At 46.8% G+C, this 205249-nt stretch overlaps 3 protein-coding genes across 4 annotated transcripts; 1 reads left to right on the top strand and 2 right to left on the bottom strand.

Annotated features, from left to right (window-relative positions):
* Positions 1-5647: 5647 nt before the first annotated feature.
* LOC115129391 (sodium/hydrogen exchanger 6-like) lies at positions 5648-24510 on the bottom strand. The gene is made up of 16 exons (XM_029659670.2): positions 24079-24510; positions 21489-21688; positions 20706-20783; positions 20169-20245; positions 19932-20044; positions 19446-19551; positions 16252-16393; positions 15286-15391; positions 15070-15158; positions 14834-14947; positions 14529-14640; positions 10073-10226; positions 9831-9861; positions 9647-9732; positions 9238-9343; positions 5648-8955 (listed from the first exon to the last, which is right to left on the bottom strand). The coding sequence occupies exons 1-16, from the start codon at positions 24368-24370 to the stop codon at positions 8677-8679; spliced, it is 2085 nt and encodes a 694-aa protein (XP_029515530.2). The 5' UTR covers positions 24371-24510; the 3' UTR covers positions 5648-8676.
* Positions 24511-26653: 2143 nt separating this feature from the next.
* Positions 26654-41491, top strand: LOC115129390 (TAF7 RNA polymerase II, TATA box binding protein (TBP)-associated factor). The gene is made up of 12 exons (XM_029659669.2): positions 26654-26787; positions 26988-27064; positions 27405-27483; positions 27937-28070; positions 28423-28543; positions 28690-28748; positions 29193-29265; positions 29785-29898; positions 31994-32194; positions 39839-39951; positions 40615-40674; positions 41169-41491. Exons 1-12 carry the CDS (start codon positions 26748-26750, stop codon positions 41211-41213), a joined length of 1116 nt encoding a protein of 371 aa, XP_029515529.1. The 5' UTR covers positions 26654-26747; the 3' UTR covers positions 41214-41491.
* Positions 41492-66587: 25096 nt separating this feature from the next.
* LOC115129389 (dystrophin-related protein 2-like) lies at positions 66588-186914 on the bottom strand. 2 transcript variants are annotated; one of them, XM_065018590.1, is made up of 24 exons: positions 186745-186914; positions 178460-178637; positions 147089-147245; positions 142571-142691; positions 137686-137797; positions 137224-137380; positions 131368-131514; positions 128153-128231; positions 126954-127014; positions 125057-125118; positions 124535-124609; positions 123319-123523; positions 100066-100151; positions 92428-92585; positions 88882-89048; positions 88601-88715; positions 86502-86638; positions 84664-84729; positions 79264-79329; positions 77727-77843; positions 72976-73225; positions 71937-72054; positions 71565-71648; positions 66588-71320 (listed from the first exon to the last, which is right to left on the bottom strand). In XM_065018590.1, the coding sequence occupies exons 2-24, from the start codon at positions 178504-178506 to the stop codon at positions 71301-71303; spliced, it is 2607 nt and encodes an 868-aa protein (XP_064874662.1). In that variant the 5' UTR covers positions 178507-178637; positions 186745-186914; the 3' UTR covers positions 66588-71300. The 2 variants fall into 2 exon arrangements, with proteins under 2 accessions (XP_064874662.1, XP_064874661.1); XM_065018589.1 differs by having other exon boundaries at positions 77727-77876; positions 186745-186912.
* Positions 186915-205249: the final 18335 nt, after the last annotated feature.

Below are 205249 nucleotides of genomic sequence, written 5' to 3'. Positions count from 1 at the left end.
CCGGTATTACCCAGTGCATAAGCACCTCCATCTTTAGTAAGAAATGTATTTTGCTGAGAGATTGCAACAAAGATGAGTCACACTCAGCCTAAGTAGATACAGTAGGTGTATCCTTGCTTACCCCTCCTCCAGCCTGAACAGCTGTGTTACTACAAAGGTATAACACAAGTGACTATTATTTAGGATCCCTTGGAACCACACAAGTTCTATCATGTCCGGTACTGTATCAACGACATAAGAATAACCATATTTTCGATTTTTTCAGTCATATCGAAAGCATCATTCTGTCAACATAGATAGAAATGGCTTGGCTTTAATATTGGCATTTAAGGATGGGAAATCACAGGGGGGTTCACACCCCTCTCCCAGTGGTTCTGTTACCCTGCTGGAAGTGCTCCTGGTTGGGCTGCCAGCCGCACTGCCAGGTCCTGTAGGATTAGCTGTCTCAAGGGCATGGCAGGAGGCTTGGCTGGGAGCTCAGCTTTTGTAAGGATCTACAACAACAAAAAATAAGCTAAAAAGCTAAAGTATCCAGAGAGACCTGGACTCAATTTACACTGAACAAAAATATAAACGCAACATGTAAAGCATTGGCCCCATATTTAATGAGCTGAAATAAAAGATCCCAGAAATGTTCCATGCGCACTTAAAGCTTATTTCTCTAACATTTTGAATTTAACATTAATTTCTCTACCATAAACAGCCTCCAATGTCGTTTTAGAGAATTTGGCAGTGCGTGTAACCAGTACGTGCAACCAATTTGGCAGTACGCCAGCCCAGGACCTTCACATCTGGCTTCTTCACCTGAGGGATCGTCTGAGACCAGCCACCCGGACAGCTGATGAAACTGTCAGAAAACGTCTTAGGGAAGCTCATTTGTGTGCTCGTCGTCCTCACCAGGGTCTTGACTTGACTGCAGTTCCGATTTCAGTGGGCAAATGTTCACCTTCGATGGCCACTGGCACGCTGGAGAAGTGTGCTCTTCATGGATGAATCCCGGTTTCAACTGTATCAGGCAGATGGCAGACAGCGTGTATGGCGTCGTGTGGGAGAGCGGTTTGTTGATATCAACGTTGTGAACAGAGTGCCAGATGGTGGCGGTGGGGTTATGGTATGGGCAGGCGTAATCTACGGACGACAAACACAATTGCATTTTATCGATGGCAATTTGAATGCTGTGAGATACCGTGATGAGGCCCACTGTCGTGCAATTCATCTGCCGCCATCACCATCATCGCCATCACGTTGCAGCATGATAATGCACGGCCCCATGTCGCAATGATCTGTACACAATTCCTGGGAGCTGAAAATGTTGTGTTCCAGTTCCCGGCAATATCCAGCAACTTTGCACAGCCATTGAAGAGGAACGGGATAACATTCCACAGGCAACAATCAACAACCTGATCAACTCTATGTGAAGGAGATTTTTTAATTTTTTATTTCACCTTTATTTAACCAGGTAAGCAAGTTGAGAACAAGTTCTCATTTACAATTGCGACCTGGCCAAGATAAAGCAAAGCAGTTCGACACATACAACGACACAGAGTTACACATGGAGTAAAACAAACATACAGTCAATAATACAGTAAAAAAAAAACAAGTCTATATACAATGTGAGCAAATTAGGTGAGAAGGGAGGTAAAGGCAAAAAAGGCCATGGTGGCAAAGTAAATACAATATAGCAAGTAAAACACTGGAATGGTAGTTTTGCAATGGAAGAATGTGCAAAGTAGAAATAAAAATAATGGGGTGCAAAGGAGCAAAATAAATAAATAAATTAAATACAGTTGGGAAAGAGGTAGTTGTTTGGGCTAAATTATAGGTGGGCTATGTACAGGTGCAGTAATCTGTAAGATTAGATGTGTCGAGCTGCATATGGCAAATGGTGGTCACACCAACTGGTTTTCGGATCCATGCCCCTACTTTAAAAAAGAGTATCTGTGACCAACAGATATCTGTATTCCCAGTCATGTGAAATCAATACATTAGGGCTTAATGAATTTATTTCAATTGACTGATATCCTTATGTTAAAATTGTTGCTTGTTGCGTTTATATTTTTGTTCAGTGTAAATACCCCCCATTTTATTTTTATGGTGTCTTTTACAATTTGATAGGCAATAGATGCCTAATATGTTGGCTAAGGCTCCAGTCCACTCCAGTCAGCTAAACTTACCAAAAATAATCAAATGTTCTCTCAAACAGTTGTTACGTAACTTGGTTTCAGTTTGTGTATATCTCTCCTCCAAAGTCACTAATCAAACCATCTTTACTCTTTAGAGATTTGAGAGTCATAAATGGTCATTTAAGAGCCACAGATGGGGAATTGAGAGCCACAGATGGTGATTTGAGAGCCACAGATGGGGGTTTGAGAGCCACAGATGGGGATTTGAGAGCCACCGATGGGGATTTGAGAGCCACAGATGGTGATTTGAGAGCCACAGATGGTACTTTTCGCTGAGAGAGAGAGTTGGTCAACTGGAGTCTGTAATGTCTTCTAGGTGTCTGAGCCTGCATAGAGCTGGTGTTCCTTTCTACTGAAGGGGAGGGTAAAGGCTGACACACTGCCATGTCTCTCTCACTCTCTCACGCACGCACACACACACACACTCTCTCTCTCGCTCTCTCTCACTCACTCACGCACGCATGCACGCACACACACACACACTCTCTCCCTCCCTCTCTCTCTCACTCACTCACTCACACACGCACGCACACACACACTCTCTCTCGCTCTCTCTCTCTCACTCACTCTCTCTCACTCTCCCTCCCTCCCTCCCTCCCTCTCTCTCTCGCAGAAACAAGTGCGCAGTATCATACAGAGACAGCTCCCATCTTCTCTAGGAGAGATTAACATCTCACTTACTTGTAAACAAGCTCTGGTGACACAGTTAATGAGAGTAAACACATACCTCTCTCTTGGCATGGCTAGCAAGAAATCATGACACTTTCCTTCTGTAAACTGACGATGGTGAGACCCTGCCATTGGGCCTCCTCTGTATGCTAATGAGGAGGACGATGAAGGTGATGCTATTGTCTTCCTGTAGATACCAAGGGCATCTGTATTGCGATTCAACAACCTCTCTGTAAATGAAAGCATGACATATTTCCTAGATGACAGCTTTTCCTGACATACTGCCACAAATTTAGAGGAAGATGAATCTTAAACAGGTGTGCTATGACTTCCATTGTAATTTGAGGGTCTGGCTGGCTAGCAGAGTTAGCTACCTCATGCCATGTGTTTGCCATGACATTTAGCTTTCCTGTCCCCGTTACAAATGAGTAGGTGAGGAGTGGTTGCTAAGCCACCATACACTGTGAAGTCCCACAGACACTCCATACAGGGTCAAACTTACAAGAGGCTCAGCCAAGGAGATGCATTTCTGAGAGGTGTGTGTGTGTGTGAGAGAGAAAGATAGTCACAGAGGGTACTGGCTTTCAAGAGCAGACCTGGCTCTCAAGAGAAGACAGGCTATGTGCACACTGCCCACAAAATGAGGTGGAAACTGAGCTGCACTTCCTAACCTCCTGCCCAATGCATGACCATATTAGAGACATATTTCCCTCAGATTACACAGATCCACAAAGAATTTGAAAATAAATCCAACTTTGATTTTTATTTTATTTCACCTTTATTTAACCAGGTAGGCTAGTTGAGAACAAGTTCTCATTTGCAACTGCGACCTGGCCAAGATAAAGCATAGCAGTGTGAACAGACAACACAGAGTTACACATGGAGTAAACAATTAACAAGTCAATAACACAGTAGAAAAAAAAGGGAGTCTATATACAATGTGTGCAAAAGGCATGAGGAGGTAGGCAAATAATTACAATATTGCAGATTAACACTGGAGTGATAAATGATCAGATGATCATGTACAGGTAGAGATATTGGTGTGCAAAAGAGCAGAAAAGTAAATAAATAAAAACTGTGGGGATGAGGTAGGTGAAAATGGGTGGGCTGTTTACCAATAGATTATGTACAGCTGCAGCGATCGGTTAGCTGCTCAGATAGCAGATGTTTGAAGTTGGTGAGGGAGATAAAAGTCTCCAACTTCAGCGATTTTTGCAATTCGTTCCAGTCACAGGCAGCAGAGTACTGGAACGATAAATGATAATGATAAACTCCCATATCTATTGGGTGAAATACCACAGTGTGCCATTACAGCAGCAATATTTGTGACCTGTTGCCACAAGAAAAGGGCAACCAGTGAAGAACAAACTCCATTGTAAATACAACCCATATTTATGTTTATTTATTTTCCCTTTTGTACTTGAGCTATTTGCACATCGTTACAACACTGTACAGTATATAGACATTTGAAATGTATTAATTATTTTGGAACGTCTAAGTGTAATGTTTACTGTTCATGTTTGTTGTTTACTTCACTTTTGTTTATCATCTACTTCACTTGCTTTGGCAATGTTAACACGTTTTCCATGCCAATAAAGCCCTTCAATTGAAATTGAATTGAAAGAGAGAAGAAAAGGGGGTGAGAGAGACAATGGAGGGAAGGAGAGAGAGAGAGAGAGAGAGAGGAGGAAGAGAGAGAGAGAGAGAGAGAGAGAGAGAGAGAAAGAAAGTGGCAAAGACCCTCAAGAGAACATGAGGCAGTCCCAGTCTCCCTTTAATAAAGTAGATATTTCCTCCCTGTGCTGTAATGGAACCAAACAGGCATTCTGGAGTTCTGCCCTTATTAGGGATGTATCCTGATACTGAGGAAATGTGCTGGAGGGAGAACGCCTAACGATCTGGCAGTAGAGAGTCGCCTCTCATCTGAAACACATCTCCACCCTGGAATGGTGAATGGGAAATGTCTATCCCTAGACTATGGTTAGGGTCAGGACAGTAGTGTCTCATGACTAGGGAGAACTCTGGGTCCTATATATTCTTGGGTCGTCACTCTTCAGAAATGGATAAACCCGTCCTGTTTCTAAAATGTATCTTCTTAAAATAGGATTTTTAAACCTAATCTTAAAAAGGGGTACATGGGAACATGTGGAACCTATGTTTATGTCTCTGTGTTCAGTATGAAGGAAGTTAGAATCGGACTCTGGGGAAGTAGATAAAGGGCCTCATTGCCAAAATCCCAGAGTAACCCCTTAACCCAGACCATAACCACACAGCTAACCTTATGCCTAACCCTAACCTTAAATGAAGACCTAAAAGCTCATTTCTGTTTTTATAATTGATTTATATTATAGCCAATTTTGACATTGTGGCTGTGGTAACTAGTGACAATCTTATTTTTGGTCAGGAAAATCTCCAAGTGCACCTCTCATATCTACATCCGCCCTGGGAGGAAAACTTACTCCACCTCAGCCTGTCAGTCCATGAGAAGGATGGGCTATTCTCTATGGAAAGGTGAAAAAAAATAAAAGAGATGGTTGAGACTGTCCATAGGGGGAATGTGATACACTGTTGAAGGCCAAGGCTGGTGGAGAAATTACTGGGATGAATTCAGTTTTTCCTGTTCTCATTCCCGGCCAAACCTTAGGGGAAGGTCAGGACTGGACTTTCTGGATCTGGTAAGCTATTCGCTAACATTACATTCATCCACCAGGACATGTTCAGAGGCAAACCAGACCGTGTCAACATCATCATGTTGATGTGAAATCAGCAGGTCAATAAGGAGACATTACAGAGGGTCAATCAAAAGCACAGGCTTTGTTTATTGACCATTGCACGCAACTTGAACAGGTGAGAATATTTACAGAGATGTAAACAGTCAGTACCTGCGACACTGAGGAAGCACAGTGTGACACACAGCGAAGTAGCAGTATAAACACATCGGACAGTCTGAAAACACAGAGTACAACAAGCCCCTTTGGTCAGCTACTTCAGACTAGTGTCAACATGTTAATTACAAGTTACCATTCATCGTTCAAAACAATAGAACACATACTGTAAGAACAGTACAGGCAAGGTATAAGGTGACCTATAATGGGTCTTTTTTTGACATTACTTCATATGTTAGTTATAGACTGGTACACAGTCATGATCTTGCTTGATTTCTTTTTTCCTTAAAGTGAAGATGGAGTCAGAGTCAATGGCATGGAAAAGCAAGGAGGCCAATCTTGTTACTCTTGGTTACATAGATCATAACAACCTGTACATCAATGGATACCACCCTTCAGTTCGTGACCGACAGTTTTGACATGACTCCATGAGTTTCTACTAAATATCATAGTTCACAGGATTCATGTCAATTCCTTCATAACCCCAACAAAAGCCGGTTAAAAACAGCAACACAAACATGACAAATGGAACTTACAAGACAAATCTAACTCAAAGGTTTCTTAAAAGACAAGTGCAAATGCTGCGCCATCCCCGACACTCGCCTTATTTCCCCTCTTCTTCATCAAGAATAAACTAAATAGAGGAGAAAAAAAAACTATATATAAAATGGTGGGAAGAAAAATCATTTCCTGCACATTGTGGTGTCAAGAGGCCCACACGCCGTCAGAGGTTCCTGCACAACAGGAGATAACACTGAGTGGTACACTGCCCTCCTCTACCCCTCCCTCCCCAGGTGCGAAAGTGAATAACATTGAATATAGGTAGAATGTCCACTATTTCTCTCTCTACCTCCCCTTTCCTCTGCTCCTACCCTGTCCCTCTCTTTGTACTTCCCTCCTACTCTGCCCCCCCTCTGTAATGCTGTCTGGCACAGGGCCTGATTCCATCCGCATCAACAGTGCGTCGTCAGGGTGGTGTCCTGTCAACACTTCCTGCTACACCACATTAACAGCCACCACTGATCCCAGACCAGTCACAGAGCAAACCCCCATGTAGCCAAGGAGCTCAAAGGAGCTACTCTGGTACCAGACCTCAGCTATAAATCAACCCAGCCCCCATACATTGTAGCGCGAGGCATTAGACATTATACATTAGGCATTATACGTTAGACTCTAATATAAACTATTGTATGATTATTTTACACAAATAAAGTATTGCACACACACACATTTTTCTACAACCATTTCGTTTTCTTCAACTGATCCCTACCAGCTTTTCTCTACATATCTACTCTGAATCATAGAAACACAGAAATGATTGCTTGAAACATATCTTCATAGCATTTCAAGAAGAAATATATGTCTGTGGTTTTGGATCATTTAAGGTCGAAATGTTATGATTCCAACTGGCCTATTCAAGTTGTTTCTGATAGTATGTACCAATCCTTTGTCACGTCATACAGTACCAGGGACAGTATAGTCAATAACTCAAGGCAGTTAACAGTTGAACTAAGGTCCACTACATAGTGTAGCTGCAGCACCTCAACAATGTTTGACATGGACATACTCAGGCCATTTCTATAAATAATACAAACAAGGAAATTCGATTTGAAATAGAATGGAATAAGAAATGAATCCAGATAAATTTGCCAAAAACAAAGCAGATTAGATCCTTAATTATGAGCTACTGTAACATGTTCCCGCTACTACTCCTGTAACTAAAGCAGATAGATCTTAGCCAATAGGAAGCAAGGACTTAGCCCAGATAGAAGTACACACTCGGTTTGATTTGAGTAACATTTCGATCCCTAATGTCAAATATACACCATTTTACACGTGGATAGTATTATAATTACAGTGAAAACGAGGAAGTAGCTAAAGTACTTGTAGTATGTTGCAAAATACATCAAGTTTCTTCAGGCTGCCTGCACTCAATTTTCATCAAATGTCAATGGAGGAATGGCACCAACTTTCACCATACGGGAGATCTAGAACTCGTACTCGAAACGACAGCCCTTCTTTCTGCTTCTGTGGTGAGTGACATCAGCTTCTAAAAGAAGGTGTCAAACCCTCCCAAAGTCACAGTCTGAGGTCATTGTGGGAGATCCAAGACTTGTGCTAGGTTACACAGAGCGAGCTGAATTACATTGTTAGCTTGGTTGAACCAGGCTAGAACATCTTTAACTATCTACAGAGCAATGTCTCAAAACGCAGGCAGCCTGTCACCCGTAGAGAGGTCGCCACCCAGTGGACGGAGGAGTGTATCACTTCTAAAAAGGGAACATAAACTAGTGGTCACTCAGGCACTTGATTCTAACCGTATGCATAGCAACACAATGCAACGCCGAGCCACTAAGTAGGCCAGCATCCCTTGGATCACACAGAGAAGGCAGCAACATTCAGAATCAGACCCCAAAACAGGGCTACAAAACTCAGTCAGCCCCTCGACCTCCCCACTCATTAAAAAAAAACAACGGTATTATGCACCCTGTGATACAGAGACAAATGGTATTAGCTAAGCTAGCTGTTGCACTGTGACCTCCACATACAGACTAATGCATGCGTATAGACGACGCTGCAGCGCTACGGTGAGCAGATTGACACGTGATTTCAGTGTGGTCCTGTTAGAAGACACACTGTAGAAAAGATATCGGTTGAACCGAATCAAAAGAAAAGGAAACATGAAAAAGTAATTTATATTATAATGATGGCGACAGGAGTAGAAATGAACAAAGAATAATGAGGTAGACATGGATTAACCACTTGAGAAACTCAAAGAGGAGAGGCAGTGGGTGAGAGAGAAAGAGATGAGGAGCGGTATGAGAGAAGAGGAGAGAGAGAGAGAGACCAGTCTCTTGCTGATCTTAGTTGATCTAATTCCTGCAGCCTGCGGGGGAGCAGGACGTAGAGTGAATTGGTCATCTGGCCTCTCTTTCGCCTCACATCCGCATACGGTGTCGTTGGTCGCCGAGCGGGGGCTCGGAGTCATCCATGGGCAGGACCAGACGAGTACCCCTCATCACCAGCTCGTGGTCCCCGTACGTCAGCTCGCGGTCCAGGTCGTCAGCGGAGATGACGGCGGAGGTGGTGCCCGCGGGCCCGGCACTGGTGTGGGCGCCGCTGGCGTCTGTGCTCACAGTGATGTCACCGTAGGTCAGGCTGATGTCCCCGTCCGTCAGGATGAGGTCTGAGTCGTCGTCCTTCAGCTGGCACTCGTTCTGGTGGCAGGAAAGAAACATTTCAACATAGCTTACCACTAGATGACATTCTGATTATGACGGTTCTCACTAATCAAATACTCCTGCTATAATTGAACTAATTCTTTAGCTTTGATGAAATCATCAACTCTTCATTTGCGTTCATTCAAATATACACTATCCGCTGTGATACTCATTAAAACAAACAAGAAAACACTTCCTCACTAGATGTCATCACTATTACCATAATCCCCCTAACAGGGTCACAGGGTTAATAGGAACACATGGTTTGTGGGGCCTGACCTCATAGGCCTGTGGGCTGGTGAGACATCTGGCCAGCGGTCCACAGCAGGCAGGCATGGTGACGGTGAGTGGGGGGCCACTGTGGGTCAGGATGGGCTTCAGGTAGCTGGAGAGGGCGTAGAGTCAAGGCCTCAACTGTGTCACATAGTAACAAAACAAACTGCTCAAATATGTAATGGGAGACTTACTATAGGAGAACCATCCGCCTCTGCTTCAGTGCACCACTGCTGTAGGCTAGTATGTTATTGCAGTAGTTACACACACACACACACACACACATTTTGGTTATGAAGGACAAATCATGATTTAATACACTGGATAGAGAACATAAAAGCTTTGTCTGCGAAATGAATATCGGTCACTGGAGCACCGTCTGCTGTGAGCGGACGGGAGTGACATCAAAGGATACTTGTGGTCAAAGTTGTACCAGATCCTGAAGAGCCAGGCACTCTCGTGTTTGGTGCTCCGCCGCTCTGATCCCTCTGTCATGCTCATCTGACCAGACACACAAGACTGATACAGCGATCCACTCAAAACAAGACGATTACAGCATTCAAGTCAAATAACTCAACTTTCAGAGTCTTAATACTCACTGTGTTGTCTGCGTCCGAATCGACTCCAACACTGTTAGAAACGCAGGTACACATAAATGAGTGGACCAGATCCCGGTGGTCACAGAAGATCATATTGAGGACAGACAACCTTATGTGCTTTGTGTATCCTCGATTAGAATAAACATCAATTCAACAAAGGTACCGTTTGAAGGCAACAACAATAAATAGGCAGACACCAACACCGAAATCCCCTAACCTTTGACCCCCTGTGGTGGACCTACCGTATGTGCTGGCAGGAGAGCATCTGAGTGGTTCCCCCTCCACAGACCCACACGGTGAAGAAGACGATGAGGAGGGTGGTGGTGAACATCATCTGACGGGCGTACGTAGCCGTGTCCCGGATGGAAAGGGCAAAGGTCATTGCTCCGCGCAGACCTTTGGAGGACAAATCATTGGTCATACACATATTATTGCGGGTGTAGTGAAATGCTTGTGGATAATGTAAGAAATAACACACACAAAAAACAAAATACTGCAAAGTTGCTTGGAAGCCTGGATTCTTCTGGAAACAAGGAGGGGTAATACTGTGTGTGTGTGTGTGTGTGTGTGTGTGTCCACAAGTAATATCACTTAAAACAGCTTTTTGTTAGATAACGTCACTGGTGTGGGAACTCTGAACATTTCCAATTACAGTGATCACATGACAATCAGTTAAAACAGGTCCATAGGGGTCATTGAAACAACAGGTGCTGGTATGACTCAAGTTACTACATTAATATTCTATAAAGGATGTACTGTATTAGCAAAACAGCATCTCCTAAATCACCGGACACACAAAAGCAGACTCATAAATGAACATTTATATTTTTTAAAGCTTTAGGACAAAAATTGGTAGGATATTTATTTTTTATTTATTCCCCAAACATTTTATATACAGTCGTGGCCAAAAGTTTTGAGAATGACACAAGTATACATTTTCAAAGTCTGCTGCCTCAGTGTCTTTAGATATTTTTGTCAGATGTTACACTGGAATACTGAAGTATAATTACAAGCATTTCATAAGTGTCAAAGGCTTTTTTTGACAATTACATGAAGTTGATGCAAAAAGTCAATATTTGCAGTGTTGACCCTTCTTTTCCAAGACCTCTGCAATCCGCCCTGGCATGCTCTCAATTAACTTCTGGGCCACATCCTGACTGATGGCAGCCCATTCTTGCATTATCAATGCTTGCAGTTTGTGGGTTTTTGCTTGTCCACCCACCTCTTGATGATTGACCACAAGTTCTCAATGGGATTAAGGTCTGGAGAGTTTCCTGGCCATGGACCCAAAATATAGAAGTTTTGTTCCCCGAGCCACATAGTTATCACTTTTGCCTTATGGCAATGTGCTCCATCATGCTGGAAAAGGCATTGTTCGTCACCAAACTATTCCTGGATGGTTGGGAGAAGTTGCTCTCGGAGGATGTGTTGGTACCATTCTTTATTCATGGCTGTGTTCTTAGGAAAAATTGTGAGTGAGCCCATTCCCTTGGCTGAGAAGCAACCCCACACATGAATGGTCTCAGGATGCTTTACTGTTGGCATGACACAGGACTGATGGTAGCGCTCACCTTGTCTTCTCAGGACAAGCTTTTTACCGGATGCCCCAACCAAACAGAAAGGGGATTCATCAGAGAAAATGACTTTACCCCAGTCCTCAGCGGTCCAATCCCTGTACCTTTTGCAGAATATCAGTCTGTCCATGATGTTTTTCCTGGAGAGAAGTGGCTTCTTTGCTACCCTTCTTGACACCAGGCCATCCTCCAAAAGTCATCGCCTCACTGTGCGTGCAGATGCACTCACAACTGCCTGCAGCCATTCCTGAGCAAGCTCTGTACTGGTGGTGCCCCGATCCCGCAGCTAAATCAACTTTAGGAGACGGTCCTGGCGCTTGCTGGACTTCCTTGGGCGCCCGGAAGCCTTCTTCACAACAATTGAATCTCTCTCCTTGAAGTTCTTGATGATCCATTAAATGGTTGATTTAGGTGCATTCTTTTTTACCCCTTTTTTCTCCCCAATTTAATGGTATCCAATTAGTTACGGTCTTGTCTCATCGCTGCAACTCCAGTACAGACTCGGGAGAGGCGAAGGTCGAGAGCCATGCGTCCTCCGAAACACAACCCAAACTAGCCGCACTGCTTCTTGACACAACGCACATCCAACCCGGAAGCCAGCCGCACCAATGTGTTGGAGGAAGGAAGGAGGAGGAAACACCTGGTCAGCGTGCACTGCGCCCGGCCCGCCACAGTGTCGCTAGTGCGCGATGAGACAAGGATATCCCTGCCGGCCAAACCCTCCCTAACCCGGACGATGCTGGGCCAATTGTGCGTCGCCCCATGGACCTCCCGGTCGCGGCCGGCTGCGACAGAACCTGGGCGCGAACCCAGAATCTCTGGTGGCATAGCCTTAGACCACTGCGCCACCAGGGAGGACCCTTAGGTATAATCTTACTGGCAGCAATATCCTTGCCTGTGAAGCCCTTTTTGTGCAAAGAAATGATGGCGGCAGGTGTTTCCTTGCAGATGACCATGGTTGACAGAGGAAGAACAATGATTCCAAGCACCACTCTCCTTTAGAAGCTTCCAGTCTGTTATTCAAACTCAATCAGCATGACAGGGTGATCTCCAGCTTTAGACCGTCAACACCTGTGTTAATGAGAGAATCACTGGCATGATGTCAGCTGGTCCTTTTGTGGTAGGGCTGAAATGCAGTGGAAATGTTTTTTGGGGATTCAGTTAATTTGCATGGCAAAGAGGGACTTTGCAATTAATTGCTATTCATCGGATCACTCTTCATAACATTCTGGAGTATATGCAAATTGCCATCATACAAACTGAGGCAGAAGACTTAGTGAAAATTAATATGTGTCATTCTCAAAACTTTTGGCCACGACTGCACAGTACCAGTCAAAGGTTTGGACACACCTACTCATTCCAGGGTTTTCCTTTATTTGTACTATTTTCTACATTGTAGAATAATAGTGAAGACATCAAAACTATGAAATAACACACACGGAGTAACCCAAAAAAAGTGTTCAACAAATCAAAATGTATTTTATATTTGAGATTCTTCAAAGTAGCCATCCTTTGCGTTGATGACAGCTTTGCAGACTCTTGGCATTTTCTCAACCAGCTTCATGAGGAAGTCACCTGGAACGCATTTCAATTAACAGGTGTATCTTGTTAAAAATGTATTTGTGGAATGTCTTTCCTTCTTAATGTGTCTGAGCCAGTTGTGTTGTGACTAGGTAGGGGTGGTATACAGAATATAGCCTTATTTGGTAAAAGACCAAGTCCATATTATGGCAAGAAATGACAGTCCATCATTACTTTAAGATATGAAGGTCAGTCAATACAGAACATTTAAGAGCAGTCACAAAAACCATCAAGTGGTATGATGAAACTGGTTCTCATGAGGACCTCCACAGGAAATAGAAACCCAAAGTTACCTATGCTGCAGAGGATACGTTCATTAGAGTAACTATTTAAACTAAATCAGAAATGGCAGCCCAAATAAATGCTTCACAGAGTTCAAGTACCAGACAGACATCTCAACATCAACTGTTCAGAGGAGACTGCGTGAATCAGGCCTTCATGGTCGAATTGATGGAAAGAAACCACTACTAAAGGACACCAATAAGAAGAATAGACTTGCTTGGGCCAAGAAACATGAGCAATGGACATTAGACCTGTGGAAATCTGTCTTTTGGTCTGATGAGTCCAAATGTAAGATTTTTGGTTCCAACTGCCACGTCTTTGTGAGACGCAGAAGGAGAGTGATGGACAGCCACACCTCAACATCAACTATTCAGAGGAGACTGCATGAATCAGGCCTTCATGTTCAAATTGCTGTAAAGAAACCACTACTAAAGGACACTACTCTGTCTTTTTGAGACGCAGAGTAGGTGAACGGATGATCTCTGCATGTGTGGTTCCCACCATGAAGCATGGAGGTGGTGTGATGGTATGGGGGTGCTTTGCTCATGACACTGTCAGTGATTAATTTAGAATTCAAGGCACTTAACCAGCATGGCAACCACAGCATTTTGCAGCGATACGCCATCCCATCTGGTTTGCGCTTAGTGGGACTATCATTTGTTTTTCAACAGGACAATGACCCAACACACCTCCAGGCTGTGTAAGGGCTATTTGATCAATGAGCGTGATGGGAGTGCTGCATCAGATGACCTGGCTTGGGATGAGTTGGACCGCAAAGTGAAGGAAAAGTAGACAAGTGCTCAGCATATGTGGGAACTCCTTCAAGACTGTTGGAAAAGCATTCATTATGAAGCTGGTTGAGAGAAAGCCAAGAGTGTGCAAAGCTGTCATCAAGGCAAAGGGTGGCTACTTTGAAGAGTCTAAAATATATTTTGATTTGTTACTACATGCTTCCACACGTGCTATTTCATAGCATTTAATGTCTTCACTATTATTCTACAATGTAGAAAATAGTAAAAAATAAGTAGGTGTGTCCAAACTTTTGACTGGTACTGTATATATAACTGTGGCTGATATTTCATCCCCAGAAACCCTGAAATTGGATAGAACGGGATAGCTTATTTTACTTCACACGCTTTTTCTCTTCAAGTAAATACAAAGTTATTTATTCTGGTGACTGAACGTAAGCTGCAATTTATGAGTAAAGGAAAATGACAAACTGTGGCACCAGATCTCTGTCTGACCACGTCACACACTGTACCAGCAAACATCATCATGTGTTGGAAGTTGGAGCTGATCTTGTTCCTGCGTCCCAGGTTGAGCAGGAAGGACAGGGGGTAGATGTTGGCTGCTCTTCCCAAGAACACTGCCAGCTGGGAGGGGAACACTGTCAAGGAGGCCTCCAAACAGTCCAGAGAAACAAAGATATTTGCAATCTTACCATGACCTTTCTGGTTTCACCAACTTTACATGCAATATAGTCCATACTCCACATGAACTCCCTACAGTGCTACTAAATCAAAAGTTGAACATTAATTGAAGTATTATAGTTTTGAGTAAAGATACGAAAGCCCCGACAATGAAGGTTGGGTTGAAGATGTGGTTCTTGAAGGTGAACAGCGCCAGACCCATGTAGGAGAAGATGAAATTCTCCGCCAGGAAGTTCAGCAGCTCAAACAACTACAGGACAACACAAAAACAACCTTTCAGTGACACTGAAGGAACATCAATATTTAGCCGATGACATCGCTGTCCAGAGTAGCTTGCCCTTAAATAACTGCCATGGTAAACGTTGTCCTCACCTGTTTGGTCCTTTCCTGAGACTCAGGGGACAGGTTGTTGAAGGTGTAGTGAGCCTGAGTGATCCCACAGAACAGCACCGCCACCACACCTGCACACACAACATCAACCAGACACATCCACATCGTGATTAACCGTAATAAGCTGGGTGATGAAAAATAACCCGTGGGGGTGGGACCATGACCTGAGTGTAGCTTTGCGGTAAGATGAGGGTTCACCTGTGAAGCCACAGGCCTCAGCCATTAAGAAGGTGCTCCAGGACATGAGGAAGAAGAGAGCCGTCTCCAGGAGATGGAAGTCTCTCAGCTTAGTGAACTTAGTGACGTGAGGAGAACAGTCAAGGAGAAAATACCACATGAAACACTACACTGGCATTAGGAACACCTGCTATTTCCGTGACATTGACTGACCAGGTGAATCCAGGTGAAAGCTATGATCCCTTATTGATGTCACTTGTTAAATCCACTTCAAATCAGTGTAGATGAAGGGGAGGAGACAGGTTAAAGAAGGATTTCTAAGCCTCCAGACATGGAATGTGTATGTGTGCCATTATGAACAGGGGTATGGTAGTAGGTGCCAGGCACACCATTTTGAGTGTGTCAAGAACTGCAACGCTGCTGGGTTTTTCACCCTCAACAGTTTCCTGTGTGTATCAAGAATGGTCCACCACGCAAAGGACATCCAGCCGACTTGACACAACCGTGGGAAGCATTGGAGTCAAAATGGAACAGCATCCCTGTAGAACACTTGAAACCTGTTGAGGGCAACTCAATACTGGGAAGGTGTTCCTAATGTTTATACATTTAGTGTATACACTACACAACTCACTATACACCAGCTATTGCCACCATGGCAGAGATGGAGAAGAATGGCTCAGAGAGCGTGGCCAACTCACAGTTCCCACATTTCATGGAGGAAGGGAAAATCGCAGAGAACTAGTTTTGAAATGGAAGAAGGCAGTTATCTGTTTTGCTTCGTTTTTTTTTACAGAGAAGCTTAGAGATTTAAGTTTAACATATAGCAACAAGCAAGTTGATAATACCAAAAAAACACAACTTCATACATTCTAATACAAGAACAAAGGCATTTGCATCGGTTTCTAACCTGGATGTGATTGCTATATCAATCTATATATTTCTAGACACTCAAATCACACAGGAAGTATATCACTGCGTAAAGGATATGAGTGCTGTCATGACCCCGGTGGCCACCCCCAGGGCGAAGGATCCACTGAAAACACCCAGGAACACCCCGAAGGACTTCAACATGGCCATCACCTCAAAGGTGTGACTGTTGTCCCCCTCCGGCTGGTATGCCACGATGGACCTGGAACAAACACAGTCAATATTAGAAAAGGTACAACAGAACAGTTCAGGTGCCTTATGTGGGTGGATGAAGTGTTATAAGGCTGGAAATGAAATACCGGTATGTACTGTTGCATTTCTGGAGCCTAGAAATAAATGTGCTTTGCTTGCAGAATACTTAAAGAAAACATGGATAATTTGGAAAACTAGAGAGCTGCTTTATAATGTGCTTCCATCCTGAGAAGGTTGAAAGTCTTGAATAATCTGCAACCCATTGATATCAGAACCAAGGTATGGTATATTCCTACAAACCAGGGGAGGGCTTAATCCTAGTGGTCCCCATAACTGATGATCAGAACGATCCTAGTGGTCCCCATAACAGATGATCAGAACGATCCTAGTGGTCCCCATAACAGATGATCAGAACGATCCTAGTGGTCCCCATAACAGATGATCAGAACGATCCTAGTGGTCCCCATAACTGATGATCAGAACGATCCTAGTGGTCCCCATAACTGATGATCAGAACGATCCTAGTGGTCCCCATAACTGATGATCAGAACGATCCTAGTGGTCCCCATAACTGATGATCAGAACGATCCTAGTGGTCCCCATAACAGATGATCAGAACGATCCTAGTGGTCCCCATAACAGATGATCAGAACGATCCTAGTGGTCCCCATAACTGATGATCAGAACGATCCTAGTGGTCCCCATAACTGATGATCAGAACGATCCTAGTGGACCCCATAACTGATGATCAGAACGATCCTAGTGGTCCCCATAACTGATGATCAGAACGATCCTAGTGGTCCCCATAACTGATGATCAGAACGATCCTAGTGGTCCCCATAACAGATGATCAGAACGATCCTAGTGGTCCCCATAACTGATGATCAGAACGATCCTAGTGGTCCCCATAACAGATGATCAGAACGATCCTAGTGGTCCCCATAACTGATGTTCAGAACGATCCTAGTGGACCCCATAACTGATGATCAGAACGATCCTAGTGGACCCCATAACTGATGATCAGAACGATCCTAGTGGACCCCATAACTGATGATCAGAACGATCCTAGTGGACCCCATAACTGATGATCAGAACGATCCTAGTGACCAGAGACTACACTGTATAGTACTAGTACTACCGTTTGCATGCCCAGTCTGTTTGAAGTGCAGATGGATCTCTTAGGCAAATACGTTGTGGCTTGCTTTCATAGTTTCATATGGAAATCAATAAGGAATGATGAGATTGTACTACAGTATGTAAATATTTGTGTATGGACATCTGCTAGTAAGTACTGTATGTGAGGCAACTATTTTAGTAGCAATGTGCTACGCTAGAGGGTTCTATGGGAATTCCAGCTACCAAGTTCGATCCATCTTCAGGTATTCCAGCTACCACGTTCGATCCATCTTCAGGTATTCCAGCTACCACGTTCGATCCATCTTCAGGTATTCCAGCTACCACGTTAGATCCATCTTCAGGTATTCCATCTACCACGTTAGATAAATCTTCAGGTATTCCATCTACCACGTTAGATAAATCTTCAGGTATTCCATCTACCACGTTAGATACATCTTCAGGTATTCCATCTACCACGTTAGATACATCTTCAGGTATTCCATCTACCACGTTAGATACATCTTCAGGTATTCCATCTACCACGTTAGATACATCTTCAGGTATTCCATCTACCACGTTAGATACATCTTCAGGTATTCCATCTACCACGTTAGATACATCTTCAGGTATTCCATCTACCACGTTAGATACATCTTCAGGTATTCCATCTACCACGTTAGATACATCTTCAGGTATTCCATCTACCACGTTAGATACATCTTCAGGTATTCCATCTACCACGTTAGATACATCTTCAGGTATTCCATCTACCACGTTAGATACATCTTCAGGTATTCCATCTACCACGTTAGATACATCTTCAGGTATTCCATCTACCACGTTAGATACATCAATCCTTAAGAACTTTGGCAGAAACACTTCAACAGCTTTTTATTAAATTCAAACTGGAGGAACTATTAGGCCTAGATTTTGAAACTGGTAAAATATGGGGAACCACTCGTGAAAGATTAGCTGAAGCTTGGAATTAGTGATGTTAGATAACATGTCAAAATACAAATGGAGTCAATGTAATGGAAACCAGTTGGTTTTATGTGCTTGATACCATTTCATTGACTCCATTACAGCCATTATTATGAGCCGTCCTAACCTCAACAGCCTCCACTGGACGTAACAACAAACTGGTATCACCCAAACAGCAAATCACCAGAATTTCATACCACCAGAACTGGGATGCAGTTTGAATTGGTGCATCAAGATGATTTTCCCTAATGCATACCTCTGGATCTAATATGGGCTCAATGCTCAAAACTTTTAGGTTCTGCAAACACCTGACGAACTTTGATTTGAGTGAACTATCCCTTTCTGGGTTGTACTTGTGCTGTGGTTCATATCTGCTATCTGGAGTGTAATGGTTGGTCATTTGCCGTGTGTGTTCTAACGACGCAAAACGAAACCACTGCAAAAGCACTGGGCTAGCACACCAGCTCAGGGGAGTGTCTCGCGTCGCCGCCACACCCTCTAACCACTGACTGGCTCCAGGGGCGTGCCGCACCCCCGCACTGAGCCAACCATAACAGAACCCAATTGTGAAATATTAAGAGTTCCCGGCAGAGGGAATGTAGTGGTTAGGGTTACCAAAAGGTCAGCCTCACACATTCCACAGTATTAATACTGGCTTGTTATTGGTATAGTGCCAGGTCACACACAGGAAAATCCATACCAACAAGTTGTTCGAGGGTGTCTGTGTGCGCATGTCCATGAACCTGTGTGGGTGTGTAGGCTAAACGCCCCCTTACCCTGCACAAATTATATATTAAAAAAATTAAAAAATGTTTCAAAGCACATTTGTTGAAAGATGAGATTTGTCAGCCAAAGCGTCACAACAATGGATCGCAAGGACAAACCTCACAACGCGAGTGTGTACATACAGGCGCACAGACAGACAGACGGTAGACAGGTGGGTCAGGTTAAGACGGAGGACTCACGAGGACAGCACCACGGCCACGGCGTCATTGAGAACGCTCTCTCCAAACAGCAGAACGTACAGATCCACGTCCACCTGCAGCTCGTTGAAGATGGCCAGCACCGTCACTGCAGGACGAGAGACACAGTAACCACCTTTAGACTGTCTACAGAATGGCACAATGACATGCAGATGGACCTCCAAGACCACATTCTACAATGTAAGACGCGCAACATATAGTTGGCAACATTCTACTAAAAATAACCCACAAATAGAGCCCTATAGGTTAGAAATCATTGGTGGTGTCTACATCAGCCTATACTATATTCCACAACTCACATTTTCCCAGTCACTGAAATAATTAGCGGCAGTGCATGTTTTTGCAGCTTGTGAATCAGGAAATCACCCTTTAAATAACTATGTCTGACTAGGCATATTACTAGTGAAGCAAGCGGTTGACCATTATGTAGTGTACTAAAGAGGTGACTGAGGTGAACGGGGTCTGTACCGGGGTCAGTAGCAGAGACAATGGCTCCAAACAACAGGCAGTCAGTGAAGAAGAAGTCCCCGTCAAGCTGTCCCACTTGCTTCATCAGCGTGACACAGCCGTACATCAGTAACCTGTACAGAGATAGAGATCATACTACTTCAGCTGAGCATTTCTCTGACATGTCACACAAAACCCTAAAGGTGCATAAACACACAGATGTAATGGATACATGTATAATACAGGGTGTGAACTCACCCAATGATGAAACATGATATGACTGTTCCCAGAAAGGCATAGGCTAGGATGGATCCCATGTTCCTGAAGAAGTGTCTCTGGGAGATAGAATTAGATGAAGGATTAGGCCTAAATATTACCCAAGAACAAATCAACACTGTGATTTAACTATCGTTTAAAGCTGCAATATGTAACTTTTGGGGCGACCTGACCAAATTCACATGGAAATGCGTGTTATAGATCTGTCATTATCATTGAAAGCAAGTCTAAGAAGTGGTAAATCTGTTCAGTGGCCACTATTTCTATGCTCCCCATATTTAAGTTTAGTTTTTGCATCTTTTACTTTTGTACACCAGCTTTAAACATCTGAAAATACAATATTTGTGGTTATGGAAAATATTTTTAACTACGGTTTAGATGGTACAATGATTATCTACACTATACTTGCTTGTTTTATCGCAAACTGAAATTAGGCAAACTGTTAGCATTTTAGCAAACAGGAAATGGCAGAGCGATTTCTGCATAGAGCATCTTTAAACAACTAACTACATGTCTTACCCTCTTCAGACTGTAGCCGGCATGGAAGATGATGGGGGGCAGGAGGATGTTAAAGAACACTTCAGGGTCAAAGGTCACCTATAGAAAAGGGGAAAACACAAGAGGGATTGTATTACATGACTGAACAGTAGTCTCCCACTGACTATGGAGGACTACAACTAATAAAACCTGTTATTATTAGTTTGAATCTAATTATAACTACCTGTAATAATAACTAACAAGGGTTCTAAATCCCTTTTCAATTGTGTTGATGGATGAAAATAGCGCTAGTTGTTATGTTTGTTAATCTAATGTCCTACGGTTAGGCCTAGTTCTGATCAAGCCTCTTTAGGCTGACATCAACTCTAATGTACTATGGTTAGGCCTAGTTCTGATCAAGCCTCTTTAGGCTGACATCAACTCTAAGTCCTAAATGGCATCAAGGAAAGGTTTATTTTCTCTGATCAGGTGACACAGTGTTTGCATAGAACAGAGTAGTGCTCTGTAGGCTACCTCAGGACATGACTGATTACATATGCTATGCTCCGAGTTAGACACAGTCTCATGTGTGTGTGTCAGACAGTGAGTAAGTGTGGAAAATGTCTAGGGAAAGATTGAGAATGAAATATGTCAACAAAGGCAACCTACTTGCCTGATTCGTACTAAGCCTCCCAAACAGCACTTCGGATATGAAGAAACACTTTCAGACAACAACCATGCCATCTGTAAGCCCCCACTGTTTTGGTCAGTCAAGCCATTCATGTGCATCACATTAACAAGGACCACATCTGTTTGGGACTCTACCTTGCGAAGCATCTCGTTGTCTTGTACATCATTGATCTCAGAGGGGCTGATCTCACCCTTCAGACTGTACTCGTAGAACTTGCCACTGACGTTGACGAGCAGTGTGGGTGGGCTGGCGTTGACATGGCAACTGAGGGTGACGTTACTAATGTCACGGGGTACGTGGATACCATAGCGCAGGACCACCCCAACCAGCACACCTGGAGGGAGAGAGAGGGAACAAAGGGTGAACAAACACAGAATTGCACCTATGAAAGCCCCTACACTACATGCCACAAGGCAACCCCTGCTAACTGGGTTCACAGTTGTCCTCTCCACCCTTAAAGCTGGTACAGCAGCACCTTGTGAATTGTAAATAAATAACCAGGTAACAGGCTTCAGGGAAGTGCATGGTGTGTAGTAGAGAGTACTACACTAAACTACAGTAAAACACTGAAGCAAGTTGGACCTTCCTGGGTGAATAACACAGAACGGTATGGGGTTTAGTGCATGCACACAGTCGCATAACTGATCAGGCATGAATATTGTTTCCCAACAACAGAGATGTACACTGAACAAAAATATAAACGCAACAGGTAAAGTGCTGGTCCCATGTTTCATGAGCTGAAATAAAAGCTCCCAGAAATGTTCCTGTACACTGAACAAAAAATATAAACGGAACAGGTAAAGTGCTGGTCCCATGTTTCATTAGCTGAAATAAAAGCTCCCAGAAATGTTCCATACGCATATAAAGCATATTTCTCTCAAATCGTGTGCACAAATTAGTTTACATTCCTGTTAGTGAGCATTTCTCCTTTGCCAAGATAATCCATCCACCTAACAGATGTAGCATATCAAGATGCTAATGAAAAAGAATGATCATTACACAGGTGCACCTTGTGCTGGGGACAATAAAATCGTGCCGTTTTGTCACACAACGCCAGATGTCTCAAGTTGAAGGAGTGTCCAATTGGCATGATGACTGCAGGAATGTCCACCAGTGCTGTTGCCAGAGAATGTCATGTTAATTTCTCTACCATAAGCTGCCTCCAATGTCGCTTTAAAGAATTTGGCAGTACGTCCAACCGGCCTCACAACCACAGACCACGTGTAACCACGCCATCCCAGGACCTCTACATCCGGCTTCTTCACTTGCGGGATCGTCGGAGACCAGCCAGCCGGAAAACTGATGAAACTGTGGGTTTGCACAACCAAATAAATTCTGCGTAAACTTTCGGAAACCATCTTAGGGAAGCTCATCTGCATGCTCGTCGTCCTCATCAGGGTCTCGACCTGACTGCAGCTCGGAGTCATAACCGAATTCAGTGAGCAAAAGCTAACATTTGATGGCCACTGGCATGCTGGATAAGTGTGCTCTTCACGGATTAATCCCGGTTTCAACTGTACCGGGCAGATGGCAGACACATACGTGTATGGTGTCGTGTGGGCAAGAGGTTTGCTGATGTCAACGTTGTGAAGAGTGCCCCATGGTGGCAGTGGGGTTATGGTATGGGCAGGCAAAAGCTACGGACGACAAACACAATTGCATTTTATCGATGGCAATTTGAATGCTGTGAGATACCGTGATGAGATCCTGAGGCCCACTGTCGTGCCACTCCTCACCTCGTGTTTCAGCATGATAATGCACGGTCCCATGTCGCAAGGATCTGTACACAATTCCTGGGAGATGAAAATGGCCCAGTTCTTCCATGGCCAGCATAATCACCAGTCTGGATCAACATGTATGACAGCGTGTCCCAGTTCTTCCATGGCCTGCATAATCACCAGTCTGGATCAACATGTATGACAGCGTGTCCCAGTTCTTCCATGGCCTGCATAATCACCAGTCTGGATCAACATGTATGACAGCGTGTTCCAGTTCCCGACAATATCCAGCAACTTCGCACCGCCATTGAAGAGGAACGGGGCAACATTCTACAGGCAACAATCAACAACCTGGTCAAACTCTATGCGAACAAGATGTGTCGCGCTGCATGAGGCAAAAAATGGTCACACCAACTGGTTTTCTGATCCATGCCCCTACTTTAAAAAAAGGTTTCTGTGACCAACAGATATCTGTATTCCCAGTCATGTGAAATCAATAGATTAGCTCCTAATGGCTTTATTTCAATTGACTGATTTCCTTCTATGAACTGTAACTCAGTCACATCTTTGACATTGTTGCATGTTGAGTTTATATTTTTGTTCAGTATAACATAGTGATACATCCATTCTAGGACTCACATAGGCATTATGTTGTCTCTACCGCATCCCTATAGGAATGACAACACTGTCAGCATATTTCCAGGTAATGTTAAAGGAATACTGTGAGAGTTAGTCCTTGTTCTACTTACTCAAGAGTCAGATGAACTCGTGGATACCATTTTTTTTATGTCTCTGCGTGCAGTATGGATGAAGTTAGCGGTAGTTTCGCGAGACAATGCTAACTAGCGTTAGCGCAATGACTGTAAGTCTACAGGTATATTAGAAATGCTACATAAACATGCAATGACGTGTATAGCTAACTACATAAACAATATGACGGTGAGTAATAACAATATCAATGACATCATGCAGTCTCCTGACAAGTGGGCCTCTCACCCATACTCACCATAGATCATAGCTAGTCCCGTTTCATGCAAAAACCTGAAACGACGGTGCTTGAATAACCAAATAGTTAAAATCGTGAGGGTTAGGAGCATGATGAAAATCAGCAGGTCGGCACTGTCTTGTCTGTGGTTATCTTCAACCTTCCTCTCTGTTACGATGTTCTCCATGGCACTATCCTCTGCCCTGCAAACACTGATGCAGAACGACAAACAGGTTAGAACGGTCAAGGCTAACGTCTTCGACATCTTCCGAGTTGCGTTGACTCTGAATTTATTGTAACCCATGTTGAACATTCAATCTTCAAGATAGTAGCTACGTTGTGGTTATTCAAGGTTTCTAGATATATATTTCATGCGAGATAACTAAGCCGAGACAGCAACAGTAGATTGATGTTTCCCTTCTCTTCGGGGGGGGTTTATCGGCGGTTGGCATCAAACGTTATGGTGCATTATCGCCACCTTCTGTACTGGAGTATGGGAGAGAGGCAGGGAGAAACTAAATCCTACCTGCCACCCCGTTGCTTTTAAAACATATAACAACATATTTGAGACTATATATAATCAAGTTCAACTCAATATAATCTTTAAAATAATTTCCTGTATCCCCTTCTCCCTCATACTAGATTTCAGCCTCTCTCTTTCCTCTGATACTGCCCACACTGTAGCAATACGGTCTCTGTTTCCTGGCAATAATCACACTTTCCTTTTGGATGCTTTCCTATCACATTTAAAATCTTATTCAATCGGCTGTGTCCCACTCTTAATCTTCTAAAAAATAGCCTCCTCTCTTCTGTCCCTTCCTGGCGATGGATGGTTCCAGAAGGGAAAATGTTTTTTGTCTCGGTATTGCATTTTTTGTTGTTCAAATTAAAAGTATTTTCGGATGATAAAAATAAAATATGATAATGCTGCTAATTGTGTGCCCATATTGGTGATTAATGTGTCAAACTATATATTGATTTGTATATATTATTATTAACTCTTGAGATATAATTTTTCTGTTCAGAAATCTTATTATGAGGTTTGCTTTGGATTTTGACCGGGAAGTTAAAGACGTCACTCTAGTAGTACGATGGTTACTAGTTACCACAGACACAAGGTCATGAACCCCGCCCATACAATTTCTCTTCTTAAAAATAAAAAATAAAACCTTAACCCTAACCTTAACCACACTGCTAACCTTATGCCTAACCCTAAACATAAATTAAGATTTAAAAAAAAGCTTATTTTTGTTATGAATTTTTGTCTTACCCTCTTCACAACTGTTTTGGTGTTTTTGGACCATAATAGGACCTCAGTGATAGGTCCAGAGGAACTTGAAGATTATGACCGTCTCCACTACTGCCCCATCGATGTGAATGCGGGCGTGTTTGGCCCTCTGTTTCTTGTAGTTTCAGCTCCTTTATCTTGCTGACGTTGAAGGAGAGGTTGTTGTCCTGGCACCACACTGCCAGGTCTCATCATCGTCGGTGATCAGGCCTACTACCATCATGTCAACAGCAAACTTAATGATGGTGTTGGAGTCATGTGCTGCCACACAGTCGTGGGTCAACAGGGAGTAGAAGAGGGGGCTAAGCACGCACCCCTGAGGGGCTCCTGTGTTGCGGGTCAGCGTGGCAGATGTGTTGTTGCCTAGCCTTACCACCCGAGAGCGGCCTGTCAAAAAGTCCAGTATCCATTTGCAGAGGGAGGTGTTTAATCCTAGGGTGTGTTGAAAGCTGAGGTGTAGTCAATGAACAGCATTCTCACGTAGGTGTTCCTTTTGTCCAAGGTGGGAAAGGGCAGTGTCGAGTGCAATAGAGATTGTAATCTTTTTATTTTTTATTTCACCTTTATTTAATCAGGTAGGCTAGTTGAGAACAAGTTCTCTGGATCTGTTGGGGCTGTATGTGAATTTTTTTATTTGACTAGGCAAGTCAGTTAAGAACAAATTCTTATTTTCAATGACGGCCTAGGAACAGTGGGTTTAACTGTGGGGGGGGCAGAACGACAGCTCGGGGATTCGTAGGTGAATTATATATTTTTTTAATTGTACCTTTATTTTACTAGGCAAGTCAGTTAAGAACAAATTCTTATTTTCAATGACGGCCTAAGAACAGATTTGTACCTTGTCAGCTCGGGGATTCGAACTTGCAACCTTTCAGTTACTAGTCCAACGCTCTAACCACTAGGCTACCCTGCCGCCCCGGCAATTAGAACGGGTCTAGGCAAAATGGTACACAGCATCATCTGGATATGTGTGCAACAAAAGTTCAACATTCACCTTCTGCTACCATTTCTGTCAAACCATTCACACATACAGTTTGACTCATATGTTCCATAAATCCAACGTATACAGCACACAGAACGCACTACAACTGCCTCTGCAACCCAATGCTGAATGGAAAACGCAGCGTTCCATCGGAAATGAATGTACTTCGGTGTCCCTACCTTTGTCGGTGGGATCGAGGCGTAATACTGCACTGTGTGTGCTGCAGTTATACTGCACTGTCTGCAATATTTTTCTGAAAGGGATATACTACCGTCCTGCTCCCATTCTGACCAGTAGGTGGCAGAATAGTCCATTGAATTAGGTCAAACGTAATCAAAGAAGAGTCTTCCGGTTTGCTGTGTTGTTTCTAGCTGTGTGTGCATCGACAAGGCTCTTTATTTTTATTTTCAAGTAGTCACCATGCAGAACAAAAAGACCAAATCGACCTCCAAAATAAAAGGTACGTTTTGTTAACATGTGGAATAAGAGATCGCCCGTCTTCGGTGACGGAGCGTAACGTTAGCGTAACGTTAACAGAAACTCAACCAGACAGCTAACTAGCCAGCTAGCTAACTAACCAGCTAACTAACCAGCTAGCTAGCTAGATAATTAAACCAGCCAAATATGAATATTAATATGTTATTATGCACTGATTTGCAGTGGGGAAGGTCGGTTCGAAAAACAAAGATGATGCACCCCATGAGCTGGAGAGTCAATTTGTCCTGCGGCTGCCTACGGTAAGGACACACATGGAATACAATGGGATGAGAGCATTTTTGGTTTTGTGTATTTTCTTTTTTTTAAATAGCCATGTATCTCAAATTCAAAATGATGCTATTTTTTAACCAACTTAGCTACAGTCTACCTGCTGAAACTTGTGAATATTGTACCAGAATGAATTTTACCATGATTGATTAATAATTGCCAACCATAATTGAACCTGAGACTCAAACACTCGTTTGCCTGTAATTGTACCTTTCTGTGCACCCATGTCTTGAAATAAAGGAAATCATACTTGACGTGGCATAAACTGTTTCGAGATTGATTTATATCTTGACTGCATGATCTCTGTCAAAGGAATATGCCTCAACAGTGAGATGTATTGCCCAGTCTAGCAGCATGAACCTCAAAGACAGACTCACCATTGAACTGCATGGTAGGTATTGAGCTTCATGTCTTGTTAGTTCAAGTGTACCTTGTTGTTTTCATGGAATGGTCCGAACTGTTCACTCACAATATTACCATCTGCTCTAAAGGAAGTTGGTCACACTCTGTAAATGTAGAAAGTTAGGCTTTGTCATTTGCATAATTCAAATCAAGGATAAGGTAAATTGGCCTCATTAATCATGCTAATGAAGCAACTTGAAATTAAAGTAGAGAGAACCTTGTTTAACCCTGGTGCTCATTTAACCTTTTTTGGTTCAGAAGCAGTTATACCAGCATCACATTACAGAATGGCCATTCCTTCCCAAGAAAGCACCTATTGCCAACATAAGGATGAAATCATAGAAGTAGAATCATTAAAACGGACATTCAAGTAAACCTGTGATAGGTGACCAGTAGTCAAATTATTTTTCTATGTGAAATGACATCATATGATGTTCTGCAGCTGATGGTCGTCATGGCATCGTGAGAGTGGATCGTGTACCTTTGGCGTGTAAACTGGTGGATCTGCCCTGCATCCTGGAGTCTCTGAAAACAGTGGACAAGAAGACCTTCTATAAGACTGCTGACGTCTGTCAGGTAGGACAGGAAGGATGCTCTCATACAAGCACCATGTAGGAGTAGAATGGTGTATGAAGTCTCCAGACCAGTTGTCAACGGCTGCAGTGTCTGCTCTAAGGTTTAGAATGCCCTGTTTCTGTATGACATTTCAGTCATTTAACAGACGCTCTTATCCAGAGCAACTTACAGGAGCAATACGGGTTCAGTGCCTTGCTCAAGGGCACGCCGAGAGATTTTTCACCTAGTCGGCTCGGGGATTAGAACCAGGGATGATTGATAATGACCTCACATAGTGTTGGTTTATATATTTTCAGGCATTCTATAAGGTCGATTTATTCATTGCTTTTTGACCCTGTTCTGTGTGGGGTAGATGCTGGTGTGCACGTTGGATGGAGACCTCTACCCTCCCTTGGAGGAACCCACCGGTACTGTAGACCCCAAGAAGAAGAAGGACAAAGACAAGGACAAGAAGTTTGTGTGGAACCATGGCAGTAAGTAGAACTATATCCCCTCTGTATTGTGATATGCTGAGTAGCACTTTGCAGCCCGCAGAGACTTATCTTCAAGCCTCAGCCAATCTGCAAGTTTCCTTTCTGACGGTTCTGTTAACTTTAAATCATGATGTTTTGGTCTCCAGTCACCTGTCCTCTGAAGAACACAAGGAAGAGAAGATTCAGGAAGACGGCAAAAAAGAAGGTACTGACATCTTGTGTTTCCCCTAGAGCTCTCTCTCCCCCTCATCTTGTGAATATTTTCTTCAGATGATGTTGGGTTCTCGTCCCAGGCCCTTAATTCAAACAACACATTTACATTTCATAAAAGAGGAACTGCAGCGGATGTAAAAACTAAGATTTACATAAAAAATAAAGGCCTTCCATCTTCATTTGCCCCAAAGGTTTGCAAGAGAGCAATCTAACTCTCTGCTTTGATCCAAGTGACAGAGAGCGAGTGAGAGGAAAGATTCCTACTTTGTCTTTTGAATAAATCTTCTTTAAGGTGCCACACCATATCGGTTTGGCTCGCTGTTCTTAATCGCTAATGTGTTTGCTGGCACATGGCCAGCCATTCGCTAGGGGTGTGTGTGGGGGTGGGTGGGTAGTCTGGAGGCATGAAGTAAGTCTAACCTGATTTCCTCTGCAGTACATCGAGTCTCCCGACGTGGAGAAGGAGGTGAAGAGATTACTGAGCACGGACGCAGAGGCCGTTAGTGTCCGTATCCTTTTAGCTCACTCACTGGGGCAAACGCGCACACACACACTCTGTCTCTAATGCTGCACCAAACTGTCACCAGGTATTGCGGTACCCTTTTATACATGCACTGTAAATGACACACAACACATCCAATAGCTGTTGACCAGCAGGGGCCCTACTCTGCTGGGCCTCACCTGAACTGACTCCCGCTAACGTGTTAATGTGAGACCTGCACACCAACACCTTCGTCAATAAGCACCATGATGAAATGATAAAGCAGGAGGAACCATTCCCCAGGGCGTTGATGTAAATGAGAATGTGTTCTCGGTCAACTTACCTGGTGGGGGGGACGAGCACAGAACATGGGACAGCATCAACATCGGAGTGCATCTCCCTTAGTGTAGATTTCAATGGGCGGTGGTACATGTTGTCCTTGTAGGCCCATAGGGAAGCCAGTTGTGAGTAGCTGGAACGTGACATAACTTAATGAAAGCAGTGAGGTAGTGTTTGGTGTACAACGTTTCCCTAACTTGGCCTTCAGGCTGGGAGGTGATAGCTGAGGATGAGACCAAGGAGGCAGACAACCATGGCTCTCTGGCCAACCTGGACTCATCACCTGGGACATCGGGACACAAGATGGGGCATGGCTCCTCAGGTAAGCACCATGGAAGTGGGCAAAATGTAGTAATACTATAATATGATCATTTAGCAGATGTGAAGGTTCCGTGCAGAGTGACTCTCAGTTAACTTAGTCCACATATTGAATACATGTATCATGTTTGGAATGAGAGCCATAACTGATATTACAGGCTCCTACCACCTTAGGGCCGTCACGCCCACACAGAAGTTAGAACATACAGTATGCCACATAGCCTTTCACTGCTCCAACGCAGTACAGTAGTACAGTAGGCCCTAGTGCAGGGTTCCCCTAACTTTCTTTTGGGCCACAACCCTATTTTGGTATCAATTTTTAAAAATGTTTTCAGCACTTATTTCCCTGACTGATTCAAACTTGTTTTACTCGCGCTCTCGTCTCTGCAACAGACATACAGTTCCCTCAGAAAGTATTCACACCCTTGACATTTTCAATTTTTTGTTGTTGTCACAGCCTGAATTTAAAATGGATTCAATGTACATTTTTGTGTCACTGGTCTACACACAATACCCCATAATGTCAAAGTGGAATCATTTTTTGACATTTTTGAAACAAATTAATAAAAAAGGGAAAGCTGAAATGTCTTGAGTCAATATTTTGTAGCTTAAAGCCGTGTCGTGTCTTTACTATCATTAAATTGACAGTAAATTCTCTGTAATTAGTAATACGCAATTAGACTTAATCATGTAATCGTAATTAACTAGGAAGTCGGGGTACCAAGGAAAATATTCAGATTACAAAGTTATCATTTCCTAAAATAACTTTTCAGATATTTTATATCTGATCAAATAGTCTTCTGATTAATTAATTATTTACTTTACCTCACGTTAGTCTCATTCCAAACGTCGTAAATTGTTGGTTATCTGCACGAACAGTCTTCACTATGAGTCATCCATACATCAATTGTCTTAAATCATTTAATTATTACTAAGTAATTAATAGAAATGCATAAACAAACAAACAAGGTAAATATGGTTACAAGAAATGTGCCCTAGTGGGCTAAACTGTCATCGCGGCTTGGTGGACAAAAGGGGGAGTCAGCTGAGAAGTCACTACAGAGTGATAATTATAAAAATGTGTAGAATTGTCCGTCTCTCTCTCTCTGTCGTGGTTAAAGTGGATAGTTCAGAGTGACATTCATGTTGTTGTAGAATTAATGTTTCGGCGGTTGTCGTTCTTCGCGTTCAATGATACCGAATTCCTAGCTGCAGACTAGTAATTAATATCAAAGACTTGTTCTTATTCTGTCAGTATCGATAGTCTAAGAGTTCTCTATGAAAATTCACTCTATCTCTTATACTGTGTGTCCATGAGGCAGGGTCTTCTCAGGAATTTACGACCTCTCTCTGACCACAGCAGCCTAGTTGAAGGAGGCAGGGAGAGGGGGATGGGCTTGCTGAACCCAAAGAGGGCAACGTCATGACAGCGGCAATCAGCAGTTGAAACGATAGTGTGCTCTGGAGTAATGGAACCACTCTCAAATTCATAGACATAGGTATGGTTGCAAAGACTGGCCATCTGTGATATCAAAATGATAGCTTTATCATGTTGTGAGTGTTTGTTTACATTTACTTTGTTTACAGGCATTGGTGTTAAACAAGCTTGTATTTTGGTTTCTCATGGAGTATGACAGTTGCGCTAATAAGTTATATGTACACAGTGATTCTTGAAGAATATCATTCATTCATTTATAGGTCTAAAATGTATGTACAGTAGCTACTGCGTATTGCTCCTTTAAACCATTCAAAAGATAGAGACATATTTGTAGGTAGAAAACAGAATCCTCTCTGTTTATTACAGCCACATCTAGCAGCTACCGGAGGTTACTGACGTTTTCCCGGTTTTATGAACCAAGTGCCAATTTAGAATTTTTTGAATATTTTTTTGCCGTGGTCCCATTTTCAAATTAGGTGACCGCACATGGGGTCCGGACCCCTAGTTTGGGAAAAGCTGCCTTGGTGTTTCTAAAACTGTCCTAAAGGGAGGACTGTGTTTTGTTGGTGAGGAGTGGTCACAGTTAGAAGACTGAATTATTCTTCTTATAAATTGTTTAGATATTTTATTTGACAATGTGAAAATCAATGTTTTCTTCCAGCCCAACGTGACGAGCTGAGGGAGATCTTCAACGACATCAGCAGCAGCAGCGATGATGAGGAGGACGAGGGGGACCTTCGTCATGAGGACGAGGACCTGAACATCATGGACATGGAGGAAGACCTGGTTAGACAGCTCCAAGACAAACTCAACGAGTCATCAGACGGTGCCCGGGACGAGGCAGACAGGAACAACCAGATAGGTGAGGCTGGAGGGAGAAGAGGGGTGGTGGAAAGAGAAAGAAGGGCAACGGAGAGTGGGCGAGTTTGTTTTTCATCACCGGTGCGATTGGGGGGGTTGAAGATTGCAGTCATAGATATTAAGAGATTGGCACACCGTCCCCATGTTGGCACAACATGTTCCTTTGCAATAACATTGTTATTTCTATTTATTATAAGTGAAGTGTGATTGTTTTGTAATTGGTATAAACATGGCGCCTGTCTACAGTATTGGAATAGCAGCCAATGTGGGGAGATATGGCTGTAATAGCAGAACAGAAGCACAGAGTACGGAAAGACAATAAGAGGGCCTCAAATCACATGAAACACTCTCATTGTCCCGATGTCAAAACGGACGACGGCAATACCCTACACAAGTGAGCTTGAGTTGGAATGAAGCTGAGTTTTCTAGGTCAGAGAGACATCTCCCTCCCCCCTATCCCTTCATCTCCAGTTATATCCCCATTCAGAAGACGGACAGGTACTCGCTCTCTCCTCCTGGGGCTGGTTCAGCCACTGTGCTTTCTGTGACAGCTCACTGGCTTACATGGTACCGTCTGTCACACAGCCAACACTGCACCCCTGTCCTGCAGCTCTCCCGACAGACTCTTGTAGGGCTGCATCTTTCAAAGTCTGGCTGTGGCCGTCGACACGTAGTGCTTGTAATGAGGACCATGGCATCTGAAAAAGGGTTTTCAATCCCTACTGACTGTGTGGGAAGATGTTAGCTAAGACGGTGGCTCATTGTGCATTAGGTTTTGATTGAATTGAATGAAAGCCACATGACCGCTGTTCCTTAGTAATACGAGCCCCAGTGGACCAGAGAATGAGAGCAGTCTGTTCTATTCCTTCTATTTCTATCAAGCAGACAGCCAACATTCACCTCAGTCACTTAGCCTGGTCTTATATTCACTTTAAATTGTCCTGTTGCACACTTTAAAACCCAAAGATGGAATCCGGGTCTGTAGTGACGCCTCTAACACTGAGATGCAGTGGCTTATACCACCTTAGACCACTGTGCCATCTCAATAGTCTCACAACGTTTCATCTTTTTTTTTTATACCCTGAACAAAAATCTAAACGCAACATGTAAAGTGTTGGTCCCATATTTTATGAACTGAAATAAAAAATCCCAGAAATGTTCCACACGCACAAAAATCTTATTTCTAAAAAAATCTTCCCGTTAGTGAGAATTTCTCCTTTGCCAAGACAATCCATCCAACTGACAAGTGTGGTATATCAAGAAGCTGATTAAACAGCATGATCATTACACAAGTAACTTTGTGCTAGGAACAAAACAAAATGCCATTCTAAAATGTGCCGTTTTGTCACACAACACAATGCCATCTGTATGTAGGCGAGCAGATTGCTAATGTCAACGTTGTGAACAGAGTGCCCCGTGGTGGTGTGGTTTTGGTATGGGCAGGCAGGCATAAGCCACGCACAACAAACACAATTGCATTTTATTTTACTACAATTTGAATGCACCGAGATACCGTGACGAGATCATGAGGCCCAAGGTATCCGTGACCAACAGATGCATATATGTATTCCCAGTCATGTGAAATCCATAGATTAGGGCCTAATGAATTTATTTCAATTGACTGATTTCCTCATGAACTATAACTCAGGAAAACCTTTGACATTTGCAATGCATGTTGCATTCATATTTTTGTTCAGTATACAGTGGGGCAAAAAAGTATTTTGCCAGTTGTGCAAGTTCTCCCACTTAAAAAGATGAGAGGCCTGTAATTTTCATCATAGGTACACTTCAACTATGACAGACAAAATGAGGGGAAAAATCCAGAAAATCACATTGTAGGATTTTTTAATGAATTTATTTGCAAATTATGGTGGAAAATAAGTATTTGTTCACCTACAAACAAGCAAGATTTCTGGCTCTAAAATACCTGTAACTTCTTCTTTTAGAGGCTCCTCTGTCCTCCACTCGTTACCTGTATTAATGGCACCTGTTTGAACTTGTTATCAGTATAAAAGACACCTGTCCACAACCTCAAACAGTCACACTCCAAACTCCACTATGGCCAAGACCAAAGAGCTGTCAAAGGACACCAGAAACAAAATTGTAGACCTGCACCAGGCTGGGAAGACTGAATCTGCAATAGGTAAGCAGCTTGGTTTGAAGAAATCAACTGTGGGAGCAATTATTAGGAAATGGAAGACATACAAGACCACTGATAATCTCCCTCGATCTGGGGCTCCAAACACGATCTCACCCCGAGGGGGAAAAATTATCACAAGAGCGGTGAGCAAAAATCCCAGAACCACACGGGGGGACCTAGTGAATGACCTGCAGAGAGCTGGGACCAAAGTAACAAAGCCTACCATCAGTAACACACTACGCCGCCAGGGACTCAAATCCTGCAGTGCCAGACGTGTCCCCCTGCTTAAGCCAGTACATGTCCAGGCCCGTCTGAAGTTTGCTAGAGAGCATTTGGATGATCCAGAAGAAGATTGGGAGAATGTCATATGGTCAGATGAAACCAAAATATAGCTTTTTGGTAAAAACTCAACTCGTCGTGTTTGGAGGACAAAGAATGCTGAGTTGCATCCAAAGAACACCATACCTACTGTGAAGCATGGGGGTGGAAACATCATGCTTTGGGGCTGTTTTTCTGCAAAGGGACCAGGACGACTGATCCGTGTAAAGGCAAGAATAAATGGGGCCATGTATCGTGAGATTTTGAGTGAAAACCTCCTTACATCAGCAAGGGCATTGAAGATGAAACGTGGCTGGGTCTTTCAGCATGACAATGATCCCAAACACATCGCCCGGGCAACGAAGGAGTGGTTTCGTAAGAAGCATTTCATGGTCCAGGAGTGGCCTAGCCAGTCTCCAGATCTCAACCCTATAGAAAATCTTTGGAGGGAGTTGAAAGTCCATGTTGCCCAGCAACAGCCCCAAAACATCACTGCTCTAGAGGAGATCTGCATGGAGGAATGGGCCAAAATACCAGCAACAGTGTGTGAAAACCTTGTGAAGACTTACAGAAAACGTTTGACCTCTGTCATTGCCAACAAAGGGTATATAACAAAGTATTGAGAAACTTTTGTTATTGACCAAATACTTATTTTCCACCATATTTTGCAAATAAATTCATTAAAAATCCTACAATGTGATTTTCTGGATTTACTTTTCTCATTTTGTCCGTCATAGTTGAAGTGTACCTATGATGAAAATTACAGGCCTCATCTTTTTAATTGGGAGAACTTGCACAATTGGTGGCTGACTAAATACTTTTTTGCCCCACTGTATACAGTGCCTTGCGAAAGTATTCGGCCCCCTTGAACTTTGCGACCTTTTGCCACATTTCAGGCTTCAAACATAAAGATATAAAACTGTATTTTTTTGTGAAGAATCAACAACAAGTGGGACACCATCATGAAGTGGAACGACATTTATTGGATATTTCAAACTTTTTTAACAAATCAAAAACTGAAAAATTGGGCGTGCAAAATTATTCAGCCCCTTTACTTTCAGTGCAGCAAACTCTCTCCAGAAGTTCAGTGAGGATCTCTGAATGATCCAATGTTGACCTAAATGACTAATGATGATAAATACAATCCACCTGTGTGTAATCAAGTCTCCGTATAAATGCACCTGCACTGTGATAGTCTCAGAGGTCCGTTAAAAGCGCAGAGAGCATCATGAAGAACAAGGAACACACCAGGCAGGTCCGAGATACTGTTGTGAAGAAGTTTAAAGCCGGATTTGGATACAAAAAGATTTCCCAAGCTTTAAACATCCCAAGGAGCACTGTGCAAGCGATAATATTGAAATGGAAGGAGTATCAGACCACTGCAAATCTAACAAGACCTGGCCATCCCTCTAAACTTTCAGCTCATACAAGGAGAAGACTGATCAGAGATGCAGCTAAGAGGCCCATGATCACTCTGGATGAACTGCAGAGATCTACAGCTGAGGTGGGAGACTCTGTCCATAGGACAACAATCAGTCGTGTATTGCACAAATCTGGCCTTTATGGAAGAGTGGCAAGAAGAACGCCATTTCTTAAAGATATCCATAAAAAGTGTTGTTTAAAGTTTGCCACAAGCCACCTGGGAGACACACCAAACATGTGGAAGAAGGTGCTCTGGTCAGATGAAACCAAAATGGAACTTTTTGGCAACAATGCAAAACGTTATGTTTGGTGTAAAAGCAACACAGCTCATCACCCTGAACACACCCTATCCCCACTGTCAAACATGGTGGTGGCAGCATCATGGTTTGGGCCTGCTTTTCTTCAGCAGGGACAGGGAAGATGGTTAAAATTGATGGGAAGCTGGATGGAGCCAAATACAGGACCATTCTGGAAGAAAACCTGATGGAGTCTGCAAAAGACCTGAGACTGGGACGGAGATTTGTCTTCCAACAAGACAATGATCCAAAACATAAAGCAAAATCTACAATGGAATGGTTCAAAAATAAACATATCCAGGTGTTAGAATGGCCAAGTCAAAGTCCAGACCTGAATCCAATCGAGAATCTGTGGAAAGAACTGAAAACTGCTGTTCACAAATGCTCTCCATCCAACCTCACTGAGCTCGAGCTGTTTTGCAAGGAGGAATGGGAAAAAATTTCAGTCTCTCGATGTGCAAAACTGATAGAGACATACCCCAAGCGACTTACAGCTGTAATCGCAGCAAAAGGTGGCGCTACAAAGTATTAACTTAAGGGGGCTGAATAATTTTGCACGGCCAATTTTTCAGTTTTTGATTTGTTAAAAAAGTTTGAAATATCCAATAAATGTCGTTCCACTTCATGATTGTGTCCCACTTGTTGTTGATTCTTCACAAAAAAATACAGTTTTATATCTTTATGTTTGAAGCCTGAAATGTGGCAAAAGGTCGCAAAGTTCAAGGGGGCCGAATACTTTCACAAGGCACTGTATATTGTATACAAACATCCACATACCGAGGCACACCAACATCCACTCTATCATCCCTGCCCAGGCCCACAGCCCAGTCTCCAGCGCCCGTATCACCCTCCACCACATGGCCTCAAACTGCACCATCTTGTTCCTCTCTGTTGCCCACGCACTTAACATTTAAATAATAAAGCATTTGGACGATGGAGGATTGGTTGATTTCCAATTAAGCATACGCTTTTTTTCAAGATGATATATGAGAAAAGTATTGTCTAAGTCAGCAGGTTTCTCACTACACCCCCATATGCCATGTCTTGAAATATGCAGACAGACGGATTAAAAGTTAATGTACATTGTAATACTACTGACAGCCAACGTTCTAACTCCGCCCATAACTTTTTTGGATTTTATAGTATTCCCAGAAGGCATGCATTATTTAGTCATGGTTCGTTTTACACTTAAGTCATGACTCTGCCTTTGTGCTGTAGAATTGGTGAATTCTGTCTCTTGTCTAATCAATTCTATACATTAGTTTGTGCTGGATTGAGCGTAGATTTTCATTACCTGGAATTTCGTTAGTTCCAACATTCCCTCCATCCTGTGCCAATATCAGTTATTTTTAAGTCTTGGTTCCAATAGTTTATATATTTTTTATACCTTAACTATCATATGAATATAATTTTCTTACTCAGATAGGGTTTCTTCAAAATTTCCCTGATGTCCAACAGATTTCAAATGTACATTTCTTGATATGAAACATTTAAGTTCCATGTTTGAAAATATTTACACTACCGTTCAAAAGTTTGGGGTCACTTAGAAATGTCCTTGTTTAAAAATAATAATAATAATTGTCCTTTTTAAAATAACAAAATTGATCAGAAATACAGTGTAGACACTGTTAATGTTGTAAATGACTATTGTAGCTGGAAACGGCTGACAAGTCGTCAACTGGCAGCTTCATTAAATAGTACCCACCAGTCTCAACATCAACAGTGAAGAGGCAACTCTCCGGATGCTGTCCTTCTAGGCAGAGTTCCTCTGTCCAGTATCTGTGTTTTATTTGCCCATCTTAATCTTTTATTTTTATTGGTCAGTCCGAGATATGGCTTTTTCTTTGCAACTCTGCATAGAAGGCCAGCATCCCGGAGTCGGCTCTTCACTGTTGACATTGAGACTGGTGTTTTTACTATTTCATGAAGCTGCTAGTTGAGAACTTGTGAGGCGTCCATTTCTCAAACTAGACACTCTAATGTACTTGTCCTCTCGCTCAGTTGTGCACCGGGGCCTCCCACTCCTCTTTCTATTCTGGTTAGAGCCAGTTTGCTCTGTTCTGTGAAGGGAGTATTACACAGCGTTGTACGAAATCTTCAGTTTCTTGGCAATTTCTCACATGGAATAGTCTTCGTTTCTCAGAGCAAGAATAGACTGACGAGTTTCAGAAGAAAGTTCTTAGTTACTGGCCATTTTGAGCCTGTAATCGAACCCACAAATGCTGATGCTCCAGATACTCAACTAGTCTAAAGAAGGTCAGTTTTATTGCTTCTTTAATCAGAACAACAGTTTTCAGCTGTGCAAACATAATTGCAAAAGGGTTTTCTAATGATCAATTAGCCTTTTAAAATGATATACTTGTATTAGCTAACACAATGTGCCATTGGAACACAGGAGTGATGGTTGCTGATAATGGGCCTTTGTACACCTATGTAGATATTCCGTTCAAAAACAGCCGTTTCAACCTTACAATAGTCATTTAAAACATTAACAATGACTACACTCTATTTCTGAACAATTTGATGTTATTTGAATGGGCAATTTTTTTCCCAAAAACAAGGACATTTCGAAGTGACCCCAAACTTCTGAAAGGTAGTGTACATTGGTCACTCCAAAATTGCTTTTATAATTCTGTAATGGAAATAAATCAATTTCCTATGACCAAGTGTTTTAGGAAGTGTTATTGGTTCTTGTGGAATAAGCAACATTTTCTTCCATATCGTTGTAGTGTTCATAACTAAGTTTTTAATGTGCTTAGCTTTATCCTTAGAAAATAGACACGTCAAAATATTCTGGGGATGAGCATGCTAATCTTCAATATGTTGTTTTAGTGCGTTTAACGATGTCGCAAGTGAAAGCCCTGGGTGGCCGCTTCTCAATGTCTCCATTTCCATCATTCACACTCAAATTTAAGGAGTTGGAAGAAGGAAGCTTGTCCTCTGTGTATTCGGATCAGTGCAGGTCAAAGAGAGGAAGCCCTGTTTGTTTGTTTTTCATTTGGGCCTGTAGCAAATGGCTGGTCTTGGCTGTGTGTGGAAGAGTCAGTTGGTTGAATCTCCATACGAGTTGCCTCCTTTCAGGTTTTCCATTCCCTGCTTCCTATGTATCTTACATTGATGCATGTCTAGTGGTGTCCAGCGTATTGTTTTCACTCTAATGTAGGTTAAAGGAAGAGCTATCTTTCTGTGTTTTTTCTACTTCTTCATTAGTCCACTATTGATACGGTCCAGACATGTTTTGCATGTCAGCAATCAAGTTCAAGATATAGGACTTTCAAAATGCAAATTGTAACTTTAATATGTTGGGATGAATGAAGAACATTCAAAAAAGCTCTCATTTTTAGTGTGGGTTATTCCTTTTTAAAGAGTGGAGACGAGCAGAGGAATACACTTGATACTATGGAGATATTAAGTAGACTGTGTGTTTTGTGACGGAAGATGGGAATGGTTCCTCTGTCTGTTCCTGTAGTGATGGAATACCAGATGCAGATAGACGGTGTGAAGGCCAAGCTGAAGGAGACGCGCGCCCGCAAGAAACAACAGGAGGACCTCATCATGAAGGTGGAGAACCAGGCCCTGAAGGTGAATTATAGACGCACACAACTTTTGACATTACGTTTGATTCATTCATCAGACTGAGACGACCACAAAGGCTGATTCATAAATAAGGCCTTCAAAAACAAGTCTTAGTAGCAGGCTCATATTCACACTCAAACACACACACACCGACACACTCTCTCTCACTCTCACTCACACAGACACACATCGAGGCAACCTTGGAGGGAGAAGTCTATGTGGAATATAACCCCTCTAAGCGACTGAGTGTAAAACTTCCCAAACTCAGACCGCATAAAGAAGGCATAAATATTACATTTCCACCATCAGCCCTTTGGGGAGGGGGGAGGGGAGCATTAAAAAATCATTGTTCCGCCAACTGCTCTTCGGGGACAGATTTACAACGTGTGGGACACGGGCGGGGACAGATTAATTTTTTTCCCATGTCGTTTCAGCTCTGTGCTCGGCTGGCCGGGCCTGGCTGTGATCTATCTTTCGCCGTTATTATCACAGCCACAGGAAAAGGTCACGGTTGTCTGACTGGCATTCCAAATGGCCTTTCTGTCAGATGGAAGATACGCTCGCTAGGAAACAGCAGCACGCTGAAATTTCAAACATCAGAACAAGCGAAGGGAACTGTCTAATGACTGAACCCTTTTTTTGTTTTTCCTCCCCCTCTTCTTTCTGCAGAACCGCTTTCAGGCTCTGCTTAATGAAATTATCCACCAGGAGGAGAGAGAGATGGAGCAGGTAACGTTGGCTGAGGAAGACGGGAAAGGATATTTTAAAACTGCATCAGTTTATGACCTCTTGTTTGGTTATGAGTTATAAATGTAATGAATTATTGTCTTTGGTATTAAGCAGCATTTGCTGTAAAGGTGCAACTACGCTGCTTGAATAAGAGCGACAAACTAACCGAAACATGTTTGTTTGTAAGAACTGCTATTGTTTTCCTCTAGTGACTGAACATCCCTACACATCCCACTTTTAGAAGGAATACGGGTGGTCTTTATAGCCAACATCCAAGCCAATTGGTTTACTCAATCTTAATTTGGATTGTCAAGAACTCCTAACACCAATCTGAGTATCTGTTTAAATTTGTCTGTCTTCACATCTGCTTGGTTTGCTGTTTGTATTGACAAATGAATAATGTTGGAAGATGTGTTAATCATCCACTTAGCCTACCAATTACAGCCGGGCATTCGGCATCAACCGATCTCTGCTCCGTTTCTCTGTTCCAACAGCTGGCCTCGCTTCAGGAGCAGCTGGACTCACTGATCGAAAAGTGACCCAAGTGACCAGCAGGGGGCAGCCAAGTGTCAAATAGGCGCAGTGAGAACCATGGGGGAAGAGCGAAGAAGCATCTGCCACCTCTGACAGCCCTCCTCAGTGACATGCTGTGTCATTCCATTATACATTTTCCCTTTAGCCTCCAGACATCATGATTAATTTTTATTCTGTATTGTTCCTATTTTAATTCTGGGATGTTGTCATGTTAGTAGGATTATAGAATGAGGGTTGTCTGTCTGCTACTCTGTATGAATAAACACTTTGTTTTACCATTCAATCGTGTGTCTGTGTTTGACATTTTCTAGTGTCTTACTTCATCTGAGTGACCATACCTATTGCATACTAAGTCACCAACCCTGTCGACTGGACAGTAGTCTCCTATATCCTCTCTGATTCACCCTTCTAACTTCTAGAAAGATTTTCTTCCACATCTCTCTCTACCTCACCCTCACATGTTCCTCTGGTCACCCGCCTCTGACTTCTTACAGGGGATTATTTTGAGGATTGGGGGGGGGGGGGATTAGCACACTCAGATTAAAATGGCCATCTCCAAAACTCTGGTAATCCAGCCATCTGTCAGAGAGCAGGAGGGATGCCCCGGGCTGCAGCAGGACGCCAACACAAACAATCCCGCCTCACTAGGCTAATTAGGGAGAGCAGGAGAGTGAGAGGAGAAAGACACACACTGGGAAGTGGCACACGCTCCACTGCCTTTCTCCCAGAGCCTGCAGTGTAGCCCCATGGTATGAAATACACCTTTATACCTTCTGACAGTTTACAGAAAAGGAGGTTTGGTCCCGAAATGGAGGAGATGTACCTACTGAACAGCCAAGAAGAACTTTCTGGCCGGAGGGACTGGCCCAATGCCATGCTTAACGCCGGGGACCAAGGTAACACCCTGCATTCGTGAATGCATCGATTCCTTATAGGGCAATACTTTTGATTCGGGCCAGCATATAGTGCTCTGGTCAAGAGTAGCATCCTATATACCGTACGGAATCGGTTGCCATTTCAGAAAACGCTGAACCCTAGATATGCCTAGGGTTTAATGTATGGGGGAAACGATGCAATGTATAATTAGCATTGTGTAGTAATTAATACTTCACAGACTGATTCATATTTTTAGAGAGCATTGTATCTCTCTGCCTACCTCAATTAGACTGTTGAATAATTCATGCAAGCAATTAAAATATTCTGTATCTGAGCGTAACACACCACAAACATTTGGTCAACGCAATTGCTACACAGCGTATTGGCATCTGTGGGGTTTGAACAGTCGCGGATCAGTATGTTCGTGCACGGGCTTTGTGGTACTGATCTATGGCTGATGACGTCCCTAACCACACACAGACACCTCACCACATCCAGCCATATGGCCCCGGGCCTGAAGTCCAAGGATGACAAAGATTTTCCGGGACAATGCCAACATGAATATCTGGCCCGTTCCCCAATTGTGTTCTGTGCTGCTCCCATTCTGTCGAGGAGCCTCCCACTCGGTTCCACACAGTTCAAACTCAACAGAATTGAGTTGAGGGTCAGCCAGAGTCCATAAACACACCCCAAATGACACTGTGTGTGTGTATGTGCATATGTGTGTGTGTTGACAGTGGAACGTTCTGGAACATATGACAGCAGCCTCTTCTCCTCTGCTCTGCTCTGCTCTACCACCTAATCCCCACTCTCTACCCCCCTCCCTCTAGGCGCTGTGGGACAACTTTGAGCGCAAGGTGATTGACGGAAGTCATAAAACCAAAGTGCCGGCACTAGATTTTTGTGGGGAAGATGTTCAAGATGGAGGTGTGGGAGAAGCTGCTGACCTCCATGAGGATCGGAGAGGTGGCCGAGTTCTGGTGTGATGCGTTGCCAGCGACCGTTCAATCAAATACACACACACACAACGTACCTTGACTGGCACAAATGCACAGACACACACACTTTCCCCTACCCGAGGTGAAACAGGTCAGAGTCAGAAGACTCAGGGACTTTCAATTTTCTGGTAATTAGTGTTCACTGGGATGGGGGAGGAATCTGCTCCTCTCCTCATTCTCATGCAGATGAAGCAGCCTCCGGTGGCCACCTACATGCTCTTATTAGAAACTGAAACAAAGAAATATTTTTGTGCTCCTCAATTTCTCTATTTCTCTCTCCATCTAGTGAAACAAAGAGTAGGAAGCGTTTGCAAGTGAAATGGAGCTATTGATTGTGTTTTGTTAGTTTAGGGCTGCTGGTTCAGCAACCAGCAGCGGTGAGGTGTTCCTGTCTCAAGTCAACTCACATTTTATTTGCCACGCGCTTCGTAAACAACAGGTGTAGACTAACAGTGAAATGCTTAATTACGGGTCCCTTTCCAACAATGCAGAGTTAAAGACTAAGAGGAATAAATACATAGAGAATAACAAATAAATAGTCCAAATAACATGGCTACAGTATAAACAGGGAGTAGCAGTACTGAGTCTGTGGAGGGGTACGAGGTAATAACATGGCTACAGTATAAACAGGGAGTAGCAGTACTGAGTCTGTGGAGGGGTACCAGGTAATAACATGGCTACAGTATAAACAGGGAGTAGCAGTACTGAGTCTGTGGAGGGGTACCAGGTAATAACATGGCTACAGTATAAACAGGGAGTAGCAGTACTGAGTCTGTGGAGGGGTACCAGGTAATAACATGGCTACAGTATAAACAGGGAGTAGCAGTACTGAGTCTGTGGAGGGGTACCAGGTAATAACATGGCTACAGTATAAACAGGGAGTAGCAGTACTGAGTCTGTGGATGGGTACGAGGTAATAACATGGCTACAGTATAAACAGGGAGTAGCAGTACTGAGTCTGTGGAGGGGTATGAGGTAATAACATGGCTACAGTATAAACAGGGAGTAGCAGTACTGAGTCGATGTGGATGGGTACGAGGTAATAACACGGCTAGAGTATAAACAGGGAGTAGCAGTACTGAGTCGATGTGGAGGGGTACGAGGTAATAACATGGCTAGAGTATAAACAGGGAGTAGCAGTACTGAGTCGATGTGGAGGGGTACCAGGTAATAACATGGCTAGAGAATAAACAGGGAGTAGCAGTACTGAGTCGATGTGGATGGGTACGAGGTAATAACATGGCTAGAGTATAAACAGGGAGTAGCAGTACTGAGTCGATGTGGAGCAGTACTGAGTCGACGAGGTAATAACATGGCTAGAGTATAAACAGGGAGTAGCAGTACTGAGTCGATGTGGAGGGGTACGAGGTAATAACATGGCTAGAGTATAAACAGGGAGTAGCAGTACTGAGTCGATGTGGAGGGGTACGAGGTAATAACATGGCTACAGTATAAACAGGGAGTAGCAGTACTGAGTCGATGTGGAGGGGTACGAGGTAATAACATGGCTACAGTATAAACAGGGAGTAGCAGTACTGAGTCGATGTGGAGGCGTACCAGGTAATAACATGGCTAGAGTATAAACAGGGAGTAGCAGTACTGAGTCGATGTGGAGGGGTACGAGGTAATAACATGGCTAGAGTATAAACAGGGAGTAGCAGTACTGAGTCGATGTGGAGGGTACGAGGTAATAACATGGCTAGAGTATAAACAGGGAGTAGCAGTACTGAGTCGATGTGGAGGGGTACGAGGTAATAACATGGCTAGAGTATAAACAGGGAGTAGCAGTACTGAGTCGATGTGGAGGGGTACGAGGTAATAACATGGCTAGAGTATAAACAGGGAGTAGCAGTACTGAGTCGATGTGGAGGGGTACGAGGTAATATCATGGCTAGAGTATAAACAGGGAGTAGCAGTACTGAGTCGATGTGGAGGGGTACGAGGTAATAACATGGCTAGAGTATAAACAGGGAGTAGCAGTACTGAGTCGATGTGGAGGGGTACGAGGTAATAACATGGCTAGAGTATAAACAAGGAGTAGCAGTACTGAGTCGATGTGGATGGGTACGAGGTAATAACATGGCTAGAGTATAAACAGGGAGTAGCAGTACTGAGTCGATGTGGAGGGGTACGAGGTAATAACATGGCTAGAGTATAAACAGGGAGTAGCAGTACTGAGTCGATGTGGAGGGGTACGAGGTAATAACATGGCTACAGTATAAACAGGGAGTAGCAGTACTGAGTCGATGTGGATGGGTACCAGGTAATAACATGGCTAGAGTATAAACAGGGAGTAGCAGTACTGAGTCGATGTGGAGGGGTACCAGGTAATAACATGGCTAGAGTATAAACAGGGAGTAGCAGTACTGAGTCTATGTGGAGGGGTACGAGGTTATAACATGGCTAGAGTATAAACAGGGAGTAGCAGTACTGAGTCGATGTGGAGGGGTACCAGGTAATAACATGGCTAGAGTATAAACAGGGAGTAGCAGTACTGAGTCGATGTGGAGGGGTACGAGGTAAATGAGGTAGCTATGTACATGTAGGTAGGGGGTAAAGTGACTAGGCAACTAGATAGATAATAGACAGCAGCAGCAGCTTATGTGGTGAAAGTGTGTGGTGTCATTATGCATCTGTGCGCGTGTTATGTGTGTGTGGGCGTATGTAGTGTGTGTGTGTATGTGTGTGTTTTAGTCACAGTGTAAGCATGTATGAGTGTGTAGGTTGAATCCAGTGTGTCAATTCAGAAACTATCAAGCGCTATGATGAAACTGGCTCTCAAGAGGACCGCTACAGGAAAGGAAGACCCAGAGTTACCTCTGCTGCAGAGGATAAGCTCATTAGAGTTACCAGCCTTAGAAATTGCAACCCAAATAAATGCTTCACAGAGTTCAAGTAACAGACATATCTCAACATCAACAGTTCAGAGGAGACTGTGTGAATCAGGCCTTCATGGTCAGATTTGCTGCAAAGAAACAACTACTAATGGACACCAATAAGAAGAAGAGACTTGCTTGCGCCAAGAAACATGAGCAATGGACATTAGACCAGTGGAAATCTGTCCTTTGGTCTGATGAGTCCAAATTTGAGATTTTTGTGAGACTCAGACTAGGTGAATGGATGATCTCTGCATGTGTGGTTCCCACCGTGAAGCATGAAGGAGGAGGTGTGATGGGGTGGGGGTGATTTGTTGGTCACACTGTCAGTGACTTATTTAGAATTCAAGGCATACTTAACCAGCATGGCTACTTCAGCACTCTGTAGTGATACGCCATCCTATCTCTTTTGCGCTTAGTGGGAATATCAATTGTTTTTCAACAGGACAATGACCCAACACACCTCCAGGCTGTGTAAGGGCTATGTGACCAAGAAGGAGAGTGATGGAGTGCTACATCAGATGACCTGGCCTCCACAATCACCCGACCTCAACCCAATTGAGATGGTTTGAGATGAGTTGGACCGCAGAGTGAAGGAAAAGCAGCCATCAATTGCTCAGAATATGTGGGACCTCCTTCAAGACTGTTGGAAAAGCATTCCAGGTGAAGCTGGTTGAGAGAATGCCAAGAGTGTGCAAAGCTGTCATCAAGGCAAAGGGTGGCTCCTTTGAAGAATCTCAAATCTGAATATATATTTTGATTTGTTTAACACTTTTTTTGGTTACTACATAATTCCATATGTGTTCTTTCATAGTTTTGATGTCTTCACTATTAGTCTACAATGTAGAAAATAGTAAATATGAAGAAAAACACTTGAATGAGTAGGTGTGTCCAAACTTTTGACTGGCACTGTATATATAGGGGTAAGGTGACTAGGCATCAGGATATATGATAAACAGAGAAGCTGTAGCGTAAATGATGATTGTATGTGAGTGTGTGTGTAGAGTCAGTATAAATATCTGTGGGTGTTATGTATGTGTTGGAATGTCAGTGTGTGTAGAGTCCTGTGAGTGTGCGTAAAGACACAAATTAAAATAAAATACAAGGGTCAACTCAGACTGGTACCGCTTGCCATGCAGAAGCATAGATAACTGTTTATGGCTTAGGTGGCTGGAGTCTTTAATCATTTTCTGGGCTTTCCTTCCACACCACCTGGTGTAGAGGTCCTGGATGGCAGGGAGCTCGGCCCCAGTGATGTACTGCGCTGTCCGCACCTCCCTCTGTAGCACCATGCAATTGAGGGCGGTGCTGTTGCCATACCAAGCAGTGACGCAGCCAGTCAAGATGCTCTCAATGGTGCAGCTGTAGAACTTCTTGAGGATTTGAGGGCCCATACCAAACCTTTTCACCTTTCTAAGGGGGAAGAGGCGCTGTCATGCCTTCTTCACGACTATGCAAGTGTGAGTGGACCATTGTAAGTCCTGATTTGGACACAGAGGAACTCAAAGCTCTACTGCTGCCCCGTCGATGTGGATGGGAACATTCTCCCCCCTTATCAATCAAGTAACATGCTGAATATACACTGAGGGTACAAAACATTAGGAACACCTTCCCAATATTGAGTTGAACCCATGGACTCTACAAGGTGTCGAAAGCGTTCCACAGGGATGCTGGCCCATGTTGACTCCAGTGCTTCCCACAGTTGTGTCAAGTTGGCTGGATGTCCTGTGGGTGTTGGACCATTCTTAATACATACGGGAAACTGTTGCGTGTGAAACACCCAGCAGCGTTGCAGTTCTTGACACACTCAAACCGGTGCCCCTGGCACCTACTACCATACCCCAGTTCAAAGGCACTTAAATCTCTTGCCCATTCACCCTCTGAATGGCACACATACACAATCCATATCTCAGTTGGCTCAAGGCTTAAACATCCTTCTTTAACCGGTCTCCTCCCCTTCATCTACACTGATTAAAGTGGATTTAACAAGTGACGTCAATAAAATATCATATCTTTCAGCTCGATTCACTTGGTCAGTCAATGTCATGGAAAGAGCAGGTGTTCTTCATGTTTGTCTACCAAGTGTTCAGCTATGGTTTGGCGAAGGGTTAAAGGGAGAGGAGAAAAGAGGGGTTGAATGCATTACACACAACACACACACAGGTTTAACAGGTAGTACACACACACACACACACACACACACACACACACACACACACACCAGTGATAATACACACACACACACACACACACACACACACACACACACACACCAGTGATAATACACACACACACACACCAGTGATAATACACACACACACACACCAGTGATAATACACACACACACACGTTTAACAGGTAGTACACACACACACACACACACACACCAGTGATAATACACACACACACACACCAGTGATAATACACACACACACACACCAGTGATAATACACACACACACACCACTGCCGTGATAATTGGCACATCCCATTAGTGGTACACCTCCCACTGTTTACTTAAACACAACACACAACACACACACACACACACACACACACACACACACACACACTCACAAATACACTTACATTTACAAGTCAACTCCAAACACAGCCTTCTCTCTGTCTCCAACAAACAACATCCCATCCTGCCTCAACCACTCAGCTCACAAACAACATCCCATCCTGCCTCAACCACTCAGCTCACAAACAACATCCCATCCTGCCTCAACCACTCAGCTCACAAACAACATCCCATCCTGCCTCAACCACTCAGCTCACAAACAACATCCCATCCTGCCTCAACCACTCAGCTCACAAACAACATCCCATCCTGCCTCAACCACTCAGCTCACAAACAACATCCCATCCTGCCTCAACCACTCAGCTCACAAACAACATCCCATCCTGCCTCAACCACTCAGCTCACAAACAACATCCCATCCTGCCTCAACCACTCAGCTCACAAACAACATCCCATCCTGCCTCAACCACTCAGCTCACAAACAACATCCCATCCTGCCTCAACCACTCAGCTCACAAACAACATCCCATCCTGCCTCAACCACTCAGCTCACAAACAACATCCCATCCTGCCTCAACCACTCAGCTCCCACAAACAACATCCCATCCTGCCTCAACCACTCAGCTCACAAACAACATCCCATCCTGCCTCAACCACTCAGCTCACAAACAACATCCCATCCTGCCTCAACCACTCAGCTCACAAACAAAAGGGGTTATGCAACCAGGGGTACAGGCGGAGGCAGTAACAACAACCTGGATCCTTGGGATGTCATTACCCCGTTTCAAATGATTAAGGTAAGGGTTAAGTGTAGGGACATTTACATTACATTTACATTACATTTAAGTCATTTAGCAGACGCTCTTATCCAGAGCGACTTACAAATTGGTGCGTTCACCTTAAGACATCCAGTGGAACAGCCACTTTACAATAGTGCATCTAAATCTTTTAAGGGGGTGAGAAGGATTACTTTATCCTATCCTAGGTATTCCTGAAAGAGGTGGGGTTTCAGGTGTCTCCGGAAGGTGGTGATTGACTCCGCTGTCCTGGCGTCGTGAGGGAGTTTGTTCCACCATTGGGGGGCCAGAGCAGCGAACAGTTTTGACTGGGCTGCGCGGGAACTGTACTTCCTCAGTGGTAGGGAGGCGAGCAGGCCAGAGGTGGATGAACGCAGTGCCCTTGTTTGGGTGTAGGGCCTGATCAGAGCCTGGAGGTACTGAGGTGCCGTTCCCCTCACAGCTCCGTAGGCAAGCACCATGGTCTTGTAGCGGATGCGAGCTTCAACTGGAAGCCAGTGGAGAGAGCGGAGGAGCGGGGTGACGTGAGAGAACTTGGGAAGGTTGAACACCAGACGGGCTGCGGCGTTCTGGATGAGTTGTAGGGGTTTAATGGCACAGGCAGGGAGCCCAGCCAACAGCGAGTTGCAGTAATCCAGACGGGAGATGACAAGTGCCTGGATTAGGACCTGCGCTGCTTCCTGTGTGAGGCAGGGTCTTACTCTGCGGATGTTGTAGAGCATGAACCTACAAGAACGGGCCACCGCCTTGATGTTAGTTGAGAACGACAGGGTGTTGTCCAGGATCACGCCAAGGTTCTTAGCGCTCTGGGAGGAGGACACAATGGAGTTGTCAACCGTGATGGCGAGATCATGGAATGGGCAGTCCTTCCCGGGAGGAAGAGCAGCTCCGTCTTGCCGAGGTTCAGCTTGAGGTGGTGATCCGTCATCCACACTGATATGTCTGCCAGACATGCAGAGATGCGATTCGCCACCTGGTCATCAGAAGGGGGAAAGGAGAAGATTAATTGTGTGTCGTCTGCATAGCAATGATAGGAGAGACCATGTGAGGTTATGACAGAGCCAAGTGACTTGGTGTATAGCGAGAATAGGAGAGGGCCTAGAACAGAGCCCTGGGGACGCCAGTGGTGAGAGCGCGTGGTGAGGAGACAGATTCTCGCCACGCCACCTGGTAGGAGCGACCTGTCAGGTAGGACGCAATCCAAGCGTGGGCCGCGCCGGAGATGCCCAACTCGGAGAGGGTGGAGAGGAGGATCTGAGTGTTCACAGTATCGAAGGCAGCCGATAGGTCTAGAAGGATGAGAGCAGAGGAGAGAGAGTTAGCTTTAGCAGTGCGGAGGGCCTCCGTGATACAGAGAAGAGCAGTCTCAGTTGAATGACTAGTCTTGAAACCTGACTGATTTGGATCAAGAAGGTCATTCTGAGAGAGATAGCGGGAGAGCTGGCCAAGGACGGCACGTTCGAGAGTTTTGGAGAGAAAAGAAAGAAGGGATACTGGTCTGTAGTTGTTGACATCGGAGGGATCGAGTGTAGGTTTTTTCAGAAGGGGTGCAACTCTCGCTCTCTTGAAGACAGAAGGGACGTAGCCAGCAGTCAGGGATGAGTTGATGAGCGAGGTGAGGTAAGGGAGAAGGTCTCCGGAAATGGTCTGGAGAAGAGAGGAGGGAATAGGGTCAAGCGGGCAGGTTGTTGGGCGGCCGGCCGTCACAAGACGCGAGATTTCATCTGGAGAGAGAGGGGAGAAAGAGGTCAGAGCACAGGGTAGGGCAGTGTGAGCAGAACCAGCGGTGTCGTTTGACTTAGCAAACGAGGATCGGATGTCGTCGACCTTCTTTTCAAAATTTTTGACGAAGTCATCTGCAGAGAGGGAGGAGGGGGAGGGGTGGAGGATTCAGGAGGGAGGAGAAGGTGGCAAAGAGCTTCCTAGGGTTAGAGGCAGATGCTTGGAATTTAGAGTGGTAGAAAGTGGCTTTAGCAGCAGAGACAGAAGAGGAAAATGTAGAGAGGAGGGAGTGAAAGGATGCCAGGTCCGCAGGGAGGCGAGTTTTCCTCCATTTCCGCTCGGCTGCCCGGAGCCCTGTTCTGTGAGCTCGCAATGAGTCGTCGAGCCACGGAGCAGGAGGGGAGGACCGAGCCGGCCTGGAGGATAGGGGACATAGAGAATCAAGGGATGCAGAAAGGGAGGAGAGGAGGGTTGAGGAGGCAGAATCAGGAGATAGGTTGGAGAAGGTTTGAGCAGAGGGAAGAGATGATAGGATGGAAGAGGAGAGAGTAGCGGGGGAGAGAGAGCGAAGATTGGGACGGCGCGATACCATCCGAGTAGGGGCAGTGTGGGAAGTGTTGGATGAGAGCAAGAGGGAAAAGGATACAAGGTAGTGGTCGGAGACTTGGAGGGGAGTTGCAGTGAGGTTAGTGGAAGAACAGCATCTAGTAAAGATGAGGTCGAGCGTATTGCCTGCCTTGTGAGTAGAGGGGGAAGGTGAGAGGGTGAGGTCAAAAGAGGAGAGGAGTGGAAAGAAGGAGGCAGAGAGGAATGAGTCAAAGGTAGACGTGGGGAGGTTAAAGTCGCCCAGAACTGTGAGAGGTGAGCCGTCCTCAGGAAAGGAGCTTATCAAGGCATCAAGCTCATTGATGAACTCTCCGAGGGAACCTGGAGGGCGATAAATGATAAGGATGTTAAGCTTGAAAGGGCTGGTAACTGTGACAGCATGGAATTCAAAGGAGGCGATAGACAGATGGGTAAGGGGAGAAAGAGAGAATGACCACTTGGGAGAGATGAGGATCCCGGTGCCACCACCCCGCTGACCAGAAGCTCTCGGGGTGTGCGAGAACACGTGGGCGGACGAAGAGAGAGCAGTAGGAGTAGCAGTGTTATCTGTAGTGATCCATGTTTCCGTCAGTGCCAAGAAGTCGAGGGACTGGAGGGAGGCATAGGCTGAGATGAACTCTGCCTTGTTGGCCGCAGATCGGCAGTTCCAGAGGCTACCGGAGACCTGGAACTCCACGTGGGTCGTGCGCGCTGGGACCACCAGATTAGAGTGGCCGCGGCCACGCGGTGTGGAGCGTTTGTATGGTCTGTGCAGAGAGGAGAGAACAGGGATAGACAGACACATAGTTGACAGGCTACAGAAGAGGCTACGCTAATGCAAAGGAGATTGGAATGACAAGTGGACTACACGTCTCGAATGTTCAGAAAGTTAAGCTTACGTAGCAGGAATCTTATTGACTAAAATAATTCAAATGATACAGTACTGCTGAAGTAGGCTAGCTGGCAGTGGCTGCGTTGTTGTTGTTCTATCTCTCTATAGTGCTGTTTCTTGTATTATGGTCTCTTGTTTCTTTAGAGGTTTCACTTTGTTGTCCTTTTTCTTTTCCTTTTTCTTCTGTCCTTATTTTGTCTTCCTTTCTTCTGTTAACTAGATCTTTTTTGTTGTTATTATTTGTAAGCTAGCTAGCTTCTTCCAGGAGAGTCCCTAGCAACTGCTTAGCAACAAGTAAACAATTCAGCTAGCAATTCAGCTAGCTAAGATAACTGTACAATTTTATGAGGGACGTCCTAAGGATCTCCAATACCACTAACCAACATTAGCCCACCCAATTTGACCTACCTCATCCCCATACTGTTTATATTTATTTACTTTTCTGCTATTTTGCACACCAATATCTCTACCTGTACATGACCATCTGATCATTTATCACTCCAGTGTTAATCTGCAAAATTGAAATTATTCGCCTACCTCCTCATGCCTTTTGCACACAATGTATATAGACTCTCTTTTTTTTCTACTGTGTTATTGACTTGTTAATTGTTTACTCCATGTGTAACTCTGTGTTGTCTGTTCACACTGCTATGCTTTATCTTGGCCAGGTCGCAGTTGCAAATGAGAACTTGTTCTCAACTAGCCTACCTGGTTAAATAAAGGTGAAATAAAACATTTTTTTTAAATAAACTCCTCAGCCAAGTGGAGCTGGGTCATGTTCATTTGGCACCAAATGAAGAAAACTAGGAGGGAAGGTCTTGTCCAGTAAGAAATCCTCATTTTCATTTTCAGTGGCAAAACGTTTTGCTACCGTGTGCGTTATTAAACTAGACCCTGGATGATTTTTTCATTTGCTCTGCCTGTCGCCCCTGCTCTCCCCAGATGGGAGACCCCTTCTCCTACAAGCGGGATTTGTGGATATTGGACAAGGATGAGAAGATGAAGGAATTTTCCACATTTCCAGGGATTAGCACTGTGCTGCCTTCTATGATTGTCTCCATAATCCTCAAGGAGTCTGACATACACTATATAGCTCAGTACCCTATGAATCATACTGAACCCTGAGACACTGTCCCTTCTTGGCCTCTCTCTCTCTCTCCGTCCGTCCGTCAGTCCGTCCGTCCGTGAGAGAGAGAGAGAGCGAGAGAGTACATCGTGGAATCCCTCCCAGCTCCAGTAGGACTCAACAGTCATAATGAGGCTTATGGGAATGGCCTGCCTGCTGGTTCCTAGTACCTTCCTTCTTCTCATCTACGAGAGCACCTTTCCTCAATCTCCTCCTTTCCCCTTTGCCATCTCTCACTCTCTTCCCTCCCCTTGTCGTGTCATATTATCTTCTAGTCTCCATCACTTCCTATCTGCCATCCCCTCCTTCAATCCTTCCCTCCATCTGGGGAGACATCTTCGTTCTGAGAGGGACTCTGAGTCGGCAGAGGCTCTCCGTGGAGCTCTGTTGTTGCCAGAGGCTATGAAGAAATCTATTTAAATGTTGGCAGAATGAAAGATTTAGAGGGAAGTGGGGATGAAATAGAGCGGAAAAGAGAGGAGAGCCATCAATGGGGCTCTAAACCGGCCATTCCAGCCCACTCCTCAGAGAGACAGGATTAGGTGGCGTTTCTGAGACAGGGGGCCTGAGTCAGAAGGACACTCTGTTTCCTTCTCAGTCTATCTCTTTTATATTTCTCTCTTTTTTTTTTTCTCTCTCTCTCTCTCTCTCTCTCTCACTCCTCAGCTCTCTCACACGCAAACGCTCTATGTCTCTCCCTCTGTCTCTCTCTCACACACTCCATCTCATGCACACACACACACGCACACACACGCACGCACGCACACACACACACACACACACACACACATTAAATCCCTCAGTAGGTTTGACGTGTTCTGCGCTGATAAGAAAACACAGTAATTGGCGATGTACCATATTCAAGCATGCAGAGGCCTAAAAATGACTATCACAGCTATTTCATATTGGTTAATGACACTACACTGGTGGATCCATTCTAATCAAGCCTCAATTTCAAAGATAGTAGTGAATATTGATTAATATTTCCATCATATACCTTAATATAGTCTCTGTCTCTCTCTCTCCCGTTCTCTCTCTCCAGCTTCCATTAATAACATCTCTCTCTCTCCCCTTCTCTCTCCATGCTTCCATCTCCCCCCTCCCCCTGTCCTACTATAAGAGGCCTACGAGGAATTGTATGGTCAATCCGCCTTCTGCATTGTGGCAATGCCGCATTTACGGTGATACGGCCTCTGCAGAAGTCAGGGCATTCATACTTGTGCTTTGTATAGCAGATCAGAGCTGTTGTCAAGGAAGTTAGTTTGTGTTTATACAGGACCTCCCGCCCCACCTACCTTCAACCACACTGTTACAAAATTTGGTAGGCGCACTGATATGCGGTTCAGAGCTCGATTTGGCCTCTTCATGCGTACGGAGACTCCGCTATTGCGTCACACCCTTCATAAGGAGCCTCCGGCCACAAATTTCTGATCAAGCATTTCAATTGGCTTTAAGGCCTATCCTCAGAGCTGCCAATTGACGGCATTAGTCGTGAGACACATACATTTGACACGCTTCTCACGCGCACACCTCTTATATCTCACCCATTGGAAAGTACTGCTTTTATTATTTGTATTTGTCCATTGTATAGTGCGTATACAATTTGTACTTTTCAACTGTGCTCCAAATCGTTTTGAAATTGAAGCATCTGCGACCGCAATTTAATATCACGCGCCGAACCTCTATCATTGTCGCGTCTTGCCACAGCGCACATTGAAGCATATGATTGGTTTAGTTATGTAAGGGATCAAACGGGATTGGATGCGAGTTGTAAAGAAACGCCCATCAAGATTAGAGTGGAGCTGAATGGAGAGAGAACGTTCTCCACTCAGATGATGAAACTGTTTAAAGAGCAGCACTGTAGCACTGTTTTATGTGCAATGTTGTCAACACAATTCGATTTCCGTTACTCCCGTCCCTATTGTTACTCCCGTCCCTATTCAGCCTTTTGACAGCATGTACTCAAATCGATTTAATCCACACTTGCATTAGTCCCCTCGTTTGGTGATTGGTATTTAGGCTGGGACAACGAAAAAGCAGCAGACAGACAGACAGACCTACAGCATGTTTTAGCAGGGAAGTTTGGTAGTGACCTGCTGAATGGTAAATATCAAAATCATTTTGTCAACCCAAAAGTGTAAGTTTTGATTCTAGAGGGGGTACAATAAATATACAAATACCTGGGGGAAGATTGATGTAATCTTGTTTTCGGGAGATTTCGTTATCAATTGACTTTATTTAGTCTGATCAGCGGAACAATTCTCATTCTTACCAATGGCCCAAACTCTAGGGTAATTACTGTGATTGTCAGCAACAACACCACTGTTTTCCCCACACTACCAGACAGTAGTTTATTACTGCACGTCTTCCCCGTTTTGCCGGTGGAATCACAGATTTGAAATCTGACAGGCCTTCGTGTCTGGTTGAAAATTATTTATATGAGGCTTTGTATTTTTACAGCCTTTCATGGACAGTTTTGAATAAGTCATGGAAATAAGCATCGGATATTAATTTCTCCAGGCCTTGAACATCCTTTTTTGACATTTTAGTATTATGCGGATTCTAGTCAGAAATGGTTAGGGGGGGGGGACTCGCAACTCATAAACACATCCTGTTTTGTCTATGTAAGATGATGGCAAGGATATTCAACTCGTTGGCATAAACCCAGGGATATTGCTGTTTATTAGATTTCTCTTCAAGGTTGGGTGATTTTGAGAAATGAATTGTTATAACAAGAACATCTTCAAACACCAATCATTTGGGAAGCATAGATCAGGGAAGGCCAATCCTCCTGGGGAGGAAGCAGGATTTTCTTCCAGACCTATTTTAAAGAGAGAGTTCACCAAAATGACAAAATATAAAAGGTTTGTATCCTTATCTTGAAAGCAGTGTATGGACAAGAAGACAGCAATTTCTGATTTTGTGACCCACTGCCATTAGCACTATAATAGTATTTGATTTGCAGAGCATTCCCACGGACCTTCCCTCTGTCTCCCCATGTCATTTCACTACTGTCTGAATAGTGGCAAACCACCTAAGATTAAAAAATATATATATATTTACACCCCGAAAATCTCAAAGTAAAAGTCATCGAATTTTGAGTGTTCATTTAATGTTAAAGGTTTGTCTGAATACCCCTGACCTGTAAAATGTTCCTCCCCCAGACCCCGTCTAGGCAAAGTCTCAATCCAAGCTCTCTTCAAAAGATGGCAGTCCTGCCCATGCTGCCCAGTGTGGAACGAGAAGGAAGCCAATGAATGCTTTCACATGGTGTCCAACCCGGACATACACCTGCCTCTCTGGTACACAAAGAGCGGAGGGCCTTCGCTGATAGAACAAGGGGGAAATACTGGGAGGAGAAGGAGAAATACTGGAGGAGAAGGAGAAATACTGGAGGAGAAGAAGAAATACTGGAGGAGAAGAAGAAATACTGAAGGAGAAGAAGAAATACTGGAGGAGAAGGAGAAATACTGGAGGAGAAGAAGAAATACTGGGAGGAGAAGGAGAAATACTGGAGGAGAAGGATAAATACTGGAGGAGAAGGATAAATACTGGAGGAGAAGGAGAAATACTGGGAGGAGAAGGAGAAATACTGGAGGAGAAGGAGAAATACTGGAGGAGAAGAAGAAATACTGGAGGAGAAGGAGAAATACTGGAGGAGAAAGAGGGGAAGAAAGGGGAGGAAGAGGAAGAAGAGAAAGAGGATGCAGCGTAGGATGAGAGCAAGGAGACCGAAGTGAAGAAGGAGGATGAATGCAAAGATGAAAAACCATGGAACATGGTTGTAACGAAGGGTGAAACCGCCATCACTGTTACAGTGAAAGATAAGGCTACAATGAAGGATGAAACAGCCAATAAGAAGGCAGAGAGCAGTCTGGAAACCCAGACCAATCTGAGGTCTCCGTCCGTGGGAGAGAGGATGGACTGGCAGCAGAAGTTAAGACATCACGTTCCTGCGGAAGGAGGGTAACGTCCTGCTAACAGAGCAATACAGCGGGGCCACAGTGAACTCCAAGGAGGCCCTGGAGCATGTGGACGTCATTCAGAACAAGGTGTGTTCGTTCCTTCAGCGGTCAGTTCAGTGGTATTTTAATTCAGTGATGTGTTCCAACGGTGTGTCCATGAAGTGGAATGTTCATTCATTCATTGGTCTGTTCATTCAGGGTAGGGTTTTCATTCAGTGTGAAACAACATTAATCTAGTCACAGAACTGATAATACACTTGGAAATAAGTGTTTAGAGAGAAAACAACGCTTTATTAGATTGGCAAACTGAAAAACAGAGGTTATGAAATGGTTAGGAATGATGACGACAATCCATAAAGGCAATAGGACATTTGTTGGATAATGTTTGTGTTTTTGGATATTCTTTTGAACACAAGGTGACTCCTCTAAGAGACCTGATGCGTAAGAGCCATCGGTTCATGCCATCTCACAAGCTCTAATCATGTTCCATTGTTGCCACTCCACTGACGAGAGAAGAGCAAGGCTATAGGGTTGTAGGTACACTGGCAGAACAGAACAGGAACAGACAGAGGAGAGATGGAGCTAAAAATAACAGAGACCCTTGGAGATTTAGTGACAGCGCTCGCCCAGGCATCTCTTACTCTCTGTATCCCCCCTCCCCCCCACTCTTTCTGTCTCTCCCCCTCGCTCTCTCGCTCTCTGTCAAGCCTTCTCCATTTTCTCTCTCTGTCTCCCTCTGTCTCTCTCCCCCACCCACTCTTTCCCTCACTCTATGTATTCCTCCCCTCTCCCCATCCTCCTCCCTCCCGTCATCAATATATCTGCCTCTCCCTCCCTCTTTCCATCCCTATATTTCTCTCTCTGCCCCCCCCTTCTCCCTCCTGGGACTCTGGGAGGACTGGGACTCTCTGGAGGAGGTGCGCGTGCCGAACACTCTCAACCTCAGCCCGTGTCTGCTGGAGCTCAGGGACTATCAGGAAGTTGTGGTGCTCAACACCATGCTGCTCAAGAAACACACATGTACTTTTCTCACACACACTACCTCTCATTCTGTATGCTTTTCTCTTCCTTTGTTTCTTACCGGTCCTCGCACCTGTCGTGTTCCCTCTCTTTCCCTGTACCTGTCTCCTCTTCGTCTGTTTCTCTCTTCATCACCCTCTCTTCTCCCTGTACCTGTCTCCTCTTCGTCTGTTTCTCTCTTCATCACCCTCTCTCTCCCTGTACCTGTCTCCTCTTTGTCTGTTTCTCTCTTCATCACCCTCTCTCTTCCTGTACCTGTCTCCTCTTCGTCTGTTTCTCTCTTCATCACCCTCTCTTCCTGTACCTGTCTCCTCTTCATCTGTTTCTCTCTTCATCACCCTCTCTCTTCTCCCTGTACCTGTCTCCTCTTCGTCTGTTTCTCTCTTCATCACCCTCTCTCTTCTCCCTGTACCTGTCTCCTCTCTCTGTTTCATTCTCTAGGTACTGTTTTCTAAAGACAACAGTCAAGAGTGATATTCATTTTCCTTTGTATCTGAATGATTTATCACGGAGTGGATGTGATATTGATTTACTGATCATATCCTTCTCCTTCACTCTTTCTGTTCTCTCACTCCCTTTGTATTTTTTCTTCTCTCTCTTCCTCTCTTACCCACTTTCTGGGTCTGTCTCCTGTTCCCTCGCTCAATCTCTAACTACACATATTTGACTCTGTCTCCATCTCTCCCTGTCTCTTCCAATATCCCTCTCTCTTATTCCCTCTCTCTCATTTCTCTCTTCCTTCTCCCTGCCCTTTCTCCTCTTGCAATGTCCCTACTTACTTCTTTCTGACTGTTCACTCTTCCATTTCCTTCCCTCTACAAATGTCTTCCTCTACTGTATTCTCTATCCCGCCCTCCTCTACACCTCCTCTATCCCTCCTCTATCTATTCCTCCCTCCTCTATCTACTCCTGCCTCCTCTATCTATTCCTGCCTCCTCTATCCTTCCCTCCTCTACCCCTGCCTCCTCTATCCTTACCTCCTCTACCCCTCCCTCCTCTATCCCTCCCTCCTCTATCCCGCCCCTCCTCTATCCATCCTCTACCCCTCCCTCCTCTATCCCTCCTCTACCCCTGCCTCCTCTATCATTCCCTCCTCTACCCTTCCCTCCTCTATCCCGCCCTCCTCTATCCTTCCTCTACCCCTGCCTCCTCTATCCTTCCCTCCTCTACCCCTGCCTCCTCTATCACTCCCTCCTCTACCCCTGCCTCCTCTATCCTTACCTCTCCTCTACCCCTCCCTCCTCTATCCCTCCCTCCTCTATCCCGCCCTCTTCTATCCCTCCCTCCTCTACCCCTCCCTCCTCTATCCCTCCTCTACCCTTCTCTCCTCTACCCCTCCCTCCTCTATCCTTCCCTCCTCTACCCTTCCCTCCTCTATCCCACCCTCCTCTATCCTTCCTCTACCCCTGCCTTCTCTATCCTTCCCTCCTCTACCCCTCCCTTCTCTATCCCTCCTCTACCCCTGCCTCCTCTACCCCTCTATCCCTCCCTCCTCTATCCCTCTTCTACCCCTGCCTCCTCTATCCCTCTTCTACCCCTGCCTCCTCTATCCCCCTCTACCCCTGCCTCCTCTACCCCTCCTCTATCCATCCTCTATCCCTCCTCTACCCCTCCGTCCTCTACCCCTGCCTCCTCTATCCTTCCCTCCTCTACCCCTCCCTTCTCTATCCCTCCTCTACCCCTGCCTCCTCTACCCCTCTATCCCTCCCTCCTCTACCCCTCCCTCCTCTATCCCTCTTCTACCCCTGCCTCCTCTATCCCTCTTCTACCCCCTGCCTCCTCTATCCCCCTCTACCCCTGCCTCCTCTACCCCTCCTCTATCCCTCCTCTACCCCTCCATCCTCTACCCCTCCCTCCTCTATCCCTGCCTCCTATATCCCTGCCTCCACCCCTGCCTCCTCTACTGCTCCTTTATCCCTCCTCTACCCCTCCATCCTCTATCCCTCTTCTACCCTCCCTCCTCTATCCTTCTCTCCCGAATCACTCCCTCCTCTATCCCTCCTCTACCCCTCCCTCCCCTATCCTTCCCTCTATCCCGCTCTCCTCTATCCCTCCTCTATCCCTCCCTCCTCTATCCCTTCTCTACCCCTCCCTCTTCTAGCCCTCCCTCCTCTACCCTTCCTCCTCTATCCCTCCTCTACCGCTTCCTCCTCTATCCATCCTCTACCCCTTCCTCCTTTATCTCTCTTCTACCCCTCTCGCTTCAATCCTTCTATCCTTCCCTCCTCTATCCCTCCCTCCTCTACCCCTTCCTCTATCTCTCTTTACCCCTCCCTCTACTATCCTTCTATCCTTCCCTCCTCTACCCCTCCTCCTCTACCCCTCCCTCCTCCCCTCCCTCCTCTATCCCTCCTCTACCCCTCCCTACTCTATCCCCCTCATCTATCCCTCCCTCCTCTATCCTTCCTCTATCCCTCCCTCCTCTATCTTCCCTCCTCGCTCTCTTCTACACCCCTCTATCCTTCCCTCCTCTACCCCTCCTTTACCCCTTCCTCCCCTATCCTTCCTTCCTCTCTCTTTTACCCCCCCCATCCTTCCCTCCTCTATCCCTTCCTCCTCCTCCTTCCCTCCTCTATCCTTCCCTCCTCTATCCTTCCCTCCTCTATCCTTCCCTCCTCTTTCTCTGTAGATATCTTCAAGGCAGTATACCAGCGGGCTAGGGCGCACTTGGCTCTGTGCAACGAGCAGGAGGCCAGGAAGCACTTCCGGATGTTGGAGCGTTTGGAGCCCAGGTTCAAGCCCATCGTCAATCAGAAAAATAAGAGGATGGGTAAGAACCTCTGGAACAAGCACGTCAGCAATAAGAAGAACTACTGGGAAACTACAGAGGAAAAGTGGGGCCCTGAGGAGGAGGAAGTAAAGAAGACCGGAGGGGAGTGTTAGGAAAGAAGACCGGAGGGGAGTGTTAGGAAAGAAGACCGGAGGGGAGTGTTAGGAAAGAAGACCGGAGGGGAGTGTTAGGAAAGAAGACCGGAGGGGAGTGTTTAGGAAAGAAGACCGGAGGGGAGTGTTTAGGAAAGAAGACCGGAGGGGAGTGTTTAGGAAAGAAGACCAGAGGGGAGTGTTTAGGAAAGAAGACCGGAGGGGAGTGTTAGGAAAGAAGACCGGAGGGGAGTGTTAGGAAAGAAGACCGGAGGGGAGTGTTAGGAAAGAAGACCGGAGGGGAGTGTTAGGAAAGAAGACCGGAGGGGAGTGTTAGGAAAGAAGACCGGAGGGGAGTGTTAGGAAAGAAGACCGGAGGGGAGTGTTAGGAAAGAAGACCGGAGGGGAGTGTTAGGAGAGAAGGGGAAACAGACCCGACTGTAAAAGAGGGAAGTAGTGACAGAGTGTGAGGAGAGGATGGAAGGCGGGGTAGATAACAGAGAGGTAAGATGGACAGGCGGGGGGGGAGAGGTAGAGAGATGGACAGGCAGCCACTGCTGAGAAAGAGGGAGGTGGTGGTAGAGTGGAAAAGGAGAAGGCTAGTGGGAAGAGAACAGAGAGTGTTGAGGTAGAGAGATGGACAGGCGGGGTAGAGAACAGAGAGTGTCGAGGTAGAGAGATGGACAGGCGGGGTAGATAACAGAGAGTATAGAGGTAGAGAGATGGACAGGCGGGGTAGATAACAGAGAGTGTCGAGGTAGAGAGATGGACAGGCGGGGTAGATAACAGAGAGTATAGAGGTAGAGAGATGGACAGGCGGGGTAGATAACAGAGAGTATAGAGGTAGAGAGATGGACAGGCGGGGTAGATAACAGAGAGTGTCGAGGTAGAGAGATGGACAGGCGGGGTAGATAACAGAGAGTGTCGAGGTAGAGATGGACAGGCGGGGTAGATAACAGAGAGTGTCGAGGTAGAGAGATGGACAGGCGGGGTAGATAACAGAGAGTGTCGAGGTAGAGAGATGGACAGGAACAGAGGGTAGATAACAGATGGACAGTGTCGAGTGTCGAGGTAGAGAGATGGACAGGCGGGGTAGAGAACAGAGAGTGTTGAGGTAGAGAGATGGACAGGCGGGGTAGATAACAGAGAGTGTCGAGGTAGAGAGATGGACAGGCGGGGTAGATAACAGAGAGTGTCGAGGTAGAGAGATGGACAGGTAAGCAAGTTGGAACAAGTTCTCATTTACAATTGCGACCTGGCCAAGATAAAGCAAAGCAGTTGTCGACACAGGTTACACATGGAGTAAAACAAACATACAGATGGACAAGAGCAAATTAGGTGAGAAGATAACAGGCCATGGTGGCAAAGTATAAAACAGAGGTAGCAAGAGATGGACAGGCGGGGTAGATAACAGTAGTGCAATCGAGGTAGAGAGATGGACAGGCGGGGTAGATAACAGAGAGTGTCGAGGTAGAGAGATGGACAGGCGGGGTAGATAACAGAGAGTATAGAGGTAGAGAGATGGACAGGCGGGGTAGATAACAGAGAGTGTCGAGGTAGAGAGATGGACAGGCGGGGTAGATAACAGAGAGTATAGAGGTAGAGAGATGGACAGGCGGGGTAGATAACAGAGAGTGTCGAGGTAGAGAGATGGACAGGCGGGGTAGATAACAGAGAGTGTCGAGGTAGAGAGATGGACAGGCGGGGTAGATAACAGAGAGTGTCGAGGTAGAGAGATGGACAGGCGGGGTAGATAACAGAGAGTATAGAGGTAGAGAGATGGACAGGCGGGGTAGATAACAGAGAGTGTCGAGGTAGAGAGATGGACAGGCGGGGTAGATAACAGAGAGTGTCGAGGTAGAGAGATGGACAGGCGGGGTAGATAACAGAGCAGGAGATAAAGAGACAGATATGGCAAGGAGATAATGTACAGTTGAAGTCGGAAGTTTACATACACTTAGGTTGGAGTCATTAAAACTCATTTTTCAACCACTCCACAAATTTCTTGTTTACAAACTATAGTTTTGGCCAGTCGGTTAGGACATCTACTTTTGCCAACAATTGTTTACAGACAGATTATTTCAATTTTAACTTACTGTTTCACAATTCCAATGGGTCAGGGAAGTCTGTTATAAAGGCTAAATGTCAATCAACTGTCAGGTTAGACACACAGATGGACAGACCTAACAAAGGAGAGAGTCAGGTTAGACACACAGATGGACAGACCTAACAAAGGAGAGAGTCAGGTTAGACACACAGATGGACAGACCTAACAAAGGAGAGAGTCAGGTTAGACACACAGATGGACAGTCCTAACAAAGGAGAGAGTCAGGTTAGACACACAGATGGACAGTCCTAACAAAGGAGAGAGTCAGGTTAGACACACAGATGGACAGTCCTAACAAAGGAGAGAGTCAGGTTAGACACACAGATGGACAGACCTAACAAAGGAGAGAGTCAGGTTAGACACACAGATGGACAGTCCTAACAAAGGAGAGAGTCAGGTTATACACACAGATGGACAGACCTAACAAAGGAGAGAGTCAGGTTAGACACACAGATGGACAGTCCTAACAAAGGAGAGAGTCAGGTTAGACACACAGATGGGCAGTCCTAACAAAGGAGAGAGTCAGGTTAGACACACAGATGGGCAGTCCTAACAAAGGAGAGAGTCTGGTTAGACACACAGATGGACAGACCTAACAAAGGAGAGAGTCAGGTTAGACACACAGATGGACAGACCTAACAAAGGAGAGAGTCAGGTTAGACACACAGATGGATAGTCCTAACAAAGGAGAGAGTCAGGTTAGACACACAGATGGACAGTCCTAACAAAGGAGAGAGTCAGGTTAGACACACAGATGGACAGACCTAACAAATGAGAGAGTCAGGTTAGACACACAGATGGACAGACCTAACAAATGAGAGAGTCAGGTTAGACACACAGATGGACAGACCTAACAAAGGAGAGAGTCAGGTTAGACACACAGATGGACAGTCCTAACAAAGGAGAGAGTCAGGTTAGACACACAGATGGACAGTCCTAACAAAGGAGAGAGTCAGGTTAGACACACAAATGGACAGACCTAACAAAGGAGAGAGTCAGGTTAGACACACAGATGGACAGTCCTAACAAAGGAGAGAGTCAGGTTAGACACACAGATGGACAGTCCTAACAAAGGAGAGAGTGAGGTTAGACACACAGATGGACAGTCCTAACAAAGGAGAGAGTCAGGTTAGACACACAGATGGACAGTCCTAACAAAGGAGAGAGTCAGGTTAGACACACAGATGGACAGTCCTAACAAAGGAGAGAGTCAGGTTAGACACACAGATGGACAGACCTAACAAAGGAGAGAGTCAGGTTAGACACACAGATGGACAGTCCTAACAAAGGAGAGAGTCAGGTTAGACACACAGATGGACAGTCCTAACAAAGGAGAGAGTCAGGTTAGACACACAAATGGACAGACCTAACAAAGGAGAGAGTCAGGTTAGACACACAGATGGACAGTCCTAACAAAGGAGAGAGTCAGGTTAGACACACAGATGGACAGTCCTAACAAAGGAGAGAGTGAGGTTAGACACACAGATGGACAGTCCTAACAAAGGAGAGAGTCAGGTTAGACACACAGATGGACAGTCCTAACAAAGGAGAGAGTCAGGTTAGACACACAGATGGACAGTCCTAACAAAGGAGAGAGTGAGGTTAGACACACAGATGGACAGTCCTAACAAAGGAGAGAGTCAGGTTAGACACACAGATGGACAGACCTAACAAAGGAGAGAGTCAGGTTAGACACACAGATGGACAGTCCTAACAAAGGAGAGAGTCAGGTTAGACACACAGATGGACAGTCCTAACAAAGGAGAAAGTCAGGTTAGACACACAGATGGACAGACCTAACAAAGGAGAGAGTCAGGTTAGACACACAGATGGACAGACCTAACAAAGGAGAGAGTCACAGTTAGACACACAGATGGACAGTCCTAACAAAGGAGAAAGTCAGGTTAGACACACAGATGGACAGACCTAACAAAGGAGAGAGTCAGGTTAGACACACAGATGGACAGTCCTAACAAAGGAGAGAGTCAGGTTAGACACATAGATGGGCAGTCCTAACAAAGGAGAGAGTCAGGTTAGACACACAGATGGGCAGACCTAACAAAGGAGAGAGTCAGGTTAGACACACAGATGGACAGACCTAACAAAGGAGAGAGTCAGGTTAGACACACAGATGGACAGACCTAACAAAGGAGAGAGTCAGGTTAGACACACAGATGGACAGTCCTAACAAAGGAGAGAGTCAGGTTAGACACACAGATGGACAGACTTAACAAAGGAGAGGCAGAGGAAAGCAGCATGGATTAAAGTAGGAAAACAGAGGAAAAGCGTTCTGATGAACAGCCGTGTCCATCAGAGGGGGAAAGCAACACCAAGCCTGGGGTCTTAACTGGAAATATCCACCCCTCTACCAAGTCCAAAAGTAAACACAAGAAAAATAGGTTAAACATACACAGGCATTGATATGATTAATGACATTGATGTGATCAAGACATTAATATGATTCATGACATTGATATGATTCATGACATTGATGTGATCAAGACATTGATGTGATCAAGACATTAATATGATTCATGACATTGATATGATTCATGACATTGATATGATCAAGACATTAATATGATTCATGACATTGATGTGATAAAGACAGATGTGATCAAGACATTAATGTGATTTATGACATTGATGTGATTCATGACATTGATGTGATCAAGACAGATGTGATTCATTACATTAATATGATTCAAGACATTGATGTGATTCATGACATTAATATGATTCAAGATATTGATGTGATTCATGGCATTGATGTGATCAAGACAGATGTGATTCATGACATTAATATGATTCAAGACATTGATGTGATTCATGACATTAATGTGATTCATGACATTGATATGATTCAAGACATTGATGTGATCCAAGACATTGATGTGATCCAAGACATTGATGTGATTCAAGACATTGATGTGAATCAAGACATTGATGTGATCATGACATATCATGTGGTGATTACCATAATTCAATTCAAGGTCATACTTGGTGGCATACACAAAAGACAAGCAGACGTTGTGTATAACAAATACAAATTGTATTTATTCTTTGTACACAAAGAGTAGAAAGCAGCCAGTAACCCACTCGTTATTAAAAGCCTTTCTTTTTCAATCATTTTATACAGATTAAAAACCGATGGGGAGGACAACAACAGGGAGGAATGTCAGTACAGTACACATTTAAATAAACAAATAAGTAAATGACAGACACATTAGTCATTAACAAATGGAAGCAATGAGGCGTAGTAACGTTGCTTTAAAAAAGCCAGTAGAATAGAAAAGATGAGTCTGTGTTTTGCGTTGGCGGGGCGTCGCTGTGTGGTAAAATAGGCTAGTGTATGTCGTCGTAGCCCTGATTCCCATAAGAGGTTAAGTAATTCATAACCCTGCCGTGTTCGAGAACACCAACAACCCTCCCTGTGTCTCGTAACGATGCCAAGGTGCCCAGAACTCAGCATGCACAGAATGTCTCGCCATTAGGAACAATGAACGGGGCTCTAGAACGGGTTGACCAACTATATATAGCAGGGATACCCGTTGGCCATGTCCTCTAAACTGTCTCGGTCTCCGGCGACTAGGTCTTCTTCTCAATCACGCCGAAAGTGATCGGACTGGTATCCAGCGTGAGGTGGCGCTACGGGGAGCCCGGGACACTACTTGTAGAGCTCCAATATGGTTCGAGCTACACAGTGTTTTTATCTCGAACATGAGACGCCTCAGATGGATAATCACATGACTACAGAGAGACGTGATGTGGGGCAGTATAACGTAGTGTTTTTACAGAGGCTTCGATTCGATGGGCTGTAACACAATGCCTCTACAAAGACAATATGGACTTCTGGGAGTTAAAGTAAGAGGGACACATTGGAGAGCTACAGTTTTCTGCTGCACTGTTCCATGTATCGTTATATCAGTCTGCCAAGCTACCTGCTACAGCGGTGTAATCATTCATTCCACCTACTCTCTCCTACCTTCAGTATTGTCCAAAACACACAAAACATTTACAGAGCCTTCAGAAAGTATTCATACCCCTTGACTTATTCCACATTTGGTTGTTACAGCCTGTATAAGAAATACACACTTTTCCCCCCTGACCCATCTACTCACAATACCTCAATGACAAAGTGAACTAAATGTTTTTAGAAATGTTAGCAAACGTATTGAAAGTGAAATACAAAAATATCTCATTTAAGTATTCACACCGCTTGAGTCAATGTTAGAATTGCCTTTGGCAGCAATTACAGTCTTTCGGGGTAAGTCTCTAAGAGCCTTGCACACCTGGATAGGATTTTGCCTGAACATAGCTCTATTCCGTTTTTTTTTCTAATAACAAAAAGGTCCCTGAGTCCTTGCCATTGACAAGCATTCCCATAACATGATGCAGCCACCACCATGCTTGAAAATATGAAGAGTGGGAGTCAGTGATGTGTTGTGTTGGATTTGCCCCAAACATAACACTTTGTATTCAGGACATAAAGTTGATTTCTATACCACATTTGATGCAGTTTTACTTTATTGCCTTATTACAAACAGGACGCATGTTTTGGAATATTTTTTATTCTGTAAAGGCTTCCTGTCATTTAGGTTAGTATTGTGGAGTAAACATTTCCCCCAAAATAATTCCACTTTGACATTATGGGGGTATTGTGTGTATAGGCCAGTGACACAACATCTAAATGTAATCGATTTTAAATTCAGGCTGTAACTCAACAAAATGTGGAAAATGGCAAGGGTGAACAGTTTCTGAAGGCATATAGGTCTACATGACATATGGTTTCTAGGCCTAATCGCTGTAGTTCATAATTGCACACACAGAGAGCGAGTTGTGATGCATTCACAGCATATTCAGAGCCAAAACTATGTTCAGGGGGCTCATCAATGTGTAATGAGACGTGTGTTCACAAAAAAACAAAAACACATTAAAAGAGGTTTCCAAAGAGTAAACATTATTTGCGTTGCGTGTTTTTTTCTCTCACTTGAGCAATTCTTTGTTCCTGGATCCTGTAAAGAAGGATGCCGGTGCCCTTGGCAAAGGTAGAACAGATGTCAATGATAATGACTTTCTATGCTAGTTAAACACTGAACAGTGGCAGGCATTGTTCAGCGGGGGTGGTTAAAGAGTGATCGGGGGGGACAAGGCGGTTGAGGTATGGAATCGGTGCACCCTCTCTTCCCCATATGGTTATTATCATCTCCATTATGAACGGCGCCCCACCTTGCCGACTCTCAACCTGTACAGTGTACAGTTCCCTAGCAACAGCAGCAAAACAAACAGACAGCCACGACGGAGCTCGACGATGTCAAATGTGAACGCTGGCGCCTGGAGGGGATAAAGTCTAACGAATACTGGGATGGGATTCAAACTGAAATCTGTTCTTGGCAATAAGGTCAGAATGTTCTCTGAATGAATACAAAACTATTCACATCATGGCTCCCTGCGACTGTGGGTGTAAGGACTTTATGGAAGTGGTACCTCGTAAAAAAACAGAGCATCTGTCCTCGTTTTTTTTCTAGCAAACCGCTCGCCTACTGTCTGCGTCCGTCTCTTGGAGATTTGCTGTGGCAAGCACATCAAAGTGGATGGCTCCTCTCCACTCAGCCCAGGAGCACTAAACAGACTATTTTCTTCCCCTTTCCTTTGGTCTCTCAGATCTCTCTTACTCCGAGTCTCCCTTCCACTTCGCTATCACATTCCCACCATCCTCCCTTCCTCCACCCCGCCAAAGCCCTATTTGACCCCAGCCTTTTAATTAGCCTCTCAGGTGCTAGGCCGCTCTAGCGCTGTCAATTCCCACTGTCTTCCCTGTCCTTACTCATAAAGGCTCTCTGATGCCTCTAATGCAAAATGCCACAGAACCCAGACCCCTAAACAGAACTAGCATCTGACATTGAATGACATTCACATCCACCCACTACACCCAACTGATGCAATTTCCTCCCCTGATTGTGAAAACACTGAATGGCAAAAAAGGCATATGTAAGCCAGTACTTTAACATCTGATACAGAAATGGATGAGTCACAAGCATAAAAAGAGAAAAGAAGAGAGAGAGAGAGACAGAGAGAGAGACAGAGACAGAGAGAGAGACAGAGAGAGAGAGAGAGAGAGAGACAGAGAGACAGACAGACAGACAGACAGACAGACAGACAGACAGACAGACAGACAGACAGACAGACAGACAGAGACAGAGACAGAGACAGAGACAGAGACAGAGAGAGAGCGCCAGGGCGATCTCCATTTAATAATGTTTGAGGCAGCAACATAAAACACATGTATTGGTCCATGCTGGGCTCTGTCTGGGTTTAAGGCAAATAGAGTGTGCTCTGTCTGAAGTGTCACATGATCCTGGTGTGATGGTAGCCCAACCCCCCCGCCAGCCTCGAGAGCCTACTATCCTAGGCATTTGTGTACCCCTGAAAGGTTTAAGCAACATGGGGCACTGGGGGCACCATGCCTTCTCTGCTGTGCACACAGCAGGAGCCAGAGGAGGGCCCGGCGTTTAAAGCTAGACTCTTTCTCAGCTAAACACATTTCGGCGTTGTCTCGAGACTCTCCTCCTGAACAGAGAGACGCAAAATCACAGCCCTTCTTTCGTCACCGATTTCTTTTCACAAAAGTTTGCGGCTGTGAGTGTAAAGCGTATGTGCGTCTCTACGTGTTTATAGGTGTGTATTCCTACTGTGTGCGATATGAACGTCCATATGAATCAGAGTATGAGCAGGTGTGTTAATACAGCATGAGAGTTCATCTGAAACAACGTGTGTCTGCGCGTGTGTGATATGTGCACTCACTGTGACGGAGAGAGCGGGGAGCCATGCGAGAGAGACGACAGGCATCCCCGTTTGGGAAGATTAGAGGAGCTGTGTGCACAGAAGCAGCGCTGCGTGCGCTGGCGGGCACTTTGGCTGTCTTAAATAAATCATAGGGTTTTACTGATGATGTGTCAGTCCCACAGAGTCAATAAGCTTGTTGTGGGTCCCGCTGGCTCCCCGGCAATCTGCTCTGCTTTGCTCTGGGTACGCCTGCCCCAGCCGCCTGATCACAGCCGCATGAAACGCAGCCAGCCTGGCCCAAATTGAGTCAACGGTGGTGCGCATGAACGCCTCGTAAAAAAAAAAGAAAAGAGACGTTTGAAACACATTAGAAAACAGGAAAAACACAAACGCACGCAGTTACTGGATAGAACAAACATGATGGAAATCCACACACATTTTTGCATTGTGTAAAAGTCCTTTTTCTGGAAGGTCCTTGTGCTGTATGGATATAAAGCGTCACACATTCGGACGACTACACGGACGCTGGTTAGCACAGTGTCATGGCTGGGATGCTAGCGTTAGCCAGTAGTGGATTAGCTAGCTAAAACTGTTTCTGCCTGGCTGGGCTACTAACGTTAGCCGTTAGCTTCCTTAGCCTTCTTAGCTGGTTAACACAGTGTCTGGCTGCACCGCTTAGCCATAGCATAACATTAGCTATAGCATAACATTAGCCATAGCTTGTTAGCATAGTGCTTGGCCCGGCCTGGACGTTAGCATTAGCTGTTAGCCTTTGGCTCCCACAGGGGTGGTTAGTGCACAGAGGTCCAGAGGGAGGGAGAGGGGTCAGCTCTGGGTAAGCTGCTGTATGGGTCAAGGACCTGGTGCACTCTCTGTCCCTCTGACGGCAGCTATATGGGGCACGGGCCATCAGGCATCCCACCAGGCATCACTCTGCACTCCAAGCGTCGCCCTGGGTTAGATGAGTGACGTGGTTCCTGGAAGAGGAGAGAGGGGGAAAAGTGGCAATTAAGGGTCAAAATTCATTTTTAGAAAAACAAGCAGAATGGCCAGTACTCAATGTGGGTCTTCAGCAGGCTAATGGATTTTTGATCAGGCTAGTAAACTGTACATACCCTGCTTCCTATATCTGCTGGAAGAAGACTCACTACCTTGATGTGCACAAGTAAATGGTTGTATCTGTGGCGTGTCTGTCTCAGGTCTGTAGGGTCAGAGACTCACCAGGTTCTGAAGGGAAGACGTTTCTCAGCTGCTCTATGACCTCCTGCAGTTGCTGCACTGTGTCATGATCCTCATCTCCATCTCCTGTCACACACAGCATCACACGGAGAGAGATGAGTGACAACAGAACACTCGATCATCTCATTCCAATGTTGTTATGGCCCACTAAATGAACAAATAAATATTTTAAAGTCAATAATCCAGCAGGAATCGCTTGGAACTTGCAACCCCACCAGTGGGACCTAGCCTGATTGCGGTCTCTGTTCATTTGGCAAATCACAGGAATGGCACGGCGTGGAATGTTAGCTAAAAAGACTGGTACCCAGACTAGACCGGACCTAATATTAGGGAACATTTGCCTTAGTAGCTCACCTGCTGCCTCTGTGTCTGTGGTCTCTCTACTGGGTCTGTCCCCCTGACGGCCTCCCCCTGACACCGGAGATGACAAGGACGAAGGTTCCGACCCGTTGGCCTCCGAATCGTCTTTGGGCTGGTGGAAAGTAAATAGTGTCATCCATCACCACAAAATTCCCATCGACAGCTACTTGGGAAAAGCACAAACGTTATTGGAATGTGTTGGTTGGGGTTGAAGGACACAGTAAACATGTAGATGCACTAAATAAGTCAAAGTGTTCCAGTGAAACTGAAGGCTGCGTTGGCTGGGGATTCAGACCTAAGGATAATCTACTTTCTACGGAGATGAAAACAGAACGGTTGACACCAACAGTTGACTTGCCCACACCCACTCCACCACTTCATATTGGAACAATAGACTGAAGGAAATAAAGAATCTACGCGCATGAACATTTCTTAAGAAGGGATTGAAAGGCATTATATGATATGAGAGGTTCATGGAAGTGTTGAGAAAGTTCAAATCTACAGCTTTAGAATTCTTGGTACTCAGTCCCGCTGTTCCCAATCCCATTCCCCTCTTTCCACTAAATGAACCATCTCTCCAGTCTCCTCTCTCTATCCCCAATTTCCAAGTCTTTTCACCTGAGGAAATGCCTTTCTGTCTCTCTTTCTCACTCTCCCTCTGCTGCAGCAGTACAAATTATCTTTCCATTCCTTCCTCCCCCTCTCTCTATTCCCCATTCATATTCTCCTACAGCAGTGTCCTATTTTCTCTCAGTCCAGCCATTCTCTTTGTTCCCCTTTTTTGCGTCCTTTTATCGCCCTGCTTCTTAATCCCTCTTGAGTCTATCCCCCTCTTTCTTTCTCTCCTTACCGTAGGTATTTCCCTCAGTCTCTCATCAGCTCCCCTCCCTTTCTGTCTCTGTACCTGCAGTTTTAAGCCCTTATAGTTGTTCTCTACCTCACCCCCCTCGCCTCTTTTCCAAGCCATATTTTTTCTTCCTTTCTTTCCCATTCTCTTTCTTTCCACTTTCCTTTCGCCTTCCTCCTTCCCTACCTGCAGCAGTAACTCTCGTAGCCTGTGCAGCTGGGACTCCAGCTGTTTGTTGTGGTCCTCCAGGATCTGCATGCGTGTCTCCAGGCGAGTCTTGTGCTGCCGGAGGACCCTTGCCTCGGCCAGGAGCTCCTCGTCCTGCTGGCCCTCCGTGGGAGATCCCGGAACCCCCTCACCTCCCTCCGTCAGCTGGGGCGCCGCCGCCGCCTCCTCATGCCTCCACTTCAGCCGCCGCCACTCCCCCTGTAGCACCCTGGGAATAGGAGAGAGGACAGAGACATCAGCAGACAGCATTTTAAAGAGCTGGGAGTTTTCACTGACACACAAAACTGTCCACAATAGGCTATGATAGTAAATGGTGTGAGCGCCGTAGTGCGTATAACTCAATGACTTTATTTCCACTGTATAGCACATTTCTAAAAGATCATTCATTTCAAAGTGGTTTACAAATATAATTATAAAAGGAACGAAAGACAACACAAAACGTTTTCTATACAAATATACATTTAAGATAGACGAGAATCTTTTTTTTTTAAGACAAATTCAAAAAGTAAAACAGTAAAATAACAGTGGACATGAGAATACAGCGAAAGACCTATAAATAAATGAAGATGGCACTATGGCTAAGACAACCTAAAGCACCGTAGGTAAAAGTGCAGCTAAAAAAGTATGTCTTCACCTTTTTCTTCAAATTGTCTACCATTTCTGAGGCCCTCAGATCCTCTGGCAGGCTGTTACAAAGGCCAGCTTCACAGTGACTAAAGGCAGGGCCGGTTCCTGGCATGCAGTGCATTCGGAAAGTATTCAGACCCCTTGACTTTTTTCACATGTTGTTACGTTACAGCCTTATTCAAAAATTGAGTAAGTACATGTTTTTCTCATCAATCTACACACAATACCCCATAATTGCAAAGCAAAGACAGGTTTTTAGCAATGTGTGCAAATGTATAAATGAAAAAAATACAGAAATATCACATTTACATGAGTATTCAGACCCTTTACTCAGTACTTTGTTGAAGCACCTTTGGCAGCGATTACAGCCTCGAGTCTTCTTTGGTATGGCACTACAAGCTTGGCACACCTGTATTTGGGGAGTTTCTCCCATTTTTCTCTGCAGATCCTCTAAATCTCTGTCAGGTTGGATGGGGAGTGTCCCTGCACAGCTATCGGGTTCAAGTCTTGTCTCTGGCTGGGCCACTCAAGGACTCAGAGACTTGTCCCGAAGCCACTCCTGCGTTGTCTTGGCTGTGTGCTTAGGGTTGTTGTCCTGTTGGAAGGTGAACCTTCGCCCCAGTCTGAAGTCCTGAGTGCTCTGGAGCAGGCTTTCATCAAGGATTTCTCTGTACTTTGCTCCGTTCATCTTTCCCTCAATCCTAACTTCTCTCAGTTCCTGCCGCTGAAAAACAGCACGATGCTGCCAAAACAGCAGGATGCTGCCACCACCAGGTTTCCTCCAGATGAAAACGAAAGACGCTTGGCATTCAGGCCAAAGAATTCAATCTTGGTTTCATCAGACCAGAGAATGTTGTGTCTCATGTCGGAGAGTCCTTTAAATGCCTTTTTGGCAAACTTCAAGTGGGCTGTCATGTGCCTTTTACTGAGGAGTGGCTTCCGTCTGGCCACTCTACCATAAAGGCCTGATTGGTGGAGTGCTGCAGAGCTGGTTGTCCTTCTGGAAGGTTTCCCATCTCCACAGAGGAACTCTGGAGCTCTGTCAGAGTGACCATCAGGTTCTTGGTCACAACTTTGACCATGGCCCTTCTCCCCCCATTTCTCAGTTTGGCTGGGTAGCCAGCTCTAGGAAGAGTCTTGGTGGTTCCAAACTCAGATCATATTAACATGGCATAAGTCAATACAACATGTGTCGAACTGCAGGAAATTAGCTTTAAAACGGCAAAAATGTTCTGTTTTGTTATAAACTTACAAAGTTCTTGCTGCCCCATGGCAAAATGTGTAGAATTGCAGGAAATTAACTTTAAAACAAAGCATTTTCTTTCCACTGTCAAGAGGAGGCCATTAAAACATTTTGCATCGAGGTGGCAAACTATTAAGTGCACTACTTTTGACCAGAGTACTTTATAATTTTGATTTCACTTTTATTTAACCAGGTAGGCTAGTTGAGAACACCTTTATTTAACCAGGTAGGCTAGTTGAGAACACCTTTATTTAACCAGGTAGGCTAGTTGAGAACACCTTTATTTAACCAGGTAGGCTAGTTGAGAACACCTTTATTTAACCAGGTAGGCTAGTTGAGAACAAGTTCTCATTTACAACTGCGACCTGGCCAAGATAAAGCATAGCAGTGTGAAGAGACAACAACACAGAGTTACACATGGAGTAAACAATAAACAAGTCAAAAACACAGTAGAAAAAAAGAAAAGAAAGAGTCTATATACATTGTGTGCAAAAGGCATGAGGAGGTAGGCGAATAATTACAATGGGTGGCAGGTAGTCTAGCGCTTAAGACTGTTGGGCTAGTAACCGAAAGGTTGCTGGTTGAAATCCCTGAGCCCTCTAAGTGAACAATCTTGAGCAAGGCTCTTAACCCTATTTGCTCCTGTATGTCTGCTAAATGACTGAGGGTCCCACCAACCAAAACGAACTCAGGGCTGACAAAAGGCATCGTCACAAAATGTTTTAGAACATCTCAAACACCAGTGCCAGAGGATCTAAGGGACCGACCGGGCACATATCCTAAATGCATATGATACATGTGTTCAGGTGCAAAAGACCACATAGTGCTTTAAAAATATATAAAGCCATTTTAAAATCAACTGTAAAACTAACAGGCAAACAATGAAGGGACTTTAAAAATAGGTGTTATGTGTGCAGTCTTAGTTAGCACAGGTGCTGCTGCATTCTCAATTAATAGGCTGTTGGCCAGTGTTTTTCTTGGTAAGACCAGACATGAGACCATCGTAGTAACCAAGCCTGGCAGTAATAAAAACATGCATTAGTCTCTCAGTGTTGGCCTGGCAGAGAAACTGACGCACTTTGGCAATATTAGGTAGATGATCAAATCTAAGTTTATTGGTCGCATACACAATTCTGATGAGAAAACTGATTTGGTCCCATTTCGGAGTCTAAAATCACACCTAGTTGTTTAGCCAGGTGGGTTTTATATAGAATGTTCACTGTCTGTGTGCTGATCATGCGAACTGACTAGTGACATAGTCAGGAGAAATTATCGCTCTGAACATATACACTGTATGAAAACAGAAACGTAATCGAGTTGAACCGTTGATCAGGATTAACTTGTGTTTTACATAAAGACGAATCCTGTGCATGCATCGTTTACCACAGCTCATAATTCCTTTCTGTCTGTACGGAAACAGAATGCCTATGTCTCTAGAACATTTGTGACGACCCTTCCACTCTGTCTGCCGAATTCTTTCTCTTTGCTCTTGTTCTCCTTACTAGGATGTCGGTGGGCGGCACGGGAGGGTCGTCAGCAAAATGGGACACACCTGGGCCCGGGTGTGTCCTGGGGATAAATTCCCCCATTCATTGGGGAGACTCTCTCCACACAGACACACTGCTGAATTTTGGTGTTGGCATTTTTTTGTGTGGCTGTTTTGTTTGTTTACATTATCACATCTGTGAACGCAGCCACTCACTTACACTACTGACTACACTTACACACACCAGTGTTACTTGTTTAGTTTAGTTAATACATATATTTGTGTTATTGCTTGATCTCCACGTTGTTTCCCTTTCTGTCGCGAGCTACGAGTCGGTTCGCGACACATTTCGCACAGACAATAAAGATCACTTTTCTGAGCACTGAAATTGTGCGCGGGAATCTTTTTTATTCTTATTTTCCTGACAATTTTCACAGAGGAAAGAAAGTTGAGGCATGGGATGACGGTACTAATTCTACCACATATTCATGAGCTACACACTCATGACTTCCACAATGAGTCTGATTTTGGTCGTCAGGCCCAGATTCTGACATATCACATGGGGTCCTATAAGCCAATCAGAATAAAGGAAGACAGCTGCAGTGCTAACTGAGGAGCACACAGGATATACCTCATCATAACAATACAGAAATAATACCAAACTAGGTTAAAGTTTCAGACACCAGCTGTGTGTATATATGTTACTAATCTAGCTTTATTAACCTATTATTCATCGGTGACAAACGGAGAGCAAACAAATGTGTGTGTGTGTGTGTGTGTGTGTGTGTGTGTGTGTGTGTGTTGGCCCGAAGGTCAGGGGCACGTAGAAAAGACAAAATATAATAAATCCGATGAATCATACCTTTTAAAGTTGCCTCTGGTATCAAATGAAGTGTATGGGAAAAGCATTATTCTCTCTCATTTCAACTTTTACTTCAAGGTCTTAAGGGTACTGAAGTAACACAGAATCCTATTTGGACACGAGGATCCAATTGATGTGTTCCAAAGCCATTTCTTTCCCATCACACTCATGCATCATACAGTAGTAGTATACTCTGTTCACTATACAATCACCCTAACGATGGTGTAGTTCTCACATTGGGTGTCAGAAGCATGGATAATTGATTAGGATGGCCATGGTAGTGACCCTGTAGGGTTGTAAGAGCTAAAGTTTGGAAGTCCTACAGGTACTAAGACAAAACAGTTCTACATCTTAATGGTTCCAAGACCAACAGGTTCTATGTTCTAAAAGTTAAGACAAAAAGGTTCTACACCTTAAAGGTTATAAGACCAATAGTTCTAAAGGTTCTGGGGTAAACGATTTCAAAAACCAAAAGGGCTCTATTTTCTCACCGGTTCTCGTTCTCCAGGCGGGCCAGCGTTCTCTGCAGCTCGTCCTTGTCCTGACAGTCCAGGTGGGCCAGCAGCATCTGCTGTCCGCTGGGGGAGTCCTGGTCCAGGGTACCGGGGCTGGAGTGACGCAGGAGGTACTGATCTTCATCCCTGAGTCCCCCACATGACACAGCACAGGAGACACTCAGCACACTGAGCCACAACCCTGCCACCAGCAGCACAGCACAGCAAATAGCCACAGCACAGGACAGGACAGTGTACAGCCACAAACAAGACAGTGCAGCACAGGACAGAGCAGCACAGACAGCACAGCAGAAGCAACAGACACAAGTGCAACAGACACATTGGTATGGTGGAGCAGTACTGACACGGAATGACACAGACACACAGACAGCATAGGCAGGATAGACGCACATCAGCTCAAACACAGACAGTCTTCAATTCTGAGAACAAGTGGCCACATAGACAGACATGACATAGACAGACCTGCAGAAATAAAGGACACTAATGACGCCAGAGCATAGCCAGACATACTGCAGCACTGGGCAGCAAGCTAACAGAGTGACATGAGAACGAGGGGACTCAGCACACACAAAGAGCAGCAGTAGAGACAGAACACAGAGACAGAAGACAGGAGACAGAGTAGTAGCCCTACTGACAAGAACAAAGTACAGAAACACTTGGAACAAACATAGCCACAGTGTCACAGTGATAAACCAGACACACAGAGCAAATAGCTTGCAGACAAACAGCACACTGAACAACTATACAAACAGCCATGTTGACACATCAAATAGGCAGCTTCACACACCATGCCAATGCCCTCCCTATCTCGCAAATACACACGTGCACATACAGACACACATACACAGACATGAACGCACACAGACATGAATGCACCCACACATATACACAGATATGAATACACACACTGACGTGGACCTGTGCACACACAACGCACATAAACACAAACACACCCTCGCTCTCTTTCTCTCGACACTAAAAACACACACAGTAAACCCTTTGATGGAGGCCACTACACCTTGGTGGTAAAAATTCATTTTGTTATAGCAGTGCTCATAATGAAAACACCCACGCACGCACACACACACACACACACGCCTCACCCCCAAAACACTCTCTGTCTCAGCCAAAGCCTTTGATCAGGGCCAACACCTGTGTCCAGTCAGTCTATATGATTCCTTAGTGAGGGGCTCACCTTATTGACTCCACCATTCACATCAAAGCTACTCCCCCTCTCCCCTCCTTTTCGCTCAGCCAGCCTCTGGCTCTTAACATCATGTTCTGTAGTATTTCAATGGGCCTCCCCCGTGCAGCAGCCCTTTGTATTTGGTCTTTTATGATGAAGGGGGAGTGTGTGCACGGCCTCAGCCATGGGTCCTTTCATAAACTTGGTGATTATTTTATGTGACTGACCAGCCTTCCCTGAATGTGTGTGTGCACACTCAGGGTATACATAAACACTTGGCTGAAATGAAAGGGTTCAGTTTTGTGGGGGAAGTGGGAGTGTACTCACAGACTCTCATCAGGCGACAGGCTATCTGTGAAGAAGGAACAATTCTGGTTCTCCATTTCCGCCAATCTGGACAACAGGAAAACACACACACAGAGAGAGAGAAAATAGGTAGGTACTCTTATTTATTTATCTGTTGTTTTAGAAGGTAAGTTGACTGAGAACACGTTCTCATTTGCAGCAACGACCTGGGGAATAGTTACACGGGAGAGGAGGGGGATGAATGAGCCAATTGTAAACTGTGGATTATTAGGTGACTGTGATGGTTTGAGGGCCAGATTGGGAATTTAGCCAGGACACCGGGGTTAACACCCCTACTCTCTGCCATGGGATCTTTAATGACCTCCGAGAGTCAGGACACCCGTTTAACGTCCCATCCGAAAGACGGCACCCTACACAGGGCAATGCCCTGGGGCATTGGGATATTTCTTTAGACCAGAGGAAAGAGTACCTCCTACTAGCCCTCCAACACGACTTCCAGCAGCATCTGGTCTCCCATCCAGGAACTGACCAGAACCAACCCTGCTTAGCATCAGAAGCAAGCCAGCAGTGGCTGCTGGCATACTCTAGTAAAAAGAGGTCAAGAGCAACAGATTGACAGATTTAATTTATTTTAGAAAGAAGAGCGGTTTTCATTCCAAGAAGAGCTATTCAGTACAGTCCTGTATTGCAGTGTTTCAGGACCAAGGACAGCGAGTCTAGGTTTTCAGCCCTGCAGCAGTGACTGTTGTTTTTCAGTGCCATGGACAGCTACCCCACTGCACTTCTGTTTCTACTGCCTTACAGTGTAGTTGAGAAGTTTGGCAGATAAGCACCATGGACAGCTACCCCACTGCACTTCTCTTTCTTCTGCCTTACAGTGTAGTTGAGAAGTTTGGCAGATAAGCACCATGGACAGCTACCCCACTGCACTTCTCTTTCTTCTGCCTTACAGTGTAGTTGAGAAGTTTGGCAGATAAGCACCATGGACAGCTACCCCACTGCACTTCTCTTTCTTCTGCCTTACAGTGTAGTTGAGAAGTTTGGCAGATAAGCACCATGGACAGCTACCCCACTGCACTTCTCTTTCGTCTGCCTTACAGTGTACTTGAGAAGTTTGGCAGATAAGCACCATGGACAGCTACCACACTGCTACAGACTGTTATCAGAGACAGAAGAGGGAGCGAGACACCCCAATCTCTGTTTTTTTTCTTCGGGTTTAATGAAAGTCAATGAACTAAGTACACCAAACCCAGCTGCTATTCCATTTGTGTTTATGGGGGAGACACCCATTTAAGTAAACCATAACTGACCATTTTTTTCCAATGGTAAATGTGCAGAGCGAACTATCTTTAATTTATCCACCATCTGTGCTGTTATACTCCTCCCCTATTACCAGAATCAGCTTAATTCACCAAATACATTTGCATGTACAGGAATTTGATCTGGCAGCTGACTAGGCAGAACTTAGCTTTTAGCGACACCACACTCTCTCAGCAGTGGGAACGGCCTTCTGAGGGAGCTGCCAGGATACTGTGTTGGAACCACCAGCCATGTACAACCTCTGCCAGAGACACTAATGAAATGTGTCTCATGCTACTCAAGCTCCAGGCCCCCCACAACACACACACACACACACACCCACACACAACCAAAAAAACATATGGATTGATGGATGGAGGGAGAGAAAAGAGGGATGAGGATGGAGTGATGAAGAGAGATCCATATGACATCATTATGGCCCCTCCCACCAAGGCCTATAGAGAGTACAGGCCATCCGCTCTCATCATTATGGCCCCTCCCAACAAGGCCCATAGAGAGTACAGGCCAGACCTTGGCCCTTTATCCATCCACTCTGACCGTGGCCAGACCTGGCCCTTCATCCATCCACTCTGACCGTGACCAGACCTGGCCCTTTATCCATCCACTCTGACCGTGGCCAGACCTGGCCCTTTATCCATCCACTCTGACCGTGGCCAGACCTGGCCCTTTATCCATCCACTCTGACCATGGCCAGACCTGGCCCTTCATCCATCCACTCTGACCGTAGCCAGACCTTGGCCCTATGGCTAACAGACATTCATTTAACCACTCTCACTGTGGCCAGATCTGTCCCCTTAATTCAATCAGTTAGGCCATTAATCAAATGGTTGTTACAGGACCGGAAGGCAGGGTAGAGAGGAGAGGGAGCCTCACCCCAGTATTCTATGTGAGAGCTGTAGACTTGGCCCCTGTCCTCAGGACAGTATTGATGATGTGGGAAGTTGTGAGTTAATTCCTATGAGTCCCACACTCTTAGAAAAAAGGTTACTTTTGGTTCCAGGTACAACCCTTTTTGGTTCCAGCTACAACCCTTTTTGGTTCCAGGTACAACCCTTTTTGGTTCCAGGTACAACCCTTTTTGGTTCCAGGTACAACCCTTTTTGGTTCCAGCTACAACCCTTTTTGGTTCCAGCTACAACCCTTTTTGGTTCCAGCTACAACCCTTTTTGGTTCCAGGTACAACCCTTTTTGGTTCCAGGTACAACCCTTTTTGGTTCCAGCTACAACCCTTTTTGGTTCCAGGTACAACCCTTTTTGGTTCCAGGTACAACCCTTTTTGGTTCCAGCTACAACCCTTTTTGGTTCCAGCTACAACCCTTTTTGGTTCCAGGTACAACCCTTTTTGGTTCCAGCTACAACCCTTTTTGGTTCCAGGTACAACCCTTTTTGGTTCCAGGTACAACCCTTTTTGGTTCCAGGTACAACCCTTTTTGGTTCTAAGTACAACCCTTTTTGGTTCCAGGTACAACACTTTTTGGTTCCAGGTACAACCCTTTTTGGTTCCAGGTACAACCCTTTTTGGTTCCAGGTATAACCCTTTTTGGTTCCAGGTATAACCCTTTTTGGTTCCAGGTATAACCCTTTTTGGTTCTAAGTACAACTCTTTTTTGTTCCAGGTATAACCCTTTTGGGTTCCATGTAGAGCCCTCTTTGGAAAGGGTTCTACATGGAACCCAAAAGGGTTCTTCCTGGAACTAAAAAGGGATCTTCAAAGGGTTATGTTATGAGGACAGCAGAATAACCCTTTTAGGTTCTAGATAGCACCTTGAGCTTTCTCCCTCCCTCCCTCCCTCCCTCCCTCCCCTCCCTCCCTCCCTCCCTCCCTCCCGAGTCTGTACTAATGACAAAAGGAGAGCTCTCCACTAGCACCTTGGTGTGTGACACACCAGCAAATCTGGATCCAACCCAAAACATCAAATACCCACAATCCTCCTCTGGGACATCATATTCTTACACTGGATTGACATGTACACCCCCTCATATGACTGAGTAGAGACAGACACTCTGTTCTTCTGCTGTGATGTCAGCCTCAGGGACCTTTTAATGTACGTAGTTGCATGGCATGGTTCTGACAGCCAGGCGTTTGCAGTACTATGTGAATAAATATATATAGTCTCTCATTTGATGTGTTTTTCAAGAGGGAGAGAGAGCGAGAGGAAGCGAGAGAGAGAGAGAGAGCGAGAGGAAGAGAGAGAGAGAGCAAGTGAGCAAGAGAGTGTGTATACTGGAGTCAATTTTGCATGAAGCAAAGTACAGATTGAATGGCATCTGTGCAATGTACATTATTAAAATAATCAGCTTTATCTCATTTAGCGAGCTCTCAGATCATGTTGGAATATAGTTGAAGTTAAACTGTCCTCTGTTAGGCTTTCAGAATCCAGTTCAGAGTCCTCTATGGTTGATAGACTTGTGAGGAGCTCAAGATGTTTAAGAACTGTAAGATGGCACACTACATCCAAAGTATATAAAAAGAGATAGAAACTGTAAAGCCAGCATAAAGCTACAAATATACAACATCATCTCTGTCTTAACAGCAACTTCAGGAACACTGAGACTTATTTGGCAAATCTGAAAGCCAACAAATTAAGACACATAAGCATATCTCACTTAAGCAAATTGCACTGCTCCCTGCCCATTTCTCAATATCTGTTTATCTATCAGGGAAGTTTTGTGGGTCTTCAGCTTGAGCCAAGGAGTTGTGCCAACTAAATGATTCTAATTGGCAGGAGGAGACTAATAAACGTGAGGGGACTTTGGAACAGAAGCAATTAATACAAGTCAATGGAAATCATGAATTTGAACGAGTGGGAGAGAAAAGAGTGACAACAATGACTTAACTAAACAGTGAAAAAGACTGAAAGGGAACAAATTTGGAGAGAGAGAATAGAAGATATCCTGCCTCTGTTGGTGTGTGTCTCCTCTGTCTTGAATAGTGGCAAGGCCAACAGACTGTTAAACAGCCACCACTAACATTGAGTGGCTGCTGCCAACACACTGACTCAACTCCAGCCACTTTAATAATGGGAATTGATGGACAATATATCACTAGCCACTTTAAACAATGCTACTTAATATAATGTTTACATACCCTACATTATTCATCTCATATGTATATACTGTACTCGATACCATCTACTGCATCTTTATGTAATACATGTATCACTAGCTACTTTAAACTATGCCACTTTGTTCACATACTCATCTTATATGTATATACTGTACTCTATACCATCTACTGCATCTTGCCTATGCCGTTCTGTACCATCACTCATTCATATATCTTTATGTACATATTCTTTATCCCTTTACACTTGTGTGTATACGGTAGTAGTTTTGGAATTGTTAGCTAGATTAATCGTTGGTTATTACTGCATTGTCGGAACTAGAAGCACAAGCATTTCGCTACACTCGCATTAACATCTGCTAACCATGTGTATGTGACAAATACATTTGATTTGATTAGCTTTTGATTTGATTTGGTGTGGAGCAATGCTGCCTCAGGTAAGGAGCACTCTCACATACAACACACACACACAAGAAGGTGATCTGTGTCCTGTCTCTCTCTCGCTCTCTCTCTTTCTGCAGTGATCTATGTCCTGCTCTGCTGTGGGCATGACCTGCCGTGGGTGAGGGACCCCTCTTCCATGCCCTGGCTGTGCCCTCTCTGTAACCCTGTCAGACAGACTGCTGATCCGCCTTCGCATCCTCCAGGTGACCAATGGACCCAGCGGAGTGCCACACTGCCCTACCATGCCGCCGGGCATCCACAACCAGGAGACCCCTGCTCACCCCAGACCAAACGCACGGTGCTCATGCCCTTTTCAGTGTGTGTGAGTGAATGAGCGAGAGCTAGAGTGAGAGAAAGAAAGAAACGAAGAAAGAAGGAAAGGGAGAGAGAGGATACCCGCAAGGCACAACAGTCTCCACTCAGGTCGAAGGTCAGACCAAGATGGATATCTCAATCAACTTGTGGAGAGAGAACTGGGGAGTGCCAGGAGAAAGGAAGGAGGGAAGATCTGGAGTAAGCAGAGTTAGGTAAGGCGGGGGGGTCATTATTTTTGGTGTGTGTGTGTGTGTGTGTGTGTGTGTATAACAGCCTACCTGCTAGCAAAGTGCTCGATTCTGCTGTGTGTGTCTGCATGGGGTAGCTTGGGAGAGGAGCACGGCCTGGTCAAACACAGAAAAACATCATTAATACCTATATTACTGGTACTCCCTAGTGTGTGTGTTGGTGTGTGTGTGTGTGTGACTTGCAAGCCAGATGTGGCCTTTAAACCAGGAGTTTCAAACCAATGTATTGAGGTAAAATTACTCAGCCCTCAAAAGAAGGTCTTATGAAATCTGTATTGTATTGTCTTAAAGAATTGAATTATTTAATCTAATTGAATGATAACCTATTTGCTTAGATCGCACTTGGTGAAGACCACATGACTGAAAATGAATTAATGCAACCATGTCTTCGTCACTAACAAACGGAGTCATAGGTAGTAACTTGCAATATGCAAATAAGTCTTTACACTAAGCAAACTGTTAATTTAACTCTGAAAAGTGTGGACCCATGTACAGTGCATTCAGAAAGTATTCAGATCCCTTGACTTTTCCCCACATTTTGTCAGGTTACAGCCTTATTCTTCCATCTCATATTTCTCAAATAAACAGCAAACCTGGTTTCAAAAACCAGATAAAGCAACACCTTGCAGCACAACGCCTGTCCCCTATTTGACGTAGACAGTTTGTGTGTATGCATTGATATGTAGGCTGTGTGTGCCTTTAAAAAAAATACATGTAGTTCTGTCCTTGAGCTGTTCTTGTCTAATGATGTTCTGTATTATGTTTCATGTTCTGTGTGGACCCCAGGCTGACTAGCTGCTGCTTTTACAACAGCCAATGGGTATCCTAATAAAATACCAAATACCAAATCATCTAAAATTGATTATATTGTTTTTTTCTTCATCAATCTACACACAATCACCAATAATAACAAAGAAAAATCAAATGTATTAAAAATAAAAAACAGAAATATCACATTTACATAAGTATTCAGACCCTTTAATCAGTACTTTGTTGAAGTATCTTTGGCAGTTGCGTCTTCTTGGGTATGATGGTACAAGCTTGGTACTCCTGTGTTTGGGGAGTTTCTCCCATTCTTCTCTGCAGATCACCTCAAGCTGTGTCAGGTGAGATGGGGAGCGTCGCTGCACAGCTATTTTCAGGTGTCTCCAGAGATGTTCGATCGGGTTCAAGTCCACATACACACACATGCACACATAGACACATTCTCCACTCAAGGACATTCAGAGACTTGTCCTGAAGCCACTCCTGCGTTGTCTTGGCTGTGTGTTTAGGGTCGTTGTCCTGTTGGATGGTGAACCTTGGTCCTGTTGGAAGGTCCTGAGCGCTCTGGATCAGGTTTTCATCAAGGACCTCTCTGTACTTTTCTCCGTTCATCGTTCCCTTAATCTTGACTAGTCTCCAAGTCCCTGCCTCTGAAAAACTTTCCCACAGCATGATGCTGCCACCACCATGCTTCACTATAGGGATGGTGCCAGGTTTCCTCCAGACGTGACACTTGGAATTCAGGCCAAAGAGTTCAATCTTCTGTCTGGGCACTCTACCATAAAGGCCTGATTGGTGGAGTGCTGCAGAGATGGTTGTCCTTCTGGAAGGTTCTCCACAGATTGAACCCTTCAGTCCTGATTCAGTGTTGATTCAACACTGTGTGTATACTTTTTACAAACTTCTTAAATCCACATCATGTACAACCAACTACCCTCCATGTCCCAAGTCTTCTCTCCCCTCAACATCTTTTAATATAACACTTCATACACAAGCAATCTCCCTCTCAACAAATAAAGTCAATGGCTATTTTTACAAGCTATTTTCCTGTCTTCTCGGTGCCAGTCTATCTAGCCGTCTGTGTCTATAGGGGTATGACTCACGTGTCAGAGCTCTCGGCCTCCAGCACCGACTGGACAGGCAGGTAGCCCCGCTGAGGGTGCTTACTGAAGTACTGCTTCGACCGGAACTTGTTCTTCAGCGTCTTGGCAAAGTCCCGCATCTTCTCTCCTGAGGTGGTCTGACACATGGTTTACATGAAGGGACCGGGATGGAGGAGAGGAGAAGGGGATGAGGGGTGGGGGTGGAGAAGAGGAGAGAGGGGATGAGGGGGGGGGTGGAGGAGAGGGGGATGGAGGAGAGGAGAGAAGAGGAGAGGGGGATGGAGGAGAGGAGAGGGGGTGGAGGAGAGGAGAGGGGGATGAGGGGGTGGAGGAGAGGAGAGAAGAGGAGAGAGGGGATGGAGGAGAGGAGAAGGGGATGAGGGGGTGGAGGAGAGGAGAGGGGGATGGAGGAGAGGACAGGGGGATGAGGGGGAATGGAGGAGAAGGGGATGGGGATGGGGAGAGGAGAGGCAGATGGGGGATAGAGGAGAGTGGGATGAGGGATGAGGGGGTGGAGGAGAGGGGGATGAGGAGGTTAGGGGCAGTGGGAGGACAGGAAGACAAAGTGAACCACTTTAGAATTCTCCATACTGCACATACGCGTGCACGCAGGGACGCACACACACACTTGTGCACACATGCACCCAGACACACACACACACACGCATGCACACACAGACACACACGCGCACCCCCGCACTCACACGCACCTTGTGTTGAACTAAACTTTGTGATAGGTGCCCTGCGGCTAATGCAGTACTCTGTCTCCCTCGGACCTGACTACCCACATCCACTCCATCATACAACCCAGCAGTATAGGAGTCAAAACTCAGGTGAAAAGCTCCAGCTCAGCTCCACTTCAACCTTCCCCTGGTTGACATACTGCCCTGGGAGAAATTATTTGGATGTCTCTCTGCCATATCTCCCAGCCTCCATTGACTGGAGCTGAAGTAGTGTGCTATTGTGGCCTCCTCTTTGTGTACTCTCTTAAAGGGGCAATCTACAAATGCTATATCCATTTTTGGACTGTTAAATTAACCCTATCACAACCCACATTATAAACATGTCTTACTTCACTGTTCGTAAACAATGTCATTGTATGCCAACGATGTATAGCCTCAAAACATGGTTAAAGAGATAGTCCACCCAAATGACTAAATGACACATGGGTTTCTTCACCCTGTAAGCAGTCAAGGTATGACAGCAATCAATGATTTGGTTCAGTCCCCTTGGGACTGTTTCCACATGCTAATGTACTAGCATTTGTGGCACAAATCCCATTCAAGACATGGGACCGATACAAACATTTTTCACGCATCCTGTTCACAACATCTATAAGTGACTTTGTTGAGGTTCACAAGCAATTTGAGATACTTTTGTATGATTTGGACATGTGTGAAAAATGCTAATATCGGTCCCATGACTTGAATACTTACAGGGTAAGGAAACCAGTGTGTCGTTATAAAACTATCATTTTGATATCACGGACGGTCAGTTCTTGCATCCATAGCTCTGTCTATGCATTTGAGAGTGGTTACATATCTCCAGCCACAACCCTCAGCTGTCGACCGAAACAGTGGAGGGGTGGCCACTTTGTTATTGTTTAAACTGCAGATGGCCTCTTTAAGAGAAAAGTGTAGGTTATAGTGCGGGCTGTGTCTGAAATGGCACCCTATTCCCTACATAGTGCACTACTTTTGACCTTTAATAGGGTGACATGCAGGTGGCAGCCTGGGTGTAGTACTCTTTCTTACCGGGGTGTAGTACTCTTCCTTACTGGGGTGCAGTACTCTTTCTTACTGGGGTGCAGTACTCTTTCTTACTGGGGTGTAGTACTCTTTCTTACTGGGGTGTAGTACTCTTCCATACTGGGGTGTAGTACTCTTCCTTACTGGGGTGCAGTACTCTTTCTTACTGGGGTGCAGTACTCTTTCTTACTGGGGTGCAGTACTCTTTCTTACTGGGGTGTAGTACTCTTTCTTACTGGGGTGTAGTACTCTTTCTTACTGGGGTGTAGTACTCTTTCTTACTGGGATGTAGTACTCTTTCTTACTGGGGTGTAGTACTCTTTCTTACTGGGGTGTAGTACTCTTTCTTACTGGGGTGTAGTACTCCATGATGGGATATTGGAGCTGCTTCTTTCCCTTGGTGGTGCGTCCCGTGAGGAAGCACGTCTGGCAGATGTCCACGTTGAATTGTTTCAGACTGCGGTACCTGTCAGAACAGATCGGTAGAATGGACGATCATATCACAGTCAGTAACATTAGAGAAGCCACATGAATTGCTCTATCCTGTGTGTGCGTGTGTGTGTGTGTATGTGTGTGTGTGTGTGTCACACATCCACCTGTCCTCATCTCTGATAGAGGTACAATAGACCTGCCTGAATCCCTTGATGGGGCACTGTTTACAGATGTAACACTTGGCCTGGTGCTTGGCGGACTCGGCCACTGCCACACGCTGTAGAACAGCCAGCCACACTACAGACTGGGGCTCCAGGCTCATCCACTCCAGGAAATGAGATACCTCGATGGCTGGCTTCCCTGGGGCCTATAGGAGGAAGAACATAGGAAACATTTTACCTGAGTATCTTGTACTTGTCTCCTGCTTGATTGTCTGTAAAATGCTACTATCCATTACAGTTATGCAGAACAATTTACCAAACAGTACCACTTCATCAAACTACCTGCAGTTCCATAGGGCACGTATTACTAGGTAATTACATATTCCATTACAGTTCCCCTGGAAGAACTCTGTTAAAAGCACAAATACATAAACAGGAGGTTGATAGCGGCCAGAGAGAGGGGTGACTTGCGTGAGGGCCGTGAGTACCTGTTAATGTTCTAACGTTCCAAAGCAATTCCTGTGTTAGAGAGACAGCAGATAAATGGGATAACAGGAAGTCAGGTGAATAAAGGACAGCCTCGCCAAGCGCAGAAAATCCATAATGTGCTAAATTCTCATTAAGTGTGCATCAGAGATGCATTAAAAGGTTGATTTCCCTGGAGCCTCGTCTCGACTATGCCAAAGCAGGGTAATTAACGTATGTGTGTGTACGTGTTATGGAGTGAGGTCTCTAGGGGAACAAGGCTCCTCGGCTAATTAGTAGAATAACTAGTAGAACTGGACCCACTGACTGTCTACAGTATCAATAACTAGTAGAACTGGACCCACTGACTGTCTACAGTATCAATAACTAGTAGAACTGGACCCACTGACTGTCTACATTATCAATAACTAGTAGAACTGGACCCACTGACTGTCTACAGTATCAATAACTAGTAGAACTGGACCCACTGACTGTCTACAGTATCAATAACTAGTAGAACTGGACCCACTGACTGTCTACAGTATCAATAACTAGTAGAACTGGACCCACTGACTGTCTACAGTATCAATAACTAGTAGAACTGGACCCACTGACTGTCTACAGTATCAATAACTAGTAGAACTGGACCCACTGACTGTCTACAGTATCAATAACTAGTAGAACTGGACCCACTGACTACACCAAGCAACAACAACCAAAACACACACTCTCCATGGCCTTATAGAGTACAACAGACTGGTCTCTATACATACAGACCACGGAGGGCCACAGCACAGAATGTCTACTATAGTGTAACTCCCTCAGATCCTGCCATCCTCTATGTAGAGCCCAACCCATCTGCCCCTCTGTCATGAATGACTCCACTACACCTCTACGCTACACCCTACAAACTACACCCTAGACCCACAGAACGTGCTAGCGCGTGTCATCCCCTCACTTTGACTTCACTGCCATGCCAACGTGATAAATTGTTTATCTGGGCACTTCTGATTGGAACTACACTGATAATAAAATCTGCTCATAAAAGACATGACATACAGCAAATAGAGTTGACAGACAGGGTTTTAACCCCCTGTGGCTGATATCAGGAGCAAATAGAGTTGACAGACAGGGTTTTAATTCCCTGTGGCTGATATCAGGAGCAAATAGAGTTGACAGACAGGGTTTTAACCCCCTGTGGCTGATATCAGGAGCAAATAGAGTTGACAGACAGGGTTTTAATCCCCTGTGGCTGATATCAGGAGCAAATAGAGTTGACAGACAGGGGTTTAACCCCCTGTGGCTGATATCAGGAGCAAATAGAGTTGACAGACAGGGTTTTAACCCCCTGTGGCTGATATCAGGAGCAAATAGAGTTGACATACAGGGTTTTAACCCCCTGTGGCTGATATCAGGAGCAAATAGAGTTGACAGACAGGGTTTTAATCCCCTGTGGCTGATATCAGGAGCAAATAGAGTTGACAGACAGGGTTTTAACCCCCTGTGGCTGATATCAGGAGCAAATAGAGTTGACAGACAGGGTTTTAATCCCCTGTGGCTGATATCAGGAGCAAATAGAGTTGACAGACAGGGTTTTAACCCCCTGTGGCTGATATCAGGAGCAAATAGAGTTGACAGACAGGGTTTTAATTCCCTGTGGCTGATATCAGGAGCAAATAGAGTTGACAGACAGGGTTTTAACCCCCTGTGGCTGATATCAGGAGCAAATAGAGTTGACAGACAGGGTTTTAATCCCCTGTGGCTGATATCAGGAGCAAATAGAGTTGACCGACAGGGTTTTAACCCCCTGTGGCTGATATCAGGAGCAAATAGAGTTGACAGACAGGGTTTTAATCCCCTGTGGCTGATATCAGGAGCAAAAAAGAGTTGACAGACAGGGTTTTAACCCCCTGTGGCTGATATCAGGAGCAAATAGAGTTGACAGACAGGGTTTTAACCCCCTGTGGCTGATATCAGGAGCAAATAGAGTTGACAGACAGGGTTTTAACCCCCTGTGGCTGATATCAGGAGCAAATAGAGTTGACAGACAGGGTTTTAACCCCATGTGGCTGATATCAGGAACATGGACGGGAATCGAGCGACATTTCATTACGGGCCGGCTGTAAAAAAGTGAAGATTTTTAATATTTTTTATAAAGGTTTTAAAAAGCCACCGCCCAAAAACCTACTACCTACTCGTCCCAACTCTACCATTAAAGGGACTGCTTTAAAAATGCATTTCCCTACTGAGCTAAATGCCATGAGGCGGGATTTCAAAAAAGCTGATCCCCCCCCATGTATGAGAGTGGAAATGACAATGCCCTCAGTTCTTCCATGTCTCCATCTGCAACACTTTGAAATGATGTTATGCCCATAGATTCCATATGGTTCCAACAACAGTATGTTAAACCAGATTGGTTTCACAAAAAAAATGTAAATCATTTTCCACAGACCACATTGGTTCACACAGGATTTCACTCAGAATAAACCATTTTTATCAGTAACACCTACGATCAATGACCCCAACATTTATGATGCTTAAAGGCCAAGTGGCGTCAAAAACTAGACTTGACTGTGTTTTATATATATTTCCATATATACTGTGGAAAGTCAGTTAAGAATAAATTTGAATTTACAATGAAGGCCAACCGCGGCCAAACCCTACCGCGGCCAAACCCCACCCAGACGACGCTGGGCCAAATGTGCCCCTCAAAAGGGACTCCCAATCACGACCGGTTGTGATACAGCCTGGAATCGTACCAGGGTCTGTAGTGACACATCTAGCACTGGGATACATGGTCTTAGACCGCTGCGCCACTCAGGAGCCCAAAACACTGTGAAATTGTGAAAATTATGATAATGCCTTTTTAAGATCTGTTTGAAAAGACTGCCTGATATTTCTGTTTTGCCTGTTTTGGTGGGATGGAGTTTTGGCCTGCCTGATGACATCACCATAAAAAAAGAGAATTTAAAACCTCTCTGCCAAAAACAGCTCACTCAGACCACTCCCAGACAGTCCTAGCAAAATTCTTGCTTGAGAAATTGCGTGTGTGCGTGTGTGTATGTGTTTGCGGCCTGCGCGCATCTGTGTGTGTCTGTGTGTGTGTATGGGTGATCTCACCATACGGAAGCAGCTGCGTACACTGGGCTCCACATTGCTCCCACCGAAGGCGGCCACCTCTCCCAGCTGTCGCGGGATCTGGATGGCTTCATAGAGCAGCATAGTGAGGTAACGCTGGTCTGTCAGACCCCCTGGACCAGACACCTGCCTGAACAGGTCTGACAAAACATACAGGGTTAATAAAATATGTGTGTGTGTGTGTGTATGTGTGTGTGTGAGAGAGACACTATGTTCACCCATGTGTAATGTGTAGTATCTAAGCCTGTGTGTAATGTGTAGTATTGAAGCCTGTGTGTAATGTGTAGTATCTAAGCCTGTGTGTAATGTGTTGTATCTAAGCCTGTGTGTAATGTGTAGTATCTGAGCCTGTGTGTGTATACAATATGTCTGCTTCTGTGAACGAGAGTATATTTAAGCAATAAGGCACGAGGAGGGGGTGATATATGGCCAATATACCACGGCTAAGGGCTGTTCTTGTGCACAACACAACGCGGAGTGCCTGGATAAAGACCTTAGCCATGGTATATTGGCCATATACCACAAACCCCTGAGGTGCTTCATTGGTATTATAAACTAGTTACAAAATGTAATTAGTCATACCCATGGTATATGGTCTGATATACCACGGCAGTCAGCCAATCAGCATTCAGTGCTTAAACCCCCAGTTTATAATACTACTATTCACACCTATACATACAGTACATTTGAAAAGTATTCATACCCCTTGACTTTTTCAATATCACTCGGACAGAGCTCCAGAGAACTTTCCAGAAGGACAACCATCTCTGCAGCACTCCACCAATCAAGCCTTTATGGTAGAGTGGCCAGACCGTAGCCACTCCTCAATAAAAGGCACGTGACAGCCTGCTCGGAGTTTGCCAAAAGGCACCTTAAGGACACTCAGACCATGAGAAACAAGATTCTCTGGTCTGATGAAACCAAGATTGAACTCTTTGGCCTGAATGTCAAGCATCCTGGCACCATCCCTAAGTTAAAGCATGATGGTGGCAGCATCATGCTGTGGGGATGTTGTTCAGTGTCAGGGACTGGGAGACTAGTCAGGATCGAGGGAAAGATGAACGAAGCAAAGTACAGAGAGTTCCTTGATGCTCCGGAGCGCTCAGGTCCTCTGACCGGGGTGAAGGTTCACCTTCCAACAGGACAATGACACTAAGCACACAGCCAAGACAACGTAGTAGTGGCTTCGGGACAAGTCTCTGAATGTCCTTGAGTGGCCCAGCCAAAGTCCGGACTTGAACCCAATCGAACATCTGTGGAAAGACCTGAAAATAGCTGTGCAGAGACGCTCCCCATCCAACCTGAAAGAGCTTGAGAGGATCTGCAGAGAAGAATGGGAGAAACTCCCCAAATACAGGTGTGCCAAGCTTGCAGTGTAATATCCAAGAAGACTCGAGGATGTAATCGCTGCCAGTTTTTTTTAATGTGCAAAAATAAAAAAAGTTTGGGATATTGTGTGTAGATTGACAAAATGTTGAAAAAGTCCAGGGGTCTGAATACTTTACGAATGCACTGTATGTACCCACATCTCTGTATTTCTCTGTGTGTGGGCGATATTTCCCTCTGCCTGTATCTAGGTATGTTGGGGGGGGGAGAAAGAGAGAGAGAGAGAGAAAGAGAGAGGTACAGTAGAGGAAGAGAGAGAGACAGAGAGAGACAGTAGAGGAAGAGAGAGAGAGAGACAGAGAGAGAGAGAGAGAGAGAGAGAGAGAGAGAGAGAGAGAGAGAGAGAGAGAGAAGAGGCAACCGTGCTGATCTAATTGTAGACAAAGAGCTGCATTAGCACTGGCTGCCTCGTCAGGCTCTGAAAGGGGCCTTCGTCTGCGAGTCGTGACTCTGCATGTCACTGAGGAGATGGATACTGACAGCTGTGTGAAGTGCCATTATAAATAGCACCAGCCCCTGCCTGCCTGCCTCTCCCCTGCACATGACTCAGGGGGGAGTAGAAGACACTGACACCTGCATGTTAAACAGTAGTCTGATAATGTCACACACACAAGTTGTCAGCCTCTCTACCCTAGTAATGCCCTGGCACACACACTCATACATACACACACAGTATGTCTGCCATACTGCTATGCTGCCACGTTCACTCATTCACCAGATGTGCCCCTTGTTTACTAGCATAATCAGGGATCATCTCTCCTCTGAGCTGAGGAGACAAAATGTGTGATCAATCACTGGGACAAACTGGCATGGCTGACATCACTGCCCCCCCTCACAAGCCTCCAGTGGCATGCCGTTCCTGCTTTGTCGGGCCATTAAAAAAACACTCAAAATCTGTCATTCAATTTTTTCGAGCAGTCACAGATGGTGTGTCAGCCGACAGTGGGCCTGGCCTGACCTGCTGGGGCTGTCTAAAATCTTGTATCCCGTGACTTTCTGTTCCAGGTCTCACAATATGGATGACACCCCTCATTCTCTCTCCTCTCCCCCCTTCTTCACATATTTAAAAGGCTGTGTCATAAAATGAAGCTGTAAAATGTTTACACTTCCCCTGAGCTGAGCACCAGTGAAATATTAGAGCATAATTGAACATCAGAAAGGGAAGCCAGGGGGGCCAGAGAGAGCTGAGTGTGGTGAGAGAGTGTCTTCTCTCTGCTTAAAAGTCATATGTACTTTGGAGAGAGACTCGTACATTTCCTCAGTGAAAACAATGTACTGAGCAAATGTCAAATTGGCTTTTTACCAAATTGCCATACGACAGACCACGTATTCACCCTGCACACCCTAATTGACAAAAAAAAAACAAAGCAAAGTCCTCTCATGCTTTGTTGATTTCAAAAAAGCTGTTGACTCAATTTGGCATGAGGGTCTGCTATACAAACTGATGGAAAGTGGTATTGGGGGAAAACCATAAAACATAATAAAATCCATGTACACAAACAACAAGTGCGTGGTTAAAATTGGGAAAAAACATTTATTTCCAAAGGCCCATGGGGTGAGACAGGGATGCAGTTTAAGCCACACCCTCTTTAACATGTATATCAACGAATTGGGGCACTAGAACAGTCTGCCGCACCGGGCCTCACCCTACTAGAATCTAAAGTCAAATGTCTACTGTTTGCTGATGATCTGGTGCTTCTGTCACCAACCAAGGAGGGCCTACAGCAGAACCTAGATCTTCTGCACAGATTCTGTCAGACCTGGGCCCTGACAGTAAATCTCAGTAAGACAAAAATAATGGTGTTCCAAAAAAGGTCCAGTTGCCAGGACCACAAATACAAATTCCATCTACACCGTTGCCCTAGAGTACACAAAAAAAATATACATACCTCGGCCTAAACATTAGCGCAACAGGTAACTCCACAAAGCTGTGAACAAGCTGAGATACAAGGCAAGAAGGGCCTTCTATGCCATCAAAAGGAACATAAAATTTGACACACCAATTAGGATCTGGCTAAAAATACTTGAATCAGTTATAGAACCCACTGCCCTTTATGGATGTGAGGTCTGGGGTCTGCTGACCAACCAAGAATTCACAAAATGGGACAAACACCAAATTGAGACTGCATGCAAAATTCAGCAAAAATATTCTCTGTGTACAACATAAAACACCAAATAATGCATGCAGAAACGAATTAGGCTGCTCAGCAAGGATGAAGCCACTGCTCCAAAACCACTATAAAAAAGTCAGACAACGGTTTGCAACTGCACATGGGGACAAAGATCGTACTTTTTGGAGAAATGTCCTCTGGTCTGAATAAACAAAAATAGAACTGTTTTGGCATAATGACCATTGTTATGTTTGGAGTAAAAATGGGGAGGCTTGCAAGCCGAAGCACACCATCCCAACCGTGAAGCACGGGAGTGGCAGCATCATTTTGTGGGGGTGCTTTGCTGCAGGAGGGACTTGGAGCACTTCACAAAATAGATGGCATCATGAGGGAGAAAATTACGTGGATAAATTGAAGCAACATCTCAAGACATCAGTCAGGAAGTTAAAGCTTGGTCGCAAATGGGTCTTCCAAATGGACAATGACCCCCAGCATACTTCCAAAGTTGTGGCAAAATGGCTTAAGGACAACAAAGTCAAGGTATTGGAGTGGCCATCACAAAGCCCTGACCTCAATTCTATAGAAAATGTGTGGGCAGAATTGAAAAAGCGTGTGAGGGCAAGGAGGCCTACAAACCTGACTCAGTTACACCAGCTCTGTCAGGAGGAATGGGACAAAATTCACCCAACTTATTGTGTGAGGCTTGTGGAAGGCTACCCGAAATGTTTGACCCAAGTTAAACAATTTAAAGGCAATGCTACTTAATACTAATTGAGTGTATGTAAACTTCTGATCCACTGGGAATGTGATGAAAGAAATAAAAGCTGAAATAAATCATTCTCTCTACAATTATTCTGACAATTATTCTGGTGATCCTAACTGACATAAATCAGGGAATTTTTACTAGGATTAAATGTCAGGAATTGTGAAAACTGAGTTTAAATGTATTTGGCTAAGCTGTATGCTAACTTCCGACTTCAACTGTACATTTTTCAAGCAGACCACCATAGTCCCTGTGCCCAAGGAAGCAAAGGTTACCCGCCTAAATGATTACCGCCACGTAGCACTCACGTCGCTAGCCATGAAGTGCTATGAAAGCTGGTCATGGCTCACATCAACAGCACCCTCCCGGATACCCTAGACCCAATCCAATTCGCATTACGCCCCAACAGATCCACAGACGACGCAATCTCAATCGCACTCCACACATGGTCTTTCCCACCTGGACAAAAATAACACCTATGTGAGAATGCTGTTCATTGACTCAGCTCAGCGTTCAACACCATAGTGCCCACGAAGCTCATCACTAAGCTAAGGACTCTGGGACTAAACACCTCCCTCCGCAACTGGATCCTGGACTTCCTGGGGTAGGCACCAACACGTCTGCCACACTGATCCTCAACACTGGGGCCCCTCAGGGGTGTGTACTTAGTCCCCTCCTGTACTCCCTGTTCACCCACACTGGGTAGCCAAACACGACTCCAACACCATCATTAAGTTTGCCTATGACACAACAGTGGTAGGCCTGATCACTGACAACGATGAGACAGCCTATAGGGAGGAGCTCAGAGAACTGTCAGTGTGGTGCGAGGACAACAACCTCTCCCTCAATGTGAGCAAGACAAAGGAGATGATCGTGGACTACAGGAAAAGGAGGGCCGAACAGCCCCCCATTAACATCAACAGGGCTGTAGTGGAGCGGGTCGAGAGTTTCAAGTTCCTTGTTGTCCACATCACCAACGATCTATCATGGTCCAAACATTCCAAGACAGTTGTGAAGAGGGCACGACAAAACCTTTTCCCCATTAGGAGACTGAAAAGATTTGGCATGGTTCCCCAGATCCTCAAAAAGTTCTACAGCTGCACCATCGAGAGCATCCTGACCAGTTGCATCACCGCCTGGTACGGCAACTGCTCGGCATCTGACCGTAAGGCGCTACAGAGGGTAGTGCGTATGGCCCAGTACATCACTGGGGCCAAGCTTCCTGCAATCCAGGACCTATATAATAGGCGGTGTCAGAGGAAAGTCCATAAAACTGTCAAGAGACTCCAGTCACCCAATCAGACTGTTTTCTCCGCTACCGCACGGCAAGCAGTACCGGAGCGCCATATCTAGGACCAAAAGGCTCCTTAACAGCTTCTACCCCCAAGCCATACCATAAGGCTGCTGAACAATGAATCGAATGGCCACCGGACTATTACATTGACCCCCCACCCCATTTGTTTTGTACACTGCTGCTACTCACTGTTTATTATCTATGCATTGTCACTTCACCCCCACCTACAGGTACCCCCTGTATATAGCCTCGTTATTGCTATGTTATTGTGTTACTTTTTATAATTTTTTACTTGAGTTTATTTGGTAAATATTTTCTTAACTCTTCTTGAACTGCACTGTTGGTTAAGGGCTTGTAAGTAAAAATTTCATGGTAAGGCCTACACTTGTTGTATTTGGCGCAGTGTATTTGGCGCAGTGTATTCGGCGCGGTGACAAATACAGTTTGATTTGATTTGTATATAGACATCCTATGACATTTGAAATGTCTTTATTCTTTTGGAAATTCTGTGAGTGTAATGTTTACTGTTAATTTTGATTGTTTATTTCGCTTTTGTTTATTATCTACTTCACTTGCTTTGGCAATGTATGTTTCCCATGCCAATAAAGCCCTTGAATTGGATTGAATTGAGAGAGAGAGACAGAGAGAGAGAGAGAGGTTGGGGTCCGCTCACCAACCAAGACTTCACAAAATGGGACAAACACCAAATTGAGACTCTGCACGCAGAATTCTGCAAAAATATCCTCCGTGTACAACGTAAAACACCAAATAATGCATGCAGAGCAGAATTAGGCCGATACCCACTAATTATCAAAATCCAGAAAAGAGCCGTTAAATTCTACAACCACCTAAAAGGAAGCGATTCACAAACCTTCCATAACAAAGCCATCACCTACAGAGAGATGAACCTGGAGAAGAGTCCCCTAAGCAAGCTGGTCCTGGGGCTCTGTTCACAAACACAAACACACCCTACAGAGCCCCAGGACAACAGCACAATTAGACCCAACCAAATCATGAAAAAAAAAAAAAAAAAAAGATAATTACTTAACACATTGGAAAGAATTAACAAAAAAACAGAGCAAACTAGAATGCTATTTGGCCCTACACAGAGAGTACACAGCGGCAGAATACCTGACCACTGTGACTGACCCAAAATTAAGGAAAGCTTTGACTATGTACAGACTCAGTGAGCATAGCCTTGCTATTGAGAAAGGCCGCCGTAGGCAGACATGGCTCTCAAGAGAAGACAGGCTATGTGCTCACTGCCCACAAAATGAGGTGGAAACTGAGCTGCACTTCCTAACCTCCTGCCCAATGTATGACCATATTAGAGAGACATATTTCCCCAGATTACACAGATCCACAAAGAATTCGAAAACAAATCCAATTTTGAAAAACTCCCATATCTTTTGGGTGAAATTCCACAGTGTGCCATCACAGCAGCAAGATTTGTTGCCACGAGAAAAGGGCAACCAGTGAAGAACAAACACCATTGTAAATACAACCCATATTTATGCTTATTCATTTTATCTTGTGTCCTTTAACTATTTGTACATTGTATATATATATAATATGACATTTGTAATGTCTTTACTGTTTTGAAACTTCTGTATGTGTAATGTTTACTGTTAATTTTTGTTGTTTTTCACTTTATATATTCACTTTGTATGTTGTCTACCTCACTTGCTTTGGCAATGTTAACACATGTTTCCCATGCCAATAAAGCCCTTGAAATGAATTGAATTGAATTGAGAGAGAGAGAGGGACAGAGAGAGAGAGAGAGAGAGAGAGAGAGAGAGAGAGAGAGAGAGAGAGACAGAGAGACAGAGAGAGAGAGAGAGAGAGACAGAGAGGGACAGAGAGAGAGAGAGAGAGAGAGAGAGAGAGAGAGAGAGAGAGACAGAGAGAGGGACAGAGAGACAGAGCGCAGGAGAGCGAGTAATTCCCTTCATTAGCCTAAGTGGTTGTCTTCATGTAATGCTTGCAATCGGGCTGGTTTTTTCTTTTATTCCTTTGTTAGGGGGCTGCAGGGCTGTGGTGTCTACATGAACGGGACTCATACTTACATTTATACTTCTCCTGAACATCCGCATTGCACAGGCTCACCAGTCCCGTCTTGAAGGAGAGGACGCGTATCTTCCCATTGCGACCACTTGGGAGAAAGGAGGAGGGCAGGTCAGAGAGAGAGAGACATTTTTGTATATATACAGTGCATTCAGAAAGTATTCAGGCCCCTTGACTTTTTCCACATTTTGTTAAATTACATTTTTATTCCAAAATTGATTAAATACGTGTTTTTTCTCATCAATCTACACACAATACCCCATAACAACAAAGCCCAAATAAGTTCAGAAATGTTTGCAAGTGTATTAAATATAAAACAGAAATACCTTATTTACATAATAGTATTCAGACCCTTTGGTATGAGGCTCGAAATTGAGCTCAGGTGCATTCTGTTTCCATTGATCATCCTTGAGATGTTTCTACAACTTCATTGGACATGGACATGATTTGGAAAGGCACACACCTGTCTATATAAAGGTCCCACAGTTGACAGTGCATGTCAGAGCAAAAACTAAACCATGAGGTCGAAGGAATTGTCCGTAGAGCTTCGAGACAGGATTCTGTCGAGGTACACATTTGGGGAAGGGTACCAAAACATCTCTGCAGCACTCCACCAATCAGGCCTTTATGATAGAGTGGCCAGACAGAAGCCACTCCTCAGTAAAATGCACGACAGCCCGCTGAGAGTTTGCCAAAAGGCACCTAAAGGACTCTCAGACCATGATAAACAAGATTCTCTGGTCTGATGAAACCAAGATTGAACTCTTTGGCCTGAATGTCAAGCATCACGCCTGGAGGAAACCTGGCACCATCCCTAAGTTAAAGCATGATGGTGGCAGCATCATGCTGTGGGGATGTTGTTCAGTGTCAGGGACTGGGAGACTAGTCAGGATCGAGGGAAAGATGAACGAAGCAAAGTACAGAGACTTCCTTGATGCTCTGGAGTGCTCAGGTCCTCTGACCGGGGTGAAGGTTCACCTTCCAACAACCCTAAACACACAGCCAAGGACAAGACTGATCCCACAGCTTAGACATTTAAAGGTTAACCAATAAAAAATATGAATAACATTCCACCCATAAGGCCACTCAGTCATTTGACTGCAAGAAAGGGCTACTGACAGTGTGGAAGACCAGGAAAAAAGAGCTGCAGGGGGGGTCCAGACCCTAGAGCTGTGCTGCTGCGGGCTCCAGTCACACTGGAGCATGTACACTGAGTATAACAAAACATTAAGAACACCTGCTCTTTCCATGACATAGACTGACCAGGTGATTCCAGGTGAAAGCTATGATCCCTTATTGATGTCACTTGTTAATTCCATGTCAATCAGTGTAGGGGAGGAAACAGGTTAAAGAAGGATGTTTAAGCTTTGAGACAATTGAGACATGGATTGTGTGTGTGTGCCATTCAGAGCGTGAATGGGCTACAAAAAAATGTAAGTGCCTTTGAACAGGGTATGGTTGTAGGTGCCAGGCGCACTGGTTTGCGTCAAGAACTGCAATGCTGCTGGGTTTTTCACACACAACTGTTTCCCGGGTGTATCAATAAAGGACATCCAGCCAAATTTGACACAACTGTGGGAAGCATTGGAGTCAACATGGGCCAGCATCCCTGTGGAACGCTTTCGACACCTTGTAGAGTCCATGCCTCGACAAATTGAGGCTGTCCCGATGGCTAAAGGAGCGATAACTCAACGCTCCCCATCCAACCTGAAAGAGCTTGAGAGGATCTGCAGAGAAGAAAGGACGAAACTCCCCAAACACAGGTGTGCCAAGCTTGTAGCGTCATACCCAAGAAGACGAGGCTGTAATCGCTGCCAAAGGTGCTTCAACAAAGTACTGAGTAATGGGTCTGAATACTTATGTAAATGTAATATTTCAGTTATTAATAAATAAAAGAATGCAAACATGTCTAAAAACCCGTTTTTGCTTTTGTGTTTATGGAGTATTGTGTGTAGATTGATGAGGGAAAAAAACCATTTAATCAATTTGAATATGCTGGAACGAAACATTATTTTCTACATTGTTGAATAATTGTGATGACATCAAAAAGATGACACCAAAAAAATGTTAAACAAATCAAAATGTATTTCATATTTGAGATTCTTCAAAGTAGCCACCCTTTTCCTTGATGACAGATTTGCACACTATTGGCATTCTCTCAACCAGCATAACCTGGAATGCTTTTCCAACAGTCTTGAAGGAGTTCCCACATATTCTGAGGACTTGTTGGCTGCCATTCCTTCACTCTGCGGTCTAACTCATCCCAAACCATCTCAATTGGGTTGAGGTTGAGTGATTGTCGGGGCCAGGTCATCTGATGCAGCATTCCATCACTCTCCTTCTGCGTCTCACAAAGACGTGGCAGTTGGAACCAAAAATCTTAAATTTGGACTCATCAGACCAAAAGACAGATTTCCACAGGTCTAATGTCCATTGCTCATGTTTCTTGGCCCAAGCAAGTCTATTCTTCTTATTGGTGTCCTTTAGTAGTGGTTTCTTTGCATCAATTCGACCATGAAGGCCTGATTCACGCAGTCTCCTCTGAACAGTTGATGTTGAGATATGTCTGGTACTTGAACTCTGTGAAGCATTTATTTGGGCTGCAACCTGAGGAGCAGTTAACTCTAATGAACTTATCCTCTGCAGCAGAGGTTACTCTGGGTCTTCCTTTCCTGTGGTGGTCCTAATGAGAGCTAGTTTCATCATTGCGCTTGATGGTTTTTGCGACTGAAGAAACTTTCAAAGTTCCTGACATTTTACGGATTGACTGACCTTCATGTCTTAAAGTAATGATGGACTGTCGTTTGTCTTTGCTTATTTGAGCTGTTCTTGCATTAATATGGACGGGTTCTTTTACCAAATAGGGTTACCTTGTCACAACACAACTGATTGGCTAAAACACCTTAAGAAGGAAAGAAATTCCACAAATTAACTTTTAACAAGGCACACCTGCTAATTGAAATGCATTCCAGGTGACTACCTCATGAAGCTGGTTGAGAGAATGCCAAGAGTGTGCAAAGATGTCATCAAGGCAAATGGTGGCTACTTTGAATAATCTCAAATACAACATTTGTTTAACAGCTTTTTGGTTACTACACGATTCAAAATGAGTTATTTCATAGTTTTGATGTCTTCACTATTATTCTACAATGGGGGTTGTAGAGCAACACACCATCGTGTGCAGGCCAAACTGTTTGGACGCTACAGACGTTGTCATGACTAGACAGATTTTCAGCACGTTTCTTGGTCTGACAAACATCGCTGAAGCTCGGCCACCTTCCACCGCAGACGCGGAAGCGTTGGATTGAGACTAATCACGTTCGTCTAATGAATTAACGGACCAAAGCGCCGCGTACGTAGAGTTCCACATATTTATTAGACAGTGAAACTTAGAAAAAACAAAACAATAAAGAATAAACGAAACGTGACGACAATGCAGTGCGAACAGGCAACTAAACATAAACAACATCCCATAACCCACAGGTGGAAAAATACAATTTAAGTATGATCCCCAATTAGAGACAACGATTACCAGCTGCCTCTAGTTGGGAATCATACACAAACACCAACATAGAAAATCAAACCTAGAACTCCACATAGAAATAATAAACTAGACTAAACCCCAAGTCACGCCCTGACCTACTCGAACATAGAAAATACAGGCTTTCTATGGTCAGGATGTGACAAAGATATCTCTAGCTTAAACTGACAGATTTTAAAGGGGGATTGTTTTATTATGTTACTTAGATTTACGCACGGGCTCTTAATTGATCAACTTGATCAAATAAAAAACAACACAAATCTGGCATTTGAGACATAGGAGAGGCAGGGGAGACATAGGAGAGGCACGGGAGACAAAGGAGAGGCAGGGGAGACATAGGAGAGGCAGGGGGAGACATAGGAGAGGCAGGGGGTGACATAGTAGAGGCAGGGGGAGACCTAGGAGAGGCAGGGGAGACAGGAGAGGCAGGGGAGACCTAGGGAGAGACATAGGAGAGGCAGGGGAGACATAGGAGAGGCGGGGGAGACATAGGAGAGGCAGAGGACACATAGGAGAGGCAGGGGACACATAGGAGAGGCAGGGGACACATAGGAGAGGCAGGGGACACATAGGAGAGGCAGGGGAGACATAGGAGAGGCAGGGGAGACATAGGAGAGGCAGGGGGAGTCATAGGAGAGGCGGGGGAGACCTAGGAGAGACATAAGAGAGGGGGGAGACATAGGACAGGCAGGGGAGACATAGGAGAGGCAGGGGAGAACTAGGGAGAGACCTAGGAGAGGCAGGGGGAGACATAGGAGAGGCAGGGAGACATAGGAGAGGCAGGGGACACATAGGAGAGGCAGGGGAGACAAAGGAGAGGCAGGGGGAGGCAGGGGGGAGTCATAGGAGAGGCGGGGGAGACCTAGGGAGAGACATAGGAGAGGCGGGGAGACATAGGAGAGGCAGGGGAGACATAGGAGAGGCAGGGGACACATAGGAGAGGCAGGGGAGACAAAGGAGAGGCAGGGGGAGACATAGGAGAGGCAGGGGAGACAAAGGAGAGGCAGGGGAGACATAGGTGAGGCAGGGGGTGACATAGGAGAGGCGGGGGAGACATAGAAGAGGCAGGGGAGACATAGGTGAGGCAGGGGGTGACATAGTAGAGGCAGGGGGAGACCTAGGAGAGGCAGGGGAGACATAGGAGAGGCAGGGGACACATAGGAGAGGCAGGGGAGACATAGGAGAGGCAGGGGAGACATAGGAGAGGCACGGGAGACAAAGGAGAGGCAGGGGAGACATAGGAGAGGCAGGGGGAGACATAGGAGAGGCAGGGGGTGACATAGTAGAGGCAGGGGGAGACCTAGGAGAGGCAGGGGAGACATAGGAGAGGCAGGGGAGACCTAGGGAGAGACATAGAAGAGGCAGGGGAGACATAGGAGAGGCGGGGGAGACATAGGAGAGGCAGGGGACACATAGGAGAGGCAGGGGACACATAGGAGAGGCAGGGGACACATAGGAGAGGCAGGGGAGACATAGGAGAGGCAGGGGAGACATAGGAGAGGCAGGGGGAGTCATAGGAGAGGCGGGGGAGACCTAGGGAGAGACATAGGAGAGGCGGGGGAGACATAGGAGAGGCGGGGGAGACATAGGAGAGGCAGGGGAGACATAGGAGAGGCAGGGGAGACCTAGGGAGAGACATAGGAGAGGCGGGGGAGACATAGGAGAGGCAGGGGGAGACATAGGAGAGGCAGGAGACACATAGGAGAGGCAGGGGAGACAAAGGAGAGGCAGGGGGAGGCAGGGGGAGTCATAGGAGGCGGGGGAGACCTAGGGAGAGACATAGGAGAGGCGGGGGAGACATAGGAGAGGCAGGGGAGACATAGGAGAGGCAGGGGACACATAGGAGAGGCAGGGGAGACAAAGGAGAGGCAGGGGGAGACATAGGAGAGGCAGGGGGAGACATAGGTGAGGCAGGGGGTGACATAGGAGAGGCGGGGGGAGACATAGAAGAGGCAGGGGAGACATAGGTGAGGCAGGGGTGACATAGTAGAGGCAGGGGGAGACCTAGGAGAGGCAGGGGAGACATAGGAGAGGCAGGGGACACATAGGAGAGGCAGGGAGACATAGGAGAGGCAGGGGAGACATAGAGAGGCACGGGAGACAAAGGAGAGGCAGGGGGAGACATAGGAGAGGCAGGGGAGACATAGGAGAGGCAGGGGGTGACATAGTAGAGGCAGGGGAGACCTAGGAGAGGCAGGGGAGACCTAGGGAGAGACATAGGAGAGGCAGGGGAGACATAGGAGAGGCGGGGAGACATAGGAGAGGCAGGGGACACATAGGAGAGGCAGGGGACACATAGGAGAGGCAGGGGACACATAGGAGAGGCAGGGGAGACATAGGAGAGGCAGGGGAGACCTAGGGAGAGACATAGGAGAGGCAGGGGAGACATAGGAGAGGCGGGGGAGACATAGGAGAGGCAGGGGACACATAGGAGAGGCAGGGGACACATAGGAGAGGCAGGGGACACATAGGAGAGGCAGGGGAGACATAGGAGAGGCAGGGAGACATAGGAGAGGCAGGGGGAGTCATAGGAGAGGCGGGGGAGACCTAGGGAGAGACATAGAGAGGCGGGGAGACATAGGAGAGGCGGGGGAGGAGAGGCGGGGAGACATAGGAGAGGCAGGGGAGACATAGGAGAGGCAGGGGAGACCTAGGGAGGAGAGACATAGGAGAGGCGGGGAGACATAGGAGACGGGAGACAAAGTCAGGGGAGACATAGGAGAGGCAGGGGAGACATAGGAGAGGCAGGCAGGGGAGACATAGGAGAGGCAGGGAGACCTAGGGAGAGACATAGGAGAGGCGGGGAGACATAGGAGAGGCGGGGGGAGACATAGGAGAGGCGGGGGAGACCTAGGGAGAGACATAGGAGAGGCGGGGGGAGACATAGAGAGGCGGGGGAGACAAAGGAGAGGCAGGGGAGTGGCAGGGGAGACATAGGAGAGGCAGGGGAGACATAGGAGAGGCGGGGGGAGACATAGGAGAGGCAGGGGAGACATAGGAGAGGCACGGGAGACAAGGGGAGGAGAGGCAGGGGAGACATAGGAGAGGCAGGGGGAGACATAGAGAGGCAGGGGAGGGGAGACATAGGAGAGGCAGGGGAGACATAGGAGAGGCACGGGAGACAAAGGAGAGGCAGGGGAGACATAGGAGTGGCAGGGGAGACATAGGAGAGGCAGGGGAGACATAGGAGAGGCAGGGGGAGACATAGGAGAGGCAGGGGAGACATAGGAGAGGCAGGGGGAGACATAGGATAGGCGGGGGGAGACATAGGAGAGGCAGGGGAGACCTAGGGAGAGACATAGGAGAGGCACGGGAGACAAAGGAGAGGCAGGGGAGACATAGGAGAGGCGGGGGAGACATAGGAGAGGCAGGGGAGACCTAGGAGAGGCAGGGGAGAACTAGGGAGAGACATAGGAGAGGCACGGGAGACATAGGAGAGGCAGGGGAGACATAGGAGAGGCAGGGGAGAACTAGAGAGAGACATAGGAGAGGCACGGGAGACATAGGAGAGGCAGGGGAGACCTAGGGAGAGACATAGGAGAGGCACAGGAGCCATAGGAGAGGCAGGGGAGACCTAGGGAGAGACATAGGAGAGGCACGGGAGACAAAGGAGAGGCAGGGGAGACATAGGAGAGGCAGGGGAGAACTAGGGAGAGACATAGGAGAGGCACGGGAGACATAGGAGAGGCAGGGGAGACCTAGGGAGAGACATAGGAGAGGCACGGGAGACATAGGAGAGGCAAGGGAGAACTAGGGAGAGACATAGGAGAGGCACGGGAGACAAAGGAGAGGCAGGGGAGACATAGGAGAGGCAGGGGAGACATAGGAGAGGCAGGGGAGACATAGGAGAGGCGGGGGGAGACATAGGAGAGGCGGGGGAGACATAGGAGAGGCAGGGAGACATAGGAGAGGCAGGCGGGAGACATAGGAGAGGCAGGGGAGACATAGGAGAGGCAGGGGAGACATAGGAGAGGCAGGGAAGACATAGGAGAGGCAGGGGAGGGAGACAGACAGGAGAGGCGGGGGGAGACATAGGAGAGGGGGGAGACATAGGAGAGGCAGGGGAGACATAGGAGAGGCAGCGGGAGACATAGGAGAGGCGGGGGAGACATAGGAGAGGCGGGGGAGACATAGGAGAGGCAGCGGGAGACATAGGAGAGGCAGGGGAGACATAGGAGAGGCAGGGGGAGACATAGGAGAGGCAGGGGAGACATAGGAGAGGCAGGGGAGACATAGGAGAGGCAGGGGAGACATAGGAGAGGCAGGGGAGACATAGGAGAGGCAGGGGAGACATAGGAGAGGCAGGGGAGACATAGGAGAGGCGGGGGAGACATAGGAGAGGCAGGGGAGATATAGGAGAGGAGGGGGAGACATAGGAGAGTCAGGGGAGACAAAGGAGAGGCAGGGGAGACATAGGAGAGGCAGGGGAGACATAGGAGAGGCAGGGAGACATAGGAGGCGGGGGAGACATAGGAGAGGCGGGGGAGACATAGGAGAGGCAGGGGAGACATAGGAGAGGCAGGGGGAGACATAGGAGAGGCAGGGGAGACGGGGGAGACATAGGAGAGGCAGCGGGAGACATACGAGAGGCAGGGGAGACATAGGAGAGGCAGGGGAGAACTAGGGAGAGACATAGGAGAGGCAGGGGAGACATAGGAGAGGCAGGGGAGAACTAGGGAGAGACATAGGAGAGGCACAGGGGAGACCTAGCAGAGGCAGGGGGAGACCTAGCAGAGGCAGGGGGAGACATAGGTGAGGCAGGGGGTGACATAGTAGAGGCAGGGGGAGACATAGGAGAGGCAGGGCAGGGGAGACATAGGTGAGGCAGGGGAGACATAGGGAGGCAGGGGAGACATAGGAGAGGCAGGGAGACATAGGAGAGGCAGGGGAGACATAGGAGAGGCAGGGGGGAGACCTAGGGAGAGACATAGGAGAGGCAGGGGAGACATAGGTGAGGCGGGGGTGACATAGTAGAGGCAGGGGGAGACCTAGGAGAGGCAGGGGAGACATAGGAGAGGCAGGGGAGACATAGGAGAGGCGGGGAGACATAGGAGAGGCAGGGGAGACATAGGAGAGGCGGGGGAGACATAGGAGAGGCGGGGGAGACCTAGGGAGAGACATAGGAGAGGCAGGGGAGACCTAGGGAGAGACATAGAAGAGGCACATAGGGAGACAAAGGAGGAGAGGCAGGGGAGACATAGGAGAGGCAGGGGAGACATAGGAGAGGCAGGGGGAGACATAGAGAGGCAGGGGAGACATAGGAGAGGCAGGGGAGACATAGGAGACATAGGAGAGGCAGGGGGAGACATAGGAGAGGGGGGGGGAGACCTAGGGAGAGACATAGGAGAGGCACGGGAGACAAAGGAGAGGCAGGGGGGAGACATAGGAGAGGCAGGGGGAGACATAGGAGAGGCAGGGGAGACATAGGAGTGGCAGGGGAGACATAGGAGAGGCGGGGGAGACATAGGAGAGGCAGGGGAGACATAGGAGAGGCAGGGGGAGACATAGGAGAGGCAGGGGGAGACATAGGAGAGGCAGGGGGAGACATAGGAGAGGCAGGGGAGACCTAGGGAGAGACATAGGAGAGGCACGGGAGACAAAGGAGAGGCAGGGGAGACATAGGAGAGGCAGGGGAGACCTAGGGAGAGACATAGGAGAGGCACGGGAGACAAAGGAGAGGCAGGGGAGACATAGGAGAGGCAGGGGAGACCTAGGGAGAGACATAGGAGAGGCAGGGGGAGACCTAGGAGGGAGAGACATAGGAGAGGCGGGGGAGACATAGGAGAGGCAGGGGAGACATAGGAGAGGCAGGGGAGACATAGCAGAGGCAGGGGGGAGACCTAGCAGAGGCAGGGGAGACCTAGGTGAGGCAGGGGGTGACATAGTAGAGGCAGGGGGAGACATAGGAGAGGCAGGGGAGACATAGGAGAGGCAGGGGGAGACCTAGGGGAGACATAGGAGAGGCAGGGGAGAGACATAGGTGAGGCAGGGGGTGACATAGTAGAGGCAGGGGGAGACCTAGGAGAGGCAGGGGGAGACATAGGAGAGAGGCAGGGGAGACATAGGGAGGCAGGGGACACATAGGAGAGGCAGGGGAGACATAGGAGAGGCAGGGGGAGACATAGGAGAGGCAGGGAGACAAAGGAGAGGCAGGGGGAGACATAGGAGAGGCAGGGGAGACAAAGGAGAGGCAGGGGAGACATAGGGTGAGGCGGGGGTGACATAGGAGAGGCGGGGGAGACATAGGAGAGGCAGGGGAGACATAGGTGAGGCAGGGGGTGACATAGTAGAGGCAGGGGGAGACCTAGGAGAGGCAGGGGAGACATAGGAGAGGCAGGGGACACATAGGAGAGGCAGGGGGAGACATAGGAGAGGCAGGGGAGACATAGGAGAGGCACGGGAGACAAAGGAGAGGCAGGGGAGACATAGGAGAGGCAGGGGGAGACATAGGAGAGGCAGGGGTGACATAGGAGAGGCGGGGGAGTAGAGGCAGGGGAGACCTAGGAGAGGCAGTGGAGACATAGGAGAGGCAGGGGAGACCTAGGGAGAGACATAGGAGAGGCAGGGGAGAGGCGTGGGGGGAGGAGAGGCGGGGGAGACATAGAGAGGCAGGGGACACATAGGAGGGATCAGGGGACACATAGGAGAGGCAGGGGAGACATAGGAGAGGCAGGGGAGACATAGGAGAGGCAGGGGAGACATAGGAGAGGCAGGGGAGACATAGGAGAGGCAGGGGAGACATAGGAGAGGCAGGGGAGACATAGGAGAGGCAGGGGAGTCATAGGAGAGGCGGGGGAGACCTAGGGAGACATAGGGAGAGGCGGGGGAGACATAGGAGGAGGGGAGACATAGAGGGGGAGACATAGGAGAGGCAGGGGAGACATAGGAGAGAGACAGGGGAGACCTAGGGGAGACATAGGAGAGGCAGGGGAGACATAGGGCAGGGGGAGACATAGGAGAGGCAGGGGAGACATAGGAGAGGCAGGGGAGACATAGGAGAGGCAGGGAGACCCTAGGGGGGAGACATAGGAGAGGCGGGGGAGACATAGGGAGGCGGGGGAGACATAGGAGAGGCGGGGGAGACCTAGAGGAGGGGGAGACATAGGAGAGGCAGGGGAGACATAGGAGAGGCGGGGGAGGGAGACAAAGGGAGGCAGGGAGTGGCAGGGGAGACATAGGAGAGGCAGGGGGAGACATAGGAGAGAGACATAGGAGAGGGGGAGACATAGGAGAGGCGGGGGAGACATAGGAGAGGCAGGGGAGACATAGGTGGCAGGGGTGACATAGTAGAGGCAGGAGGGAGACCTAGGAGAGGCAGAGGGGGAGACATAGGAGAGGCAGGGGAGACATAGGAGAGGCAGGGGAGACATAGGGAGGAGGGGGAGACAGGGGAGACATAGGAGAGGCAGGGGAGACATAGGAGAGGCAGGGGAGACAAAGAGAGGCAGGGGAGACACGGGAGACAAAGGAGAGGCAGGGGAGAGACATAGTAGAGGCACGGGAGGGAGACCTAGGGAGGAGGGGGAGAGGCATAGGAGAGGCAGGGGGAGGGGGAGACAAAGGAGTGGCAGGGGGGAGTGGCAGGGGAGACATAGACAAAGGAGAGGCAGGGGGGAGACATAGGAGAGGCAGGAGGGAGACATAGGGAGAGGCAGGGGGAGACATAGGAGAGGCAGGGGAGACATAGGAGAGGCAGGGGGAGACCTAGGAGAGGCAGGGGAGACATAGGAGAGGCAGGGGGGGGAGACAAAGGAGAGGCAGGGGAGTGGCAGGGGAGACATAGGAGAGAGACATAGGAGAGGCAGGGGAGACATAGGAGAGGCAGGGGGAGACATAGGAGAGGCAGGGGAGACATAGGAGAGGCAATGGAGACATAGGTGAGGCAGGGGGTGACATAGTAGAGGCAGTGGGAGACCCTAGGAGAGAGCAGGGGAGACATAGGAGAGGCAGGGGGGGACACATAGGAGAGGCAGGGGAGACATAGGAGAGGCAGGGGAGACACAGGAGAGGCAGGGGAGACGGGAGACAAAGGAGAGGCAGGGGAGACATAGGAGGGGGAGTAGGAGAGGCAGGGGAGACATAGGAGAGGCAGGGGAGACCTAGGAGAGGCAGGGGAGACATAGGAGAGGCGGGGGAGACAAAGGAGAGGCAGGGGAGTAGGAGAGGCAGGGGAGACATAGGAGAGGCAGGGGGGAGACATAGGAGAGGCGGGGGAGACATAGGGGGAGACATAGGAGAGGCGGGGGAGACATAGGAGAGGAGGGGAGACTAGGAGAGACATAGGAGAGGCAGGGGAGACATAGGTGAGGCAGGGGGTGAGGAGATAGCAGAGGCAGGGGGAGACCTAGGAGAGGCAGGGGAGACATAGGAGAGGCAGGGGAGACATAGGAGAGGCAGGGGAGACATAGGAGAGGCAGGGGAGACACAGGAGAGGCAGGGGAGACAAAGGAGAGGCAGGGGAGACATAGGGGAGACATAGGAGGGGGGAGACATAGGAGAGGCAGGGGGTGACATAGTAGAGGCAGGGGAGACCTAGGAGAGGCAGGGGAGAGAGAGCAGGGGAGAGGCAGGGGAGACATAGGAGAGGCACTAGGAGACAAAGAGAGGCAGGGGGAGACATAGGAGAGGCAGGGGAGGGGGAGACATAGGAGAGGCAGGGGAGACATAGGAGAGGCAGGGGAGACATAGGAGAGGCAGGGGAGACATAGGAGAGGCAGGGGAGTCATAGGAGAGGCGGGGAGACATAGGAGAGGCAGGGGGAGACATAGGAGAGGCGGGGGAGAGGCAGGGGAGACATAGGAGAGGCAGGGGAGACATAGAAGAGGCAGGGGAGACATAGGAGAGGCAGGGGGAGACATAGGAGAGGCAGGGGGAGACATAGGAGAGAGGCAGGGGGAGACATAGGAGAGGCGGGAGACATAGGAGAGGAGGGGGGAGACATAGGAGAGGCAGGGGAGACATAGGAGAGGCAGGGGAGACCTAGGAGAGACATAGGAGGCGGGGGAGACATAGGAGAGGCAGGGGAGACATAGGAGAGGCAGGGGAGACACAGGAGAGGCACGGGAGACAAAGGAGAGGCAGGGGAGACATAGGAGAGTTAGGAGAGGGGGAGACATAGGAGAGGCAGAGAGGCAGGGGAGACCTAGGAGAGGCAGGGGAGACATAGGAGAGGCATAGGGGGGAGACAAAGGAGAGGCAGGGGAGTGGCAGGGGAGACATAGGAGAGGCAGGGGGAGACATAGGAGAGGCAGGGGAGACATAGGAGAGGCGGGGGGAGACATAGGAGAGGCAGGGGAGACATAGGTGAGGCAGGGGGTGACATAGTAGAGGCAGGGGGAGACCTAGGAGAGGCAGGGGAGACATAGGAGAGGCAGGGGACACATAGGAGAGGCAGGGGAGACATAGGAGAGGCAGGGGAGACACAGGAGAGGCACGGGAGACAAAGGAGAGGCAGGGGAGACATAGGAGAGGTAGGAGAGGGGGGGAGACATAGGAGAGGCAGGGGTGACATAGTAGAGGCAGGGGGAGACCTAGGAGAGGCAGGGGAGACATAGGAGAGGCAGGGGAGACATAGGAGAGGCACGGGAGACAAAGGAGAGGCAGGCAGGGGGAGACATAGGAGAGGCGGGGGAGACATAGGAGAGGCAGGGGACACATAGGGAGGCAGGGGAGACATAGGAGAGGAGGGGGAGACATAGGAGGCAGGGGAGTCATAGGAGAGGCGGGGGAGACCTAGGGAGAGGCAGGGAGACATAGGAGAGGCGGGGGAGACAAAGGAGAGGCAGGGGACCTAGGAGAGCAGGTGGGGGAGACATAGGAGAGGCAGGGGGAGACATAGGAGGCAGGGGGGGAGACATAGGGAGAGGCGGGGGAGACATAGGAGAGGCGGGGGGAGACATAGGAGAGGCAGGGGAGACATAGGGGGAGACATAGGAGAGGCAGGGGAGACATAGGAGAGGCAGGGGAGACCTAGGGAGGAGACATAGGAGAGGCGGGGGAGACATAGGGAGAGGCAGGGGAGACATAGGAGAGGCAGGGGAGACATAGGAGAGGCAGGGGAGACCTAGGAGAGACATAGGAGAGGCGGGGGGAGACATAGGAGAGGCAGGGGGAGACATAGGAGAGGCATAGGGGGAGACCTAGGAGAGGAGAGACATAGGAGAGGCGGGGGAGACATAGGAGAGGCGGGGGAGACAAAGGAGAGGCAGGGGAGTGGCAGGGGAGACATAGGAGAGGCGGGGGAGACATAGGGAGAGGCAGGGGGAGACATAGGAGAGGCAGGGGAGACATAGGAGAGGCAGGGGAGACATAGGAGAGGCACGGAGACAAAGGAGAGGCACGGGAGACAAAGGAGAGGCAGGGGAGACATAGTAGAGGCAGGGGAGACCTAGGAGAGGCAGGGGAGACATAGGAGAGGCGGGGGGAGACAAAGGAGTGGCAGGGGAGTGGCAGGGGAGACATAGGAGAGGCAGGGGGAGACATAGGAGAGGCAGGGGGAGACATAGGAGAGGCAGGGGGAGACATAGGAGAGGCAGGGGAGACATAGTAGAGGCAGGGGGAGACCTAGGAGAGGCAGGGGAGACATAGGAGAGGCGGGGGGGGGAGACAAAGGAGAGGCAGGGGAGTGGCAGGGAGACATAGGAGAGGCAGGGGGAGACATAGGAGAGGCAGGGGGAGACATAGGAGAGGCGGGGGAGACATAGGAGAGGCAATGGAGACATAGGTGAGGCAGGGGGTGACATAGTAGGAGAGGCAGTAGGAGAGGCAGGGGGAGACCTAGGAGAGGCAGGGGAGACATAGGAGAGGCAGGGGACACATAGGAGAGGCAGGGGAGACATAGGAGAGGCAGGGGAGACACAGGAGAGGCACACAGGAGAGGGGAGACAAAGGAGAGGCAGGGGAGACATAGGAGAGTTGGGGGAGACATAGGAGAGGCAGGGGGAGACCTAGGAGAGGCAGGGGAGACATAGGGAGAGGCGAGGGGGGGAGACAAAGGAGAGGCAGGGGAGTGGCAGGGGAGACATAGGAGAGGCAGGGGGAGACATAGGAGAGGCAGGGGGAGACATAGGAGGCAGGGGGAGAGGGGGGAGACATAGGAGAGGCAGGGGAGACATAGGTGAGGCAGGGGGTGACAAAGTAGAGGCAGGGGAGACCTAGGAGAGGCAGGGAGACATAGGAGAGGCAGGGGACACATAGGAGAGGCAGGGGAGACATAGGAGAGGCAGGGGAGACACAGGAGAGGCACGGGAGACAAAGGAGAGGCAGGGGAGACATAGGAGAGGTGGGGGAGACATAGGAGAGGCAGGGGGTGACATAGTAGAGGCAGGGGGAGACCTAGGAGAGGCAGGGGAGACATAGGAGAGGCAGGGGAGACATAGGAGAGGCACGGGAGACAAAGGAGAGGCAGGGGAGACATAGGAGAGGCGGGGGAGACATAGGAGAGGCAGGGGACACATAGGAGAGGCAGGGGAGACATAGGAGAGGCAGGGGAGACATAGGAGAGGCAGGGGGAGTCATAGGAGGCGGGGGAGACCTAGGGAGAGGCAGGGGAGACATAGGAGAGGCGGGGGAGACAAAGGAGAGGCAGGGGAGTGGCAGGGGAGACATAGGAGAGGCAGGGGGAGACATAGGAGAGGCAGGGGAGACATAGGAGGCGGGGGAGACATAGGAGGCGGGAGACATAGGAGAGGCGGGGGAGACATAGGAGAGGCAGGGGAGACATAGGAGAGGCAGGGGAGACCCTAGGGGAGACATAGGAGGCGGGGGAGCATAGGAGAGGGGGAGACATAGGAGGAGGGGGCAGGGAGACATAGGAGAGGCAGGCAGGGGAGACATAGGAGAGGCAGGGGAGACCTAGGGAGAGACATAGGAGGCGGGGGGAGACATAGGAGAGGCGGGGGAGACATAGGAGAGGCGGGGGAGACCTAGGGAGAGACATAGAGAGGAGGCAAAGGAGTGGCAGGGGGAGGGGGAGACATAGAGGAGGCGGGGAGACAAAGGAGAGGCAGGGGAGTGGCAGGGGAGACATAGGAGAGGCGGGGGAGACATAGGAGAGGCAGGGGAGACATAGGAGAGGCAGGGGAGACATAGGAGAGGCAGGGGGAGACAAAGGAGAGGCAGGGGGAGACATAGGAGAGGCAGGGGAGACATAGGAGAGGCAGGGAGACATAGGAGAGGCACGGGAGACAAAGGAGGGGCAGGGGAGACATAGGAGAGCAGGGGGCACGGGAGACAAAGGAGAGGCAGGGGAGACATAGGAGGCAGGGGAGACATAGGAGAGGCAGGGGAGACATAGGAGAGGCAGGGGAGACATAGGAGAGGCAGGGGAGACATAGGAGAGGCAGCGGGAGACATAGGAGAGGGGGGAGACATAGGAGAGGAGGGGAGACATGGGAGAGGCAGGGGAGACATAGGAGAGGCGGGGGGGAGACATGGGGAGGCAGGGGGGAGACATAGGGAGGCAGGGGAGACATAGGAGAGGCAGGGGAGACCTAGGGAGAGACATAGGAGAGGCACGGAGACAAAGGAGAGGCGGGAGGGAGACAAAGGAGAGGGCGGGGGAGACATAGGAGAGGCAGGGGGTGACAGGAGAGGAGAGCCAGAGAGGGGGAGACATAGGAGAGGCGGGGGAGACATAGGACAAAGGAGAGGCGGGGGAGACCTAGGGAGAGGGGACATAGGAGAGGGGGGAGACATAGGAGAGGCGGGGGAGACAAAGGAGAGGCAGGGGAGTGGCAGGGGAGACATAGGAGAGGACAGGGGGGAGACATAGGAGAGGCAGGGGGAGACATAGGGAGAGGCAGGGGAGACATAGGAGAGGCGGGGGAGACATAGGAGAGGCAGGGGAGACATAGGTGAGGCAGGGGTGACATAGTAGAGGCAGGGGAGACCTAGGAGAGGCAGGGGAGACATAGGAGAGGCAGGGGGACACATAGGAGAGGCAGGGGAGACATAGGAGAGGCAGGGGAGACATAGGAGAGGCGGGGGAGACAAAAGAGGCAGGGAGGCAGGGGAGACATAGTAGAGGCGGGGGGAGACTAGGACCTAGGAGAGGCAGGGGAGACATAGGAGAGGCAGGGGACACATAGGAGAGGCAGGGGAGACATAGGAGAGGCAGGGGAGACACAGGAGAGGCACGGGAGACAAAGGAGAGGCAGGGGAGACATAGGAGAGGGGGGAGACATAGGACAGGCATAGGAGAGGGGGGAGACATAGGAGAGGCAGTAGGGAGACACATGAGAGGCGGGGGAGACATAGGACAGGCGGGGGAGATAGGAGAGGCGGGGGAGACAAAGGAGGAGGCATAGAGAGGGGGGAGACATAGGAGGCGGTGGGAGAGACATAGGACAGGCGGGGGGAGACATAGGAGAGGCGGGGGAGACATAGGAGAGGCAGGGGAGACATAGGAGAGGCAGGGGAGACCTAGGAGAGGCAGGGGGAGACCTAGGTGAGGCAGGGGAGACCTAGGAGAGGCAGGGGGAGACCTAGGAGAGGCAGGGGGAGACCTAGGAGAGGCAGGGGGAGACATAGGAGAGGCAGGGGGAGACATAGGAGAGGCAGGGGAGACCTAGGAGAGGCAGGGGGAGACCTAGGAGAGGCAGGGGAGACCTAGGAGAGGCAGGGGAGACCTAGGAGAGGCAGGGGAGACCTAGGAGAGGCAGGGGAGACATAGGAGAGGCAGGGGGAGACCTAGGAGAGGCAGGGGGAGACATAGGAGAGGCAGGGGAGACCTAGGAGAGGCAGGGAGAGACATAGGAGACGCATGGGAGACATAGTAGAGGCAGGGAGAGACATAGGAGAGGCAGGGGGAGACATAGGTGAGGCAGGGAGAGACATAGGAGAGGCAGGGAGAGACATAGGAGAGGCAGGGAGAGACATTGGTGAGGCAGAGGAGACATAGGAGAGGCAGAGGAGACATATGATAAGGCAGGGGGAGACATAGGAGAGGCAGGGGGAGACAAGGAGAGGCGGGGAGACATAGGAGAGAGCGGTGGGAGACATAGGACAGGCGGGGAGACATAGGAGAGGCAGGGGGAGACATAGGAGAGGCAGGGGAGACATAGGAGAGGCAGGGGAGACATAGGAGAGGCAGGGAGACCTAGGAGAGGCAGAGGGAGACCTAGGAGAGGCAGGGGGAGACCTAGGTGAGGCAGAGGGAGACATAGGAGAGGCAGGGGAGACATAGGAGGCATGGGAGACATAGTAGAGGCAGGGAGAGACATAGGAGAGGCAGGGGAGACCTAGGAGAGGCAGGGGAGACCTAGGAGAGGCAGAGGAGACATAGGAGAGGCAGGGAGAGACATAGGACAGGCGGGGGGAGACATAGGAGAGGCAGAGGGAGACATAGGAGAGGCAGGGGGAGACATAGGAGAGGCAGGGGAGACCTAGGAGAGGCAGAGGGAGACCTAGGAGAGGCAGGGGGAGACCTAGGTGAGGCAGAGGGAGACATAGGAGAGGCAGGGAGAGACAAAGGAGAGGCAGGAGAGATCTAGGAGAGGCAGGGGGAGACATAGGTGAGGCAGGGGGAGACATAGTAGAGGCAGGGAGAGACAGGAGAGACCTAGGAGAGGCAGAGGGAGACCTAGGAGAGGCAGGGGGAGACCTATGTGAGGCAGAGGGAGACATAGGAGAGGCAGGGGGAGACATAGGAGACGCATGGGAGACATAGTAGAGGCAGGGAGAGACATAGGAGAGGCAGGGGGAGACATAGGTGAGGCAGGGAGAGACATAGGAGACGCATGGGAGACATAGTAGAGGCAGGGAGAGACATAGGAGAGGCAGGGGGAGACATAGGTGAGGCAGGGAGAGACATAGGAGAGGCAGGGAGAGACATTGGTGAGGCAGAGGAGACATAGGAGAGGCAGAGGAGACATAGGATAAGGCAGGGGAGACATAGGAGAGGCAGGGGGAGACATAGGAGAGAGACATAGGATAAGGCAGGGAGAGACATAGGAGAGGCAGGGGAAGACATAGGAGAGGAAGGGGAAGACATAGGAGAGGCAGGGGAAGACATAGGAGAGGCAGGGGGAGACATAGGATAAGTCAGGTAAAGACATAGGAGAGGCAGGGGAAGACATAGGAGAGGCAGGGGAAGACATAGGAGAGGCAGGGGGAGACAAATGAGAGGCAGAGGAGACATAGGATAAGGCAGGGGAGACCTAGGATAAGGCAGGGGAGACCTAGGAGAGGCAGGGGAGACCTAGGAGAGGCAGGGGAGACCTAGGAGAGGCAGGGAGAGACATTGGAGAGGCAAGGGGAGACATAGGTGAGGCAGGGGGAGACATAGTAGAGGCAGGGAGAGACAAAGGAGAGGCAGGAGAGATCTAGGAGAGGCAGGGGGAGACATAGGTGAGGCAGGGGGAGACATAGTAGAGGCAGGGAGAGACAAAGGAGAGGCAGGAGAGACCTAGGAGAGGCAGGGTGAGGCAGGGGGAAACATAGTAGAGGCAGGGGGAGACCTAGGAGAGGCAGGGGAGACCTAGAATAAGGCAGGGGAGACCTAGGAGAGGCAGGGAGAGACATTGGAGAGGCAAGGGGAGACATAGGTGAGGCAGGGGAAGACATAGGAGACGAAGAGGAGACATAGGAGAGGCAGGGAGAGACATTGGTGAGGCAGAGGAGACATAGGAGAGGCAGAGGAGACATAGGATAAGGCAGGGGAGACATAGGAGAGGCAGGGGGAGACATAGGAGAGGCAGGGGGAGACATAGGGGAGAGAGACATAGGATAAGGCAGGGAGAGACATAGGAGAGGCAGGGGAAGACATAGGAGAGGCAGGGGAAGACATAGGAGAGGCAGGGGGAGACATAGGAGAGGCAGGGGGAGACATAGGATAAGTCAGGGAGAGACATAGGATAAGGCAGGGGAGACCTAGGATAAGGCAGGGGAGATCTTGGATAAGTTAGGAGAGACATAGGAGAGGCAGGGGAGACCTAGGAGAGGCAGGGGAGACCTAGGAGAGGCAGGGAGAGACATTGGAGAGGCAAGGGAGACATAGGTGAGGTGGGGGAGACATAGGTGAGGCAGGGGGAGACATAGTAGAGGCAGGGAGAGACAAAGGAGAGGCAGGAGAGATCTAGGAGAGGCAGGGGAGACATAGGTGAGGCAGGGGGAGTCATAGTAGAGGCAGGGAGAGACAAAGGAGAGGCAGGAGAGACATAGGTGAGGCAGGGGGAAACATAGTATAGGCAGGGGAGACCTAGGAGAGGCAGGGGAGACCTAGGATAAGGCAGGGAGACCTAGGAGAGGCAGGGAGAGACATTGGAGAGGCAAGGGAGACATAGGTGAGGTGGGGGAGACATAGGTGAGGCGGGGGGAGACATAGTAGAGGCAGGGAGAGACAAAGGAGAGGCAGGAGAGATCTAGGAGAGGCAGGGGGAGACATAGTAGAGGCAGGGAGAGACAAAGGAGAGGCAGGGAGAGACAAAGGAGAGGCAGGAGAGATCTAGGAGAGGCAGGGGGAGACAGGTGAGGCAGGGGAGACATAGGAGAGGCAGGGGAAGACATAGGAGAGGCAGGGGAAGACATAGGAGAGGCAGGGGAAGACATAGGAGACGCAGAGGAGACATAGGATAAGGCAGGGGAGACCTAGGAGAGGCAGAGGAAGACATAGGTGAGGCAGGGGGAAACATAGTAGAGGCAGGGGGAAACATAGTAGAGGCAGGGAGAGACAAAGGAGAGGCAGGAGAGACCTAGGAGAGGCAGGGGGAGACATAGGTGAGGCAGGGGGAGACATAGGTGAGGCAGGGGAAGATATAGGAGAGGCAGGGGAAGACATAGGAGAGGCAGAGGAGACATAGGATAAGGCAGGAGAGACATAGGAGAGTCAGGGGGAGACCTAGGAGAGGCAGAGGAGACATAGGATAAAGCAGGAGAGACATAGGAGAGTCAGGGGGAGACATAGGAGAGGCAGAGGAGACATAGGATAAGGCAGGGGAGACCTAGGAGAGGCAGGGAGAGACATTGGAGAGGCAAGGGGAGACATAGGTGAGGTGGGGGGAGACATAGGTGAGGCAGGGGGAGACATATTAGAGGCAGGGAGAGACAAAGGAGAGGCAGGAGAGACCTAGGAGAGGCAGAGGAAGACATAGGTGAGGCAGGGGGAAACATAGTAGAGGCAGGGAGAGACAAAGGAGAGGCAGGAGAGACCTAGGAGAGGCAGGGGGAGACATAGGTGAGGCAGGGAGACAGGTGAGGCAGGGGGAGACATAGGTGAGGCAGGGGAAGATATAGGATAGGCAGGGGAAGACATAGGAGAGGCAGAGGAGACATAGGATAAGGCAGGAGAGACATAGGAGAGTCAGGGGAGACCTAGGAGAGGCAGAGGAGACATAGGATAAAGCAGGAGAGACATAGGAGAGTCAGGGAGACATAGGAGAGGCAGAGGAGACATAGGATAAGGCAGGGGAGACCTAGGAGAGGCAGGGAGAGACATTGGAGAGGCAAGGGGAGACATAGGTGAGGTGGGGGAGACATAGGTGAGGCAGGGGGAGACATATTAGAGGCAGGGAGAGACAAAGGAGAGGCAGGAGAGACCTAGGAGAGGCAGGGGAGACATAGGTGAGGCAGGGGGAGACATAGGTGAGGCAGGGGGGACACAGTAGAGGCACGGGGAGACCTAGGAGAGGCAGGGGGAGACATAGGTGAGGCAGGGGAGACATAGTAGAGGCAGGGAGAGACATAGGAGAGGCAGGAGAGACCTAGGAGATGCAGGGGAGACATAGGTGAGGCAGAGGGAGACATAGTAGAGGCAGGGGGAGACATAGGTGAGGCAGGGGAGACATAGGTGAGGCAGGGGAGACATAGGTGAGGCAGGGGAGACATAGGAGAGGCACGGAGAGACATAGGAGATGCAGGGGAGACATAGGAGAGGCAGGTGTTGACATAGTAGAGGCAGGGGGAGACATAGGAGAGGCAGGGAGAGACATAGGAGATGCAGGGGAGACATAGGAGATGCAGGGGGAGACCTAGGAGAGGCAGGAGGAGACATAGGTGAGGCAGGGGAGACCTAGGAGAGGCAGGGGGAGACCTAGGAGAGGCAGGGGAAACCTAGGAGAGGCAGGGGAGACCTAGGAGAGGCAGGGGGAGACCTAGGAGAGGCAGGGGAGACCTAGGAGAGGCAGGGGAGACCTAGGAGAGGCAGGGGAAACCTAGGAGAGGCAGGGGAGACATAGGAGATGCAGGGGGAGACCTAGGAGATGCAGGGGAGACCTAGGAGATGCAGGGGGAGACCTAGGAGATGCAGGGGAGACCTAGGAGATGCAGGGGAGACCTAGGAGATGCAGGGGAGACCTAGGAGATGCAGGGGAGACATAGGAGATGCAGGGGGAGACCTAGGAGATGCAGGGGGAGACCTAGGAGATGCAGGGGAGACATAGGAGATGCAGGGGAGATCTAGGAGAGGCAGGGGAGACCTAGGAGATGCAGGGGGAGACCTAGGAGATGCAGGGGAGACCTAGGAGATGCAGGGGAGACATAGGAGATGCAGGGGAGACCTAGGAGATGCAGGGGAGACCTAGGAGATGCAGGGGAGACCTAGGAGAGGCAGGGGAGACCTAGGAGATGCAGGGGGAGACCTAGGAGATGCAGGGGGAGACCTAGGAGATGCAGGGGGAGACCTAGGAGATGCAGGGGGAGAAGCGAAGAGAAGCGAGGGCATGTCAGCACCTGTCTGCTGTGTGTCATCTTCAATATGCGCCCCCAGCTCCTCACCACGTGGGACGTGTTACTCCCTGCACACCCAAAGAGTGTGACATGCCCTCGGAGGAGCTCAGGACACACACACACACACACACATGTGTACAGCATGTGACAAGTAACATTTCATTCCATTTGATTTGACGATGCACAGCTCATTCACACCTAGAGTTTATCGGAAAACAAAAAAGCAATTACAGGAAATATATGTGGAGGATAAAATTGCTGATTTCCACTCGTTAGCAGCAGGTAGTTAAGGGCTGCAAAATACATTCATGGCGTTTATTTTAAAAATGGGGCTGTTTCTTTTTTCTCTCTTTTTTCCATGTTCGCCGGGAATTGCGCCTCTCGGATTCTGTGGAGGGCTTGGCAGTTGACAGAGAGAGACAGGCAATCAGAATCAAACAGTTTCTGCTTCTGCTGGGTCTCAGTTGCCCTGATTGGACGCCTGCCAGATTGATTGAGCTACAGCCTCTCTGTAATCTTACTCACGACGAAGCCTCCCAGCCACACAGCCTACTTCACCAACGAGACGCCCCGCTGAGAGGACTCTCGACCAATCAGAGCACTGGAATAGCAGAGCGTGATGGTCCTTGATTGTGGGAAAAGGTTTTTATACTTGCGAGGTGGAGATGTGAGAGGTGTATTGGCAGTAATGTCAATGGCAGAGTGTGGCAGAGTGTCCCAGACAAAACAGAGATGCTTATGAAACAGAACTGACAAAAACAGAGTTATTTGGTTCATTAGCTTAGAGTGGCATTTACAAGTAGCTAACAACACAACTGGCATGAACCGTCACTAATTAGGTGAAGATGAAACTTTATGTCTGAACCCCAAATCCCTCAAAGATAATACGAGGTGAGGTAATGTGTTGCTATGTGCTATCAGTGATGTCCAAGAGACATTGACACATTGAGCAGCCAGTTAAAAAACATGACCTGGTTTTGTTGAGGCCATGTAAGGTACAGGGTCAGGGGGCAAGGGGTCAAGGTGAAAGGTCAGCAGTGGTCAATTGTACCTGTCGTAGACGTTGAGCAGCCAGTTGAGACACATGTCCACACAGAGAGGGATGTTGACCACGATGGCCCTCCTCTCCTCCTCCAGTCTCTCATACAGGCCAGTCAGGGCATGAATCATCTCCACCACATCCATCACATGTTCCCCATGCTGCAGATCCTGCTCCCTGAACACGTCCACCACACTCACCAGCCTCAGCAGGTCCACTGAATGGACGCACACGCACACACACACACACAAACCACCAGGGGACAGGAGAGTGAAGGAGAGAGTGCTTAGCCACCTTTTTCCCCCCACTTAAGCGCTGACAGATGTTGCGAGAGCGCCAAACCAAATTAGATTTTGCTCCTCTAAACTAATTTGAATGGCCATCCCAGGCTGGGCAGAGGACTGGAGATAAGAGGGTGTCCTCTAATGACAGATGTGATTGGATAGCGGAGATAAGGAGATGGCAGGAGTGGGTTAGGGTTGCGAGAGGAGTCACTTCTAGGCATTTTAGATGGACATTTATAGAGCTCAATCCATACTTAGAAAGAGGAAGGGAGAGAGAGAAACATCTCCTCTCCAACCCTGAGAGAGAGAGAGAGAGAGAGAGAGAGAGAGACAGAGACAGAGACAGAGAGAGAGAGAGAGAGAGAGGGAGAGGGAGAGGGAGAGAGAGAGAGAGAGAGAGAGAGAGAGAGGGAGAGAGGGAGAGAGGGAGAGAGAGAGAGACTAGGTAGTTACTATGGCAGCCTGGCAATAAATTCTCCTAATGACACGGACTAGCAGACCAGAACAGGATGAGGAGGGATAGAGGGAAAAATAGAGAGAGAGAGAGAGAGAGAGAGAGAAAGGTAGCAGGAGCGTATAGCGTTTTCAGCAGTGCATTCATGCTGTGCTTTCGCAGGCCATTTCCCTGTGTCGGAGGGTCGAAGAGGGGTGGAGAGTTGAATGGAGAGAAAGCGAGAGTGTGAATGGAGAGAGCATGAAAAAGGATGTGAGCAGCCCCCTGTGGTAAAGCATGGCCAGGGGAGCCAGAGCGTGGGGAAGGGAGGGATGGAGGGAGGAGAGGAGGAGATGTCTGGACTGTGGAAGATAAAGCTACTCCGCTTGGTCCTGTAGGGGGCACACACGCATTTATCCCTCACTGACCTTGACTAATTACCTCCCCTCACGTAACTCAATTGGGCCAATTAATGAATTGAATTATCCTGCATGACAAACACAATACGTACATCTCAGAGCCTTCTGCACCCGCCGCAGCTTCATGGCTGTCCGGTACGCTGAGAACTTGATGTTGTTCAGATCCGCTGATGAAGAAAGGAGAGAGGGGGAGAGAGAGAGAGAAAAAACATCGAAAGTTAAATGATGGCAAGGACATCCTACTCATCTGCTCTCATCCTCCCTGTGTTTATCAGCCCATCAGTGAGTCATTAGCAGGGGCCATGTTGCTACATAATGCCACTCCATCAATGCCTCATAGCAAGTCTGTCTGTCTGTCTGTCGGTGTGTGGGCAACCCCCCCGTCAGATCACATTAATAACAATTGATTAAAATGAAATGTAGGAAAAAGCAATCACAGAGCCGTCAAATTGTTCCCGCAGGTTAATGAGAATGGTGCCGTCGGTGTTGGGGGGTGTCTGAAATATGGGCCCTTAATGAGGTACAGGGTGATAGTGGCAGGGGCTCTGTGGGCCTCTGGAGGCCCTGCGGAGGTGCACGGTAAGGGCCTAACTCTTTCATTGTCTTTATCTTACCCAGCACCTGGTACAGCTCCGTCATTTTTGGATGGTCCCAGCACGTCGTCTGGGCCTGATGGCTGAGGGAGAGTAGGAAGGGAGAGAGTAGGAAGGGAGAGAGTAGGAAGGGAGAGAGGAGAGGGGAGAGAGGGAGAGGGGGAGAGGGAGAGGAGAGAGCGAAGGAGGACAGAGTTAGACAAGAGTAAAGGGGGTTACAAGGGAGAAAGGAAGAAAGGTGAAGAATTTCATTACAAAACGCTATATATCCATTTTCAGAAATGTTCGTAAATGAGCTTTTATTGTTTAAAGAAATTATGAAAGATTGGTGTGTTTTTTCACTATATAACCACGGCATGAGGATGTTCAATGACAGGCATGCATTAGTTTAAAATCTATCACTTGATGGTTTCATTTCAGAGAAACAAATAATCATGTATTGTTCTGCTAAATGGTATATATCTGTCTCACTCTCAGAGAAATAAGTAGAACTGCTAGGTTCAGTCAAATGTAACAAATGACGTTTTTATAAAGACATTTACGAATTATACATTTGTGACATCAATATTTAATAATAATTTAAAAAATGATATGTATGTAAAACATTTATGTTTGACATTTGAGTCATTTAACAGATGCACTTATTCAGAGTGACTCACAGCAAGTGCATTCATCTAAAGATAGCTACTGTAGGTGAGACAACCACATATCACATCAAATACACAGGATATGAACATTCCCTTCCAGCTAAACAACGGATGTATATCGGCTTTCAACAAAAAAAAAAAAACATTTTCACACACATCTAAAATCTACGAGTAACAATCTGAGAACATGAATATTTTACACGCACATGAAGGTACCTATAAAGAATCATGTCTGATGAAAACAAAATTGTGAAAAATTGGTGTCTGTAGTCTCCATATATGGACCTGTAAAGGTCAGACACACAGCAGCAACAAGATAGTAGGACCAATGTTCCACGACGACCACTCCTCACCCTTCACTGTGCACCGGCGATAGCTCTACTGCTCTGACGGAGATAAGTAAATGTGATATTTCAGATTTGTATTTTTAATACATTTGCAAAGATTTCTACAAACCTCTTTTTGCTTTGTCATTATGTGTAGATTGATGAAAAAACAAACATTTAATCAATTTTAGAATAAGGCTGTAACGTAACAAAATGTGAAAAAAGTGAAGGGGTCTGAATACTTTTACAGGTGCACTGTAGGGCGGACATGCAAGAGGTTTCACATAGAGAGTCGCTACTGTCTCTACACGTCATTAAACAGACAACCTACCCTAACACTCTACCTTCCCATCCCATAGTACCAGGAGCAGCGCAGGAAAAAAGGAAAATGTACCAAGGGGAAAAACGATAGCCAATAAATAATTGACGCGCTCAGCTAAATAAATGATCGAGCCCCAAGCAGGAAGTTTGCCAGGACCCGGGGGCAACTCCAACGCCCGTCACTACCTGTATGAGACTGTTGGATTGATTAGGTGCCCAACAGAGTGCCCGTCAGATATTCCCCTCCAGTGGCACAGTTACACAGCCCATAATAATTAATAGTCAGGCAGCAGGTGGGGGCAGGGGGTGGGCACAAAGGCTAACAGCAGTGATTAAGAAAATAAACACCCCTGTTTGTAAAAGAGATACGCCGACACTCACACACAGTACACATACTGTACATACACGTGCATGCATGCACACATACACACATACACAAGCAGACACCTCAGAGCTGAAAGATAAACACAGCCCAGACAGGGACAATGGAGCATTGATGAAGTAAATAGATAAGTGGTCAGGAGGGACTTAGCTCGATACTGTTTTTCTAGGGATACCTTATGAATGTGTCTTCTGGTAACTCAATACTGCCATCTGAACAGTGACTCAATACTTTAGACTTACTTGATGTAGTAGGGCACTTTGTTTGGCGAGACGGCACGTTCCCAGGGTATCTGCACTGAACCTGTAACGGAAAATCAATCGCTAAAGCACATCAAGCATGAAAAGCCATTTGCACATAACCAGTGAGTGACCATGTTCACATCCCCAATGGCACCCTATTCCCTACTTAGGTCCTATTCCCGATAAGGCTCTGGTCAAGAGTAGTGCACTATAAAGGGAATAGGGTGCCATTTGGGATGTGGGCCACGTGGATCCAGACAGTCTGTGACCATTCAGAGGGACAGCAGCAGTACATAATAGATGGACTGAAGCTGAAACGGTAAACGCAGCCTTTTGTGTCTAGTCCCAGAGAGCATTATTGTTGGTAAAGGCTAACGGAAAATGGGAGGTGAAGGAGTCCCACACCCGGTCAATGTAGCATTTTAGCTGTAAGCTTAGCTAGAGGGGCAAAGCTAGCTGGGACTGGATTAGGCTAGACTGGATGAATGGGAGATAAAGGGAGACACTCACACACGTGCACACAAGGACACTGTCACGATAGACATAGTACTCGGTGAGGCAGCTACACACCTTTACACACAAACACACACATGCAGGGAGAACCAGCTCAGCCCCAGTAGCATGACAGTCCTTACACAGCGTGACTGTGGCAGAGCTGGGGGGGACTGAGGACGGCAGGAGTTCCCTTTTAATATTATACCACCATCACACACACACGCACACACACACACACGCACGCACGCACGCACACGCACACACACAAAATCAAACCAATCAAACACACACACCACACACACACACACACACATACACACACACACACACACACAAAATCAAACCAATCAAACACACACACCACACACACACAGCATGGGCAAAATCAAACCAATCAAAGAGAACGACGGACGCGTCTCTATCTCACTACTGCTGCTGTGACTCAGTGGGGGATTAAGGCGCAAAGCCTTCCCCCTTCCACGCCCAACCCAGACATCACAACCTTACACATCCTCATACACAACCTCACACTGTGACCAACCATGTTGTAACCCCCTTCCCTCGAACACCCCCCCACACACACACACACCACCCATCCTAATTTTCAGCCTCCCACCCCCTCCTCCCCCAGCCCCTATACAGGAATGGTACAGCGTGGCACGGCACCCAGTGCCAACTTTAAATGAAGGGAGAGGAGCCCTTACTGGACAGGAAGTGCTGGGATCCAGGGCCAAAGTCTCTGTGAGCATCTTGCAGCTGCTTCAGACGCTCTTCAATGGAGGCCTGCGAGGAGACACAAACATTGACATTACACACACACACACACACACACACACACACACACACACACACACACACACACACAGAGCACGGGAGAAATCCAAGAGCATCATGGAACCGTCTCCATCTCGTCTCATTCCCCCTACACACACACCCCTCCTCCCTCCCTCCCACCTTGCCTTAGCACTTTGAAGAGTGTCAGGTAGGGACAGACGACACGGAATCTACTCTGCTCTGTTCAGCTCTGTTCAAATGAGGACAGTCATTTCACAGTAAGCTGTGTGCGGGAATAGAGGTGTGGGGGCAGAGGAACGGGGAAGGTGGACCCATACACACGTCAACAAGCCAGAGGGATTTGAGTTGATGAAAATAAGTTGTGCCATTCATTGTCTCTGTGTGTTGTGTTTTGTCGATGTGGCTGTCCCAAAAGGGATTTGTTGAGGACTAATCCTGGTTTATTTACAAGGTATTCGATTGAGTGTATAAATCATTGTCAGAGGATGTCGAAATGTCTCCACCAACAAAGGGCACTAAATCCACTCACACACACAGAGTGAGAGAGAGTGAGAGAGAGAGAGAGAGAGAGAGAGAGAGAGAGAGAGAGAGAGAGGGAGGCACAGTTATCCCTAGGTACAAGCCCAACGAGCTGTAATGAGAAGTTAGAGTTATGGAGAGGAGAACATTACCACCGCTCAGCATACACACGGCTGAGCAGGATGCACTCAAGTCGTACGCAGATTGCTTTGGACTAATTTGGATCAGTTTGAATGTGGCGTGGAGATGACTGTGCCAACACTGCAGCTGACCACCATCTATCGCTGCTACCGCTAGACTGCTAGGCTAACAGTTCTCTCACAGCAGAAAGAGGTTCTCTCACAGCAGAAAGACTCAATTATTCAAGAGAAAAATATTAGAGAATCAGCCTTGAAAATGCATTACATCTGTGTCACTGGAGACAGAGGAGCAGTAACAGATGCTACTCAAATGACATGGATTTAGCATTTAGCATCATATTATTCAACAGGAGAACGACGGATGGAAGAGAGAGAGGGAGAGAGAGAGGGAGCGAGAGAGGGAAAGGGGGCGGGAGGGGGGTCATTCAATATGTTGAAGTGTTCTTTCTTTGGCAACAGACTAATCACTGAATTGAATTATTGAATTGAGAGAAAGAGAGAGTGAGAGAAAGAGAGAGTGAGACAGAGAGAGTGAGACAAAGAGAGTGAGAGAAAGAGAGAGTGTGAGAAAGATTGTACAGTTCCTGAATATGGTAACACCAGCAGCCACCACTCTTGAACCTTTGGAGGCTGTCTACCATAGTGCTCTTTGCTTTACTACAGGTGACAGTTTTAATAGTCATCACTGCATCCTGTTTCAGAAGGTTGGCCACACCTCACTGAAGTCCCGTAGATCACTTCCTTACTCCCTTCTTGTTTACAAAGCTCTGCTCCACAAGCGTCTAACAAAACTCACTTCCCTGTTGAAATACACAAATATGAGATACCCAATCCGTTCGCAGGGTTGGTCAACTCTTGAGGTCCCGCTTGTCACCATAAATTGTGGTAAATCCGCCTTTAGTTTTAACGTACCAGTTATAACATTTACATTTAACATTTAAGTCATTTAGCAGACGCTCTTATCCAGAGCGACTTACAAATTGGTTATGGAATACCTTACAAAACAAATTACACCTGGATTCCCTGGTGCCAATAGAACAGTTTAAAACTGTTGTTAAATGAGTTCACTGAAGTGTGCAGTTGTTTCAATTGATTATTATAACTTGTTGTAATGACCTGATGTAATGTATTTATAGCTGTCTTGTAGCTTTTATATTGTTGTTGTTGCTGTATTGCTGTACTTTTTGTCCTCAGGGCAACATTATCAATGAGACACTGGTCTCAGTTGGGGTACCCTGAATCAATAAAAGTTCATAAATAAGAGAGCCCTGCCCCATTTGCTGACTCCTGGTGTAAAGGACATCATGCTGCTTGCTTAGCGAGTACCACTTCCTGCCGATTCGGCAATTACCTGGCGTGAACTCGGGACCTCACAAACACACGTGACCACACTCCTCAAGCGTCTTATCTGATCAAGCCACCTCAAAAGCTAGCTGATGAGCGGGCACAAGCAGGACACCTAAGGCTGAGGGGTGTCGCACTACGCCATGTACTACACTGGCCTCCTCGCCACTTTCCCCTCAGAACAATACAACAGCTTTCACTCAGGAGACAAAAGTCATCATTTGTGGCAGCCAGTTTAAACTGATGCACAGAAGAGGGGCCAAGGCAAAGCTCAGGATACTCTTAAACCACACACAGTTGTATCTTCAACCCAAACACGGTTGTATCTTCAACCCACACACGGTTGTATCTTCAACCCACACACAGTTGTATCTTCAACCCACACACGGTTGTATCTTCAACCCACACACGGTTGTATCTTCAACCCACACACAGTTGTATCTTCAACCCACACACGGTTGTATCTTCAACCCACACACAGTTGTATCTTCAACCCACACACAGTTGTATCCTCAACCCACACACAGTTGTATCCTCAACCCACACACAGTTGTATCTTCAACCCACACACAGTTGTATCTTCAACCCACACACAGTTGTATCTTCAACCCACACACAGTTGTATCCTCAACCCACACACAGTTGTATCCTCAACCCACACACAGTTGTATTTTCAACCCCCACACAGTTGTATCTTCAACCCACACACAGTTGTATCCTCAACCCACACACAGTTGTATCCTCAACCCACACACAGTTGTATTTTCAACCCACACACAGTTGTATCTTCAACCCCCACACAGTTGTATCTTCAACCCACACACAGTTGTATCCTCAACCCACACACAGTTGTATCCTCAACCCACACACAGTTGTATCTTCAACCCCCACACAGTTGTATCTTCAACCCCCACACAGTTGTATCTTCAACCCCCACACAGTTGTATCTTCAACCCCCACACAGTTGTATCTTCAACCCCCACACAGTTGTATCTTCAACCCACACACAGTTGAAGGGAGAGTTGAAGGAAAGGTTGAGGGGTTTCTGAGGCAATGTTGAGGTGAGGTTGTGGGAAGGTTGTATGGATGTTGTGGGAGGTGGTTGAGCGGTATCCAGTTACCTGCAGTAGTTTCCAGCGGCTGTTGAGGTGCTCCAGGGAGCGGGAGTTTTCCATGGACAAATGGACGTCAGAGATGGCCAGCTCATGAACCATGTCATTGATGTGCTTCATGCCCTCTTTCACCTGTGTCAGCTCCTCCTTAAACAACTAGAGGAAAGAGGGAGGGAGGGAGGAGCAAAGAAGAGAAAGAGGAGAAGGAGAAAAGAGGGGGAAGGAGAAAAGAGGAGCAGAGAGCAATAGAGAGAGAGGGAGAAAGAGAACGAATGGGAGCAAGGGAGGGAGGAAAGAGGGAATTAGAGGCTCATAGACACATAATACATGGTGCTGGTATATAGACAGATACATGGTACATGGTGCTGGTATAGACAGACACATGGTACATGGTGCTGGTATAGACAGACACATGGTATGTGGTGCTGGTATAGACAGACACATAATACATGGTGTTGGTATAGACAGACACATGGTACATGGTGCTGGTATAGACAGACACATGGTACGTGGTGCTGGTATAGACAGACACATGGTACATGGTGTTGGTATAGACAGACATATGGAACGTGGTGCTGGTATAGACAGACACATGGTACGTGGTGCTGGTATAGACAGACACATGGTACGTGGTGCTGGTATAGACAGACACATGGTACGTGGTGCTGGTATAGACAGACACATGGTACGTGGTGCTGGTATAGACAGACACATGGTACTGGCATAGACAGACACGTGGTAAATGGTGTTGGTATAGACATACACATGGTACATGGTGCTGGTATAGCCAGACACATGGTAAATGGTGTTGGTATATAGACAGACACATAATACATGGTGCTGGTATAGACATACACATAATACATGGTGCTGGTATAGACAGACACATGGTACATGGTGCTGGTATAGACAGACACATAATACATGGTGCTGGTATAGACAGACACATAATACATGATGCTGGTATAGACAGACACATAATACATGATGCTGGTATAGACAGACACATAATTACATGATGCTGGTATAGACAGACACATAATACATGATGCTGGTATAGACAGACACATAATACATGGTGCTGGTATAGACAGACACATGGTACATGGTGCTGGTATAGACAGACACATAATACATGATGCTGGTATAGACAGACACATGGTACATGGTGCTGGTATAGACAGACACATAATACATGGTGCTGGTATAGACAGACACATAATACATGCATGGTGCTGGTATAGACAGACACATGGTATATGGTGCTGGTATAGACAGACACATGGTACATGGTGCTGGTATAGACAGACACATGGTATATGGTGCTGGTATAGACAGACACATGGTACATGGTGCTGGTATAGACAGACACATGGTATATGGTGCTGGTATAGACAGACACATGGTACATGGTGCTGGCACGGTTCGGGTCAACTCCATTTCAACCCAGTCGATTATGGAAATCAATTGACATTTGGTTCATAACGTTCATCAAAAGAATGAGAAATTAACAATGCATGCCCAATTCCTTTCCTCCGTTGACTGAGTTTATTGGCACTAGACTTACACTGCTATGGCTGTGTGGACTGTGGACCTAGCATTGGAGCAGCTGCCCGCACATACATCATCACCATGGGAGAGATACAACAGGGATCACTCATGGCTTATGCAACTTAAGAGTCAGATCAACCCAGAACAAACAGCGCTAATGATCTAAGGGATGTGTGTGTGTGTTTGTTCACACAAGTGCATGTGTGTTCATACTACAGACAGACAGAGCCTGCTGACATAGTAAAACAAGGAACATGTGCTGGCACTAACAGCAGGGTAAACATTTACATGATCATTGTGAACTCTCTCTCTCTCTCTCCCTCTCTCTCCCTCTCTCTCTCTACTGTACCTCTCTCTCTCTCTCTACTGTACCTCCCTCTCTCTCTTCCTCTACTGTACATCTCTCTTTTCCTCTACTGTACATCTCTCTCTTCCTCTACTGTACATCTCTCTCTCTCTACTGTACCTCTGTACATCTCTCTCTCTTCCTCTACCGTACCTCTCTCTCTCTCTCTACTGTACCTCCCTCTCTCTCTCTCTTCCTCTACTGTACATCTCTCTCTCTCTACTGTACCTCTGTACCTCTCTCTCTCTTCCTCTACTGTACCTCTCTCTCTCTCTCTACTGTACCTCCCTCTCTCTCTCTCTTCCTCTACTGTACATCTCTCTCTTCCTCTACTGTACATCTCTCTCTTCCTCTACTTTACATCTCTCTCTTCCTCTACTGTACCTCTGTACATCTCTCTCTCTTCCTCTACTGTACCTCTCTCTCTCTCTCTCTCTCTTCCTCTACTGTACACCTCTCTCTTCCTCTACTGTACATCTCTCTCTTCCTCTACTGTACATCTCTCTCTCTTCCTCTACTGTACCTCTCTCTCTCTTCCTCTACTGTACCTCTCTCTCTCTTCCCCTACTGTACCTCTCTCTCTTCCTCTACTGTACCTCTCTCTCTCTTCCTCTACTGTACCTCTCTCTCTCTTCCTCTACTGTACCTCTCTCTCTCTTCCTCTACTGTACTCTCTCTCTCTTCCTCTACTGTACCTCTCTCTCTCTTCCTCTACTGTACCTCTCTCTCTTCCTCTACTATACCCCTCTCTCTCTCTCTCTCGCTCTCTCTTCCTCTACTGTACCTCTCTCTCTCTCTCTCTCTTCGTCTACTGTACCTCTCTCTCTTCCTCTACTGTACCTCTCTCTCTTCCTCTACTGTACCTCTCTCTCTTCCTCTACTATACCTCTCTCTCTCTCTCTCTCTCTCTCTCTCCTCTCTCTCTCTCTTCCTCTACTGTACCTCTCTCTCTCTCTCTCTCTCTCTCTCTTCCTCTACTGTACCTCTCTCTCTTCCTCTACTGTACCTCTCTCTCTTCCTCTACTATACCCCTCTCTCTCTCTCTCTCTTCCTCTACTGTACATCTCTCTTTCTTCCTCTACTGTACATCTCTCTCTCTTCCTCTACTGTACCTCTCTCTCTCTTCCTCTACTGTACCTCTCTCTCTCTCTTCCTCTACTGTACCTCTCTCTCTCTCTTCCTCTACTGTACCTCTCTCTCTCTTCCTCTACTGTACCTCTCTCTCTCTTCCTCTACTGTACCTCTCTCTCTTCCTCTACTATACCCCTCTCTCTCTCTCTCTTCCTCTACTGTACATCTCTCTCTTTCTCTACGGTACATCTCTCTCTTCCTCTACGGTACATCTCTCTCTCTCTCTACTGTACCACTGTACATCTCTCTCTCTCTCTCTTCCTCTACTGTACCTCGGTACATCTCTCTCTCTCTCTTCCTCTACTGTACCTCTGTACATCTCTCTCTCTCTCTCTCTTCCTCTACTGTACCTCTCTCTCTCTCTCTTACTGTACATCTCTCTCTCTCTTACTGTACATCTCTCTCTCTTACTGTACATCTCTCTCTCTTTCTCTCTTCCTCTACTGTACATCTCTCTCTCTCTTCCTCTACTGTACATCTCTCTCTCTTCCTCTACTGTACATCTCTCTCACTGTGTATCTCTCTCTCTCACTGTGTATCTCTCTCTCTTACTGTGTATCTCTCTCTCTTACTGTGTATCTCTCTCTCTCTCTCTCTCTCTCTCTCTCTCTCTCTCTCTCTTCCTCTACTGTACCTCTCTCTCTTCCTCTACTGTACCTCTCTCTCTTCCTCTACTATACCCCTCTCTCTCTCTCTCTCTCTCTCTCTCTCTCTCTCTCTCTCTCTCATGAAGAGCCATGTTAATTTAGCCCTGCCTGCCACGGTCAAGACAGTGACAAAACGCTGTGTATTAACAAGTAAACAAATAACTGGCTGGGAATTCAACATCGGCCAATCAACTGAGGGGACTTGAACTCCCTTCTGTCATATCAACATGTTTCTGGGGTCATCTGTCGTATTTCAGCAAGTCATAACACCCAACATCTCAGATTGTTCTGAAATCGTTTCTGTTTTTTAGAAACAGATAAGATGAGCATTCCGGAAGCATTATTTTCTTGAATATAATTTGATCTCTGAGAAATTAAGCGAGCTCCAATGATAACAGAAACAGGGCTAAGAGAGCAGATGGATGGAGATACAGATCCTCCATAATGACAGTGAAATTACAGCCATCTAGACAGCACAGTGGAGGAGCCTCTTTACAGCTGATAAATTAGTGAGTGTAGCAAGAGGGATCAATAACTTTGGAGCGTTGTCTCCATATCTAATCAATACAGCTGGATCTAGTCGTGTTTTCAGGCACTACTTCATCTGTGTCCATTCCATCGCTGTTTCTTTTTTTTACACTAAATAATTTCTGGGGGAAATGACATCCACAGATTTTGTCTGGTCCTGGTGGCACACACAAACACGAAGACAGGCACGACACACACACGCTCACATGAACACACACAGCTTACTATTTGAAGCACAGTTTGCTTAATATTTCGGACACACCCACGCAGGTACTGTACGTACAGTGGAAGTCAGAAGTTTACATACACCTTAGCCAAATACATTTAAACTCAGTTTTTCACAATAACTGACATTTATTCCTAGTAAATATTCCCTGTCTTAGGTCATTTAGGATCACCACTTTATTTAAAGGATGTGAAATGTCAGAATAATTAGTAGAGAGAATGATTTATTTCAGCTTGTATTTCTTTCATCACATTCCCAGTGGGTCAGAAGTTTGCATACACTCAATTAGTATTTGGTAGCATTGCCTTTAAATTGCTTAACTTGGGTCAAATGTTTCGGGTAGCCGAATAAATTGGGTGAATTTTGGCCCATTCCTCCTGACAGAGCTGGTGTCACTGAGTCAGGTTTGGAGGCCTCCTTGCTCGCACATGCTTTTTCAGTTCTGCCCACACATTTTCTACAGGGTTGAGGTTAGGGCTTTGTGATGACTACTCCAATACCTTGACTTTGTTGTCCTGTCCATTTTGCCACAACCTTGGAAGTATGTTTGGGTCATTGTCCATTTGGAAGACCCATTTGCGTCCAAGCTTTAACTTCCTGACTGATGTCTTGAGATGTTGCTTCAATACATCAACATAATTTTCTTCCCTAATGATGCCATCTATTTTGTGAAGTGCACCAGTCCCTCCTGCAGCGAAGCACCCCCACAACATGATGCTGCCACCTCCGTGCTTCACGGTTGGGATGGTGTTCTTTGGCTTGCAAGCATCCCCCTTTTTCCTCCAAAACATAACAATGGTCATTAAGCACAAACAGTTCTATTTTTGTTTCATCAGACCAGAGGACATTTCTCAAAAAAGTACGATCTTTGTCCCCATGTGCAATTGCAAACCGTAGTCTGGCTTTTTTTAGGGTGGTTTTGGAGCAGTGGCTTCTTCCTTCCTGAGCGGCCTATCAGGTTATGTCGATATAGGACTCGTTTTACTGTGGATATAGATACTTTTGTACCTGTTTCCTCCAGCATCTTCACAAGGTCCTTTGCTGTTGTTCTGGGATTGATTTGCACTTTTCGCACCAAAGTATGTTCATCTTTAGGAGACAGAACGCGTCACCTTCCTGAGCGGTATGACAGATGTCAATTAGCCTATCAGAAGCTTCTAAAGCCATGACATAATTTTCTATAATTTTCCAAGCTGTTTAAAGGCACAGTCAACTTAGTGTATATAAACCTCTGACCCACTGCAATTGTGATATAGTGAATTATAAGTGAAATAATCTGTCTGTAAACAGTTGTTGGAAAAATGACTTGTGTCATGCAATTAACCTACTTCCCAAAAATATATTTAGTTAATTAACAAGAAATTTGTGGAGTGGTTGAAAAATTTGTTTTAATGACTCCAACCTAAGTGTATGTAAACTTCCGACTTCAACTGTACCTTGGTGGCGTCAATGTGGTCCTGCAGGGAGTCGATGAAGAGGTCCCCTACAGGCTCCCATGCATCCCGGACGCCCTCAGCTTGCTCCAGGGCCATCGCCAGCTCCTCCATAGCTGCTTGCGTCTGCAGCAGTCGCTCCAGGGTCCGCTCCATGTGCCTGAGTCACACACACAACTATTTAACTACAACAGTTCTTTTCTACAACATCATTTTCAGTTTTAATCAACTAACCCGTTAACTTCAACCCAACAAATCACCCTAATAACTGAGCATTAACCCCAAGTCTCCAACCTAACCTTATTTGAGTCATAGCTTTTTCCTTAAACTGCCAGGTGGTGCACAATGCTGACCAAATATAGACCCAACGATATTTGAGCATAGGCAGGGTAAAAACATATCTAGCCAATCAGAATCATGAGTAGGTTGTAGCCCAATGGAGTGGGCCTGTGTCGTATATCTGACCTGTGTCGGTCCACGCAGCGGGCAGTCAGCTTCTCCCACAGGTCACTGGTTACATTGGCCTGCTTCCAAACCGAGCGACTCACGTTCAGGATCCGTTTCCTCGGAGACACTTCTGGAGGGGGATGAGATGATGAAGAGGGGCAAGGAGTGAGGGAACGGGCAGCCAGGCAGAGATAGTGTTAGACTCAATGTGTGCAAACATCAGTAGAAAGAAACAAGGGAGAAAGAGTGAGAAATAAGGGTGAGAGCCAGGGAGTGTTGGAGGGTCAGAGAGAGAGTGTTGGGAGTGTTGGAGGGTCAGAGAGAGAGTGTTGGGAGTGTTGGAGGGTCAGAGAGAGAGTGTTGGGAGTGTTGGAGGGTCAGATAGGGAGTCTTGGAGGGTCTGAGAGGGAGTGTTGGAGGGTCAGAGAGGGAGTGTTGGGAGTGTTGGAGGGTCTGAGAGGGAGTGTTAGAGGGTCTGAGAGGGAGTGTTGGAGGGTCAGAGAGGGAGTGTTGGGAGTGTTGGAGGGTCTGAGAGGGAGTGTTGGAGGGTCTGAGAGGGAGTGTTGGAGGGTCTGAGGGGAGTGTTGGGGGATCTGAGAGGGAGTGTTGGGGGTCTGAGAGGGAGTGTTGGGGGTCTGAGAGGGAGTATTGGGGGTCTGAGAGGGAGTGTTGGGCGTGTTGGAGGGTCTGAGAGGGAGTGTTGGGGGTCTGAGAGGGAGTATTGGGAGTGTTGGAGGGTCTGAGAGGGAGTGTTGGAGGGTCTGAGAGGGAGTGTTGGGAGTGTTTGGAGGGTCTGAGAGGGAGTGTTGGGGGTCTGAGAGGGAGTATTGGGGGTCTGAGAGGGAGTGTTGGGAGTGTTGGAGGGTCTGAGAGGGAGTGTTGGAGGGTCTGAGAGGGAGTGTTGGGAGTGTTGGAGGGTCTGAGAGGGAGTGTTGGAGGGTCTGAGAGGTAGTGTTGGGAGTGTTGGAGGGTCAGATAGGGAGTGTTGGAAGGTCTGAGAGGGAGTGTTGGAAGTGTTGGAGGGTCAGATAGGGAGTGTTGGAAGGTCTGAGAGGGAGTGTTGGGAGTGTTGGAGGGTCAGATAGGGAGTGTTGGAGGGTCTGAGAGGGAGTGTTGGGAGTGTTGGAGGGTCTGAGAGGGAGTGTTGGAGGGTCTGAGAGGGAGTGTTGGAGGGTCTGAGAGGAAGTGTTGGGGGATCTGAGGGAGTGGAGTGTTGGAGGGTCTGAGGGAGTGTTGGGGGTCTGAGGGAGGGAGTGTTGGGGGTCTGAGAGGGAGTGTTGGGAGTGTTAGAGGGTCTGAGAGGGAGTGTTGGGAGTGTTAGAGGGTCTGAGAGGGAGTGTTGGAGGGTCAGATAGGGAGTGTTGGAGGGTCTGAGAGGGACTGTTAGAGGGTCAGAGAGGGAGTGTTGGAGGGTCAGAGAGGGACTGTTGGAGGGTCAGAGAGGGAGTGTTGGAGGGTCAGAGAGGGAGTGTTGGAGGATCAGAGCGGGACTGTTGGAGGGTCAGTGAGGGAGTGTTGGAGGGTCAGAGAGGGACTGTTGGAGGGTCAGAGAGGGAGTGTTGGAGGGTCAGAGAGGGAGTGTTGGAGGGTCAGAGAGGGAGTGTTGGAGGGTCTGAGAGGGAGTGTTGGGAGTGTTGGAGGGTCAGATAGGGAGTGTTGGAGGGTCTGAGAGGGGGTGTTGGGAGTGTTGTAGGATCAGAGCGGGAGTGTTGGAGGGTCAGAGAGAGAGTGTTGGGAGTGTTGGAGGGTCAGAGAGAGAGTGTTGGGAGTGTTGGAGGGTCAGATAGGGAGTCTTGGAGGGTCTGAGAGGGAGTGTTGGAGGGTCAGAGAGGGAGTGTTGGGAGTGTTGGAGGGTCTGAGAGGGAGTGTTGGAGGGTCAGAGAGGGAGTGTTGGGAGTGTTGGAGGGTCTGAGAGGGAGTGTTGGAGGGTCTGAGAGGGAGTGTTGGAGGGTCTGAGGGGAGTGTTGGGGATTTGAGAGGGAGTGTTGGGGGTCTGAGAGGGAGTGTTGGGGGTCTGAGAGGGAGTATTGGGGGTCTGAGAGGGAGTGTTGGGAGTGTTGGAGGGTCTGAGAGGGAGTGTTGGGCGTGTTGGAGGGTCTGAGAGGGAGTGTTGGGGGTCTGAGAGGGAGTATTGGGAGTGTTGGAGGGTCTGAGAGGGAGTGTTGGAGGGTCTGAGAGGGAGTGTTGGGAGTGTTTGGAGGGTCTGAGAGGGAGTGTTGGGGGTCTGAGAGGGAGTATTGGGGGTCTGAGAGGGAGTGTTGGGAGTGTTGGAGGGTCTGAGAGGGAGTGTTGGGGGTCTGAGAGGGAGTATTGGGAGTGTTGGAGGGTCTGAGAGGGAGTGTTGGAGGGTCTGAGAGGGAGTGTTGGGAGTGTTTGGAGGGTCTGAGAGGGAGTGTTGGGGGTCTGAGAGGGAGTATTGGGGGTCTGAGAGGGAGTGTTGGGAGTGTTGGAGGGTCTGAGAGGGAGTGTTGGAGGGTCTGAGAGGGAGTGTTGGGAGTGTTGGAGGATCTGAGAGGGAGTGTTGGAGGGTCTGAGAGGGAGTGTTGGGAGTGTTGGAGGGTCAGATAGGGAGTGTTGGAAGGTCTGAGAGGGAGTGTTGGAAGTGTTGGAGGGTCAGATAGGGAGTGTTGGAAGGTCTGAGAGGGAGTGTTGGGAGTGTTGGAGGGTCAGATAGGGAGTGTTGGAGGGTCTGAGAGGGAGTGTTGGGAGTGTTGGAGGGTCTGAGAGGGAGTGTTGGAGGGTCTGAGAGGGAGTGTTGGAGGGTCTGAGAGGAAGTGTTGGGGGATCTGAGAGGGAGTGTTGGGAGTGTTGGAGGGTCTGAGAGGGAGTGTTGGAGGATCAGAGCGGGACTGTTGGAGGGTCAGAGAGGGAGTGTTGGAGGGTCAGAGAGGGACTGTTGGAGGGTCAGAGAGGGAGTGTTGGAGGGTCTGAGAGGGAGTGTTGGGAGTGTTGGAGGGTCAGATAGGGAGTGTTGGAGGGTCTGAGAGGGGTGTTGGGAGTGTTGTAGGATCAGAGCGGGAGTGTTGGAGGGTCAGAGAGAGAGTGTTGGGAGTGTTGGAGGGTCAGAGAGAGAGTGTTGGGAGTGTTGGAGGGTCAGAGAGAGAGTGTTGGGAGTGTTGGAGGGTCAGATAGGGAGTCTTGGAGGGTCTGAGAGGGAGTGTTGGAGGGTCAGAGAGGGAGTGTTGGGAGTGTTGGAGGGTCTGAGAGGGAGTGTTGGAGGGTCAGAGGGGAGTGTTGGGAGTGTTGGAGGGTCTGAGAGGGAGTGTTGGAGGGTCTGAGAGGGAGTGTTGGAGGGTCTGAGGGGAGTGTTGGGGGATTTGAGAGGGAGTGTTGGGGGTCTGAGAGGGAGTGTTGGGGGTCTGAGAGGGAGTATTGGGGGTCTGAGAGGGAGTGTTGGGAGTGTTGGAGGGTCTGAGGGAGTGTTGGGCGTGTTGGATGGTCTGAGAGGGAGTGTTGGGGGTCTGAGATGGAGTATTGGGAGTGTTGGAGGGTCTGAGAGGGAGTGTTGGAGGGTCTGAGAGGGAGTGTTGGGAGTGTTTGGAGGGTCTGAGAGGGAGTGTTGGGGGTCTGAGAGGGAGTATTGGGGGTCTGAGAGGGAGTGTTGGGAGTGTTGGAGGGTCTGAGAGGGAGTGTTGGAGGGTCTGAGAGGGAGTGTTGGGAGTGTTGGAGGATCTGAGAGGGAGTGTTGGAGGGTCTGAGAGGGAGTGTTGGAGGGTCTGAGAGGTAGTGTTGGGAGTGTTGGGGGTCAGATAGGGAGTGTTGGAAGGTCTGAGAGGGAGTGTTGGGAGTGTTGGAGGGTCAGATAGGGAGTGTTGGAGGGTCTGAGAGGGAGTGTTGGGAGTGTTGGAGGGTCTGAGAGGGAGTGTTGGAGGGTCTGAGAGGGAGTGTTGGAGGGTCTGAGAGGAAGTGTTGGGGGATCTGAGAGGGAGTGTTGGGAGTGTTGGAGGGTCTGAGAGGGAGTGTTGGAGGGTCTGAGAGGGAGTGTTGGAGGGTCTGAGAGGGACTGTTAGAGGGTCAGAGAGGGAGTGTTGGAGGGTCAGAGAGGGACTGTTGGAGGGTCAGAGAGGGAGTGTTGGAGGGTCAGAGAGGGAGTGTTGGAGGGTCAGAGAGGGAGTGTTGGAGGGTCAGAGAGGGACTGTTGGAGGGTCAGAGAGGGAGTGTTGGAGGGTCAGAGAGGGAGTGTTGGAGGGTCAGAGAGGGAGTGTTGGAGGGTCTGAGAGGGAGTGTTGGGAGTGTTGGAGGGTCAGATAGGGAGTGTTGGAGGGTCTGAGAGGGGGTGTTGGGAGTGTTGTAGGATCAGAGCGGGAGTGTTGGAGGGTCAGAGAGGGACTGTTGGAGGGTCAGAGAGGGAGTGTTAGTGCTGATGCCTGCCACCACCAGAATTGGGGAAAAAAGGAGGAGGGGGAAACCGTGAAAAACATTTTGTTGGGGGCAGAGAGAGAGTTCACCACCTGTCTTTTCCCCATGCCTGCCACAAGCGGTGGAGAGCAAAAGGATGCTGGGTGGGTGGGGGAGGGAGGGAGGAAGGAGGGAGGGAGGGGGGCAGAAAGCCTAGAATGCTGCATTATTGATTTGACCAGATGGTGTGAGCTGGATTAATTGGTCCCGACCCAACTCCTCTCCCCAAACATACATCCTCTGATCCTCTCTGATACAGCAGGACAGGTAGCTGCTAATCAGACCTAATGGTGGATACACACCTGCTGGAGACCAACTTAATGAACTCCCTATTTATCTCTGCTCTCACTACTCACATCTGATTTAGGTGTGTGGTGGGGTGGGGTGCGTGTGGTGGGGTGGGGTGGGTGTGCGTGGTCAAGTGGGGGTGTAGTGGGATGGGGTGGGTGTGGGGGTGTGTGTGGGGGGTGGGGGGTGGAGTGGGTGTGGCCACGGGTGGCCAGACCTTTTCCGTCGGGCAGCGTCTCCTCGGGCTCCTGGAAGGGGTGCTGTGTCAGGAACGCCTGGGCAGACTCCAGCACCGAGTAGATGAAGGGCCCCCGAGACTTGACATCCTCCATGAAGACCTGGAGACAGACAGGACAGACAGGGGCCCACAGAAAGATGGAAGCATAGTACAACCACAACATGAATGGGCTCATTATAAATGACGCATACACACATGTATACACTAATTTGAATACATAGACAATAACAATCTTTACGGACATGCATATGTTGGCACACACATGCATAAAGTCAGCAAGAAGCCACTGGCAGGACCCCGTAGGACTGCCTGTCTGTCTGTACTACTGTCTCAGGGCTGTGAGAGCCTATGGAAGAATAGAAGGCCAGGAGTACACAGAGTATCGGTCAGCTGGCCTCCTCACAAAGATCACCCAATTAGCTAGAGAGGCTGGCTCCTCCTGGCTCTTTACCTGCAATTCTGCTCAAGTAAATCATGGAGACCTTAAACTGCCTGAGTACACACACATTATCCAGATTTCTACATCACGTTTAGAAACCAACACAATGGAATGAATGACTCCACGACGGCCCCTGAAATGGCACCCTATTCCCTACATAGTGCTCTACTTTTGACGATGAGGCCCATAGGGCTCTGAGAAACCTCTGGGTCCCACCGTCAGCGTCAACCAGCCTCTCCCTAATCTCCATTCACTACTCATCTACACTAGGTAAAAACTTGAATCTTCATTCATTAATACAGTAGGAGAGTGACATATATTTCCTCCCTCCATGTCATTTATTTAGGAAAAGTCAGAGGCGCGATCCTCTTAGTATATGAAGAGATTACCATTTTTTTTAATGTGAAATCTGCTAGACTACAAGCTTACTTTCCCCCGTGGTGAGCAGCGACTGTCTTTCAGTGCCTATTAAACCCCACAACCGCAGCCATTCATTCCCTGATAACACCAGCCTCCCTCCTCGCTGACGGAAGTAATTACGAAACCCCGCTGAACTGACAAATACAACCGACGCTAAGCACACATGCAAAAAATCTGATCTGTGCAGGAGCTGTAGTTCTTGATAAGATTTCCTGCTGAGGTTACTAAGGAAAGTAGGACTTTAACTCGCTTTTCTCATTTTTCTCAGGGAACGGTTGCTACCCTAGGAGGAATTGGGGGGGGTTGCTTCCCTCCCTCAGGCCTCCGCTGCGTTAAAACTTTAATTCCAGTTAAATTTCACACTGAGAGGTTCCATCATTAGCTGAAGGAACATTCAAAATAAAGACTTCAGCTCCGATTAGGCTGCATTATGCATGCTGGAAGAGACGGAGAAGTCTGAGGAAATGGTTTCATTACCCCCTCCAAACATGTTGACAGTCCCCCATTTATGTTTGGGGCCCTCAGAGACCCCATTACACTGAGCTTTCTCACAACACAGAAGACATATCCAGCTTTCATCATCTCTCTGTTCTGTAGATGATTTGATTCTGCACTACACACACACACACTTTTTTGAACGCTACACACACATATACTTAGAGCGAACACACACACACACACAAACTGAAAGGGACACATCCCTACATTCCAAAACACAGCAGAATAAATCTACTTAAGATCAATAATTCTCATTTCTTAAAACCCTTTAATTCTCCACAGAAAACTCAATGCAATTTCACTCTCCACTTTGTCGGAAAGGTTTTAGAGCAACGGTGCGCTTGGGGAGTGGGAACATCTTAGATAGATTATAAAGGAATACTGCATTTAAAATGGGGACATAGAGAAAAGAAAAGTGGTGGTGGAAGGAAACAGGGAAGGAAAGAGGGGGGTGGAGAGGAGAGGAGGGGGAAGGAAACAGGGGAGGAAAGAGGGTGGAGAGAAGAGGAGGGGGAAGGAAACAGGGGAGGAGAGAGGGTGGAGAGAAGAGGAGGGGGAAGGAAACAGGGGAGGAAAGAGGGTGGAGAGAAGAGGAGGGGGAAGGAAACAGGGGAGGAAAGAAGGTGGAGAAAAGAGGAGGGGGTAGGAAACAGGGGAGGAAAGAGGGTGGAGAGAAGAGGAGGGGGAAGGAAACAGGGGAGGAAAGAGGGTGGAGAGAAGAGGAGGGGGTAGGAAACAGGGGAGGAAAGAGGGTGGAGAGAAGAGGAGGGGGAAGGAAACAGGGGAGGAAAGAGGGTGGAGAGAAGAGGAGGGGGTAGGAAACAGGGGAGGAAAGAGGGTGGAGAGAAGAGGAGGGGGAAGGAAACAGGGGAGGAAAGAGGGTGGAGAGAAGAGGAGGGGTAGGAAACAGGGGAGGAAAGAGGGTGTAGAGAAGAGGAGGGGGTAGGAAACAGGGGAGGAGAGAGGGTGGAGAGAAGAGGAGGGGGTAGGAAACAGGGGAGGAGAGAGGGGGTGGAGAGGAGAGGAGGGGGAAGGAAACAGACAGGAGAGAGGGGTGGAGAGGAGAGGAGAGGAGGGGGAAGGAAACAGGGGAGGAAAGAGGGTGGAGAGAAGAGGAGGGGAAGGAAACAGGGGAGGAAAGAGGGTGGAGAGAAGAGGAGGGGGAAGGAAACAGGGGAGGAAAGAGGGGGTGGAGAGAAGAGGAGGGGAAGGAAACAGGGGAGGAAAGAGGGGGTGGAGAGAAGAGGAGGGGGAAGGAAACAGGGGAGGAAAGAGGGTGGAGAGAAGAGGAGGGGGAAGGAAACAGGGAGGAGAGAGGGGGTAGAGAGGAGAGAAGGGGGAAGGAAACAGGAGAGGAAAAAGAGGGGGTGGAGAGAAGAGGAGGGGGAAGGAAACTGGGGACGAAAGGGGGGTGGAGAGGAGAGGGGGAAGGAAACAGGATAGGAAAGAGGGGGTGGAGAGAAGAGGAGGGGGAGGAAACAGGGGAGGAAAGAGTGGGGTGGAGAGAAGAACAGGGAGACATAGTTTTTGACACAGTTTTTTCATAGTAGATCATACTGGTTCTTACTGATTCGTACTGGTTCATATTGAGTAACAGAATCAGCAGGATGGCAAACAGAACATTAGAGAGGGAGACAGAGATCGAGATAGAGCAACAGTGCGCTTGAGAGAGAGATAGAGAGAAAGAGATGGTGTGTGACTGGATGGTTTGTGTACTGTTAATTGGGAAGCGGATTTCACAGTGCCAGTCGGTCGGGGTGGAGGGGGAGGAGAGGGGGAGGACCACTATCACTGTCAATACGACTCTCCCCCCTCAGAGACTCACTGCAAAAACTGACAGCACATTGGAACAAAGGTGGAAAGAGTATTCTGCTGTAGTACATGGCCAATTATGGTGTGTATCTGTATGTGTGTGTGTGTGTGTGTGTGTGTGTGTGTGTGTGTGTGTGTGTGTGTGTGTGTGTGTGTGTGTGCGCGCGCATCTGCCTTCCTGCCTGCCTGTTTGTGTTCGGGGGAGATCTCGCACCGAATGGAAGTGTTTTTCCTGGGAAATGGATAAACAACCCAGGAACCATTGCTAGGAAGGATTTTCTCAATGTTCTGCCACAGAATGAGGAGGAGTGCAGAACAAGCCCCTGAATGTGAGAGACTATTTCTCCCTATCTTATATTCTGCACCCTTCATCTGCTTGGCTCCACTACTCTCAGCTTTCAGCCAGTTTTATTCCCCTCTCACATAGTAGCAAGGGCTTTTTAACATGTCAGTCAATTAAAAGGATTTCAGCTGAGGCACTCTTCTTACTTAACGGCAGTTCAGGGTATCTTTACAGCTTCACCACTGGGTGGCTTTAACACACACCACAGACATCTTGTTGCCTCAGATCTCTCCTGAAGATAACAGCCAGAGTCTTAAATGCTGAAATAGAGTCGTTATTTTGATACATGGCCAAATTAAGAGAGCCTCAAATTAAAGTGGTTGCTAAATGAAAGTAGGTAAATCGCTGAGAAGGGATTGAGGGATGGAGGGATGGATGGAGGGACGGAGGGGTGGAGGGATGGAGGGCTGAGGTATGTACTCCTATCTAACTACTTACCCTCTGTCCTTAATGTTAAATGGCTAACCAGACTAATAGGTTAAACTAAGGGTAGTTTCACAGCACTGAAACATAGTCTAGTGGTCCTATTAATTTCAAACAGGTAACTAAGGAGTTTCTAGGGAGAAACTAAAGGGTTAGGGTTAGGTGCCTTTGCATTCGTTTGATCAATACAACTCAACTGGATGGTAATTCTAACACACATTCTTGCAGCTCGGCATGAACGATGGGTTCCACTCAAAGATTTTCTAACTATAGCACACGCTGATTACTGTGTATCTGCCGATAGTCCACTCATTCAGTCCTATAGAAGCCATAGAAACTGGAACCAAATGATCATACTCATGGTCCTTAGTGCCACAAAATAAACTGGGAATAAAAGAATGTTGGTTCGCCTTACAACAGAGTTCTCCAACCCTCTTCTTGGAAACCTAAACAAGGGTTGAGGAACAAAGTTGGAGAGCTCTGCCTTACAAGAACATCCTGATTATATACTAGTTTGGCGTGTTTGTGTGATGTCGTTGTTTAAAGGGGCCCAACACAGTACCTGGTGGAACTCCCTTTGGTGTTGGACGGCCCCCACATCGCCCCCTATGGGCAGCTGTTCCGACAGCTCCTCGTCCTTGGCCGTCAGCCAGTCTATGATCTCCTGCAGGGAGAGCTGCAGCTTCCCACTGTTGTCGGAGAACGCCTCTATCCGCACCCTGCAGACAGGCAGACAGACAAACAGACAGAGCAAAACGACAGTCAGACAATGGTTGCTCATGATACCCAACACATCTACCAATTGGGTGACATTGGTAAACTGCCATCCCACAATCCCCCCTATGAAAAGAGCTGCAACAAATGCAACTTAAAATTCAATACAAAAAACAAAATGTATGAGATGGTGAAGGAACAGATGAGAGGGGAGGGGCAGAGACAGAGAGAGAGGGAGGAGGGACAGAGAAGGGGAGAGAGAGGAGCAAAGAGAGAGAGATAGAGGGGCAGAGAGAGAGAGAGAGAGAGAGAGAGAGAGAAGCAGCAGTGCCCACCTTAGCCAGGACCCTAAAGGACATCGCCCCCAACCACAGATCCAACACCATACACAGGAGCAACAGACACCCTGCCCAGACCAGCGAGACATTCTCCCAGACCCCACCCCCTCCTCCCACTCATGCCTTGAGGACCTATATCCAGACCAACAGCCACATCCACACACGCACCCCAACCAATCAATACCCCCCAAACCAACCATGACCACACCGCATATAGGCCCCCTCAGTTCAGACCTGTGAAGAATGCAAAAACCCAAGAAAGACATTTAGAAACCTTTCCAACCAAAAACATAGAGACCCAGAAAACCGGAGCCTACGCCTTCACTATGGTGAATCACTAAAACAAAACAGAAAAACACCATGGAAAAAGAAGGAACAGCACGTCAGAAATCAGCTCAATGTAATTGAAGAATCCATAGAATCGAACCACTTCTGGGAAAATTGGAACACACTAAACAAACAACAACACAAAGAGTTATCTATCCAAAACGGAGATGTAAGGATAAACCACTTCTTCAATCTTTTTGGACCTATAACAAAGAACAAAACAGCAAAAACATATACAGTACCCGTCAAGAATTTGGACACACCTACTCATTCAATGGTTTTTCTTTATTTTTTTACAAACATTCTACATTGTAGAATAATATTGAAGACATCACAACTATGAAATAACACATGGAATCATGAAGTAACCAAAATAAATGGCAACCTCTCAAAATATATTTGAGATTCTTCAAAGGAGCCACCCTTTGCCTTGATGACAGCGTTGCAAAATCTTGGCATTCTCTCAACCAGCTTCATGAGGTAGTCACCTGGAATATATTTCAATGACAGGCCCTGACAGTAAATCTCAGTAAGACAATAATAATGGTGTTCCAAAAAAGGTCCAGTTGCCAGGACAAATACAGATTACATCTAGACACCATTGCCCTAGATTACACAAAAAACTATACATACCCCGGCCTAAACATCAGCGCCACAGGTAACTTCCACAAAGCTGTGAACAATCTTTGAGACAAGGCAAGAAGGGACTTCTATGCCATCAAAAGGAACATACAATTTCAAATAAAATTCGACCAACCAATTAGAATCTGGCTAAAAATATAGAACCCATTGCCCTTTGTGGTTGTGAGAAAATTCACAAAATGGGAGAAACATTAAATTGAGACTCTGCATGCAGAATTCTGCTAAAATATCATCATTGCACAACGTAAAACACCAAATAATTAATGCAGAGCAGAATTAGGCAGATACCCGCTAATTATCAAAATGCTCATATCTATTGGGTGAAATTCCACAGTGTGCAATAACAGCAGCAGGATTTATGAACTTGTAATGGGAATTTTAATATTTGTGCTTTTCTTATTTCTAATTTTGTTCTATTTATGTGCTGTTCTAATAACCAATTGATTCATGCAAGTGACTGATTTAACAAACCCTCAGTAGCTGCTATTTAGCAGTACGCCCAGACCTTGTTTTCAGAACAAAAGATATCTCAGTTTCAAGGTCTCAGCTTAGAGAGAAGAAGTGAGGTATTGGTCACATGAATGAAACAAAATGGTAAGGATTAATTAATTATGCTAAATCATGTAAATATAACTTGGGCCTGCCCTTCTGTACTTTAACTATTTGTACATCGTTACAACACTGTATATAGACATACATTTACATTTGAAATGTCTTTATTCTTTTGTGAGTGTAATTTTTACTGTACATTTTTTATTGTTTATTTCACTTTTGTTTATCAGTTATTTCACTTTTGTTTATCAGTTATTTCACTTTTGTTTATCAGTTATTTCACTTGCTTTGGCAAAGTAAGAATAAAGTTTAATATGCCAATAAAGCCATGTGAGATTAAATTGAATTGAGAGAGAGAGAGAATGTGTCCCACCTGCTATCGCTTTGACTGCCTCAAAGCTGCTGATACGTTTTGGGGCGGCAGGTAGCCTAGTGGTTAGAGCGTTGGGCCAGTAACCAAAAGGTTGCTAAATTGAATCCCCGAGCTGACAATGTAAAAATGTGTCGTTCTACCCCTGAACAAGGAGGTTAACCCACTGTTCCTAGACCGTCATTGTAAATAAAAATTAGTCGTGGTGATGTAGTAGTGAACACTATGGAGCTAGTCATGGTGATGTAGTAGTGAACACTATGGAGCTAGTCATGGAGATGTAGTAGTGAACACTATGGAGCTAGTCATGGTGATGTAGTAGTGAACACTATGGAGCTAGTCATGGTGATGTAGTAGTGAACACTATGGAGCTAGTCATGGTGATGTAGTAGTGAACACTATGGAGCTAGTCATGGTGATGTGGTAGTGAACACTATGGAGGTACTCATGACGATGTAGTAGTGAACACTATGGAGCTAGTCATGGTGATGTGGTAGTGAACACTATGGAGCTAGTCATGGCGATGTGGTAGTCAACACTATGGAGCTAGTCATGGTGATGTAGTAGTGAATACTATGGAGCAAGTCATGGTGATGTAGTCGTGAACACTATGGAGCTAGTCATGGTGATGTGGTAGTGAACACTATGGAGCTAGTCATGGTGATGTGGTAGTCAACACTATGGAGCTAGTCATGGTGATCTGGTAGTGAACACTATGGAGCTAGTCATGGAGATGTAGTAGTGAACACTATGAAGCTAGTCATGGAGATGTAGTAGTGAACACTATGAAGCTAGTCATGGTGATGTAGTAGTGAACACTATGGAGCTAGTCATGGTGATGTGGTAGTCAACACTATGGAGCTAGTCATGGAGATGTAGTAATGATCACTATGGAGCTAGTCATGGAGATGTAGTAGTGAACACTATGAAGCTAGTCATGGTGATGTAGTAGTGAGCACTATGGAGCTAGTCATGGTGATGTAGTAGTGAGCAGTACCAGAGAGCTACTCTGGCAATATGTTGACCAGGTCAACAGGTGTGCAAAACACACAGACACAAATAAAAGGAGATCTATAGACAGCAGTCTAACATTGGGTTAGTTGTTTCCTGCAGAGACAAAGGCACTTGTCAAAGAACACAACCTGGCTTGTCATTTCATGTGACATATCCTAGACACGGATTAGTTGACAAAGAAGGGAGTTGAAGTGTCTCTTAAAAGCCCTCAAGGAAGGAAGTTTGTTCTTTTGTGGGATAACACATGCATGTACGCGTGCGTGTGTGTGCGTGTGTGTGTAAAAGAAAAATAGATACTACACAGGATCTGTATCAGGTTTTGTACGCCTCTACACTCTTAGAAAAAAGGGTTAATTGGGGATGTACAGTATATACAAACTTTTGGTTCTTTGGTCAACATGTAAGAACCTTTTTCAGAAGAAAAAAAGTTAAATGCTCTACAGTTCTATCATTCAAAAACAACTGCAATTTTTATCCATTATAACTCAAGACAGTTGGAAAGAGTGCCTAGAAATAAGCAAATGTTTTAGGGTTAGCAAAGTCGCTTTTTTAATTCAAACATATGAAGACATAATCATATGATAAACTATAAGCTAGATAAATAAGGCTCTTTTAGAGTTCGAACTTTATAGGCCACCGTTTGTTTGGTAGCTTGCTGAGGAGAAAGCCACCTCTAATTAGCCACTTTACAAGCTGGCTAACTCATCTTACAAATAAACTTCCATTTTAATTATTGAATATGCCAAATAGAACTACATACCCAGCCTGACATTGGCAATTAGCTCATTGTTGCTTTTATTTCAGTATTACAGTGTGGAATCAGAGGCAGATTCCTCTTTTGGCTGCTGCTGACGACAACTGTAAGTTGGTCCTCAGCATGATAATAATGATATGTATTCATGTTATTTTGTCTTCATTTTTGCAGATATACAATAGACTCATGTTTTGGCTCCTCATGTTCTTCTCAGGAACCAGCCAGGGGATATCCCATACTGTAGCTGTACCATGAATAAGGCAGAAACCCTCTAAAGGTTGCTACCAAAACTGATGTGGGCCATTATTCAAATAAAGAGCCTCCCTGACCAACAGTGCATATTTCCAAGCTATGTTTGCATTACTGTACCTAAACTGTTAGTGTTTGAGTTTGACTGTAAGGACAATACAATCTAAAAACTATGCTGGTATTTTTTTGTGCATCATTTCATGGCATTATTATTATCTTCTTAGCTAGTACTATTGAACTGGCTAGGCTAGTAGTAGTAGCCTAGCCATAAATCATACATGGTACTATACAGAGTTCTATATGGGAACCAATTTGGTCCAGTGAAGAAGATCGCCTAGGGTTCTGATCAAAGAACCCCACAAAAGAGTTCTACTGAATACTGAACACAAATATCAGTGCAACATGCAAAGTGTTGGTCCCGTGTTTCATGAGCTGAAATAAAAGATTCAAGAAATGTTCCATACGCTTCTTTCCCTCAAATGGTGTGCACAAATTTGTTTACATCCCTGTTAGTGAGCATTTCTCAAATGGCAAGATAATACAGCCACCTGACAGGTGTGGCATATCAAGAAGCTGATTAAACAGCATGATCGTTACACAGGTGCACCTTGTGCTGGGGAAAATAAAGGACACTCTAAAATGTGCAGTTTTGTCAGACAACACAACGCCAGATGTTTCAAGTTTTGAGGGCGTGTGCAATTGGCATGCTGACTGCAGGAATGTCCACCAGAGCTGTTGCCAGAGAACTGAATGTTAATTTCTAAACCATAACCAACGTGGTTTTTGGAGAATTTGGCAGTACGTCCAACTGGCCTCACAACTGCAGACCACGTGTAACCACACCAGCCCAGGACCTCCACATCCGACTTCTTCACCTGCGGGATCGTCTGAGACCAGCCACCCGGACAGCTGATGAAACTGAGGGGTATTTCAAATAAAAACAAATCCAATTTTATTAGTCACATGAGCCGAATACAACAGGTGTTCACCATACAGTGAAATGTTTACTTACGAGTCCCTAACTAACTACGCAGTTTCAAAACATACAGATAAGAATAAGAGATAAAAGTAAAGAGCAGCAGTAAAACACAATAGTGAGACTATATACAGGGGGATACTGATACAGAGTCAATGTGTGGGGGAACCGGTTAGTGGGGAAAAACTCATTCTAATTGGCTGGGCGTGGGTCCCCAATGGGTTCCCCTTCCAGGCCCATCCATGGCTGTGCCCCTGCCCAGTCATGTGAAATCCATAGATTACGGCCTAATTTATTTATTTCAATTTACTGATTTCCTTATATGAACTACGGTATGTGTGTGTGTGTGTGTGTGTGTGTGTGTGTGTGTGTGTGTGTGTGTGTGTGTGTGTGTGATGAGTGGTGAACAGCTCTCTCAACCTCTGCCCAGAGAGCTGTCTCTATACTGTCACACTGAGAAACACACGCTGAGTGGGTCTTTACACAAACAAATGCGCACACACACACACTGAGTGTCACACACACACACACACACACACACACACACACACACACACACACACACACACACACACACACACACACACAGAGTATCTCTTCACACACACACACTTATACTCACCACACAGTTTGAGTACCTGCAGACACACAGCACTCAGCTTGGAGGGAAGCCGGGCTGATTGGGATCAAAGAGAGCCGGTCGTCTAATACCTTTAGTAAGGTTGTCCATCAACAGGAAGCACCCAGGGAAGCTTTACTGGGTGGCTTCAAACACCCACAAATCAAGCCTCAGGGCACGGCCTGTCCTCTCACAGACAACCATCACATCACCAACTTCCATTTCACAGTGAAGGTGAAACAAATTGAGTGCTGTGCTGCTGTATTAGAATCATTGCTACACGCCGGGAGCTGCCTGCTTCAGCTCCAGACCAGACCAAGACTGGATTGGACTGGGCTAGGCTAGAATGGGCTAGATTGGGCTAGGCTGGACTTCACTAGGCTGAGCTAAACTGGGCTGGGCTAGGTTGGACTTGATTAGGCTGGACTTGACTAGACTGGGCTGAGCTGGGCTCGGTTAGGCTGGGCTAGGCTTGGCTGGACTCGACTAGGCTGGGCTACGCTGGGCTAGGTTAGGCTGGGCTGGGCTGGACTAGGCTGGACTCGACTAGGGTAGGATGGACTAGGCTGGACTTGACTAGGCTGAGCTAAACTGGGCTGGATTAGGCTGGGCTGGGATGGACTCGAATGGGCTAGACTGGGCTAGGCTGGGCTAGACTGGGTTAGGCTAACTGGGCTAGGCTGGGCTGGGTTTGGCTGGACTGGAATAGGCTGGGCTGGGTTAGGCTGGGCTGGGCTGCGAGGAGAGAAGGAGAGAAGTCCTGGAGGTATTTCATCCTCGGTGAGCACACCAGGATTAATTGAAAGGCTTTTTATGAGCGCTTTCTGCTGCATTGAGATGCCAGATGCCAAGGAGGGAGAGAGGGGGAGAGCAGTGAACCCCTCCTGAAGCTGTCAGTCCCCGATACACTCGTGGGTGTGGCCACAGTGACAGCAGTCAGGGGCTGTCACAGTCATACATTGCACAAGAGTGTGTGTGTGTGAGCATTTGACAGGATTAAAAGGAATCAATAAAAATGGCTGAATGGGATGTGTAGCTACTTGGCCATGAGGTAGACAGACAGGTGCATGTAGCTACTTGGCCATGAGGTAGACAGACAGGTGCGTGTAGCTACTTGGCCATGAGGTAGACAGATAGGCTTGTGTAGCTACTTGGCCATGAGGTAGACAGACAGGCTTGTGTAGCTACTTGGCCATAAGGTAGACAGACAGGTGTGTGTAGCTACTTGGCCATGAGGTAGACAGATAGGCTTGTGTAGCTACTTGGCCATGAGGTAGACAGACAGACTTGTGTAGCTACTTGGCCATGAGGTAGACAGATAGGCTTGTGTAGCTACTTGACCATGAGGTAGACAGACAGACTTGTGTAGCTACTTGTCCATGAGGTAGACAGACAGGTGTGTGTAGCTACTTGGCCATGAGGTAGACAGATAGGCTTGTGTAGCTACTTGGCCATGAGGTAGACAGACAGGTGCGTGTAGCTACTTGGCCATGAGGTAGACAGATAGGCTTGTGTAGCTACTTGACCATGAGGTAGACAGACAGGCTTGTGTAGCTACTTGACCATGAGGTAGACAGACAGGCTTGTGTAGCTACTTGGCCATGAGGTAGACAGATAGGCTTGTGTAGCTACTTGGCCATAAGGTAGACAGACAGGTGCGTGTAGCTACTTGGCCATGAGGTAGACAGATAGGTTTGTGTAGCTACTTGGCCATGAGGTAGACAGACAGGCGCGTGTAGCTTACTTGGCCATGAGGTAGACAGATAGGCTTGTGTAGTTACTTGCCATGAGGTAGATAGATAGGCTTGTGTAGCTACTTGACCATGAGGTAGACAGACAGGCGCGTGTAGCTTACTTGGCCATGAGGTAGACAGATAGGCTTGTGTAGCTACTTGGCCATGAGGTAGACAGACAGGCTTGTGTAGTTACTTGCCATGAGGTAGATAGATAGGCGCGTGTAGCTACTTGGCCATGAGGTAGACAGATAGGCTTGTGTAGCTACTTGACCATGAGGTAGACAGATAGGCTTGTGTAGCTACTTGCCATGAGGTAGATAGATAGGCTTGTGTAGTTACTTGCCATGAGGTAGATAGATAGGCTTGTGTAGTTACTTGCCATGAGGTAGATAGATAGGCTTGTGTAGTTACTTGCCATGAGGTAGATAGATAGGCTTGTGTAGTTACTTGCCATGAGGTAGATAGATAGGTGCGTGTAGCTACTTGGCCATGAGGTAGACAGACAGGCTTGTGTAGTTACTTGCCATGAGGTAGATAGATAGGCTTGTGTACATTTACATTTACATTTAAGTCATTTAGCAGACGCTCTTATCCAGAGCGACTTACAAATTGGTGCATTCACCTTATGACATCCAGTGGAACAGTGCATCTAAATCTTTTAAGGGGGGTGAGAGGGATTACTTTATCCTATCCTAGGTATTCCTTAAAGAGGTGGGGTTTCAGGTGTCTCCGGAAGGTGGTGATTGACTCCGCTGTCCTGGCGTCGTGAGGGAGTTTGTTCCACCATTGGGGGGCCAGAGCAGCGAACAGTTTTGACTGGGCTGAGCGGGAACTGTACTTCCTCAGTGGTAGGGAGGCGAGCAGGCCAGAGGTGGATGAACGCAGTGCCCTTGTTTGGGTGTAGGGCCTGATCAGAGCCTGGAGGTACTGAGGTGCCGTTCCCCTCACAGCTCCGTAAGCAAGCACCATGGTCTTGTAGCGGATGCGAGCTTCAACTGGAAGCCAGTGGAGAGAGCGGAGGAGCGGGGTGACGTGAGAGAACTTGGGAAGGTTGAACACCAGACGGGCTGCGGCGTTCTGGATGAGTTGTAGGGGTTTAATGGCACAGGCAGGGAGCCCAGCCAACAGCGAGTTGCAGTAATCCAGACGGGAGATGACAAGTGCCTGGATTAGGACCTGCGCCGCTTCCTGTGTGAGGCAGGGTCGTACTCTGCGGATGTTGTAGAGCATGAACCTACAGGAACGGGCCACCGCCTTGATGTTAGTTGAGAACGACAGGGTGTTGTCCAGGATCACGCCAAGGTTCTTAGCGCTCTGGGAGGAGGACACAATGGAGTTGTCAACCGTGATGGCGAGATCATGGAACGGGCAGTCCTTCCCCGGGAGGAAGAGCAGCTCCGTCTTGCCGAGGTTCAGCTTGAGGTGGTGATCCGTCATCCACACTGATATGTCTGCCAGACATGCAGAGATGCGATTCGCCACCTGGTCATCAGAAGGGGGAAAGGAGAAGATTAATTGTGTGTCGTCTGCATAGCAATGATAGGAGAGACCATGTGAGGTTATGACAGAGCCAAGTGACTTGGTGTATAGCGAGAATAGGAGAGGGCCTAGAACAGAGCCCTGGGGGACACCAGTGGTGAGAGCACGTGGTGTGGAGACGGATTCTCGCCACGCCACCTGGTAGGAGCGACCTGTCAGGTAGGACGCAATCCAAGCGTGGGCCGCGCCGGAGATGCCCAACTCGGAGAGGGTGGAGAGGAGGATCTGATGGTTCACAGTATCGAAGGCAGCCGATAGGTCTAGAAGGATGAGAGCAGAGGAGAGAGAGTTAGCTTTAGCAGTGCGGAGCGCCTCCGTGATACAGAGAAGAGCAGTCTCAGTTGAATGACTAGTCTTGAAACCTGACTGATTTGGATCAAGAAGGTCATTCTGAGAGAGATAGCTGGAGAGCTGGCCAAGGACGGCACGTTCAAGAGTTTTGGAGAGAAAAGAAAGAAGGGATACTGGTCTGTAGTTGTTGACATCGGAGGGATCGAGTGTAGGTTTTTTCAGAAGGGGTGCAACTCTCGCTCTCTTGAAGACGGAAGGGACGTAGCCAGCGGTCAGGGATGAGTTGATGAGCGAGGTGAGGTAAGGGAGAAGGTCTCCGGAAATGGTCTGGAGAAGAGAGGAGGGGATAGGGTCAAGCGGGCAGGTTGTTGGGCGGCCGGCCGTCACAAGACGCGAGATTTCATCTGGAGAGAGAGGGGAGAAAGAGGTCAGAGCACAGGGTAGGGCAGTGTGAGCAGAACCAGCGGTGTCGTTTGACTTAGCAAACGAGGATCGGATGTCGTCGACCTTCTTTTCAAAATGGTTGACGAAGTCATCTGCAGAGAGGGAGGAGGGGGGGGGGGGGAGGAGGAGGATTCAGGAGGGAGGAGAAGGTTGCAAAGAGCTTCCTAGGGTTAGAGGCAGATGCTTGGAATTTAGAGTGGTAGAAAGTGGCTTTAGCAGCAGAGAGAGAAGAGGAAAATGTAGAGAGGAGGGAGTGAAAGGATGTCAGGTCCGCAGGGAGGCGAGTTTTCCTCCATTTCCGCTCGGCTGCCCGGAGCCCTGTAGTTACTTGCCATGAGGTAGATAGACAGGCTTGTTTCCTCCACACTAGATAATAAAACCCAGGCCAACTCATCAGCAAAAACAACAAATGATCACAAAAAGAGACCAAATAAAGGGGCTTGCTTATGCAACATTTGCTACAGAGGCAGACACTAAATGTAACATTTCTTCATTATCACCTCCAAAGGAAATAAAGCGGCATATAGAATTGTAACTCCTTAATCAGGTTGGGGGATTATCCTGAAGAGGTTGCTTCCTGGTTCAGTGATTCATTAATGCACAAGATATGAGTGGAGCGGTTTTTGTTTAGGAAGGAGGGCGAGAGGGAGAGTGAGGGAGGTAGAGAAAGAAAGAGCGTGCCTGCGGGGTGTCTCAGAAGCATTTTCTTTGAGGCTTGAGTCTTCCTCCTACACTCCCACCCTCCCTCCTTACCATTGCAGATATGTCATGCTGTAAGTGTGTTGGCACTTGGAGGCTATTAACTAAACTAACTGTTAAAAAAAAGAGACAGACAGAGTTGGAATGACTATTTAAAAAAATATATGTATATTTAACCTTTATTTAAATAGGCAAGTCAGTTAAGAAGAAATTCTTATTTACAATGACAGTCTACCAGGGAACAGTGGGTTAACTGGTCTAGGAACAGTGGGTTAACTGCCATGTTCAGGCCTACCAGGGAACAGTGGGTTAACTGGTCTAGGAACAGTGGGTTAACTGGTCTAGGAACAGTGGGTTAACTGCCATGTTCAGGGGCAGAATGACAGATTTTTAACTTGTCAGCTCGGGGATTCAATCCAGCAACCTCTCGGTTACTGGCCCAACGCTCTAACCTCGAGGCTACCTGCCACCCTTAAACGGGACTAGAGACTATAGGGAGGGGGTGGGGACTATAGGGAAGGGGGCTGGGGCTATGAGGAGGGGGATGGGGACTATAGGGAGGGAGAGCCCAAAGTCCAAAGTCTTAGGATATAATGACAGGCTAACTCTCCCCCATAGTGCTTCAGTGACTTACCTCACTCAGTAACCAACATTCACTGGCTCTCTGTGTGAATCACACACTTATTGAGTACACACAAACACTGCACAAACACACACACTGCACACACACACATACACTGCACACACACTTTATTTACATTTTAGTAATTTAGCAGTGGCTCGTATCCATCGTATCCCGAGTCAGTGTATTCATCTTAAGGTAGCTAGGTGAGACAGCCACAGTCATGTAAGTACATTTTTCCTCAATTAAGTAGCTATCAGCAAAGCCAGAGTTAGTAGGGGAAACAGAATCAAGTGTGAGTGTTAGTTCACTAAAGGTGAGGGGGAAGGGGTTAGGCATGAGGAGGGGGTGCTGGGGGGTTATTTAAGATACAATTTGAAGAGGTAAGGTGTCAGATGTTTTCAGAAGATGAGCAGGGACTCTGCTGTCCTTGCTTAAGGAACCTGGTTCCACCATTGGGTTTAAGGACAGAGAAGAGCTTGGACTGGGCTGAGTGGGAGCTGCCCTCCCACAGGAGGGTCAAGACACCAGAGATGGGAGGACAGAGTGCTTGGGTAGGGGTGTAGGGTTTGAGCATGAGTGAGTTTGTGGTCTGTGTGGGGATGAGGGCATTTGCATGTGTTACAGACCCCACAGTGCTTGCTTAGCGAGTCCCACTTCCTCCTGATTCAGCTCACACCTAGGTTCAAACCCAAGACCTCTGCTTCACTAGCACATGTGACCGCCCTCCTTGACAACGTTCCAACAGGTGGAGCCACCCAAAATGTACTAATTGGATTGCTCCGTCCGTGACATTTCAAGCTAGCTGTGAAGTGAGCTTACGGTACGTTCTGAACTCTGTTTCGCGTGAGTGCGTGCGTGTGTGTGTGCGTGCGTGCATGTTTTCTTGCCTGTTTGTGTGTGTGTGTGTGTGTGTCCATCAGTGGGCTTTCCTGTAAGAGAGGAAGAGAAGGGCAACACATAAGGGACGCCTCAGATCTGCCATATCTCATTGTTGGAGTGTTCCAATTCTGTATGTCTTCTCCCCTGAGGGACTGGGGAGCTTTTTATAAACCCCTGCTTCCTGGTACGTGCACATCTCTTACTGGCAATTCAAAGAGACACTGCAGTAGTCCAAAACCTAACTGCCTCCACATTGTTTCTAATCTCACCAGAGTGTGTGATTTGTTCTGCACCAGCTGACGGAGAAGCACAGTTCAGGGCTCCTCCACAGCTTTGTGCAGTTTAATACCTAGCTCTACACGGCGAACAGCAAGCAGCATGCTATTCTATTAAATGATTCATGGCTCCCTCATTTCCTGTCGTGTGTTCCATCATTAGTGTGTCTGAAAGTTAGTTTGCCTGCCAGCCCTGGCAAAAACAAAACGTCACCCCGCTACGAGACTGTGGTGTCGTTCCCAAAAGATGTTGCAGCTGTGTCCCCTCCTTTACCACATCTTCATCTTCTTTCCCCAGTGCTAACAGGAATTATGTACAGTTACACACGCTTGTTTACCCCCGTGCCAGCCACATCAATTCCGAGCCACACCCGATACCCGACATCTGACTTCAGAGTAGTAGGCTATTGTTCCCCTTCCCTGAATGACTGAATTGGTCTGCATGTCTATTCAACATTTGGATAAAAGGAAACCACGTCATTAATTGAGAACAATATATATTTTTTCACAGCGCAAAGCGGCACATGGAGAATCAAATCGCTTTGAAAAAAAGTGCCTTCTAAATTAGCGTTCTTACCTAATGAAAGCCTATAGCCAACATAACAACACCTTTACATTCAATACTGTTTAGATAAACAAGTAGTTTAATTGAAACTTAAACAATCAATTCTCGGAATCAAATATAGGCTGCAAAAATACATTTATTTAGGAGGCTAAACTCAAACTTTTACCAGCCTCGCCGGTTTAAACTTTATACGGCCTGTATTAATGTAGGCCTAATAATTAAATGATCACCAACATCTACCTGTCTTTGTCCACAATGACTCCAAAATCCTTACAAACTGGGGATTTCAATCGCACAGCACCTCTTTCCATAATGGTGTATTCCCCCATCATAACCTCAATTTTAATTTATCCGGTTACGTTAGCAATTTTCACGTGAGCCAGGCTAGCCAGGGAATGTCAACTTGGCAATGTATTCTCTCGTGGGGGTACGGAACATAAGCTCTGCACGTGGACAAATTAGATAGTTTCACCTAGGGCAACGTTAATGGAGTATTTGATTACTTGTGTAACAGTATAGACTTTACGTCCGTCCCCTCGCCCCGCTCTAGGCACGAACCAGGGACGCTCTGCACACATCAATAGTCACCCACGAAGCATCGTTACCCATCGCTCAACAAAAGGGGAACCACTACTTCAAGGTCTCAGGGCAAGTGATGTCACCGATTGAAACGCCACTAGCGTGCACCACCGCTAAATAGCTAGCCATTTCACATCGGCTACACTTGCAACAGTATTAATTTATTTGAAAAATATATAGGCCTATATTTAACAATGAAAAGGCTTTGTATGAATTAAATACAATCATTCAGGGGTGGCACGCACCCCAAAAAAGTATGTAAGGGTGGCTGGGGGGTGGTCCTTTGCATTTTTCAAACAACTAAAACACATTTTTCCTGCAATCTAGAGCTATAATCATTATGCTTAATTCTATGTAAAGAAATAAGTGTATTTTTCAGCATATCTAAGCATAACTCCTGAACTGTCTGTATCCTCCTGAATGGTGGTTCTATTTTAAAATAAAATAAATATGCTTCACTGCATCTCTGCTAAAGATTGAAAGGAAAGTGGGTCTAATTCAGTACATTTAGTAATTGAGTGATTTTCTAAAGTTGACCAACCTTGCCAGCAGGCATGCCAGCTAAGATAGCAAGACCAGCTAGCTACTCTAACTTCATTGATAGCCTTAAATGGCTTCTTGGTAGCTAGTTATGAGGTTAGGAGATTGTGAACCTATCTGGGCTAGTTAAAGACAACTTCATAAAATTGCTAGGTGGCTAGTATTATTACAGAGACACAACAACCCAAAAATGTAAAATAATGAAATATACGTACAGTACCAGTCAGAAGTTTGGACACACCTACACATTCAAGGGTTTTTCTTTATTTTTACTATTTTCTACATTGTAGAATAATAGTGAAGACATCAAAACTATGAAATAACACATATGGAATCATGTAGTAACCAAAAAAAGTGTTAAACAAATCAAAATATTTTGAGATTTGAGATACTTCAAAGTAGCCATCCTTTGCCTTAATGGCAGTTTTGCATACTCTTGGCATTCTCTCAACCAGCTTCACGTTTTAGTCACCCGGAATGCATTTCAATTAACATGTGTACCTTGTTAAAAGTTAATTTATGGAATTTCTTTCCTTCTTAATTAAGCCTCGTCAACATCCGCTGAAAAGGCAGAGCGCAAAATAAAAAAATATTTGGTAGAAATATTTAACTTTCATACATTCACAAGTGCAATACACCAAATTAAAGCTTAATTTCTTGTTAACTTATTGGTGACAGGGGGCAGTATTTTCACATTCGGATGAAATGCATGCCCAAATGTGGATAGATTTTTGGATAGATAGCACTCTGAAGTTTCTAAAACAGTTTAAATCATGTCTGTGAGTATAACAGAACTTTTTTTTTTTTTTGAGGTCACTCTTTTCAGTGGGTTTTCATTGGGAATCCAGATTTCTAAGGGACCTTGCTGTTCCTATCACTTCCACTGGATGTCAACAGTCTTTAGAAATTGGTTGAGGTTATTCTTTTGTGGAATGAAGAAGTACGGCCATCTTGAACGAGAGTCACTTGAAGTGTACTGTTAGATAGAGGCACATGGCCAGAAAGTTAGCTACAGTTTGTTTTCTTCCTGTATTTAACACAGATCATCCCGTCTTCAATTTTATTGATCATTTACGTTAAAAAATACCTAAAGTTGTATTACAAAAGTAGTTTGAAATGTTTTGGCAAAGTTTACAGGTAACTTTCAAGATATTTTGTAGTCACGTTGCGCAAGTTGGAACCAGTGTTTTTCTGGATCAAACGCGCCAAATATATGGACATTTTGGATATATATCGACGGAATTAATCGAACAAAAGGACCATTTGTGATGTTTATGGGACATATTGGAGTGCCAACAAAAGAAGCTCGTCAAAGGTAAGGAATTATATTTTCATTTCTGCGTTTTGTGTCGCGCCTGCAGGGTTGAAATATGGTTTCTCTCTTTGTTTACGGAGGTGCTATCCTCAGATAATAGCATTGTTTGCTTCCGCCGAAAAGCCTTTTTGAAATCTGACATGTTGGCTGGATTCACAACCAGAGTAGCTTTAATTTGCTATCTTGCATGTGTGATTTAATGAAAGTTTGATTTTTATAGTAATTTATTTGAATTTGGCGCTCTGCATTTTCCCTGGCTTTTGGTGGGACGCTAGTTTCCCACATATCCCAGAGAGGTTAATCTACCCATCGTGTCCGGTTTCAAAAAGGCTTTACAGCAAAAGCACACCATATGATCATGTTAGGTCAGCCTAGTCACAAAAAAACATACAGTCATTTTCCAGCCAAAGAGAGGAGTCACAAAAAGCAGAAATAGAGATCAAATGAATCACTAACCTTTGATGATCTTCATCAGATGGCACTCATAGGACTTCATGTTACACAATACATGTATGTTTTGTTCGATAAAGTTCATATTTATATCCAAAAATCTCAGTTTACATTGGCGCGTTATGTTCCGTAATGTCGTGCCTCGAAAACATCCAGCGAATTTACAGAGAGCCACATCAATTTACAGAAATGCTCATCGTAAACTTTGATAAAAGATACTAGTGTTATGCAAAGAATTACAGATATACTTCTCCTTAATGCAACCGCTGTGTCAGATTTCAAAAAAGCTTTACGGAAAAAGCACACCATGCAATAATCTGAGTACAGAGCTTAGACACAAAAACAAGCCATACAGATACCCGCCATGTTGTGGAGTCAGTAAGAGTCAGAAATAGCATTATAAATATTCACGTATCTTTGATGATCTTCATCAGAATGCACTCCCAGGAATCCCAGTTCCACAATAAATGTTTGTTTTGTTTGATAAAGTCCATAATTTATGTCCAAATATCTCCTTTTTGTTCGAACGTTTAGTTCACAAATCCAAATTCAAGAGGCGTGGGCAAGTTCGGGCGAAAGATCAGACGAAAAGTCCAAAAAGTTATATTACAGTTCGTAGAAACATGTCAAACGATATATAGAATCAATCTTTAGGACGTTTTTATCATAAATCCTCAATAATATTCCAACCGGACAATTCCTTTGTATTTAGAAATGAAAAGGAACGCAGCTTGCTCTCATGGCCACGCGCATGATTTAGCTCATGGCATTCTGCCAGACCCCTGGTTCAAACAGCTCTTATTCGCTCCCCATTCACAGTAGAAGCCTGAAACAAGGTTCTAAAGACTGTTGACATCTAGTGGAAGCCTTAGGAAGTGCAGCATGACCCCATTTATACTGTATCTTGAAAAGGCAATGAGTTGAAAAACTACAAACCTCAGATTTCCCACTTCCTGGTTGGATTTTTCTCAGGTTTTCACCTGCCATATAGGTTCTGTTATACTCACAGACATCATTCAAACAGTTTTATAAACTTCAGAGTGTTTTCCATCCAAATCTACTAATAATATGCACATATTAGGTTCTGGGCCTGAGTAGCAGGTAGTTTACACTTGGCACGCTTTTCATCCGAATGTGAAATTGCTGCCCCCTATCCCAAACAAGTTAATGCGTTTGAGCCAATCAGTTGTGTTGTGACATGGTAGGAGAGGTATACAGAAAATAGACCTATTTGGTAAAAGACCAAGTCCATATTATGGCAGGAACAGCTCAAATAAGCAAAGAGAAACGACAGTCTATCATTACTTTAAGACATGAAGGTCAGTCAATCTGGAAAATTTCAAGAACTTTGAAAGTTTCTTCAAGTGCAGTCGCAAAAACCATCAAGCGCTATGATGAAACTGGATCTCGTGAGGACCGCCACAGGAAAGGAAGACCCAGAGTTTCCTCTGCTCCAGAGAACAAGTTCATTGGAATTACCAGCCTCAGAAATTGCAGCCCAAATAAATGCTTCACAAAGTTCAAGTAACAGACACGTCAACTGTTCACAGGAGACTGCGTGAATTAGGCCTTCATGGTTGAATTGCTGCAAAGAAACCACTACTAAAGGACAACAATAATAAGAAGAGACTTGCTTGGGCCAAGAATTACGAGCAATGGACATTGGAAATTTGTCCTTTGGTCTGATGAGTCCAAATTTGAGATTTTATGTTCCAACCGCCATGTCTTTGTGAGATGCAGTGTAGATGAATGGATGATCACTGCGTGTATGATTGCCACCGTGAAGCATGGAGGAGGAGGTATGAGCACTTCCGGGTTGGAGCGAGCGGTCGCATCTGCACTCGGTCCGCAGGTAGTATTACATTTCATTACATTTCATTATAGTACAACGGTTTGATTTGTCTAATCTTAGCAATTTCTTCTTAGCTAGCTACACAGCCGTCTTTGTATCATAGATAATTGCGTAATTATCGTATTTCGTCGTCCTAACGCAGTCTACACTGCCCTGCAGCTAGCCAGCTAGCTAACGTCCACCGTTAGCTAGTCCACCGTCTACCGATTAGCAGCACAACTATTACACTCAACTGAACGACTTGATTAGTGTAGTGTTAGCTAGCTACATAGTTGTCTTTGCTGTCTTCGTACCCAAGATAATTGTGTAGTTTAGAGTGTGTAGTTTTATGTCGTCCTTAACATAGGAGACTCTGCTAGCTAGCCAACAGCTAGCCAACGTCTACCGAACAGAACTTCTGCACTCAACAATCCGGTCGCATTTCGCTTCGCTCCACAGGTAGTATCACATTTTTCATTTCATTTCATTACAGTACAACGGCTTGATTTGTTTGATCGTAGACAGCTAGCCAACGCTAGCCAGCTAGCCGTCTTTGTATCAAATATAATTGTGTAGTCTAGAGCGATTTCCTAGGTTAGCCAGCCAGCTATTGTCGTTCTTTTAACGCAACGTAACGTAATCAACACTGCTAGCTAGCCAGCTAGCCCCGAATAGCAGCACAGTAGAAACTATTACACTCAACGGAACGACTTGATTAGTGTAGTGTCAACAACCCAGCCAATGCCAACTAGCCTACTTAGTCAACAACGCAGCCTCTGCCAGCTAGCCTACTTCAGCAGTACTGTATCATTTTAATCATTTTAGTCAATAAGATTCTTGCTACGTAAGCTTAACTCTCTGAACACTCGTGACGTGTAGTCCACTTGTCATTCCAATCTCCTTTGCATTAGCGTAGCCTCTTGTGTAGCCTGTCAACTATGTGTCTGTCTATCCCTGTTCTCTCCTCTCTGCACAGACCATACAAACGCTCCACACCGCGTGGCCGCGGCCACCTAATCTGGTGGTCCCAGCGCGCACGACCCACGTGGAGTTCCAGGTCTCCGGTAGCCTCTGGAACTGCCGATCTGCGGCCAACAAGGCAGAGTTCATCTCCGCCTATGTCTCCCTCCAGTCCCTCGACTTCTTGGCACTGACGGAAACATGGATCACCACAGACAACACTGCTACTCCTACTGCTCTCTCTTCGTCTGCCCACGTGTTCTCGCACACCCCGAGAGCTTCTGGTCAGCGGGGTGGTGGCACCGGGATCCTCATCTCTCCCAAGTGGTCATTCTCTCTTTCTCCCCTTACCCATCTGTCTATCGCCTCCTTTGAATTCCATGCTGTCACAGTTACCAGCCCTTTCAAGCTTAACATCCTTATCATTTATCGCCCTCCAGGTTCCCTCGGAGAGTTCATCAATGAGCTTGATGCCTTGATAAGCTCCTTTCCTGAGGACGGCTCACCTCTCACAGTTCTGGGCGACTTTAACCTCCCCACGCCTACCTTTGACTCATTCCTCTCTGCCTCCTTCTTTCCACTCCTCTCCTCTTTTGACCTCACCCTCTCACCTTCCCCCTACTCACAAGGCAGGAAATACGCTCGACCTCATCTTTACTAGATGCTGTTCTTCCACTAACCTCGTTGCAACTCCCCTCCAAGTCTCCGACCACTACCTTGTATCCTTTTCCCTCTCGCTCTCATCCAACACTTCCCACACTGCCCCTACTCGGATGGTATCGCGCCGTCCCAACCTTCGCTCTCTCTCCCCCGCTACTCTCTCCTCTTCCATCCTATCATCTCTTCCCTCTGCTCAAACCTTCTCCAACCTATCTCCTGATTCTGCCTCCTCAACCCTCCTCTCCTCCCTTTCTGCATCCTTTGACTCTCTATGTCCCCTATCCTCCAGGCCGGCTCGGTCCTCCCTCCCGCTCCGTGGCTCGACGACTCATTGCGAGCTCACAGAACAGGGCTCCGGGCAGCCGAGCGGAAATGGAGGAAAACTCCGCCTCCCTGCGGACCTGACATCCTTTCACTCCCTCCTCTCTACATTTTCCTCTTCTCTCTCTGCTGCTAAAGCCACTTTCTACCACTCTAAATTCCAAGCATCTGCCTCTAACCCTAGGAAGCTCTTTGCAACCTTCTCCTCCCTCCTGAATCCTCCTCCCCTCCCCCCTCCTCCCTCTCTGCAGATGACTTCGTCAACCATTTTGAAAAGAAGGTCGACGACATCCGATCCTCGTTTGCTAAGTCAAACGACACCGCTGGTTCTGCTCACACTGCCCTACCCTGTGCTCTGACCTCTTTCTCCCCTCTCTCTCCAGATGAAATCTCGCGTCTTGTGACGGCCGGCCGCCCTACAACCTGCCCGCTTGACCCTATCCCCTCCTCTCTTCTCCAGACCATTTCCGGAGACCTCCTCCCTTACCTCACCTCGCTCATCAACTCATCCCTGACCGCTGGCTACGTCCCTTCCGTCTTCAAGAGAGCGAGAGTTGCACCCCCTTCTGAAAAAACCTACACTCGATCCCTCCGATGTCAACAACTACAGACCAGTATCCCTTCTTTCTTTTCTCTCCAAAACTCTTGAACGTGCCGTCCTTGGCCAGCTCTCCCGCTATCTCTCTCAGAATGACCTTCTTGATCCAAATCAGTCAGGTTTCAAGACTAGTCATTCAACTGAGACTGCTCTTCTCTGTATCACGGAGGCGCTCCGCACTGCTAAAGCTAACTCTCTCTCCTCTGCTCTCATCCTTCTAGACCTATCGGCTGCCTTCGATACTGTGAACCATCAGATCCTCCTCTCCACCCTCTCCGAGTTGGGCATCTCCGGCGCGGCCCACGCTTGGATTGCGTCCTACCTGACAGGTCGCTCCTACCAGGTGGCGTGGCGAGAATCCGTCTCCACACCACGTGCTCTCACCACTGGTGTCCCCAGGGCTCTGTTCTAGGCCCTCTCCTATTCTCGCTATACACCAAGTCACTTGGCTCTGTCATAACCTCACATGGTCTCTCCTATCATTGCTATGCAGACGACACACAATTAATCTTCTCCTTTCCCCCTTCTGATGACCAGGTGGCGAATCGCATCTCTGCATGTCTGGCAGACATATCCGTGTGGATGACGGATCACCACCTCAAGCTGAACCTCGGCAAGACGGAGCTGCTCTTCCTCCCGGGGAAGGACTGCCCGTTCCATGATCTCGCCATCACGGTTGACAACTCCATTGTGTCCTCCTCCCAGAGCGCTAAGAACCTTGGCGTGATCCTGGACAACACCCTGTCGTTCTCAACTAACATCAAGGCGGTGGCCCGTTCCTGTAGGTTCATGCTCTACAACATCCGCAGAGTACGACCCTGCCTCACACAGGAAGCGGCGCAGGTCCTAATCCAGGCACTTGTCATCTCCCGTCTGGATTACTGCAACTCGCTGTTGGCTGGGCTCCCTGCCTGTGCCATTAAACCCCTACAACTCATCCAGAACGCCGCAGCCCGTCTGGTGTTCAACCTTCCCAAGTTCTCTCACGTCACCCCGCTCCTCCGCTCCCTCCACTGGCTTCCAGTTGAAGCTCGCATCCGCTACAAGACCATGGTGCTTGCCTACGGAGCTGTGAGGGGAACGGCACCTCAGTACCTCCAGGCTCTGATCAGGCCCTACACCCAAACAAGGGCACTGCGTTCATCCACCTCTGGCCTGCTCGCCTCCCTACCACTGAGGAAGTACAGTTCCCGCTCAGCCCAGTCAAAACTGTTCGCTGCTCTGGCCCCCCAATGGTGGAACAAACTCCCTCACGACGCCAGGACAGCGGAGTCAATCACCACCTTCCGGAGACACCTGAAACCCCACCTCTTTAAGGAATACCTAGGATAGGATAAAGTAATCCCTCTCACCCCCCCTCCCCCTGAAAAGATTTAGATGCACTACTGTTCCACTGGAGGTCATAAGGTGAATGCACCAATTTGTAAGTCGCTCTGGATAAGAGCGTCTGCTAAATGACTTAAATGTAATGTAAATGTATGATGGTGTGGGGGTGCTTTGCTCGTGACACTGTCAGTGATTTATTTAGAATTCAAGGCACACTTAACCAGCATGGATACCAGAGCATTCCGCAGCGATACGCCATCCCATCTGGTTTGCGCTTAGTGGGATTATCAATTGTTTTTCAACAGGACAATGAGACAACACACCTCCACGCTGTGGAAGATCTTCTTGACCAAGAAGTAGAGTGATTGAGTGCTGCATCAGATGACCTGTTCTCCGCAATCACCCGACCTCAACCCAATTGAGATGGTTTGGGATGAGTTGTACCGCAGAGTGAAGGGAAAGCAGCCAACAAGTGCTATGTGGGAACTAAGACTGTTGGAAAGCCTTCCAGGTGAAGAAAGGTGATAGAATGCCAAGAGTGTGCAAAGCTGTCATCAAGGCAAAGGGTGGCTACTTTTAAGAATATTTTGATTTGTTGAGCACTTTTTTGGTTACTACATGATTCGATATGGGTTATTTAAAAGTTTTGATGTCTTCACTATTATTCTACAATGTAGAAAATTGTTTAAAACAAAGAGAAACACTTGAATGAGTATGTGTATCCAAACTTTTGACTGGTACTGTATATATTTTAAACAGGACAAATCTGGGGGGGAACGTGCCCAAATGAAATAACAATTATGGAATTAAGTTACCTTAATGAGAAGGATAAGACAACAATGAGCAACCAACAGGCTGTTGTTTAATCTGAATTGAGTTGTTGTCGACAAGGACTGGGAGCACAGCAAAACAGACTCAATTAACCTGGCTAGCTAGCGGATAATTTAGCTGGCTAGCGTGGCTAGATTATTTACATCGATGTGATGCAGTCAAGACAGGCACTACCAGGTGGAATGATATATCAACTACGGCAGATACAAGTTTGTCTTGCTAGCGCGAGTATAACTACTTTCTCTCTCCCTCCCTTCCATCTCAGACAAACCAACCCCTGCCCTTCCCCGGCTTGCTGCAGCAGCAGCACCAGCAACATGCAGTCTCTCCTGAGTCGCGCAGCAAAGTGCCCAAGTTTTTAAAAGTTTCTTGTAAAAAAATTTTTTTTAAAGTAGACTATACGGATATTGCAAAAATGTACGATATTATTCAAAAAGTGACCCCTGTTGAGCTACACCCCTGACCCTTGTCCACACACTCTCAATGCACGTGTGGGTGGTAGCCTACTGTGTCTTCCTCACCACTCACAGAATGGAATTCACAACACAATGCAACACAACAACAGCTTGGGTTCCTACAACACGTACTATCTTGATTTAAAGAAATTCTGACCAGCAATATACAGTGCATTTGTAAAATATTCAGAACCCTTGACTTTTTCTACATTTTGTTGTGTTACAGCCTTATTCTAAAATGGATAATAAAAAATCCTCATGAATCTACACACAATAACCCATGATGACTAAGTGAAAACAGGTTTTTAGAAATGTTTGTAAATGTATAAAAAAATGTATATAAAAAAATATCTTATTTACATAAGTATTCAGACCCTGGGCTCCAGAGTGGCGCAGCGGTCTAAGGCACTGCATCTCAGTGCTCGAGGCGTCAGTTCTCGAGGCACCTTAAGGACTCTCAGACCATGAGAAACAAGATTCTCTGGTCTGATCAAACCGAGATTGAACTCTTTGACCTGAATGGCAAGTGTCACGTCTGGAGGAAACCTGGCACCATCCCTACGGTGAAGCATGGTGGTGGCGGCATCATGCTGTGAGGATATTCTTCAGCGGCAGGGACTGCGAGACCAGTCGGGATCGAGGGAAAGATGAACAGAGCAAAGTACAGAGAGATCCTTGATGAAAACCTGCTTCAGAACGCTCAGCAAAGGTTCACCTTCCAACATGAAAATGACCCTAAGCACACAGTCAAGACAATACAGGAGTGGCTTCGGGACAAGTCTCTGAATGTCCTTGAATGGCCTAGGCAGAGTCCGGATTTGAACCCGATCAAACATCTCTAGAGAGACCTGAAAGTAGCATTGCAGCGACACTCCCCATCCAACCTGACAGAGATTGAGAGGATCTGCAGAGAGGAATGGGAGAAACTCTCCAAATACAGGTGTGCCAAGCTTGTAGCGTGAAACCCAAGAAGACTTGAGGCTGTAATTCCTGCCAAAGGTGTTTCAACAAAGTACTGAGTCTGAATAATATTGTAAATGTGATATTTCAGTTCTTTATTTTTTGCAAATGACAAAATCCAACTGTTCAAACCCCTAACATCAACAAACATGGTTAAGCGAGGCATCCCATCAGGGAACCAACAAGAAAACCTAAACACAACCCAGAGGCTACCAAAATCTCACTCTAACACTAAACAAACTACTGACAATATCTTCATATCTACTGACAATGACATTCCAGCCACACCATCTGACTGGATGATTGATGTTGAAATGGTCCAATAATGTTTGAGTTATTCCCACCTCTACCATCCCACTGGCCTGAGGGCTCGTTTAACCCTTGACCCCTAGTAATGTTGGACAGAGAGTCTTTTCATTAATAGTCTTTTCATTAATATTGTAGCTCAACAGGGCCTGTAGGGGCTCAGCCAGGAAGTGCTGCAGGGAAGAGCTGGTGGAAGATAATGTGGGGCGCAACACAGCCACTGTAGTTAACACTGACTGACTATAGGGGGCACTGCCAGGAGAGAAGGGGAGGAAGGGTGCCAAGGACAATGGAGGGAGGGAGAGAGGGAGAGAGATGGGGAGAAGGAGAGGGAGATAAAAAGACAGACGGCGATGGAAAGGGGAAACTGAAAAAGAGAGAGAACTACTGAGAGAGAGAGAGAAATAAAGAGAGCCCTGCCATTAACCAGACAGAACAGGGAGAACAGAGACAGGCTCAGAGTCTCTGGCCCTGCCCCCAGTATATCCAAGCGCAGGCGAGTGGCACTCTGAAACCATCCCAGCCATGCCATGTGTCCCTCCCTCCATGGGCACACACATTCCCATCGTGCCAGTCTGCCACCCACGTCACCCCCAGAGGGCATTCTCCATAGGCCACTGCACACAGCACGGCAGTGTTACACACACACCACCAGAACAATAGCCCACTGTTTCAAGGACATCACAAAGACTACCTCTATAAACTTTGGTATTATGATGATGATGATGATGATGATGATAATTTAGGCAAAACTGAAAGGCAACAGATCATTCAGCCATCAATTATCTATGAATTGTATTGTTCACAGGTAGTATAATGGTCTTGTTCAACCAAGTAACCTTTTCCTAAAGCTCTATGTACTTTACATTGTAAGACATTGTGGGAGAGGAGGGGTGCTAAACTGATATTTAGAATTGTTTTAAGATGGTCATACTATGGATCATTTAGCTACAGTATTTGATTTAGAATTTTAGGACCGCTTTAGGTATAAAAAAATATATATAAAATATATATTTTTGGGGGCCTCTCGAGTGGTGCAGTGGTCTAAGGCTCTGTCGCAGCCGGCCGCGACAGGGAGACCCATGGGGCGGAGCATAATTGGCCCAGTGTCGTCCGGGTTAGGGGAGGGTTTGGTCGGCAGGGATGTCCTTGTCCAATAGCGCACTAGCGACCCCTGTGGAATCCGGGCACAGTGCACGCTGACACGGCCGCCAGGTGTACGGTGTTTCTTCCAACACATTGGTGCGGCTGGCGTCCGGCAGAGATGGCCGCCTCACTTCGTGTTCCTAGGAAACTATGCAGTTTTATGTTTTTTTACGTGTAATTTCTTACATTGGTACCCCAGGTAATCTTAGGTTTCATTACATACAGTCAGCAAGAACTACTGAATATAAGAGCAACGTCAACTCACCATCATTACGACCAGGAATATGACTTTCCCGAAGCGGATCCTGTGTTCTGCCTTTCACCCAGGACAACGGAATGGATCCCAGCCTGCGACCCAAAACAAAGATGTCGTAAAAGAGGGAAACGAAGCGGTCTTCTGGTCAGGCCTCGGAGACGGGCACATTGCGCACCACTCCCTAGCATACTTCTCGCCAATGTCCAGTCTCTTGACAACAAGGTTGATGAAATCCGAGCAAGGGTAGCATTCCAGAGAGACATCAGAGACTGTAACGTTCTTTGCTTCATGGAAATATGGCTCACTCGAGAGACGCTAACGGAATCGGTGCAGCCAGCTGGTTTCTCCACGCATCGCGCCGACAGAAACAAACATCTTTCTGGTAAGAAGAGGGGCGGTGGCGTATGCCTTATGGTTAACGAGACGTGGTGTGGTCACAACAACATACAGGAACTCAAGTCCTTCTGTTCACCTGTTTTAGAATTCCTCACAATCAAATGTCGACCGCATTATCTACCAAGGGAATTCTCTTCGATTATAATCACAGCCGTATATACAGTATTACCCCCCAAGCAGACACATCGATGGCTCTGAACGAACTTTATTTGACTCTTTGCAAACTGGAAACCACATATCCTGAGGCTGCATTCATTGTAGCTGGGGATTTTAACAAGGCTAATCTGAAAACAAGACTCCCTAAATTGTATCAGCATATCGATTGCGCAACCAGGGCTGGTAAAACCTTGGATCATTGCTATTCTAACTTCTGCGACGCATATAAGGCCCTCCCCCGCCCTCCTTTCGGAAAAGCTGACCACAACTCCATTTTGTTGCTCCCTGCCTACAGACAGAAGCTAAAACAAGAAGCTCCCGTGCTCAGGTCTGTTCAACGCTGGTCCGACCAATCTGATTCCACGCTCCAAGACTGCTTCCATCATGTGGACTGGGATATGTTCCGCACTGCGTCCAACAACAACATTGACGAATACGCTGATTCGGTGAAGGAGTTCATTAGAAAGTGCATTGAAGATGTCGTTCCCATAGCAACGATTAAAACATTCCCAAAACAGAAACCGTGGATTGATGGCAGCATTCGCGTGAAACTGAAAGCGCGAACCACTACTTTTAACTAGGGCAAGGTGACCGGAAACATGACCGAATACAAACAGTGTAGCTATTCCCTCCGCAAGGCAATCAAACAAGCTAAGCGTCAGTATAGAGACAAAGCAGAGTCGCAATTCAACAGCTCAGACACAAGAGGTATGTGGCAGGGTCTACAGTCAATCACGGATTACAAAAAGATAACCAGCCCAGTCACGGACCAGGATGTCTTGCTCCCAGGCAGACTAAATAACTTTTTTGCCCGCTTTGAGGACAATACAGTGCCACTGACACGGCCCGCAACCAAAACATGCAGACTCTCCTTCACTGCAGCCGACGTGAGTAAAACATTTAAACGCAAGGCTGCAGGCCCAGACGGCATCCCCAGCCGCATCCTCAGAATATGCGCAGACCAGCTGGCTGGTGTGTTTACGGACATATTCAATCAATTCTTGTCCCAGTCTGCTGTTCCCACATGCTTCAAGAGGGCCACCATTGTCCCTGTTCCCAAGAAAGCTAAGGTAACTGAGCTAAACAACTACCGCCCCGTAGCACTCACTTCCGTCATCATGAAGTGCTTTGAGAGACTAGTCAAGGACCATATCACCTCCACCCTCCCTGACACCCTAGACCCACTCCAATTTGCTTACCGCCCAAATAGGTCCACAGACGATGCAATCTCAACCACACTGCACACTGCCCTAACCCATCAGGACAAGAGGAATACCTATGTGAGAATGCTGTTCATCGACTACAGCTCAGCATTTAACACCATAGTACCCTCCAAACTCGTCATCAAGCTCGAGACCCTGTGTCTCGACCTCGCCCTGTGCAACTGGGTACTGGACTTCCTGACGGGCCGCCCCCAGGTGGTGAGGGTAGGTAACAACATCTCCACCCCGCTGATCCTCAACACTGGGGCCCCACAAGGGTGTGTTCTGAGCCCTCTTCTGTACTCCCTGTTCACCCACGACTGCGTGGCCATGCACGCCTCCAACTCAATCATCAAGTTTGCGGACAACACTACAGTGGTAGGCTTGATTACCAACAACGACGAGACAGCCTACAGGGAGGAGGTGACGGCCCTCGGAGTGTGGTGTCAGGAAAATAACCTCACACTCAACGTCAACAAAACTAAGGAGATGATTGTGGACTTCAGGAAACAGCAGAGGGAGCACCCCCATATCCACATCGATGGGACAGTAGTGGAGAGGGTAGTAAGTTTTAAGTTCCTCGGCGTACACATCACAGACAAACTGAATTGGTCCACCCACCCAGACAGCATCGTGAAGAAGGCGCAGCAGCGCTTCAGGAGGCTGAAGAAATTTGGCTTGTCACCAAAAGCAATCACAAACTTCTACAGATCCACAATCGAGAGCATCCTGTCGGGCTGTATCACCGCCTGGTACGGCAACTGCTCCGCCCACAACCGTAAGGCTCTCCAGAGGGTAGTGAGGTCTGTACAACGCATCACCGGGGGCAAACTACCTGCCCTCCAGGACACCTACACCACCCGATGTCACAGGAAGGCCATAAAGATCATCAAGGACAACAACCACCCGAGCCACTGCCTGTTCACCCCGCTACAGGTGCATCAAAGCAGGGACCGAGAGACTGAAAAACTGCTTCTATCTCAAGGCCATCAGACTGTTAAACAGCCACCACTAACATTGAGAAAATCATATAATAACACATTCAGAAATGGCAAAAATATAGTCAAAAGATAAATCATAAGAAACATGGTTTTGAAGTGTCAGTCCAAAATCTAGGAGGAAAAAAAATTCAGGAAATATATATTTTTACACATATTTAACAAAACTACCTTCATACTTCCATTAGTTTAAAAAAATCCAGTACTGGTGTCACGTTCTGACCTTAGTTCTTTTATTATGTCTTCACTCCGGAGCTGCCGGAGTCTCCCGCCTGTCCGGTGCTGCGGTAATCTCCCGTCCGTCCAGTGCTGCCGGAATCTCCAGTCCATTCGGGACCCGTGGCTTGGGTCCCCAGTCCGAGGTCGGCGGCGAGGGTCGCCGTGTTAAAGAGGCCACGGAGGCGGGTAAAGAGGCGGAGAAGGACTATGGTGGAGTGGGGTCCACGTCCCGCACCAGAGCCACCACCGCGGGCAGACACCCACCCAGACCCTCCCCTATAGGTTCAGGTTTTGCGGCCGGAGTCCGCACCTTTGGGGGAGGGGGGAGTACTGTCACGTTCTGACCTTAGTTCTTTTATTATGTCTTTGTTTTAGTATGGTCAGGGTGTGAGTTGGGTGGGTTGTCTATGTTACTTTTTCTATGTTTTGGGATTTCTGTGTTTGGCCTGGTATGGTTCTCAATCAGAGGCAGCTGTTTATCGTTGTCCCTGATTGAGAACCATATTTAGGTAGCCTGGTTTCACTTTTGAGTTGTTTGTGATTATTTTCCTGTTTAGTGTTTTTTTGTCATTCACCTTACGGGACTGTTCGTTGGTCGTTTATTTTTTTGTTCAAGTGTTCCATTACTCAATTAAATTATATGAACACTTATTACGCTGCGCATTGGTCCTCCAATCCTTCTTTACTACTCCTCCTCGTCAGAGGAAGACAGCCGTTACAACTGGTTACCTTCAGACGGGTCCCGTGACGCTAGTTTGTAAGTCAAATCGTTCGGACACTACAGGCGTTTTTTTTGTGAAAAGACAGATTTTCTCATGGTCTGACAAACACCCCTCTGCCACCTATTACCACAGATAAAGGAAGTAAGACACTGGCGGATGCGATGAATTGAGACGCATCCAATGCAAAAAAACAGATATCTCCAGCCTAAACTGGCGGATTTTGATGGGGATTGTTTTGTTGTGTAACTTAGATTGACTCTAAGGGGCTAATGTGTAGCAGTCGTAGTTCATCTGATCTATACCTGTTTAATCAACGTGCCTGAGGATGTGAAGTGTTTTCCCATTCACATCCATAATCATTTAGAGTTCATTATGCCACATTATGCATACAGAATATTTATCATATGGAGCTGTGGCTTCACTGATTGGAGTTTTAATCATGACACACCTCAAGCAAACAACCATCGCCTCGGTAACTGTATAATAAACACAACACCAATAACAGACTACTCCGTCTAGTCCTTAGACTCTCTTTTGTTGAAAAAATATATAATTACCTCTACTGGTGTGATACACTGAAGAAAATATATATATATATATTCATGTCGACCTTCAGATTCTATGAATTACCAGGCTTGGTGATGTTGGACTCAGGCTTATCAACGTGTTTCAATGCATTGAGCATTCACAAGTAAGTGAGTAATAGCTTACACAGCTAGCCTATACAGGACAATTGTGCTAGGCAGTAGCAGTAGATTAGGGGTTGTAGTGTGGTTTCTATGGTGTCAAGCAGGAGCAGGAGAAGCAAGAGAGGCCTTGGCCAGACTTTAGCTCCTCCTCCTCCTCCTCCTACCTCTGCCATTGGAACTTCTGTTAAGTTCCACCACAACATATCCATCAAAACCTGACAAGCCATTAGATAAACCAACCTCCAGTTGTCCAGGAGTTGGCACTCAGTCCTGTACACATCTCTCAGGGACATGTCTTAGCACTCGCTCTCCACTCCTTTAAAGACATGACCGTAGTGATCTGTCTCTCTCCCACTCGCTCTCTCTCGCTGTGGGCCAAATGATGTCAGAAGGGGTTGAGTGTGTGTGTGTGTGTGTGTGTGTGTGTGTGTGTGTGTGTGTGTGTGTGTGTGTGTGTGTGCGTGTATGCCTGTATGCGTGCGTGCGTATGAGTGATCTCATTACAAAACGCTGCAGGGGGAACTGTCTTAACGAATATCCCCACATGTCCCTGCTGGAAGCACCAGGATGATGAGGGTCAAGTAAGTCATTAAAGAGGCCAATCCTGTAAATAGGATGCCAGCTGAATTAAAGTCATACCAATGACATGCCAAGCTTGGGCGCCTTCCAATTAGTCATCAAAGCAGTACTACAGTTGTTCCTAATTGTTTTGCAGATGCAGACCTCAGTATTAACCCACATATTATTAATAATGAATAGGCTCACTTGGAGATGTGTCTGCGAATATTTCATTACGTGAGCACTTTATTGAGACAATGTTTTTCTAATTGTGGGAACAGCAGTGAACAAATCAGAGCAAGTATCAACACTGCACAAACGTCGGAGCATGAAAGTGGCTGGAAGACGCTTGTTTGCACAGCATGTTTCAAAACCCGACATTGTGACAGCAGGGTTTTGAAACATTGTGTGTTTTCTTGAAATTATTCTGTTGATACTCTCCCACTGCCTAAAGTAAACTGTATTTTAATAACATTGAAATGTAGTGTATATCACACTCCCATTGAAACCCAGTATACAGTATAATACATGCATACTATTGAAACCCAATTTAAAACACATCCTACCCTCATCGAAAGCCAATTTAAAACACATCCTACCCTCATCGAAACCCAATTTAAAACACATCCTACCTCCATTGAAACCTAATTTAAAACACATCCTACCCGCATCGAAACCCAATTTAAAACATATCCAACCTCCATTGAAACCAAATTTAAAACACATCCTATACCCATTTAAACCCAATGTAAAACACACTCCCATTGAAACACATGTATAAAACTCCCATTGAAACTCAATGTGAAGGAGAATCCTAACCCCATTGAACCCCATTGTAAGCAACGTCTTACCGGATGTTGTGGGACTTGCGTTTGATCTCGTTCCAGCAGAGATTCATGTCTCCAGATGTGTGGTGCCCTCCCAGCCTGCTACACTTCGTCCCCACCACTCCGTCCTCCTGCCCCTCAGCATCCACCGTGGACTGGCAGGGCACACAGTGGCATCCCGGCCACCCTGGTCGCCCCGCAGCTACACACAAACACACAGAACACACACATTAGCCTATTTTAATTTTTTATTTCACCTTTATTTAACCAGCTAGTTGAGAACAAGTTCTCATTTACAATTGCGACCTGGCCAAGAAAGCAAAGCAGTTCGTCACATACAACAACACACAGTTACACATGGAATAAACAAACATACAGTCAATAATACAGTAGAAAAAAGTGTATATATATGTATATATGTATGTATATATATAGGCAATAAAATAGCCCATAGTGGCGAGGTAATTACGATATAGCAATTAAACACTGGAATGGTAGATGTGAAGAAGATCAATGTGCAAGTAGAGATACTGGGGTGCAAAGGAGCTAAATTAAAAAATAAATACAGTATGGGGATGAGGTAGTTGGGTGGGCTATTTACAGATGGGCTATGTACAGGTGCAGTGATCTGTGAGCTGCTCTGACAGCTGGTGCTTGAAGTTAGTGAGGGAGATAAGAGTTTACAGGTTCAGCAATTTTTGCAGTTTGTTCCAGTCATTGGTAGCAGAGAACTGGAAGGAGAGGCGGCCAAAGGAGGAATTGGCTTTGGGGGTGACCAGTGAAATATACCTGTTGGAGCGCGTGCTGCGGGTGGGTGCTGCTATGGTGACCAGTGAGCTGAGATAAGGCTGGGCTTTACCTAGCAAAGACTTGTAGATGACCTGGAGCCAGTGGGTTTGAAGATGAGTATGAAGCCAGGGCCAGCCAACAAGAGCGTACAGGTCGCAGTGGTGGGTAGTATATGAGGCTTTGGTGACGAAACAGATGCCACTGTGATAGACTGCATCCAATTTGTTGAGGAGAGTGTTGGAGGCTATTTTGTAGATGATATCGCCGAAATCGAGGATCGGTAGGATGGTCAGTTTTACGAGGATATGTTTGGCAGCATGAGTAAATGATGCTTTGTTGCGAAATAGGAAGCCAATTATAGATTTAATTTTGGATTGGAGATGCTTAGTGTTGGTCTGGAAGAAGAGTTTACAGTCTTACCAGAAACCTAGGTATTTGTAGTTGTCCACGTATTCTAGGTTAGAACCGTCCAGAGTAGTGATGCTGGACGGGCAGGCAGGTGCGGGCAGCGATTGGTTGAAGAGCATGCAATTAGTTTTACTTCAATTTAAGAGCAATTGGAGGCCACGGAAGGAGTGTTGTATGGCATTGAAGCTTGTCTGGAAGTTAGTTAGCACAGTGTCCAAAGAAGGACCAGAAGTATACAGAATGGTTTAGTCTGTGTAGAGGTGGATCAGAGAATCACCAGCAGCAAGAGCGACATCATTGATGTATACAGAGAAGAGAGTCAGCCCGAGAATTGAACCCTGTGGCACCCCCATTGAGACTCCCAGAGGTCCGGACAACAGGCCCTCCAATTTGACACACTGAATTCTATCAGAGAAGTAGTTGGTGAACCAGTCGAGGCAGTCATTTGAGAAGCCAAGGCTGTTGAGTCTGCCGATAAGAATGTGGTGATTGACAGAGTCGAAAGCCTTGGCCAGGTCAATGAATACGGCTACACAGTATTGTCTCTTATCGATGGCAGTTATGATATCGTTTAGGACCTTGAGTGTGGCTGAGGTGCATACATGACCAGCTCGGGAAGCCAGATTGCATAGCAGAGAAGGTACGGTGGGATTCTAAATGGTTGGTGATCTGTTTATTAACTTGGCTTTCGAAGACCTTAGAAAGGCAGGGTAGGATAGATATAGGTCTGTAGCAGTTTGAAAAGGGGGATGACCGCGGAAGCTTTCCAATTTTTGGGGATCTCAGACGATACGAAAGAGAGGTTGAACAGGCTAGTAATAGGGGTTTCAACAATTTCGGCAGATAATTGTAGAAAGAGAGGGTCCAGATTGTCTAGCCTGGCTGATTTGTAGGGGTCCAGATTTTGCAGCTCTTACAGAATATCAGCTATCTGGATTTGGGTGATGGATAAATGGGGGAAGCTTGGGCGAGTTGCTGTGGGGGTGCAGTGCAGTTGACAGGAGTAGGGGTAGCCAGGTGGAAAGCATGGCCAGCAGTAGAAAAATTATTATTGAAATTCTCCATTATCGTGAATTTATCGGTGGTGACAGTGTTTCTATAACTTCTATAGCTTCTATAACATTGCATCGTAACATATAATCACATCGTATTATATCATATGCAGGGTTGGGGTCAATTCCATTTAAATTCCAGTCAACTCCAAAAGTTGAAAATCATGAAGAAAATTGGAATTGAAATGTTTGTGTACTTCCTTAATTGACTGGAATTTAAATTAAATCGACTCCAACCCTGATCACATGTACATTCATAAATGGGGCACTGCGTTTTATCTGAACATTGTGACCTAACCAAGAGAAATTCAAAGCCCTACTCTTAGACACGTCTACACTTGGATGTGTGAACCAATACACGTGGATACATCCAAACCTTTGTCAGGTTTGTGATGGCATCAGTTTAGGCAAGTGATGAGAGAGTGTTTGTAGGGTCGTGACATCTCTTCTGTCTGGCCACTGAGCTGTCAGGGAGCTTCCTCTTCATCTCCAATCAAGTCTAATCATCTTCCCCTCTAGGAGGTCACCGCATATACCTTCACTACAGCCTGCACTAAATTACTATTGCCCCGTAGCACTCACATCTGTAGCCATGAAATGCTTTGAAAGGCTGGTAATGGCTCACATCATCGCCATCATCCCAAACACCCTGGACCCACTCCAATGCACCCACTCCAATTCGCATACCGCCCCAACAGATCCACAGATGATGCAATCTCTATTGAACTCAACAGTGCCCCTTCCCACTTGGACAAGAGGAACACCTACAGTGGGGCAAAAAAGTATTTAGTCAGCCACCAATTGTGCAAGTTCTCCCAATTAAAAAGATGAGAGAGGCCTGTAATTTTCATCAAAGGTACACTTCAACTATGACAGACAATATGAGAAAAAAAATCCAGAAAATCACATTGTAGGATTTTTAATACATTTATTTGCAAAATATGATGGAAAATAAGTATTTGGTCAATAACAAAAGTTTCTCAATACTTTGTTATATACCCTTTGTTGGCAATGACAGAGGTCAAACGTTTTCTGTAAGTCTTCACAAGGTTTTCACACACTGTTGCTGGTATTTTGGCCCATTCCTCAATGCAGATCTCCTCTAGAGCAGTGATGTTTTGGGGCTGTTGCTGGGCAACATGGACTTTCAACTCCCTCCAGAGATTTTCTATGGGGTCGAGATCTGGAGACTGGCTAGGCCACTCCAGGACCTTGAAATGCTTCTTACGAAGCCACTCCTTCGTTGCCCGGGCGGTGTGTTTGGGATCATTGTCATGCTGAAAGACCCAGCCACGTTTCATCTTCAATGCCCTTGCTGATGGAAGGAGGTTTTCACTCAAAATCTCAAGATACATGGCCCCATTCATTCTTTCCTTTACACGGATCAGTCGTCCTGTTCCCTTTGCAGAAAAACAGCCCCAAAGCATGATGTTTCCACCCCCATGCTTCACAGTAGGTATGGTGTTCTTTGGATGCAACTCAGCATTCTTTGTCCTCCAAACACGACTAGTTGAGTTTTTACCAAAAAGTTATATTTTGGTTTCATCTGACCATATGACATTCTCCCAATCTTCTTCTGGATCATCCAAATGCTCTCTAGCAAACTTCAGACGGGCCTGGATATGTACTGGCTTAAGCAGGGGGACACGTCTGGCACTGCAGGATTTGAGTCCCCGGCGGCGTAGTGTGTTACTGATGGTATGCTTTGTTACTTTGGTCCCAGCCCTCTGCAGGTCATTCACTAGTTCCCCTGTGTGGTTCGGGGATTTTTGCTCACCGTTCTTGTGATCATTTTGACCCCACAGGGTGAGATCTTGCGTGGAGCCCCAGATCGAGGGAGATTATCAGTGGTCTTGTATGTCTTCCATTTCCTAATAATTGCCCCCACAGTTTATTTCTTCAAACCAAGCTGCTCACCTATTGCAGATTCAGTCTTCCCAGCCTGGTGCAAGTCTACAATTTTGTTTCTGGTGTCCTTTGACAGCTCTTTGGTCTTGGCCATAGTGGAGTTTGGAGTGTGACTGTTTGAGGTTGTGGACAGGTGTCTTTTATACTGATAACAAGTTCAAACATGTGCCATTAATACAGGTAACGAGTGGAGGACAGAGGAGCCTCTAAAAGAAGAAGTTACAGGTCTGTGAGAGCCAGAAATGTGTTTGTAGGTGACCAAATACTTATTTTCCAACATAATTTGCAAATAAATTCATTAAAAATCCTACAATGTGATTTTCTTTTCTCATTTTGTCTGTCATAGTTGAAGTGTACCTATGATGAAAATTACAGGCCTCTCTCATCTTTTTAAGTGGGAGAACTTGCACAATTGGTGGCTGACTAAATATTTTTTTGCCCCACTGTATGTGAGAATGCTGTTCATTGATTACAGCACAGCGTTCAACAACATAGTGGACTCTAAGCTCATCCCTAAACTAAGGGCCCTGCGATTAAACACCTCCCTCTGCAACTGGATCCTCGACTTCCTAACGGGCTGCCCAAAGGTGGTAAGGGTAGGCAACAACACATCCGCAATGCTGACCCTCAACACGGGGGCCCCTCAGGGGTGCATGCTTATTCCCCTCCTGTACTCACAGTTCACCCACGACTGTGTGGCCATCATTAAGTTTGCAGACCACACAACGGTGGTAGGCCTGATCACCAACAATGATGCGACAGCCTACATGGAGGAGATCAGAGAGTTCGCAGTGTAGTGCCAGGACAAAAACCTCTCCCTCAACGTCAGAAGGGCTAAGGAGCTGATCGTGGACTACAGGAAATGGGCTGTTGTGGAACAGGTTGAGAGCTTCAAGTTCCTCAGTCTCCACATCCTTAAGGAACTATCATGGTCCACGCATTAACACAGTTGTGAAGAGCGCACAACAACGCCTCTTTCCCCGTAGGAGAAAATAGTTATACATGGAACTGAAAAGGGTTCTACTGGTACTAAAAAAGGTTCTCCAATGGGGACAGACAAACATCCCTTTTGGAACCCTATTTTCTAAGAGTTTAAGCATATATCACCCTCACCATCTCTCTCCCCCTTCTCTCTCCTCTCTCTACCCGTTCTCTCTCTCTCTCTCTCCTCTCTCTCCTTTCTCTCTCCCCTCTCTTCTCTCCTTTCCTTTCTCTCTCTCTCGTCTCGCTCTCCTCTCTTACCTTCTCTCTCTCCTTTCTCTCACCTCTATCCTTTCTATCTTCTCTCCCCTCTCTCTCTCCTCTTTCTCTCTCTCCTCTCTTACCTTCCCTCCTTTCTCTCCTCTCTCTTCCATCTCTCTCCCCTCTCTCCTTCCTTCTTTCTCTCCCCCTCTCTCTCCTTCATCTGCTTGCCTCTCATTATTGAGACAGCCCTCTGTTTGTTCAAGGGCAATTTCTCAATTTTGTATGAATCAGCATCTCTCTCTCCCTCCTCCTCTGTATAATCCACTGGCTGGATGATTAATCCTCTCTGTTCATGGTTCTTCAGTTATGTGGATAGGAGCTCAGATACTGTTAATACCTACAAGCCACACAGGCTCACTGGAACTCCAGCTATTAAACATATTAAAATCACCAGCAGCAATGAGCAGCCAACAGAACCTTTTCCCCAGCTTAGCCTAATATCGCTGAGCAATTATGACTGCACAGACGGACCGTAATAACACACAACACAGCGATATGAAGCGGAGTGACCATGTTTTGTTTGTTTACTTGATGGCAAATTGAGCTGAATCAACAGAAAGGCCATCAACGACAGCAGTAGCGGTGGAACTGCGCCCCTGTTTATAGCTTTGACTGAGGAAGGCATTTTTTCCAACCATACGAAGGGGAGCCTTGTGTTAGTGATGCCAGAACACTGGGCAGGCCTGGGCTATCTTCCTTCCTCTCCTCTCTGTGTCCAGTCCGGAGACAAGCACTGGCATCAGTACTGGCAACTGCGTCAGGCAGGACCACCAGCATCGGACCAGCATACTCATGCATACACAAGAGTGATGCACACATACACACAAACCATTGAAAATCGTGGACACACACACAAACACTACATTCCCCAACGCACACACACACACAAACGACATTCCCCAACGCACTTCCCCAACACACAGAGTAATTCAACGACACATACCATCAACTCATGTTTCACAGATGGACACATGAGTTTCATATGCTGTACAGGTCCATCTCTGGACATGTATTATTGACGAGTGTGGTATCTGATAATCGCTGAAGCACTCTCCCATTTTCCCAAGAGGGCTGAGCCTGTGTGGGGAGCACTGAGGTTTACCGGTAAGCTCTTCACTTCGTGCTGCAGCACTAGGCTGTATTTATTTAGTTTCTTTGGCAAGGATTCTCGTCTAGACTGAATTGAATAAAAACACCAAGGTGTCTTCAAAAAATTACACCACCTCCTCAAAACCTAGCTGATCAACACAATTCATTGTGAAATACTAATTACTTACTTAATTACTTGTTAGAAATTTGTGACAGGGACCGTCATCTTTTGTTTCTATTACACAATTTTCTTCACAGCTAATTTTTTTTGTGTGTATTAGACAATTTAATTTCTTCATAACGCATTAGTGTACTGTACATTACACAAATTTCTATTAGTTGTGGTTAATGTTAGCTAGGTGGGGATTAAGGTTATGGTTAGGTTTAAGGGTTAAGGGTTAGGTAACAAGCTAGTTAAAGTAACATGCTAGCTAAAGGGTTAGGGTTAGCTAACATGCTACCAAAGTAGTTAAAAAGTAATAAGTTGTTGTAAAGTTGCTAATTAGCAAAAATCCTAGCTGAAATCCTAAAGTTGTCCATGACTTGCTTCAAACACACAACAATTGGGTTACTAAACAGTCAAGTTATAAGCACACCCATCCTCCCCAACCAACCACCCTCCTTTTGTCTTAAGTAACCTAATTATTGTACTTTAATATATTTGCATCAATTGACCATGTCTTTCTGAAACATACTCAAAAGCTTTCGAGTATTGTCATGGAAATTCAGTACTGAGAGATTTGGTCATTTCTTCAAACAATCATCTTTATTTAATATTGATTAATTATTGCAATAATGAGGCTGGTCGACCCTCCACCCTTGAGTGTTGGACCGAGTAACCTAACCTTTACACAAATGCAGAGTACTTTATATAGCTGACACTAACACTGTTCAGCCATGGTTGATTCAACCACCCTTATGCAGACCAAGGAGCATCATAAACCACTCTGGGTTCATCCTGTCGTTATTTTTTATTATTGGGGCAGCAGGTAGCCTAGTGATTAGAGTGTTGGGCCAGTACCCGAAAGGTTGCTAGATCGAATCCCCGAGCTGACAAAAATCTGTCATTCTGCCCCTGAACAAAGCAGTTAACCCATTGTTCCTAGGGCATCATTGTAAATAAGAATTTGTTCTTAGCTGACTTGCCTAGTTAAATAAAGGTTAACATGTTTTATAATAATTGCAAGAGGGTTGTTCTCTTAACCCCTCCCTGGCTTAGATTTCCAGATGCAAGGATGATTTAGAGACAATTAGGACTTCTTCTAAACTCCTCCTGGCTATCTCGATCTCAGTTACAACCACCACATCTTGTTTATATAATGCAGTCTTTAACTCATTTGTCAGCTCAAGCCATCTCCAGTGACCATACACCCAGATTAGCTACAGGGAACTAGAGTGGAGCCCATGAAAACACAGAATTAAACAGAACACAAATGCCCTATTTGCTAAGTATTAATTGCTAACTATTAATATCAAACAAACCAGGTAAATATGTCATTTTCCTATCACAGTATTTTCCCCAGATGAGAAATAAATCAGATCAATGACAATCCAAGATTAGATAAACAGCTTTACCTCATCTCCCAGACAGACGACAACTGTTCAACTACGCAGATAAAACTGCCAGCTGATCAAAGAAGTGACAGTAGTTCTAACTTCCTTCTGTACGCGTATATACAACACCCTGATAATAATCTCCAGGTATCAACACCACCACTTTTCTCAGATCAGTCTCTCTGACAAGCAGCAATACAGTATCTACACTACTTCACTCTCATTATGAAACCATAACAGAGAGTTGACAGTTACCGTGCTTACCTTGATATATTAGAATCACAACCGAGAGAATCCCTCCAGGAGCTACAGCAGTGCTACGATAGTGTTCCTCTCACACTGAAGTTCGAGTGATTTTAAGAGGGGTTCCTCACTATTCCCAGAGTGACATTTGTCCTGTCTACAGAGAATGGAGAGAATGCTGTGATGACTGGTGATGAGGGTGTGGTGGGGACACGCAGAGAGACAGAGGCTCCCTCTCCGGTCAATGAACTTATTGTCACTGCACATTCCTCATCACACCAACCTGTTCCTCTACTCCTACCCACTGGCACTGGAAAAGGCCATCTGCCCAGGGTCCAGCCGGTCAATGCCCTTCAGTGACATACAGGCTTCAACAGTGGTTCCCAAAAGGTTTTGTTCTGTGGTCTATCAAAAGCTTTTAGGAATTTCCCTATGGCCCTTCAAGATGAACAGCGAAGGGAGCCTTGTGACATCACTGCCGAAACAACACACTCTCCTCTTTGGAGAAGAAACAATGGGCTGGAGCTCTCACATGGGTTCAACTGCATAGCTGCTTGAGATTGGGTATGTACTCTCCTCCTTCCTCTCCTTCCAGAACAGAGAAAGTGACTGGCAAAGGCACCATCAGAAGACTAATGCCAGTAGAAAGGGCTGTGAACCACCAATGGGTCCTGATCCACCATCTGGGAATAATGAAGAACTGACCACCATGCAACAACACACAGGGCTGAGCAACACACACAGTGACACCCAGAACAAATCTCCCTCGCACCACAGCCAGTTTCCACTGGGTAGTGGCTTAAGACTCTGTGGCTGTGGATTTGTGACACAGTTTAATAACACAACTTTGGCTAGGACAACTAAATGTCAGGCCAACACAGAGTTAGAGAATGGGCTTCCAGGGGGTACAGTTTGTGGGGGGGATCCAGTGTATGTGTGTGTGTCCACATGTCTGTAGCAGCTGCCTGATGGGGGTTAGCGGTGCCATTACCCCCTTCTCTACTGGCCTGTACCCCACATCCCACATCCCCCCCAACGGCCAACAGTTTAAGCTAACCGAGTCGTCAAGAGAAAACACAGCAGCCATAGAGCTTACTGAATCCACTGCTGCTCACACAGGACAGAGGAGAGAGGGACGAGAGAGGAGAGAGAGAGACGCTCGCACATGCTAACACACGCACACACAAAAGTACACAAACATGCTCACACACGCACACGCACAAAGTAGGTGCCCACAGGGCACAGGCTGTCAAAATGGAGATATTCCCCCTGAAAGTGACAGCAGCCCTCCCAGCTCTGACTGGTCCTTGGACGTGATTTGTGACGCGGGCCACCAAGAAGAGCAGTCAGGAGAGAGGAAATGTTCCCCCACCCCCCTCCTACTCCTCCACCTCCACTCTCCCACCAAAAGATTTTACCCTCCAGTCTCAACTGTGATCCTTCCAACACTATTTCAATGACAAGTTTATGGGCGCTCTGCCCTTGATGCGTTGGTTACTGAAGAGCTCTGCATTTTGAAATTAGACCCCCATTAGCATTGGCAGTCATTATCCCCTATTTAAGGCTGTCTGACTGCCTGGCAGTGCAGAAGAGATGTTATTGGAGCACTTTCACCCAACACTCTTCTCAATGCGTTGTTAACATCAGGTGAACATGTTTTATTCATATACAGTATCTGTGTGCTAAGCTCTGTCAAGTGCTGGAGGGGCAGCAGTCAAACTTCAACTGACTATGTGATGACTGTGTGTGTGTGTGTGTGTGTGTGTGTGTGTGTGTGTGTGTCTTTGTGTGTGACCTTTGCCCCTGCCCTCTCCCCACAGGTTCCCAGGAGGGGCTGGAGGGCCATTCATTTTGTTGGAGGTCCACAAGGACCCACAGTGTGGATAGTCTCTCCAGCGAAGAGCCCCTCTGGCCTCACTCCTCCTCCACTCTTAGCCCCCTGGCATAGGGTAGCTGTACTTTAACTGTCACTAGTAAGTCCCAATGGAAATTCATTTGTGATCTATGCGTTCACTCTGTAAATATATCAAGGTCTATCTCATAATGACTCAACATCACCTTATGAACCTAATAGAGCTAAGTAAGCTCAATGATACATGACAGCGTTCATCACAATATCCTTATACACTCTGAGAGTACAAAACATTAGAAATATTGAGTTGCACCCCCATTTGCCCTCAGAACAGTCTCAATTTGCCAAGGCATGGACTGCACAAGGTGTCGAAAGTGTTCCACAGGGATCCTTCTTCAACCTGTCTCCTCCCCTTCATCTATGTGTATCTATGTATGTATGTATGTATGTATGTATGTACAGTGTGGCGGCAAAAAAGTATTTAGTCAGCCACCAATTGTGAAAGTTCTCCCACTTAAAAAGATGAGAGAGGCCTGTAATTTTCATCATATGACAGACAAAATGAGGGGAAAAAATCCAGAAAATCACATTGTAGGATTTTTTAATGAATTTATTTGCAAATTATGGTGGAACATAAGTATTTGGTCAATAACAAAAATATCTCAATACTTTGTTATATGACAGAGGTCAAACGTTTTCTGTAAGTCTTCACAAGGTTTTCATAAACTGTTGCTGGTATTTTGGCCCATTCCTCCATGCAGATCTCCTCTAGAGCAGTGATGTTTTGGGGCTGTTGCTGGGCAACACTGACTTTCAACTCCCTCCAAAGATTTTCTATGGGGTTGAGATCTGGAGACTGGCTAGGCCACTCCAGGACCTTGAAATGCTTCTTACGAAGCCACTCCTTCGTTGCCTGGGCGGTGTGTTTGGGATCATTGTCATGCTGAAAGACCCAGCCACGTTTCATCTTCAATGCCCTTGCTGATGGAAGGAGGTTTTCACTCAAAATCTCACGATACATAGCCCCATTCATTATTTCCTTTACATGGATCCTTTACACAGGTCGTCCTGGTCCCTTTGCAGAAAAACACCCCCAAAGCATGATGTTTCCACCCCCATGCTTCACAGTAGGTATGGTGTTCTTTGGATGCAACTCAGCATTCTTTGTCCTCCAAACACGACGAGTTGAGTTTTTACCAAAAAGTTATATTTTGGTTTCATCTGACATTCTCCCAATCTTCTTCTGGATCATCCAAATGCTCTCTAGCAAACTTCAGACGGGCCTGGACATGTACTGGCTTAGGCAGGGGGACATGTCTGGCACTGCAGGATTTGAGTCCCTGGCGGCGTAGTGTGTTACTGATGGTAGGCTTTGTTACTTTGGTCCCAGCTCTCTGCAGGTCATTCACTAGGTCCCCCCGTGTGGTTCTGGGATTTTTGCTCACCGTTCTTGTGATCATTTTGACCCCACGGGGTGAGATCTTGTGTGGAGCCCCAGATCGAGGGAGATTATCAGTGGTCTTGTATGTCTTCCATTTCCTAATAATTGCTCCCACAGTTGATTTCTTCAAACCAAGCTGCTTACCTATTGTAGATTCAGTCTTCCCAGCCCGGTGCAGGTCTACAATTTTGTTTCTGGTGTCCTTTGACAGCTCTTTGGTCTTGGCCATAGTGGAGTTTGGAGTGTGACTGTTTGAGGTTGTGGACAGGTGTCTTTTATACTGATAACAAGTTCAAACAGGTGCCATTAATACAGGTAACGAGTGGAGGACAGAGGAGCCTTTTAAAGAAGAAGTTACAGGTCTGTGAGAGCCAGAAATCTTGCTTGTTTGTAGGTGACCAAATACTTATTTTACACCATAATTTGCAAATAAATGCATTACAAATCCTACAATGTGATTTTCTGGATTTTTTTTCTCATTTTGTCTGTCATAGTTGAAGTGTACCTATGATGAAAATTACAGGCCTCTCTCATCTTTTTAAGTGGGAGAACTTGCACAATTGGTGGCTGACTAAATACTTTTTTTGCCCCACTGTATGTATGTGTGTGTGTTTGTGTGTGTCTGCCTGTGTGTGTGGGTGTATCTGCCTGCCTGTTTGTATTCGGGGGAGATCTCACACCGAATGGAGGTGTTTTTACCGGGAACTAGATAAATGTGTGTGTGTATACCTTAGCCCATAACATTATCGTCCGTGTGTGTTCCTGCATTCCACAGTGCTCATTTTCTAGTTGGAGATTGTAATTTATGGTGATGCCAGCCATACACTATGCAGTAAAACACTGGATGCTTATGCAACTGTCAGAATGTGGGTCTGGGAAGATTCATGTAATCTTCTGTTTAATTATATTTATGACTAATGCAGTGAGCTGCTATGAGTCTCTCTGCTGTCAAGCTGTGGAGATCTAAGCTACAAAAGCTTCTTAATAAGGTTGAGTCGTCGCCGCAATAAATGCACCAGTCGGATGAAAGCTTGTAGGTTAAGGATTGAGATGACAGCTAAAGTGATATATCAAAGAGGAAAGGTACTGTAGTTCCTCCTCCAGGATTTGTGTACGATTAAATGCACTTTCTCCTCCATATGTAAGATCCTTCCCTGAGAGTGAATTGGTGATGTGATTCTAGAATATATATTGTTTTTCCTTTATTTAACTAGGCAAGTCATTTAAGAAAATAATCTTATTTTCAATGACAGCCTAGGAACAGTGGTTTAACTGCCTTGTTCAGGGGAAAAATGTCAGCTCAGGGATTCGATCTTGCAACCTTTCAGTTACTAGTCCAACGCTCTAACCACTAGGCTACTTGCCACCCCAATATCAACATCAAATTAAAACACAGTGAAAACCCTCAGGCTTAAAGCATTGCGGAAGAAAAATCACAAAACAAAATGATCGTATTTGTTAGCTCAAGTACAAGTGTAGAAGTAATTAATTTGGTGGATTAAAGTGCCTTTCTTAATTCAAAAGCAGATTGCTTCCTGAGTAAACGAGCTTTGGTGCACCTTGTGCACATTCAAATGATCACTGAGTGCAACACCGACCGTGGTGGAACTAAGTGGTGGAATCTGGGAGCAACGGAAGGCAGAAAATAAATCCAATTCCACTGAGGGTTCAATGAGTCACACACTGGGCAATATCCAATCTGCTAGGACTGAGAATTAGGTGCCCTGACAAAATCATTCTCCGAAGTGATATTTCCGTCAAAGGAAAACATGTTTTATCTATCAAAGTGCTATTAAGGTGCCGTGCAATACTCTCAGCCCTGCTGAAATGGCAGCACTGTGGATATAAAGTAGCGCGACAGGCAAAATAGTCTAATATGATTGGCAGCAATAGGATTAAAATAACATTTCAATCCATCTCTCAAACAGATTGTTACAGCCTCCCGCCTTGCCTTTCTAATAGAACCAGAACGCTTTTAGGGGATTAGTTGGAGGAATTAGACTATTCATCTCATTGGAGTTGACATGTGGGCCTAAGTCTCATTGTTGAAGTATTCAACATATTCATATTACATATTTCTTTTAAACATCAAAATGCATCAGACTAAAATAAGCTTTGAAGTGAGAAATATGGGTTCTCTGGGAAATTCGAAACTACTCTACAGTCACCCAGTAAATTCATGCACTCCTCTCATCTGAAATAACTGTTTTTCCACAACAAGTGTGCACTCTGTTTAGACTTAATTAAAACTAAATTAATACAAATAAAAACATGCACCTCAGCTGCGTGTAAGCAAGTCTGATAAAAAAACTCTACCCTGCTGCTGCTACTTTCTAAGAGCCATGCTGCTGCTACTTTCTAAGAGCCAGCCACGTGTGCTGAGGGAACACTTGATTCAGAAAATAGCTCATTTGCCAAACCCCAATTGAGATGATGGCTAATTAAGACGAGTTTGTCAACAAAGACTGTAAAGTGAAATGTTCCATCAACACCGTACAATGCAAGCGCTGCACATCACAAAGACTTCCATTTTACAGCCCCAGCCCACCACACTGACCTAGCACTCCTTCTGCTTTTCTATAGGAGGTCCCTGCAATGTTTAGGCAAACAGCATATCGTGGTAATGTACCTAAAGAGCTGGTTTGCACACCGACATTAAACTTGAAAGATGAATAAGGAAGAAGAAGAAGGAGGAAGGAGAAGGAGGAAGGAGAAGAAGACGAAGAAGGAAGGAGAAGAAGACGAAGAAGGTAGGAGAAGAATAAGAAGGAGGAAGGAGAAGAAGAAGGAGAAAGGCGAAGAAGAAGGAGGAAGGAAAAGAAGGAGGAAGGAGAAGAAGGAGGAAGGAGAAGAAGGAAGGAAGGAGAAGAAGAAGAAGAAGAAGAAGGAAAGAAGGAGGAGAAGAAGGAGGAAGGAGAAGAAGGAAGGAAGGAGATGATGAAGGAAGGAGAAGGAGGAAGGAGAAAAAGGAGGAAGAAGGAAGGAAGGAGAAGAAGAAGAAGGAAGGAGAAGAAGAAAGCAGAAGGAGAAGGAGGAAGGAGATGAAGAAGGAAGGAGAAGAAGAAGGAAGGAGAAGAAGAAGAAGGAAGGAGAAGAAGAAGGAAGCAGAAGAAGAAGGAAGGAGAAGGAAGCAGAAGGAGGAAGGAGAAAAAGAAGGTGTTAAGGCTTAATATTGATGCCGTTGCAGCAGACTATTGAGTACACAATAATAGGTACCACATGTGCTAATGACGGATACCGTCACCCACAGAAATAAAAGTCACGACTGCCAGCAGCTCTAATCAGTGAGAAAGTGATTTTAGTGGCTCACACACACAAGTTAGGCTCATTTGAAAGCTGGGAATCTCATTAAAGTGGAGACAAAGGACTTGTGACAGGGTCTGGTGTGACATTTGGCTCTCCACTCGCCGTCCACACTGGCAGGCCTGTCAGCCTTGTCACTTCCTATTTGCTGAGCCGGCCACAGAGATTGCGAGAGACAGGAAGGAGCCTGGTGACAGCTTGTTGTTAAGTAAAAAGCCAACCATGAATTATGAAAATGGGTGAGAATACTGCATTGAACTGCCCAGTCCATCATTAACTGACAAACAGTTATAAATGGTAGGATAAGTGGTACTGTGATGTACTGTACCTTGTACTGTAATGTACTGCACCTTGTACTGTGCCTTATACAGCAATGTACTGCACCTTGTACAGCAATGTACTGCAAATTGTACTGTGCCTTGTACAGCAATGTACTGTACCTTGTACTGCGATGTACTGCACCTTGTACAGCAATGTACTGCACCTTGTACTGCACCTTGTACTGTGCCTTGTACAGCAATGTACTGCACCTTGTACTGTGCCTTGTACAGCAATGTACTGCACCTTGTACTGCAATGTACTTCACATTGTACTGTAATGTACCTTACTGAGCAATCCTACTGTACAGTATGTTCTGTTTCTAAAGAGAACAATGAACCACGTGTCGAGATGCAGTCCAAATCAGAAAGACGAGTGAAAGACCCAAAGTTTTCCTAGTTAGGTCAAATGGTGAAAAATAACTCCTGGCCTTAATCATGATAGAAGTTACTACAATTGGAAAATAAGACATGAAGAAACCATGAAGAAGACAAGAAGACAAATGTGTTTTTCTGGTCGCATAAGGAAAAACATAACATTCTCATTGCCTTACAAACTCAATCTAATTAAGACTCATACTAATCTGATGTTCAAGAAAATAGGGTCGTGTCTGTTTTCCTCTAATTACCAGAAACGAGTGTAGTCACACAGAAAAAATGTTTACTATAATTATTTATGAAAGTCATGACAAGACATACAGAAAGGGAAAGAAAACAAGACGCAGACTGAGCGTAATTCAATGCACAAATCAAAGGAGTCGCATAAGAATATCAAAGCACCAATCATTTGAAGCCTTCGGTAACCCCAATAGAAAATGACACTCCAGAGCCTCCCGAGTGGGGCAGACGCTGGGTTCAGACCCGGGTTCATGCTCGGGCTGTGCCACAGCCGGTCGTTGCCAGAAGTCCCATAGGACGGTGCACAATTGGCCAAGGGTCATCCGGGTTAGAGGAGGGTTTGGCTGCGGGGCTTTAACTTGGCTCATCGCACACTAGCGACTCCTTGGGGTGGGCCGGGTGCCTGCAGGCTGACTCCGTTCGCCAGTTGAATGGTGTTTCCTCCGACACATTGGTGTGGCTGGTTTCCGGGTTAAGCTGGCGGGTGTTACGGAGCGCGGTTGGGCGGGACATGTTTCTGAGGATGCTTGACTCCACCTTCGTCTCTCCTGAGCCCATTGGGGAGTTGCAGCGATGAAAGAATTGGGGAGAAAAAGGGGGAGAAAATAAAAAGTAATACACAAAAAGAATACAAAAAACACATTCACACTCCAGCATAATGTTCAAGGCCCTGCCTGGGGTTGATTTTTTGTGCTTTAGGAAAAGGGTGAGATAGAAAGAGTCATTTGTTTCTATGTCATTAATTGGGTCTGTTTCAATGCACTAACGATATGCTAATGATGGAGGAGAGCTCATCCTCAGCATGTCTCTGAGAACATATTAACATTTTCTGACTTCCTGTTACCCTCAGTTCAAAGTCTGGTAATTTGAAGACTTTTTCACAAAAGGGGTAAGGACCCCCAGACCCCTCTCCCTCTACTTGGCATGGGGCTACAGATTTGGATGGTTGAGAGAAGTGTAGGCCTCCTCAACACATTCCTAAAAACACTGCCCTTTGGCACAGGGAGAGTAGGCAGCAAGAATGGACGGAAAGTGACATTTAATAACAGTTCTTTGGAAATGACATTCATTGTTGCCAGAGTTGAAGACACAGTTGCACACAGAGGGCGCTATTCTGGCCAGTCTCTGATAGAAAGGTCCAAAATAAGGCATGAAAGCTTCCGTTAAATTGGTACACAGGACTAGGAAAGAGTGCAACACAAGCACTAGCATGGAGGGAGGGCCTGTCGTTAAGCAGAAGGAAAGCCAAAACACCAAAGCTACAGCCTCTGAATGTAAACCGGTAAGAGTACATGAGAGAAAGGGTAAAGCACCGTTTACAATGAGGTGCAGGTACACCATGGGAGAGTTTAATGGAAAGAGCCCACAGCCACAGCCTAAACACCATGCCGTTACAACAAAATTAGTCAGATGAACGGCAGTTTTTTGTCTGGGGAAAAAAATTGTTTTATGTAACCCCCAAAGAAAGGAAAAGTGTCAGAGAAATAGAACAAGAAGAAGTGAGAAAATGTGGACAGTTACTATGGCTACAGTGCCGTTATCTCATCATCTCCCTGTCATTATCCAACTCTGTATCGGACCTGTATGAAAATCACTCAGCTTATCCGCATCATTTGATGAGCTGCACATAACAAAATAAAGCTCATTGAGACACATACAGTGTCAGTACAATGGTTATTGTATGAGGCAAACATTAACCTCCCACCAGACCAGTGGAGGCTGCTGAGGGGAGGACGGCTTATAATAATGTCTGGAACGGTGTGAATGGAATGGCATCAAACACATGGAAACCACGAGTTTCATGTATTTGATATCATCCCACTCATTCCACTCCAGCCATTACCACGAGCACGTCCTACCCAGTTCAGGTGCCAACAACCTCCTGTGCACCAGATTATGGTGTTTTGGCAACGGGGGGGCCTGCTTTCTAACAATGGGAATACAGTGGCCTGTCAAGCTGTCTAGCTGCATTTACTGGTTTCCTCCAAGCAGTTTACTCTGCTCTGCCTGTCCCCCTTCATGCCAACTCATCCTGAAGTCAGAACAAACACAGAGAGCACTGAGGTTAACACGAGCAGAGAGATCATAGAATAACTATGGCCTGCTTTTCCACCCAAACCCACAAGGAAACCAAAGGGACATGTTATTCACCCAGCTACTTTGATATTCATACGTTCAAACAGATGACTTCACATAACACTGCAATACATTCCTGCTAGGAAGATTACAAAAACACTTGAGCCTTCTGATGGCCTGAAAACAGAGGTTTTGGAATGAAGCGTTTGGTAATATATTGTAGCAAAAGTTGGTTAAAGCTAGTGTTGTTGCTGGGGCTCATGTCTCCAGGCGAGTCATCTCTTTGTGGGAGAGATAAAGAGGAGAGATAAGATGATTTTGATTAATGGCTCTTTGGCTATGGGATGCCACAGGCAATGCCTTTCATTGCAGGTCTTTCATTTGGAAAACCAGAAAGAGCACTGTGTTCCCTTCAACTTGGCCCACCTGCATCGCTACAGAGAAACAACCAAATGATCAAGATAATAAATTCCTACTTTTCATTGGTTGATTCAACCATCCAATTACTGGGAATGTTGTTAAACTCTTCTGAATCGAACTCAAATCCTCAATGACACTAAAACGTACACTCCCCTCCGTATCTATTTGGACAGTAGCTAAAATGAACAGTAACAGTTAGTTTTCAGTTTTCCCCTCCCCACTCAGACCAATACCAGAAGGTCCTAGCAAAATTCTTGCTTGATAAATTGCTCATTGCTAAGAAGCTATTTTTGTTCATTTTTGACCCTTTTAATTTAAAACAATCACAGTAAGATACTTAATTGTTATCCAAAAATGATTTGAATAGAGATATAAACGGCAACATTGGCCCTTTAATAGCTGAGGAAGAACATTGAAGAACCTTCATTTTTTCCCCCAGTGTAAGCTACACATTAAAAGTTGAATCTTATAACAATATGCGCAAGCACAGCTCAAAACATTTGTGCAAATCATCCATTGACATCCATGGCATCTGTGTATGATTTTAGCAAAACGCTGGGTTCTGTTGTGTGTTTCTAGGCCTGAGTGTTTCCAGCCCTGGGCCTTGGCAGAACAAGTCCTTAATCATGTTTCTAAGCAGACTCATAAAGCACGGTGAAGACCTCCCCAGGGAACCACGCTGGGTAAACAATACCCTCGCTTTGTCATGCTGTTGAATTAGGGGATCACTACACGCATGTAATTAACATTTGTATTTGACGGAGGACAATAATTCATCTTTGTTAAATGGAAATCGAGCAAACGTCTCCTGCTGAGAAATGGAGAGAAATATGGAGTTGATTTGGAGTCGGGGGGTTAAACTGAGAGGAGAAGGAAAAAACAAGACTCATTTGGTTGTCAAGCACCAAATAATAATCACAAAGAGCAAAATAAGACAAAAATAGACAGCTAGGGTTCCACATTTGGTACTAGTGTTTGTTTAGGAGCAGGCTGGCACTGGCAGTGTCTCTGTGTCTCTGTGAAAAGGCAGGAGGAGAGATGTCTACTGTAGGAGGGAGAGCGCTGACTGGTTGTGATCAGTCGTTCCTTGTCTTTCCAGGGAAAGTCTGCATGCAGCAGGAGATGTGGGTGAGCTGATGAAAAAGTGACAGAGTAATATATTGTGACTGCAGTGGTAGACATTCAAATGATCTGTCCTAAACTTTTGGGGTGGTGTCTGAATGTTCCCTGGATAAACTAAATACAATAGACAAAGCTATTTAAATACAGCGGAAAGAGGGAGAGAGTGAGTGAGGGAGAGAGAGAGAGAGAGAGGGGTAGAGAGAGAGAGAGAGAGGTAGAGAGAGAGAGAGAGAGAGAGAGAGAGAGAGAGGGAGAGAGAGAGAGAGAGAGAGAGGGGGTAGAGAGAGAGAGAGAGAGAGAGGTAGAGAGAGAGGGGAGAGAGAGGTAGAGAGAGAGAGAGAGAGAGAGAGAGAGAGAGAGGTAGAGAGAGAGAGAGAGAGGGGTAGAGAGAAAAGAGAGAGAGGGGTATAGAGAAAGAGAGAGAGGGGGTAGAGAGAGAGAGGTAGAGAGAAAGAGAGAGGGTAGAGAGAGAGAGGGGTAGAGAGAAAGAGGGGTAGAGAGAAAGAGAGAGAGAGAGAGAGAGAGAGAGCGAGAGAGAGAGGGGTAGAGAGAGAGAGGTAGAGAGAAAGAGAGAGAGAGGGGTAGAGAAAGAGAGGTAGAGAGGTAGAGAGAAAGAGGGGTAGAGAGAGAGGGGTAAAGAGAAAGAGAGAGAGAGAGAGAGAGAGAGAGAGGGTAGAGAGAGAGAGAGAGAGGTAGAGAGAAAGAGGGGTAGAGAGGGGTAAAGAGAAAGAGAGAGAGAGAGAGAGGGGTAGAGAGATAGGGGTAGAGAGAGAGAGAGAGAGAGAGTAGAGAGAAAGGGGTAGAGAGAGCGAGAGAGAGAGGTAGAGAGAGAGGGGTAGAGAGAGAGAGAGGTAGAGAGAAAGAGGGGTAGAGAGAGAGGGGTAAAGAGAAAGAGAGAGAGAGAGAGAGAGGGGTAGAGAGATAGGGGTAGAGAGAGAGAGAGAGAGAGAGAGAGAGAGAGAGGTAGAGAGAAAGAGGGGTAGAGAAAGAGGGGTAGAGAGAGAGAGGGGTAAAGAGAAAGAGAGAGAGAGAGAGAGAGAGGGGTAGAGAGATAGGGGTAGAGAGAGAGAGAGAGAGAGAGAGGTAGAGAGAGAGGGGTAGAGAGAGCGAGAGAGAGAGGTAGAGAGAGAGGAGGGGGATAAAAACTTTGAAGCAGTAATGCCTTCCTGCCTGGAGGCAGTAGCGTTCTTCCTCTTCCTTTCTCCTGAGCGAGGGGCTGTTTGAGTGGCTTTGAAGATCACAGTGATACCAGCCAAGGCAGCCCAGAACAAGACATCTTCTCTCTCTCTCCCTACATCTTTCTCCCTATGTATCTCTCTCTCTCCATCTTTCACTCCATCTTTCTCTCTGTATATCCATCTCTCTCCATCGCTCTCTCTATATATCTGTCGGTGGGGCTCTCTTTCTCCTCCCTCCTATCCTCATGCTCTTTTTTCCCTCTTCTGTCCTTTCCATCCTCCCTCCATCTCTCTCAACCCTGGGGAAGAAAGAGAAGGGGTAGTTTGTTTGGGAGTTTGTTTCAACATAATAGTGTCCACAGACCACCCATCACCACCATTACGATGCACTCAAGGACGAGGTAAAGGAGAATGAGATAGAAAGTGAGAGAAAGAGAGAGATGGAGAGAGACAGAGAGCGAGAGGAGCAGAGGAGGCTTAGTGGTAATCAGGCAGACCAAACCCCACAGGAGGGTACAACAGATAAACCAATCAGGGGTTCTTTGAGACATAACGATCTAAGTAAGTGAGAGAAATACAGAGAGAACAAGAGGAAGAGAGGCAATGTGTGTGAAAGACAGTGGGGGAGGAAGAGAGAGAGAGAGAGAGAGAACTTTTTAAACTTTGTCTTTCATTACTTAAACAATCTCATTTAATTTAAAACTCACCCCCCCCTTAAAAATAAAAAAACAAAAATATATCCTGTACTGTATACATTTACCATACTCACCTTTATATCTACCACATTATACAAACCAACATCACAATACCCACTCCTACAACTGTATATCCAAAACATCTTCCCCAGCTATACAGACAACACACCATATCTCCTCAAACATCTCCACACATTTTATCATTTTATAGAAACCAAAAGGCTCGCAGAGACCATCCCATTAAACAATAGTAAAGAGTCTGTTATCCCCCCACCTTTGACCCTGTTCCTCCTTGTTAGCCAAATAGCTAACTGTGCCTGAGCAAACAAAGTTCAACAAAACACATTTGGCTTTCTCCTTACTCGAATACCTGGATCCTATTATGAACATCCCAACAGTAAAAACCACCCCCAACCTCTAACACAGGCATTTCAACAGAGACATTAAAGGCATTAACCTGGTGCACACAGAAAACACATGAATCACAGTTTCATTCATTTTACAGAAAAGACACCCCTGAACGATTCCCGGTTCAACCCCTGCCAATCAGCTGTTAGTGGCCAGGGCTCCATGAAGAACCCTCCACTGGAGGTCCCCTGACCTCCTTGGGACAGGGGGTTTGTAGAGCCCCCTCCATCTAAAACTCACCATACTCTCCGCCCCACATACCCTCTGCCACTGATGTGCCTTCACTCCTGTTAGGCTCCTAATGTTCCTAACCTTAACGCAGAGGTTGTAGAGGGCTTTACCTCCCACATCCTCAAACTCCCCCAGGCTCGGAGTGTTAAAATCTAACAAGTCCTCCAGACCCCCTTGCCAGTCTCCAGTCTCTGCCGTCACCTGCAGTGGCGGAAACATGGTGGCCCCTCCCCCTTTGGCCGGTCAAACATCCCCCTAACCGGCTCAGACAGTGACAGCTTCATGAGGAACAGCTGCCGGTCCAACCCTAATCCGCCGGCTCTCCTCAGCAGCGCACGTGCTGGCTCCCTCCAGCCAACATCAGCATGGTACAGCAGTCTCTGCACCGCCTTTAGCCTGAAAGCAGCCATCCTGCTCTCCAGTTCCACCAGGCCCTGTCCTCCTAACCCTAACCCACTGCAAACCCCCTGGAAGCAGAGGAAGAGCCCTATCCCCCCCATGCCCCACATAACAGAGCTTTGCTCTTGCCCCAGTTTACCTTAGCTGATGAAGCTCCCTCGTACACCTTCAGACTGGTCTCTAGTGCCTGCATATCCTGATCATGCCTGACCATCACAGAAACATCATCTGCATATTCTGACACTGCTATGCCTGTCACCACATCCATTCCTGTCCAGCACACTCCCTGCAGTCTCCTGCGTAGCAGTCCTAAAAAAGGCTCAATGGCTAATGTGTATAACTGCCCAGATAGAGGGCATCCTTGTCTAATGCCCTGTCTCACCCAGACTGGCCTACTGAGCCCCCCTCCCACCTTGACCATACATGACACCCCAGCATACAACAGCTTCACACATGTCAAAAAACTCTTCCCAAACATAACATTAAACAGATACTCATGGTCCACTCTATCAAAAGCCTTCTCTTGGTCTAAAGCGACCAGTCCAAAGTTCACATTAGAAACTCTCAACAAGTCCCTAATTAAGAAAAAGTTGTCCGCGATTGAGCGTCCCGGTACACAATATGATTGGTCCTTATGTACTATCGAGTCCAAATGGGACCGGGGGACATCTGGGTTACGGCCTCTGCCAGTTCATGGGACAACAGAGGAATGTCCATTTCATCCCTCTGTGCCAGAGAGAGCTTAGGGAGTCCTGCGAACAAGACTTGAGAACACATAGGATCACACACTTCTGCCCTATACAACTCAGTATAAAACTCCACAGTCCGCTCCCGCATCTCACCCACCACAGAGGTCACCCGCCCATCAGACAGCCGTAGACAATGCATACCCTTGGCTTCCCTGCTCTGTCTTTCCAAACCAAAGAAGAAGGAGCTGGGAGCATCCATCTCCTTGAGTATGGAGAACCTAGCTCTTACAAGTGCTCCCTTTGCTTTAACCTGGAAAAAACTGCCCAGGTCCCTACGTAATTTGGCTAAATTAGCCACCATCTCTACCTCCATCTCACAACACTCTAGTTCCCCTAATACTCTCCTAGCCTCTGAGGATGAGAGAGCTGTGTACTGTTAACAGAAAAGCCGAATTTGGACTTTCCCCACATCCCACCATTGACTCAGAGACTCATACTCCTCACTTCGCTGCCCCCACCTTTCCCAAAAGGTCTGGAAACCTGAGCAAAAAGTTTCATTGTTACGAATCCCTTTTGGCCCAACAGTCTAGGGGAGATGGTAACGAGACCCGTAACATAACTCATGCAAATTATAATAGTGAAAAAATAAAAGTGAGAACGAAATAACCACAGACAACTAAATTACCGTCAAACACATGGTTTATTAGAAAACACACAGTAATGGGGGGGGGGGGGGGCTGAGCTGGCCCAAGGAAAGAAATAATAAGCATCCAAAACACCCCTAAGCTAGACTAGCCTATTTCAACAACAGCTAACTAACTAACCAAAAATACAGTGGGTGGTCCGCCCAGTTCTAACTAGTGTTGTTAACAAAGTTTACCTACGGGTAGTGTATGCCCATGGGCGACTTGTCTTGGTTCCCCCTTTTCCCACCAGCAAACAAACACAAACACCATAACCAAAAACAATACCCACAGGTGAGGACAAAGTGATATGGAGGTGCTCAAACAAAAGATAACTCAATACATAAAGAGCGATAGAGACATAGTAGGAGAGGGTGAAACAGAGCAATCTACAGACATATGGCATTTACAGAGAGATTGAGCTCTAGAGCAAACAACTGACAGGGTTTTTAAACCAAGGGAAAGGAACTGTGATTGGGTAGGAAACAGGAGCGTCTTCTTTTTTTTTTTTTGAATTTTACCCCTTTTTCTCCCCAATTTTCGTGGTATCCAATTATTGTGGTAGCTACTATCTTGTCTCATCGCTACAACTCCCGTACGGGCTCGGGAGAGACGAAGGTTGAATGTCATGCGTCCTCCGATACACAACCCAACCAGCCGTACTGCTTCTTAACACAGCGCGCATCCAACCCGGAAGCCAGCCGCACCAATGTGTCGGAGGCTACACCGTGCACCCGGCAACCTTGGTTAGCGCGCACTGCGCCCGGCCCGCTACAGGAGTCGCTGGTGCGCGATGAGACAAGGACATCCCTACCGACCAAGCCCTCCCTAACCCGGACGACGCTAGGCCAATTGTGCGTCGCCCCACGGACCTCCCGGTCGCGGCCAGTTACGACAGAGCCTGGGCGCGAACCCAGGGACTCTGATGGCACAGCTGGCGCTGCAGTACAGCGCCCCTAACCACTGCGCCACCCGGGAGGCCGGAGGTGCGTCTTCTGATTGATGATTGATTGGTGACTGATTGGGGAGTGAGGATTTTCACCTGTGAGGGGAGAAGGAGAGAAAAGAACATAGGACACATACACCCACAGGATACAGGCATCTTGTAAGAGCTTTACATTGAACTTCCAATAAGATGCCTGCCGGGGCCCTGGTGAAATAGACACCTAAGCCATGGTTATGTGATGATCCGAAAAACCCAACGGGAGAATGGTAGCGCCCAACAGCCTATTGCTCTGATTCCTGGACATGTAAAACCGATCCAGTCGGGCTGCACTCACCCTAGCTCCAAATACCTTCACCCATGTATACTGTCTTGTGTTGGGCTGCACTCACCCTAGCTCCAAATACCTTCACCCATGTATACTGTCTTGTGTTGGGCTGCACTCACCCTAGCTCCAAATACCTTCACCCATGTATACTGACTGTCTTGTGTTGGGCTGTACTCACCCTAGCTCCAAATACCTTCACCCATGTATACTGACTTGTGTTGGGCTGCACTCACCCTAGCTCCAAATACCTTCACCCATGTATACTGACTGTCTTGTGTTGGGCTGCACTCACCCTAGCTCCAAAGACCTTCACCCATGTATACTGTCTTGTGTCAGGATGTCTAGTTCTGCAATCATCCACCAGGTCAAACTGGTAAAGGATGTCCCTTAACATCCCCCACTGAGCCTGAATGAGGATCCTCCCCATTTCTGTCTTTTGTAAAAATCCATTGTGCAGTTCCAGTCCCCTCCGACCACCAGCATCTCCTCAGGCGCTACCTGTGAGAGTTCCTGTCTAAGACTCCCTGTGTTAGGCGCATACACATTTATAAAGACAAAACCCATGTTGTTAATTTCTGCTTTAACAACAAGCAGCCTACCTTTACACACCTCCTTTGAGGAGCGACGTTTTACAGACAGCCCCGGTGCAAAAAGGACTGCCACCCCTGCACTAACATTTGTCCCATGGCGCAACACACAGACAGCCTCAGTGCAAAAGGACTGCCACTCCTGCACTAACATTTGTCCCATGGCTCAACACACAGACAGCCCCGGTGCAAAAAAGGACTGCCACTCCTGCACTAACATTTGTCCCATGGCTCAACACACAGACAGCCCCGGTGCAAAAAAGGACTGCCACTCCTGCACTAACATTTGTCCCATGGCTCAACACACAGACAGCCCCGGTGCAAAAAGGACTGCCACCCCTGCACTAACATTTGTCCCATGGCTCAACACACAGACAGCCCCGGTGCAAAAAGGACTGCCACCCCTGCACTAACATTTGTCCCATGGCTCAACACACAGACAGCCCCGGTGCAAAAAGGACTGCCACCCCTGCACTAACATTTGTCCCATGGCTCAACACACTTGCCCCTTTCCACCAAAGCCCCCAATCGACTTCATTCAACACATCACTATGCATCTCCTGCAGAAACAACACCTGTACTTTTTTGGTTTTACATATTCACCCAACACACTCCTCTTTCCCGCATCTCTGGTGCCATTTATATTGAGCGAGCCTACCTGAGAGTCTCCATAAGAAGTGGGAGAAAAGCCAGCAGAGAAAGGGACCAATAGCAAAGCTCAAAAATCCCCAGTGTCAGAAAGAAAATATACATCTAAACGGTGTCTGAAGGTAGACCCTTACGCACTGTTGTGATCCACTTCCTCAACCTAAACCGTTTCCTGGGTGAGAGGACACCATGCTCCTCATTTTTCATAGCGTGTTGTACTGATCTTACAAACGTTCCCGGATCGGGAAAAAAAGCCTCAAGATGAACTTTTTCCCCCTTAGTCTCATTCAGGAACCTTGTGAATTCACTCAACGTGAACTTAGACCCATCTGCTTGACTGGCTGTCAGCTCCGGGTCCATTGAAGAGGAGTCTGGAAAAAAAGAACTCCTCTTCCTCAGACTCACTTTCCTCCTCATCTCTATCTCCCACCCTGACCACCTGCCCTTTCTCTCTGTTCAGGGCATCACCCACAGCAACAGGCACAATTTCCATGGTGCCTTTGACCACACCCTTTTTCCTTTTCCGCTTGACACCCCCCTCCTCCCCCCCTAATCTCTTACACTTCCCCACTATACTCTCCTCATCCA

This window comes from Oncorhynchus nerka, linkage group LG5, assembly GCF_034236695.1.
Source record: "Oncorhynchus nerka isolate Pitt River linkage group LG5, Oner_Uvic_2.0, whole genome shotgun sequence".
NCBI lineage: Eukaryota > Metazoa > Chordata > Actinopteri > Salmoniformes > Salmonidae > Oncorhynchus > Oncorhynchus nerka.
Note: the sequence above shows the minus strand (reverse complement) of the source record. Positions and strands in the feature narration are given on the sequence as shown.

Bases quoted from the DNA above. Each gene is read 5' to 3' on its own strand.
- LOC115129391 (XM_029659670.2), bottom strand. From the start codon at position 24,370: ATGTTCAACATGGGTTACAATAAATTCAGAGTCAACGCAACTCGGAAG. The intron at 20,246-20,705 runs GTAAGACATGTA...TCTATCTCCCAG, and splicing joins CCGGCTACAGTCTGAAGAGG to AGACACTTCTTCAGGAACAT. The intron at 14,641-14,833 runs GTATCTTTACTC...TTCCCCTCCCAG, and splicing joins CCTTCATTGTCGGGGCTTTC to CTGGCAGTGTTCTTGGGAAG.
- LOC115129390 (XM_029659669.2), top strand. From the start codon at position 26,748: ATGCAGAACAAAAAGACCAAATCGACCTCCAAAATAAAAG. The intron at 28,544-28,689 runs GTAAGTAGAACT...TTTGGTCTCCAG, and splicing joins GTTTGTGTGGAACCATGGCA to TCACCTGTCCTCTGAAGAAC. The intron at 29,266-29,784 runs GTATCCTTTTAG...CTTGGCCTTCAG, and splicing joins CGCAGAGGCCGTTAGTGTCC to GCTGGGAGGTGATAGCTGAG.
- LOC115129389 (XM_065018589.1), bottom strand. From the start codon at position 178,506: ATGAATCTCTGCTGGAACGAGATCAAACGCAAGTCCCACAACATCCG. The intron at 128,232-131,367 runs GTAACTGGATAC...GTCTCCTCGCAG, and splicing joins GCCGCTGGAAACTACTGCAG to GCCTCCATTGAAGAGCGTCT. The intron at 125,119-126,953 runs GTAAGTCTAAAG...ACTCTCCCTCAG, and splicing joins AAAGTGCCCTACTACATCAA to CCATCAGGCCCAGACGACGT.